Here is a 249915-nt window from a genome sequence, read left to right on the forward strand (position 1 = left end):
AGGATGGATGGCGGGGATAGGGGGGTAGAAGAAGAGATAATCTCTCTTCAGATGAGAATCCTTAGTGGCTTCTACAGTGCAAATAAACAACAACCAAAATAGACACAGACAACACTATGGTGACTGCCCGAGGGCAAGGGGGTAGGGGAGGTAGAAGAAGGTACAGGGAGGATAAATGGTGATGGAAGGGGACTTGCCTGGGTGGTGAATGCATGGTGTAATATATATACAGATGATGTGTTATAGAATTGTACACTTGAAACCTGTGTAATTTTATTAACCAATGTCACCCCAATAAGTTCAATAAAAATTAAAAATATAAAAAATAAAAAATAAGGTGCTTTCCTATCCCATGCTATGACTTTTGTAATTTAAGCTCTTTTTGGCCACACAGTCTCCTGTTCTGTAACTCTATGGGAACTCACTCTCTATTAACTGATTCTGAAATATACCAAATTATCTTATTTTCATAAAAATAAATGCCAGGAGGAAGTTTTTCTTTTCTTTCTAAAAAATACACAGTCACTTGTTTTAATGGGAATCTACCACCAGATATACTTCCTTTATCCAGTTATTCTTTTGTCTTCCAATATGGACCTCACGCCCAGTTCTGAAGTAATAGAGTTCTCCTAATAGGTTTCACATCTGAACCGCTCCAGATTTTTTAGGGCAGTATTGAAAACTGCACCTCCAAATTGTTTATGATGCCTTGAATTTAGAAGCAAAATAGCAATAATTCCAAAATTTCTATTAAAATTTTCATTGATTATTTTCAGAAACACTTATCTTAATCTAGCGAGTAAATGCCCTTAACAGAATTTCGCCATTGAAGAGATTCACCAAAAGCACATTTTATTTTGGAATTTCATTTGAAGTCTAAACATGACTATTATACCATATTTTAAATACACCATATTTTGACTCTGAGTGTCTCCTATGATATTTGTATTTACCCTATAAGGCTGCTGAGCTATTTTAGAGCTCCATCATTTTCTTTGTTTGCATCTGCTGAATAAAATTTATATACAAGTGGGATAATGTTAAAAGCGATGGTTCTAGAGTTTCTTGCAGATATAATGTCAGAATATATAACAAGACATCATATATTTACAAAGGCATGATGGAATGTTATAGATTACATATTTATTATTTATATATCAATCATTAATCTAATGATTGAAATATTATAAACGTTAAACCCCTTTCCAATTTTATTTCTGATTAAAACACAAATTCCTTACTGTATTCTCTTTGGGTTAGCTTGCCGTTAGTTTAATAAGTCAATGGGCAATTTTTTAAGAAAAATTAATTGGATTTCTCATTTGAGAAGAAAAGGAAAAAAAATTCTTAAGACTTTCTAACTGTGAAGCAAAGCTCCCGATTTTTATACTAAATCAGTAAGCAAACAATGTTTGATTTTAAAATCATGTTGTAAACATAACTAAGTCATAATGTGCTAATAATTATTTTAATTTTATACATCTTACTTTTAGTGCAATAATATTTTATTGATTATAATAGTAAGACATTCTGTATTTCTCCAACCGTATATTTTATTTTTAACTTAAAAACCATCCTATATAAAATAATATTAATTTTTCAATTTTACATTATATTTACATAATTTTAATATCTAGTCAATATATTAAAGAATCTAATTTTCATCTTAGGAAATTTTTCTTCATAGTAATACTTCTGATTCATTATATTAAAGAAATTGAAAATCAAATGATAAACTTGAAATGCTTTTGTGTAGAAACACTATTTTTATTGTCTGTCCCTTTCCTTAGCTAGATTCTTTGCATCATTCTTTTCAAGATAAAATGAATCTTGAACTTCCATATCTTTCTTAATGTAATAGTTAACTATTATATAGTGTACTTTATTACATATGGTTAGTACCTATATGTTGGATAATTGAATTACATGTTTTTTCTTTAAACATTCTTTGTAAAACTTAAGTTTTTTATCGTCAAAATCTTGTTCATGATTTATATAAAAGAAATCAGTTCAAAAAATAAAGAAGGCCACCCCCCCCCAAAAAAAACAACAACAAGATTTATCTAGCTGAAGTAACATTTTTAAAAAATGAGAGTTCACTTATATTACTTTATCAGCAATAATAGAAATAAAAATGCTAAAGACCACCCAGAAAAATCTGTAATAATAAAAGCGTAATATACTAATTAGACCGAATGACATTCTGGATGAAGTCAGGGCTGCAAGGGAAGCCTAGGTCCCCGGTCCAGAGGGAAGCTGGTGCCGGCAGCCAGGGGAAGGAACGCCTACTCTTGCACGAATTTCGTGCATCGGGCCTCTAGTAAATAAATAAATAAGTCTTCCAATACAGTTATGTGGTTATAATCAAATAATATGTCTGAGTTAAATTGCCCGAGTTGTTTATATTTATTAAGATGCAGCAATACTATGTAAATTTACCAAATTCTATGTAAATGTCAACTATATTTTCAATTGAAAGTATGATATTTCAAACCTACATTGATATTAAATGTTCTCTATTTTTTCTTGTCATTTTTATTTTATCAAATACATAGTTATAGCTATTTTATGGTTATATCTGAATTCCAAACTTAGGAAGTTTCTAACTATATTTAATTGACTTTACATATTGACCATTTCTGTATGCATTTAAACTCTTTTGATAAATATGAAACTGAAACTTATTGGCTATAAATTTTAGGGCCAATAAATGTTGGTATTAGTAATAATATCAATTAAGATAAAGGATTAAGATTTAAAGCACATAGGCCAATAATAAAAATTAAAAACAAACACATGTTAATCTCATTTTTCTTGCCAAGTGATGGTAAAAAGAATACCTCCAAATTAATTTTTTTATAAGTAGTTAGAAACACAGCTTAATTCTCTGAGGAATTTATGCTCTGTCAATATTACTGCTGCAAACAACTCTTCATACTGGATACAATTTTCCTTTACATTTGAACTGGGAGTCCCCTATTAAGCACCTATTATATGTTAGACAATGTGCAAGTACTTCATTCACACCATCTCAATCGATTCTCATACAAATCCTCTATACATACTTATCCCACTTTATGAGTTAAAAAACTGAGGCCAGAGTAATTGCCCAAGTTCATGTACGCAGTAAGTGATGGAGCTGGAGCTCCATGGCATCCTGACTCCAAAGCCCAGGCTTTTCCACAACACCCTTCCACCATCAGACAAGGAAATGTGTCCACTCACAAAACTGACCTATGATAATAAACTTTATCCTGGGGCCAAGCACTTCCATGATAATTGCATACATTATGCACGAGTCTTTTGTGCAAGTCCACATGTACACCAAAGCCAAGTCTTATTACGATATTTGCATAATGTTGTCTATGCATGCCTTTGAGGATTTGTTTTACAATCTCTCCTAAGATTTCTGCATCTAATCCCCATCACATTCCTGTTCTTTCTAAATAGTCTTAGTGTCATTCCAATTTCATTGTTTTTTGCCTCCCTCTATTACCTTGAAAAATTGCATTGATACCTACCTGTGACGATAAGTCTTGTCCCATCACCGAAGAGTTTTCTATCATAATTCCACAGTGATTCAACCACTATCAAAAACTTTAGACTAATTTAGCTTCTCTGAGTTTTTCAAACACTAGTGGAACTAGGACAGCCTGCAACTCAAGAGATCAGTGTTCTGGACCTGGTTCATTTTGCTCATACAAGGTCTGTGGCTGAGCAAACAAAGTCAATTCAAGTTTTTGATGCTTTATTGATCTGAAAACAATGATGCTAGTGCCAATCAGTTTGATATCACTGCTAGTGTCAAAGTGAGACCAAAATGAAACAAGATTTGAAAAGCAATTGATTTAAAATGCTATGGAAATAAGCAATTTTAATAGTTATTAGCCATTTGATTGGGATGACTTTGTGCTCTAACCTTTTTTTAATCTCATGGGACCAAACCTTGCCCCTATTAGTAGGAATTCAGCACTTTGAGGTGGAAGCTAAATCCCTGGCAATGCATCCCACTTTGCTCTACTATGTCTGGAATTCTCAAAGCCATCATCATCAGAAGTGTGCCTTTCACATGCTTAATTAGCGAACTAATTTGTCTAGTCTTATCTGCATTTTCAGGGTTAAGAAAATCAAAGGGAACATTAGCTAAAGCTTAATAATATGAGGTCAGTATGGGAGCTGCTTCACTTGTGTTGTTCAAAACAAATGGCTCTTTCCCCAGTCAACAAACAGCACAACCAGCATTCCACGCTTTCACCAGGCATTTCAGCCTCGAATTGCCATCTTTCCAGCTCCTGCTGCAAGTTCAGCTTGAAGCTCCTGGCAGTGGTTCTTCAAGCCAGAACCACAGGAGAAATGGCAGTTTGTCTGTCCTCAAAGCCTCCTATGGTCACGTTAGATCACTGGAAGGCCACCTGCCGGACCGTATCTGCTGAGGGTCACATCTGTGAATAACAGCAACTGCTCTAATGCCCATGGCATTGAGGCGGTGGTAGTGTCAAAGGGGTGTGTTTAAAGACCATTTCTTCCATTTTATAAAATTAATGTCCGAGACAATATTCACTTTTACTTCACTTTCCTCCTAAGGGACTCATGCATTGAAATCATTTCCTAATGTTATAGTTGGAAACACATATCATGTTTGCAAATTTGAAGTGCTTCATTTTATTAATTAGCAAAGTATGTACTCTATTACAGTTTTTTCTTTTTTTTTTTTTTTTAAAAAATCACTTTTTAAAAATTGAGATATAACTGACATACCTCTCCTACCTTTGAGTATAAAATTTTACCCAGTGCTCTTGCTGGATAATTACAGGCCATTTTCTTCAGCTTTCTTTAATGATTTTGATCTTCTATTTTTATTTCCTGGTCTGACTGTAACTTTGGTTTCAGCTTTTTCAAATAAATTTTGGAAATAGGCAGTTTAAGTAACTGACAAGTAGTTTGTGCATAATAGCTGGTTTCTTTTCCTGCCCATGAGGTTGATAGTTTAATCTCTAACTCAGAGATGACATGAGAGATGAAAGAATATGTTTGTAAATTGTAGCTCTGTGATATAGTTGCAAAACATGTGGAATTCAAACAGACCAGAAGTGTCAGAACATAAGGTGAAGTTTTCTTTCCCAAAACTCCCTCAAAAAGAGGGTTCGCTTTGTATTCCAGTCCTTGTGAAACCTCTCAGATTAAAACATGATCTTCCAATACTCTGCTTTGATCAAAAATACTATTTAGATAAGATATCAAACTGAAATAAGTTAATTTTTAAAAATTTAAAATACTAGTTTTAGAGCTATCTCTGGTTATAGACAACAAAGAAATTTAACAGGGATTTGGTAAATATTACTAGAGACTAAAGACTCTGTAGTTTATGCTTACATTGTACTTGTATAGATTAACAGAATAAATGAAAAAGTGCTTTTCTTTCATTTCATAAATGGTAATTGTCTTTTCAGATTAAATTTCCAGTGACATCATACATCATACATCATATAGACATCCCAAAAGAGACACTCAGTAACTTAGAAAGTTGCTCTAAAATAAAGTAGATGGTTTAGAATCTAAACTTTAGATGCATAAGAAGCTTCTGAATAAAATTTTTAATGAAATGTAAGGGAAAAAATCACCTGATATTTATATTGATATAAATATGTATTGATATTTCACACCTGATATTTAGTTGTGTTGATATAATTTTTAACTTTGTAGCTATAGTCTAATTAAGACACTAAGTATTATAAGTGGATATTTGACTTTTCTCTATATGACTATAAATTTATACATGCAAGTAGCAAGCCCCTCCCCCTCTCTTACCTCTAGACATTTCTACTGGAAAATGAGAAATCACCTTATATTTAGGTTAATAGTATTTGAGATAATGGTTATTATATTCTAATCATTTTTTCAAGCAGGTAACAATTAGAAATTCACAGTATTTTCAAATACTGACCATTTAAAAAAAATGATCTGTAGACTAGATAATACATTTATCTGTACTCCTGATTTTATGATGAGCTCTAACGGGTGGAAATCTAAATTCTGGAGAATTCACATTTTTATCACTGACCACGTGGTAGGTTATTTCCATATTTAATTTCATTTAATTCTCACAACGGCCATTTGAAATGCATATATAGAATGAATAGATGGAAATATATAAAAATAGTAAGTGATGTTTCAACATTAAATTTTATTTTAAAATTTTTTTATAATTTTGAAAATTTTAAATTACAGTTGACATACAATATTATATTAGCTTCAACTATAAACATAGGGATTAGACATGTATATAACTTCATAAAGTAATCTCCCTGGTAAATGTAATAATCACCTGATAACATGCATTGTTATTACAGTATTAGTAGCTATATTCCTTATGCTTACTGTACATCCCCCTGAAAACCTATAGATAACTTTTACTAAAAATTTATGTGAGCCAAACAGAGGATACACCTGGGAGCAAGATCTCAGCAGACTGAGAAAAATGCTTTCTTTTTATTCCTTATTTTATTGTATTTTCCATAGTAGTATATACTATGATTATAAATTTAATAAAGTAATAACCACTGAATCAAAATTTATTTGTTAAAGGATATTTATATAGAAAGTGACAGACCCAGAATCAAAGTCTATAATTTCCCCTCCCCCACACTCTCCTAAAAGGCACTTCTCAGAACTCTCATGAATTATATCTGTGTCGCCATTATTTAATTTATTGCTATAATTTACATTGAGTATGGAGTCATTCGGAAAAAAAGAGGACCAGAAAGTTGATTTTTCAATTTATGAATTCATTTGTTCATCTGATCACAACCACTAAGAAAACCAAAATATATAATTTATTTTTTTTCAATGCTTTATCAACTTTGCAAAAATTCTTTCAAAACCTTCCTTTGAATGGATCTGGCAGGCTAGAACATCCTTGGGAAATGCATTCAGGCAGGGTTTCATTTGTGAGGCTACTGATGAATGAACAAATTTATTGGACTGAATTTAGAAAAAGCAAATCCAGTTTATGGCCTTCTTGCATATGATCACACAGTCAAATATTTTGATATTAATCATCCTTTGGCCAAATGACAAACGTAGCATTTTTTCCTTTAGTTATTTTTGGTTTCAAATAAATAGATGATATAAACTTCTTTAAAAATCTTTCAACATAAAAATACCAAGTGGACCTAACATCTCCACCCCTTAGGGACCCTCACTAGTTAACCCCTTATTACTGTCCTCTATGCTAGGTCAGGATACAATTGCCTCCAAACACCTGGATGAAGTCATTGAGCTCTCTGGAGATCGCCATGATATGCGACCAAACGGGGACTGCATCCAACAGTTCTGAGGCCGCACCAGCTCCTGCACTACCTGCTATTTGTTGCTGAAAGACTGCGCCTTTGGACTTATTACACTTACAGTTGCCAGGGCACTGGCCATACTTTCTGTGCTGCTTATCAGAGGATCCTGTTCGGCTTGGCATTGCTGTAGCTGTCCCATCATGAGTGGAAAGGCGGCTCTGAATTATGCAATTTAGTGCAACTGCTTTAGTTCTTTTACTGGCTACACTATTTCTAAGAAACTTGATGCCAATACAGAAAGAAAATTGAGTGGAATGGTGTCAAAATGACTTGTCATTTTATAGAAAGAATCATATTTTAAGTATTTAATTAATGCCTATTCAACATGACTTACTTGATGTTTCTGGAGGGAGACCGGGTGCCGTAATTAGAAGCAGAAGCATTGTTTTCACGCAAGAATAGTAGTACAAATTATGAGCTATTGCTAATAAGTAGTCAATTAAAGAGTCCATTTAAAAGGTCAGACTATAGAAGAGTAAATATTCAGACTACACAACATCACTTAATGGTTCCAATATCACATAATGGTCCAGACCATGCACTTTGGAATAGACAAATCTCTGTTGGACTCTAAACTTTGCCATAGTAACTAGCCAGATGACTTGAGGCAAATAACTGAACTACCCTAAGCCTCAGTTTCCTTATCTATGAAATGGGAATAAGAAGATCTCCTGTCCAGAACTACTGGGGAATGAGATAAGGCACTGAAACTATTAGCATGGTGTCTGGCCCTCAATAAAAATATTAGCTGATATCATTCTCTTTAATGGGACGGCCTGATCCATGTTATCAAATTCTTCCACTGAACAAAATGCATGTATTTTATAAGTGATAACTCTTACATAAATGATGGAAGCAACTCATGAACCCAAGACCATCTTCCTCTATGATAGCCACCAGCCAAAGAACAGGCAGCCCAATCAAGCCGGAATCTAGAACACTTAGCTACTAGACTGGGAGCTTTGTGAGTGTTGGACAGATGTCTTTTTCATTGTTTTATCTCCAGCATTCAGCACAGAAACTCTCTTCTATAAATGTTCGTTGAGACAATGAACAAACAAATGAGGGTGTAAAACCGTGCAAACTTTTTTCATAGACTTTGGAGCTGCAATGACATACTGAGCTTATAATTCATTAAACTGGTCCATCTCTAGGCAATATAACAAGACTCGTGGTAGCATAAATTGTAATGTTCTCACTCATTCACTGTAAGAATTATGTTTTTGCACTGTGGTAGGCACAAAAACCCATTGGTTTATCAGATTATTTAGATAATGGCATAATATGTTTCATCTCAACATAGAGAAGAAGAGATAATAAAAGTGTCTCTCAATAAAAAAACAAAACAACCTTCTACAAGAAAAGTATCTTAAACCAATAATTTATACCAATAATTTACAGACATGGCACTCAAAATATTTTAATTTCTAGCCTCAGTCTACCTTTTTTTTGTGTATGTGTTTTCTAAGCATAGAATTTCAATCTGCTTACAGGCAGGGAAGTAATAAACTATTTACGAAGTAGTTCTGTTCTCATAGACAGTGACCAGTAGCGGCAAAATTGCTGTTCATGTGCTGAGGCTAAGAATGAGGCAGTCAGATTGAGATGATCCTAAATTGTTTTATCTAAGCAGCATCTACCAGTTTTTCAAAAATAGAGAAAAGTTACTTACCACTGGGAATGACTATGAGTTGAGTCCCTTCTGCAAATATCTTGATCCACCCTGAGCTAACACACTGGTTATAGCTCCTACAAAAATCTCGCCATACTCTTAAGCTTCATGATGTGACCAGCATTGAAAAAAAAAAAAAGGCGATTTGATCTTTAAGGGTTCCTTTGGAAGTCCTTAAATACTAGTTTAGGTTTTGTGGCATCTGTAAGTTTCCTCAGTTGAATTGAACCAGATGTCTATTTTCCATCAAGGCACTAATCACTGAAAAGGACTGACAGTAAATGAAAGAATAAGAGCAGAAGAAGGAGAGATCAAGTTCACCTGGTCGGCCAACTACTTTTCTAAATTACCAGGAAAGCTGTTCAGAGAATTAAAGGGTTCTTATTTCCAGGTGTTCAATCGTGTGGAGCTGCTCAGAGGTTACATCAAAGGAAGGCCGTTCCTTCTGCTCTCACAGGCGCCAGGGCTGCCCCTACAGCAGTTGCGAATGTGTCTCTGGAAGGAGGAAAGGCTTCAGTCCCTGAAAAGGCAAATCCACCAACACCAATACACTTGAGAAATGTGAACAAAATTCTCCATTTTTAATAAAGCCACTTTTATTGTTTGACAGTGTGATTCTTCACCAGGAAATGGAGAGTAAGAAATTAATTTCTGTGATGACGTTACTTTTCCTGGAGTAAAAGAATAAATGTATAGAATTCTAGCTCCTATGAAATAGGTTTCTTATTTAAACTAACATGTAAGAACAAAATCTAGCCCTGGCTGGTTTGGCTCAGTGGATAGAGCGTCAGCCCGAAGACTGAAGGGTCCTGGGTTCGATCCTGGTCAAGGACACGTACTTAGATTGTAGGCTCAATCCCAGGCAACCAATTGATGTGTCTCTCCCAACGACGTTTCTCTTTCTGTGTCTCTCCCTCTCCCCTTCCGCTCTCTAAAAAATCAATGGAAAAATATCCCCCTCAGATGAGGATTAACAAACAAAAAACAAACAAATCTAGTTCAATAACATGTTGAAAGAAGAACCCTCTTAGGAGTTGTTCTGTACTCTTATGCCACTTGCCTGGGATCAGGGAAAAGAAATTGTCAGAAGCAGCTTGAGTGCTTCTCTGAGTACAGCTGAGTTGTCCATCTGCCTGGACCCACAGAGGACATGTCCTGTGCATGTCGGGTCCAGGTCGGGGCCTAAGTCCCATGAGCAAACACTGTCTCTGCCCCTGAGAATGAAACTATCAGGTGGGCAACTGTCCATTCACAGTACCCAACAAAATGGGAGAGAGTCAACAATAAAACAACAAAAAAAGAAAATTATGTTGTAAAGTGTGTGTGTTTTTTTAACTGAGTGTTCCAAGTTATTATAACCGAGAGTGGTCAAATACCTTTTGCACTAGTTGTAGATGTAAATAATACCCACTCAGTTCCTTTCTAATAGCTTGTTCTCTTTTTTCCTTTATTCCAACACCATGAGCAAAATTATGTGGAGCTTTAACAGTTGTCTATATTTCATGATCCTTGAAGAATTTATGATTAAATACAAAAGAGTAAGTAAAGAGTTACAAAATCGTTTATTAAATTTACAAGAAAGCCGAAACCGGTTTGGCTCAGTGGATAGAGCGTCGGCCTGCGGACTGAAAGGTCCCAGGTTCGATTCCGGTCAAGGGCATGTGCCTGGGTTGCGGGCACATCCCCAGTAGGGGATGTGCAGGATGCAGCTGGTCGATGTTTCTCTCTCATCAATGTTTCTAGCTCTCTATCTCTCTCTCCCTTCCTCTCTATAAAAAATCAATAAAATATATTAAAAAAAATTTACAAGAAAATATGAGAACAATATGAAGAAAACAGTAAAAGATTTTACTAAAGGGCATAAAATAAAACCTGAATAAATGATAGATACACCATATTCATGAAGATACAACCCAATGTCATAAATATGCTAATCCTTCTTAAATTCATACATATAAATTGATTGCATTTTCTATCAGAATTATGACATTTTATTTTTTTAATATATTTTATTGATTTTTTTACAGAGAGGAAGAGAGAGGAATAGAGAGTTAGAAACAAAGATGAGAGAGAAACATCGATCAGCTGCCTACTGGGGATGTGCCCACAACCAAAGTACATGCCCTTGACCGGAATCAAACCTGGGACCCTTCAGTCCACAGGCCAACGCTCCATCCACTGAGCCAAACCAGTTAGGGCACAACATTTTATTTTTTGTTCCATGGTGTAAGGTTGGGTGTGGGCAAGATAACTTAGTTTAAATGTTAATATTAAGAATAAATAAGAGATAGTTGAAAAATAATATCTTGAAAAATATTAGTGAATCAACATTTGGCATAATAGATCTTAACACTTATTACAAAGCTACTGGTATAATAATGGTGTAAGAATAATGAAACAAAATAAAACAGAAATGCTTCAGGAAATCCTCCAAATATATGTCAATATGAATATACAATATGGAATTTTAAAATTGAACGGATATGATAGATTATTTAAAAATTGACTTCACTACTAATGATCTGCTGTGAAAGCAAAAAAGCTCTCTACCTCATAAAATAGGTTCCAATTATATTATGTAATATTTATTTATTGATTTACTTTGTTGTTGACACCATTACAGATGTTCCCATCCCCCTCCCTTACCCACCTCTATCCAAACCCCTCTCCACTTCCCTTTAGCTCTCACCACACTACTGTCTGTGTCTATGGGATATGCATATCTGTTCTTTGGCTAATTCATTCACTTTCTTTCATGCAGCCCCTCTCCTCCCCCACCCCTACTGAGAGCTATCAGTCTGTTCCATGTATCCTCTGTTTCTATTTTGTTCATCGGTTTATTTTGTTCATTAGATACCATATATAAGTGAGATCATGTGTCTTTCTCTGACTGGCTCATTTCACTTAGTATAATACTCTCTCCAGGTCCATCTATGATGTCGCAAGAGGGAAGATTTCCTTCATTTTTACGGGTTGTCTAGTATTCCACTGTGTAAATGTACCATGGCTTTTTTTTTTTTTTTATCACTCATGGATGACAGATACTTGGGCTGCTTCCAGATCTTGGCTATTGTAAATAACGTTGCAATTAACATAGGGCTGTATAAATACTTTCAAACTGGCATGTTGGTATTCTTAGGATACATTGCCAGAAGTGGGATCACTGTGTCAAAAAGGAGTTCCGTGTTTAAAATTTTGAGAAAACTCCGTATGGTTTTCCACAGTGGCTGTACCAATCTGCATTCTCCCCAACACTACATGAGGGTTCCCTTTTCTCCACACCCTCGCCAGCATTTGTTGTTTGTTGGGTTATTAATGGCAGCCATTCTGGCAGGTGTGAGGTGATATCTCATTGTGGTATTAATTTGCATCTCTCTGATGATTAGTGACATTGAGCATTTTTGCATATGTCTATTGGCCGTATGTTCTCTTTGGAGAAGTGTGTATTCTGATCCTTTGCCCATTTTTAAAAAAATATATTTTATTGATTTTTTACAGAGAGGAAGGGGGAGGGATAGAGAGCCAGAAACATCAATGAGAGAGAAACATTGATCAGCTGCCTCCTGCACACCCCCTACTGGGGATGTGCCTGCAACCAAGGTACATGCCCTTGACTGGATTTGAACCTGGAACCCTTCAGTCTGCAGGCCGACACTCCATCCACTGAGCCAAACCAGTCAGGGCCTTTATCCATTTTTTAAAATGTATTCTTTGTCTTCCTTGTGTTGAGTTGCATACATTCTTTATTTTGTAAATTAACACCTTATCAGATGTCTCATTAGCAAATATGTTCTCTCATACAGTGGTTTCCATTTTCATTTTGTTGATGGTTTCTTTTGCTGTTCAGAGATTCTTAGTTTGATGTACTTCTATTTGTTTATTTTTCCTATGTTTCCCTTGTCATAGAAAATATATTGGCAAAAATATTGCTACAAGAGATGTCTGAGATTTTACTGCCTATGTTTTCTTCTAGGAGTTTTTTTTGTTTGTTTCATTTCTTACATTTAAGTGTTTTATTCATTTTGTTTTTATTTTTGTGTGTGGTGTAAATTGGTGGTCTAGTTTCACTTTTTGCATGTACCTATTTAACTTTCCCAACACCATTTATTGAAGAGATTGTGCTCCATTGTTTGCTCTTGCCTTCTTTGTCAAATATTAATTGACGATAAAGCATGGGATTATGTCTGAGCTCTCTGTTCTGTTCCATTGGTGCATATGCTTGTTCTTATGCCAGTACCAGGCTGTTTTGATTACAAAGACCTTATAGTATAGTTGGATGCCAGGTATTGTGATCCCTTAAACTTTGCTTTTCTTTCACAAGATTGCTGCCTGGCTAGTGTGCTCAGGATTGAGTATCGATCCTATGACCAGAAGTTCACTGTTCGGTTCCCAGTCAGGACATATGCCTCGGTTGCAGGCTCAACCCTCAGTGGGGGATGTGCAGGAAGCAGCCAATCAATGGTTCCCTCTCATCATTGATATTTCTGTCTCTCTCTTCCCCTCCCTTCCTTTCTGAAGTCAATAAAAATATGTTTCAAAAGATTACTGAGGCTATTCAGAGTCTTTTTTTGTTTCATGTAAATTTTTGGAATATTTATACTATATCTGTGAAATATGCCATTGGTATTTTCTTTTCTTTTTTTTTTCTTTTTTTCTCTTTTTTTTTTGCCATTGGTATTTTAATAGGAATTGCATTGAATCTATATATTGCTTTGAGTAGTATGGACATTTTAATGTTAATTCTTCCAATCCATGAACATGGTATATGCTTCCACTTATTTGTATATTTCTCAATTTCTTTCTTCAATGTTCTATAGTTTTCCAAGTACAGTTCTTTTAGCTCCTTGGTTAAATTTATTCCAAGTACCTTATTTTTTGCTGTTGCAATAGTAAATGGAATTGTTATCTTAATTTCTCTTTCTGATCATTCACTGATGGTGTATAAACATGCCATCGATTTCTGGATTTGATTTTGTATCCTGCTACTTTGCCAAATTCATTTATTACATATAATAGCTTTTAGGGTTTTCTATGTACAGTATCATATCAGCTGTGAATAATGACAGTTTTGCTTCTTCCTTTCAAATGTTAATGCCTTTTATTTTCTCTTCTTATCTGATTGTTGTGGTTAGTATTTCCAGTACAACTATATGCTGGTTACTCTACATGTGTAAGCTAAGAAAAAAAGGAGTTTCTAAACTTGCATTAAGTTAGAGAGGAAAGAGTGGGAGTTCTCTGAATTGAATCTAAGAGTTTTGGCTGGGCACCCTGTCTGGGCAGCCCAATCTAGTCTCAGGGGGTGTCCCATGGGGTTGGTTGGGTTTGTGATTTACTTTCTGGCCAATGAAACCACAGTTCCCAGGGTCACCTGTGTCTTTTCCCCCCCCCCTCAGATCTCATATTATGGAAACGCCTAAAGAATACACAGGTTTCCTCACTTATTTTTCTCTCATTACCAGAGGAAGCAAAATATGTGGAAAAATCAAGAAAACACCAGCTACTTGACAAAATATCCTTGTCATTGTGTTCATTGACACAATATACCTTTGTCCTTTACTGAGACAGTAAAGTTTGGGGAGAAAAAAATAATACAAAATGTAGGGATTGGGGTAAGGAAGTGAAATTGGAATCAATAATTTAGTTCTGGATACGTAGACATTCAAGGAGAAAGGTTTTCAGCTGTAATGTAATAGCATAGATTGTTGTTACTACTGTTGCTCTTATTATTTTCAAGGTGTGGCTGGTAAGACCTTGGACACGAAAATGTCCTGCGTCACTCTAACAATGAGGAAAGCAGGTCAGGGCTATCAAATTAGGAACCAAGTGCATGACCATGAACTTAGGATAGGTATCAGGCATCAGAGTGAAAAGCAGGGAATTTGAACCTTGGTTCAACAGGTTGCTCTGTAACTGGTGAAGATTTACAAATACATTAATGAAAAACCAAGCTCCGCTTCCCACATACCCATATATTTGATGTGTCTGCCAGGGAAACTTTCTAATTATTGGGAATTTCAGAGCTAACAGGAAACTACAGAAAGAAAGGAGAGTAAATAGCCATGGAAAAAAAGCATGGAGATAGAGGGAGCTTGGAGTCTATCCCCTAATGACATTATTATCCCTTCCAAACAGTGTGAAGTCACACACTTTGCCTACATATCAGACCTTCCCATGTTCTGGGGATGTCACTTATGAAGACATGGTATAGTTGTTAAAGCTTCATTTGGAATGAAATACAATTTTGCTAAAAGAAGTTCAACACTGACCATAAGAGAGGCAGGAAAGGCCCTAGACCCGTGGTCGGCAAACTGCGGCTCACGAGCCACATGCGGCTCTTCAGTCCCTTGAGTGTGGCTCTTCCTAAGCCTTAGGAGTACCCTAATTAAGTAAATAACAGTGTACCTACCTATATAGTTTAAGTTTAAAAAATTTGGCTCTCCAAAGAAATTTCAGTCGTTGTACTGTTGATATTTGGCTCTGTTGACTCATGAGTTTGGCGACCACTGATCTAGACCGAACATATGAAATGCAAGTGGAGCCCTGGCCCTGTGGTTGACTAGTGTTGGACAAGTTGCTTGCCCTCTCTGAGCCAGCCCCAGCTTCCTCAGCTCAAGTGGGCTTTGTGCTGACTGTGTCCTGAGAGCCCTCCCGTCTCAGTAGTTTGTGAACTTACGAGTAAGAGCATTCAGCAGTGTGTTGTGGTTGCTCCAGTGTGACAGGAGCTGAGGGTGAGTAATAGATAAGGTTTTCTTACAGGTCCCTTGTGACTCTGTGGCATTGTGAGATCCCAGCAGGCACAGTAGTAGATGGCTTCATCAGACTTGACGACATTATTGATTATCAGGTTAAAGGTTCCATCTTTCCTATATGCCTCCAAGCGGGGATTGAGCTTGTCCTTGCTATTCTTGGTTGAGCCATAAAGGATTCGCCTCAAGGGCTCCCCTTTTTTTTGTTGATACCAGTGCACAATGGCATTCTCAAGGGGAACCCCAGACAGCTTGCAGCTTATGTGCACAGTTCTATTTGGTCTTCGGATAAAGGAGAGTTGATCTTGAGATATTCTCATTTTGGTGTTTCCATCTGAAAAGCAAGGGAGAGAATTCAAAGCGCTTGAAAAAGTGGACTCTGGAGATAAAAACAACGAAAAGATAGGAAAGATGGAAAGTTAACCTACAAACCCAAGCCACAGACACAAGGAAAATCCACAGGATTGGCATTGCCAGTAACCCGTCAGAATGGACACTCCGAGGGGTGTGAGTCAGGACTGTGGATGCAGTGACAACCCTTGCTCTGCTGAGGCAGGCACTGGGGAGGAACGTTTGCTTTAAAACCCATGAAAGTCCTTCTCGGTAAGATCTGTCACAGTGTCATTTTATCATGTTCCTGGTATAAGGGCACTAACAGATCCCGGAAGACCACATCACAACACCTGTTTTGTAATAAGCCAGTGATAACTTCCTCTTGAGAGCAATTGCCTGCCATGTTTTCCTTAAAGTCTTGCTTCAAATACATCTATTCTTGAGCTTATTATAGATTTTCACCATATTTTGTGAGTGTGGATAGCTATGTGTGGCTAGCATGGGAATGGGAAGGAAATGATCATTACATTATAATAACTAGAGACAATATTCCTACAACTTCATGCATTAATATGTACATTTTATAGATTCATAGTTTGCAGAAAGTTCACAAAGTTTGATAAATATTAACAACTACTGTAGGTATTACTTTAGATACTATGATATTACTATACTCTGCTGTGAATGAAGAAAGTTGTTGGAGGGAAAAATATCCCCTTGTTAGTTTCTTTTCACTCTTCTCCTATTCACAATTCTTAGCTTTTCAGAATTAAAGCTACACTTTGTTGTTTGGGGGACAATGTAAGATGTCATTTCTAATGAGTTTCTGAGATGGCTCAGTGAAGTGGTTTCGTGATAATGGGAAAGACCATTGTGATTTGATGAACACAAAGTAAAACCTTCATGTATGAAAACTCAGTCAGTCCTCAGCAACCTTCTGAGGTGTTCACACTATGCCTACTTAAAACTGGGAAAACAGAATGAACCTGATTCAGTAACTTTCCTGGATCATGCTGCCTGTAAGAACCTGAGCAGAAATGTGAAGCCAAGGTGTATATGTCACTCAAAAGACCTTGTATCTTCCAGCACTCATTCATTCATTCATTCATTCATTCATTGTCAACAAACCATGTTGAGCACTGGATTGTGGCTTCCTTTTTAGGAGGTTTCCATAGGTGTTGAAGCAGAGACAATTCATGTCACTTTAGAAAAGCAGGCATAGGCCCCAGAGAGGTGAGGATAGATTATAGTGACATTACTGAGAGAAGCATCACAAAAAGCGTCCTTGGGCTCTAGCTCAGAACTTGCTCAGGACACAAGTGCAGGAGAAAGTCCTCAGTGGACAGCTGTCAGGTGCCTCTGGGAGGTGGGAGGAGGAGGTGTGTGTTTGTGTAGATGCGGCGGCATGGGGGTTTTTGTTCAGCGACAGTGGGCGTTTCTATGCAGTGTGCAATCCAGCAGGCACAGTAATACAGCCCAGCATCTGCCTCCTCAACTTGGTGTATCCTGAGGCTCACCAGCAAATTACCGTGATGTTTTCGTGCTTCATATCTTTCTCCACTAACACCTTGTTCGTGGATAACATTGTCATCTGAGGAAATAGACAGGATTCGTTTGAGTGCCTGGTCTGGCTTCTGTCGGTACCAATGTATATATGAATCCTTCTTTAAGATGTCTCTTATTTGGCATTCAAGAAATGCTGTACTTCCTTTTCTCTTGGTAATGGATGTGAGGGCTTGTGTTATTTGAATGTCCCCACTTGTGTCTGAAAGAAAAACAAAAGCAAACATTAGTAAGATGTTTTTGGCATTTATTAAAATAGTATACATTTGTGCCCTGTTAATGAAAATCTTGGGACCTGCAGTTTCTAGTTTTTTCCTGAAGAATTCAAGGTATGGTGGAACCTGTCAGCTTAGTTTGAATGACAGTGTGGCTTTCTTCCACCTGAGTGGGCTAGTTAGACTGTCCAAGCTTTTTTTTTTTGCCTCCCTTCGAATGAATAAGATACCCGCTGGGTAAAGTCACTCACAAGTCCAAAGGCAGGCCGCCAGGATGACCTGGGGCAGGAGCAGCATCCTGCCAGCACTTGTTACCTGAGGTGCTTGAATGAGGGAATTATCACAGAGCCAACCCAAGGGCTGACTTAGTAAGAGGAAGTGGTGCTCTGAACACACAGCTAAGACCCATAAACCGCAGGAAAAGGGGCTCATGTTATTTCCCCAAAAACATCCTGTGGAAATTGGCCTGTTAATTGATTTAGCAGCAGATTGCTGCCATTACTGTGTGATTGTTACCATCTGATGACATCAGCATAAAGAAGTCACTTTCCTGCTATAGGACTAAAGTCCTTTATGGGCCCAAAATGGAGAAGGGGGAGACGGAGTGAGGAGGGAAGGGGGGAGAGAGGTAGAAAAGGATATTTTTGTGGGGTGTCAGTTTTTCCTTTTAATACTTTAGAGTATTCACTCCAGTGTCTTCTTGCTTTCTTGTTTCTGATGGAAATCTGCTATCATTTTTCCTCCTCTGGCTGCCTTCCAGAGTTGTCTCTGTCTTTGTCTTAGGTCTCTATCACTAATTCTGGAAGGTTTCCCCCCATTATTTCTTCAAATATTTCTTTTTCTTTATTTCCTCTTTCTTCTGCTTGTGGGATTCTAGTTACAAATGTGTTTGACAACTGGGTATTGTCCACAGTTCTGTAGTTTCATGATTTATGGCCATCTGCTCTATCTCTATTTCTACCTCATCTCCTTGCATTGCATTTGGGGGGATTTCTAGTGGCCTATCCTCCTGTCACCAAATTCTTTCCTAATCTCTGCTGAGTCTCCTGATGAGGACCGCCAAGGCATTCTTCCATTCTGGTACTGTGCTTTTCATTTCTTGCATTTCCTTTGATCATTTGTTGTTTTTTTAAATACTTTGTATCTCTCTGCTGAAATTGCCTATCTGATATGGCATGTTGTTTTACCCTTTCTATTGGAGCCATTGACATATTAATCATACTGACTTCAAATTCCCTGTGTTGGTTAGTTAGCTGGTTAGTTCCAACATCTTTGTCACGTCTCAGCCTGGTTCTAATGATTGCTTTGCATCTTTGGACTGTGTTTCTTCTTGCCTTTTGTATGGCTCTTTAATCTTTGGTTGAAAGATGGACATGTCTGGTACAATAGATACTGAGGTAAATATATGTTATGCTTGGAAATGAGCACACCTTTCCTTCTGCTAGGCCTTTAGTGTGGGGATTTGTGTTATTCTAGTCAGGAGTTAAACCGGGTTTGAAGTTTGTTAGGTTATCAGGACTGGAGTTTGCTGTTTTCAGGGTTCAGAGGTCTACAGTGTGTCTGGTCATACTTTGTTTTTGTCTTCTCCCTTGGCTTTGAGTCTTCCCTTTGTTCTGCTCCCCAGAGGAAGTATGTCTCGAAGCCCCCTTAGCTGCATCCCAGTTACTTTTATTCAAGGTCGCTAGCCTGCTGGCGAGAGGGGAGGGAAGCGGATATCCTCTGACTCCCCTGACTCGGTGGAAGCAGGTACAGTAAAACTGGGTCTGGACAATGTGGCTCTCACAAGTGTTCCTGCCCCTCTTCCAGAGGCAGCACAGTTTTTACCCCTGTTCCCTTCCTGCAGCCGCAGTGGGTCTCCACCCTCTTCTGGCCAAAGTGTTGAAGCTCATTCTTCTGCAGATGAAAACTTGTTACTTTGTGGAGTTAGGGCAGATGGTTCTGGGCAAAGTTTTGGTTGTACCGCCTCTAAAGCGATGGGATTCCACCAGTGCCTTCCCCTGCAGATGGCCTTTGTTGTTGTTGCTTTTGTGTGTGTTTTCCTACAGTGGAGATGGAGTGGATTAGGTCTGGGTGGATTTCAGCAGTAGCTGTCCCCCTCCTGCAGCCAGCACCACGGGGGAGCTTTCTTCAGATTCTCCTTGATCTTCTTGGCAAGAATCTTGTAGGCTTCCTGGGGTAAAAGCTTAAAAGATAGTGGATTATACCCTATACCCTATATTTGTGGTTCCCAAGTGTTCTCTCTCTCTCCCACTTGTCTATGCTCAGCTCTTGTTATTTGATTAACAATTTCAAGTTTAATCTTCTGACCAGCTTAACTGGTGTTTCACAGCATCTGTTTGAGATGAGCAAATACTCAGCTCCTGTTCCTTCAAATTTTGAGCAAGTCACTTGCCCTGCAACTGAGTTCTTTGAAGGTTTAAGCAAAGTCGTTAACTTTCAGTAAGTCCCTTTTTTATGTTGTTGTAGGAGGGGAGCAATGTCACTTCCCCCCCTCTCCATCTCTGAGCACATGCTGGTCCTCTCTCCCATTTTTTAAATGGCATTGCTTTTTAAGTTGATTTGTGAAAGTTCTTTGCACAGTTTGGACACCATTCATTTTTCTAAAATATGTGTTTTGAGACTATTTTCCCCCCCGATTCTGTGGCTTCCCTTTCCATTTTCTTAGCAGTCTTTAAAAAGAGCAGCACTCTTCATTTTGATGAAAGTGCAATTTGTCATATGTTTCTTGTTTTTTTTTCTGTCTTAAGAAATCTTTGCCTAACCCGTGTCACAATGCGTTTCTCCTGTATTTCCACCTAGAAGTTTCATTGGTTTCAGTTTTACATTTAGTCCTGTAATCCATTTTGAGATAATTTTTATTTATGGTGTTTGCTATGGATTAAGTTTGTTGGTGTTTTTTACATAGATGAACAATTGGTTTAACTTCTGTTGCTTTCTACCATGCAAAATTTGCTTTCATTTTCCTGTAGTAAAAGTTATCAATAGTTTTTCTTATTGCACCTTGAATTTGAGTTACAAATTGATTCCTTAAACCCATTTTGCACAATAGAGGCTGGAGAATTTTTTCTGTAGGTGATCAGATAAATATTTTTGGCTTTGTGAACTGTTACGTCTACTCACCTCTGCCACTGTAGCTCAAAAGCAGTCTGTAAATAAGCAGTCTGTAAATTTACCAGGAATGCCAAGACAGATATTCTACTAGAAACTGTCCTTGCCGAAACCAGTTTGGCTCAGTGGATAGAGCATCAGCCTTCGTACTGGAAGGTCCCGGGTTCGATTCTGGTCAAGGGCATGTACCTGGGTTGCGGGCACATCCCCAGTGGGGAGTGTGCAGGAGGCAGCTGATTGATGTTTCTCTCTCATCGATGTTTCTAACTCTCTATCTCTCTCTCACTTCCTCTCTGTAAAAAATTAATAAAATATATTTTTTAAAAAAACTGTTCTTGAAGAGTTTATTTTTTTCCATTTATTTCTAATATTTCCAAAAAATAAGAAAATGTTATTTGTTTTATATTTTGCTACTGTGTTATATTTTGAAAGTCAAATCACCCTACATATTTATACTTATTGTAGGAAGAAAACACTTAAATTCAGACTCAGCTTCGAATAGTAGTTATTTGTTTCACTGATTATTTTGTGAAGGAGTTTGTTTGCTCCTTAACGCTAGAAACTAGGTTAGATGCCTACTGCCTGTGTGTCAGAGGCAGGAGAGCACAGTGGCTGCAAGGACAGTCACTGAATCCAGAGAAGCCCAGCCCTCCGTCCCCACCCAGTAACTTGTGACCACAGACAAAGTAAATAGCATCTCTCTGCCTCCGTTTCCTCGTCTATAAAAAGTGAATCATGAGAGCATGTCAACAGGTTGTCACAAACATGAGATGAATTAGGACAGTGCCCGGGAAAGAGCAGCAGCTCTGAAGGAATGACCCCTGTGGTCCTCACAGGATCCCAGCAGAATTCCCTGATGAGAATCCGCCTTGCTGTGCGAGCATCTGATGCTCCCCGGGGGGATCTGAGGCCTGTGCGGAGGGAGGTGTGCTGGTCGGGCTGTGACAGGGTCCTTCAGTGTAAATGAGTAATCTACCTCCCCCTGGAGGAGCCGGGAAGCGCTCCACCCCACATGCACCCCCAAAATGTAGGGAGTAAATATACACTGAACATCTTCAGGATGGCCTGACAGAGGTGAGGCAGTGTGTGGCTCAGGGTTTTAAAAGTACTTCTATCTCTTAACCTTAAATTATTAAAAGCAGGGGAAATGATCATGACACTGCAAACGTGTTGTGATGATGACCTGAGATGTAATATCACCAGCAGGCTTTCTGGCACTCACTGATTTGCTCTTGGAGTCTGAGCCACATTACGGGTAATCTCTGTGGTAAAAACAAAAACACACACAGTACAAGACTCAGGAGCTGTGAGGAGGGAGGCTCAGATTGGGCCCAGCTGTGCAGCCTCTCTGGTTGCCCATATTGAGAAGGATGTAGGTGGGCACAGACTGAAGATGGTTCTTGTGCAGGTGATCCTGGCATCTCTAACGCTGTGTATGCCAGTCCAGCAGGCACAGAAGTACACGGCCTCATCTTCTTTTTCTAAGAAATGTATTCTCAGGGTGGAAGTGGAAGTGTAAAACTCTTTACTTGCCTCAAGTTTGTTGTTCTTCCCACCAGCAAGGGTTGTGGGGCCAACATATGTTAAATGTTCCATACCCTGATCTGGTTTCTGCCGGTACCAGTGAATGGAATCACTGCTAAAGGTGCCAGAGGACACCTTACAAGGTATCTGGGCACTCTCACCCCTTGCCCTTGAAATGGATATTACAGGCTGCTCCAACTTGAACTGCCCAAGGCCAACTGCAAACAAAAACAAATTTCCATGAATAAATGACATGTGAAGAGGTAACACTGAAGAATTTCTTGGGTCTGTCTGGTAGACTGAAATGATGGGGACAACTCACAGGCCCAGAGGGAGAGGAAGATGACTGCTTCCAGTGGTGGCATCCTGTGCACCAAGCAGCTCCCAGGGAGAAGATAAGACACTGAGGTCCCTGTTAGCAGACCAGTGGCAGGGGGCGGGGCTGGTTCTGGTTTCTCAGAAGAAGTGGTGGCTCAGATGCTGCCTGGGGTTCTTCATGAACTGCTACAGATATGACCAGTTCTGGGGCTCTCTGTGCCCCATAAGCGCAGGGAGGACTGGGTAATGGGGTTCATGATCTGGAAAGAAAATTTTGGGATAAATGTGTCCATCTTGGGGTTGGGCAGGGATGGTTCTCATACCCACTCAGCCATTCCCCATAACAAAGCATATAGCCCAGCCCCAGATGCATACAAAATGCTCAGGTTGCAGTAGATGACGTTTGGGGTTCACATGAAGTAGAAATTACAGAGATTGACACAGTTTTGCAACCACACAGAAACATGATTTCCTTAATATGACTTTTTCTCCTTTCTCTCCTTTTGATGAAAACTGGCCTCATCCTGCACCCTGACTCCCCTGCACAACTACTCCCTTAACCATGAAGCCCTCAGAACCATGAGGCTGTGGTTGGCATCAAATCATCTTAGGAAACAGATCAGGTGTGTTGACTCCAGAGACAGAGTTTCAGTCAACTAACATTTGGACCAGATACACTGATCAACTGTCCCCTAAGCCAGTGGTTCTCAACCTGTGGGTCGCGACCTCTTTGGGGGTTGAATGACCCTTTCACAGGGGTCGCCTAAGACCATCGGAAAACACATATATAATTACATATTGTTTTTGTGATTAATCACTATGCTTTAATTATGTTCAATTTGTAATAATGAAAATACATCCTACATATCAGATATTTGCATTATGATTCACAACAGTAGCAAAATTACAGTTATGAAGTAGCAACGAAAATCATTTTATGGTTGGGGTCACCATAACATGAGGAACTGTATTAAAGGGTCACAGAATTAGGAAGGTTGAGAACCACTGCCCTAAGCTACCCTGGACCAATAAGTAGAGACCATGCCCTTGACCATGACCCTAACTCCTTTGATTAGTGATTTCCCCCCCATATAACCCATCCCTGGAAACCATCAGGGACCCAGGCCTTTGAGCATTACCTCACCTGTGTCTCTGGGCATGGGCCACTTCTTAAAAATAAACCCTTACTTTCTTTGCTGCAAACTCTTGTTCATGTCTTCCTGGGCCCTGATGTCCAATAACATGCTGGGTTGTTACTCTCAGGGAGGGGCAGCCTTGGGGGGCTAGGAGCCCTTGTTCAGCGGGACCACCCTCTCTGCCAGTGCCCAGCACAGCTTTCAGCCTGCTCTGGGGAGTCTCAGCCTGGAGGAAGGGCCCTCCCTCCCCATCTGCTTCTTTCTGTAAAATTATGCTCTCTCTGCACAGATTTGCTCTTTGTCTTAGGCATGAGAAGGTGCCCAGAGAGGTCATTTTAAAATATACAGTTTCTCAGCACCTTCTGGTTTGAATGGATTTGAATTCAAATGAATTGGAAGGTTTCTCCCCTTGCAGCCAAGATTATATGAAGTTGGAGAGAGGAGGGGCTGCTCCAGTGTGAGCTCTGGGTGCTGTGAGCAGGCTGGCTCTGCCTGCAAGTCAGGTGCAGAAGGTCTGCAACCCAAAATATAGGCCAGGAACCCACTCACCTGGGGGCCTCACACCTCTGGTCACAGTGGGGTGGAGGGCAAAGCACCTGGGCCTCAGCAACTCTGTCCTGTTTGGGTCTGGATGACAAGAAGGACAGGCCCCCACCCCATGCACCTATTTTGTGCTGAGGTGTTTTCCCCTGTGGTTGAGGCAGAGAGTGGAGTTCCTGAGTATAAGGTGGGGGCTGGGGGAGAGTGGGAGATCCTCCATGCAGTCCCCCTTCCCCCAAGCAGTCCCCCTCAACTCAACTTATTCACAGTGACCAAGCCAATTAAGAATATTGGCTCTTTGCCTCACCAGCATAGCTCAGTGGTTGAGCGTCGACCTATAAACTAGGAGGTCACGGTCTGATTCCTGATCAGGGCACATGCCCAGTGTAGGGCTTGCAGGAGGCTTCTCATTGTGGACCTTGGAGCTGTCTCATGAACATAATTATCCCACATGCAGGATAATGATTCTCTCTCATGATTGATATTTCTATCTCTCTCCCCTTTTTCTATGTAATCAATAATGAAAAAAAAGAACCTTGTCTCCTTCAAAAAAAATTATTAAACACCTAAAGCCACAAACCCTACCTTCATGGCACATACAGTCTAGAGGAGGAGACATCGGATAGTAAACTAACGAAAAGATGAAGTGTCTGGCATATTTCCTGTTGGATGTTGGTTTGCACTCTGGAGAAAAATGATGTAGGGGAGAGGGGTGGGGAGCAGCAGCGTGGTGAGGGACGGCCTCTCTGTGAGTGTCAGTGAGGCCTCAAGGAGATGTCCCCATCATAGGACACTTGTTCTGTCAGTAGATACCAGAAGTCTCTATCCTTTGAGATTTCTGAGGTCAGCATGAGCTTTACACACTCTCCAGCTCGGTTCCTGGTTCCCAGCAGCTGGTTACAAACAAAAAAGTACATGACAGGTTCTGTGGGGAGGGAGGCTCAGGCTGGGCCCAGCTGTGCAGCCTCTGTGGTTGCCCATATTGAGAAGGATGTGGTGGGCACAGACTGAAGATGGTTCTTGTGCAGGTGATCCTGGCAACTCTAACGCTGTGTATGCCAGTCCAGCAGGCACAGAAGTACACGGCCTCATCTTCTTTTTCTAAGAAATTTATTCTCAAGGTGGAAGTGGAAGTGTGAAAATCTTTACTTGCCTCAAGTTTGTTGTTCTTCCCACCAGTAAGGGTTGTGGAGACAACATATATTAAATGTTCCATACTCTGATCTGGTTTCTGCCGGTACCAGTGAATGTAATCACTGCTACAGGTGCCAGAGGACACCTTACAAGGTATCTGGGCACTCTTATAGATTGCCCTGGAAATGGATATTTCAGGCTGCTCCAACTTTAACTGCCCAAGGCCAACTGCAAGCAAAAATAAAAACAAATTCCATGAACAAATGTCAGGTAAAGATGTAACAATAAAGAATTTCTTGGGTCTTTCTGGTAGACTGAAATGATGGGGACAACTCACAGGCCCAGAGGGAGAGGAAGATGACTGCTTCCAGTGGTGGCATCCTGTGCACGGAGCAGCTCCCAGGGAGAAGGTAAGACACTGAGGTCCCTGTTAGCAGACCAGTGGCAGGGGGCGGGGCTGGTTCTGGTTTCTCAGAAGAAGTGGTGGCTCAGATGCTCCCTGGGGTTCTTCATGAGCTGCTACAGATATGACCAGTTCTCGGCCTCCCTGTGTCCCATAAGGGCTGGGTAAGAGGGTTCATGATCTGGAAAGAAAATATTCTGGGATAAATGTGTCTGTCTTGTTGTTGGGCGGGGATGTTTCTCACAGCCACTCAGCTGTTCCCCATGAAATACCATGACATAGAAGCATTGCCTCAGAAATATGAAGACTTGCCTGCTATGTTCAGCCCCTAAGCCCATCTTTCTGTGAAGTGCTGTTGATTCAGGACTTGGGTATGAAACCTGACCTTTATTTTTCTGTTACACAACAACACAGAAATCAGACACTGAAACACCTCATCGACATTTTTTAAGACACCATATTCAGAAGCATGGAAGTACTTTTGTGCTTTTTAAAATTAATTAGATGTCACCATACAGATTATGACTCAGGGCACCCAAATTTCATTTCTAATCTTGCTGCCTCCATAAAGGGACTGGGCTGCAGTTGCTGGCAGATATGGGAGACGGAGCAATCTGGGAACTCAGCCTCTCATTTTGGACCTTGGAGCTGTCTCATGAACATAATGATCCCACATGCAGGAGTATTTTCACAACTATATTATGTTTAATATGAAATAATAAGCTTTAAAATTAATGTGGAACTTAATATCCATTGAGGAATTGTTATTTGTAAGGTATTACTTTAAATGTTTTCTTATTTATTTAATCATCTCAACAACAGTGATGTGAGGTGGCTGTAATGATGATCTCCATTTGGCATTGAGGACAGTGGCAAAAAGAAGTGACTCATTCAAAGACCCAGATCTGGGAGACAGGAGAAGCCAGATAAGTAACAGTTGCTCACTAAGGAAAGTCTAATAAAATGATATAAAAAAAGGGCAGTAAAAGACACTCATTCTATACTTTTACTTTGTTTCTCTCCCTACTTCTTTATGAATAGACATAGGATTACTTAGTATCATCTATAATAATAAAAGCATAATATGCTAATTAGACCGGATATCCTTACGAATGAATCAGGCTGTGAGGAAAGCCCAGGTCCTGGGTGCCAGCAGGAGGGAGAAAGGCCTCCTCTTGCACGAATTTTGTGCATCGGGCCTCTAGTATATAAATAAACATTTTAAAGTAGGATTTGAATATTTGTCTTTATATTCTTTTCTTTTGGCTAACTTTTATTTTCATCAATATGGAGGTCTTTCAATAATCAATGTGAGTATTCTAAAATGATCAAAGATCATTTAACACCTTCCTATGCCACTTCACCCTAGCAGACATTTGTTAGCTTACCTGAACTACATATCTCTCTTTGCACATATGTTCCTTGCCTGTATTTGTATCTTTTTCTTTTTTCAGAGAGGAAAGGAGAGGTAGGGGAGATAGAAAAATCAATGATAAGAGAGAATTGATCGGCTGCCTCCTGCACGACCTCTAAGCGGATCAAGCCCACAACCAGAATGTGTGCCCTGACTGGGAATCAAAACCTGACTTCCTGGTCAATACTCAATGACTGAGCCATGTCACAGGACTACATGTGTGTTTTAGAGCTATTCAGAGGCCTCCATTATAACATTACATTACAACCAAACACTCAAATATTAGTACCTGATGCATCAAGTCTTCAATGATGTCATGAAGTCTTATTAGTATTATTATCAAACAAGAGAAAATTACTTTGTTAAGTATTTTTATGATAAAACCATATGAGCTCATTTAACAAAATATGTAAAGTTAATTAAACTGCATAGAAGAAACAAAGCCATCTAGTCCCTCAGTAATAACAATTCTAACAGTTTTGGAGAATTCCCTTCCCCCTTTTATTCTTTTTCTATCAATACAGTTTTATTGTTGAGAGGTTACTATACACTCATTAATTTTTCCTTATATTATATAGTGAATATTTTTAAATTTTACTAATCAATCCATAATCATGGTTTTCAATGTCTGCATAATAGTCTATCCATGGAGTGCAATGTATTTCTGGTGTCTCTATCCCTGCTATTCACCATTTAGTCTGACATATAAAAAGCTGCTGGAGAGTTTTCTTCTCAGCTTTGAGCACAGGAGTGCCTCTCACTGTCAGCACCTCACCACTGCTCTCGGAGGCCCTTTGGGGACTACATGAGACAGCCATGTGAAGGAGGTAGCAGCGGTATGTTGACAAGCTTGTCTGTACTTTCCTGCTGAAAGGGCTCATGTTCTCAGATTCTTCGTGTTTCTCTCAGGTCTTTCCCTTTCCCTTTTCTCCTATTAAAAGCTTCAATAAATTATTATCTGTTCTTTCCCTTGGCCCATTAGTAAGGCCTTATGTACGTTCAAGAATCTATTGTGGTGCACACTGGGAGAACATGGTGGTCAGGAATCCCAGGGACAGGATGGGCTCACAAGAGGCTGCGTGCATCAGAGGTGGAGGAACAAGGCTGAGAGGCTGATTCCATGTCAGCCTTTCCTGTGGATCTTTGTCTTTCATCCAATGGCCTCCTTGCATTAAGAACTAGGACCAGGATCCTTAGAAGAGGAGGTAGTGTGGACGCATGTGTTGCCACCACCTTAGAAATGATAAAATAAATAAGGGATTATGTATGTCATAGAGCCAAGGTGACATCCATATTCTTTCTGTGGGGGCACAGGATGTACTGGATAAGAAGAATGCATGGATTGCATGGATTAAAGAGTAGGCATTTGTTTCACAATTATTTCAGAGGTGAATTATGAAATGATAAAATTTTTATTTTATATTTTAATAAACAAATTGATAACTTTTTGGCATTTTTTGTATTCTGTGAAGACTCCAGATCACTCCAATCCTGGTCACATGATTCAGTATAAAATAGTACATTTTGTCAGCAAATATTTCACCAAGGTTAGTTTTGTCTTCTCCATGGGTGTTGGAACAATGCACAGCACTTCTTTTATCCTCTTATGATCAAGAGGTCAGTCTCTGGAGCTAGATTAGATGGGTCCAACCCTACTTTGCTTCATATCAGCTGTGTGTCTTGATAGGTTGCTGGGATACAGAATAAATATTTCACATACCCCATGAGTAAAATGGGGCTCATAGTAATAATGGAAGAGACCTCATCGTAAGAAAGGAAGGTTGAAGAAGTTCATATGTACAAAGAACTGAGAACACTAACAGAGATCTCTCTGACAACAGCAGATTATTAGCTGTTCTTTCCCTTGACCCATTCTCAGTCTGATTGCATAAGCAGAATCAAGGGTTACTCACAGAAGGGTAGGCTCTCCTAATGGCCCCAATGGCTCTGACCTCCTTTCTGCTGGCATCATGTTCTTACAGCCATGAATGTGAAGTGAGGAACTATCTTCCTCCTCCCCCAGGAATAGGATACTTGCTCCATCCCAGATTTACCTCGAGTATTTTGCTTCTTATAGAATTGTGATGTTTATGTTTCCAAGGAAGTCTCATGGTCCAGTTAAAAACACATAGACTTCTGTCTTTGATCAAACACTTTAATTCTCAGAGCTTTACTGTCTTTATCTGCAAAATGGGCAAATAATGGTTATATTTCTGGGGTGTGATGATAATTATATGTGGTAATACGTATGTGCCATATCTAGGCATGCTGGTTCACAGTGATTACTCCCTCAGCCTGGGTCATTCTGTTAGTGGAGGTCTTTGGATAGTGATATGATAAATAAGGCCTGTGTCTACTCATTCCATGATGAGACTTTAATTCACAAGGAAGTAGTTTAAATGAAGATTTGGGAATATCATGGTCGGAGATGCCTCCTGCTCAAGGTGGGGCCTAATGTGTGAGGAACACAGTTGGCTTCCTGGGAACTCAGAGGTGCAGCAGAGAAGGCGAGGTGGAGGCTGGAAGCCCAGGCAGGGGTTAGTTGTGTTTGCACCTTGAAGGAAGGCGGGGTGGGGCACACACCCGGAAGAGGCTGTTGTTGGGTGACTTGGCACCTCTAGTGCTGTGGGTCCCACCAGCACAGTAGTCAATGCCCACATGTTTGACTATGAAGTTTATGGTCAGGGCTAAAGTAGATTTTTGAAAACTTTTTATTGCCTCAAATCTGTTGCTTTTCTTAGCTAAGTGAACTGCAGCAGGGGGGTTTGTTGAGATGATTAACTTCAAATGTGTCATAATTTGGTTTGGTTTCTATTGATACCAGTCTATAACTGTATTGTCAAAGGCTTCAGTGGACATCATACAAGAAATGAGCCCTTTTTCAACTGTTCTGAAAATTGACATCTTAGGTAGATCCAGCTGTAACTGCCCATGTCCAGTTGCAAACAAAAAGTGGAAATTCTCATGAACATCTGACATAGAGACAGGAAACAATGAAAAATCTCTTTCAATTCTCATCCATGTTGATATAATTGAGAATCAGCTCACAAGCTTAGAGTGAGAGAAATATGAATGTTTCCATCTTGACATCCTGCTGTCTACCAGACTGTGTCACCAAGGACGAGGCAGGAAAGTGAGGACTCAGGCTGTCCGGGTCAGTGTGGGGAGGGGAAGCAATGGGTCAGGTGTTCCTTTGAGATTTCTGAAGTCAGCATTTGCTTTCCACTTTCTTCTTTTTAAATATATATTTTTGTTGATTTCAGAGAGGAATGGAGAGGGAGAGAGATAGAAACATCAATGATGAGAGAGAATAATTTATAGGCTGCCTCCTGCACTCCCTACACTGGGGACTGAGCCTGCAACCAGTGCATGTGCCCTGACCAGGAATCAAACCACGTCCTCCTAGGTCATAGGTCAACACTAAACCTCTGAGCCATGCTGGGTGGGCTTTCTTTACACATTCTAGCTAAGTTCCTGAGTCCCAGCAGTTGGTTACAAACAACATAGTACATGACTCAAGTTCCATGGGGAGGGAGGCTCAGGCTGGTGCCCAGCTGTGCAGCCTCTGTAGTTGCTCATTGAGAGAAGGATGTGGGTGGGCACAGACTGATGATGGTTCTTGTACAGGTGATCCTGGCATTTCTAATGCTGTGTATGCCAGTCCAGCAGGCACAGAAGTACACGGCCTCATCTTCTTTTTCTAAGAAATTTATTGTCAAGGTAGAAGTTGAAGTTTGTGGATATTTACTTGCCTTAAATTTGCTGTTCTTCCCAAAAACAGTGGCTGTGGAGGCAACATATATTAAATGTTCTATACTCTGATCTGGTTTCTGCCGGTACCAGTGAATGTAATCTCTGCTAAAGGTGCCAGAGGACACCTTACAAGGTATCTGGGCACTCTCATCCCTTGGACTGGAAATGGATATTTCAGGTTGCTCCAACTTTAACTGCCCAAGGCCAACTGCAAGCAAAAATAAAATAAAAGTAAACTTCCATGAACAAATGACATGTAAAGAAGTAACACTAAAGAATTTCTTGGGTCTGTCTGGTAGACTGAAATGATGGGGACAACTCACAGGCCCAGAGGGAGAGGAAGATGACTGCTTCCAGTGGTGGCATCCTGTGCACCAAGCAGCTCCCAGGGAGAAGGTAAGACACTGAGGTCCCTGTTAGCAGGCTTGAGGCAGGGGGCGGAGCTGGTTCTGGTTTCTCAGAAGAAGTGGTGGCTCAGATGCTCCCTGGGGTTCTTCATGAGCTACTACAGATATGACCAGTTCTGGGGCTCCCTGTGCCCCATAAGAGCTGGGAAGACGGGGTAAGAGGGTTCATGATCTGGAAAGGAAATATTTTGTGAAAAACGTGTCAGTTTTGGGGTTGGTCTGGGATGGTTCTCATAGCCACTCAGCTGTTCCCCATAAACTACCATGTCATGGAAACATTGCTTCAGAAATATGAAGACTTATCTACTGTGTTCATTCTCTAAGCCCATCTTTCTGTGAAGTGCTGTTGATTCAGGACTTGGGTATGAAGCTTGACTTTTATTTTTCTGTTACACAACAACATAGAAATCAGACACTGAAATGCCTCATTGACATTATTTAAGACACCATATTCAGAAGCATGGAAGTACTTTTGTGCTTTTAAAAATCAATTGAGGTGTCAGCACACAGATTATGACTCAGGTCTTCCAAATTTTATTTATTATCTGGGTGCCTCCATGAAGAGACTGGACTGCAGTGGCTGGCTGATATGGGAGACGGAGCAATTTGTAGAACTCAGCCTCTCATTTCTGGAACTTGGAGCTGCTTCATGAACATAGTTATCCCATATGCAAGAGTATTTTCAAAGCTATATTATGTTTAATGTGTAACAATAAGTTTTAAAATTAATGTGGCATTTAATAACCATTGAGGAATTGTTATTTGTAAGGCATTTTTCTAAATGTTTACTTATTTATTCAATCCTCTCAGCAACAGTGCTGTGAGGTAGCTCTTATGATGATCTCCATTTGGCATCGAGGACAGTGGCAAAGAGAAGTGACTCATTCAATGACCCAGATCTGGGAGACAGGAGAAGTCAGATAAGTAAGTTTCTCATTAAAGAAAGTCTGAGTAAAATTATATTAAAAAATGACATAAAAGGCACCCATTTTGTACTTTGTACAAATCTACTTATTTATGAACTAGAGGCCCAATGCATGAAATTTGTGCACGGGGTGGGCGGGGGCGGTGGCCCTCAGCCTAGCCTGCACCCTCTTGCAATCCGGGACCTCTCAGGGGATGCCCGACTGCTGGGATCAGGCCTAAACTGGCAGTCGGACATCCCTCTCGCAATTCGGGACTGCTGGCTCCTAACCACTTGCCTGATTTTCTGCCTGATCACCCCTAACCACTCTGCATGCCTGCTTCACCGCCCCTAATCACTCGCCTGCCTGCCTGATCACCCCTAACCACCTCTGCCTGCCTGCCTGATGCCCCTAACTACTCGCCTGCCTGCCCGATCGCCTCTAACTGCTTCCATTATAACATTACATGAAGGTAATGCACCAAACACTCAAATATTAGGACCTGGCCAATCATAAGCCTTCAACGATATCATGAAGTCTTGTTAGTATTGTTATCATACAAGTGATAATTACTTTGTTAAATATTTTTACTGTAAAACCATATTAGCTCATTTAAAAAAAGATGTAAAGTTAATCAAAGTACACAGAAAAAATAAAGCCATCTAGTCCTTTAGAAATAATCATTCTCACAATATTGGAGGATCCACTTCCCCTTTTATTATAATTCTGTCAATACAAATAATTTTATTGTTAAGAGGTTACTGTACACTCATTAATTTTTCTTTATGTTATATTGTAAATATTTTTGAATTTTAGTAATCAATCCATAAAACATTGTTTTCAAAGGCTGTATAATATTCTGTCCTCGAGTGCAATGCAAATATGGTGTCGCTATCCCTGTTACTCACCATTTAGTCTGACATGTAAAAAGCTGCTGGAGAGTTTTCTTCTCAGCTCTGAGCACAGGAGTGTCTCACTGTCAGCACCTCACCACTGCTCTAGGAGGCCCTTGGGGGACTACATGAGAGAACCATGTGAAGAAGGTAGCAGCGGTATGTTGACAAGCTTGTCTGTACTTTCCTGATGCAAAGGGCTCATGTTCTCAGATTCTTTGTGTTTCTCTCAGGTCTTTCCCTTTCCCTTTTCTCCTATTAAAAGTTTAGATAATCAGTAAGGCCTTATGTCGGTTTAAGAAATCTATTGTGGTGCACACTGGGAGAACATAGTGGTCAGGAATCCCAGGGACAGGATGGACTCACAAAAGGCTGCGTGCATCAGAGGTGGAGGAGCAAGGCCGAGAGGCTGATTCCGTGTCAGGCTTTCCTGTCAATCTCCGTCTTTTGTCCAATGGCCTCCCTGCATTGATAACTGGAACCAGGGTCCTTAGAAGAGGAGGTGGTGTGGCTGCATATGTTGCCATGATCTCAGAAATTATCAAATGGATAAGGGAGTGTGTATGCCACAGAGGCAAGGTAATGTCCATATTTTTTCTGTGGGTGCCCAGGATGTACTGTATATGAAGAATGCATGGATTAAAGGGCAGGCATCTGTTTCACAATTATTTCAGAGGTGCATTATGAAAGGATAAAATTTTTATTTTATATTTTAAAAAACAAACTGATAACTTATTGCCATTTTATGTGTTCTGTGAAGACGCCAGATCACTCCAATCCTGGTCACATGATTAAGTGCAAAGTATTAGATTGTGTCCGCAAATGTTTCACTAAAGTCAGTTTTGTCTTCTCCATGGGTGTAGGAACAATGCACAGCACTTCTTTCATTCTGTTATCATCTAGAGGTCAGACTCTGGAGCTAGATTACGTGAGTTCAATCCTACTTTGAGAATGTGTTGACACAGTTTTAAAGCTTTCCGTGTATTATAAAATGTTGAAAATAAAGGACTTCATCATTTACTTTTAACTATTCCCCCCCCCCCCCCGGCACATTTATACCTAGTAATATGTTTGCTTGGATCATTATACATTTTTTAAAAATATTTTAAAATTTAAAATAAAATGTGGTAACTATTTTTATATTAAATTTTATTAATACAGTTTTGTATTCTTTTGTAGTTAACTTTATATTTTAAAAATATATCAGGTCCTTAAAAATTGTATGTGAATATTATTATAAAGGACCTATGGCCAGTGGTTGAGCGTTGACCTATGAACCAGGAGGTCATGTTTGATTCCTGGTCAGGACACATGCCTGAGTTTCGGGCTCAATCCCCAGTAGGGGCCGTGTAGGTGGCAGTAAATTGGTGATTCTCATCATTGATGTTTCTAGCTCTCCCTCTCCCTTCCTCTCTCTGAAATCAATAAACACATACTTTTAAAAAAATGACCTATTAAAATATGCACCCTCCTGACTACTTACTTACCTTTTCTGGCCCTGGCTGAATTATTTAATCGCTCTGTGTCTCATCTACAATTGCCTAAATGAATATCGTTCATAGACTAAGAACTTTTCATTAACAAACTGAAAGTGAGAATGAACACAAAATATAGACAATGCTGGTTGGCACATAATAAGGCCTATTTGATGTTTCTAAGTTGTATTTTTCTTTTATTGAGAAAATTAACTTCTTAAATAATATTTTAATTATAAAAATTCTCCTAGTCTCTTTTTTGAAAGAATATAAAATTAAGAAAAGTATAAAGAATTAAACAAACCATCCACTCTAACAGCAAAAAAGCACACTCTCTCTTAATATACAAATATTTCCTTTTATTTTTTCTTCCAACAATTAAACATTTATGTATTTGAGATTTAATGTATTCTCATTAGTACTTTATGTGTTTTTAGATATTTAAATGTATTTAATAAATATTCAAGAATGCTATTTTAATGGCTTCATAATATTCTATCATTTGAATGCAACATAAATTACTTGCTTCATTCTCTTTGTTCACCATTGAAATTGTCACTAATTTTTTTTAAGGATAATATTGAAAAGCTGATATAACTTTTATCTCCTGATATATGTCCCTCTGAAGATTCTGGATTGTGAAGGTACACTGCTCTTCTGTACATAAATTATGAAAATACATGCAAAAGATGAGCAAGGATATTTTGAGAGGATCTACACTGTCATGTATTCCTTTTGGAAAGGGCTCATGTTCTCACATTTGGTGTGCTCCATTTAAGTTCTGGTCTCTATTTTGCTCGAATAAAAATGTGGAGGATTAGGAAGCTTGTTTAGGCTCAAGAAGACAATGTTTTTGAGAGTCATGATCATAAGTACTGTTGTCTCCATGTGAATCAAAGAAATAACTGCCCACCAGAAGTGAGAGAAGGGCTGAGGGATCATATGTCTAATCCCATCTCTGTGTCCGCCTGGCCTGAAAGGGTTACTCTTTTTGCTCTTTCAGTCCATCTCCAAATTAAAAAAATAGACTGCGAATCATTGAAATAGGGACTAGAGAGAATAAATATGTTCGTTTTATTTGGGTAAATTTTAATTAAAGTGAACAGTGTATATATAGGGAACTTGCAAGGAGATACCTATTTTCTTATAAGAAGCCCACTACAGACATCACTTTTAGAAAAATAAAGTAAGGCCCAGCCCGGCCTGTGTGGTTCAGTGGTTGAGCATCCACCCCTGAAGCAGGAGGTCCCAGTTAGATGGTCAGGGCATTTGCCAGGGCTGTGAGTTCAATCCCCAGTTTGCGGTGTGCAGGAGGCAGGTGGTCATTGATTCTCTCACATCACTGATGTTTCTATCTCTCTCTCCTTCTCTTTCCTCTCTGAAGCCAATAAAAATATGTTTTGAAAAAAAAAGGAATAAAGAAAGGCCCAGCCTGGATGGTGTGGCTCAGTGGTTGAGCATTGACCCATGAGCCAAGGCTCCATCCCCAATAGGAGGCATGTAGGAGGCAGCTGATCCATGTTTCTATCTCCTATCCTTCTCCCTTCCTCTCTCTCTTAAAAAAACATTTTTTATATTGCAAAGTCAATTGATAATCTATTGGCATTTAATTTATTCTGTAAAGACACCTAATCACTCAAATCCTGGGCACATACTTCAGTGCACAATAATAAATTGTATAAGTTAAGGTTCCATTATGATTAGTCTGTCTTCCCTAAGGGGATGGGAGTAATATGTTCTTTCTTTTACTGTCCTGTAATTAAGAACAGTTCTAGTGCAATAGTAAAGAGGTGCCAGATTATCTGGGTTCCTACTCTATTCTGCCAACAAGCTACATACCACTGCCTGTGCCTTGGACAAGTGACTGAATCACTTAGTACTTCACCTACCTCATGAGTCAAATATGCTTGATAACGGAACAGATTTACAGATCCTGAGAGTTAAAGGAGCGAATATGTTAAAAGAATTGAGCCCTGACTGGTTTGGCTCAGTGGATAGAGCGTCGGCCTACAGACTGAAGGGTCCTGGGTTCGATACGGGTCAAGGGCATGTACCTTGGTTGCGGGCACATCTCCAGTAGGAGGTGTGCAGGAGGCAGCTGATCGATGTTTCTCTCTCATCCATGTTTCTAATTCTCTATCCCTCTCCCTTCCACTCTATAAATAAATCAATAAAATATAAAAAAAAAAGAATTGAGAAAATTAATTGGCAATTCACACACATTCTCTCCCTTCCCTCCAACACACACTGTTAGTTCTTCTGATTCTGGCAGGTTCTCTCCCTTCTTTCACAGGCAAAATCAAGGGTTACCCGATTGAGTGGGCTCATTTAAGGGCCCCAGTGAATTGGGAACTCTGCTCTGATGACATCATGCTGACAGAAACCTTTTCCCCACACCTCCCAGAAAAATGGCATTGCTCCATCCCTAATTTACTGGAGATACCCTAGTGTTGACTTAAATAATTGCAATCGTTAAACTGCACAGTGTAGTCTCACAGTCCAGTTCAAAAAGCATGGATTTGTTGTCTTGGGCTGATCATTAAGCCTAAATTATCCAAGCTTAAGTTCTTTAGTTGTAAAACGAACCAATAATAGTGATATTGCCAAGGGGTTGTCTTCAGTATAAGCAATAATAATGGCTCCAGCCATCCCTTCCCCACTTTCAGCCTGAAACTGGGTGGTGAGATGAGGGACAGTGGCACAGACTGTGTGCTCTCTGTCCCCAGACAAGACTTTAATTAGTTGGGACATAGTGTCAAATGAAGCTTTGGAAGCACAATTCCTGGAATCAGCTGGAAGCTGATGTGCAAGCATAAGCCAACGTGGCTTCCTGGAAGCTGAGGAAGAGCTGCAGACAAGGTGAGGCCGAGGCCAGGAGCCCAGCTGGGGAGGCGGGTGCTGGTTGCAGTTGCCACTGTTGGGAAGGATGTGGGTGGGCATAAATCCAAGGCGGGGATCCTGTGTGAGTTGTCTCCATGGTTCTAGTACTGTGAGTCCTACCCACAGAGGACTGTGTGTACCACCCAGCACAGTAGTAAGTACCCGTATCTTCTTTTCCTATGAAATATATGCTGAGGGTTGAAGTGAGAAGCTGAGAATTCTTTCTTGCCTCAACTTTGTTTCTCTTTCCATCTACATGGCTTCGAGCAGGGCCTATTGTGGAGCTCACATAAATCAGATGCTCCAAAGCCTGATTCGGTTTCTGCCGGTACCAGTGAATGATGTCCATTTCAAAATTGGTGCTTGTTATCTTGCAATCTATGTCAATACTTTCCCCCACTTTTGTGGTAATGGATAGCTGGGACTGCTCCAATGTAGATAACCCAAGTCCAACTGTATGCAAAAGAAGAGAATTTCCAATGAACTTCTGATAACATAAGAAACATTAAAGAATTTCTTTGCTCACTCATCTAGACTGAAATGGTCAAGGAGTGTGACTCACGAGCCCAGAAGGACAAGAAGGTGGAAGCTTCCAGCAGTGGCATCCTGTGGACAGGCGGTGTCCTCCAAGAGAAGGCAGAGAGTGGAGACCTGGGGGCAGGGCACCTCAAGTCAGTGGCAAGTGGGTGTGGCCTAACTGGGGAGAGAAAAGGAAGTGGTGGGTCAGGCAGGACCTTGGGCCTTTGTTGCTGGCTGCTGGTCTGAGGTTCCTCTTTTCTGTGGGCCTCCTGGTCTCCAGAAAAGGCTCCTGGTCTCCACAGAGCTCTTTGGCATGAATGTGAAGGGGCCATGGAGGCACCTTGGGACATGCTGGTAAAGTCTGAAGAAACTTAGAGAAACAAGGTAAAGATAAATATAAAAACACCCATAATTATATCACAAGACCAGATTTATTATCTGTATGGTGTTAACATCTAGATTTCTTCTTTGCATATATGTGGATCGCAGTATGATTTTGTGGACTACAAGTACAATGAACATGTGCAGGGTTGTGTGTTCTTCTTCTTTCAGTTCACCTGATATTCTGAGCTCCTTCCCATGTCATGGGAATGAGAAGGAGGAGGAGAGGGACATCAATGCTGCAGCCTGGCCCAGTGCTGCTGCCAGTGCTCGGCTCTGGGGTATGGGTGCTGCCTCTGCTTGGGCAGCCATAGTCACCCCAGACCTAGGTCCCTGCACCTCCATCACTGCCAGACATTTCCTTCCAGATCCTAAACTCCAGCACCAGTGTGTGTGTGTGCTCTATGTAGAGCTGGGAATGCTTCACTACTTTACACTTAGTAATGGACTCTCCATGGCTCTTTACCTTCTCTTGTGCCTTATGAATGGGATCCCATGGACTGAGTTCATGGTTTTCTTTACCTTCCTGTTGCTGTTTGGAAGCAGTTAATAGGAGCATCAACAGGAGACTGGGAGGTGGAAAGACGGTGGTTAGGGTTTCCCCCCTGACAGATGGTCTTGGGTTGGCTGTATCCTCCCCCTAGTGGCCAATATAGAGTGCCATCCACCCCATAGCCAGAAAGCTTATGTCCAGGAACCAAGAAGTGGATGTGGAAGTGGCCATTCTCTTTTTTACCAACTCACCCACTGGAGGATTTTGTTTCCTTTTTTTCCCCAGGGCCCTGGATCCACAGGCTTGGAAATTCCATGGAAGGGATACTTTTGTCAGGTGACACAGTCATGATTTCATTGAAATTCAACTTCCATTGATCAAAATTATATGAAATCAGAGAGCAAAAATGCCCATTAGTGTAGCCTGTAAGGGGTGGCCTCCCTGGGCACATAGCAGGTGAAGAAACATGGAAAGTGGATCTTGAGGGGGACACAGAAGACCCTCGGCGGAGTCCACACTTTCTGCCCCTCACCATCCACTCTTGTCCTCTGACTGGGTGAGGAATCCATGACACTAAAGTAGGGGACGCATGGAGTCCTAGTTGAAAGTCTCCCTTCTCCTCCTTCTCCAGGTGAACATCACATGAGGCTGATTTTCTGCCAACCTTCCAAGAGAGGTAGAGGATCATGTTCTCAGGCAATAAAAGTGCCAAAAAACCTTGCTGAGGGAAAGCTTGATCGTGTGCAAGAATGTGTGCAATTCTCCTTATGACAATCTCATTACTGCACCTGCATCTGGACACAAGTAAAGAAAGCAAGAAAGACATAGAGAGTGTTAATAACAAGACTGAGTATTTTTGCCACTTTCTGATATTTCATGTTCATACTGAGGAGGGAATAAGATCTACACAAGCCCATGAAACTACCATGAGCACCCCAAGCATTGAAATGATCTTTAACTTGCCAGATGGGCACAGTGGGAATCAGAAAAAAAAACACAAGATTTTGTTTTTGTAAGAGAAACAAAAGTTGTTAGAAAAGAGGGGAGAAAAAGTGGTCAAGAAAAGTCCATTACAGGCCTTTCTAAACATCAAATTTCACGTGTTGTCTCTAATTGCTCAATAATATGCAGAGCAATTTCATAATATTTTTGATATTATGAAAGAGGTGAATTCTTTTTAAAAATAAATTTTAAAATAAAATTCAAAAGTAATGAAAGTTTGCTATTACAAAACTTAGGGAGTACAAAAATGACATAGACAAATAATCCATGATTCCAACTTTTAGAGGTGACCACTCCAAAGTTATTCCCCTTCCTTTACCCCAGGCTACCTCTCTGAACCCATTCTCTGGGCGGAAAGTAAAGAGCCCACTGGGAAAACAGGCAGCTTGGATTTCCACGTGGGCCTAATAATTTTTTTAAATATATTTTATTGATTTTTTACAGAGAGGAAGGGAGAGGGATAGAGAGTTAGAAACATCGATGAGAGAAAAACATTGATCAGCTGCCTCCTTCACACTCCCTACTGGGGATGTGCCCACAACCAAGGTATATGCCCTTGACCGGAATCAAACCTTGGACCCTTGAGTCCACAGGCTGACGCTCTATCCACTGAGACAAACCAGTCAGGGCCTAATAATTTTTGAATTATGATTTTTACATGACTTCTAGATAACAGACATCACATTTCCCACAGTACTAGTATTTTTACTGTGAAAATGGTGATTTTGAAGATTTTATTCAGCATTAATTAGATAATATAATGTTGCTTCTATTATGGCAGAGGAATGTGTCTCTCCCACTTCATGAATTGAAGAAAATAAGTTGAGCCAAAATGATCACGATATTTTGGGGCATCCGTCTATACAAAATCACCCACTCACTAGGTAATGTGAACCCATCAATAATAATAAAAATATTAATCTCACTTCAACAGACATTAACTGAGCCCCTGCTACATTTAGTACTGTACATTCTAACCAAATGTAGTGTTTCTATAAATCGGCAAAATGAACAACCATTTAACTGGCAAATGTAGCCTTAGGGCAGAGCTGGTTTGCCTCTGATGTGTGTGTGGCCAAAGTGTCCTTGGTGAGGTTCACATTAGCCAAAAGAAGAAGATCAGGAGAACTGGGGAAAGCAGAGCTGGTATTTTAGATCACTTTTCAGGCTGCACATCTCAGGGGCATTAGATGGGGGAGGAAGCCATATCTGGCTACACACAAATCTCATGGAACCACAGCCCTGCCCAAAACAGTGCCCACCCTCTGAAGTATCAGTGGAGCAATTCACCCAGAGCTTCCAAAAGACAGACTTGAAATGCCCTAAAATAACACGGTAGCTGTGTAGTCCTGGATAAATTATTTCACCTCTTTTTCCTTATCTGTAAAAAGGAATTTTATGGGGTTGCATAGAGACTAACAGGATGAGGTGATCAAATCATATATATCCCAGTCCCAGATGCATAGAAAATGCTCAGGAGATTGTAGGGGAAACTGAAGAGCTTGCAGTGGATGACTTCTGGGTTCACACAAAGCAGAAATTATAGAGACTGATACAGTTTTTGCATCGTGCAGAAACTTTATTTTTTGTAAATATATTTTTATGGAGTTCAGAGAGGAATAGAGAAAGAGAGAGAGATAGAAACATCAATGATGAGAGAGAATCATTGATTGGCTGCCAATTGCACGCCCCACATTGGGAACTGAACCCACAATCTGGGCATGTGCCATGATCAGGAATCCAACCGTGACCTCCTGGTTCATAGGCTGAGGCTCAACCACTGAGCCACATCGGCTATGCGAAACTTTATTTCTTTAATATGACTTTTTCTTCTTTCTCTCCTTTTGAGGAAAACTGGCCTCATCCTGCACCCTGACTCACCTGCCTCCTCCCCTGCACAACTACTCCCTTAATCGTGAAGCCCTCAGGACCATGAGGTTGTAGTTGGCGTCAAATCATCTTAGGAAACAGATCAGGTGTGTTGACTCCAGAGACAGAGTTTTGGTCAACTGACATCTGGACCAGATATACTGATTAACTAACCCCCAGTGGTTCTCAACCTTGGCTGCACATTAGAATCACCTGGGAATCTTTTTAAAATCCTGATTTCTGGGCCTCATCCTCCGGAAATTCTGTTTCTTTGTTACTAATGTTGTGGCCTCACCCCATAACAAAGAAACAGAATTTCCGGAGGATGAGGCCCAGAAATCAGGATTTTAAAAAGATTCCCAGGTGATTCTAATGTGCAGCCAAGGTTGAGAACCACTGCCTTAAACTATCCTGGACCAATAAGTAGAGACCATGCCCCTTGACCAGGGGTGGGCAAACTTTTTGACTCGAGGGCCACAATGGGTTCTTAAACTGGACCGGAGGGCCGGAACAAAAGCGTGGATGGAGTGTTTGTGTGAACTAATATAAATTCAAAGTAAACATCATTACATAAAAGGGTACGGTCTTTTTTTTTTTTTTTTTTTTTTTTTAGTTTTATTCATTTCAAACGGGCCGGATCCGGCCCGCGGGCCGTATTTTGCCCACGGCTGCCCCTGACCATGACCCTAACTCCTTTAATCACCATGATTAGTGATTTTTCCCCCATATAACCCATCCCCTGGAAACCATCAGGGACCCAGGCCTTTGAGCATTACCTCACCTGTGTCTCTGGGCATGGGCCACTTCTAAAAAACAAACCCTTACTTTCTTTGCTGCAAACTCCTGTTCATGTCTTCCTGGGCCCTGATGTCCAATAACATGTTGGGTTGTTACTCTCAGGGAGGGGCAGCCTTGGGAGGCTAGGCGCCCTTGTTCAGCGGGACCACCCTCTCTGCCAGTGCCCAGCACAGCTTTCAGCCTGCTCTGGGGAGTCTCAGCCTGGAGGAAGGGCCCTCCCTCCCCATCTGCTTCTTTTTGTAAAATTATACTCCCTCTGCACAGATTTGCTCTTTGTCTTAGGCGTGAGAAGGTGCCCAGAGAGGTTATTTTAAAATATTCAGTTTCTCAGCACCTTCTGGTTTGAATTAATTTGAATTCAAATGAATTGGAAGGTTTCTTCCCTTGCAGCCAAGATTATATGAAGTTGGGTGGGGGGCGGGGGGACTGCTCCACTGTGAGCTCTGGGTGCTGTGAGCAGGCTGGCTCTGCCTGCAAGTCAGGTGCAGAAGGTCTACAACCCAAAATATAGGCCAGGAACCCACTCACCTCGGGGGCCTCACACCTATGGTCACAGTGGGGTGGAGGGCAAAGCACCTCGGTCTTAGGGACTCTCTGCTGTTTGGGCCAGGATGGCAGGAAGGACTGGGCTCCCACCCCGTGCACCTCTTACTTTGTGCTGAGGTGTTTTTCCCTGCAGTTGAGGCAGAGATTGGGGCTCCTGCATACCAGGTGGAGAGTGGAATGTCCCCCACCCAGTACCAGGTCCCTCCCACAGTCTATCTCCACTCAATTTATTCACAGCGAATGAGTAACATTGGCTCTTTCAAAAATAAATAAATAAAATGATTAAGTACAGTGGGGCCTTGACTTACGAGTTTAATTCGTTCCGAGACGGAGCTCGTTAAGGAGCTCGTTACCTCAAATTACTCTATCAACTCAGTGCAAAAAATCGGCTGAGAGACAGCTGGTATCTCAAAAAACTCGTTAGTCGGGACACTCATAAGTCAAGGCCCCACTGTACTTACAGCCACAAACCCTACTTCATGGTGCATAGTCTAGAGGAGAAGACATAGGATAGTAAACTAAAGAAAATATGAAGTGTCTGGTATATTTCATGTTGGTTGGAACTCTGGAAAAAAAGAAAGCAGAGGAGAGGGAGGGGGAGAAGCAGGGTGGTGAGGGAAGGCCTCTCTGTGAGTGTCAGTGAGGCCTCAAGGAGATGTCCCCATCATAGGACACTTGTTCTGTCAGTAGATACAAGAAGCCTCTATCCTCTGAGATTTCTGAAGTCAGCATGAGCTTTACACTCTCCAGCTCGGTTCCTGGTTCCCAGCAGCTGGTTACAAACAAAAAAGTACATGACAGGTTCTGTGGGGAGGGAGGCTCAGGCTGGTGCCCAGCTGTGCAGCCTCTGTGGTTGCCCATATTGAGAAGGATGTGGGTGGGCACAGACTGATGATGGTTCTTGTGCAGGTGATCCTGGCATCTCTAACGCTGTGTATGCCAGTCCACCAGGCACAGAAGTACATGGCCTCATCTTCTTTTTCTAAGAAATTTATTCTCAAGGTGGAAGTGGAAGTGTGAAAATGTTTCCTTGCCTCAAATTTGTTGTTCTTCCCACCAACAACAGTTGTGGAGCCAACATACATTAAATATTCCATACCCTGATCTGGTTTCTGCTGGTACCAGTGAATGTAATCACTTCTAAAGGTGCCAGAGGACACCTTACAAAGTATCTGCGCACTCTCACCCCTTGCACTGGAAATAGATATTTCAGGTTGCTCCAACTTTGACTGCCCAAGGCCAACTGCAAAAAATAAAAACAAATTCCATGAACAAATGGCAGGTAAAGAGGTAACAGTAAAGAATTTCTTGGGTCTGTCTGGTAGACTGAAATGATGGGGACAACTCACAGGCCCAGAGGGAGAGGAAGATGACTGTTTCCAGTGGTGGCATCCTGTGCACCAAGCAGCTCCCAGGGAGAAGGTAAGACACTGAGGTCCCTGTTAGCAGACCAGTGGCAGAGGGTGGGGCTGGTTCTGGTTTCTCAGAGGAAGTGGTGGCTCAGATGCTCCCTGGGGTTCTTCATGAGCTGCTACAGATATGACCAGTTCTCGGCCTCCCTGTGCCCCATAAGAGCTGGGTAAGGGGGTTCATGATCTGGAAAGAAAATATTCTGGGATAAATGTGTCTGTATAGGGGTTGGGCAGGGATGTATCTCACAGGTACTCAGCTGTTCCCCATGAAATACCATGACATAGAAGAATTGCTTCAGAAATATGAAGACTTACCTACTGTGTCCAGTCCCTACACCTATCTTTCTGTGATGTGCTGTTGATTCAGGACTTGGGTATGAAACCTGACCTTTATTTTTCTGTTACACAACAACACAGAAATCAGACATTGAAACACCTCATTGACATATTCAGAAGCACGGAAGTACTTTTGTGCTTTTTGAAATTAATTAGATGTTACTACACAGATTATGACTCAGGTCTTCCAAATTTCATTTCTAATCTTGCTGCCTCCATGAAGGGGCTGGACTGCAGTTTCTGGCAGATGTGGGAGATGGAGCAATCCAGAAACTCAGCCTCTCATTGTGGACCTTGGAGTTGTCTCATGAATATAATTATCCCACATGCAGGAGGATTTTCACAGCTATATTATGTTTAATATCTACACTAATAAAAGAGAAACATGCTAATTAGCATACGACTGCTGCCCTTCCCATTGGCTAATCAGCATATCCTTATGCAAATTAACTGCCAGCCAAGATGGCGGCTGGCAGTCATGCACTGAAGCGAACAGGGAGGTTTGCTTGCTCCAGTGATGGCAGACTCCAACGTTCCCCGCCTGACTTGCCGGCCTCTCAGCTGCAACTCTAAGCAACTATGTTGCAAATATAGAAGCTAAACAAAACCCCAGAAACCCGCTTTCAGTCAGCTGGGCTTCAGCCAGCCTGACCGCAACATTGTATCAATGTTTTCTGCAGCGAGGCCTCAGAGCTAAAGCTGGTCCAGAATATAAAAAAAGAAAAGAAAAAAAGGAGCGGTTGGGAGCTTCAGTCACCCGCCAGCCGGAAAACGGCCCTCAGCCCCTCAGCCAGCCTGGCCAGGCACCCCAGTAGGGACCCCCACCCTGATTCAGGACACCCTTCAGGGCAAACCAGCCGGCCCCCACCCGTGCACCAGGCCTCTATTCTATATAGTAAAAGGGTAATATGCCTCCCAGCACCGGGATCAGCATGATAGGGGGCAGTGCCCAAACCCTTGATCGCCCTGCGGCTCTGTGTGTGACAGGGGGTGGGGCCATAACCTCCCTATCCTCCCTGCTCTGTTTGTGACAGGGGAAGGCGCCCCAACCCCCTGATTGCCCTGCAGCTCTGTGTGTGACAGGGTGCGGCGCCCCAAGCCCCCCCCCCACCCCCCCATGGGCCCTGCTCTGTGTGTGACAGGGTAGAGCCATAACCTCTCCATCGGCCCTGTCCTGAGTGTGACAGTGGCGGTGCCCCAACCCCCTGATCGGCTCTGCTCTGTGGGTGATAGAGGGTGGCTCTCCAACCCCCTCTACGGGCCTTGCTCTGTGTGTGATGGGGGAGAGCCATAACCTCCCCATTGGCCCTGCCCTGAGTGTGACAGGGTACAGCTCCCCAACCTCCTGATCCGCCCTGCTCTGTGTGTGACAGGGGGCGGTGCCCCAACTCCCCTATCGGCCCTACTCTGTGAGTGACAGGGGGGAGCTCCTCAACCCCCTGATGGGCCCTGCTCTGTGAGTGACAGGGGGCAGCACCCTAACCTCCTGATTGGCCCTGCTCTGTGTGTGACAGGGGGTGGCGCTGCAACTTCCCCATCAACCCTGCCTTGAGTGTGACAGTGGGCGGTGCCCCAACCCCCCAATGGGCCCTACCCCGAGCGTGACTGAGGGTGGCATCGCAACCTCCCGATCTGCCCTGCTCTGTGCATGACAGGGGGCGGCGCCCCAACTCCCCAATCGGCCCTGCTCTGAGCCTGACCAGGGGCTGCACCTAGGGATTGGGCGTGCCCTCTGCCACCCGGGAGCAGGCCTAAGCCAGCAGGTCGTTATCTGCCGAGAGGTCCCAGACTGCGAGAGGGCACAGGCCGGGCTAGGGGATCCCCCTCCCCCCCCCCCCCCCGAGTGCACAAATTTTTGTGCACCGAGCCTCGTGTAATGATAAGCTTTTAAATTATTGTGGCATTTAATATCCATTGAAGAATTGTTATTTGTAAGATATTACTCTAAATGTTTTCTTATTTATTTAATCCTCTCAACCAGTGGCAAAGAGAAGTGACTCATTCAAAGACCCAGGTGTTGGAGCCAGAAGAAATCACATAGGTAACAGTTGCTCATGAAAGAAAGTCTGAGTAAAATTATATAAAAAATGACAGTAAAAGGTACCTCTTCTATACTTTTACTTTTTTATTTCTCTCTACTTATTTATGAATTGAAATAGAATTACTTGGTATTATATATAAATAAACATTTTTAAGTAGGATTTGAATATTTGTCTTTATATTCTCTTCTTTTGGCTAACTTTTATTTTCATCAATATGGAGGTGTTTCAATAATCAATGTGAGTGTTATAAAATAACCAAAGATTGTTTAACACCTTCCAATGCCACTTCACCCTATCAGACATTTGTTGGCTTACTTGAACTTCATATCTCTCTTTGCACATATGTTCCTTGGCTGTATATGTATCTTTTTTTTTCTTTTTTTCAGAGAGGAAGGAAGGGGGAGATGGAAACATCAATGAGAAGAGAGAATCATTGATCGGCTGCCTCAACAAGCTCCCTACTGCAGATCCAGCCCACAACCAAAATGTGTGCCCTGACTGGGAATCAAACCCTGACCTCATAGTTCATAAGTCAATGCTCAACTATTGAGCCATGCCACTGGGCTATATGTATCTTTTAGAGCTATTCAGAGACTTCTATTATACATTACATTACAACCAAACGCTCAAATATTAGTACCTGACGTATCCAGAGTGATCAATATCGTGAAGTCTTATTAGCATTATTATCAAACAAGAGAAAATTACTTTGTTAAGTATCCTATCTAATAATAGACAAACATGGTAATTGACCGTACCTTTGCTACACCTCCCATTGGCTAATCATAGAGATATGCAAATTAACAGCCAACAAAGATGGCGGTTAATTTGCATACTATAGGCAGGGTGGGACAGCGCGAGCCGCCAGCAGGAGCTGCCATCCAGGCGCCACTGTGCGACCCCAGAAGCTGCCTGCCTGCCCTCTGTGTGCGCGCGCGGCCCTAAGGCCGGCGGGGCAGGGCGCAGCAGATCACAATCCGCCTGCCCCACACCCTGCCCCACCCCGCGGTGCCACCCGCCAGGCCTGCAGTCCCTGTGTGCGACCTGGAGGCTGATGGGGCCTGCAGCCTGTGTGCGCAGCCTGTGTGCGCAGCCTCCCCTGCCGCCCGCCGGGCCTGCAGTCGGTGTGCAATCCGCCTGCCCCACACCCCGCCCCACTGCCCGCCAGGCTGATCGCGATCCGCCCGCCCTGCCCCGCCCCACTGCCCGCTGGGCCTGCCAGCATGTGTGCAGCTGGCAGCGGGGTGGGGCGGCGCGGCAGAGGGCCTGCCATCTGTGACCAGGGGAGCCAGCCTAAGCCAGCAGGTGGTTATCTCCCGAGGGGTCCCAGACTGTGAGAGGGCACAGGTCCGGCTGAGGGACACCCCCCCCCCCCCACAATTTTTGTGCACCGGGCCTCTAGTTTTTATGATAAAACCATATGAACTCATTTAATGAAATATGTAAAGTTAATCAAAGTGCATAGAAGAAATAAAGCCATCTGGTCCCTCAGTAATACAATTCTCACTGTTTTGGAGAATTCCCTTCCCCTTTTATTTTTCTTGTATCAGTTCAGTTTTATTGTTGAGAGGTTACTATATACTCATTAATTTTTCTTTATATTATATTGTGAATATTTTTAACATTACTAATCAATCCATAAATCATGGTTTTCAATGGCTGCATAATAGTCTATCCATTGAGTGTAATGTAAATCTGGTATCTCTATCCCTGATACTCATCATTTTGTCTGACATATAAAAAGCTGCTGGAGAGTTTTCTTCTCAGCTCTGAGCACAGGAGTGTCTCACTGTCAGCACCTCACCACTGCTCTAGGAGACCCTTTGGGGACAACATGAGACAGCAATGTGAAGAAGGTAGCAGCGGTATATTGATAAGCTTGTCTGTACTTTCCTGCTGAAAGGGCTCATGTTCTCAGATTCTTTGTGTTTCTCTCGGGTCTTTCCCTTTCCCTTTCTCCTATTAAAAGCTTTGATAAATTATTAGCTGTTCTTCCCCTTGGTCCATTAGTAAGGCCTTATGTAGGTTCAAGAATCTATTGTGGTGCACACTGGGAGAACATGGTGGTCAGGAATCCCAGGGACAGGATGGACTCACAAAAGGCTGCGTGCATCAGAAGTGGAGGAGCAAGGCTGAGAGGCTGATTCCATGTCAGCCTTCCCTGTCGATCTCCCTCTTTCGTCTAATGGCCTCCCTGCGTTGAGTACATTACTTCTCAACAAGCCCTGTTGCGCAGGTAGTATTATCACGCCCATTTTACAGATGAGGTATCCGGGGCAGCGACAGCCTGAGGCTTCTGTCTGGGCAATGCAGAGGGAATCTGCCTTACAGGAATTAGCAACATGCCCTTTTCATACATTTACCGTCAGAGTTTCCCACGGCCACACCACTGACATTTGGGGCCTGATCATTCTTTGCTCACCATTTAGTCTGACATATAAAAAGCTGCTGGAGAGTTTTCTTCTCAGCTCTGAGCACAGAAGTGTCTCACTGTCAGCACCTCACCACAGCTCTCGGAGGCCCTAGAGCCAGGGTCCTTAGAAGAGGAGGTGGTGTGGATGCATGTATTGCCACCACCTTAGAAATGATCAAATGGATAAGGGAATGTGTATGCCACAGAAGCAAGGTGACGTCCATGTTCTTTCTGTGGGGCCCAGGATGTACTGGATAAGAAGAATGCATGGATTAAAGTGCAGTCATTTGTTTCACAATTATTTCAGAGGTGCATTATGAAAGGTTTAAATTTTTATTTTATATTTTTAAAAACAAACTGATAACTTACTGACATTTTTTGTATTCTGTGAAGACTCCCATCACTCAAATCCTGATCATATAATTCAGTATAAAATAGTACATTTTGTCAGCAACTGTTTCACCAACGTTAGTTTTGTCTTCTCCATGGGTGTTGGAACAATGCACAGCACTTCTTTTATCCTCTTATGATCTAGAGGTCAGACTCTGGAGCTAGATTAGATGGGTCCAACCCTACTTTGCATCATATCAGCTGTGTGTCTTGATAGGTTGCTAGAATACAGAATAAATATTTCACATACCCCCTAAGTAAAATGGGGCTCATAGTAATAATGGAAGAGAGCTCATAGTAAGAAAGGAAGGTTGAAGAAGTTCATATGTACAAAGAACTGAGGACACTAACAGAGATCTCTCTGACAACAGCAGATTATTAGCTGGTCTTTCCCTTGACCCATTCTCAGTCTGATTGCATAAGCAGAATCAAGGGTTACTCACAGAAGGGTAGGCTCTCCTAATGGCCCCAATGGCTCTGACCTCCTTTCTGCTGACATCATGTTCCTACAGCCTTGAATGTGAAGTAAGGAACTATTTTCCTTCTCCCCCAGCAATAGGATACTTGCTCCATCCCAGATTTACCTCAAGTATTTTGCTTCTTATAGAACTGTGTTGTTTATGTTTTCAAGGCAGTCTCATGGTACAGTTAAAAAACACATAGACTTCTTGTCTTTGATCACACATTTAAATTCTTAGAGCTTTGATGTCTTTATCTGCAAAATGGGCAAATAATGGTTTTCTTTCTGGGGTGTGATGATAATTATATGTGGTAATGTGTATGTACCATATCTAGGCATGCTGGTGCACAATGATTCCTCCCTCAGCCTGGGTCACTCTGTTAGTGGAGGTCTTTGAATGGTGATATGACCAATGGGGCCTGTGTCTACTCATTCCATGATGAGACTTTAATTCACAAGGAATTAGTTTAAATGAAGATTTGGGAACATCATGGTCAGGAATGCCTCCTGCTCGAGGTGGGCCTAATGTGTGAGGAACACAGTTGGCTTCCTGGGAACTCAGAGGTGCAGCAGAGAAGGCGAGGTGGAGGCTGGAAGCCCAGGCAGGGGTTAGTTGTGTTTGCACCTTGAAGGAAGGCGGGGTGGGGCACACATCCGGAAGAGGCTGTTGTTGGGTGACTTGGCACCTCTCGTACTGTGGGTCCCACCAGCACAGTAGTCAATGCCCACATGTTTGACTATGAAGTTTATGGTCAGGGCTGAAGTAGGTTTTTGAAAACCTTTTCTTGCCTCAAGTCTGTTGCTTTTCTTAGCTAAGTGAACTGGAGTGGTGGGTTTTGTTGAGATGATTAACTTCAAATGTGTTATAATTTGGTTTGGTTTCTATTGATACCAGTCTATAACTGTATTGTCAAAGGCTTCAGTGGACATCATACAAGAAATGAGCCCTTTTTCAACTGTTCTGAAAATTGACATCTTAGGTAGATCCAGCTGTAACTGCCCATGTCCAGTTGCAAACAAAAAGTGGAAATTCCCATGAACATCTGACATAGAGACAGGAAACAATGAAAAATCTCAACTCTCATCCATGTTGATATAATTGAGAAGCAACTCACAAGCTTACAGTGAGAGAAATATGAATGTTTCCACAGTAACATCCTGCTGTCTACCAGACTGTGTCACCAAGGACGAGGCAGGAAAGCGAGGACTCAGGCTGTCCAGGTCAGTGTGGGGAGGGGAAGCAATGGGTCAGGTGTTCCTTTGAGATTTCTGAAGTCAGCATTTGCTTTATACTTTCTTCTTTTTAAATGTATATTTTTATTAATTTCAGAGAGGAAGGGGAAGGGAGGGAGATAGAAACATCAATGATAGGAGAGAATCATTTATCAACTGCCTCCTGCACTCCCTATGCTGGGGATTGAGCCACAACCAGTGCATGTGCCCTGACCAGGAATCAAACCACGTCCTCCTAGTCAGTGGTCAGTAAACTGCAGCTCGCGAGCCACATGTGGCTCTTTGGTCCCTTGAGTGTGGCTCTCCCTAAACCTGAGGAGTACCCTAATTAAGTTAATAATAATGTACCTACCTATATAGTTTAAGTTTAAAAAATTTGACTCTCAAAAGAAATTTCAATCATTGTATTGTTGATATTTGGCTCTGTTGACTAATGAGTTTGCCGACCACTGTTAGGTCATAGTTCGACACTCAACCACTGAGCCATGCTGGGTGGGCTTTCTTTACACATTTTAGCTAAGTTCCTGGTCCCAGCAGCTGGTTACAAACAACATAGTACATGACTCAAGTCCGTGGGGAGGGAGGCTCAGGCTGGTGCCCAGCTGTGCAGTGTCTGTGGCTGCCCATATTGAGAAGGATGTGGGTGGGCACAGACCTGAAGATGGTTCTTGTGCAGGTGATTCTGGCATCTCTAACACTGTGTATGCCAGTCCAGCAGGCACAAAAGTACACCGCCTCATCTTCTTTCTCTAAGAAATTTATTGTCAAGGTGGAAGTGGAAGTTTGAGAATATTTACTTGCCATAAATTTGTTGTTCTTTCCAAAAACAGTGGCTGTGGAGGCCACTGTTTTTAAATATTCTATATTCTGATCTTGTTTCTGCCGATACCAGTGAATGTAATCTCTGCTAAAGGTGCTAGAAGACACCTTGCAAGGTATCTGGGCACTCTCACCCTTTGCCCAAGAAATGGATATTTTAGGTTGCTCCAACTTTAACTGCCCAAGGCCAACTGCAAGCAAAAATAAAATAAAAATAAACTTCCATGAACAAATGACATGTAAAGAAAGCCCATCTTGTAGACTGAAATGCTGGGGACAACTCACAGGCCCAGAGGGAGAGGAAGATGACTGCTTCCAGTGGTGGCATCCTGTGCACCAAGCAGCTCCCAGGGAGAAGGTAAGACACTGAGGTCCCTGTTAGCAGGCTTGAGGCAGGAGGTGGGGCTCAATCTGGTTTCTCAGAACAAGTGTTGGCTCGGATGTTCCTTGGGGTTCTTCATGACCTGTTACAGATAAGATCATTTCTGGGGCTCCCTGTGCCCCATAAGTGCTGGGAAGACTGGGCAAGAGAGTTTATGATCTGGAAGGAAAATATTTTGTGAAAAACGTGTCTGTCTTGCGGTTGGGCAGGGATGGTTCTCATAACCATTCAGCTATTCCCCATGACATACTATGTCATAGAAGCATTATTTGAGAAATATGAAGACTCACCTGCTATGTTCAGCCCCTAAAACAGTGATGGTGAACCTATGACACACGTGTCAGAGGTGACACGCGAACTCATTTTTTGGGTTGATTTTTCTTTGTTAAATGGCATTTAAATATATAAAATAAATATCAAAAATATAAGTCTTTGTTTTACTATGGTTGCAAATATCAAAAAACTTCTACATGTGACACGGCACCAGAGTTAAGTTAGGGTTTTTCAAAATGCTGACATGCCGAGCTCAAAAGGTTCACCATCACTGCCCTAAGCCCATCTTTCTGTGATATGCCGTTGATTCAGGACTTTGGGTATGAAACCTGACCTTTATTTTTCTGTTACACAACAACATAGAAATCAGACACTGAAATACCTCATCAACATTATTTAAGACTAGATGCCCAATGCATGAAATTCGTGCACAGGTGGGGCCCCTAGGCCTGGCCAGTGATCGAAGCACAAACATCTGGCGTGAAATGGCAGGTCCCAGATGACTTCTGAGTCCTGGGCAGCACCTGGCCCCCTGGGCCTCCACTGGCTTCCGCCTGAGTCACGGTGCCCGACTCCCCATGTGGAGAAGTGGTGAGTGTGGATGGACACTGCGGGCCGGGGAGCAGTGTGGGCCTCTGGGCCGCCCAGTGGCGCAGCATGGAAGCCAGGCAGTCATTGTACTCTCTCCCGGTCCGCCTCGCAGACCAGCTCCTGCAGGAAGCCACGGGGAGCCTGACCAGCCCCTGCAGTCCCAGTGGCTGTGGCCTGGCTAACTCGGAAGATGCTGTGTGGGTGCGGGGCGGGCTCCTCAAGGGCTCCCGGCATCTGAGTGAGGGGGATTCCCCTGCACAGGAGCCCTGATGTCCCCGGGGAGGGTAACAAGGGGAGTGAGAGCGTGATGGGTGGACACCCTGCGTTCTCACTGCACCTCAGTCCCCGACACCCCCACCCCCGGGTAGCCTGCAAGAGGTCACAGCACATTACCAATGCCCACCATGTTCTGTATTGCCCCCTGGTGGTCAGCGCACGTCATAGTGAGCAGTCAAACTCTGGGTGGAGGGGAACAATTTGCATATAAGGCTTTTATTATATAGGATACCAAATTCAGAAGCATGGAAATACTTTAGTGCTTTTAAAAATTAATTGAGATGTCACCACACAGATTATGACTCAGGTCATCCAAATTTCATTTATAATCTAGCTGCCTCCATGAAGGGACTGGACTGCAGTTGCTGGCAGAGTTGGGAGACAGAGCAGTTTGTAGAACTCAGCTTCTCATTGTGGACCTTGGAGCTGCCTCATGAACTTAATTATCCCACATGCAAGAGTACTTTCACAGCTATATTATGTTTAATATGTAATAATAAGCTTTAAAATTAATGTGGCATTTAATAACCATTGAGGAATTGTTATTTGTAAGGCATTTTTCTAAATGTTTACTTACTTATTCAGTCCTCTCAGCAACAGTGCTGTGAGGTAGCTCTTATGATGATCTCCATTTGGCATTGAGGACAGTGGCAAAGAGAAGTGACTCATTCAAAGGCCCAGATCTGGGAAACAGGAGAAATCAGATAAGTAACAGATGCTCATTAAAAAAAGTCTGAGTAAAATCCTATAAAAATGACAGTAAAAGACACCCATTCGATACTTTCACTTTGTATTTCTCTTTACTTATTTATGAATAGAATAAGATTGCTTGGGATTACATATAAATAAACATTTTAAAGTAGGCTTTGAATATTTATCTTTATATTCTCTTCTTTTGGTTAATTTATCATTATGAGCAATATTGAGGTCTTTTAATAATCTATATAAATATTATTTAATGACCAAACATAAACACCTTCCTAGTCCCCTTACCCCTACCTAACATTTGTTGACTCACTTGAGCTTTGTACCTCACTTTGTACATATGTACCATGCCTGCATAAGTATCTTTTAGAGTTATTCAGAAGCTTCCATTATAACATTACATGAGGGTAATGCCCCAAACACTCAAATATTAGGACCTGGTCCATCATGAGTTTTCAATGATATCATAAAGTCTTGTTAGTATTATTATCATACAAGTGATAATTACTTTGTTAAATATTTTTACTGTAAAACTGTATTAGCTCATTAAGAAAAATGTGTAAAGTTAATGAAAGTACATAGAAAAAATAAAGCCATCTAGTCCTTCAGATAATAATCATTCTCACAAATTGGAGGATTGACTTCCCCCTTTTATTATAATTCTGTCAATACAAACAATTTTATTGTTAAGAGGTTATTGTACACTCATTAATTTTTCTTTATGTTATATTGTAAATATTTTTTGATTTTACTAATCAATCCATAAAACATTGTTTTCAAAGGCTGTATAATATTCGGTCCTCGAGTGCAATGTATTTCTGGTGTCTCTATCCCTGTTATTCACCACTTAGTCTGACATGTAAAAAGCTGCTGGAGAGTTTTTTTCTCAGCTCTGAGCACAGGAGTGTCTCACTGTCAGCACCTCACCACTGCTCTCAGAGGCCCTTTGGGGACTACATGAGACAGCCATGTGAAGGAGATAGCAGCAGCATGTTGACAAGCTTGTCTGTACTTACCTGCTGAAAAGGGCTCATGTTCTCAGATTCTTTGTGTTTCTCTCAGGTCTTTCCCTTTCCCTTTTCTCCTATTAAAAGTTTAGATAATCAGTAAGGCCTTATGTCGGTTTAAGAAATCTATTGTGGTGCACACTGGGAGAACATGGTGGTCAGAAATCCCAGGGACAGGATGGACTCACAACAGGCTGCGTGCATCAGAGGTGGAGGAGCAAGGCCGAGAGGCTGATTCCGTGTCAGCCTTTCCTGATCTCCGTCTTTCATGCAATGGCCTCCCTTAATCAAGAACTAGAACCAGGGTCCTTAGAAGAGGAGGTGGTGTGGCTGCATATGTTGCCATGATCTTAGAAATTATCAAATGGATAAGGGAGTGTGTATGCCACAGAGGCAAGGTAATGTCCATATTTTTTCTGTGGGTGCCCAGGATGTGCTGTATATGAAGAATGCATGGATTAAAGGGCAGGCATCTGTTTCACAATTATTTCAGAGGTGCATTATGAAAGGATAAAATTTTTATTTTATATTTTAAAAAACAAACTGATAACTTATTGCCATTTTATGTGTTCTGTGAAGACGCCAGATCACTCCAATCCTGGTCACATGATTAAGTGCAAAGTAGTAGATTGTGTCAGCAAATGTTTTACTAAAGTCAGTTTTGTTTTCTCCATGGGTGTAGGAACAATGCACAGCACTTCTTTCACCCTCTTATCATCTAGAGGTCAGACTCTGGAGCTAGATTACATGAGTCCAATCCTACTTTGAGAATTTGTTGATACGTCTATAAAAGTTTTCTTGTATTATTTTATTTATACAACATACTAGAGGCCCGATGAATGAAGATTTGTGCAAGAATGGGCCTTCCTTCCCCTGGCTGCTGGCACCACCTTTGCTCCAGCCGGAGCTGCCTTTCCACCTTCCCATGCTGCCTAGAGGCCTGGAGTGGCGCATGCGTCCTGCCCCGCCCCCAACAGCTTGGCGCCTGCATATGCAAATTAACCTGCCATCTTTGTTGGGTTAATTTGCATACTCACGCCTGATTGGCTGGTGGGTGTCACGAAGGTACAGTCAATTTGCATCTTTCTCTTTTATTAGTGTAGATATCAGTCTTGAGAGGTAGTGGTATTATTATCTCCCTCTGACTATGGCAGGAAGGGGGACAGGTGAGTGGCGGTGCCAGACCAAGGTGGGGCACTGGTCGCTGGCATTTGGGCTAGCCTCTGTTCGTTACTGAAAATTTTTTGCTCCCATGCTCCACTGTCCCGCCTAGCTTTTGCACCTGCTGCCAGCAATGGCCCACTCGCACTTGCTTCCAGTGCCTGGCACTGGCCCTGATCGCTCGGTGCTGTCAGCGGGTGCGTGTGGTGGCTGCTGGCCCCAATCACCCCTCAGGGCTTCCCCACCTCCCCCTGCTCCTGAGAGGCAATCCAGGCTGGCAGCCACCGTTTGCACCCGCTGCCAGTGATGGCCCTGCTCACACCCACTGCCAGCACTGGAGCCGCTGCTTGCACCCGCTGCCAGCGCCTGGTGCCTGACTCAATTGCTCGGTACCATCAGTGGGTGTGAGTGGTGGCTGTCAGCCCTGATTGCCCCTGAGGGTTTGTCCACCTCCCCCAGCTCCTGAGGGGTGATTGGGTCAGCAGCTGCTGCTCACAATCACTGATAGCACTGTCCCCACTCACACCCACTGCTGGTGCTGGCCCCAATCACTCCGCCCCGTCAGGGGGTGCGAGCATGGCTGGTACCGTCAGTGCAGGAGCGGGGCTGCTGGCAGACAGGGGACAGGGGGCTGCAGTGGGAGAGGCCAAGCGGGGGTGCGGAGGATTGGCCAAGACCCACCCCTGTGCCCACCACATCCTCTGGGCCCACAGTTCCTTTCAAGGTGCACAAATTTGTGCACTGGGCCCTAGTGTGATAATAATGGCTCCAGCCATCCCTTCCCCTCTCAACCTGAAACTGGGTTGTGAGACGATGGACAGTGGCACAGACTGTGTGCTCTCTGTCCCCAGACAAGACTTTAATTAGTTGGGACATAGTGTCAAATGAAGCTTTGGAAGCACAATTCCTGGAATCAGCTGGAAGCTGATGTGCAAGCATAAGCCAACGTGGCTTCCTGGAAGCTGAGGAAGAGCTGCAGACAAGGTGAGGCCGAAGCCAGGAGCCCAGCTGGGGAGGCGGGTGCTGGTTGCAGTTGCCACTGTTGGGAAGGATGTGGGTGGGCACAAATCCAAGGCGGGGATCCTGTGTGAGTTGTCTCCACGGTTCTAGTACTGTGAGTCCTACCCACAGAGGACTGTGTGTACCACCCAGCACAGTAGTAAGTACCCGTATCTTCTTTTCCTATGAAATATATGCGGAGGGTTGAAGTGAGAAGCTGAGAATTCTTTCCTGCCTCAACTTTGTTTCTCTTTCCATCTACATGGCTTCGAGCAGGGCCTATTGTGGAGCTCACATAAATCAGATGCTCCAAAGCCTGATTCGGTTTCTGCCGGTACCAGTGAATGATGTCCATTTCAAAATTGGTGCTTGTAATCTTGCAATCTATGTCAACAATTTTCCCCACTTCTGTGGTAATGGATAGCTGGGACTGCTCCAATGTAGATAACCCAAGTCCAACTGTATGCAAAAGAAGAGAATTTCTAATGAACTTCTGATAACATAAGAAACATTAAAGAATTTCTTTGCTCACTCATCTAGACTGAAATGGTCAAGGAGTGTGACTCACGAGCCCAGAAGGACAAGAAGGTGAAAGCTTCCAGCAGTGGCATCCTGTGGACAGGCGTTGTCCTCCAAGAGAAGGCAGAAAGTGGAGACCTGGGGGCAGGGCACCTCAAGTCAGTGGCAAGTGGGTGTGGCCTAACTGGGGAGAGAAAAGGAAGTGGTGGGTCAGGCAGGACCTTGGGCCTTTGTTGCTGGCTGCTGGTCTGAGGTTACTCTTTTCTGTGGGCCTCCTGGTCTCCAGAAAAGGCTCCTGGTCTCCACAGAGCTCTTTGGCATGAATGCGAAGGGGCCATGGAGGCACCTTGGGACATGCTGGTACAGATGCTTATTGAAGAAACTTAGAGAAACAAGATAAAATTAAAAACACCCATAATTATATCACAAGATCAAATCTGTTATCTGTATGGTGTTAACATCTAGATTTCTTCTTTGCATGTATGTGGATAGCAGTATGATTTTGTGGACTACAGTATATTGAACATGTGCAGGGTTGTGTGTTCTTCTCCTTTCAGTTCACCTGATATTCTGAGCTCCTTTCCATGTCATTAAAGCATCTCGTAAAAATATGTTTTAATTGATTTTAGATAGAGAGGAAGGGAAAGGGAGATAGAGAGGAAGAAACATCTATGTGAGACAGAAACTCCATCAGTTGTCTCCCATACACATTCCAGCCTGCAACCTGGACATATGCCCTGAGCAGCAATTGAACTGGTGACCTTTGGGTGCCTGGGACAATGCTCAACCAACTGAGTCACACCAGCAGGGCTTAAAGCATTTTTTTTATGTGTGCAGCTAATCATTTTTCATCTCTGTCACTTAGAAGCTGTCTGACCCTGTGCAAATTTCTTAATCTCTTTGTGGCTCAGATTCCTTACCTGGAAATGGATGTAATAATAATGCCTATTTCAAAAAGTTATGCAGATTATATAACTAAAGGCACTTAGTACAGTTTCTGGCATATAGTACATTTGCAGTAATTATTAGATATTATTGTTATTTACTACTATCATCTAAAAACTGTCAACTGATTCCCTTATGGTTGCCTCTGAAATCTTTGTATGTATTAGGCCTCCTTTAACCCTGGACTGCAGCTGTCCCTGAAACTTATGTCCAGCCCTGTAATATACTGTGTGGGGCAGATGTGAACCTAGACTAGCTTGGGTCATTTTTGGGCTTGATTTTTCTCCTGAGACTGCTGTCCTACTTTCCCTCTTGTCCAATACATAGCATTTCTGAGATATAATACTGGGAAATTGATTGTTGAGAACGTAGAGGGTGTAGTCCAGAAGGCCTATGGTGATTATAAAGTTGTTTACATTTAAGCTTTTATAAATTTATGTTGATACTCTTAGGATTCAAGATTTCACTGTAAGGGACAAATGCAAATATAAATTTTACAGGTTTAGGAAAAACCCAATGATCTATAATTTGAATTCATTATTTTTTCTAAAAAATAATAATTTTCTTAGTAATCCACTGAAAAATATAGAAAGCAATTACAATCCAGACATAGCGAGCACTCCTAGCATCTGTATTGTGGTATAAAATACCATTTCATACAAAAACTATAGGGCTCAACTGAGAAATGGTTGAATCCAAGATGGGGAAAGAGATGTACAAGATAAACCTGTGACATTTGTCACGTGTGAAAGCAAAGCAGTTGTCAGAGAATACTGAGGTCATGTCAAAGGACACAGAAACCAACCTGCAGTGGCTCCCACTTAGCCTTAGAGAGGACAATGTGAGCACCAAATAATAACACCTAAATAAAAATTTTAAAAACATAATATATAAAAACACGAATTCATTGATGATACAAAAAAAAATCTAGAGGTTGCAAGTCACCATCTCATTATTCTGAGAACAGAAATAATAAAAGAATCAAATATTTACCTTGCCATTTCTGTACCACAGAGCTTATGACTGAAAGAGCTTCATTACAGAATTATTATAACCAACACATACAGGAGAATATCAACTTAGAAAGTTACCGTTATGCAACTTCTAATGATATACTGGATTTGTACAATTATTATACCTTGAATTATTTCTCTATCACTTGCTCTGGCTCTTTTTCTGGCTCTACCATTCTATTTCTCTGTCTCCCTGATTGCTTTCTCCATCACTCTTTGTAGCCCTCTATGTCCACAACAGTTTCTTTTTCTCTTTTCCTATTGCTCTCCATCACTCAGTTTTTTCTCTCTCTATCTCCCTGGCCAGTTCTGTCTCCTTCTCTATTTCTCTTTATTTCTCCTTTGACTTCCTGATTCTCTCCATGTCTCTATTTCTATATCTCTCTCTTATTTGTCCCTCTGTGTGTGCCTCTAACAGGGTGGGACAAAATTAGGTTTACAGCTGTGATTACAAGAAAACACAGTTTACTCTTGTATTATTATTTATTAATTATTGTTTATTATTGTCCATATGAACAATTGTAAACCTACTTTTTCCATACCCTGTGTTTGTCTTCCTACATTTCTTTTTCTAATTCTCTAGAACTAGATTACACTTTGTCTCCATGTACAAAAATTAATTCAAATGGATCAAATACCTAAATATGACATCTGAAACAATAAATTGCATAGGTACTAAACTTATGGACCTTGGTCATAGAGAGCATTATATGAATTTTACCCCAAAGTCAAGGGAAGTAAAGGCAAAAATAAATGAATGGAACTTAACAAACTAAAAAGCTTCTGCACAGTCAAAGAAACCAACAAAGCAAATAGGCAACCAACCAAATAAAAGATGAAACAGCTCCAACAAGAGGTTAATACCCAAAATATATAAAGAGCTCATACAACTGAACACCAAACAAACAAAAAATCCAATTGAAAAATGGGCAGAGCTCCTGAACAGACACCTCTTTCAAGAGGACATACAGACAGGCAATCATATAGCGATGGAAAGATGTTCAGCTTCACCAGCAGTTAGGGAAATGCAAATCCAAACTACAATGAGATTCCACTTCACACCTTTAGAATGGCTGTTATAAACAAGGTAAATCATAACAAATGGGGAGGTTGTGGAGAAAAAGGAACCCTCACTCACTGCTGGTGAGAATGTAAACTGGAATAAAGCACTAAGGAAAACAGTATGGCAATTTCTCAAAAAATTAAGAATATAGCTACCATATGACCCAGCAACCCCTCTTCTGGGTGTCTACCTGAAAAACTCAGAAACATTTATTTGGAAAGATATATGCACCTATGTTCATGCAGCATGATTCACAGTGACCAAGACATGGAGACAACCACAGTGTCCTTCGATAGAGGATTGGGTAAAGAAGATGTGGAACGTATACTCAATGGAATACTACTCGGCCATAAGAAAAGATGAAATGCTTCCATTTGTGACAACATGGATGGACCTTGAGAATATTATGCTACGCGAAATAAGTCAGCGAGAAAAAGCTAAGAACCATGGGAGTTCACTCATATGTGAGATATAAAACTGAAACTCATAGACACAGACAACCATATGGTGGTTTCCAGATGGAGGGGCTGTAAAGGGTAAAGGGAGGCAAAATAGAGTGAAGGGAGATTATTTGACTTTGGGTAATGGCCACACCATGCAATATACAGTTCATGTATCATAGGAATCTACACTTGAAAGTTATTTAATATTACTAACCATTATCGCCCCAATAAATTTAATTTAATAAGATAAAATACAGAGCCTAGCAGCCATCTCTATAGAAGGGCCTCTCACACAAACTGCAATTCAGGGAGAAGCTTGCACTAAGCTACCTGCCTCCTCTACTGAGCTGCCTTCCTGCACTGTGTTCCTGCCATCTGAGCCAAGCCCACTTATATAATTACAGGTGAATTCCTGGAATTCTATTTTAACCAATAAGACTGAGACTTTTCCTGTCCAGTTGGAGCTGTGTAGCTATATCTCCATTAACATCTTCACTGACCAATCATTGCAACTCCAGTCTGACCAATCAGAATAGTGTCTTTTAGACCCATGTAACTGAGGATTTGGAGTCCTCATTCGCATGAAGATGATGAAGCAGGGACCAGGGCAGGAACTTCTGTCTGTGTAAGTCAGCTCCCCTCTGGTTCCGGAAGTGCACTTCCCCTTTCCACCAAGGACTGCACCCGGTGTTTCCCTGGGTGGAGCTGAAACAATGAAGATGTTTCACGGGAGTAGAGTGAAGCCGATTGGATCAGGCAAGAGGAACAGACCTGAGCAAAGCAGAACTGTCTGGAGAGGAGCCTCATCTCTTGTCCCACCTTGTCCCAGGGCCTCCCCACAGCCATGCTGCTTCATGAATGAGTTGTAATACTACTGAGCTGTTCCACAGCTGTGCTGTGTTCTCACAGCGACGCTGGATCACAATCGAACTGTTTGTACTGAATCTTTTGAGCTCGGCGTGCCAGCATTTTGAAAAACTCTAACTTAAATCTAGTGCCGTGTCACATATAGAAATTTTTTGATCTTTGCAACCATAGTAAAACAAAGACTTATATTTTTGATATTTATTTTATATATTTAAATGCCATTTAACAAAGAAAAATCAACCCAAAAAATGAGTTCGCCATCACTGGATAGGGTTTCCTTCTTCACCGAACCCAAAATTAGGAATTCCTGTTGGCATTGAATTGGCACCAATGATCATTGGTTGACATATGCATATAATATATCACATATAGTACATAATAATGTATAAAATATGTACATATGTATTTTTAATCTTCCTTGGACCTGTGAAATGCAGGCCTATTGGTCTGATAGCTCGTTATGATGGAAGAATGAGTCCAAGCTGACAAATGTAATTTTACTTTATCAGCTTCTTTTAATTTTACCTGTCACATATCAAGAGATCAGAATTATTATGGTGATGATGAAAAAACTGTCCAAAACAGTGCTGCCTTGGGGAGCAGATTAGAGCATTCCATAACTAACTATTGCTTACATTTCTATTTCAGCTGGCCGTAAGGTGTTACCTAGCAACAATATGGGAAATAATCTATCATGCATTATTAGAATTTGCTATGATTTCATTACTTCTAAGTCAATGTCTACCTTCTTTAGTGTTTTGAGATCACAATGGGGCAGATTAATAGTGTTTGCAATGAGTTTCAGGAGGGCACAAACCTCTATATCAACAGCACACGGAGGAAGACCTGGAATAAGGTAGGCATTTAATAGACATTTATGGAACAATTTATCATGAGTGTGTTTTGGAAGATTCTCATAGGAGTGTCCATAAAATTGAATTATATAGTGTGTGCTCGTTCCATAGAAGAGTAAAAGAAGCTGTTGGTGAACACAATTCTCATACAGTGGATGTGGGCAGAGACACAGTTGGGAACCAGTGACTTTCTGCAAATCATTACTCATCACACTGGACTAAAGTAGGAGTTGACAGTGGGGCTGAGAGGAAGGCCGACTAGGGGGACACGGGGGCCTGGGTCATGTTCCTGGGCCCTGTGCTGCTCTGTACCTTCCTGTGGCTTCCCAGGAAGCCGCAGCGTCTCCTGCTAGTGCTGCAGCAGGACTGGGCCAGGCACAGGTTCCAGGGAAGTTGAGTGTAGCCCAGAAACCTCAACCAAAGCTTCGCATCTTGCTGGCTTTTCCCAAAGGCTCTGTGGCTGCCAGGGGCATGTGTTCTCTGGGAACTTCTGGTTCAAACCAACTCCACGCGGCTGCCAGCCTTTGAGACCTCCTTTCCTCATGAATGGTCCGGTCATGGGGCTCAGCTTGGAGCCCAGCTCGCTGGGCAGCCAACAATGTTATCTGATAAAGAGTGTGCTAAGGGGAGATGGTCTTTCTCAAGAAGCAGCTGCCAAAAGGGAGCACTTTGGAGAGTTTGACGTGAGGCCACGTAATTCTGTGAGGGCATGTTGCTTTGGTGAAGGCAGAATGAAAGCTCGAGCCCAGGCACTGCCACTTGGAGGGTGTGTGTCCTTAGGAAAATCCCCGTGAAATGCGAATAAAAATTTATACTCTGGATGTGTCCTCCACCATGTGCCAGGGATTGGATCAGGTTGTGTTTTTTTAATCAATACTGTTTGAGTCAGTCTTAAATACCATAATTCTTATAACAACTTAATCCTTATGTAATACTTCAAAGTAGGTATAATCAACCACATTTGACAATGAGATCGTTGAAATCTTAAAAAGCTTCACCTGCTCTGAGTCACTTAAGACGTAGGTAATGGATTCAAACCCAGATCTAACAAATTCCAAGCCCATTCAATATATATATATTTTCTTTTTAAACTATAGAGCATAATGGACCACGAAGAATATTCCAGAAAGACTGAGGAAATTCAAGAATAACTCTCACATGCCAGTAAGCAAAGAGCACAAGGTATTCTTGAAGAGTGTTAATTAACTTAATATGGTGGACCTCAAAAAGTAGAAAATTCCTCTAGCACAGTGGTTCGCAACCTTGGCTGCACATTAGAATCACCTGGGAATCTTTTTAAAATCCTGGTTTCTGGGCCTCATCCTCCAGAAATTCTGTTTCTTTGTTACTAATGTTGTGGCCTCACCCCATAATAAAGAAACAGAATTTCCGGAGGATGAGGCCCAGAAATCAGGATTTTAAAAAGATCCCCAGGTGATTCTAATGTGCAGCCAAGGCTGAGAACCACTGACCTAGCACATTTGAGTTAGTAGTTGACTGTCTTCTGTAAAATACTAACTTCTAGAGGTTACAGCAGAATCGTTGATCCATTAGAAGGTAGCAAATCCCTTTATTGAGTGTGGAACATTGTACATAATTCTTTCTTTCTTGCAAACATACAGTGGTAGTTACTGGTCCCCATTTTGCAGATGAAATAGAGGCGTAGGTAGGTTAAGTGACTTACTGAGGTTGCCTAGCTTAAAAAGAGATAAAAAATTTAACCAAGTCAGCCAGTCTCCAGAGCCTGTGCCCTAAGTAACTTATTTGGCTGTTTGTGATTCAGGGATTGGTTTCATTGGGTTGTTGCATTTATTTATTTATTTATTTATTTATTTATTTATTTATTTATTTATTTTGGGTTGTTGCATTTAAATGCAAAATGTGATGTTGCTATACTTCCTATTTGTTTTCTTTTTTTTATTCAATTTTTATTGTTGACACTATTAGAGATGCCCCCATTTCCCCCACCCTTTGCCCACCTTCACCCAGCCCGACCCTTTCCCTCTGGCCATCACCACTCTGTTATCTGAGTCTAGCAGCCATGGGCAAACTACGGCCCGTTTGAAATGAATAAAACTAAAAAAAAAAAAAAAGACCATATCCTTTTATGTAATGATGTTTAGTTTGAATTTATATTAATTCACACAAACACTCCATCCATGCTTTTGTTCCGGCCCTCCGGTCCAGTTTAAGAACCCATTGTGGCTTTCGAGTCAAAAAGTTTGCCCACCCCTGGTTATGGGCTATGTTCTTTGGCTAATCCCTTCACCTTCTTTCATCCAGTCCCTCTCTCCCCTCCCCTCTGACAACTGTTAGTCTGTTCCATGTATCCATCCCTCTTGTTTTCAATTCCATGCTTCATGCTTAAAAAGTATGTACAGTATTTTGATCTCATGTAGTTACACAAACTTCTAGCATCCCCTCCTGGCCATTGGAGGTATGTTATACATGTAGTATTCCTCTGTATTGGAGCCCCTGTTAGTGATGTCTATTAGCAACAAAGACTCGGCATAATGAATAAAAGTGCCCTCAAACACAAGCAGGAAACAGGTTTTGCCAATTGTATTCTTAATGTGCTGGGTAGTTGTAGGTAAGTGACTCCTTTTTACCAGGCCCCAATTTTGCCAGCCTCAAGTGAGAGGATTGGGTGATGTTTCAAGTGTTTCCCAGTTGTAATAATTTGTACTTCTGAATTGAACTGATACTGGAGATTTTGAAATAACAGGTGCAGCAGAATGAAAAATGATTTTTATTTTGATCAACCATAATGCAGGTTGCTTGCTTCCTCTGGACTTGATACTGCTCCAGGAGAATTCTATTCCGGGTGGATCTCTTGAAAAAAAAGACATATTAATTCCTATGAGTCCTGTGGCTCCTGGGAATTAACGTGTTTACCTGGCCTGCTAATCTGTTACCCAGCCTAACCACCACTTGAGGCTCTGACTCCCAAAGAAGGGTGTGAACACAGCTTTGGAGAGAGCGCATGTGCACACACTCAGGTGCACTTGTAAACAACTACAGTAGACTCTAAAGGCTGAACTGTGTTAATTCTTACAGGTAGTTGGTTCTTGGCCTATCTAGAAATTAAAGAGAATACCCTTAGTACATTTAAATATGTATACAAAGTAAAGTCTCTTGGGATTTTTGGAATTCTCATCTGTCTGCATCACTCCATTATGCTTCAGATTTATTTTTTACTAGAGGCTCAGTACACAACATTCCTGCACTGGTAGGGTCTCTAGTGGCTGCCGGCTGCCAGCCGGGTACTCCCTCCCTTCCCCGAGTCAGTCCCGCCCCCTCATCCAACTCCTGGATGACCTCCCGGTCACGGAGAAATTTGCATACTAAGCTTTTATTATATAAGGTAATTTTTAAATATTTTAATGTGTCATGGTTTCTAAAAATCAAAAGGATACATTCAATAAAAAGGAAAAAAATCAAAATGATTATCAGCAACTTAATCTGCCTATCTCTGAAGGATGTGGTAGTTGTTTGAGGTTTGGAATATGTCTTGGCTAAAAATAAATTCTCCTGCCTCCTTCCATTTTCATATCACTAAGCTCTAGAGGGCTTATATCAATCAAAGCCTGACTCCAGTGCTCTTAAATGTAGGAGCATCCTCATTCCAGGTTTGCTGGGAGAAGAACACTGTCTCAAGGGTGAGGGCAACCCCAAGACCAGTGCACAATGGCCGGAACCAGTTAGATGTCAGTTGGCAGCCAGTGTGCACGGATTTTCCCTGAAGAAGAAAAATGTCGCATTTTCAACAACCACTGGGGGGAAAAATCCCCTTGGGTTATGTTTATCTTAATTGACTAGTTGAATCCACCCTCTGAGATTGAAGAGTTATGGGAAATTAAGTCTCAAAGCTTAGAGCCCTCAGTGGGCTATCCTGAAATTAGCACTCTCTGAGTGTCTGCATGGTGTATATTTTCTGGTTTCCTTTTGTGTGTTATTTTTAACTTCAGCTTTGGTATTTTTCCTGTCAGATTTCTCAGTGCATGGCACATTATCATCATTACCCTGTGCCTGTCATGTTATATAGTATATATATATTTGTTATTTATGTCATTCTTTTCCCCCCTCATTCCCCATTCCAATTCCCCCAGGGATGCTCACTCTAACGTTTGATGTATGTCCTTTGAGCCTATGTAACAGTATCTGTGGAAACTATAGGGTGCTGTTTGTCACGGGTGTCTTTTTACATTTATATGAACAGCTCATCATCCTTGTCTGTCTTGTCTGTGCACCTAGTTTACGTCTCCTGTCTCCTGCTCATTGTTCCACCGCTTGCATGGGCCGTGTTTTTCCATCCATTTCCCAGTGACGGGCACGTCAGCTGCGGCCTGGTCCCGGTTGTCGCCAGCAGTGCTGTGACGGACACCTGAGAGGGTCTCTTCATGCCCAATAAGCATGGAATCCCCAGGCTGGCTGGTCACAGGGAATAACATACACGTTTTCATGAAACACCGCCATGGCAATGCTACCCAACATCTTCATTTTAGCAGCCTGGTGGCCACCAAGCAGTATCTCATTGTTCTCTGAAATTCCTGGCACTGGTCTGATTACTAGGAAGCTGAGGGTCTCTTTTTACAGCTGGGATCCATGGAAGCATCTCTTTCAGAGACTTGCTTATTCATGTCCTTTAGGTGAAGCAGAAAGGAGATTGAAAAGCAGAGGGTTAAAGCACACGTGCGAGCCAGGCTGCCTGGGCGAGTGCCTGGGAACATGCAATGGATGTTAGTTATTTTATTTACTGCTAACAGCAATTCATTAATATTGCAGATATAAAAAATAAAATTATAAATACCATTAAATTATTAAAAGAACATTAAGGTTATAGCAATTGTTATTAGTTCCTTGTTGACTTAAATGTGTTTCTCTTACACCTTCTAGATAATTATACTTTGTAAATTTGGGCCATTATACAAATTGCCTCAGCAAATCTGTCTGCTAACTTTGTCTAAAGTGAAAAATACTGTAGTTAAGCTTTTTTGGTAGTATATTTTGCATACTTCTGAGACTTTTCTCACTTTAATGTCACAAAAACATTCTGTGCTTTCTTCTCATATATAACTTCAGTCCATGTGGATTCTGCGATTAGAATTTCTGGACTTCCCTGATCGAGTTGCTCACACAGTCTCTTGTGCATTTGCTCAATGCACTTGTATATAAGGTCCCTGGAGCTGACCCAGAACACGGAGCAGGTTGATGGGGAGTTTGTCGGTTACTGGGGGAAATGAAGGGCTAAATGAAGAGAGCCGAATAGGTGCAGGCAGAGGAGAGAGTGGTGAGGAAGGCTTTGTTGAGGAGGTAGGGCTGGAGCTGTGCCTTGAGGGAAGGGAGAATTGCAGAAGCAAACATGAAGGGGAGTGCATTCCAGGAGAGGGCATTACACTGGAGCAGAGTGTAGAGGTGTGGTGGGAGGGCAGGATGGACCAGTGAAGAGACTGGTCTGAAGGAAGTAGAAGACAAGTATTAGTGGAGACAAGCAGAGGCACAGGATTTGATATGACATACAATAGATATTTATCATCAGTGTGGGGGCAACAAAGAGGGTTATATGACATATAATAGATACTCATCATCAGTGGCGGGGGGACAAAGTAGGGATGGTAGCGTTTTGACATCAGTGTATGTAAGATGACTTAAGGAGTGCAGGCAAGCTGGAAGAAAGGGCTTGGGAGATCAGGGAGACAAGAAGGATCATGGCAAGAAGAAGGAATAAAAGGCATCCAAATTGGAAAAGAGGAAGTAAAACTGTCCTTATTTGCAGATGACATGATATTATACATACAAAACCCTAGAGACTCCATCAAAAAGCTACTAGACTTAATACATGAATTTGGCAATGTAGCAGGATACAAAATTAACCCCAAGAAATCTGAGGCATTTCTATACACCAACAGTGAACTTTCAGAAAGGGAGATCAGAAAAACAATCCCATTTACCATCGCACCAAAAAAATTAAGATACCTAGGAATAAACTTAACTAAAGAGGTTAAAGACCTCTACTCAGAAAACTACAGGACGTTGAAAAAAGAGATAGAGGAAGACATAAACAGATGGAAGAACATACCATGTTCTTGGATTGGTAGAATCAACATCATTAAAATGTCCATACTACCCAAAGCAATCTATACATTCAACGCACTTCCCATTAAAATACCAATGGCCTTCTTCAAAGATCTAGAACGAACTCTCCAAAAATTCATCTGGAATAAAAAAAGACCCCGAATAGCTGCAACGATCCTGAGAAAGAACAAAGTAGGTGGGATCTCAATGCCAGATATCAAGCTGTATTACAAAGCCACTGTTCTCAAAACTGCCTGGTACTGGCACAAGAACAGACATATAGATCAGTGGAATAGAATAGAGAGTCCAGAAATTAGCCCGAACCAATATGCTCAATTAATTTTTGACAAAGGAGGCATGAACATACAATGGAGCCAAGATAGTCTCTTCAATAAATGGTGTTGGGAAAATTGGACAGACATATGCAAGAAAATGAAACTAGACCACCAACTTACACCATACACAAGAATAAACTCAAAATGGATAAAGGACTTAAATGTACGACAGGAAACCATAAAAATTCTAGAAGAATACAAAGGCAACAAAATCTCAGACATATGCCAAAACAATTTCTTCACTGATACAGCTCCTAGGGCAGTTGAAACTAAAGAGAAACTGAACAAATGGGACTACATCAAAATAAAAAGCTTCTGCACAGCAAAAGAAACCATCAACAAAACAACAAGAAAACCCACCTCGTGGGAAAACATATTTGCCAACGTCATATCTGATAAGGGCTTAATCTCCAAAATTTATAGGGAACTCATACAACTTAACAAAAAGAAGATAAACAATCCAATCAAAAAATGGGCAAAGGATCTAAATAGACACCTTTCAAAAGAGGACATTCAGAAAGCCAAGAGACATATGAAAACATGCTCAAAGTCACTAATCATCCGAGAGATGCAAATCAAAACAACAATGAGGTACCATCTCACACCTGTCAGAATGGCCATCATCAACAAATCAACAAACGACAAGTGCTGGAGAGGATGTGGAGAAAAAGGAACACTTGTGCACTGCTGGTGGGAATGCAGACTGGTGCAGCCACTATGGAAGGCAGTATGGAGGTTCCTCAAAAAATTGGAAATGGAACTCCCATTTGACCCTGTGATCCCACTACTAGGAATATATCCCAAGAAACCAGAAACACCTATCAGAAAGGATATATGCACCCAGATGTTCATAGCAGCACAATTCACCATAGCTAAGATCTGGAAACAGCCTAAGTGCCCATCAGTAGATGAATGGATTAGAAAACTGTGGTACATCTACACGATGGAATACTATGCTGCTGTTAAAAAGAAGGAACTCCTACCATTTGCAACATCATGGATGGAACTGGAGAGCATTATGCTAAGTGAAACAAGCCAGTCAATGAAGGAAAAATACCACATGATCTCACTCATTCATGGATAATAAAGACCATTACAAACTTTTGAACAATAATAGATACAGAGGCAGAGCTGCCTCAAACTGATTGTCAAACTGCAGTGGGAAGGCCAGAGAGAGTTGGGGGGCAGGAGGGAGGGGAGTAAGAGATCAACCGAAGGACTTGTATGCATGCATATAAGCATAACTAATGGACATAAGACACTGGGGGGTAAGGGAGGGTAGTGGTTTGTCAAGGGCGGGGGGGGGGGGGAAAGGATACTTATGTAATACCCTTTGTAATACTTTAAGAGGAAAATAAAAAAAATAAATAAATAAAAAAATAAAGAACATAGTCTAAAAAAAAAAAAAAAAAAAAAAAACAATAAAGAAACTCGGGATTTAATCTGTAAAAAAAAAAAAAAAAAAAAAAAAAAGAAGGATCATGGGTCTTGCTAGGTAGCAACGGTTAAAGGGCAACGTCTCCTGACATTGTGAGAGAAGAAATTGAGGCAAGTATGTGTAATTTGGAAAACGAAGTAGAGAGCGGCTTCCACGTTGCAGGCCTAGGGTTCTGAAGCAGGGAAACCTCCATGGTGTGCTGCCGGGGGCGGGGGGGCGGTGCCATGAGCGCAGTCTTAGTAAATGTGGCCCCAGTGCACAGGAACTGACACTTAGCAAGAGCTCGGCAAATGTTTAATGAAGAAACGAACATGCAGACTTGGAGCAGTCATGGGACGCTGAGTCCACAGGAAACATTCTCTGGAGGCTGGAATACAAACTGGGGGGTGGAGATTGATATTGCCCCACCCCGCGCCCCACTCCAGCACGCACTGGGCACAGCAAGAAAAAATGAGGTCATTGAAGGAGCGATCAGAGAGGTAGGAAAACAAAGACAACTAGTATTTCAAAATCTTGGAGTTTGGAAAAGTTTGATGGCATCATCAAATGCCCCAGAAATCACTTTGTGGCCACTGGGAGGTGTTGACACCGAGTTTACTGATCTGTTGGCAGGGGATTGTTAGCAGCATGTGGCATTACAAAGCATCAGGAAGTGTTTGTCCAGGGCCAACAGTGGGACCCACCCTGCAAGCTCAGGCTCTGGCCCAGCCTAGGAGAATGAGCCAGCTGAGCGGTGGACCTGAGATCAGAGGAGACTGGGAGTTAACTGGGGTTTTGGAAACCAAGAGAAAGTTTAAATATCCTTTGAAAGCACTTCCTCTCAATTTGCATAGACTTAAGGGCTGTGTTTGAATTACTTTTAAAGTGAAAAAATTCAACATGTGCTGCCATTAAACCAGAGGTTCTCAACCTGTGGGTCGCGACCCCTTTGGGGGTCGAATGACCCTTTCACAGGGGTCGCCTAAGACCATCGGAAAACACATATATAATTACATATTGTTTTTGTGATTAATTACTATGCTTTAATTATGTTCAATTTGTAACAATGAAATTGAGGGTCACCACAACATGAGGAACTGTATTAAAGGGACTCGGCATTAGGAAGGTTGAGAACCACTGCATTAAACAATTAAGAAAAGGATAGCCAATGAGTTGCAAGCTATTGGGATGGACTGTTAAGCTTATTTGGGCATTATTTTATTTTATTTGGCTTTCATGAACAATCTATCGCACTCCCGCTGTGAGCGCTGGGGTGGAGGCCAGGGTGGGGGTGGGGGTGCTGCCGTGCACAGCCAGGGTTCAGAGCCTGGCGCTGTGCGGTGGGATAATCGAGCAGGCCTGAGGCAGGTGGGGTCCAGGACGATGAGAACCACGGGGCTCGCGATCCTCTGAGTTTGCTAGGAGAACTGGGTCGCCATCTTCTCCAGGCAGCTACCGAATGTCGGATGGGAGTGATCCGGGTCCTGAGAAGAGGCTGCAACATGCTGGGAAGAGTGGGCTTCGCCACATCAGGTAACGGTGTGACCAGCTCCTCTGCAAGGCCTGGCACAGAATGTGTGTAAGGTTCTCCGCTGGGTTTCAAAACCAGAAGGCAGCTTGGGCTCCTGTGCAGAGCAGCGGAGTCCCAGCAAGGCAATCAGCCCATGTCTAAGGCTTCGAGGTGCTGGGCCGTGCAAGTTGTGTGGCATAAAGCACAGAGCTTCAGTCCTCTTTAAACTCATTAACTTACTGTAACGTTTGCAGTTTCCTAAGGGCTTTTTCTTTAGTGGACCATGAGAATGAGCCATGGGTCCTGCTGGAATTTGTCTAGTAGCCTGGTCACAGCTCCTTCATGTGATAAAGGAGGGCTCCGAATTCTGGACCTGCACCCCCTGGGAGCCCCACACAGCGCGGATGTGGTGTTCTGCTCACTCAAAAGCTGCCCCAACTTTGTCAGAAGGAGCCGGCCGTGTGGAAGCAGTGACAGCATGGTGCATAGAGCTCCTCCCATCCCAGGGCCCTGGCTATGCTGAGATACTGTTAAAATTCAAATTGCCAGAGAGCTTAGCAAGTAGATACATTGCTCAGGTCTAAATGCATGTCTGTAGGTGGTACTGGTAGGGATGCAAGCAAGGTGTGTGTTCAATAAAATCCACAGGCTTCCTTTTTCTGATTTTTTGAAGGTCCTTTAAACTATCTGAAGGTCCGAGTGCCACTGGGTTTGTCAGAAAATCTTAAAGTACAAAGACGAGGCTTTGGGTAGGGTTCTGAGGTCAAGGCCCTATGTGATACAGCCTAGCAACAAACTCACCAATACATGATCAGGTGACGTGCCACAAGGTGGATTGGTGGCCTGAGAACTTGAATTAGACTAACTGAGAAAGGGAGGTGGAAGGACCTTTCAAACTAGTAACCATAGGAAGTCCTTGAAACTAACTCCTCACAGGTCCCTTAGAAAAGTCACTGAAATGGAAAAGAATGTTCATTCCATATCTATAGACATTTCTGGAGAATACCCCCACCCACGGCTTCCACTTTATCCTCTTAATTTTCACTGCTTTGGAAAACTTAGGACCTTGAAAATTCCTGGAACAAATAATCTGATTACATCTTCGGTGTTAAAAAGTTTTTCACAGACTATACACTAGGGCAAAGCAGCTAATTTAAAGCGTGTCATTTTGGAAGAACTTGTTAAATTCCTCCAGGAATGTTACAGGTGTGAGCTAAACTTATTGAAGGAGCTACGTCCTGCTAAGCTGTTTACTTGGCTACGGGGGGAGCATGAGAAAAATTCCGGGGGAACCGCTCCAGGAGGTGGGACAATTGCCTTTGTAGAACATCAGGTGCATTTATTTTAAGAACTGCTTTTTCAGTCTTAGCCTTCAAGCTCTTTGGTGAACCCTCAATGTCAGGGATGGCTTTCTCCTGCACATCTCACAATGCTGCACGTTATTTACTGAATCATCAGTTATGCTGCTGGGCTGTGCACGTTCTTTTCTTGCATTAGACTAGCATTCATGATGACCCAGCTTCCCCGGAAATTAGCCCCCACCCCCCAAAATCTTGGGTGGATCATTGCTATTGCCCTATTAACACAAACATCAAAGTCAGTAATCCACCCGGAGAAATCAAACCGTGAATCATAGATACATACCAAAATTCAAAGTCTAGCAATATGCATCCTTGATCAGCTTCCACTGTGTCTAGAATTATACTGGCAGAAAAAGAGTCTACATGAAAGGAAAGGTTTTTGCTGTAAGAATTCTCTTCCTTAAACAACGATCCGCCTGATCTATTTTTCTTTGCATGTACCTAACAAACATGAATATGTCAAAAAGAAAAGTGACCAAAAAATGAGGCTGGTGTGAGAAGAAATCGCTGATTATGAAGGTCGTCAGATTCTCTGTGATACACGGGCCGGGGGCCTCGACCGCCACCTCGGCGGGGCCTTCGTCCGCAGCTGTTATTTGTGCTGGAGTGATTGTCAGGCCGCGGGGACCGCCCAGTGACCAGCAATCACTGGAATGAAGGGGTGGGGGGAAGGGAGGGGGCTGTGGAGCACAACCAAGGGTTACAAGCAGATTTCGGCACAAATAACAACTCCAAAATAACTGTTTCAAGTAGAGCATCCGACTAAGACCAGTCCAAACAAATGACTCGTCAGAAGGCACTGGGGTGCTTGCTGGAGCGGACCAAAGGTTTATTCGGAATGACACAGCACTGAGAACATTATCGTTACAGATGATCTGTGAATACAGCATACATCACCTAGCTTACTTTAGGACAATCTGTGAAGATGAGCTGCATAAATATAAGGAGGTGGAAATATAGAGGAGCTTCTTTGTAAGGGTTCTTTTGGGGTGGGTTTCTAGGCCCCGTCATCTAGCCAATCTCTTAAAGGCAGAAGTTAGGAAGTTCGCTGCTCATCCCGACCAGCCTGCCTCCAGCCACAGCAGCCGGACACGTAGAGAATCAGGCTCTGCTTTCTCCAAAGGGACAGCACCCCGAAAAATGCACGTTACGAACACAGATACTGTCGACTGTTTTGGCAATGGGGTGGCTGGTTTTGTTCTGAGGCAAAATTGCAACTGCAACGCCAGACAGAATAAGAGCAATGCATGTGTCAGTGACACCGGAGAGGCAAAGGGCTACAATGGAAAGAAAGCAACTATGCGTATGTCCTCGGGTGCATACACATAGATCCAGGAGTGATGGGAACTAGCTCGTGCACTGTGTCCATATATATGTATATATATATGTAGAGAGAGAGAGAGAGAGAGAGAGAGAGAGAGAGAGACAGAGGTGTGTTGGAAAAGAACACTGAAAACGTTTGCAGCACTTTCGTTTTAAACACAGTAAACTTGTAAGAGAGAGAGAGGAGCGTGCGCACGTGGGCACACCTGCCCTGGGGAATGACACAACCTGTGCTACAGGATAATTCAGCACGTCTTCTGCAGGGCAGCCACTCCGTACCACACACTTGGTACCACAAGTTAAGGTTCTGGTCTGGAGAAAGCTACTTTAGAATCGGTGGGAGGGGGTCAAGTACAAGAGTCTCCACAGCTCGGACACGGCACAAACAAACTTGTTCTGAATAACATGGGAACCAGTGAGGACTTTCTCCTTCATTTGCTTTTTTTTTTCTTACACTTTTTTCTTTTTTGCACACATGCTCCATTGATATATTCTTCCAACCTGTATCTGGCATCAGTCTGCAAGTCACAAGAGTGTAACAGCAAAAGTGAATTCTTCAGGTTTTCATGAAGGTTTAGAAACCTCAAAACCAGGCTCTTCCTACAACCCTCTGGGCCCTACTCCAGGCGCTGGGTGAAGTTCTCTGGGAAGAGGCCTTTGTAGGTGGTGAGGTCTCTGTACTGGAGCCAGTCTGATTCCTTCACTCCCACCAGCCAGCCCGCATCCTGCAAGACAAAGACAGGGCTTTCAAGGTCCGAGCGCTGGGAAAGCCTGCACTGCCAGCCATTAAACAAAGTACTTTGTGTAGTTCGTGTCGTGGCTCTGCACCAACATGTTAGGTTAAATGTAAACTGCTGTGCTGAGGTCCGTGGGAAGGCTGACTGAAGGTTGATATTAATATTATAATTATGTATAAACTATAGTTAATTGATGGCAACTGGATTATGACTTGAGTTAAGGAAAAGAAAAGGGTTAGAATTACAGCCAGCAAAGTTCAGCCAGTGTGGCTCAGTGGTTGAGCGTCGACCTATGAACCAAGAGGTCACTGTTCATTGACCTATGAACCAGGAGATTCCCAGTCAGGGCACATGCCTAGGTTGTGGGCTCGATCCCCAGTAGGGGACGTGCAGAGGCAGCCGATCAATGATCTCTGTCATCATTGATGTTTCTGTCCTTATTTCTCTCTCCTTCCCTCTCTAAAATCAGTTAAATATATACATATTTTTTTTAAAGAATGACAGCCAGCACAAAGAGAGGGACACATGTGAAGGATGTCATGCACAGGAACATTTCTTGCCCTGTGGGTCACAGTGAAAAAAAAGGCTGGAGGACCCCTGGGTTAGAATATAGTGCTGACAAGGTCATCAAAGTTTTTGTATTTCATCCTGAACCACTTGCTAATAACAAACTCTGTCATTCCCTCAGCTCACATCATGTAACCTAAATAAACCACATATACCGGGCTTATCAAATAATAACGGCTAGGTATGTTGCCTGATGTTACTGTTGTGTTATTGTTGCTGTTATAATAGCTATATTTTCAAGTTTATATAAAGTACAAAGCAGTTTGTTGTCATGATATTCTTGTTGGGAACATTCGTATATTCTTTATAAATTATTGCTTATAAACATGTATCTATTTTATGGAACTGCAGACATTTAGTCAAAGAAAGGTTAAATAACCTATCCGTGTGGTCATGCGGCATGGGAGATGACGTGTAAAACTGAGGAATGGAGGCGGCCGTCTGCCCTTGGCCTATGAAGATAAGCAGATCCTACTTGGGCAAAGCTGAGCTGAAGGAACAACATGAACATACAGATCATATGAAACAAAGCTAGTGGGGAATGACTATCTTTATTATGTTAACCAATACATGAAAGAGATCCCTCTTAAGATGAAGGATGGCCAGGTTTAATCTGAACCAATTCCCAATGAAGTTCAAGTACATCAGATAAATGAGAACTCAAAAATTAAAGAAGCTGAATACATTCTCTTGTGATATAATCTGAGACTATAAATTGATGCTGCTATAGAGAAGAAATATAAGCATTTAGACAGGCCAATTTCTGAAGGCAGAAATAATAACAGTGGGAAAATTTGACAATAAAATAACTGATAATATCCTAGGTGATGACAAAAATTATTCTCTTTAAAATTATGATGTTATATGTGTGAAGGACAAAGTTATACATAAAGTAAAAGATGATAACTAAATATTTTCTTTCTATTTTATTTTTAATGAAATTTATTGGGTAAGCATACAAAAGGCCATGTTTTCCCTGCATGTGTCTATATTTTATATTTGACTTTATTTACAATGAGTGAAAAATCTAATGGTGCCAAGCAGAGTCAAGCACTTTAAAATTGTTTCAACAAAGAACAAAAGTAAAGGACTGGCACAAACCTATAATCAAGATATCTGTAATACTCTCAATAAAAATAAATGCAAAAAAGATATATTGCAAGACATATACCTGATATAAAATTTATATAGTAAATTGAACTATTATTAGCCAGTATCAATCTTAGAAATAGAAAAGTTAAATTTTAACTATTTAAAATATGTGGTAGACTAAGAATTTCCAGTTTTGCTAATGATAAAATAGCTTGTTGCAGACAAATGCTTCTGCACAGAGCAATTATAAGCACTAGAAAAACTATATATTTTTATAGACCTAATAATATACATATGTATAGATATATGCACCTATTTTAATATAGAAATGACTTTGTTACAAAATATATAGTATAAAATATAAGTTTATATAATGGGCTTGTTATAAATAAAGGGGTTGTACTTATATAACAACCATTTGAAGGCACTGAGAGTCACCAAAAGCAGGCAGAAATCAGAGACGGTTTAATTCTTGAAAGTAGGGTGCTGCGCGGGTGGGATCTGTGCTGGTACAGCCTTCCCCTGAGGGTTCTCCTCAGTATGTGTGTTTCAGGGCATTCAGAGGATAGAGTTAAGGGCTGCCTGAGCAGCTGTACTTTTATGGGGGATATCTTGAAAAAAAAAAAAGAGAGAGAGAGAGAGAGAGATACATGGAAAGTCCCGGAATACACGGAGAAGCTTCTATGAAATCCTAAGCTGCCCCCAAACTATGAATGCATAGAGGGATGCCCAAGGAGCCTGGGGAAAGCAGGAAGGCTGGAAAAGATGAGTAGAGGTTCTAACGAGTGGCGGGGAGGCAGAGTTTAGAGTTCAAACGCCATCAAGTTAGGGGGCTTGATAAACCTGTCAGGATTTCTATTGAAATTCCAGATGGGGCATGTCTTAGAGGTAGAGACAATGGCCCAGGACTAAGAATTTATCCTAAGAGTATGGCAAACCTGAAACAGACCCACTCCAACAAAGTGAGTAAAAGAAACTTCCATGGATTCAAGGTAATTATCCAGTGACTTGAATGCCTGCTGGAAGAAGTAATCTTCAGAGATAGAAAACAGAATCCAGACTCAATAATGAATTACCCACCATAAGAAAATTTCCACAGGCGAGAAAAACAGGAAAATGTGACTTACTGACAAAAGTCAATCAATAGAAATGTGTCCTGGGATGGCCTAGCTTTTGGAATAGGCAGTGAGGAATTTAAAGCAGTCATTACAAATATAGTCATGTACTTAAATTAAAAGATGGTAATAATGAGAATAGATAGGAAATCTCAGTAAAGAAATGAAAACTATATAACAGAACAACATAGACATTATAGAACTATGTAGATAATATCCTAAATAAAAAAGTCACAGGACAACCTTAACAACAAATTCAAAGTAGTGCAAAAAAGGGTCACTGTACTATCAAACAGAGTACCAGAGAGAAGAAAATACTGAACAAAAAAAGAATAGCCTTAGACATAAAAAGTCCAACATATGTATAATTGTTTCTTAGAGAAAAAGAGAAGAAAGGAAAAAAGTAAGAAATAACAGCTGAAAATCTTTCAAATGTAGTGGAAAATAATCAGGATACAAGTCCAAGGAGCTCAGTGAACCTCAAGCAGGAAAAGTATGAAAAAACAAGACCTAAGCACTTTATAGTTGAAATGATGAAAACATGATGCTGGGAAGTTCTTAAAATCAGTCAGGGAAATGTAATGACTGCTTTAAATTTCTCACTGCTAATTCCAAAAGCTAGACCATCCCAGGACACATTTCTATTGGTTAACTTTAATCAGTTAGTCACATTGTCCTTTTTTTCACAGCATTAGCTGTGTAGAGACTGGAAAATAATGGAACACTATTTTAAGAGTGTCTGCATTTCCTGAAGACTGAATTTCAGAGAGATATCCCTAAAAAATGGATATACAATAAGAAATGGTCATCTATTTGTATAAAAAATAAACAATGTACTAGGTAATAGCATCCCAAACCTAAATTTTGTGATGTACTGTGGTCATAAGCCCTTAAATCCTTTTCAGGGCTGCCTTGCAGCATCTCAGAAAATGCAAACAACTTTAGGAAGTCACTATGCCCAACTGAACCTTAGGAAAAAACCAGTAGAGCTTCCAGCACTTTCCAATCTCATCTTTACCTGGTCAGCTTCCGAATCGGAGGGCACCACCAACACCACGTCACCCCTTTGTAAGGTAAGTTCATCAGAATTTGCTGCCTCGAAATCGTGCAGTGCTTCCACCTGCAAGGTTGGAAAAGAACTGACTAATGTTAGGAAGAAAAACAGAGGTCAGGTCAAGCTCTCCTAGTCAGATGGTCCCCAGGCATCTCAATAGCGTCTCCAAGCTGATAACAATGAAGACCTGTATCTCCCCAAGGGAGGAGAGGGCTCCTGAAGGCAGAAAGGAAATCCTCTTCTTTACTCAATACATCCTATTCTTACAGACTGAAACCAAGGCCCTTGATCGCATATTTAGTAATGCAATACCTTCTGCTAGCGCTGAAATGCCGTGCATTAATTAAAGTTTAATGCTTCACAATTTTGCTAGAGATTTGCATGTAATTATCACAGATGCTTTATTATTGTTTTTGAACTAAAAATGCCTAGCTGAATGTTCCTCTAACCACAGCTTCTGTTGCATTGGGAAAACCATCGCTTGCATGTTATAATGAAATCAGGATTTAATCAAATCCTGTGTCCAATCTCCTGTAAATAAACTTCCTTCTTTCCCTGTCCTACCTTTCAAACATGATAATCTATTTCTAGTTCCCTTTTTTGAAAGATTTCTTTAAACTTTAAGTATAGGAAATTTTTAAAAAAGTAGAATAGTAAAATGAACCCCATTATGCAGCTTAAATAACGATCTATAATCACACCCAGGTTTATTTTCCCGTGTCCCTCCTCTCAACCCTACCCATGATATTAAATAATCAGCTCTTAAAATGTGTTGTTTGCATGTAGAATCATAAAATGTCAGAGCTGGAAATTACTATCTTATCCCCAAATTCATTTTTCTGATAAGAATACTGACACCCAGAGAGAGGGGTTACGTGGTCAGTGAGGAGAGGAGGTTGGAGGGCCCAGCCGGGCCCGGCCTCCAGTGGCAGCCTGCACCCTGATTCCTTGTTCTCTGACACAAAACATAGTGGGACACATGCCTTCACCTGCCACAGGCTTACTGTTGTCTTCGCATAATTCATTCCTAAATGCATTATACCCACCCCGTCCCCCTGGGAGGTAGCAACGTAGCAGCAGTTACTGCCTAAGAAGCAGAGAGAAGAAAAAGACCACGACTCGTCAATCCCACCCCCACAAACAAAAATTTAATACTTCTTAAAAGACAAAGAGCTGAAATTTGACATGTAAAATCAAACGATGGGACTTATAATTCCCAACAATGTTCTATTACGGAGGATTCGCTGCCTTTCACACGTGGTTGAAGCCTGTGTTTCTCGGTGTCTGCTGGGTTGGTTCTTGTAAGGACCCTTCAGTGTATGAAGGCTCTATGTGACCACTCGAGGCCTCTCTGAGCAAGACCTTCTGCCCACAAATTCTGGCCTCTTTTCTCTCTTCCTTTTCATAGAAGCCCATTAACATATTGATCCACTTTCTTTTATAATATTCATTGGCTCCCCGCTCTGTGTCCTGCACTGTAACCAGGTGCCAGAGTTGAATGGGTGACTCCTGCTTCCTGCTCTCAGAGGTGTGTATAATCCAGCCGGGAGCAGGTGAGCCCAGCGCGGGAGGCCCCCACGGAGCCCTGTGGGGAGCAGAGGGCACTCAGGTGGGAGGCATGAACCCATCACTACCAAGGGGCACAGCGTTTAACTCTCCTTTGCTAAAAATGGAAAGGCATCACTGTAGGTCCCTTGCCCGCAGCACAGAAATCCTGCCCCGTTGCAATGTGATGTCGGGAGGGAGGGGAAAGCAGAAAAAGAGTCTGTGTGGCAAAAAAAGTAAAAGTAAAAATCGGGAAACCAAAGGTGTGAGCAGAAGGGCCTCAAAGCAAAGGAAGGACAATTGGCCGCCTGACTTAAAAAATGAAGAATGGAAAGACCTTGTAGAGGAAGCCGGGAGGCAGTTCCTGAGAGGCCTGGCTCGCAGGCGGAGCGGAGGGCTCGGGCTGGGAGTCCTCAGGGGCCTTCTGCTCAGCGGCCGGCTCGGGCATCTCGCTGGGGGGGCCTGGAAGGGCCGAGTCTGGAGTCGCCTCCTGGGACTCTGCACCTGTCATGATTTCGTGTGCTCCCTCCTCTTCGTTGTTGGAAGCGGGCTCTATGATGACCGCAGGGATGACCTTCTCCTGGGGAAAGAAAGACGTGGTGGTCCTTTGGAAACATCCTCCCTGCCACACCCTCCGTCGCTCCCAGGTTCCCCACCTCCCTCATCCCCCAAACCCGATGTAGGCTTTCTGGCCCTTGGGCCTTCCGCCTTGCAGGACCTTCCTCCTTTCTCTCTCTCCTGAGAGAGATACCCTTCGTGGGATGAATTTCTGGATCCTTGAACAATCACCCAGTTTGGAAAGAGTGAGGTTTCTGTGTAAACTGGGAGGAGGGATAGGAGACTGCAGGGAGGGGGCGGAGTCATGGCGGGTGGAGGAGACAGTCCTGAAAGGAAATGCTGTGTCATTCCAAGGAGGGGCTCATTCTTGCCATGGTCCATTTGCTCTTCTCTCAGAGTCTCATGGGACTCCCAGAGAGCCCGAAACCACATTGCCGGTAAAGATGTGGCCCCTGCTTGCTGGTTATGATCAGAGCCACACCCCAGTCACAGTTTCCGGAATCATGACTCCCGCCAACCACTCCAACACTCTACTGTCTGCGAAAGTAGACCAAAGGATCAAGACCTCCCCCTTATGTTTTGACAAAGGTGAGAGCAAGGAGGGAGAGGGAGATTTAACTCACATAAGGAAAGTCTAGAGATATTGCTGGCTTTTCAGATTAATAATAATAATGTAAGTTCTATATTCCCTCAGGTGTCAGTGGGCAAAAGCACTTCCATTCTTCAATTTGGAGAAAATAATACACTCCTTCAACAAGTATAACAATATGTACAAAAGTATTCCTGGCACAGTGACAAGGAAATATTACAATGAATAGAATTGGGTTCTTTCTCCAAACACCAATGCTACCTGCTGGGTTTCTAGTGGGAGGAAAGGGGCAATTCAGTTTCAAACTTCGAGTAACCCTGAAGAGACTTCTGGAAACTTACTCTGAGTAAAATAATCAGAGAAATGGAAAGCATGCATGAAGCCCACTCTTCATGGTTAACCTTCTAGAAAGTAGAGGATCCCAGCACGGGGTTGGGAGAGCTGTGCTTGCTCTGGCCCCTGGGCTTGAGGCTCCACAGTCTGGGCTTAGGTGGCTGTGCTGCCTTTGAGCACTGGTGTGAGAAAGCCAGGCCTGTACGAAGCCCAGCTTCTCGTATGTGTCCGAAGGCTCACATGACCCATTTTCCTTTTGAAAGTGCAATATAAGGAAAGGATGAGCTTTTGGTAAAAGAAGCCTAATTTGGGGTGAATTTGGAGGTACTCTAATAATAACCACCACAAAGTAATAACCATAGCAACATGATTTAAGTATTAATATTGGGTTCTCAGCATGTGGTTGGCACCAGGCTAAGCACTTTATGGCCATTTTCTCCCATAATCCACACGGCCACCCCATTATTCTATTATATTCCCTTCCTCCTGCCTCCATTCTCATCCTTTCCTCCATCACTTTACTGCATAGTCTCCTTTACCTCTATCTATGCTTAATTTCAGCCCAGTCACTGTAGCCCTGGGGGCTTGCGTGGAACCCCAGAATACTGACACTGAGAAAATGGTGTGACCACCCTTTCTGAGAATTTCCATCCTCCCCCCGCCCCCCCCACCCACCGCAGAGCAGCATGTCACAAAATGGCTACAAACCTATTCCGCATCCAAGAGTTATGGCCATTAACCAATAGACAGAGCATGCCAACGGGCACATCCCCCAGCACCTCCATGTCACCAGGCACTTACCTGAGGCGCTGCCGCTTCTGTTTCCTCTGGTTGACCTCTGTCACTGTCTGCAACCTCTGCAGTTTCGGTATCAGCCTTGGGCTCCTCTAAACTTGCTCCTTCCCCAGCAGGGAGCACGGCCTCCGGCTCCTTCTCTGCTTCCTCTGCCGGGGCGCCCTCTGCTGCCGGCACGGAGGTTGCATCAGTCAGGTCAGCAGCAGCGCCAGGTAGGATCTGCAAACCAGAACCAACAGGGAGGGGTCTGTCTCCAGGGCCGCAGTAAGAGTCAGACTCGGCTCTGTCTCTTCTCTTCCCTCGGCTGAGGCTCATCAGATTTTGAAGCTTTCTTTATAGTCTACGGAGGCCTAGGATTTAGGGACATCAAGCAGAATGCCATCTGTTTGGCAAAACTCCAGCTCCTCTTTTTTTTTTTTTTTTTTTTAAATACTTTTATTGATTTCAGAGAGGAAGGGAGAGGGAGAGAAAGATAGAAACATCAATGATGAGAGAATCATTGCTTGGCTGCCTCCTGCACGCCCCTTACTGGGGATCAAGCCCCGCAACTCGGGCATGTGCCCTTGACTGGAATGGAACCTGGGACCCTTCAGTCCGCAGGCTGACGCTCTATCCACTGAGCTAAACCAGCTAGGGCAATACTCATGTTCTTAGAAATTTACTTCCTTCTTTTATGAGAATTTCTTATTATGAGAATTTGGCTCTCCAAAGTGTACAATGACTCAAAGTAGAGTCACTAGCCACTGTGTAGCATTTATTTCCCTTTTTCTACCCTGTCATTAAAGTACATAGGTTTCAGAAAAGTAATCCTTTGACCTGAATTGAGGCATACTTATTTGAAGTGAATTATAAATGTTGATAATTTCTTAAGTGGGATAACAGATTTATATTTGGTGGATGACTGAACATTTCCATAATAGATATTTATGTAAGAGAATTGCACCTCTTGTTTTAAAGAAACATTGACCTTTTAATGGAGATTATTGGTGCCGTCGAACATAAATTAGGAGGGTATCTTGATTCCAAGAATACTGAACAATTTCTTGTAGTTCTATTGTTGGAGAAATCAACAAGCTTCTTCAGGGTCCTGAGGACCTTGCCAAGTTTCTTCACATCAGAATCTATACCTAAAGACTGCACACACAATGGCTTACCTGTGGGCTTAAATGCAAAAAGTAAGCTGTGTTGCCACAATTCTAAGTTATTTGTGATTTCTATCTGTCTGGAAAATCACACTATGGAGTGACCATCCCACCGGTTTCCATAGACGGACTCTAAGTACATGCTGACAGTGTGAACTGACAGTGAGTACCACCATGTGCACACATGCACACATACATGTTGCCACAGATCTGAAAGCAGCCACCATCATATCTGATAGGCTATTCCTCCAAGTGATTATACATAAATCCTTCCATACATATATGTTCCGAGAACATACAACTAGTAATTGGATTTTATTCTCAACTGAACTGATATAGCTTCAGAGAAAACATATTTCTGTGAAGCATTGGTGGTATTCTCAAAGGTAATTTTCTAACCCTCTCCATACAAATAGAATGTTAACCACGAATTCCTTATTTACCCCTAGTGCTCTATATACCTATCAACTCAACCCTATCAAATTTCACTATCATAAGATACACATGTTATCTTTCCTTTGGTAAATGGTTTAAACAGGCTTCCTTGGCTGGATTTGATATAGACTTGACAGCGTGGCTGCTGTGATGCCAGCCACCAGCAGGTGGAGGCCAAGTGCACGGTTTCTCTGTGCTCTGACTTCTTGACCTCATAGGAGCCAATTGCAGGTCAGCAATTGACCTGATCTCTCTCTCTCTCTCTCTCTCTCTCTCTCTCTCTCTCTCTCTCTTTCTCTCACACACACACTCACTCACAGGCATAGAGCATGTGGAAAACAGTTGATAAGAATGATGGCAAATCAAAATCACCAAAATATTGGCATTTACAATGCTGGTAGAGTCAGGGTGCCAAGGAAACTGCCACTTGACTAGGGAGAGGAAAAGGCAAACAATTTGAATGACCTACGTAGGGAAGGGAAGAAATGAACAGTCCTCCGTCCTTCTCTGAGTCCATGAGTGATGACTTCTGACTTCTCTAGCCAGATTTTACAGAGCCTATAGAGCCCTGCAGAAAGAGAGGCGTGCCCACTGCCTAGATCCCCTCCCTCTTTCTGCCGCTGGCTTTGCTCTGATAATCAGTGGTGCCCAATTCTCCCTTTATGTCTGGGATCTGTGCCACAGTTTCTGCTCGTACCAACGTATTTCCACAGCATGTTTACTGACTGCAACAATAGAACAACATTAAAATACAACGGTACACAAGAATCCTTTTGCTCAGATTAAGAGTTAACACTAGATAAAATCAAGGCAAGATTGAAAAAGTTTTCAGTAATAGGGTTATTCCGCTTTTATTATATTTATGCATTCCAACTTGTTAGCTACTTGTAGATTTAGAAAAGAAAAACATTTTCTAGACTTTCCTTGCTACCGTAGGTGTTACACCTGCTAGGAAAAAAACATAATCATTAATGACTATTTTTTTAATGTATTATCCAGGGAGACCAGGGGACTGAAACCACTCAAAGTATTTCAAGCCTTTGTTATTCAACGTTACTATATTTTCCTCTTCACTCCAAATGTTAAGGGATACACCATTATCTTATCTTCTGCCAAAACTATACTATCTGTTGGCCAAATATATTTATAGTGGAAAACATTGAATGCAAAGATGAATTTAAAAAATTTCTAGCTGCCCTTAGGCACATGTTGTTTACCTGTGTGCCCAAGTCCCGGACTATTGCCAATGTGCACCTTAATCACACAGAAACCACAAGGGTCAGCAGGGGACCCATCTTTGAGATGGTGAGCAGTTCTCACTTTCTCACTCAGATCTGACAGCTTCACCACTCGGCTTCAACAGTCTCCTCGGTGGGAAGTGATAGGGTTATGGCAATCCTGTCAGAGTCCGTTTAAACACCTTGCTGCATTAGAAGTTTTTCTGGAAGTGGGATGAAATTGATGCAATGCAACAATGGCCTCCGTAGCCTGCAAAGCAGGGAACACAGCTTGCTGACAGAAACACAAGCAGTCAGTCCCTCCGGAGATGGTGTCATGAAAGCAAGTCAACGAGGATGAGACCCCAAACAAGTAGGAGTGGGGCTGGCTGCAGGAGAGGCTGCACTCTCTGGGATCTGTTTAATTGATTGCTTTATTTTACTTCTTCATTGTGTTACTTCCTTGGCAATATGATCTCTGAACAAGGCCTGGAAAGCAGCTTGCCACTCATGTCACTGGTCTCGGTGACAACTGCAGAGAGTCCCAGGTATGAAATTCCATACTTTTCTATAGGGCAGGTTATTTTAACTGAAAATAGGTCTTTTCTCTGATTAAAAAATAATGATGTCATCGGTTTAAAAATAAAAGAAATAATTTAATGGTAAGATTTTGAGGTATTTTATTTATTTATTTATTTATTTAAATTTTATATATTTTTATTTTTTATTTTTTTTTATTGCTAAAAGTATTACAAAGCGTATTACATATGTGTCCTTCTCCCCCCGCCACCTCGCCCTTGACAATCCCCTGGCCTCCCTTACCCCCCAGTGTCTTATGTCCATTGGTTATGCTTATATGCATGCATACAAGTCCTTCCGTTGTTGGGGGGCAGGAGGGAGGGGGGTAAGAGATCAACTGAGGTATTTATTTTTATTCATTTCTATGCATACAGGGGCTCTATTTGTCCATTTAATTTACAACATGTAGATGATGTTTCATAGAAAAATTATATCAATAGCTATATAACACTTTATTTCCTTTTCTATTTAACAAGTTATTTAACAGTTCTCCTGTAATTGAACTAGTTGGTTTCCAGTTCTTAAAACTGTTAGAAACTCTGTGAGAAAAATCTTGGTTTGTAACCATATTTACAACAATTTTATGAGCTATATATACACTTAAATAATTTAACTAGCCCTGGCCGGTGTGGCTCAGTTGATTGAGCATCATCCCATGCACGTGAAGGTCACCAGTTTGATTCCTGGTCAGGGCCATGCCCAGGTTATGAGTTCGATCCCCAGTAGGGGGTGTGCAGAGGCAGCTAATGATGTTTCTCTCTCCCTCCCTCCTTTTCTTTCTCTCACTCAAAATAAATCATTTAAATACTAAACATGCTCCCGCCTTTTTTTGTGATGTCCTACATAAGGACTTTTGGGGAAGCGTTGCCCAAATTTTTATTATGGAAAAAAGTCAACAGTGAGAAAAATTTAAAGGATCATACAGTACACATCCAAGTACCCAGCACCTAGGATCCCCAACTGACATGTTGCTACATTTGTTTCATCACATCTTCCCATCTGTCCACACTGACTTTTTTTTAAAATCCTCACCCGAGGATACTTTTCCATTAATTTTTAGAGAGAGTGGAAGAGAGAGAAAGACAGAGAAATATCAATGTGAGACACATCGATGGGTGGGTGAAAAGCTCACATATTTCTCCACACCAGGCTTAGTTATTACACTTTAAGAACCATTTCCTGCCTTGGTTTGTGAAAAATTCTCCCGGGCTAGCCTAATATTTCTAGAATATAGTACTCTTGAAGTTTTGACTTTCTTTGTATATAAGTGTGAAGAGCATTAAAATGAACAAAAAAACAACCCTGGTAAGAGTGAATCTGATATCATTTTTGTGATTTATTCTTTAATACTTTCAGTTTTCTCATACACTGTTCATTTATGTGCGCCTGGGATGCACGTCATTTCATTAAAATTCTCCTGAGGTAAATGCCACAAGGGATAAGTAGAGAATACAAGATACATAGATTTTTAAATTTTAGCTAAGACATGGTTCTTCTGTGGCTAAAGGGCATAGAGTCAGAGAGCATCCGTCGTCTGACCTTTGCTCTTGGCAGAGGCGCTCGGCTGAAAGATCACTGAATTCTGGGCTCACCTGTGTCCCCCGAACATGGAGTGTGATCTTTCTGAGCCACAGCCAGGCTTTCAATATACTGTAGCCCGTGAGGGAAACTGACATTTACTAGGAATCTACAGCTTTCCCGGCATCTCCCAGGTGTTTGACATTTACAGCACTTTACTCACCCAGCAACCCTACCAGACAGCATTCCCATTTCCTAGACCAGTGGTTCTCAACCTTGGCTGCACATTAGAACCACCTGGGAATCTTTTTAAAATCCTGATTTCTGGGCCTCATCCCCCGGAAATGCTGTTTCTTTGTTATGGGGTGGGGCCACAACATTAGTAACAAAGAAACAGAATTTCCGGAGGATGAGGCCCAGAAATCAGGATTTTAAAAAGATCCCCAGGTGATTCTAACGTGCAGCCAAGGTTGAGAACTACTGTCCTAGACAAGTCAAATAATACTTACAGTTGAAGTAACTCACGCAGCCAGTTAATCAGAATCAGAACCGTTTAACTTTAAATTCTGTGATTTTTCACACCAACCCACATCCAAGTCGACAATGAGAGTTCCACAGGGGTCCTGAGACCTGGAGCACCTCCAAGGACCCACTGCTTCCTACTGGCAACGTCCAACACCAACCAGGGGCGTTCGATAAAGAACTCGAGTGTGTTCTTACAAACAGCCAGCACATCCACTTACATGCTGGGAATGCTGCTCCTTAAAATGAGATTCAGAGATTACAAGTAAAATCTTTCTTCACTCAAACACATGTAGCATCTGAGCATCTAAGCAAACATGTCATAAAATCCCTCTTAGTTAATAGCAAATTATGATTTAAAAAACATCGAGAAGAGATTGGCTGGATAGACTTTCACTACATTATTTTTGCAACTAGGCCTGTAGACTTCATTGGTTAGAAAGATATGTACAGAATGGGGACATGGAAGAGAAGGTGACCCAATCTTCTCCTGGCTCTATCCACTGTACTACACAGTTACAACCGAGGATGCTCAGACATGCGGCACTTGGACACACACAGCTGTGTTTACAAGTTAGAGGTGAATATGTTCCCAAAGCTGAAGGGCCCTGGGGCTCATCTAGCCCAGTGCTTTTTATTATTATTATTATTATTACTACTACTTTTGTTAATCCTCACCCAAGGATATTTTTCCATTGATTTTTAGAGAGAATGGAAGGGAGGGGGAGAGATAGAGAGAGAAACATCAATGTGAGAGAGGCACATCGGGATCGAACCTGCAACCAAGGTATGTGCCGTTGGCCGGAATGAAATCTGGGGCCCTTCAGTCTGCAGGCTGATGCACTATCCACTGAGCCAAACCAGGGAGGGCCCAGTGCTTGCATTTTACAAGTGGGGAAATGTGATAGAGTGGCAGTAGCCCTGGAGGTGGAGCTGGAGACCTGAGTTTTAGTTCTGATTCTTCCACCGATTAGCATTGGAGCTGGAGTGACCCCCAGAGTCCCACTGGGATGTAACAAAGAAAGATCATGTCCCAGTGGGAACTGTGGCTACAGGCCACCCTGGCTTTTTCTGCTCATCTCTATTCTGGATCCAGCTCGAGCTCTTGACTTGACTGAACATCCTAGCAATTGTATAAAATTACAATTTTTTCTTCAGGATCCATTTTAAAGAAAAGCCCAAGAAACAACGAGGGTCATTACGGCCCCAAGAGAAGACTCCTGTATTAAAACCAGGCTGGCGGCGAGCACTCGTCTTCACATGAACTATATTTAAAGCACCGAAGGCCATCATTTTCCCTCAGCATGACCGCAGGGTGAGTTCTCCCAGGGAGCACCGGCCTCCGCTGGTGTTCCTTTCAAAGATGGCACCTCATATTACACACTTCATTTGATACATCTATGCGCTTCCTTTCTAATAAGAAACTTTGTGGATATTTTTTCCCCCTGACCTTCATCTCAATCATCTTTTTCAATCTACTTTCCTGGTATGGCCTGCAGTCCCATCATAAACCCTCAGCAGCCAGATCCCAGCACAACTCGGCTGCTGGCGGTAGTGTTGTCATGGCAACATCTGTCAGCATTAGCTCCAGACTTTCTTTAAAAATTAAAGTCTGCCGCAGAAATGCCACGGTTAATGAATTTTTGGTTATTCTGGCCTTTAAGGTCATGGAAGAACATCTAATAGCAATGCATATTAAAACATTAACCTTTTAGTTGGAGATTTATTTGCAAAGTGTGTGGGAGAAGTGTGTGGGACGAGCGGACTTGCCTTTTGAAGCAAAGGTAAGTGTTGTGTACTGCAAACTCAGGGGACCGAGCAAGTACTGGTTGTTGAAGCAGCCATTAAGAACAACCTCACCGGGGAAGGGGTCATTCCTTATAGAATGTGGAACCATCTGGAGGAGCAGCAAGTGTTGGCTTTTAAAATGCATCTTGCAGATACACTGGTAACATGTTTGTGTAGGACCAACTAAAGGCAATGTCAGCCGTTGGGGGAATAAAACAACAAACACAAATGTAATAACTAAACTTTTCTTGAAAGCCCCTGGTTTCTTTGTGCACCACTGCTAACACTTCCTGTGTTTGAAATTACATTGGCCTCTTTCAAAAAACACACACACACACCACAAACTTCACCTTCCATAAAATGAATTCTGTCAAGACTCAAAGTAATAACTGTGTGGTGACATTTCAGCGGCAGAAAGGATGGCCTCGAAAGGCCATGCCAATCCAATCCTGACTAATGACAGCTACAGCCAGCCTCTTAATTGATGCTTGGGACACAGTGGAGATTTTTTATGGTTTTACAACCAAACATCACACATCTAGCAAGGCAAGAGACCTTCCTTAGAAAACATAGCTTTTAATGTACCTTCGGTTACTGTGACCAGAAGAAGCTGTAAGTCTACATTAGAGAACAAAAATACATTCTATATGATCTTACTTTCTTAAGTAGAAGAAAGAGCATGAGGAAGGATTGACTTCATCCAAAGGTGCCAATTTTAAAAACAGGGAAGAGAGCCACTTTTAATGAGCTTAGGAAAATAGAACTGCTGTAAGCTGCCCCCTTTTATTATTATTTTTCAGTCGATATGAGGATGAAAAAATAAACATTTTCTCGCTGGAGAGGGTGGCTCACATAGTGAGCTCTGTATGTGTTGTCTTACATCATCTCTGGGTCTCAGCAGGTGCCTGACTCCTTCATACGACTTCCCAATTTGCATGGTACTTCACAAGGAATCTAAAATTTTTATTTTTTTCTGAAGTTCACCTATCTTTAGGGGATAAGATTTTTGAGAATAAAGAATTCTTCCAAATATCTATATACCCAACATTAAGGAAGCTGGTTTTAGTGATGGTTGGTGCTTGTACCATAAAGTTTATTAAATATTTTAAATATCACCTGTGGTTAAAAAGTTTATAATCTTTATATAATAGTCGATATGATATAGTAGGTACTTGGTAATTGGTAGCTAATAATATTATATTTTGGAAAAACAATGAACTTGGATTATGAAAAAAACAAAAACTTAGAATGGGTGTGAGAGGGGATCATGGAGAATCAACTGTCAAGCTTGTATTTAACACATGAACTTGTCTATTTCACATCTCCAATCTATAGCACAACATCAAATACCCTTGTTCAAAATCATGGGCATTATGAACAGTAAGCCTTACATCGAATAGTCTGGGTCATGGAATCAATGTGGTTTAAAGGCACAGGTGAAGATGAAGTCTGGGCTGCTATTCAAAATAAAAATTTGATGAGAACTTTTCAGAATTGAAGTAATTTATAAATCAATATCTGAACCTAACCAACATCTCCTTAACTCCCTGGTATCATCCATATGCATATATATATATATATATATATATATACACACACACACACACACACACACACACACACACACACACACATTAATATATATTTTTATTGATTTCAGAGAGGACGGGAGAGGGAGAGAGAGATATAGAAACATCAATGATGAGAGAGAACCATTGATCAGCTGCCTCCTTCACACCCCTTACTGGGGATTGAGCCCGCAATCTGAGCATGTGCCCTGACTGGGAATTGAACCTTGACCTCCTGGATGCTCAACCACTGAACCACACCAACCAGGCTCCATACAATTTTAAAATCAATTTTCTTCTTAATTAAACTGTAGTCAAAAATCCAACTGTGTCTTTCCCTTCCTCTGTTAAGGCCAAGGTGGGTGGATAGATCCTATTCTGACACCAGGTGAAAATGCCCCATTGGCATTGGGTTACTGCGATCTCGCGTGATTCTGACAGTGACAGTTCAGAAGCAGGGAGTCAGCACTCCCCAGTCTAAGTCCGGCCAGAGGCACTTCCAGGAGGAACTCAGTCTGCAGGACGCATTTCTTGTTTCTCCTCCAGGACTTGGTCCAGTCTATGACTTTCAATGGAAAATAAAATTATGTTTCTTGAGTCATTCTTCATTTGTATTTTTCATCACTATCTTGCCCTATTATTTATTTTTCTACTAATTAATAAACTGTAGATTTGACAGATGACCTACTCTTTTTCCCAGCAAAATGACCTAAAATACCAACAGCAAGAAACACCACTTTCATTTCTCTAGTTATTTCATCCAGGCTATGTAATGTTGGGAAACAGGGAGATTGGCTGCCTTCTTTGAACAGATTCTATAAAGGCTGTAGTATACAGCACCCCGATTAAAAGTCTTGGGAGACATTTTAACTGTATTTCATAAGTAAGTGTTTCACTCCCCATCGGCATTTTGAATTACATTTTCCTTGGTATTAGTTTATGCTTTCACAGGTGTTACACAATCCAATTCCACATGGTGCATATAGAGCTCATCCCAGTTTGCATGAGGTGTGGTTTCATTGGCCTTAACCAACCTACACAGCTAATATTGTAAGAAATCAATATGTAGACGCAACCAACGAAATTATTTTCGTTCTTTTTATCACCTGCAGGTTGGTCTCTAATTGAAGGCACATCTCTAGCAGTCGCAGGTAGAGCACCACATTAATACTAGTAGTTTTGATTATTTGCAATTTCTACAACCTACCTACCACGAATGGGAGAGTATCAGAAAGAATCAAGGCACCCTTTCTTTTTAAAGAAGGTAGATAAGATCAGCTCTCTGGATATCTTTCTTTTCAAAAATAAAAGAGAATAGAGTTTCACTGTCAAAGGAACAAAGGTTATTTGAACCTGTCAGGTATGGCGGTGATTTAGCACAAGTGAAGCATGGATGAGAAGGGAGAAATGGGATCATGAGATGAGCATGGCGGTGGCAGGGGTGGCTGGCGGTGGGTGGAGGGAGGTGGTGCTCACCACTGCCCCCTCTGGCTCCTCAGCCTGGGTGTCCTCAGCAGGTGCAGCAGCAAGGGGCTCCTCTGCTCTCGGCTCTGTTGGTGGAGCCTGTTCAGACTCAGCCTTTCATTGTTTGTTTTGAGAGTTAGAGGAAAAAGACGCAACATATGAATAGATAGCAGTACAGAATATCGGACAAATAAGACTTCATCATCCCACAGGCAACTAGCTTCACCAAATCTGTGCTGGGAAAAAGCCCTACACTTGGCATCATGGGCCTTTACCGAATTGGAAAGTCTAGGAATGAACGCTACCAACTTCTCTCTCTCTCTCTCTCTCTTTTTTTTTTTGCCATCATTGAGGACTGTCATTTCCCTTGAAGTTAGGACAAGACTTACCATTTTGGCTATTCATTTTACTTACAATATTTAGGCTACTCACTTCCTATGGCATCTCTAAGAGATGCTAAAATGGCACCTTGAGTCACCATTGCCAGCTGGAAGACGTGAGAAAGAGCTCACAGGGGACACACAGTTCTGGGAACTCCCAGCTCTACCGCTTTGCATTAGACCAGAAAATGGAGGGGTCATCCCAACATGTAGATCAAAATGCATTAACTTGCACAGGATAGTAATCTCCGTGGTATCCATTAGACCTTTCTAATTGTGTGGAAAACAGGGAGGTTTTCATCCCTGTTGCATAGACATCATCCTGATTCCAGCTCCTACAGTCTCTCAGCTCTAGACTGTTTTGGTTTTAAAATTAGCAATATTAAATAATGATGGGCCGTTAAAAACACCACAGCCAGTGCATGTTACTATGGCTACTGAAATTGTTCTCATTTTCAATTCTGATTAATATAAATAAGCATATTTATTTAGCAGGACTTTTTTTTGATTGCATGGGTGGCCATTTGAGGGCACATTAAGATTTTTTCCATCAGAACATTTAAACTGTAAGAGTTTTCCAGTGTTTTTTAGAGGACCAAGAAGTCACCAGTAAATACTCTGAGTGGAGAAATCAGTAACTCTGTCAGATATTCACCATAAGCAATCAAAAGTCACCTTTAGCTCTATGCCCCCACCTAAGCTCATCATGACAAGTTCCATGGGGAAGTGATGGGGAAGTTATGCTGTGATTAGAGGAAATGAATAATGAATAGCTTAGTGTTAGATAAACAAAGTATTTGTCTTGTGGCCGCCGCAAAATCCTCCACTGCAATGCACGCCATGATCACAATGCCTTTCTCTTTAAAGGGCGGAATAAAAGGAAGGACACATTGGTAGATAAGTGTGCAGAAATTTGATATTTTATGTGCTTTTATAACCTTTAAGAGGTATTCTAATACAATTTTTAAGAGAGAATAAAATAAAATTCAACTAATATATTCTCAGAAGTTCCTTATGGGAAAAGATTTCTCTCAAAAGAATGACCTTCATAATGGAACAAGTTTTCATAGCAGCAGATACTGTAAGTCAAGATGATTTTCTTTGAGAGCATGCTATCAAATGACCTACACACGAAGGACAGGCAGGGCGACCTGACAAACCAGGAAGCGTTCTACCTGCAGGAGGGCTGTCCCTCTGGGAGCTGACTCTATGAGATGAAGAAGTCTGAAGCCCGACGCGGAGCCAAGAGAAGTTTCAAAGGATGAGATAAATACATACCATGTGCCTTAAAAATAAAAGTTAAGATAGCTTAAAATGAATAAACGATTTGCATCAGAGCCTGGGTTTCTTGGAAGTCTGAAGTAGCTTTATGTGAGGCAAGATAAGTAGGGTGAGTTTATAAATGAGTCCAATTGCATTTGCTTGCTGAAATCAAACAACGCAACGGAGGCATAGCATGAAGAGGACGTCAAACCAAATATGTCCCCACAAGTCACAACATTTCCCCTCTAATATCTCACCAGTATTACAACATAGCATTGCAACCTAACACCTAAAATTCGGAGGGGGGGGGGGGGGTAAGTGAATATAACTCACTGAATGATGAGTAAGGATGGAACAGGATACAACATGACTGTACATAAAATCAGCTACTCAACTTTGGAAACACAAGTCGCCCTTCCATTCCTTCTAAGGTAATGTAAAATTGTAAATATTCTATAAAGATAGAAAGGAAAACCCAGGCAAAGTGGGAATGACATCTCAGAAAAAGATCTAAAACAGGCATCAGAATTGTGCCTGCGTTCAACCCCTTTCTCCTATAGGCTGCATCCCTTGACAGACATTGCAAATGGGCGGAATCCTTGCCCTCCCCAGTTAGGAGCACTGGTAATGATTTCCTATCATTTGCTCAATTAGCCATCATCATACATTAGAGGAGAAGATACTCTTCGCATTTATTAAGGCAGCAGGATGCCGCAATGGTTAGTTCAGAACCTCAGAAATGGAAATATTCCTTTAGAACAAAACTAGTAGTGTAAACTTGGCCCAGACTTTCTGATCTCCTCTGTGAGAAGACGGAAGGTGAGTCAATGCAGAGGAAGAGGGATGGATCCAAGAGTGGGGCTAAGAGTCTAATCACATTCCAATATGTCATTTGCCTTCTAGTCTTACTTCTCCAATCTTGGGAGAACTAACGTTGTGAAAACTGCAAAGGACCAAGAAGGTAATTCTGAGCCCCGGGCAAGGTGTGCAGATTCCAAGGGTTTAAACCAGCACTCAAACAAGGTGCTGTGGGGCTGTGCAATGCAGTCTGGGAAGGTGTGCCACTGACTACCAACTTCAACCTCCACCTCGCTCAGAACAGCCAATGATCAAATGCTGGGAAACTGCCCTGCTCCTGGGAACATCCTGTATGATCATATCTCACCAGGAGATGCAGGCTCACTGTGCTTTCCTAGTTCCCCACAGGGAGAGCCAATGCCTGCAGCACATGCAACGCTCGACATGACAAGCTGGGCTCCCCAATGGAAAGAAGGTGCAAGATACTTCCTTCAGAGACTACATCTCAAGAGAAGGGAAGGCCAGGCAAGAAGTTCCTTGAAGCAGCTGTCGGCAGTAGGAAGATGCTCAGAGAAACTTTAAAAACACTGGGTTCTATGACTGGACTTTTTTTCAATTAAAAAAATATTTTTATTGATTTCAGAGAGGAAGGGAGAGGGAGAGATAGAAACATCAATGATGAGAGAGAATCATTGATTGGCTGCCTCCTTCATGCCCCCTACTGGGGATCAAGCCCACAGGCATATTCCCTGACTGGGAATCAAACTGTGACCTCCTGGTTCATAGATTGAAGCTCAACCACTGAGCTACACCAGCTGGGCATCAAAGTAATAGGTGTAAGTTTATGATGCACTGTCTTTCCTTTATACCAGTATTTCCCCATTTTTCTTAACCCATTCACAACTGACAGTGAAAAGTCTCACCCTCCAGTATCAGTATCATCACCCAGGCTGAGAACCACCAATAAACATAAAACATGGGTCTTTCTGGTGCCATTATTAACACCAATGTAATTTGTATTTTAAACATTTCAATCTTTATTTGAAAGTCTCATAGACTCTACCTTTCATTTGGTTACCCAAAAGGCAGAAGTATGACAATCCATGACAAGCTATTAGAGACACACTTGCCTTTGAAAACATATCAAATGAACTGTTAAGACAAACTTCTCAGAATAAAATTCCTTACTTAGAAGTATAATCATCTAAAACCAAAAATTCTACTTAAATCCAATTCCAAGCTCCCAGTGTAAAAGCCAGGAGCTGGGATAATTATATACTTTTTCCATGGAAAGCCAGTGAGCTACAAATAGCCCTTGTGTACTAATCCTCAAAGATTCAAAATCCTCTGTAGTGTATCAATGACAAACTGACAAGTGATATAACTCAAATTTCATCATTTAACTTAATTACTGAGCTAGAAATGCTAACTGCAACAACCATCATGTAGGATTTCCTCAAAGATCAGGAGTAACTCTGCTTCCTACTCACCCTCTAGCTAATCTTTTCTTTCATCTCATCTCTCGTCAAAGTAGGAATCACGTCTCTACTATGCATTACTTCTACAATTCGCAAAAAGACCGGACATAAGAAATGAGGTAGCTTCAGGTTCAAGAAAAAGCAACGATCTATTGTGAAACATGAATTCCTGAGGTGATTTCATTTTCAATCCTGTAGCTTAAGTTATATTCCCGCGGAAACATCCATGTCCTTGATGGATTGATGGCGTCCCACTGAAGCCCATAATCAGGAGACCGGATTTGTGCAATCTCTGTGCCTTTATAAATAGAAGCAGCCACATTCAAAGTCACACTGAGATTTTTCAGAAGCTTTCCTTCCTATTTTCTAGAAAAGAGGGGCTGTAGAAACTACATTCTGAATATTCAAGCTCCAGATAACTTAGATTTATCAACCTTAGAACATCCGGTAGTAACTATCAACTTCCCCAAAACACAAACCAAAATCAACTTACCAAGTTGCAGATCATATTCTGGTCTGTCTGCATTGTAAATAAGGAAGTGTCCTGGGGCTGAAAATCAAGGAGAAAATAAAAGATTAAAAGTATTAAGGTTCTAGCTAATTTGCTATAAAACAACGAAGATATCATTTAAATTAGTTCTCATCAACTTTGTCAATAAGCACACTATAAAGTTTTAAAGTCTCTTTGTATTATAGTCAGAAAAGCAAAAAATGAAAAGAGTAGTTTTAACAGTAGTTATTCTAAATATAAATCTGAGCTAGCAGAATATGAGGCTATGACGAGAGACATTAAATAAAGGTCAATGTCCTCAGGGGTGTCTTTGGTCTCCAGCTTGTCCTCTGGACATCTATACCGACTTAGAATTTAGTGGCTGTAAACCACAAATTTAAACTTTTCAAATGTTGTAAGCTCAATCTTATTATCATACCTAAGTGTGACTTCTACAGGTTAATGATGAGCCATAACTTAAAAAACTTCAAGACTTGGGCACTAATAGCATTTATATCTTAACTATAATATTGCCACAGATTGTCCGGATGGCTATGGTGGAACAATATCAGAGGAAGGGCATGAAGCAGAGGGGAGGGGAGGACTGTGGAGGTAGGAGGCCGGAAGTGTTTTTATGTCCTTACCTTCCAGAGAAATGAGTCAATAGATAATGCTTTAGAAATCAAAGAGTAACATTATAAGAAAGTCATGCATCCATATGGGGGGGAGGAAGGGATGGGGATTGTGAAACCAGAGAATCTGTTAAAAAAATGTAGTGAAATATTTACCTCTAAGAAGCAGGAAATGGAGAGGGAATATGATGATCAGAAGTTTTTAAAGAAAAAACTCTTATAGCCCCACCTGTGTGGCTCAGTGGTTGAGGGTTGACCTATATGACCTGGGAGATCAAAGTTTGATTCCTGGTCAGGGCACATGCCCAGGCTGTGGGCTTGATCCCCAGTAGGGGGCGTGCAGGAGGCAGTCGATCAATGATTCTCTCTCATCATTGATGTTTCTATCTCTCTATACCTCTCCCTTCCTCTCTGAAATCAATAAAAATATTTTAAAAAGAAAAAATAACCCTTATAAAATTTTGTACTCTTTAAGTTACAACTGATAAAAATAAAAAATTTTAAATGAGAAATGAATAATTCTTATGACTCAAACTTTCAAGAGTTTTATGCAGCTGGAAGCGATGCACAATCCTTTCTCTATGTCTGTCTGTATCTGTATTTGGGTGTGGGTGTGTGTGAGTGGGTTTTTATCTTTTTATAGGTAACATGGGGGAAAGTAATCAAACTTTTGAATGAAGAAATTCTAAATGTTAAAATTTGAAATTTTTCATGTCTAATATTCTGAGACAAAGCATTAATCACAGACAAGCTTCTGTTTGAAGTCTCCCTTCAAGGTTTCCAGACCTTAATCCACGAGCGCCATAGCCACGTGGTCTGCCTGTTATGTGGGTTACAGCTGTGCATCTGGCAGGACATATACAGTGAATGGGACCGTCCGTCTTGTGGCTCCTCTCCCATGGATTTGCAAGGAAAATACTGCCTTAGAGAGCCAACCTATGATATCTGATCTTCCACTTGCTCCTTTCTGGAGAACCATTGAAGAGGGATGGTTCTGTGTAGTATGTCTCATATGAATCTTTATAAAAAGGCTCCTAAAATGTATCATATTTTCTAAAAACCAATTTCATCAGTTCAAAAGGATCCCATCTCCTCTTTTCAAACAGTTGAATCTAATGGATCTCTCAGATCAGGCCAACTTCGATTTTCTAGTAGGGGAATCAGTAGAAGGCAGGAGCCCACAGTATAGCTAATCATATTAATAATAGCTAAGTACAGTCATGGAAGACTCAATATGTGCTAGGCTGCTGGACATATCCCATTTAATAGTCAAAATACCTGTACAATGTTGAAAATACTACTGTTTCCATTACTGAATTTGTAAGTAATGGAATTTTGTGCTGACACAATCATTACGCCATACCAGTGACACTAAGGTCCTTGTTTTAAAAATTTGCATTATTCTCAACAGATGGATTTTGCCAGCAAGTTGATTACTTACCTGGGTGAATCCATTAAATGAACCATCAGAAGCCTAAACAGAAATAGAAATCAGAGTACATTATTTTTTTCATCAATTTTGTAGGATCAGTGAATGCCCATTAGATAAGTTGGAAAATAATGACCACCATAATTTTTAAAATAATATAAGAGGTGTAAGTGCTTAGGGAATGTAAAAGGCTGAACTGTATTATTTTAAATAGGCTGACCAAAAAAAAAAAAAGAAAGCTATTTTTACAATTAATGCTGGTGTATGGCTCAGTGCTAACAAAAACCCACTTGCTTAATAATGAGAAGATTATTCTGGAGAAGAGCCATAAGGCATTAAATAGCTCTTTTTTTCCAGGATATTGATAGAACCTAGAAGAAGCATTTTTAGTATTTTTCTAACACATCATTTTGTTAGATTTTTTTATGACAACTGTCACTAGATTCTACAGTTTTCGGCTTGGATAGAAACATTTCATGTGTACTTATTGGGGTAACCACTTAGAAACAGTAAATTAGTATGTTCTACATATTTTTCATAATTAAACAGTAAAAATAAAAAGTAAACGGATAAATAGACTTTCATTAATTCCAACATAATCATTGTTTTTCTTGTTCTTTCTTTTTTAAAAACACATTTTTATTGATTTCAGAGAGGAAGGGAGAAGGAGAGAGAGATAGAAATATCAATGATGAGAGGAATCATTTATTTGGCTGCCTCCTGCATGCCCCCTACTGGGGATCGAGTCCCCAACCCGGGTAATTGCCCTTGACAGGAATCAAACCTGGGACCATTCAGTCTACAGGCCAATGCTCTATTCATTGAGCCAAACCAGCTAGGGCGCTTTCTTTCTTTCTTTGGTCAACCTATTTGTGTTTGGTTTGCACAGATTTCAGGAGGTAAGAGGTACATGAATGACAGTCTGTCAGGGAGATAGGCAGGCCTCAGAGAAGACAGTGATGGACAGTGAAGTGGGCGGAAACATTAGGAAAAATAGAACCTACAGAAGTCTTTGTCTAGTCTATACTACATACTGGGTAAGTACCTCTTCTTTATCAGCCCCCATTTCTTGGTACAACAATCCATATCTCTGATTAGCAATTTCATCTTCAGATAAATCTGAGTTGTTGTTGCCATCATCTTGGGGACTAGGAGAACTCTCGGTGCTAACATTCTGGGAGGTTCCCAGAAACAAAAGTCTAACTGTCTCTTGGCTTTGTTCCCAGCAGCTATCAATGGCTTGTTCCTCACATACATCTGCCAGGAAGTCCACTTGCAGCCCTTTCTTGCTCTCAACTACATCTAAATGTTCCCAGAATTTATCTAAGCCTCCCATATCATGGATAAGCCAGTGGTTAATAGGATCAAGACAACTGGCAAATCCACTTGCTTGTCCATCTGGTCTACCAGAGAATTCCAATATATCCGTATTATTCATTGCTGAATCCAAAGTTGGCTGCAAGATTTGACCTGGATCTGTTCCCCAAGAGTCTGTTTTCGCGATTCGTGGCAAGTTAATGGTATGACTACAGTTCCCAGCCACTGTACTTGCAGACCCCTCTATTAATGAATCTTCTGCCTTACACAAACACCAGTCTCTTCTGTTTGCATTCATCTCCAGAGCATAATTAAGATCTGTCCTAGACCGAGCTGCCAATTCATGTTTCATTGATAAATAAGCAGCCTGATTTCCATCCCTATCATCTTCAGGTGCATGTAACACAGGCTCACATTGAATCTCTTCAGCATCTGTACCCCCCTGTGCTGAATGATATATCGTAGCATGGTTAGGAGGGTCTACTAAATTTTTCTTTATAGCTTTTCTAGATAAATCCCATCCCTCAGGGCTGGCATCTTCAATATTATGCTCAGAGTCTGTCTGGAGAGGCAGATTCAAACAATCTGTGTGATTGCCAGGCTTGCCTCCTGAGCCTTCTATAATTTCACAATTACTTGTTATTACTTGAATCCTCTCATCTAGCACTTTGTCTCTGTCGGTAAATTCATCTGCCATGTCTTTTTCTGATATGTCAATTTTCTCAAAATACCTTTCATTGGTCTTTACAATTTCCTTACACCTAACTCTTAGATCTTTCCTAGTTTCCTCTTCACTGATTTTTAAGGTCTCTTGGTCTCGCTTTCCTATTGTCTTAAGAAGATCAACCATCCCGCTTCCTGTACTTTCACACGCTTTCTCTTCACATCCCTCTGTACCTTCTAGTGTCTTGATAGCAATAGCTCCAATGTCTACCTTTCCACATGTCTCCACACCTGCCCACACAGAATCTTCTGTCTTCTGTTTCTCTTCCTCTTCTTCTGACTTTTTAAGATCTTCTTGACTTTCGTTGATGAGGCCACCAGTTTCCATGGCTGGCATCTCTGAGTCAGGTAAGTCATAAGGCTGCTCCGTCTCCATACAAGCAACAATGGCACATTCAGCCTCAGGCATGGGCTTTGGGGACAGTTGTCCATCTCCACATGGAGGGGCTGGCCCTGGGACATGCTCCCCCTGTTGGGCTACAGTGTGCCCGTCAGCAGAAGGAAACATCCCGGTGGGTAATCCCATGTCTTGCTCTGCTTCAGAGAGACATGCAGAGTCCTCCTGGGACCCACCGGAGGTAGTTTTCTGGCTGACTCTCTCTGTACTAGCATCAGGGCCCCAAATAAATGCGCCTAGGTCAATCTGAGATCTTTGAATTTCTTCGGCCAACCCACTCTCTGGAGTTTCCTCCATGACCAGGTTACACAAGGAAAGACTTTTTGAAGAGTCAGTCTTTAGAGTATGCAGAACAGCAAAGGAAAAAAAAAAAACACAAGATGAAATAGATCATGGTAAGAGTTGATGAGAAACACAAAGTTCTTTAGTAGGGTAGCACCAGTTAAACAAAACTAGAGAGTATTAAATTAAATAAGTGACTTAAGGTTACATCTGTGACTAGCAATGCCACAAGAAAAAAAAAAAAGCTTATTGTAGGTAATATACCATGTATATAATGCAGATTAAATTTTTTAAAATCCAGAATTTTCTGGATATTTACCTACCGGCTGGACCAAATCAGCGCTTGTCTGTATAAGTAAAAAAAAAAAAAAAGTAATAATAGAAATCATAAGACAAGAGAAAAACAAAATGCTCATACATTAAAATCCCATGCTCTCCAGAGTCAATGTTCTGCTAACGGCTGTGGCTTTCACTGGTTTGAGATGAAATTTTATAGGAATGAGTTCGGTCCCAATACGGTCGAGATTACCAGTAAACCACTGAAACATACAGAAAGCCTCTGCCATTTTCTAGTATCAGCAACGTTTTATGGCTATTCCATGACTGTTGCTCTAGCAGACTCTGAAATACAAAGTTTAACATAAATCAGCATGAGAACAGCAGCAAGCTCTAGCAACCACGAAATTACCCAGCACCACCTGCTCTGACACAATATCAGGGTAAAGTCTTCCCCAACCAGCCTGCACTTGGTTCTGCCTTTGAGGTGGTTTTTGGATGGAGGATGATCTGATACTAGCTACTCTGACTGCCTGGAGGGTTCTCCTCAGGTTCTCCCCCCATCCTACGAGCTTTGTCTGGATACAAAGAAACAACACTGGGGAGTGGAGAGGATCAAGAAATGGAGTAATTATGTCCAGGGAGCTATTATTTCGCAATCTTGTCACTTCTACCATATCTACCAGGTTTGCCCTCCAAAATAGTCAATGTTCATTATAGATGATACTTTCCCCCTCACCATATCCTTTCCAGGCAGGGAAAGAAAAATATGATATAGCTCCAACTAAAGATACGAAATACTGGAATAACAAAAAAGTAGCATTTTCCTCTTACTCTCCATGAATATTAACACAAAGTTGAGACTAGAATTCCAATGTCCTGAATACCAATCCATGCATCCCTTTTTGCAAATATACAAGTCAAACATTGTATAGCTCTTGTCTTAAGAGCTTCCCCTGATGCTTTAAGGATCCTACGTAAACTATAACCCTGCTCCTGCGGCAGGGACTGGAATAGCCAGGGTTTTGTTTTTAGGGAAGAAAGTAGCAATGCCACTTTGGAAGCCCACAGGCTCATGAAGAGCTAGATCTTCCAAACTTTCCTGTTGCTGAATCACTAAAAAAAAAAAAGAAAGAAAGAAAGAAAAGAAAACATGAAACTCAAGTTGAGTTCTAAAGATGAAATGACCAGAGCTGTTCTAAGACAGCGTAGTAGACCAAGGCTCTAGCCCGAGGGATGTGAGGCTCTGTATGGATGTAGCCAATCTTCTAATTTCATACCACAGAGGCTGCCATCACAAAGCTCTGTTTGCGTCTTTTTCTCAGCTCTGAATTCTGGAAGCACGCATCCTTGCACTTCTACCTTTTATTGATACATCCAGACACTGGGCTAAATATTCTACAAACAGTATCTCTCTCAATCCTCACATAACACTCTGCAGTAGGTATCATAAGGTAGGTATCTCTTACGCTACAGATGAGAGAAGCTGAGGCTGAAAGACTTTTAGAAATTGCTCAAAGTCTTATTGCTATAAGTAATAGAGTCTGGACTCAAATCCAGGGTTGTCTGGCTCTGAAGCTCAAATTCTTATTGATTATGCTTCATTAAAAAGAAAAATGAGGCCCTAGCCGGTTTGGCTCAGTGGATAGAGCGTCAACCTGCAGACCAAAGGGTCCAGGGTTCGATTCCGGTCAAGGGCACATACCTCGGTTGCAGGCTCCTCCCCAGCCCAGGCCTGGTCGGGGCTCATGCAGGAGGCAACCAATCTATGTGTCTTTCTCACATTGATATTTCTCTCTATCTTTTCCTCTCTCTTCCACACTCTCTAAAAGTCAATGGAAAAATATCCTTGGGTGAGGATAAAAAAGAAAAGAAAAGAAGAGAAAATGGTTCCCTATGCAGAGTAGCCAATGCTTTACAGTTTCCCATTTATACTTTTCTTGTGCTCTATAAGCAATAACCAATGTGCACATCCTTCACTACAGTACTTCTTCCAGCCACCAATAATCCCAGGAAGAAGCATCAAGGGGCATCTCAAACTCTTGCTCTTCCAGGAGCCTGGCACATGGGCACCCTTCTCCTCACCATTATTTCTAGTGCTGGTAATACCTGGGACCATCAGGGGACTCCATCATTGTTTAAAATGTTTGGGCCTTCTTTCCTTTACAGATGAAATAAAATATAACAAGGTTTCTAAATGTCCAGGGAGCCAGATACATCAACATGCAGAATTCTTAGCACTCTTACCGTCCATAAGTCCCAGGGCAATGTCTGAAAGCAAAGAGACAAAAATACTGTTAGTATACAAATCCCACGCATGTAACAATTACTGAGATGATAAATGTTCTTGAAATAAAATAATAAGCATTTTGAAGCATTTAGGACAGCACTGTTCAACAGAACACTCTTTGGTGATAACAACGTTCCCTATCTGTGCTGTCCAATATGGTAGCCACTAGTCACACGTGGCTACTGTGAACTTGAAAGGTGCTAGTGTAACAGAACCAAATTTTTCATTTTACACAATTTTATTTTATTTAAATTTAAACAGCTAAATGTGCCTCGTGCTACTATATTGGATAGCGCAGTTCTACCAATATGCCTTTTGCTATACAAGTAGGAAACTGTATCTGAAACATGGTGAACAGTATTACTTTAATACACACACATATTAAATGATGTAAACAAGGTATCTAGATACCAGTTTATCACATCTTCAAGGAAATGTGCAGATCCTAATTATTGCTAATGCTATTTCCTCTTTCCCCTACACCCGTGGTCGGCAAACTGCGGCTCTCGAGCCACATGCGGCTCTTTGGCCCCTTGAGTGTGGCTCTTCCTAAGCCTTAGGAGTACCCTAAATAAGTTAATAACAATGTACCTACCTATATAGTTTAAGTTTAAAAAATTTGGCTCTCAAAAGAAATTTCAATCGTTGTACTGTTGATATTTGGCTCTGTTGACTAATGAGTTTGCCGACCACTGATCTAGACGAGCCTCAACTGCTGACTGGGCACTTCAAGTCTCTGCCACGTATCTGTTCCATGCCAGTAGCTACCTCAGGAATGTCCTCATGGAGATGACAGAAGCACAAGAAAAAGAAAGGCCTCTCGAGGTGTAGACTTAGAAGCACCATACTTGCACCCAAAGCCAGGCACATGGTCAAGTCCAGAGACAGAGGCAGAGGACACTTCAAAGTTAAATGCCCCAGGGGGTGGATGCATAGAGGGTAAAGGATCATTCAACCCATCAGCAAGACCTATCAATTCTACCTTAGAAATACTTTCCACACCTGTCCAATACTCCTTCTATCTTATTGCTACCACCACTTCAGTTCATCATGATCTCTCTTACCTATCACCACCTGACTGCTCTGTCCAAATCTTTCTTGTCCATTCCTTCTCAGACCATTCTCAATGCAGCAACGAGAATAAACTTAAAAGAAAACCTGCTCTGACCACTCATTTAATTAAGTCTGCCAAATGGTTTCCTATTGTTCTCAGGATTAAGGTGAAAATCCTGAGTAAGGCCTGAATTGTTTTCAATTTTCAATTGAGGGGTTATTTTAAAGCAAATAGGTGAACCCGGTGAAAGGGAGAAAGAGAGTGAAGAGGGAGTGTGGGAAAGAGAAGCTTTGTAATGACTTCCATGGGAGGACAGCCTGGGACCCTGTCTCCAACCTCATCTCCTTCCATCCTTTCTTTCACTTTATGGTTGGAACATATCATAATTCCCCAACTTGTACACTATTTCAAGCCTCTGGGGTCTTACTTGGACTGCTCTGTGTCCAAGCAGAGAAGTAGAGGTCTCTATACCTCCTTTTGGTACGGCTTGAAAACCCTCTGCCTTATGCCCTAAAAAAAAAGAGAGGAGAAGAGTGTAGATTGGTTTGGCTCAGTGGATAGAGCGTTGGCCTGTGGATTAGAGGGCCGGCAGTTTGATTCCAGCCAAGGACGAGGGGGAGGGGCTTTTTGGAGAGGAGAGAGGGAGGGGCTTTTTGGAGAGGAGAGAGGGAGGAGCTTTTTGGAGAGGAGCAGGTTTTTGGAGAGGAGAAGGCTCTGACTGAACCCACGTGCTTGGTGTGAGCCTGTTCTCACTGCACCACCCCACCTGCCCTGCATCTCTGCACAGCCTGGTTGGTGTCTGGGTTAGCATCTACCTGTACAGCATTTACCTGTACAAGCCTGTAAACCATAGCCTTTTCTGCCCATGTCTTTGTGACTAGAACTAATCCATGTTTATGGGTTGTTTTGAATCACTAAATGCGAACAGCAAGTTAGAGAATCTGGCACTCCCATCTTAAGAACAGGACAGTTTCCAGATGGGACTACAGATGTCTTCGTTAGAGTTTGCACTACAGAACGGAGGCCCTGTGGTTCTGACTGAACCCACGCGCTTGGTGTGAGCCTGCTCTCACTGCACCGCCCCGCCCGCCCTGCATCTCTGCACAGCCTGGTTGGTGTTTGGGTTAGCATCTACCTCTACAGTATCTACCTGTACAATGACTAAGAGGGAGAGTAAAAAACAGCTCCACTGAAAACCACAGGTATTCATACAGGGAATCCTTTGCATTGAATATGCATTTTCTGATTATCCAGGTGGTTTATGTTTTCTTGCTTTATAGCCCCTTAAAGCTCCTAACAGTATAATGCAGATAGCAGCTGTATTTTCTCCAAAGAAAGGCAGCAATATAAAACATCATGTTTATCAAGCCTTGGGATGATGAAAGGGTGTGTTAGCTTGTGTGCACACAACAGAGATCACAAGGCGAGGTGTTCTGCTAGCAGCAAGAACATCGAGTTAAAACATGGGATCAGGTGATGGGAATGGAGGTCACTTTGAGTGAAGGGGAAAGAAGGCCAGCAGAATTGCGCAGCTGTGTTCCTTATGTTACCTCTGCCTAAGACTTCTTAGCAAAGGAGGAGAGATGTGATTAGAGCTGGATCACAGGACAGCTCCACAGTGTGGTGACTCAATTAAGGCCCCTGGGAAGCCAGGACAGTTGCACAGTGGCACATGCAACTTTCCTAGCTGCATAATGCTTTTTCTCCAGAATCTAGGCTTTAAAGATTTAGCCAAGGTCACCTTTTTAAAAAATTCTGAAAGAATCTTCATCCTAGATCCACAAAAAGTTCCACAACTTACGGCTTCATTTAATCATGAGTAGATATAAAAGAGGCGTCTCTTGATTCAAACTTGCAGACAGAAATGCTGTGGGATCTCACCCACTAACCATTACAGCATCCACTGCAGAGCTGTCCCTTCTGCACTAAAGTAATGAACACTGGAGAGTAAGGCAGAGGAAGCCCATGATTTCTGCTGGCTGTCTGCACAAGAGCTCCGAGAAGGAAGTATTCTGAATGATTTTCTGCTTTTTTTGGCCACCAAGACAGAACCGTCAAACGTACTCTGAATAATCACTCTGAGATAGATGACTCCTGGGCAAACTGGAATGCATGGTTATTCCAGCTCTAGACAGAGAAAGCTAATGGTAGAGGGAGCTTTAGAATAATTGATATTGATAAAGTTTCCATTTTACCCTTCCTTCCCAGCTTATTAAAATTTATGGAATATCGTCTCCAAACACCGTACAAACCACTTCATACCTGAGACATGGGTGAGTGGGTCGCTCCAGCAGAACCTGCAGGGGCTACATCAGGCTTGAAAGGGTCAAAGTCCAGATCCAACAGAGTCTCCTCTTTCTTCACCTCGGGGACTTCATTCTGTTCAAACAAAACAAAACATGCACAGCCTGAATCTGATAAGACTTCATCATATAACCCACGTAATCCTCTAGTATCAGTCAATATTCCAATGGCAGTTTACTGTTTAGGTGGCTCATCCACTTGCTCCCAGAGTCACCAGCTAAATGTGATGAAAGGGGAAATAACCAACTCTGGCCAAGGAAAACCTGAGATGCCCAGGAACATGGCCCAAGGTTCAGTTGCTGTCCTTTGCCAGCTCCAAGTTCAGCCAACATAGAGAATGTCTGAGAGATGTATCCTACTGCCACCAAGACCTAAGGAATCTTCTTGTCTGCTAGTTCCTATATCTCAGGTCAAGAATTACAGATGATCAGATGGATAAAATGGGCCAAGGCATCAACTCATTATAGGAACTCATTGCTATGATGTTCCCTGTGAGGCTAAATTTTATAAGAAGGGATCATTGTCTACTGTGACCACATCCCACCCGGCTCACCCCCAGTGGTACCCTATCCCTAGAGTTAGTTATCATGTATCCATTCCTCATCCATAATATTGTTTTTCTGGACCGTTGAGTATGAGGGAGGGAGAGTGGAAGGAAGAAAGGGAGGAAGAGAAGAGAACTATGTCCCCCCAATGTTCATCACAAAATGAGCTCTTCGCCCAATTACATTCTTGAATTAGAGAGAAGGTAAGTCAAATAGGACATAGAACAAAAGTGCTACTATGATAATAGCAAAAATTTATAAAAATAAATATTATCACTTGGTCATTTATTATGGTATCATGATATAGGAAAAATAATGCAGGCTTGAAGTTGGCCTAACCCAGGTTCAAGTTACACAGTATGAGGCAGAGCTGAAATAAAGTCCCCATAAACTAGACCATGGTAAAGAGAATTAGGATTGGTTTTCACACAATTCAAGTTACATGTGTTTGATACTTAATATAAGCTTCAATTCTGACCATCTGTTGTATAAATTGAAATTTCACAACAATGGATAAAGTATTATGTGGGAACACAGCTATTTAGAGAAAAACTTTAAAGAACAGGAGTTATTTTCATTAATATCGGTCATAAACATAAAATAATTCAACTCAGGAATGTATGGAAAGCTTGGGCCCATAATAGATAATATATATTTTTAGTTTATCTACACTCATTGTAGAAGGAAATCTACTTAAATATCATGATGTTGAGCTCTTTCTTGAGTTATCTGTTTTGCAGCACGATTACTCCTCACATATATATTTTTTAAATTTCACAAGGATAATGCTTTACCGAGATCCCCCTTTCTTTACTAGTTACAGTCACAAAACTGTCAACTGATTCCCTTGGCCCCTCTTCAAAGTCTGCATGAGTTTTGTCACTGACTTTTATATTGGTTGGTACAAATTACATTTTTAACATCTTGAAAACACATATTACACTTAGAATGTGCTAGGCAGGCACTGTGGTAATAATTTTATACATATGAACATTAACTCGTGTTCATGCACTTTGCTGCAGTCTAATGACAACAACACCATTGCCCTAAAAGAATTACTTTACTCTATTCCCCAATCCGCAATTTACCTGGCTGGTCTGGTCATTACAGAAAATTGAAGGGCAGACGGCACCCTTTTCCCATTTGGAGATGAGGAGACTGAGCTGAAGGACGTTATCTATGGCCCTGGGTCCCCGCCTGCAACGCCGCTGATCCGGACAGCAGTCCGATACCTGTGACTCCCATGCTCTTCCAAGCTGCCACTGAGATCTGCCCCACCTCTCTCAAGCGGGGGTCCTCAAGATCTGCAGAGGAATTCTCAATGTTCTGTGAGTCCTCCATAACACTTCAGGCTGCACAAATATATCCAAGTCCCTTATGAGCCTAATGGATCCCCTTAAGGAGGCTCAAATAGGAATGTAGAGATCATGGGTGAAAAGAGGCATTAGACTACAATTGCTATGCTGAGCCTTTGATTGAGATAAATAAATCTGGGTGTGTAGCCCAATTTTGCCACTTACTAGTTGCTTCTCTCTGAGCAATTAATTCAGCTTCATTGAGCTTCATACATACAATGAAAATAATTTTATCTACTAAGATTACCATGAGTGAGTGATAAAGACAAAAAATACATTGTACATAAAATATAGGACATACTCAACATGGAAATGGAAGCTAATGTAGTTAATTACTATTAGTAATCATGTAAAATTATTATCAAATAGCCATAATACTAGTTGGGTTGCCTTTAAAATGTGTACCTGATTTTTTCAGGCTCAATGTATATTTGTTTTTTTCCCCTTAATCTTGAGAGTTATACCTTAAGACACTCACATCAAAGAGTAATTTGATAGAATTACACAAAGAGCAAAAAGGGGTTGCCTGTTTATGTCTGCCCTAGAGCCACACAGTGTCGCAGAAAGAGGACAGATTTGCTCATCTCTGAAATAGGGATAATGACCTGAAGATCACAGGAATGTCACGTATGCACCTGGGAAAACCTTCTCGGTGCATCTCAGCTTCCTAGCTTTCAATGCTCTGCTTCTTTGCAGCTGGCATCTCATTTTCTCCTGAAATTTCTGTTTATTTTTTAATCTTTTCTCTGTGCATGTCTGAAAACATCACCATTCTGATGAGATAATCCATTCACTGAGAATATTTAACTTGACATATAATCAGATCAATATACCTAATATCATAAGCACACATGTCCACGTGTTTAAGTCCAGCCACCCTAAGGATAGAACATGTACAGTAAAGTCACATTATATTTAAATGGACAATTGTAAATGGTCCATCATGACATACCCATGACCCAGTTGACTTTTGCCCTGGAAGAAATCTGTTAATTCGCTGTGGTACTTTGTTCATGGCCACAAAACTGTATGATGTGGAAGGAACCCTGATGCTGTAAAACAGTGGTTCTCACGTGTGATCTCAAGACCAGCAGTGTCAGCATCACCTGGGAGCGTGTTAGACAAGCAGATGCTTGGCCCCCAGCCCAGATCTGCTGATCAGACACTGCTGGATGGGACCCAAACGGCCAAAGCAACACAAAATGGCTACATCCTATCTACCGAGGAAGAAGCAAGGAAGGGAATTGTTAGGATGCGTCACGGAAAGGCAGCACCTGTAAATTTTAAAATAAAACCAGATTATGTCACTCAAGAAGCTAAAAAGTAATTGAAATATGAAACTTTGCTTCACTCCCTCTCTTGACATCATGACATGAGACTAACAGCCTTTGAGTCCATGGAAATGCTTCCATGTGTCCACCTGCTAGAGCAGTGATGGCGAACCTATGACACGCGTGTCAGAGGTGACACGCGAACTCATTTTTTTGGTTGATTTTTCTTTGTTAAATGGCATTTAAATGTATAAAATAAATATCAAAAATATAAGTCTTTGTTTTACTATGGTTGCCAATATCAAAAAATTTCTATATGTGACACGGCACCAGAGTTAAGTTAGGGTTTTTCAAAATGCCGGCACGCCGAGCTCAAAAGGTTCGCCTCACTGTGCTAGAGCCATGCTGCTTCTCAGATTCAGAAAAAATGACAGAAACGCCTTTCTGCCTCCTCCCCATGTTAAAAGAAAATCATATAAAGGAAACTGAACCCCCAAACTGCACCCCCAAAATGGCTCCAGTAGGTAGTTTTTGCAAAATCGCCTGGCAGATTGATAAGATGGATGGACATGACGTACAGCCAGTAAGTTATAAAGGATACTGGGCTGGAGAGGCTCCCCCTCCCTTCCCAACAGCTTTGCAGTCTGCACAAGGACTGGCCACGCCAACCAGTGCTCTACCAGCTTTCTGTCTCCCTGCAGCAGCGGCTGGAGAAGGTTCTGTTTTGAAAGGTGTTTACTGTCCCTCTCCCCCAACTCTTGACTTTTCCTATCACACTCACTCAACAATACCAGCGAAAGTTAATACTCTCAGAAGTACTTAGAGGCCTCTTCGGGCATTTGTAATTTTGAAGACTGCTTTGACCCTTTTCCCCCCTCACCACGAAGGACCCTTAACTATGAGCCAGCAAACTGCACATAAACACATTTCAACCTGCTGGAGCCCCATCTTTATTTCAGCGCTAGTCCACGTGTCCTGTTTCCTCTACTTCAGTTGCCTCGACTGCTAATGGAGGTGTCCTTAGCTGAGCACACAGGGTACCTAGGTGGCCACGCTCTCTCTTTGTGATACAATTGGAAGGATGTTCTCCAAGGGTCCAGGTGAAAGCAACATGAGAGTAAGGATGCTATCACCCTAAACACTCTGACTGGAAACTGTAGCAAAGAAGAGAACGAAGCTGGGCTGTTAGCAAGCAGCTCAAGTTTGGTGCCAGCAGGGTGCTGGGTAAGATCGCTTGGTTCCAGACAGCTATTCCTGGCAGCATCTGTGTCTCCACAGGCATGATTTGTCCTTGCGCTGATAAACATGCAACTCCCCCTCCTCACAGGACCTGCTGAATCTTGTTTCAAACCCTAGGTAGCTTACCAAATTCAGCAGTTCACACAAATACAGCATTTCATACAGAAGAAGGAAAAAAATTAGCCAAAAGCATTGTGTCTCTTGAGAAATGGTCCCCCAAAAGGATGACAAATTATGATTTGCCACCGCACTGCTTTTTATTTTCTGAACCCCCTGATATCAGTGCATTACTTCTATTATTATATGTGATTATAATGAGGCTGTTGTATGCAGTGTTGCTATGGATGTGTTCAGTCATTAAAGTATTGCATTCACACATCATGCAAAATGTAAATATTATTTCTAATCCTGAGAACACTGGGAGGAATGATTTTGGCATGACTGGGAACTTTCACTCTTAAAACGAAGAGTTGGCTTCGATGATATGAGGAGCAGCTCTGGAAGTCAAGACCATTCTCAAGGCAATGGGCCAGCCAAGCCAATGGCAGGGACAGGTCTACAGTCCCCTGAGGGTAACGGGGGTGAAGCACCTGCACCAGGTGTCTTTGAAATCCAGGGCAGCACTGATGGTTCCATTTGCCAAGTCATGTGCACAGATACATTAAAGCCTGCTGAAGGGCAAAAGACTTTAAGTATTCCCCTCTTTAATTTCATTTTCCCATTCTTTACTGGGCAATCATAGAAAAGAAGTCATAAAGGTGCAAACATGAATTCATTTATATTGATGTTCACCAAAGTGCCGGTGAAATCATGGAAAAATCAAAAGCAAACTGTGGTCACAATCAGAGGCTGCTAAATCCACCCGATAGAATACACTGGTTAAACATTTAAAAAAAAGAAGAAGATAATCCTATGACATGAAAAAATGCTCAGTGAGATTACGTAGAAAAGTCAGGAGTACATAACAATACAATTTGAGTACTGTGGGCAAAATCAGTATATAACTGGGGGTGGCAGGGGGTGGGGGTAGGAAGAAGACCAAAAGAAATAAGTCAAAGCATATCTGTGACTAAATCAGAGCGGTATGTTTTCAGTGATTATTAGAATTCTTCATTTTACACTTTTCAGTATTTTCCCATTTTCTACAATAAGTATGTGCTACTTAATCTTAATAATCAAAAATAATGTGAGCATTTTCAAATACTTGAAAATGCTTTAGACAAGCAAACCTGAATAGCAACTGAAATTATATTGCTGGCTCTAATATCTGCCACTTTCTTTCTTTTTGTTAATCCTCACCCGAGGATATCTTTTCCATTGATTTTTAGAGAGAGTGGAAGGGAGGGGGAGAGACAGAGAGAGAGAAACATCTACGTGAGAGAGAGAGAGACACCCATTGGTTGGCTCCTGCATGCCCCAACAGGACAGGAGATCATGCCTTCAACCCAGGTATGTGCCCTTGAATGGAATCGAACTCAAGACCCTTCAGTCCTGACACTATAACCACTGAGTCAAACTGACTGGGGCTCTGCCACTTTCTTTAGAACTGGCCCCTGAGAGTCCCTCCGCCATGCTACTTTATGGACATCCCACCTCTGTACTAGGCCCTCACCTGGGAAGGGGTCGTCACGCTGATTTCTGGAACAAAGTTGTCCTCAAAGAAACTGATGATGTTCTCCTGCTGCAGTTCCTTTGTCGGGGTGACTTTAGGCAGAGGTGGGACAGGTGGTCCTTTCCTCGTCTATAAGGCAAAAAACACAAACAACACTTAATTCAGCCGAAGATGACATGTGAGACATGCAGAAATCTCATGTGAACAGAGCTGGGAGGACAGATAGATCTCTAACCGAAATGCAGATCTGCACATAGAAACAAACCTACCTGATTCAGGTAAACAACGCCATATGCGTGGGTGTCTCTCTGAGCACTGACAAGCCCTGGTCCAATAAAAAAATTCGGGCTCTGAGGCTCCATTCACCACAACACAAGAGCTACACACAGGGCCCGCCCGACGCAGGTGCCTGTGACTCCAAGGTTAAATGAAGGCAATACCTTCTCTGAAGCAACTGAAAATGACTTCTCAATTCAGCAATAAATTAAAATTTTTAAATTAAAGTCAAGCAAGTTTTTCACTGGAATTGGTGAGACTACATACAGGGAGCAAGTATTTCATTTTCCACTCCAATATTTTCCAAAGGATTTTAAGGGTCTATCTGTTCCATACATCTTCCTGGGACTCTCCTGACTTACTGTCAGCCGTGTACATGAAAGCTTGAACTGCACTGGAGACTTCAAGATTTCTCAATGGAATTTCATTTTCACCCAAAGTAGGAAAGAAATGGGTGGCAAATTTTCTCTATATTTGCCTTTCCCTGGCCCTTACAGTTTCTTTCAATCATTTGCTTCCTACACTTTCGTCGAGTGTCTATTCATGTACAATATAGGGCGGGTGATACAAAAAGTGTGAAGCCTGGCCAGCGTGGCTCAGTGGTTGAGCGTAACCTGTGAACTAGGAGGTCATAGTTCAATTCCCAGTCAGGGCACATGCCAGGGTTGTGGACTCAATACCCAGTGTGGGGAGTGCAGGAGGCAGCCGATCAATGATTCTCTCTCATCATTGATGTTTCTATCTCGCTCTCCCTCTCCCTTCCTCTCTGAAATCAATACATATATATATATATATATATATATATATATATATATATATATATTTTTTTTTTTAAAGCATGAAATCGCATATACACAAAAGAGCTTTTCATGTCTATAAATTGCCCCCAATGTTACCTAAAGCACTACAGGAGGGAGGTTTCACAGAGAAGGTAGGATTACACGAAGCTCTAGGAAACGAAGCAAGAGATAGGAGCAGAGGAGAGTAGGGGAGCCTGAGATAAATGTCAGGTATAGGGTGTGCCAGGAAATAAAAATCCAAATAAGAAAAATGAGTTGACTCCTTAGTGACAATCACAATGCCTAAAGCTTCACCCCTCAAAATCTCCCAACCGGAAACTCCTCTCCATGTCCCAGCACCGCAGGGCTTTCCCAGATGGGTCACCCCACCACACGCTCTTCTAGTCACCGCAATGTATTTGATCTCTTCCTACCTGAGAAGGTGACCGAGGCCGTGCTGGTGCAGGAGATGCAGGCGCCAGCGTATGATTGGGACTGGCCGTCGGGCTCGGGAGGGGTGAAGGCTCCTCGGGCGGTGATGGTGTCTTTGCGATGCGGAGAGGACCCGAGTCACTAGATGAACACAGGAGATGTGAGCAAGGGGCCTTCTAAGGAGCAGTATTTATTTATCAGGGGTCCTCCACTCCAGGGAAATCCTGAGCCCTAATAGCTATTATTTATCTACTCCCTCTTCCACGTTAATTCTGATGCTTATGAACGTTGATGTAATAACTAGTACCATTTATTGACCACTGTGTGCCAGACCCGGTCCATAGATTATCTCTAATCACCACAATACACATGCAGAGGGGTTAAAAATCCCTAAAGTCACTTGACAATTTACTGGATCTGAATTCAGGCCTTACTAATGCAACCCTTGATCTTTCCACTGACCCAAACAGGCCCTGTAAGACTCTTTCAAACATAAGCTGAATTGAATGAACTAATCTCACTTTTGATTTACAGGAGAATCTTGCTATGTCGTAATCTATAGAAAACCCTTCCTTGAAAAATATAACTTTTATGTTAAAAGGCATCCTTAGGGTAATGTTAATTAAAATTTCGTAGGAATGGTTCCTGATCCCATTTGGAAATTCATTTCATTAACTGTTTCTGCTTCCACACCTTAAAGAGCAATGACTCGGCTCAGGCACCTTGAAATGTGCAAACAAATTATGTGATGGACCAGAGTCAGAAATAGTTACTGACAACCCACCACATCCATGGCACCAGGCCAGGTGCTAGTGAACGGCCCAAATTTAATGACTAAGAGGGCATTTGGGATGCATTCTGCTCTCTAAGAATTTCAAAAGTCTGTAGCTGAGGGAACAGGACCTGCATCCCAAACCAAATGAGCATGTACACAGCAGCATGGTCTACAGGGAAACGGGTCCTACAGTGAGAACAAGGCCACACCCCAGGACCGGGCCATGGGCCAGCCATCACGGCCTCTGTGGGGAAGCCCCGCCCCAGTCTATGCTTAACTGAGATAGATCCCACTGAGCTCACTCACCACCTCGTTCTGCAGAGGAACATTGAACAAAAAGTGAAAGGAACATTTGTTAAATGACCATGGCCCCACTCTCTCCATTTTATCTGATTTATCAACTTTGAAGTTTTCAGATGCATTTATCCCTTTCATCTCTCCATAAGGGAGCAATCCTTAATTTTGTTGATGTATTGTATTTCTAAAACACCCAAATGTCATTTTGATATTACTTCTTACTTTGTTCCTAGCTGTATTGGAACATTTCATGCTCTACTCATTTCATGCATTCTTTTAGGGAATATTCTTTCCCTTAGAAGGAGAAGATACACTCCATGCCCACTTAGTACATACAGAAGCCATAGCAGAGACTATGAATACAGCTAATGCAAAGAGCAATGATAAGAATATCAGCTTCCTCCAGAGAGACCTCACACTGACAGATGGAGATGGTGGGGCATATATTTCTATGTATTTATAGAAATATATGTATTCACATGCTCTATATATTTATAGAAATATATGTATTTCTATAAATGTATGTGTATGAATGTATACATTGATGTTAAAATTGCAAATGTAGAATGTCACACTGCCTATTAACACTGTTTATTCCAATAGCATCTTTCCCCCCTACTGACTGAAAAAATGAGATCTCTCACTAGAGAGGCTCTTGGACTTAAGAAAAGCAATGCATGTTAACTACATGTAGAGTCATAAAACTGAAAGCTGGGTCTTTGGACTTCCAGCCGAAGGCCTGCATTCATTTAGTATATAATGCCTGCGACGGATAGAATAAAAGGGATTCCCAAATCACAGGAGAAAGCTGATATAAAGCCAAACGACCCTGGCAACACAGATACTCGCCTGTGGATCACTGGGCCTTCGGTGTACTTACTTGATTGGCACACTCAAAATAACCATACGCAATACAAGCAAAGCAATGCTGTGTTTGTGAGGTGGAGTTAGGAGGTAAGGTGATGGTGAGGTCTCACCTACTTTCTCTTTCCTTTCTGAAAATGGATTCTTTAAGTATGTCACCACCAACGATAAATATCAGGGTTAACTGTTATGAGTTTGGGGAATTCCTTTCTTCTCCAAAGAAAGAACAAGTGCACAACTAGAAATTATATGTTAAAAATGTATACCATTGCTCTCAGTTCCCATGGAATGCCAAGAGGCAGATAGTCATTTCTATGGTGAAGATGAGAAAAGGCTATGGTGGGTAAATCTGGAGGCTGAAGGTAAATGTGAAAAAGCAGCCCAGCCAGCGTGGCTCGGTGGTTGAGTATCAACCTATGAACCAGGAGGTCAGGGTTCGATTCCCAGTCAGGGCACATGCCCAGGTTTCAGGCTTGGTCCCTAGTGTGGGGCATGCAGGAGGCAGCCAATCAATGATTCTCCCTCATCATTGATATTTCTATCTCTCTCTCTCCCTTCCTTTCTGAAATCAATAAAAATATATCTTTTAAAAAATATGAAAAAGCATAAAACTAAGTAAGGCTGGTGTCTGCCTCTATATGGAAAGGCTCCTTCATTTTAGATTTTTATAGGATGAGTAAAATAGCCCAGGCTGATACAGACTGCAGAAATTGCAACAAGCATTGCATTAAAAGTGAACAGTCATGAACGTGACTCTGATGAACAAGGCCTACCTGGGAGCACCTTGAATGGTGAAGGCCTTGTCAGCATGCTGGTCGCCCAGTTTCGTCATCACTTCATACAGTTTGTGGCAAAGCTAAGGGGACAGAGGCCACCTGTCTATTAGCTGCAAATCATTTTGATGCCTACTCGGGCTATTGCCCCCCAAAAAGGTTTATTGAAAAGTTAGAGTTTGTGTCACAAAGGTCACAAACACAAATATACTTTTAAAACTTTAAACATATTTCTTAACCAGAGTACAGAACAGAAAACAACAAAAAAATAACTGTTTACATGGACTCTACTAGAGATAAAGTCGTACAAACAACCAGCTGCTAAACCAAGAGAACACCAATGGACAGCACATCTGCCGATTATCTGAATATTTAGAGACATACTTTCCTCAGCTTAAAGTATCACTTGAAACTCCAACATGAAAAACTGACTGAAAAACAAACAAACCCAAAACTCTGAAACTGTGACAATGACAAAAGTAATTTCAGAAGAGAAATCAAAGCAGCGAGTGATTCGTGAGAGCATGTTTGTATGCCCACGCACTAAAATCTTTGTCAGATATAGAGAACTATATGCTCATAACAAAAAATTTGTAGGAATATTACTAAGAGTAATAATACACTATTTAAAACAACATGCAAGCGAACGCATTCTTTGCATAATGCTATGCCACTTCATTTGCTTCCAGAATAAATGTTCATTACTTTATATTCCATATGTAAAAGTAATCATCATTACTCACCACGGCAATTTCCTTATGAAACTTGGCCTCAAGGCTAGAGACATTTTTGAAGGTATTGACATAGAATCCAACTCGTCTACCATGTGGAGATACCAAGAGGAAAGAATAGAAGGGAAAGACCAGTGAGCAAAACTGTATTTTAAATAAATATTTATTGTTGAAAGTATTACATATGTCCCCCCATTTCCCCCATTGACCCCTTCTAGCCTGACCCTGCTCCAAGCTCAGGCCTTCACATTATATAAACATACGTAAACATATATTAATAAAGAAAATCCTGGTACAGGGTGCTTGGGAAATAGTGAGTACTAAAGAGAGTCAGACCAGAAGCCAAGGAGACAGAGCCTGGTGGTGTAGACCTGTGCTCTGAGACAGAGGACAGTCCTGACTGCAAAGCACAGCGTTTATCTGCAGGCAATGGTTATTGGTGGCCTCTGGCCATGTTTGCGAGAGGGGAAAGGAGAGGGCCTGGACGTGCATTTGAGACAGTAACTAAGGCAAAAGCTGCATGGGAGAGGAGAGACTGCAGATGCCGACAACCGTGCAGGGGACCCGACTCATTGTACTGTTGGCAGAGAAGTCTTCTTGGGCACTTTATGTGACAACTCAGCACTCCTTTTCCAGGACCCCAGTTAACCAGTCAGTGATTCCTCATACCTCCCTCCATTACTCAAAAAGGGCTTATCCAACACTGGGTGCCTGCCTGGTGGTGGGCTAAGGTGGCTCCAGGAACTAACAATCTCATTAGAGGAGACTGATTAATGAACACAGGCTCCATTAATACTGGTAAGGGAAAGAAGCAGGGTGTAAATGTTAAAGTTATCACAAAGGCCATACATGACTAAATACCAATAATAACTAGATCGGACAGAAACAGCTAACGGAACTGGAGAGGTGAGGGGAATAAGGAGCCCTGTGCCAGCTGTGAACATCTGTTTGAGAAAACAAACGTAGGCTATCCTGAAGAGCAGGTCAGATTTAAACAGAAGGTGGGTGCAGATGGGGGGAGGTAGCTGAAGTTGATTGATGAGTACTGTTTTATTTTCATTAATATGTCACTATGATGAACCAAACCCTAATGAAGATCTATGAATTAAAATGTGCATAGCTTTACCATTTATTTCCTTAGAATAAGTTTCTTGAGTGTAAATGCTATGTGAGAGGGTATCCTTGTAAACTTCAGGGTTAAGGGAAATTCTCCTAATGCCTTTAATTGAGATTTGGGTCTCCACTTGATAACTATATCAAGGTTTAACTGTGACATACAATATGGCAACTGCTAGCTACGTGAGGTTATTTAAATCTAAGTGAATCAAACCTAAATAAGCTTAATTTAAAATTCAGTTACATTCCAAGTACTCAACAGCCAGCCACATGTGGCAAGTATCTCCCATATGGGAAAGCTAGACTATAGAACACTTCCACTGACAGCGCTGAACTGTCACAGACAACAAGGACAAGATACGGCATATTCACTGTATATTCGTTGTTCTTAAACTTCTAAAAGGGACAGGTACAACCTGTACAAAAACATCTTTACCTTGACCATAACGATGGCAACTCCTCTTGCAAGTCAACGTTAAACTCTTCAAACACTTTCTGTGCTTTCTGAAATTCCTCTTCTGCCTAGAAATGACACATAACATGTGTTTACACTAAAAAAAAATTACATAACACAAGCCATTTCAACTTAATCATCTATACCAATAAAAGGGTAATATGCAAATGGTCAGGATGCCCTCATGTGTAATGACCAATCAGCTGGAGGCTGTGTGCACAGCAGGCACGGGTGGGCGGGGACTTGCAGCGTCGGGGAGGGGAGGTGAGGCACGGCAGAGGCCTCTCCACATGCCTGTGTCAGGGGTCCGCAGGCCTCCACCATGGCCAGGCCCCGGGGGTCCACAGGCCTCCCCTGGCTCTGGCCTACCTCTTTGGGGCAATCCATCAAGGAGCCCCGGATGGGTGGGCGGGGCCTACCTCTTTGGGGCAATGGATCACAGGGCTCCTACACTATAACACGGCACAGGCCAGGCTGGGAACCCCTCCTCCCCTGAGTGCACAAATTTCATGCACCGGGCCACTACTAGTTTAACATAAAATAGGAATAGCTTTATGGAATCCTGAAAACATTTGGGGTAGAAGAAAAATCACTCTGCTTTTTACCTACATATTTTTTTTTTCAATAAATGTGAAATATTAAGTTTTAGGAAAACTGAATTGAATACAATGGGTGCTCTTACATTCTCTGGCAGATTCATTTGTTCTATAAAAATCTGTTAACGGCCTGTTACACACTGCTCTGGATGCGAATATGGATGCTTCCCTAAGAAATCCCCAGTCTAATGGGAAGTCTAAATTACATTGAAAGACAGGACTTGTAAAATGTTATGAAGTATGTTGTTGTGGAAGATGGTGGAAAGAAAGGTTCCATAGAGAAGGTAATATTTTTTTTAACTGAATCTTGAAGCCGGGAGAGGCTAAAGCATTGCAATACATAAAGATCAAGTTCCTTAGGTTGGAATTTCAGTGCACTAACCTTGTGAATTTGTCTTATCACTTTTTACCTCAGCTACCTCATTCATAAAATGGAGGTAGTAATGCCCACTGACAGGTGGTGGGAGTATTAAGGAAAGGTGACGTAGATGAAGTGTTGAACATGTGGCTGGTATCTCTGAGGCCTCACATGAAGAACAGCTGCTATTGTGGCTGCTCAGGAACTGATATGTAGGTCATGGAGCCTCTAGCTCAGGATGTGTGCACAGAAGGAGAGGAGAGGAAAAAAATTCATGGAAGTTGATAAGGATAAAGGGATGAGTCACAACCAAATAGAGAAGGTTGCACATGCTGTGCTAAGCAATTTAAAATTTTTCTACAGGCAATGAAAGCCATTAAAAGATGTAAGCAATGAGAAACATATCTAAATATGTGCTGTAGGAAGACCAGGCAGCTGTGTGTAGGCAGATAGGAGGAAGCAAGACTGGAAGAGAAGGGAGTAGTTATCAGGTGTCATAAATTAAGTGGCATCTGTAAATGTATGACATACTGTAAAAGTTACTAAAATGGGTTTCCTAAAAGAAAATGAATGCTCCCTACCTTAGAGATTCGACTCTCGTCCTTCCTCTTGGAGCTCTGCAAAGCCTCCAGGTGGTGGCGGGCACTGTCATAGTCAACCAGCTTCCTGCTGCGCTTGGCGATGCGATTCTGCCGATGGAAAATATGTGCGTGAAGAAAGAGACCTGGTGAGATATTTTTTTTTAATTTTATTTTTTTTTACTGCTAAAATGCTTTCTTTGTCCAGAGTAGCTGAGATCTTAGCTGGAGATCAAGGTGAATTGGAATTTTAGTAGATAAGTGACCCCTGGAAATCAGACTACTGCCTTCAATCATTTGTGTGAAAACCATTAGGTAAATAGCTTCCCTTCTGATAAAAATCAAACCAGTCATGAGGAGTGGAAAGCAGAATTTATAGTCAAAGACCAGAAAAATTCTAGTAGTGGTTGAGAGAAGCAGGTAAACCTATTCACTTGATTAGCCTGTATTTTAAATCTTTAAATGTTCTATTTTCAAAATAGTAGAAGACTATAGTAGAATTAGCTTTATAATTCTAATTACACTCGCACCAACAGCAGTTCTACAAAGCAGATTTATAAAGCGGTTCTATATTTATAAAGCGGTTCTCTAAAGTAGATTCTTAGGAATAAAAATCCTTTTTCTTAGACATGTTCCTCAATCTGTTCATTGGAGTCATCTCAGGAGCTTAAAAAATACATGGATTCCTAGAGACTTCTGCCCTCAGGACACAGAGAGCTGCAAAGAATATCCCTCCCACATAAACACGAACAAATCTGAATAATCCATAACAACATAATTTTCTTGATTGTATCAGAGACCTGAGGTCACAAGGCAATAAAATAATCTGAATTCTAAAGAGGGGCAAGTCCCTCCAATGAAAGAAGAGACATGCGAGCCATTTCACCTTGGCAGGGCACAGGTAAAAGTTGTCTCCTAGATGCAAATGGGTAAGAAGAGGTCAACTAAAATTTTAACAAATCATCAAAGCCTTAGTGGGGGCTAACGTGTAGTTTAGAATAGTTGGGTGTCAAGGCACAAGGGGACATTGCATTTATGGGGAGCCCTTTCCTTGGGCCTCTACTCGATGTATCAGAAGGTTGAGGACAAGAAACTCCTTTGCAGTGCGGGGAGGATGAGGGGATCTCTGACTGCTGGGGGTGGACACAAAGCCCTAACCGATTCCACGGACCTGTTCCTCTTACAGAGCAAACGCTTTAAGCTGTTGGAGGAGATAGCAACAAGTCCTCTCGCCTGCAGAGGCCAGGTGAAGATCCGCTGCTTCTGAGAAGTAGAAGCAAAACCAATCTGCTCTGGTGACAGGATAGAACCCCTCTGGCCCCTAGAATGCCTGCAGAGATAACTGCCACCCAGAGGGTAAGTGGCCACCCACGTGGGAAAGACATAAAATCTTCTTGTGTCCAAGATATGACAGAGGGGGTTCTCACGAGGGCAGAGGCAGAAAACTCCTGCTCAAGACCAACCACAGGTACATGGTAAAGTCTACCTAACACAAGGACAAGAGAGTATAACAGAAAACAGCCCCACTCCCACGACCAGTCTAGTACTGAAAACAAGCGATAGTTGCCTACCACTGGAGGATAGACAAGTTCATAGCGAAAGACCACATGCCCTCTGCAATGCAGGCATAAAAGGACAACTTAAATCTGATGGGGAGGAGGAACACTGAGGAAAACTCTCTGGCATCCATGGGCCCACAATATGTGAGTCAAAAAAGAAGCAAAAACTAGACTTCAACTTAAGAGTCTGAAAACATTATAGGTGTTTGCACAAGCACAAAGCAGTATAGCCCATAAAGCAGTGGTTCTCAACCTCTGGCCCTTTAAATACAGTTCCTCATGTTGTGACCCAACCATAGAATTATTTTCGTTGCTACTTCATAACTGTAATGTTGCTACTGTTATGAATCGTAATGTAAATATCTGATATGCAGGATGGTCTTAGGCGACCCCTATGAAAGGGTCGTTCGACCGCCAAAGGGGTCCCGACCCACAGGTTGAGAACCGCTGCCATAAAGGATTCTGAAAGCCAGAGTGCACTGAAAGTAACAAGGACAACAAAACCCAAACCCAGCTCAAGTTACAGTTACATTGATTTGAACTCCCACACCAATAGTCTGACAAAAAGACATAAATATTACTTCAATCTTTACTTTTCTATATATGCTGTGAAGCATTCAATAAAAAATTATGAAATAGGACCCATAAGAAATGAATAACAACCCATAAGAGAAGATATTAGAGGTTACTCTAATTTGTCCAGAATTGCTTAGGAAGTCTAATTTATCATTTCCCAAATGATAAATTAGATAACAGCTCCCCTACCCACCAGTGCCTAGAGGAGGGTGAGGCAAGTGAGACACCTAGGGCACAAATCTTAAGAGGCTCTCACCCTCAGGATCATGTAAGTGCAGGATCACCAACCAGGAAGAGGTGCTTCCTAATAATTTTGAATCCTAATGGCCTCACTTGCCTCACTTAGTCCCAGACCTACTCCCAACTCTTGGTAGAACTTCTACCAGCTCCCATATTTCTCTGGCAGACTATCATTCAATTATTACCATCTGTCACTCTATGATATTCCTCTACACACCCTTCAGGGCTGGTGATAGGTGTGCTGGGGAAGTTTCTCTCATTCCAATCTCTTTCATTTTACCCTCTGTACCTACCATTTCCAGCTGTTGTTAGTAGTGGAAAGTATGGTTGACACACCACATTCACTTAAAATTATGTGATGAATCAGCCCAGACCGGGTAAAAAGAGTCCTTCAATAAAATATGGTGGATACAATGGCCTATGGGATGACAGAGCTAATCATTTTTAGCAAATATCTGTTATATCCAAAGGAAAACTGTCCTTTGAAACAGTGGCCTTGTGTAACTATAGGCAAACTTATATAAAGCTCTGCTTTGTGGACTTTGCTCCAAGAAGCAAAACCTTGATTCTCTGAAGATGAATTAGATTTTCGAAAGCAGCCAAAATTCAATTACTTCCAAGCCTGGGAATAAGATGAAATAGTGCACTGGGTCATCTTAGATTTTGTTCAAAACAAGAAGTGAAGTAAATAATGTGGCTTATTTTTGTGTGAGACAAGTCAATTACAGAGTACAACTCACCATGTAGAAGTGACTATGTTGAAGGCCATTCCTCATTTTGATGCAGTCAGTTTTGCATTAGAAAAACAAATCAATCTTATTTCCTTATCTATCTGATATTTGGGAAACTTGAAAAACGAGAACCGAATCTCCTAAGTAAGGGTAGAGTTAATGCACTTTAGCTTTTATATAGAAAATGATACAATTCTTATTTCATCCATCCAACCCAATCTAAATTTCTTTAGATTTCCCACTGTGTACTGACCTTATGCAGTAAAAAAAAAAAAAAAAAAAAAGTATTTTACTGCATTTTTAAAATTTCTATAATTACCCCAGTTTGAGATTCATTTGGCACCATGCTGTAAATATATAATTAGTTGCTCATGCTTGGTCGCTAGATAGACTCTAAACTACATTTTACAGTAACTGCTCACAGCTGTAAGCCTGCCTGGGTTAGTGACAAGCTGGCTCTTATTACAACATTGGTTTCAGGCATTAATGCTGCATAATAAGAACCATAACACTGGGTGCCCTGCCAATCACAGTTGGAGAAGTCAAGCATATCCCCTCATGAATGGTACTCCACAGACCTCACTGATGAGCTGCAGTAAATATTTGGAAATTTGCCTGAAGTTTTAAGACACATGGCCTGTTGATTTTAATGGGAGGGAAGGAAGTCAACTGTGTTCCATGCTGTGAAAATTCTCCACTCAGTATTTTTAATCATAATCCTCCTTTCCATTAATAACCCATTCACTCCATAACCGCTTGGCACTAACTTTTTAAAGAAATCAAGTCTATATCCACTTCTAACTTCCTTTTCACAGAAGAAAAGTCTTTCAAGTATCAGAAACAGCTATCCCACCCCCCCCCCCCCCCCCCGCCAATTCCAAATTGTTTCCTTTCCAAGTTAAACATTGCTATTTCCTCAACTCTTCATCCTAGGACACGGTTGCACAATTTTCTATCTGGGTTGAAACTCTATGTGTATGCTACAGCAAGAGAGAGAGGTTGTTTCAGTCTCGTTCCATGATACAGGTAAAACCATGATATATATTTCATTTATCTTCAGTGTATCAACACAGATATTATTCCCAAATCTCTAGTGTAAAGACTTTTCAGTAACTGGAGGATCATCTTTGTGCATGACCTCAAGAAAAGAACTGCTTAAGTCAGTGATGGCGAACCTTTTGAGCTTGGCGTGTCAGCATTTTGAAAAACCCGAACTTAACTCTGGTGCCGTGTCACATATAGAAATTTTTTGATATTTGCAACCATAGTAAAACAAAGACTTATATTTTTGATATTTATTTTATATATTTAAATGCTATTTAACAAAGAAAAATCAACCAAAAAAATGAGTTCTCGTGTCAGAGGTGAACCGTGTCATAGGTTCGCCATCACTGGCTTAAGTAAAAGTGCTACTGAGTTCTTCACCTTTCTGACATGAACACACTAAAAAGATATAGTCCATCATGATTTTATTTTAATCTCCATATTGCAATGCAGGTACTTCTGTGTGCATTTGTCTTCTGAAATATGGCCAATTTCCAAGTAACTATTGCTGGGCAGTACCATAACAACTAAGATTAAGATTCTTTTTTGTTGTTGTTAATCCTCACTCAAGGATATTTTTCCATTGATTCCCCCCCACTTAGGGAGAGTGGAAGAGAGAGGGAAAGACAGAGAGGAACAGCGATGTGAGAGAAACACATCGATTGGTTGTCTCCTGCATGAGCCCTGGCCAGGGTCCGGCTGGGGAGAAGCCTGCAACCAAGGTATGTGCCCTTGACCAAAACCGAACCCGGGACCCTTCAGTCTGCAGGCTGACGCTTTATCCACTGAGCAAAACTAGCGAGGGCAAAACTGAGATTCTTCACATTTTTTTGATGACACTAAATTTTTGCTGTGAAACTCTACAACTTTTCTTATGTGTCTTCTATAGTCAGTCACTACCTTCATTGGTTTTGCGAAGTCAAACTATGCGTATATATATGAACAATTTAGACACATCGTCACAAGCTGCTTGGGAAATTTCAAGTAGGAGAACAAAATTTTCCTTTATCCTCTTCTAATTAGTTGGGAAGTTATTTTTATGGAGGTTAAATAGCCATGCAGTAAATGATATTTTAAAGTGTGATAATGATTCTGAGACTATTTTCTTCACAAATGCTCTAAATTCCAAGATAAAATCTGAATATTATCAAAAAATTTGAAGATAGCCAAAAACAAGGCTCCTGTAGGCTACTGCATGCGGTCTTCCAGAATTAAAAAAATGTTTTTAATTTAATTTTTTAATGTTTTATCAAATTAAGAAGACTGACATTTACCTTTTAATTGGATATATTCAGGCAATGGCTCAATAAAGCCTTCTGCTGCTGTTATGATAACTTCCTGAGAATCTATCATTTGGAATTGTTCTCTGTGACATTTTGCCAACAAGGCTAATGTATCTAGTCTGATCCACTTAGGTTCTTGATGGGTGCCCCTGGTATCTCAAAACACACTTTTGAGATGTTGGCCAATAGTGTTAGGAATCCTGGGTGGGCCCAAGAAAACTAATTTATTGATATGAAGGCTCTTTTGGCCAAGACACTTCACTATGTTTCATGGCCAAGGCCAGTGCACATTTCTGCAGATAGTTCCATGGTGTTTGGCAATGGCTCCAAAGAAGGCCAGGTAAGAATGGAACTGCCCTAGCCGGTTTGGCTCAGTGGGTAGAGCATTGGCCTGTGGACTGAAGGGTCCCAGGTTCGATTCTGGTCCAGGGCACATGCCCAGTTGCAGGCTCAATCCCCAGTAGGGGGTGTGCAGGAGGCAGCCAATCAATGATTCTCTCTCATCACTGATGTTTCTATCTCTCTCTTCCTCTCTTTTCCTCTCTGAAATCAATAAAAATATGTATTTCTTAAAAAAAGAATGGAACTTCCCATCAGAAGTCACCTAATAAGAAATTGCAGATGCCCACAGACGCTGGCTCATGGCCTTCTCACCCTAGAGAAAGGAAAATATGTGGCTGTCTTACCTGGCACTCTTCTTTGATCAGGGAAAGCAATTTTAGGCAACGGGACAGCTTATTAAGGGTACCATTTGCTGTATACAACCCAGATGGTTTACAAACCATCTTTACCTCCAGGATCAATTCCATATCTGCAATATTCAAACCTTCACCTGTGTATTTCCCTTTCAGTGGCTCCAAGTGTCACATAAGCCAAACGTTTTAGACAAGATATTTTTAGATCCAAATGCAAATGAATTTGAAATGCTTATATCCTATTACAATTGGCCCTTTAACAACAGATTGGAACTGCACAGGTCCACTTACTTATACGTAGATTTTGTCAATAAATATACGTTGGCTATTCTTACCCTCCAGTTTCACATTTTCAGATTCAACCAAACACAGATCAAAGCAGTATTTTCAATCCACAGTTTTGAATTCGCAGTAGAGAGCTGACTGTATGCACTGCTCGACACCGTTTTATATACAGTAAGGCACTTGAGCATCCTTGAATTTTGTATCCACAGCGGTCCTGGAACCAATCCCCTATGAATACCCAAGGTCAACTGTAGTTGAGTTTTGGGGGCACCAAAAGTTATATGTGGATTTTTTACTGCATGGAGGTCAGTACCTCTACATCCCATGTTGTTCAAGGGTCAAATGTAGTTCAATTTGAAACTGAAATTTCAAGAGAGAAAAAATATGCAGGTGTGCTATGGACACATGCAAAATAAACAGTTCACAAAGAAAGAACAGACTTCGCCCTCATATTTGCAATGAAGTTTCTCCTTTCCTTGTAACTGCTGTTTATTCTAATGGACATTCTTGTCAAATGGTATATAATAAAACATTTTCAAAATAAAAAGGTTAAAACTTGGTGGGAATCTCTGATTTCTGACTTGATAGCTATAGGATTAAAAAGACTTACGTAGAGAAAAGCTGAAGCAGTTAACGAAAGGGGAAAATGGAATTTTTTAACTATATTTTATTTCTAATGGATAGGACAGAATAAAAAATCTCATTAAATAAATGAAAAGTTACCAACTGTCTTTGACTCCTCCTGCCCATGTTTCAATAAGCACCTGGGACCATTTGCTTCTTTGCTTTATAGACACAGAGTAAAATACCTTTATGTCAGGAAATTGGCCCAGATAGGTATCCAGTGTCAGCAGGGACCCATCCACTAGTTTTTGATGGAAGTCTTCCCATAGCACATCACATTTCTGAAAAAAAAAAAAAAAAAAAAAAAAAAAAGAGGAATAAAGAGATAACTGAATACCTTTCACTAAACTTCCAAAAAATTCTGAAACTAAAAAATTAGATAACTAGCCCTGACCAGTGTGGCTCAGTGGATAGAGCGTCGGCCTGTGAACTCAGGGGTCCCAGGTTTGATTCTGGTCAAGGGCATGTACCTTGGTTGCAGGCACATCCCCGGTGGGGAGTGTGCAGGAGGCAGCTGGTCGATGTTTCTCTCTCATCGATGTTTCTAGCTCTCTATCCCTCTCCCTTCCTCTCTGTAAAAAATCAATAAAATATATTTTTTTAAAAAATTAGATAACTAATACGTCCCCAGATAGTAGATGCTAGAAAGAATGTGGATTGTTTAATAATACAATAAAATTTCTAGGCTGTTTGGCTACCAGTTCTAAATGACAATATAGATTATTTAAAGGTTTAGCTCATTAACAAATTTCTGATGCTGAATTATAAAGAATGTTGACCCCGACCAGCTCAGTGGTTGAGCATTGACCTATGAACCAGGAGGTCACGGTTCAATTCCCAGTCAGGGCACATGCCCACGGTGCAGGAGGCAGCCGATCAATGATTCTCTCTCAGCATTGATGCTTCTATCTCTCCCTCTCTCTTTCTCTCTAAAATCAATAAAAATATATTTAAAAAAAAGAATGTAGATCCCCACATTCTTCACAGGCGACCTTTGGGACTGTGAAGAATTTCACGTAGACTGCTTCCAAAGCCTTCCAGGAAATCAGAAACCACTTCAAACAAACAATAAACCATTGTCGAAGCTTCCACAGAGAGAAAAGAAAATTTACAGTCATAATGGAAAAGCACCTTCCAATTATGATAAAGACACAATGAATAGTCGGTATTATTATTATTCCTACTACGATTCCTATGTATAGGCATTGGGTTAAATCAGTGATTTTCAACCTGTTTCATCTTTGGCACACATAAATTACTAAAATTCTGTGGCACACCAAAAATATATATTTTTGCTGATCTGACAAAAATAGGTATAATTTTGATTCATTCACACAGGGTGGCTATTATTGTGTAGGCTGTTGTTAATTTTTTTGACAGTCTAAGGAATAAAAAGGTGAGTGCCTCTGACTAAATAGTCAGGTACTGCATGTTTTACAAATTCTTGCAGCACACCAGTTGAGGTACACCAACTGAAAATCACCGGGTTAAATACGTATGCATGTACACACATGTCATCTGATTCTCACAATAGCTTTATGAGGAAAGTCTTATTGTTGCCATTGCACAAAAGAGAATACTGAAGCCCAGAGATGTTACATACCTGTGTACGTACATGGTGCCTGTGAATGTACACGGTGTCTGTCCCCTCATGATTAAGGCTGAGAAGTGGTAAGAGGGGATCGGGGAACAGGCTGCGTGAGCAGCATTCTGCGGGAGACTCACAGAAGCCCCCCGAGGCCTCCTGTGTGGGGCCATCCTGGCTCTTACCTCACCAACCGTCTTCACATCTTCCCGCCCATACCAATCAGGCTCATAGACTTCGTGCAGCGACTCGGTGAGCTTCATCGAGGCTTCTTGCATGCCTGGTGTTGGAGAAAAACAACTCCCGTTAGATAGAAACAGGCGAGGAGTTTCTTCCTCCTTCCAAGTGAGAGAAAAATCTTTGTTGATCATTTAAGCAAAAATTGTGGAGTCACATCTGCTAATTGCATCTGTAATTATATCTTTGCTTGACGGTCTATAAGACTTATCTGATTACAGTGTGCATTTTCTGTTATTTACGTGATAATGACAGATATCGGGTCTTGACAATATGAACCGGGTGTCCTATTCTGAAAACAACAATAATAAAAACATGTCCTATTATGTGTGCTGTCACTTGCTAAACAGCATGGAACCATAAATGAATAGGACACCTAGAATACTTGTCCATAAAACTACAGACTCCTAAAAATGAAATTAATTTAAATGACTTTAAATACAAGAAATAAAGCATTTTTTTTAGAAGCAGATAGAAGCAAAACCAACACAATTTTAGGACATAACTGTTGAAACTGGTTTAAGTGGCCTAACAATTTTTAAAGGGGAAAAGAAAAGATTTTCTTTTTCCAATATTATTAAAATCTATATATACTGTTTTAAATCAGAACATTTTTAACTCTATGGGTCAGAATCCTCAGTAGAAAGACATGTGACTATTAATAATAAGAAAGACATAAAGTTTCCAGGTGCAACACGGTGATATAAATGATCACCAAACCTTTTCTACCCCTCCTTCAAAACAAGGTGAAGTGTAGGTTGCCATGGAGACAGCTCCAGCTGAGAACAAACAAGGGGCAATCTTTGGCTGCAGACTTGGTTGGAGAAGTGCCTCTCCGGCACCAGTTGGAAGGGGTCACCTGGCTGAGCTGGTTTCTTGGCCTTTGTCACTAGGGGATAGGAAAGGGGGCTGGACAGAGGGAGAGCAGAGGACGATCGAGTGCTGTCATTGGAAGCAAAAACACATCTCATAACTTAATGCCAGTGAATCAAAGATAGAAAAGTTTTTGTTAAACGGAAAGCTGCAGCTGTCTAGACTCAGCCCCATGCTGGTTGAATTTTAGGGAGTCCATCCTGGGTTCAATTGTGAGAGAAAAAACAGAAGAAGATGTCTGAAATGACAGAAGTGTGTCCTTGCACAGGATGTATAAAAGTCAACCTGTGATTTGGTAGTTCCTAGTGCTTTTTCACTCTCCGGGCACAGAACGCCCCCACTTTCCTTACCCTGAAAAGGTGACTCCTATTTGGTCTGTGCACATGACTGGCTGGAATGTGACCCAGGGCCACGCCTCGCTCCATGAAGCACATCACTGAGCATGGTGAAGGAGCCCTTTACCACTGGTGGAAACACCTTAACACGAGAGGAAGCCCAGGCAGGCAAGATGGGAAAAACAGTGCCGACTCCAGTTCCTGGGGACTCTGATGAATCGAGAGTCTTCAAGGTGTTGAGGAAAGCCAAAAATCATGCCAACAGCTGCATCGGTCCCCCAGCGCGTGAGGACGCTCTCTCTTGTACCTGTGGTCGTTGTGAGGTGGCAGCAAGAGGACCTCAAGTTTCCACACTCGCCCCTCCCTAAGTATAGGGTGTCCCAAAATTCACGCAAGATTTGAAATTCAATTCAATTGCAAGTCTTGCGTGAATTTTGGGACACCATATTACAAGCGTCTGTACTAACAACGTACCCCTGCAGTTCAGACCACAAGAGCCACTGGATGACCCCCTTCCATGTTTAGGTCTGCAAGTCTTCTGAAGTTTTTTCCTTATAAATAGCTGTTTAGATAGGTTATTCATGCCTTAGCAGGAAGAAAAGGAAATAATGGTATCAGAGGACAAATAACCTTTGTGGTAAAAATAAAACTGTGGATGTAAGCTTAAAATAAAATTCATATGACCTCACTCATTGAGGTTAAAAGCAAAATGTTGCAGTAAATATGTCTAGCAGCCAAAAATAACTACTAATTGCTGTGTGGCTCAGCATGATGGACAATTTGGAAAGAATCTGTTTTGACATAGAAATTGTTTCTAGAACACTCTATACAAAGTACTGGATGGATGTGCAAGTGAACAAGACACACGCCTTGCTCTTAAGGAGCATAGAGACTGACAGGGAGATTTCAGGGACTCAGAATTTACTCTGCTGACAGATATAAGAGGAAAAAAGCTAAAACCTGTTTCCTTTAATCCAATTTGGTGGCATTAAAGCAGAATAGACGCTATGTGACATTTAATAATATCTAATAGCTAACATTTTCTTAAAAGATTTGTGATTTTCGTAGAAGAATTCTGTTTTACTATGAGATAGGGACCACTTCCCTCGCTTCAGAATTTTGGACTTTCTCCAAGGCATTTATTGTAACAATCTCTATTTACATTTGCAACCAAATCTGTGAGTCTCTCTTTATCATCAAAGATATGTTGCATAGATTACACTGCTACCTGAATCCTCTTTGCTTAAGCTGCCTAAGGGTATATGTTTTAGTTAAAAACAATTATCAGGTAAAATGATAACCAAAAACAGCTATAAACCACCAATAGAAGTTTTACCCATTGTTTAGAAAAGAGTTGTTTAAGACAACAGGGGTTGCCTCAGGTAAAAGGAAATGTTTAGAGCAGCGGTTCTCAACCTTCCTAATGCCGCGACCCTTTAATACAGCTTCTCATGTTGTGGTGACCCCCAACCATAAAATTATTTTCATTGCTACTTCATAATTGTAATGTTGCTACTGTTATGAATCGTAATGTAAATATCTGATATGCAGGATGTATTTTCATTGTTACAAATTGAACATAATTAAAGCATAGTGATTAATCACAAAAACAATATGTAATTATATATGTGTTTTCTGATAGTCTTAGGCGACCCCTGTGAAAGGGTCATTCGACCCTCCCAAAGGGGTCTCGACCCACAGGTTGAGAACCACTGACTTAGAGAAAGATGTTATGTGTTCATTATCCCTGTGTCTGGCCTCCTCCCCTCCCCATATGCCAGTGACTCCTCACTTCAGATCCCCACTTGGATGTCTTACCAGTACCTCTAACTTTCCTGTCAAAACCTGCTTCTCCTCCTCTTCCCCATCCTCATGAATATTGCCCAGTGGTCCCAGTTAGAAAACTGGAAGACCTCTTCCATGCATCCTCCCACACTGAACTTGGTGAGACAAGCCAATTCTGCCTGATTCTCAGATGAAGTCCCTTCCTTCCAGGCCCACTGCCACAGCCCTCAAAAGGCACCCATCATCTATTACTTAGATGAGATAAAATAATTCACGCAAACGGTTGAGCAAGTACCTAACACACTGCAAACAGTCAAATGCCAGCCTTCATAAAAACTACTTTTGGAGGCAGTATGGCATAGTAATTAAGATTATTATTTGCAATCAATTGGCCTTTATTAAAATCTTGGTTCCATCATACACCATCTGTGCAATCTTAGGCAAATTACCTAGCTAGCCTAAATCTCGTTTCTCCAAAGCATACATTACTGAGCAATAATAGGACTTGCCACAGGTTGCAGTGAGAATCACAAAAATTAAACAGTTAAAGCTTATGTCAGTGCGTCACACATAAGAGCTCAATAAATATTGGCTCTTATTCTTATTGTGCTAGACTTCTACGTTTCCTTGGAGTTTCATTTCCTCTAGCCTGAATTCCAAACAACCACAACAATTATTTTTCTAAAATGCTAATCTGATCACATCACTCATTCCCTTTCCTGTAATAATGTAATGACACTCTTTCCTCCTACTGGCAGAATAAACTCCCGATATAATGTAATGCATTAGCACCTCTTTGTATATATGCTGCCTACCTTTCCACGTCTCATGCAGCTGTTTCCTGCTTGCCCCTCACTGATCTACTTGTTCCCTAAAGAGCCCATGCTCCCTTCTGCTTCCAGAGCTTTTGTACATGATGCTCCTTCTAATACCAACCTCTTTCTTTGGTATATCTTACAACCCGATGACCAGGTATGTTCTCTTTCTTGGTCCATTCAAGTGGAAGTTCCTAGGAAAGACAATTCCTGACCTGGCATCCTGTCCCTTACGTAGTAGAGTGGGGCTCTGCCCTCTGTTGTGATGGCACATATGTGGACAGAGCTGACTCCATTTTGAAAAACTGAGTCCATCTTGAATCTAATACACCAGCTTAATTTTTGAGGGATGAGCCCTAACCTTTGACCCCTGAGTAGACTCTGGAATATGTACAGTGGTTTCGGGCTAGTCACAGAATTTCCATTACTCCTTCCTCTGGGGCAAGGAGCCTCATTGTTATTTACCTCATTAGTTCACCCTAACCACACACACTCCTTTCCTAGTACCTAGCCCCATCTCAAGGCAGAATAAGAGGGTGGGCTAGAGAAGATGAAAGTTGCAGAACTAGGAATGTCCTGCCACCACCCAGGACTTATTTCAGTAAGTAAGTTCCCTATCAAATTCTCTAAATCGACAAGCTGGACTTGTCTGCCTGGTTCTTGGGTCTCTTGGCTCCTTCAGCATCTGGGTGCCACTTGGCACACGCAGCCTTTTCACAGAACAGCACACAATGCTTACTTCTGTTAAAATGCGTATTATGATGCACATCTGCCTTTTTGTTTATTCAACTTTCTCCCCATCTCTCCTGCAGGCTCCCCAACAGCAGGCTGTGTCTTGTTCATCTCTCATCTCCATCCCCTAGAACAGTGTCAGGCCCATAAGTGAGGCTCAATGTGATGGTTGCTGCTAAAATGAATGAGAGCATAAGATCTACCTTAAAAGGCCCAAGAATGCCACGTAAGATTAGTGATGATGAGTAGAGCTTGACCGAATTTCACAGAATCCCAGGGGTAGAGATTTGGGGGCTTCTAAGAGCAAGTGGAGGACTTTACAAATGAGAGACTCAGTGATTTTCCCAAGATGGTTCCATTGGTATGTCTTATAACCTGATGGTATACCTTATAACCTCTCCAGGGCCCGATCCCGTTCCTCTCTAATCCTGCCTGCAGTATTAGGTGGCTAGATTTCTTTCTGTGAAAACAGAAAAATTGGCCATGAAAGCACTTTGAAAATGCAAATTGTGATCTACTTATCACAGAACCCTCATCTTTTAGTGTGTTCCCCAAACCCCACAATGTGCTCCAAGAAATTCTAACTCTGTAAGATTTTGAAAAGAAAAAAGTATCCCACAGTCAAACAACTGGGAAATGCCTCCTACTCCATTAGGCCCTCTGGCAATTGCGTTGATATATTAAGGGTTCTGATAAACTCTGTGGTAACCTGTTTAAAAATTCATTTTAGCCAATCTTGGTCAAAGTCATGTACACCCGAGTCTCTTTTGTGGAGTACCATTTGTTAACATCATCCAGACAGTGAAAGGCGATGGGGGGGGGGGGGGGGGGGGAGGCGGGGGCGGGGGGACAGAGAAGTCTTTTCTCCCTCTTCTGGAGCCGTGGCCATTAGCAGTGGAGTGAAAGGTTGCTTTGATGATCCGCCCAGTGTCTCTCTGAGCTCACCCTTGACTAAGGGACTTTCCTTCTAGACAACATTAAGGAAAAGAATTCTGCCAGTCTTCTTAAACAGCATTCTCCACAAAGTGGTAAACTAGACCAAAATATATACATTTTGAGGAAGAGATCCAATTCACTCAATCAACAAATGTTTCCACCTTTTATAAAACCAGCTAACAGAAAAAAAATTCTGTGTTTGAAATATTATCTAACTAATCCTAAACCAATAATTAAAGAAATTCATAGAGTTCCTCCTATTTTCTGACTGGACTATTCTAATAATAACAGTTGAGGTTAATTATTAAGTGCCGTTAATCATGAAGCTTGTAAGTGTGTGGGAGTAAAATTCTCTGAGCTTTACTTCTTTGCAAATGTAAACCAAGGCTAATGTCAGCCTTGGCTGGGTGGCTCAGTTAGTTGAAGCATCATGTCATGCGCTAAAGGGTTGCAGGTTCAATTCCCAGTCAAGGGCATTACCTGGCTTGCAGGTTTGATACCCAGTGTGTGCGAGGCAACCAGTCAGTGTGTCTCTCCCAAGTTGATGTTGATGTCTCTCTCTATCTTTCTCTCTCTATCTCTCCCTCCCCTTCTCTGCCCCCTCTTCCTCCCTCCCTTCCACTTTCTCTAAAAATCAATGGAAAAAATATCCTTGGGTGAGGATTAATTAAAAAAAAAAAAAGACTTTTGCCAAACTGCTCTCCTGAAAGGGGTCTGCTCCCTACAACTTTGCTGATGCTAGGTATTATGTTTTCATTTTTATTCAATGTCTTTAAACATTAGGAAGAAAAATAAAATCACCTTCCTTTCGGTTTTATTTATACATCTATAATTCTTTCAACTCATCTTCATTTAGTTTACTTACTGAGCTCTTTATATTTTGGCTCATTTTCATTAAGTGTGTTGCCTAAATAATTTTTTAAACATACATATATCAGTTTTATATACTTATAAGGTTAAATTTCTCAGTCTTTCCCTTTATGTTTTTTGTCTTTGGGTTACCATGGTAAAAACCTTGTCACCCAAGACTAGAGACTAAGTCTATTTTATTTTATTTATTTTATCTTATTTTATTATTTTAGAATACCTCTTTGTACATGTATTTAAATTTCAACTATATTTGGAGTTAAAAAGGAGGGATAGAGTATGAGGATGGGAACCTCACTTTTTTCTGAGTGTTTACCCAGTTTATTTAAGACCCCTTGTGAGACAATCCATTCTCTCCCCACTAATCTCAAAATCTGCCTTGTGATCTAGCACACCCGTGGGTACACTAGGATCTGACCCCGTGCTGGGAGCTGGATGACACATGGCAGAAAGCAATGGAACCCTCATCCCTAATGCTCTCTCCTCCCTCCACCACTGGCCTCATTTCTTTGCTTCTTATGGCTGAAGCAGAAACCAATGCCAGCGCCTCTCTGTCTCCATACCAGGGGTGGGCAAACTTTTTGACTCGAGGGCCACAATGGGTTCTTATTTTTTTTTTAAATATATTTTATTGATTTTTTACAGAGAGGACGGGAGAGAGATAGATAGTTAGAAACATCGATGGGAGAGAAACATCGATCAGCTGCCTCCTGCACATCTCCCACTGGGGATGTGCCCGCAACCCAGGTACATGCCCTTGACCGGAATCGAACCTGGGACCTTTCAGTCCGCAGGCCGATGCTCTATCCACTGAGCCAAACCGGTTTCGGCCACAATGGGTTCTTAAACTGGACTGGAGGGCCGGAACAAAAGCATGGATGGAGTGTTTGTGTGAACTAATATAAATTCAAAGTAAACATCATTACATAAAAGGGTACAGTCTTTTTTTTTTTAGTTTTATTCATTTCAAACGGGCCGGATCCGGCCCGCAGGCCGTAGTTTGCCCACGGCTGCTCCATACAGTGGCAGGGGTACAGGTGTGGCTGGTCTCCCTAATCACAGACAGTCCAGGGCTGTGACTCCTGATAATTCTCCACTCCTGTCTCTGCCACGATTCTTGCCCCTTTCAACTAGGGTAGCGGTCGCCAACCGGTGGTCCGTAGACCACTGGTGGTCTGTGAGGTCTGAAAGGTTGGTGACAGCTGAACTAGAGGGCTAAAGTGTGACTCTGTGAGTGTACTCCTGGGACAGTGGTTGGCCAACTGTGGCTTGCGAGCCACATGCGGCTCGTTGGCCCCTTGAGTGTGGCTCTTCCACAAAATACCGACTTCTGAGCATGGGGCCACGAAGTTTCAATCGCACTGCATGTGCGCGCCCGCACGTGGTATTTTGTGGAAGGGCCACACTCAAGGGGCCAAAGAGCCACATGTGGCTTGCGAGCCGCAGTTTGCCAACCACTGTCCTGGGACATGCTCTCGCTCAGGATATAAACCAGCTGCAGCTTTTCTTAAACAAGCTCTCGAGCTCACTCTCACAACTCTTCCTAGAAATCTCTGGCATGTGGGAGGCACTTATTTCTAGTTTCCAGCATCAGGGCAGGCATATAGAGTGTCCCCAAATATGTATACACACACTTTGAATAATTATAAAGGCAGTGTTTCTTAAAATACATTTCAGTTTCAGAACTGAGCTATCAGCTGTGAAAGTGTGTATACATTTTGGGGGACACCCTGTGTTTTTTTTCTTTGTATATTCTGATGATCACTCCAGTGGGGATTTGGGAGTGGGTGGATTGGAACACCTGTGATCAAGTGCCATCTTGCCAGAAAGCCAAATGGTGGTGTAATTAACACTCAATCTTGCCACTCGTGAATTCCAAGAACAACCTGTGCTTGTAACATTCCGTAAACAACGCACACACGTTACCTTTGATAGCTGCTAAGTATCCTCGGAGTTCCCGCTGAAGTCTGGTACCCTCGGCCTGAAAAACACACAAAGAGATGCTGAGCAGTTTGTCTGTATTCTGCACTGGAACATGTACAAAGCAGTAAGTGTCAGAATTATTATTGCCAGAGGCTCATTCTTGAAGGAACATAAATATGTAGAGCCCAGCTGCTGTGGCCCAGGGGTTGAGCGTCGACCCAGGAACCAAGAGGTCTCTGGTTCCATTGCCGGTCAGGGAACATGCCAGAGTTGCAGGCTCGATCCCCAGTAGGGGGCATGCAGAAGGCAGCCAATGGATGATGTTTCTCTCTTATGGATGTTTCCATCTCTCTATTCTTATTCCTTCCTTTCTCTCTCTTAAACTCAATAAAACCATATTAAAAATATGTGGACACAGATTAAACAGGATGCCTATAAGTCTAGATATTTACAAATATTTCATTCAGTTTAAAAGAAAAGGACAAAGCAAGCACAATTTTTCTAAGAATGGAAACTGTGGCCCACCATAAGGTTCTTACATATTCAAGAGCTAGCAAGTCTCTAAGTTTTGACACATGGTTATAACAGTTGGAAACTGATCGCCACTATCCAATATGGTAGCCACTAGCTACATGTGGCTGTTCAGTGCTTGCAACATGACTAGTCTGAATGGAGATGCATTATAAGTGTAAAATCCACACCTGATTTTAGGGACTTTATACAAAAAAGTCATTAATATGTTTTATATTAATTGTTTGTTAAAACAATATTTTGGATACACTGAGTTAAACAATTGGGTTATTAAAATTAATTTCACCTGTTTCTTTTAACTTTTTAAAATGTGGACACTAGAACAATTTAAATTACCTATGTGGTTTGCATTATATTTCTTTTGGACATAATCAGAATAGAGAAATTGGTAAAATGTAAATTTTGACATATGAATCTTAGTTTTGTTTTGGATTACCCTTAGAAACTCTGAGACTCTGAGATTAGGATTAGATTGCAAGTAGTTGAATATGGAGTTAACCCAGGAAATGCCAACAGGGGCATGGAGAAGTGAAGAGGGGAGGGAAGAGAGCCATCACAGGTGCATAACAAGCAAGTTACCCCGGTGGCCTTAGTCCCACTGGGGAACTCTGGAGACAGTGTCAAACCCTGTAGATATCCTCAGTGAGGGGCAAAGAAGCTTGGGCATTTATCCATCAGCTCCTGACAGTCATTGGTTGAGAATTGCTCCTGGGACATGATTCCCCCAACATGTCCACACAAGGGCAGAGAGGTCTCCAGTTACCAGAAAAAATCCTCAGGCAAAAAGTTTCCCTTGCTGGCAGTTGCAACTAGATCTAGTGGGCTCAGAAAAGGTAGGTGCTGGGGCATATGTCTGGCATCCACAGTGTGTGCTTTCACTACACCTGAAAATTTAAAAGTATATGTACTTTAATTGCATAATTATTTAACAAAATTGCAGAGAGCTAGCATACTGAATGACTCCACCTTGATAATTAATAATACAGCATCTATATTATAACTCTAACTTGATTGTTAATAATATAGTTAATAACATAGCAACTCTATTAGTCATAAATAAATAAAGAATTATTTGTTAGTATTTACCAAAAAGCAGGGAGGGATGAAGGGAAAATACCTACTTCCTTCAGTGAATTATAATCTAGTAGGGGAAGTAAAATATCTAAATAGAAAACTACAAGTAGATTACATTTAGCTCTGCAACAGCCATGCAAAATGTTTAGAGGACAAAGCAAAGAAAAATATTCATCAAATTTAAAGATAGTGATTAATACAAAGAAACTCTGAAAAGAAGTGTTTAAGACAGGGGTGGGGAACGTCCACAGGCCGCATAAGGCCCACAAAATCACTTGGTCTGGCCCTGCCAAGGCATTAGAGATGAGTTAATTAAATGCTTGACCAAATATAGCAGGCTAATTTTTAAATTGGTAATTTTGTATGACCTGCAAATGATGTTATAAATATCCAAATGGCCCTTGGCAGAATAAAGGTTCCACATGCCTCGTTTAATACATGCTGGTCCCCCAAAGGGATTCTATATAAGTATATTTTCCTAGTACAGTACAGATATAGTGACATTATTTTTATGAAATATATGTAAAGCTCGGGTGAGGTTTGCTTTTTCTGCATTAAGCTCAAGCTATTTCTGTCATCTCTGTAAATCCAGGTACTACCAGATAAAAGCTCAGGGTTAATTCATTTGCTAGCACATAATGAACTTCAACCAGAATGGTTCTATTCAGGATGCCAAAGCAGTAATCATCAAAGTTCTAAACGACTGACTCCCTTTCTCATCTCTCAACATGGTTTAAAATAAAAACTCTAGATTCCCCTTGTCTTGCTGAGCCATTTAGAAATGTAGTGTGAAGGCAAATTGCCATGAGCTAGACCAGTGATGGCGAACCTATGACACGCCTGTCAGAGGTGACACGCGAACTCATTTTTTTGGTTGATTTTTCTTTGTCAAATGGCATTTAAATATATAAAATAAATATCAAAAATATGTCTTTGTTTTACTATGGTTGCAAATATCAAAAAATTTCCATATGTGATACGGCACCAGAGTTAAGTTAGGGTTTTTCAAAATGCTGACATGCCGAGCTCAAAAGGTTCGCCATCCCTGAGCTAGACAATAATAATAATAATAATAATAATAAACAACCCAAGTTGGATTTCCAAAACATCAAAGTGTAGTGGGAAACTGTAGAGAAAGGATGAGGAGAATAAAGAGAAAATGCTGATGATAAGAACTTGTAAAGATAATGAAAGAGTCAGGCCAACATCACTACAAAAAGTCTGCAACATCACTACAAAAAGTCAGAATTTGGGGAAGAAAGAAACAGGTCTTCCTGCTACTATCTATGACGTGACGGGCACTGTGCTAGATTCTGAATACATAAAATTTTGAAAAGCAATGGCTCTGGGATATTTTATTCTTGTCACATCTACACTGCATCTTTCTTCCAGATCTGTTTTGGGGGAGGACTCCACATTCTTCCCCATTAATATCAAACTTGGCTGTGGGACTTGCCATGTGAGGAGAAGTGGCGTGCGGCTTCTGAGCATCAGAGTCTTACCACCTCTTTCCCTACCGAGAGCCCTGGGCTATTCCAGAGAGGGGTTACTTCTCCATCATGGGTCATAGAGCAAAGGCAACATGAGGCGCATCTACCCTTCACATTTTCTTAAGTGAGAAATAAACATCTGTTGTTCAAAGCCACAGAGGTATTGCTACTACAGCATAACCTACCCAAACAACCTGATACAATGGTTCACCATCAACAGTGGAAACGCTGAAAGATGGAGGTTGAAATCTAACAGAAAAAAAAAAGCCAATGGAATGAGTGAGGAGAAGAGCACTAACGGCATTTACAAAAACATTTCAGAAAGGAAATCAAATTGGAAAGATCAAAGATAAAGTGGATGGTTTAGCACATTGAAGCTCTAGTGCTGGTCAAGTGATGGAAAGAGGAAGAATGGTTTGGAGAGAGGACAGCAAGACCCAGAACCGTTTGTCACAACAGATGGCAAATAATTTAGAGATATTAGTATCTGTAGTTAGATATGTGATTTACCTGGACAGATCCAGACCAATTGGAAGCCTAAAGCCCTAAAAGGTACAATTGGGATTTAAATAGGGTTGGGATCCCCTAAGGCAGTGGTTCTCAACCTTCCTAATGCCGCGACCCTTTAATACAGTTCCTCATGTTGTGGTGACCCCCAACCATAAAATTATTTTCGTTGCTACTTCATAACTGTAATTTTGCTACTGTTATGAATCGTAATGTAAATATCTGATATGCTATATGTGTTTTCCAATGGTCGCGACCCACAGGTTGAGAACCGCTGCTAAGGCCACATTTCTCTGAGTGATTAAGTATAGGCCTTGAGGGTACTAAATGGCTTGCCTAGGGCACATGCAGGCACAAAATAAACCTACAGCATCTCTCTGGAACAACAATTTATTGAGGCTGAAGGGGAGCAAATGGGGAGAAACCGTTATTTTATAACCACTGTGCCACCTGTTGTGATGTAGAAAGAAAAACTGCATAGAGATGAAAAACAGAACTTCCCAGACATCTCCTGCTTTCCGCTGTCTGCTGTAGGGCCTCTGCTCTACCACTGCCCATGGGCCTCCCCTGAAAAATTTGAGAGGCCCTGAGCTAAGATAGGGCTCACTTCTCACCCAAAAGGATGTTTTCTCCTCAGAAAGTAATACAAAGCCAACTGTGGTATGGCCATAAGTCACCACAATTGTCCAGAATATCTGGAAATAGCAAAGGAGTGATGGGGAAGGGTATTCTTCTCCTAACTATTGAGGGAATAAAGTCTGTCAAATGATGCCCACGATGAAGCCATTGGTTTTTCTTTCAGAACAAGAAAGAGAATGATTCATCCAGCCCAAGGAAACAATAATCATTTTTTAAATGAAATAAGAATCCCAAGAAGAGATTTTTTTAGCTATAAGAGTGGAAGAAAGTTCAAATTATACAATAATGGCTTAAACAGATGAGTGCAATTTAAGTAGATAAACTTAAGTTCATTTAAATAACCTTCCTGCCCTGGCCTGGTGGTTCTGTTGGTTAGAGCATCCCCGTACACCAAAAAAAAGGTTGTTGATTGGATTCCAGATCAGGGCACATACCTAGGTTGGGGGTTTGATCCCCAGTTGGGGTATGTACGGGGCGGGGGGGGTGGACCAATCGATGTCTCTATCATCTCTCTCTCTCTCTCTCTCTCTATCTATCTATCTCTATCTCTATCTCTATCTCTATCTCTATCTCTATCTCTCCTTCCCTTTAGCCACAATCAATAAAAACATATCCTCAGGTGAGGAGTAAAATAACTTTCTTTTTTTTCTAGTTATTAAAATTAATAATTTCCCCCTGAGTATGAAGGTTCATAAATCATTTGGTAATAACCATATTAAATTGCACTTATATTTACCTGAGTCAAAAAAAGTAAAAGACTCTCAAGAGAAATTTTCACCTCCTAGAATATGCCACAGAGTAGTCCTGCACAAAACCTATTGCACAATAAAGTTTTCTTAACACCATTATTCTATGTGAGTTATAAGACGTTTTATGTTTGAAATAAATTCTTATAGCACTGCTATTTCACTGAAGTTTGTTCCAAATTCCTCTGAAAATTACCACTTTGGTAATGCAGCCTTGAATATTGCACGCGTGCGCACGAGAAAGAGATGCAAAATTTCACATCCTTGAGACTATATGCATGTTTTATCCTTTCCTACCTCCACAAGGTGAGATAAAATTATTATTTTGACTCATGGTCATACTATTCTCAGGGCTTAGAGCCACATAACAGCAAATGAGTGTATTATAATTCAGTTGTCTGATTCCCAACTCATACTCCTCTTTGTCAAGATCCAAGAAGGATTCACCACCTACAGAATCCCTTGCCCTGGCATAGAGTATAATAATGTTATTCTGGTGTTAGAGGTTCTTTGTTTATTTCTTTTCAACTGAATCATTTATCAATGTCAGGAGCTACTACTTCTCCAGCCCAGATGGTCTCCCAAGCCCCTTTCTTCCCACACAGCCCGAGGGAGTAGGCCTGCTTTCCTCTCCTTATTAAAACTACTCCCACCTGCTCCCTCCCTTGGGTGTCACATTCTTGCAGAGCTAGTGAGAAGGAAGCAGTCTCCCTACTTCCCTGCTTCCCAGCTATCCTGGAGAACAAGCCAGAGTCGTGTTGGGTTTCATCACAGAGATACCAAAAATTAACAGGCATGCAAAAAAGTACACATGGTTTTAAACCTTATGAAGGTCCGAGAAGCACTGCCTCCAGTCCAAAATTCCCTTTATTCCTTTGCTGAGTGATATCTCAAAGCTGTTGTTTTCTTCTTATCCTCCTGAGGACTGCTCATGATATCCCCACCAAGGATTAGGGTGAAATTTAAAATCTAACTAAATAGTCAGAGAAAGAATGCAGAAGGTACATCATCATGGGAGGATTTAGATATCTTTGTTACTGAACACAAACAAATCACATTACATACCTAATTAAATGTATCCAGATTCTTTTATAGCAGGTTGGTTCTCAGTAGCACCAATTCCTTAATTATTGATGATGAAAAAGATGATGAAGATGATGATGATGAGTGTATGTATCTTGGGGCAAAGGTGGGGGTGGGGGTGGGGCAAAGGGGTGCAGTTCCCAGACTAGCTGGGCTCAGGACATCTCTCATTTGTTGGTTCCCAGACTCGCTGGCCTCAGGACATCTCTCATTTGTTGGTTCCCAAACTTACTGGGCTCAGGACAGCTCCCTTGAGGACCCTGGACAGCGCCCAGACATGTCTGTGATTCAACCTTTCAAGATTTAGTCTATGTAGTGTCAAAGGACTGGCTATAAATGCAACCTCATCAAGGTTTCCTATTGCATTCTGGTAAGAGCAGAGAAGACTAGAAGACTTTTCTCCAAGGTGAGCCAGTTGGCTGGTAAGAAGAGCTACCATAGATTGTGACTCACAGAAAAACTCTGGTAAATAAACCTCTAGCATTGGGCATACACACAGGGCTGCATTAACCTGCAATAAACTATGTGTGAAAATTAATGAATCCAGTTGTTTATTATTTAGATACACTAAATTCTGATGCATTAAAATATGCTAGTGCTAATAAATACTTCATGCCTACGACTTTAGGGCCTAATAAAGAAGGTATACTCTTGTTAGATCAGTCACTTCTGCCCAGAAGAAAGAAGCCATAGTTGAGGCATTAATTTGACTGAATTGTAGACACCATCCATAAAATGAATGAATACTTTCTAAAACACTAAGCTCAGGGCATCAACCACTACAAATTCAGGGGCACCATGCTCATACACTACCACGCTCATGACACTGCAGCCCTGTCTTGCAAAATCAAATCCAATGGATTTTATTCATAAGGTTATATAGAACTAGCAAATCACTTTAAGGCAATAAGTAATTAATGCTTATTAAACAAGCAATAGGTTGTTGAATTGACATGTTAAAATATAGTAAATGTAGTAACAATTTATATTTATAGATCATTCTTGTTATAAAAAGAAAAATATAGACAGGAGAAAAAACAACATATACAATACAGATGATTTTTTTCATTAACTTGCCCCTGGAACTCAGAAACTAACTGTGAGCTGACGTTTGGAAAGGGGCTCAAGGAGAAAGCCAACAGTACTAATAGATATATGAGACTTGATCTGAGGAGATATAACTTCACAAAGTGGTGATTTCACAAAGAAAAGTACAGTCATCTCATCTGTGATCCTGAGCTGACAGCAGGTCCTGTAGTTCCATTATTATTTTTGCTCGATACTGACATTTTTCTCTTGAAAAGGCCAAGTAACATATTAAATTAAAATTGGCTCAACTTCTCAGAGTTCAGACAGGTCAACTCAATCTTGAAAGCCATGCTACTGCTTTCTTATATTTGAAGCTCAGAAGAAAATTAAATTGTCAAGGAGATGAGACTTAATGAAGCAATAATCAGCACCTTGATTAGCAGATGACTAATGATATGTAATATCAGAATCCACTTATGATCAAAGCCAACAGTAGTCTGCGGAACACTACAGGCATTCTTGGTTCACCAGGAAATGGAGCTCTCCCTATCACAAGTTCAGGTGCATGAAATGGAAGACAAGACTTTTCCAAAGGTAACAGCAGCAGGGTCTCTAAAATTTCCATTTTTTGTTTTCTAGATTTGAGATCTTTATAGTAAACAGGAGCTGCCTTAAGAACCCAGCACTGGCCGAAACTGGTTTGGCTCAGTGGATAGAGCGTCGGCCTGCGAACTGAATGGTCCCAGGTTCGATTCCGGTCAAGGGCATGTACCTGGGTTGCAGGCACATCCCCAGTAGGAGATGTGCACGAGGCAGCTGATCAATGTTTCTCTCTCACCAATGTTTCTAACTCTCTATCTCACTCCCTTCCTCTCTGTAAAAAACCAATAAAATATATTTAAAAAATAAAAAGAACCCAGCACTGATTTCAAAGAACAATTTCTCCATTTTTAATATTTTTTGGTACACATTAAGGCAAAAGATATAAGATAGGAAATCAGGGAAGATTTTAAAATCTTATTCCTGGACAGATGGCATTAGGGGCTGGTACATGGAAGGGAAGTGGATATCAAAGAGAACATCTCAGTTTTCACAATTTTGTCCAAGCTTCATGACCCAATTTCCAATTATCCCTGAGTCATCAACTCCAGGGATAGCTATGACATGAAGACCAAATAAAATATACTTTCTACCTTTCACCAAAACAAAATTAGAAAGCTCGTTAGTAATTATATGTACTATTTTTCCATGTATTTCCCTTAAGCCTTGAGATTATACAGACCTCTATTCTTGTCTTTTGGAAAAGCTAACCCAGCGTGTGTACAAGGGGATGGAACTGCCCAGTTAGAACCATTAAACTCATCTCACCATGCAGGCTGCAATTTGAAGATATGCTTTATTGCCGTTAGGCAATTGAGTTTGTGACTCTTGAAGAGCCATTCCAATTTTCCCCCCTTTCATTGTGTATGAAGAGACTTGACTTATGCGGTACATTAGGGGAATTATACAAAACCTTTTCAACTTTTGCCTTAATACCTAGAGTACAGAATTGAATATAGTCGGGGAGAGACTGACCTACAAATGAAGGCAAACTGCACATGCGTACCACCCCAACAATAACTCTTCCTGAGGCTTACTGTTCCATGTCCCTTTCTGGGGATATGGATGCCAGCTCACTATTGACAATGTTCTATCATGTCCAAATGAGACAGGATGTGGAAGTTCTAGAAAAACAACAGCTACATCAAGCTTCAGAGATGCATCACTGGGAGGGAAGAAGTGCCTTGCCTGTCATTACTCCAGTCATAATATAACAGCCAAAATGTTTCTGAAACTGCCGTTTATGATGCTGTATTAGTGTATGAGGGCTGCTATAATAATATACCAGAGACTTGGTGGCTGAAAAAAACACAGAAATTTATTTCCTCACAGTTCTGGAGGCTAGAAGTCCAAGACCAAAGTATTGGTAGGTTTGGTTTTGCCTGAGGTCTCTCCTTGGCTTGCAGACAGCCTCCTCCTCCCTGTGTCCTCACATGGTCTTTTTCTGCATGTGTTCATCCCTGTGTCTCTCCTGCTTCTTATGAAAACATCAGTCTCATTGGGTTAGAATCCTTTCATATGACCTCATTTGATCTTAATTTCCCCTTTACTGGACCTGTTTCCAAATACAGTCACATTCTGGGGTGTACTGGAGGTTAGTTAGAACTTCAACAGGTAAATTTAGGAGAGACACAATTCAGTCATAACACTGTCCTCAAAGCAAACCTTTAATATAGCAATAAAGTTTAACACTAAGTGGTCCCTTTGTTCCAGAGACTGTCCTAAGCCTCAAAGGTCTATTAACCCATCATTCTCCCAATAACTCTCTCATGTTGGCACATTCTTACACATGAGAAAACCGAGGCACCGAGGCTAAAATATATGCCCAGAGGTCACACATCTAGCAGATGGCAAGCCTGGGCAGTCTGGGATATTTAAATCCCATAATCTGCCTCAAGAGCCGTATGCTTGACCACTGTCCTCTGTGCCCCAGGCTTTAAAGGCATGGATGACAACTTCGGATGCATGAGACCGTCCCAGTGGAATCAACTGCCGATCAATGAGGATAATTTAACTAAAGGCATTCTCTGTGCTCTCATGATGCAGTTCTACTCCATAAACAAAACTACCAATTGTTCACTCTTTCTCATGATTCCAGAGTATGTTGCATGTGACTCGCATAGCGCACAGTGGTGAAGTCAGTGGGCTGTGGGGCTGCACTGCCTGGCTTTAAAATGAGCTCTTCTGGGCAACACTTAACTGCTCTGGACCTCTGGTTCCTCATCTGTAAAATGAAGATGGTAACATCACTCACTTCCTGGGGCTCTCATGAAGGTCAGGGGGGATAGTCCATGGCAGGGGTCCTCACACTTTTTAAACAGGGGGCCAGTTCACTGTCCCTCAGACCGTTGGAGAGCCGGACTATAGTTTTAAAAAAAAAACTATGAACAAATTCCTATGCACACTGCACATATCTTATTTTGAAGTAAAAAAAAAAAAATGCTTTCGGTGGGCCGCATGTGGCCCTCGGGTCGTAGTTTGAGGACCCCTGATGTAAAGTATCAGCAGAGTACCAGACACAGTACACATTCAATAAATGTTGGATGACTCTGTCTATCTGATATGTTTTAAATGATAAACTGTGCAAAGAGTGGGTGTTTCATAAAAGCTTGACTAAGTTCTGCTACATGTCATGTTACAAAGGAATATTTTCATGAGAAATGTACAAAACCTCCCCCAAACAAGTTAATTGGAATCTTAGAATGTCCCCTTGTGTTTCATTTATACTTCTGAGTCTCAAATACACAGTTACATTTCCAGGAAGTTTGTGTTTATATCTTTAAATATTGCAGTAACAGAAGATCTTAGAGTACAAAGAAATAATTTATGCAGACATATAAGAACCACTTAACAATGGTTATGAGAAAAATCAAGCCAATGTCATAACATCACTGTGAGGAAATAAGAAAGCAATGAATACCATGGCCAAAAGAATAGTCAAGATCATTCTCAAAATAAAAGCTTTTGTAACAATACTTGGTTTTCTTATGCATAAAGCAGAATTAAAATTATGGATTGCTAGGAGAATCGAGTAGAAAAGTGTATAAAACACATTATAAATGCCAATGCCTACTTATGGAAAGTCTTCAGAATAAAAATACTTCATTGCTGCTTTTATATAAGTCATTCAGGTGTGGCTTTGAAATTTGTAAATTTTTAAAGCTCCTTAGAAGTTTCTTATAATTGTCCAGGTCTAGAAACATATTAGATGTGCAATTAAGGACGCCATTATCTTCACTATATCAGTATAATTTCAGGTTTACATTCAAATTGTTACTCTTATACGATAGCTCTTTAGAGACACAAGTCAAATTTGTGAGCTGATTCAGAAGTCTGGAGTGGGGCAGGAATCAGTATATTTAAAAGTCCTCCAGGCAATTCCGATAGTTATGTGGAAACCTCTCCTATAATTTTGCACTGTGTCTATCACTTAATTGAGACTAACTGTGTTGACAGACACTCTAGTCTGTAGCTCTAGTATGAGGTGACCAAAAAATCCCTTAAAATATGTCTGGCTCCAGATCTCAGTCAGTCACCATAAGACATTCCTTATAACACATTTTCATCACTTAGATGGCAGCTCTAATGCAAAATCAGCCATGGGGCTTACAGGGGGACATATGAGAATCACACGCAATGGGAACCAACAATATTGATGCGAATCTGAGCTTCAATTTCAACTCGTCTATGCAGATGCTCACAACATTTCAGATGGTCTCCTAGGCTTGGATGAGTGATATGCCTAATTCTCTGCATCCCATTGCCAGAACAGTGCAGTCAATCTGGGGGCCATTTAGAGAGGAACATCCAAACTTAGATAATAAGCTCACTTCACAGGGAGAAGTGGGAGATACATGGAATTGGTCTCTAAATGAATGCGGAGGGATTAACCCCCGTTGGCATGTTGGTTAATGTAGCTAAGTAAAATAAAATACAATTACAAATAGGGAACAGGATAGAATAGATGAAAGGAAACCTTCAGAGCAATAACAAAAAGAGCTTGTCCTTACATTGTCCCATGTCCAAACATTTTCCAGAGGGCCTGGAAAGCCTCTTATGGCCCAGCTTTCTTCTCACCTCTAGAATGACCTCTAGATTAGAAGCTTCAAACCTCAGAGACCCCACCTGTATCTTCCCTCTCCCTGACCCTCATGAGTGATCTCTAAAGAGTGATATGCTAATCAGTTACCCAAGCCTTAGAGAGATAAACAAATAATTTTAAAAATTGTGTCTTTATTCATGTGTCTGTTAAACACATAGCAGCCCATTAAAGGAACAAGTATCACAAATCGTGTTTCTCAACCTTTTTCCATCATGGCCTCCTCTGATGAGCTTTTTCCGACATTTTTTTAATGTCAATCCCCCCCCCCCCATGAAATTTTAATACCACAGATACACTATAAATCTGGTTATGTAATATATACACATAAAACCAGTACAATTTTTTCATTCACCAAGAACCAATTTTCACCCTCGTGGGGGAGATATACTCCCCACTGAGAATGCATGATCTTGAAGCAGGCAGCAATTAAAGTAATTTTGCCAAAAGTATCTAACTACTGCTAATACTTAGTGGAATATAAATCACCAAAAACATTATCTTTCCTATAAATCAATAAACTATATTAAAAAGCTCCAGAGAAGCGAAGTCTTAATCTCCTGAGATTCTCCTGAGAAGAAACACAAATCTCTCTCAGTGCCTACTGCCTCTTCCTTCATCCTCCACAGGAAAGTCTTACAGAACTGACAAGCTTTACCCTCAGGTTAACACCAAACCCAGTGAAGTTCTTTCTTCAAACTTAAAGCATTTTAGCTACATGCTAAACCACAAACACTGTCCACCCATTTCCACCCCACAAACTAGATAAATACACTTACCTCTTGCCGTTTGAAGTTCTGTACATATTCTTCAAACTGTTCGTCTTTTGTCTCATCAGCTTTTCCAAGCTTCTGAAGGACCTAATTTGCAAATACAACAAAATGGTTTGATTTAATAATGGTTTCAAATAATAGAGCAAAGCTGTTGTTTTGCTCCTCTTGAACTCACTCGCAGCCTAGCTAGTTTTTCGGTTCTGGAAGCATCTTGGCTTGGTGGCTTTGGAGCTGAACACACTTGGATTTCAGTTACAGTTCCACCACTCACAGGCTGTGTGACCTTGAGCAAGTGTCATGCTAGGTTGAATCTGTTTATTTACATACTGTATCTGTTTCCCCCAATAGGACACAAGACTTAAAGACAAAAGCTATTCCTTGTCCTTTTGTCCAAAGCATCTGGCACAATACCTGATACATAATATAGGTGCTCAAATTTTTGTTAAGCGGTGAACCAAAGTTATTTGACTACAGTATTCACCTACTCCATAGGGACGGTATTAGAATTACTGGAGTTAGGCATATGGTAAGCTTGCCTCCACCATCTTCCAATGATATTTCTTTCAACTGAATAAATACTCAAAGGGGCACTGGGCTACACAAGGCCCCATGCTAAGTACAGTGGGGCCTTGACTTACGAGTTTAATTCATTCCATGACGGAGCTCGTAACTCAAATTACTCGTATGTCAAATCAAAAGTGAACGAGTGAGACATGTGATGCTGGGCTGATGTTGTGGCGTTCACTGTGACATTCACTGTGCCAACTAGCAGTGGGGTATCTGAAGCTGGCTCGTAACCCTAATTGTAGCTCGCAACTCAAAGCAAAAAATCAGCCGAGAGACGGCTTGTATATCGAAAAACTCGTTAGTCGGGACACTCGGAAGTCAAGGCCCCACTGTACTGGGTATCCAGAAATACAAAGACAAATAAAACAAGGCCCAGCACATAATCATGGGACTTTTGCTGCTGACCTGCCCCCTGGCTCAGTGCTGGTAAAAGTGGGTCTTGGTGCACAGCGTGGTCCTTCCCACATGCACCCAGGCCCACAGAGGCAGCCACAAATGGTGGATCACTTGTAGATCCAAACAGGTTGCCAAGGGCCAGCCACAGGCAGCGTCTTCCATTGCCTGAACCAGAGTTCCTCCCAAGAGACCCAGAACCAATGCACTCCGTGGCCAGGATCAGATTGCATCAGATCAGGGCCCAATAAGCTTTGCAAATGGCATATCCAGAGGGAGATATGGCACCAAAACCTGCTGAGGTAAACTCCACTTCAAGTTGTCGGCACCCGCATAGCAGATTACAAGCTATGGCTGGGGTTGATCCTCACAGTCAGCCAGCCTGAGGGGCAATCCCACACACTAATGGACCAATAGCAATCAAGACTCAATTACAGCATGAGGGTCACACAAGGAACATTCCTGGAGCACCCAGCTCAGGTGATCAAGGAGACTGCACCACTGAACCCCACAAGAAACTACTACATAAGGCAACCCCACAAAGACTGGGAGTCATAGCAGATCTATTCACTACACAGAAACAAACACAAAGAGGCAACCAAAATGGGGAGAAAGTTACTTCAGAAAAAAAGAAGAGGATCCTGAGAGCCACGACTGGGTACATTATTCAATATTTCCATATCTAATTTCTAAAACACAACTTATTCAAGAATATAGAAGCTCTACAAACATTGCCTTCTCAACATACCCACACCCAATGGCATTACCAAATACGTTTCTAAGAAACGTAAACATTTGGGCATTAAAACATATACTCACACACAGCACTTTCTATGGCTAGGTTTTATATCACATTATGCTAATTTGCTTCCTAAAATCAAAGATCTAACCTTGTACAAATGAATAAGTCTTAATGATTCCTTTCAATGCAAAGACAGAGTGAGAAAAGTCACCAAAACTTAGGAAGAGACAAAAGAGATTCCCTTTTAGTGCAGTGCTGGACTTGCACTTCTGATTGGCTTCCTATCGACTGGCTACTTATAGCTCCACAGAGACGGGGCTTAACCTGAAGATTTTTGTCTGTAAGAGATGAAAATAGTTTCTGCTCAATGGAAACTTGAACCTCAAAAGTTTATAGCTTATGATCCTGTGGGACATTAACCAGTTTTGGATCTAAATCAGCAATCTTACTCTATTTTTATTATTATTATTATTATTATTATTTATTAGTTAAGGTATTACAAATGTGTCCTCAGCAATCTTACTCTAAAATCCCTTTATTAAGTAGTCACAAACACCCAGATCCTCAACTACACTTTTAATAAGTTTTAAGACCTTATGAATTAATTAGAGGCCCGGTGCACAAATTCGTGCATGGGCGGGGTCCGGCCGGCCCACCCCGATTGGGGCCTATTGGGACAGGCTGGCCCAGGGGAGGGGCTGCAGGAGATTGGCCAGCTGGCCCCACCTCCGATCTGGGTGGTTGGCTGGCCACAGTGCACATCATAGCGATCGGTCATTCCAGTTGTTCAGGTTGTTTCGGTTGCTTGGCTTTTACAGACAGTCCTCGAGTTACATCGAACTCCACGTACATCGTTTCGTGGTTATGCTGCCATTTCCCATTTATTTATAAAAAAAAAAAAAGTTCCGTCATTTCGATGTATGTACATATGTGCTTTATGTTTTTCTATTATTTATTTACCACAAGTAAAGGTCAGGATTGTTATCTGCCGGGAGCCGGTCCATCCTTGCTGCTTGACACAATCGCTGCAGGAAAGAAACATCTGCACAGCATATGTTTCAAGGGACCTGGCATAAATAGCATACTGTTCTTAATATGTTTGCTCCCTTTAGCGCCATGTGTTTTAACCAAGGTCACCTCTCCGAGAAAGGTTGTTTCCCCAGGTGGGGATCTTTCCCTGAGGTTAGGGAGGGGATACAACCCCTTAATTAAGTGCCAGGCGGGTAGTTAAGCTACATAATCTTTACTCCCTGGAATGGAGATAAGAAACGCCCTAACCTTTGTAATAGAAATTGACAGGATTAAAATCGGCTGGTATAAATACGGATGTAACTAGACAATAAACATCAGAACCTCATCAGTTCCTAACCAGAGCTCCGACCAGAACTTTGGCTGGAAATCCTGGCTATAGGTCCTGACTAGGCTGCTGATCAACTGAAGGCTGTCTTCGTGTCATTCCTTCTTCGCCGACTCCGTCCACACCTTTGGGGACCCCTGGACCTGCTGGGATTGGACCCCAGCAGTTATCTTTCTTTAAAGTTTTTTTTACTGTTTCACTTCATTATTGCTGTGTATGTGCTTCATGTGAGTGACATAGGTGCTTATGTAGGTATGTTCCAACTTACGGCGAAAATCGTGTTATTCATGCTGTAGGACTGGATCTCCAACATAACCAGAGGACCTACTGTATATATAGATGAGTTGAATTAAAATATATGACACATGTTTATTTCATGTTTTTCATGAAAATCTTGTCTTTACTTTTGAAACATCATACTTCAATAACAGGGTCAACTTAGGAATGCTGGGAAAATGTAAAATACTGTTGTTATTATTTTTATTACTATTGTTCTAAGAAAGATAGGGCAAAGCAAAATTACACAGGCCATTTGCAAGAGGAGTAAAATTCAATGACACAGGAATTGTTGGCCTTGTTACCAGATCTCCTCTCACCTACTCCCATATTTTCATTCTAAGTATAATAACTTTAAGAAAGAAGAATTTTGCTTGATTGCTTCTATTTTCCTTTAAATATTTTTAAAAGAAAAGCTATGACCTCCCACACACAAAACACTAAAGTATCAGGGGAAAGACATCTAGTATTACCACATGAAGTTTTTCCTAATTCTTAAAATCTACTTATTCATAAATTTTTAGTCTACCTAGATCAGGTTAGTCATTGAGAGGCAGCAATACCTCACCTGCTGTTAGCAGTTCACAAAGGTCAGGAAAGGCTATCAAACTCTAATGAGCAAGCAGCACACCGCTCAGTTCCACAAGTTTATATATTAGTGAAAAGGAACTCTTGTCTCAGAGAGTGGGAGAAAAGAAAGAGACAAGCATTTATTGAGGATCTAGTGTGTGCCTGAAACTGCAGAAAGTGATTTACACATTACCTCTTCAGTTCTCTCAGCACCCCATCTGGTACTTACTTTGGATCACACAGTGAGTAAGTGGCGTATTAGATGTCCTCAAGAAAATCCCCATTCTGAGGTCTGATACCTCTGTCGCGACCACAGATAGCCTTTTCCTTCTCATGGAAAGCAAACAGGGATATGTCAAACTATTATTCTCATATTTTCATTCAGGATTCTTACAGGCTACTCTAAGAAAGTGCATCTCCTAGACTGCACATCTACAACAGTGGAGATCTTTTGCAGAACCCTTGCTGAAAGTCATTATTTGAATTTCAAATCATGATTCCTTGCTTTTCATTTCTAGCAACTGTACAGTATAAATAAAACAGCAACCACAACAAAAACGAATTCTAAGTGTAAAAAGGGATAAATAAATTATAATTAGATGACACCATGAGCCCACACTTTCTCTTCTAAGGAAATAATAAAGGATCTGGAACTCCCTGAGTTACAGCACACCCACACCTTGATGTCAGCTTCTTGACAGCAGCAGCCACAGAGGAGAGATGACAAAGGAGAGATGGGACAGAGATTCCAGCTTTTGCTGAGAACCTTCTCCATGTCAATTACTAGGTTAGGGAGTTTGTGTCTATTATTTCAGCTGATCCTCACTGCCACTCGCTCATCCCCATTTTACAGATGAAAGAACTGAGACTCAGAGAGGTCAGGCCACCTGCCTCTGTAAGTAACAGAACCCAGATTCAAACCAGACACTCCCGCCCGAGTCCTCACAGTGCCTTCCTCACAGAGACAGCACCAGTGGGCTGATCCAGCCAATCAAATAGGTGCCTATAATACGGCCCTAAAATATAAATGCCAAACTTCTTTAAGATCAAAATTTTAATGTAGTCATAGAGTGATATCCAACACAGGTGCTGAATTATTTGTCTTTATTTGCATATATCCAATGCATCCATCAAAAACCAATAACAAAACTTACGTTTCTCTTCTTTTTCCATGCACTATTAACCTCTTACTTGAGATTAAAGGCCTACCTTGCTGAACCATCAGATTCTACCATCATTAGCTCTCTTCTCATTTTCCCAGTGCTGCCAAACTCTCTTCTAACATGCCCCTTTGGACCTGTTATTTCTCTCCTTTAAGTCCTATTATGGTTTCTTGAATCAAATTCTAATTTCTCAAGAAGGACCCTAAAGTCCCAATTCTTATAGATCAAGAGAGACAGTGTATAATGGAAAGAGCAGTGGTTAGAAGGATGGTGAGACCCTGAGGTCCTAGTCCTTAGAACAGCCATGGGCAAACTACGGCCCGCGGGCCGGATCCGGCCTGTTTGAAATGAATAAAACTAAAAAAAAAAAAAGACCGTACCCTTTTATGTAATGATGTTTACTTTGAATTTATATTAGTTCACACAAACACTCCATCCATGCTTTTGTTCAGGCCCTCCGGTCCAGTTTAAGAACCCATTGTGGCCCTCGAGTCAAAAAGTTTGCCCACCCCTGCCTTAGAACGTCATTTAGGGATGGTAGGGCAAATGGTTGTTAATAAACAAAGATATATATTGTAAAAATAAAATTGTATACAGATTCACACACATTATCAATTATTCTATATCGCTCAATTTCACAAGCCATCATTACATATGAATAATATAAAAGATATATTATTCCTCATTGAAAATTTACTATTTTAAAAAAAAGCTGGAAGGATCCAGTAACATAAATATTAAAAGGACCAATAATCACTCTTATTAACTAATAATATTCTCACTTATATAAGGGTCTTTTTGAAAGGCAGCCCAAAATGCTGCCTTCTGAAAGAATTGTGCACTTGTAACTAGAGAAGAATTGGTAAGAAGACCCATGAGATTATGTATAAATGTAAAAAAAAAAAATGACTAATAAATATTTTAAAGTTAACAGTGGTTATTTCTAGATGGTAAGATTCAAGGGTATTATTTTTTTCTTTATAATTTTCTATGTTTTCCATAATTTCTCAATGGTTATGTGTCATTAAAGTAATCTGGAAAATCATAAAGACAAATAAAAAGGAGTTTATGAGACTGTTATCTTATATAACAGATTTATGAGTTAGATTTTAGTACAAGTAAGTTTATTTGCTAGTAACTAGTTGAAAGACTAGTGAGTGAATTAATATCAGCTGGAAGAAATCTTTCCAGGGGCAACCCTCAGGAACCTATACCCGATTCAGTGGCAAGGGTATTGACTAATGTGTTGTGTGGACTATCTAGAACGGAAATGGAAATGTTAAGCTATGATGCCTGGCATATGTTTAATTTTCAATAAATATATATTATTACAGATATTTTTATCTAACCCTATTGCATAATTTCATCCATGGCATACACTTGCATTGACAAAAAGTGGGGAAGGATATTGGATATGTAATGTTATGATCATTAGAATTCACAAAAAGATCCTCTCTAACAAGATGAAATTCAAGAGATAAAATTAAGGTAAAAAATGTAATTGTTCAAGTATCAGATTTATGTATTCAACTTTCAACCCAAATGCAACGGAATGGACGGTAGGAATACACGGTTTCTGTCCTTAATAGGGAGATGACTTCAGTTAAAATGAGTCAGCAAAGTGATGCTGCTGTCAGAGCATGCAATCTCAGCTGCACTAATAAGCATGACAACTACCAGGACAGAAGTCGGGGATGCTTCCCTGTGGTGGACAAGTTGGTAAACACGTAACTACAGGCAACTTGGAGCCAGCTAACAGCAAAGAGAGTTGACACCATAAGGTAAGGGGCATAGATTATGTGCTTGGGCATATTACCAGGGAGAAGAAGAGACCATGGGGGAAAGAGCACAGCTGTCTTCAAAAACTGAAGTATTGTCATAATGAAGAAGGATTCGATTTGTCCCATCAGAAACCAAGACTGAGAACTAGTACTGGCAGATAAAAGCTATATAAAGAAAAATTTTCCATTAAAAATTGTTATCATGGTTTTCTGGAAATTAAATAGGTTGTTGGTAGAGGTAATTAGCTCATTGACCTAAGCGCTATTTGAGCTTAACCAATAGTTAGAGGCGTCAGAGAAGAGATTTATTCATCAAACAGGTGAATGGAATGAGTCATAGTTCAAATATCCATAATAAATTTCTCACATTAGACATTATCCCCAGAGAAGAATGCAAATCACAGTGAGTAATAGGCAGAGAAGGAAGTCTGTTCATTTCTATCTCCAACTTATATTGACCTGCTGACACCTGAACGCCATGCACTGGGCCAGGAGCTGTAGGAACGCAAGCTGCGGTCTGGGGACTGGGATGGTGTGACCGTGGACGTGCGAGATGTGGATCTGGAGAAGATGAGGCTGGCACGGCAAACAGAGGGCAGATTATGGAAAGGCTCCGCCCGCAAGACTGAAGACTGTGGTTTCCTTGTATAGACCAAGTATTGCCCTGGAGTCAGCTACATGGACAGATGTGTGCTCCTTAATGACATTAGGACAGATGAGGAGAGCAAGGAGGACCTCAGATTTCTGCTGTGGAGGCTGAGTAGCTCATCTGCCCAGAGTTCCAATTGGGAGGGGGAGGAGGTGGGGAAGAAGGGAGCCTTTGGTTGTGGTAAAGACTCCAGCGGAGGGAAATGGTTCAGATGTGGGACTGGAAAAGGTAAGACCAGAAACACACCACAGGATTTAGATGGAACTCAAGGCCCAGCTGAGGCAGAAACCAGGGATGTGCAGTTGCCTACATTTAAGCAGTTTTGTGATTTTTCTCCAGAAGCTTCAATGAAGGTGACAGGATTGATCTGCTACATAAGCAAATATCTTTTTTAAAAAATATATTTTTATTGATTTCAGAGAGGAAGGGAGAGGGAGAGATAGAAACATCAATGACGAGAGAGAACCATTGATTGGCTGCCTCCTACACGGCCCACACTGGGGTTCAAACCCACAACCCAGGCATGTGTCCTGATGGGGAATTGAACTGTGACTTCCTGGTTCATAGGTCGACGCTCAACCACTGAACCACTCCGGCTGGGCTTCATAGCAAATATCTTAAGGCACCAAAGACACTGGAGCCTAGAACTGAGATGACAAAATCCTGCCATTTATCTTGTTTTTTATGTCACAATATTTGACAGTGAGTTTATAATTTAGGTGGCCTCTCATTCACCTCTCCACTGGTGTTGATGAAAATGCCAAATTAAGCCTAAACAGTTTGGCACATTGATATTACAGGAGGATCACTGGATGTTCTTGCTTCTGATACTCAGATTTTGACAACGTGACACATCTTCCACCTACAGGCAAAATGAGGAAAATGCTATGCTTCCTGAATTTTTGTTTAGGACTTAGGTCTTTGCTTTCAATGCTAATTGTATCTACATGGATATGTTGCTATTTTTGAAACAATAGGCTTTCTTTTGTTATTTTTGTTGCTGCTGTTTTTCAAATGCAAAATAATACTCTAAGTTGAATCAGCTTTTCAAACTGCTTTTCTTTTCAAGGCGACTCTGAATATTCCTCTCCGAATATTCTTCTCAGGTTGGCTCTGTGCTTATGCCCTCAGCCTGCGGTTCAGAAGCTCTGAACTGATCCTAAAACACATCATGACATAGGCAGATTAAAAAATTCAGTAGGAAGAAAAGGTAGGAATATGGAACTTGAATATTTCAACTAATAAATCTTCCAGCATCTCCTAAAGCAGTTAGTTCCTCAGCTGGGGTTGCAAGGGCTGCTCCAATGATGTGCATCTCACATTTTTCTCTAGAGCAATTGCTCATATGTAATGTGTCCAACGAGGTCCCTAAAAATTTAGAACTCTTTGATTTGGGCAGTTTCCCCATCCCGTAAAGCCAAAATTCCGATAGTCTCAAATCCTCATAGTCCAGTGCAAATTAAATACTATCACAGCAGTAAGAGAATAATTGCTCTCTCTTAATATATTAAAATAAGAAATAAAATACGATGTTGGCAGCTTTTTAAAAAGTTGTTGGCATTTTAAGTCAAAGAAAAAAATTCACAATCTTCCATTCCACGTGGAAATGACTTCTGTACTTAGGGGCAAAGATCAAAGCAAGGTCAACTATGGTGAGGTGTGACCCCAAGCAAGAAAAATAAATCCTACAATCAAAAATGGGAAAGCATGGAGGAAAGGATACTGACCACAAAGAAAGTCAAGATGCAGGCCATGGGGGTGTCAGAGGCATGTATTTATATATACCTGGATACTGGGACAAGAGTAATGGTTAAAAGAATTTGGCAGGATTGGCCACTGGGGTGCCTTAAATTCATGCATTGGATGAAGGCTCAGACTAGACAAACTTTCACTCTGGGTGATGCATGCTACCTTGAACCAGACTGTGAAAGCCAATAAGAGAATCACACAATGCAATTAGTGCTCTCTGAACAAGGAGGCACCTTTCTCATTACACTTTGTCTTGAGAGAGAGAGAGAGAGAGAGAGAGAGAGAGAGAGAATAAAATTATGTACATATTATCCATTTAATCCAGGAGTCAACTGCCTGGGAGGACTGTGGTCTCTCTGCACAGGACATGGAGAATTGGTGGCATACCTGCCCATGCCAAGATGACTCACTCACTCATCTGTTCATATACCCACCTATCTCACTGCAAATTCAGAGAGAATTATCAAGTGCTCTCTGACACTGTGCCAAGTGCCATAGCCTAGGACTGGAGGGAGGCCATGAGGACATGCAGGTACAGTGTAGCTGCTTGTCCTGAAGTGGCCTATGGGCATTTACTGCACTTCAGGATACTAGTTCACTGACTGCTTTTTGAGTAAGTTTCGGGATTTTAAAAAGTGGTTTTAATTTTTCCTAATTTGAGAGGAAAAGGATAAATCATCCCTTGGTGTGGTTCGTGTGCCCCTCAAGGTCCTGCACTGTCACCGCCATCAGGCCGTCTGTGGGATGCATTTCTGCACCATAGATTTCAATAGTATATCAGCCAAAGGCTCTCAGAGGCTGTCATGAGCCTTCCTCCTGATTCTGGGAAACACTTTTGGAGAAGCAAGAACAGATGAGAGAGGGAATGTTCACAGCCTTCGGTCCCATTTGAGTGGCCTTAGGACTTTTACATACAGCACAGAGAAGTACAAGCCTCAGATGGGAGCAGGTTTATCCTAAGTGGGACAGGGGCAATTGGGAATTAGAGAGCAATGGAGGAAAGAAAGTCCAGAAGCTTAGAAGGGAAACTGTGTGAGAACAGCTCCCAAAATGCAGATACGGTAACACCGGTCACAACTGTTCGCAATCATGCACCTGCCTGCTGAGGGAGGTATCATGCTCCAGAATTCTGTTCTCTTCTATCCTCCCCAAAGTATAAAGGTGAGAACATCTTAGTCCTCTTACACCCCACAAAAATCATGTGGAAAAAGAGCTTGAGGAATACTGATCTAGCGAAGATGAACGGGTTGTGAGCCTGGCATCCAATGCCCCCTCTTCTCCTGGGAGCCAGGTGCGTGCTCTCTCCCTCTGCATTGGGTCACCTTGTCTCAGAACTGCTTTTCTATGAAACCTGATACCTCCAGTATCCAACCCAGAATACAACACTTACACCAAAATTCCGTGAAGAGGAAGCCTGCTAAAGCCTCTGAGTCATCGCCTGAGGCTCTGAGAGGGACCAGATGTTCCTTCTCCAGTGGCCTCCTTCAAGGATAGAGCGCTGTCTCATGCCAATATTGCACGAGCTAATACAGTGATCTTCAGCCTCATCAGATCATTTTAAATTAATCCTCATGCTTCTTAGTGAGAGGAAAATATTCCTCCGCTTACCACCGGCCATGGATTTGAGAGAAAACATGCCTGCTGAACTAGTGGCAATCTACCCGTAGAGGAACTGCTGCAAGATGTGCAGCCAGGGAGCCAGGGAGGGCCTGTACCCAGGGAATTCACTGGGGGCAGCTCTATTCCGAATTCCTTTATACGGACTCCGCAGGCAGTCTTCCTGACCTCAGGTACCCCCTGTACCAGCAGAAGATGAATCAGCAATTTGAAAACACTGAACTGCACTACAAATATGAAGGACATTGCTCTAGATAGAACAAAAAGTCCAGGAAACCCTACCCAGGATATCAATTGGGACTCTAAATGGCCTAAGGCAAGAGGGAGCTGTTAGTGCTAATGGGTCTGGAACAGGAAAAAAAAATGCACCTGCTTTGCTTCCCCTTGTAAAAATATCCCACCTTCATAACTCCATAATTCCCTAATTTGTTAGCTATCATCTATGGAAATTTAAACTATGCCAAGCACTGTTCTAAATGCATTATATCTAAACATGAATGAATCCTCCCAACAATCTTTTAGTGAGGTGACAATGATTGTCCTCATTTTACCAATGAGAAGACTGAAGGTTGGAGAGGTCAACTAACTGACCACAGTCATTGAGCTGGTGTGTAACTGAGCTGAGACTCAAAGCAGTTTGATTACAGAGTCAGCTTCTAACCACTAGGCTATCATGCCCTAAAGCTAGAAACACAAAAAGAAATATAGCCTGGTGGCCAATATCTTCCCTTGAGAATGGAGTTATGTTCCTCCATTCTATATTATATTCCCACTAAGTGTGTCACATGGTAAGGAATGTTAACGTGCTTGATCCACACTTTTGTTAAGCCATTTGACACCATCTCCATCCAAAATAGGTTACCATATTAATTCAAATGCCATGGTGAGGAATGCAAGTTATAAAAATAAGTCTCCTCACCACTCTACCTTCGCATGGAAAGAAACTTTCCCATTGGCCTCTGAGTAGCAGAAGCCCTACGAGGACATCACTCCTTATAAGATCACTATAGATCAGGCCACAACGAGTGACTCACAGGAGTCGCAGGGAGTGATGCTGGAAAAGAAAAACAAAACACCCTCACTTGACTCCATGTGCCGGGAGCCAGTCCATCCTTGCTGTTTCAAGGGACCTGGCATATATAGCATACTGTTCTTAATATGTTTGCTCACCTTCTTGGCGCTATGTGTTTTAACCAAGGTCACCTCTCCGAGAAAGGTTGTTTCCCCAGGTGGGGATTTTTCCCTGAGGTTAGGGAGGGGATACAACCCCTTAATTAAGTGCCAGGTGGGTAGTTAAGCTACATAATCTTTACTCCCTGGAATGGAGATAAGAAACTCCCTAACCTTTGTAATAGAAATTGACAGGATTAAAATCGGCTGGTATAAATACGGATGTAACAAGACAATAATCATCAGATCCACATCAGATCCACATCAGCTCCACATCAGCTCCTCATCAGCTCCTCATCAGATCCTCATCAGATCCTCATCAGATTCTCATCAGAACCTCATCAGATCCTAACCAGAACCTAGCCAGAGAACATGGCAAAAGATCCTGGACAGAACCTGGCTACAGAACTTGGCTGGAGAACCTAGACAGAACATGGCAATAGAACCTGGCTAAAGAACCTGGTGACTGAACCTGGCTGGAGAACCTGGAGAACCTGGCTGGAGAACCTAGCGAGAGAACATGGCACCAGAACTTGGTTGGAGATCCTGACCAGAACTTTGCTGGAGATCCTGGAGGGAGAACCTAGCTATGCTGATGAAATGAAACCATTTTCCATGTCATTCATTCTTCGCCGACTCCGTCCACACCTTTGGGGATCCCTGGACCCGTTGGGGTTGGACCCCAACAACTGGCGCCCGAACAGGGACCCTTAGGTAAGCCCCCCATTCCCCTAGGTAAGCCCCACTCTCGGGACGGATAGGACTCCACCGTAGAAAGAGGGTGGATAGTCTTCGCCGACTCCGTCCACACCTTTGGGAACCCCTGGAAAAGGATTCCCCTAGGTAAGCCCCCCCATTGAGAACCCCCACACTCAGGACGGATAGGACTCCACCAGGGTGCTACAGACCCCCCTATAGAGGATAAGTAGGGTAAGAAGGTGGATAGCACAGAACTTAGATTGAGAAGATGTGCCATACTGAGTCCAAAGAAAGAAGACTCTGTATTGATCTTTAGATTAAGAAGATGTGCCATACTGAGTCTAAAGAAAAAAAGACTCTGTATTGATCTTTTAACACATATGCTTGCTAGCAGAGGAGTTAAGGTTACTCCCAGTCAGACGGAATGTTTTATACAAGAAGTATGTCCATGCTTTTCTGAGGAAGGAAAGGTGCCGGAAAGGTAAATATAGAGGCATGGGAGAAGGTAGGCTCAAGAGCCTTATCCTTAACCCCACTGCAGCCTTTCCACCCCAGAAAAGTGCAGGATTGGAAATCTCTCCCTGGGGTGATAGATCAGGACTCAGGTAATAGCGGAAAGCGCCAATCCTACTCTTAAAATGGATACAAGAGAGCATTTGGGGTTTTTCTTTTTAATGCCTGCCTTGGATTGAGTAAATGCATTACGTGCATCACCACAATGGACCCAGAGAAGCTCCTTGTCTCATCGTTCCAAAAACTTAGAGTTGCCCCGATGACAGAAAAACAGAAAAAAGAAGAAAAGGAAGGCTATGCAAGGGACTGAGGTGCTAACATGGAGTCAGCTGAAGAAGTTAACAACTGAGGCCCAACAGATGGTAGAAAAGCAAGAAGTGGAAGCTACTCTCTCAGCCAAGTCCGAGGACTCTGAGTAAATCAGCAAAAGAAACTTTCATTTAGCAGAAACTCACTTATTTCGTCAAATGGAAAGACTTACTTACAGGAGCCTGGAAGGGACCTGATGTACTTTTAACCTGGGGGAGAGGAGATGCTTGTATATTTCCACAGGATACAGACTCACCTGTGTGGATTCCAGACCGTCTAATCCGACCTTATGTCACACCGCCCTCCGTCTCCTCCTCATCCTCCTCCTCTCCGGTATCATCCATCTCATCCGACCCAGAGGGCACAGCTGACTCCTCCCCGGACACAGACACCACCATCAAGCACGGCCCTGATGGACCCTTTGATGCAGCCCTTCAACTCGCTGACGCTTCGGGAAGCCTGTCGCCAATAACGCTGCCCGCTAGCCAGATCAACAAGGACAACCAAACCCCCAACTTGAGGACAGCTGAAATCCCTTGACTAAAGAGGCCAGCAACCTTCTACAGGAACAAGGCTCCATGTGCGCTCCATCCACTATGTTTATAGCTATGCTTATTGTCATTGCTTGTCAGTCTTGTTCCGAGTCTTAAACAACCCAATCCGAGAGGTGGCCAGTGATTTACATGCGCTATCATTTAAAAAATAAAAAAGGGGGAATTTGCCGGGAGCCAGTCCATCCTTGCTGTTTCAAGGGACCTGGCATATATAGCATACTGTTCTTAATATGTTTGCTCACCTTCTTGGCGCTATGTGTTTTAACCAAGGTCACCTCTCCGAGAAAGGTTGTTTCCCCAGGTGGGGATTTTTCCCTGAGGTTAGGGAGGGGATACAACCCCTTAATTAAGTGCCAGGTGGGTAGTTAAGCTACATAATCTTTACTCCCTGGAATGGAGATAAGAAACTCCCTAACCTTTGTAATAGAAATTGACAGGATTAAAATCGGCTGGTATAAATACGGATGTAACAAGACAATAATCATCAGATCCACATCAGATCCACATCAGCTCCACATCAGCTCCTCATCAGCTCCTCATCAGATCCTCATCAGATCCTCATCAGATCCTCATCAGAACCTCATCAGATCCTAACCAGAACCTAGCCAGAGAACATGGCAAAAGTTCCTGGACAGAACCTGGCTACAGAACTTCACTGGAGAACCTAGACAGAACTTGGCAAAAGAACCTGGATAGAACCTGGCAAAAGAACCTGGCGACCGAACCTGGCTGGAGAATTTGGAAACCCTGGCTGGAGAACCTAGCAAGAGAACATGGCTACAGAACTTGGCTGGAGATCCTGGCTAGAGAACCCAACTCTGCTGATGAACTGAACACTGCCTTCATGTCATTCCTTCTTCGCCGACTCCGTCCACACCTTTGGGGACCCCTGGACCCGCTGGGATTGGACCCCAGCAGAGTCGCAGGGAGTGATGCTGGAAAAGAAAAACAAAACACCCTCACTTGACTCCATGTATGTCAAGGCAAGATCATTCCATTAGGACAAGCAACAAACCCCCAGAGAGCATAATGCAGAGTTGAACTCATCACAGCTCTCCCCTCCTGCCTGCCCCTGAGCACCCAGGCCCAGGTCTCATCTCATTACACCTGCTCTGGCCCAACAGCTCTCAAGATCTCGCTCTTGCCACCACTCACCTTCATGGGTTCCTTACAGCCCTTAAGCTTTTTTTCTAACTTCTTCAACAATCTTTCTCTTTATTCAAGAAATAAACTAAAACGTTGAGATGGGCAAATTCAAGTATGGCTGAAAAAGACAGTAAGGCAGTGTTTCGAGCCTCGACTAAAATCTTTAGTGATAGGAAGGATGGAGCACTGTCTCTTTGTAGGAATTTGGGCTTCTCTGCTTTGTACCCCATGTGAATCAGGAGCACAGTCAGAATAAAAATGCCTGCCCCCTCTCTTCTCTGCAGGGATGTTGTAAGTTTAATGTAAGGCTGGGATTTCATTTTCAGCTACCTTTCTGATTTACCATGTTCTTTCTGAAGCACTGTTTCCCAAAGTGTGTTCTGTGGGACAATCTCAGAAATCTCTATGCAAAAAAAAAAAAAAAAAAATCCCATGGTCAAATCTGTTAGAAAAATACTATATATTCCTTAGTAGATTATTAAGGAATATTGTTAAAGAATAAAAAGGGTAGATAAAAATATAAAACGAGCATATGTCAAAGATTATTTTAACCCATCAATTAATGAGGAAACTGGTAAATTGTTATAACCAGTTCCAAGAATTTAAGGAACCAACATATATGGGCAATAAGAAATGCTAAAATGAATTTAAATGGAGATGGAAAACTGAAAATAGCCAATTACATGCCCCCAACAAAATTCATAAGCTTTCATAATTTTCCCTACCACCATGAATATATTAAAGGTTCCAAGAAGTCCTGATATAAAGAAACTTCTGCACATTATTTAACCCTGTTTTTCCCATATGTATTTGCTCTAATGATGTCCACTTATATCTTATAAGGTTACTATTCAGTGGAGCACAATTTGGGGAAGTTTCTTTTCTCTATACATTTTATGGACTTCTCTAATCTTCCCTACAAAAAAACAGGTGCAGAATTACATAGAAATCCAAATCCTCAGTTCGTTTGTAAGGAGATTTTCTCCTTGGTGATACCAGATGTCTCCAGAGAAAATAACCAAATTAAAGAGCAAAAAAGGATTCAGATTGTGGGAGGAAAGTAACCCTTGATTGATTAACTTAGGTATAAGCTCCACTGAGCATGTGAATTTTCTGATTTTGAACTAGTTAGGAAAAAAACGAAACAAAAAAATGAGCTAAAATAATGAATGTTCCTGTGGGTAGACACATAGTGACATGAAGCAACATATCAAACTGACAAAGAGGACCCTGGGTTTGAAAAATTCAGGTTAGCATCCCAGCCCTGCCCCTCACAGTCTGCCCTGGGCAAGGCTCTTCATCTTTCTATGGCAGTTTCTCATCTGTAATTAAGGATAATAGTCATAGTGTGGATTTGAAAATGAAATGATAAAATGCATGTAAAACTTTTATTTCAGTTTCTAGCAAAAAGTGCTCAAGACTGTTGGCTATTAAAATTTTTGATGTCTTAACACACAATACTAAATAGTCTTTAACTACTTGATAGGAGCTAAAGGAGTTCATCACCATCAAACCAGTACTACATGAAATGTTGAAGGGTATTCTTGAAGAAGAGGAAGAAGAAGGAGAAGAAGAAAGATAAAAAAATATGAACAATAAAATGGCAATAAATACATATCTATCAACAACTGATTCTACAAATCAAAATAAATGAACAAGAAAGCTAATGAACAAAACAGAAGAAGCATGGAAACATGGAACAGACTGACTAATCTCAGAGGGAAGAGGGTTAAGGGGGTGGGAAGAGATTAACTAAAGATCTTTATATGCATACTAGAGGCCTGGTGCACAAAATTCGTGCACAGGAGGAGGGTCCCCACAGCCAAGCCTGCACCCTCTCCAAACCGGGCCTAAACCAGCAGTTTGACATCCCTCTCACAATCCGGGACCACTGGCTCCTAATTGCTCACCTGCCTGCCTGCCTGATCACCCTAACTGGCCCCCCTGCCAGCCTGATCATTCCTAACTGCCTCTGCCTGCTGACCTGATTGGCCCTAACTGCCCTCCCTGCCGGCCTGGTCGCACCCAGCTTCTCTCCCCCGCCCCCCCCCCCCACCGGCCTGGTCGCCCCTAACTGCACCCCCTGCCAGCCTGGTCACCCTCAACTGTCCCCCCCTGCCGACCTGGTCGCCCCACACAGCCTGCTGTTCAGTTGTCTGTCTGGTCATTTAGGTCAGGATGACCCTGGCTTTTTATATATAAGGATATGCATTACCTATGGACACTGCAATAGCTTGGTGATGGCCTGGGGCAGGGGAGAAACAGGTGGATGGGGGCAATGAGGGAGAAAAGTGGGACATCTGTATAATTTATGATATATTATACATGGCTAGTCGCAAAATTGAAATACTCTCAACAGTAAATATTTAAAACAAATTTTACAAAGAAATATAAAGACACAGAATAGCTAAAATAATTTTTAAAAAAAGAATGAAAAATGATGCTAAATCCCATTCCAAAGCTCTTTAGAGCATTGCCAAACTTTTAGAATGGAAAACTCAAAATGGGATGACTGTCTTCTGTCCCACTAAGATGGTAGTCTCATTCAAAACCTTTGATCTTGGTGTCTAGTACATCCTGAGCACAGTGAAATAAAATAAATCCACAAAAATAGCTTCTTATAAGTCTTATTCCATGTTCCTGGGGAAATCAAATCCAACACAGAGCCTTGGTGTAAGATAGAAATCAACAAGAAAAAAGCTGGGACTGTGCTTTTGGAAAAATTACTGGCATGTTTCTAGTTAATGTCTCCACAGACTGCATTCTCATGAGATAATTACTTTAGATTCACTGGGTACACTGGTTCTGCATCTTATTATACACAATCTTGTAGAATCCTTTGCCCTCTTTTTAAAAACATCTAGATGTGAGTTTTTTTCTAAAATGTTGGTTCTTCCCCTTCTGCTTCCATGTGCCTGTTAAAGGTATAATTTACAATAGATAATACTTGGCTAGTCCCAAAATTGAAAGAATACTATTGTCTGATCAATATAATGGCCAGGTTAACTGAAAGAAGTAATGTATAAACACTTTCAAATTTTTTTATTGCATGCCTTCCAAGAATTAGCCATCCTGATAAATGTATTAAGCAATAAGTAAAACTGATTATTTAATGGAGTCCTTTCATCTTGTTTAGGTTGCCTTCTCTGAGTCCTTGCCACTCAAAGTGAGCCCCCATACCAGCAGCCACAGCCTCACCTGGCAGTTTGCTAGAAATGCAGAATTTCCATCCTATCCCAGACCCACTAAATTGGACTCTGTGGTTTAACAATATCCCCAGGCAGTTCATCTGCACATGCAAGTTTGGGAAGCCTGCTCTAGAAATTACAAAGCCAATGTCAAATCCTACAGGTAAATGAAAGAACCAAAGTCATTATTCTTGGCATTTGTTATAAATGCAAAAAAATATAATCAAGATTACCAGATTGAAGCTGTGATGATCACAGTATACACGTTGAATGCTGGTTAATAAAATGAACGCATGATCTCCGACTAGTGTTCGCCCCCATTCTCTTAAAGCAGGCTACTGAAAAATGTCCACATAGTTTAATGTCCTGAATGGCTGACTGGGTTCTACCTGTTTGCAGTTTAATTTGCCTTTTAGTAAAATCATCACAATTAGATTTTTATGAAAAGATGATCCTCAAGCCATTCCATAGGAAGTAGAATCATTCTGGTTAATCGCATTTTTGTCCACCATATGTGAATTAGACTCAATTTTCTGGCTCAGTGACATTCAGCAACTTTATATAAAGGACACGGGAACATCCATGAAGTATTTCCTGGCCATCCCCCAACATGATCAGTAATCGCTGGCTTGCTCACATCCCCTGATGGATGCTCCTGCCTTTTCATGTGGAAGCAACAACTGAAACCAGAAGAGCAGTATTTGGTTTTGGATTTCAGAACCAATGTTTCAAACAACTCGGATTGCAAGCAAGGGATTTTAATATCAGACAATCAGAGTTGTAAATAAGAGCAAATCTATGTGAAATGCCCTGTGATTTTTTTTTAACATAAAATAGGAACTAGGCTTTAACCCAGGAATTTGCGTGCTATAACATCGTTAGCACTGAACCAAGTCTTGCTTCCTCCTCCCAAACATAACTAGCAATCGTAACTAAATGCCCACTCAGCACCGGCTGTGAGCAGGACACCATGTTCTTTATCTTCAAATACTAAGAGTCACTGCCTCCTCTGAACATAATAGGGTTTTTCTCTCCCCTTCATGTCTTTTTTTCTTTTCCCTCATCACCTCTTACTTGGAGTCTCATGACAGAGTTTGTCAGCATAAAATATACTTAAACTGTGCTGTGAAAAGCGGCCAGTTTTAGCAAGAGGCAGTTCCACTTTGATGAAGTGTCTCTAAAGAGTGTGAAGGACCTAATTCTCTTACAGGGATCTGCAGGGCCTCAGAGACTCTCCCCTTCTCCCCCGTGAATGTGAGACCCTGGGGAAGAGCCAAAGAAACCTGAGGGAAGAGGAGGGAGGGATGGATAGTATGCATAGCTGGACATCCCAGAGAGGCTGCTTACAAAATATTAAGCTACAAACTTAGGAAATGGGAAAAGTAATGTCTTCACTTTACTCAGATATTGAAGTACACACATAAATGACTAAAATGTGCTTTCTTTCTGGATATGGACTGTACAGATGCACTCTCCTGGGGGGTTGAGGGTCACACTAAAGGGTTACATAAGTAGTTGGAAAGATAAAGGATAAGCAAATAAATGTAGATTTAAATAATACTTACTCTTAGAGAAAATTATCCAGGAAACTATATGACTTCATATGGCCTTAGTATGCCAACTGCATGTGGATGCTCCAAGAGGAAGATGCAGAATGTAGTAGTTGTCCAAAATATTTATGACCAGACAACACGTTTGTCAATGGAGTAGCTCACAAGACCGATGCTCTACCAAACACACAAACTGTGGCTCTCGAGCCACATGCGGCTCTTTGGCCTGTTGAGTGTGGCTCTTCCACAAAATACCACGTGTGGGCACGCACGTACAGTGCGACTGAAACTTCGTGGCCCATGCGCAGAAGTCGGTATTTTGTGGAAGAGCCACACTCAAGGGGCCAAAGAGCTGCATGTGGCTCGGGAGCCGCAGTTTGCCGACCACTGCACTAGGGGAAACCCTGAGCCGCACCACAGAGATCTGACTTGGGAGCCCTGGCACCTCTAAAGCAGGGCTACTCAACCTGGCCGGCACCAGGACCACCTGGCAGGTTCTGCTGTAGCAGGTCCATAGGGTGTTCTGATGACCACAGAACTCTGATTTGTCAGATGTGGGCAAAGCCTTAAGCTTATTCCCAAGGAGTAATTATTTTAATTTAATGCCAAATCTACATAACACCAGGAAGTGAGCCATCTCTCAGGAACATAAGCAAATAATTAATGTCCTGGTTCCGCCTGCACAAGCTCCAGCACCTGAATGAGTCACCGAGAGTCCACGACTCCCCCTTGTTTGTCTCCTGGCCAGAGGCCCACGCAGGTGCCTGAGACCACTTGTTCTCAAACAGAATCCCTACAGTGTAACCCCTGCTCCCTGCAGATTATTGCGACACATACATCACTACCATCAGTGGACCTGTATGAATGATTCCATGTAAACCAGGCTCAGATAATGGGTGAGGAGGGTTCATAACCAAGCTAAAGTTTTCTTGTCTTTTCCCACCATTTAGGTGACAGCTAATGAAATAAAATCATGTGGTAAGCCACTCACATCAAGACCTTCCAGAGATATAACCGTATGTCAGCCCCACACCCATTCTCTGCAGATCCCTGCACCTTGCGGGGCTGATCCAATGGGCTGGGTCACACGAGCTCTCTGGCCTCTAACCTCTGGGGCCAAAGGGAAGCAGCAGCAGGGGATGAAAGGGGCAAGGAAAGAAAGGTCCTGGTTTTGAGTGTGTTTCTGGCAGTGCTTATGTCCCTCACCCCTGTAGCTCCTGTCCAGAGACCCCTCCTTGATGACCGCAGCTCTCACTGGGTCTGCCTGCACCACGTTCTCCTTTCCCCCCCTCAGGCCTACAGCTTGGGTACAGCTTCTTGCTGTTGTGACTGGTCTCTGGTTGATTCCCTTAACACTTCCCACACTTGTGCAAACAGTCCCTTCACTAAAACCTCTTGAACCATCTAAGCTGAACTCCGCTTCCTGCCCGGCCCTGGCTGATGGCAGACCATCTCTGGCCGTGGTGATCACTGTTCCCATGTGCCCATCCTAAACCCATGGGGAGGGGCGGTATGTTTACAGTTTACAGTTCACGTGCACGTACACCTAGACATATAACAAAACTGGTCTCAGAATAGTTTGCTGAGGGTCTAAATACACCATTTGAAAGCATGCCAACTAGTGTTCATTTAAATCTATCTTACACTGAGTCAAAGTTCTAAAGCCCCAGTTGTAAAATAAGCCTAAGCCCAAGTAAGGGTAACAGATATTTACTCAAAATGATAGCCCTTAAAAATTGTTGTCATGCCAGGCTGGTGGGGCTCAGTTGGTTGAGTGTCAACCATGGACCAAGAGGTCACTGGTTCCATTCCCAGTCAGAGCACATGCCTGGGTTGTGGGCTTGATCCCCAGTGGGAGGCATGCAGGAAATAGCTAATCAATAATTCTCATCATTGATGTTTCTATCTCTCTCTCCTTCTCCCTTCCTCTCTGAAATCAATAAAAAATATATATTTTTAAAAAATGATCAGTAAGTACCTTCTTTTAAAAACTGAGGAGAAACGTTTCTGCTCTTCTTACTATCAAAACTATCCCTACATCCCTTAAGTAATTAGGTAGATTCAGGCTATGAACAATGGCAGACAAACCTGCTTCAACTTCCTACGCTGCCTTGTCAATCACAGCTCTACTGTGGGTCGGGCTCCATCCTTCCTACACTGTTTCTACTTTTTCTTCTCTCCCCTATCTTTACTAGTAACACTTGGCATTTTTCATTTTGATGTTACTGTAAGATGACATACCATTTATGAAACAAGCAGGAAAGAAATACATACATGTATATACACACATACATACACTCAGATAAATGTTCATGAATAGTTTTGAACACAGGCTAATAGCAACCATATACAGTGGGGCCTTGACTTACGAGTTTAATTCGTTCCGTGACGGAGCTCGTAACTCAAATTACTCGTATGTCAAATCAAAAAGTGAACGAGTGAGACACATGATGCTGGGCTGATGTTGTGGCGTTCACTGTGACGTTTGCTGTGCCAACTAGCGGTGGGGTATCTGAAGCTGGCTCGTAACCCGAATTTTAGCTGGCAACTCAAAGCAAAAAATCGGCTGAGAGATGGCTCGTATCTCAAAAAACTCGTTAGTCAGGACACTCGTAAGTCAAGGCCCCACTGTATAATGTAACATAAATCCACAGCATGAGCTTTGGCATCGTGCCAAATTGGGTTTGAAGCCTAACTATTATCTCTTTATTTGTTAAACTTGTTGCAACTATTTACTTTGGTTTTTTAATGTAGTTCTTAATATGGAAAATATTTTTTCTGTTTCTTATCCTATACAATATAAACTTTAACACTTACGTAGTTAAATCTATCGGTCCTTTGTGATTTCTTACATTCATTACACATTTAAGGAGCCTTTCCCACTCTTAAAGTCAAATAAATATTAATTTATATTTCCTCCTGATTGATTTAGTTTCTTTAGATAAAAATATTTAATTCTTTTTTAAAATATATTTTATTGATTTTTTACAGAGAGGAAGGGAGAGGGATAGAGAGTTAGAAACATCAATGAGAGAGAAACATCGATCAGCTGCCTCCTGCACATCCCCTACTGGGGATGTGCCCACAACCAAGGTACATGCCCTTGACTGGAATCGAACCTGGGACCCTTCAGTCCACAGGCCGACGCTAGTCTATCCACTGAGCCAAACCGGTTAGGGCAAAAAATATTTAATTCTTTAAATCATAATAACAGTTGCAATAACTTGTATGAAACCTATTTTGTGGCAGATACTGTTCTAAATTATAGTTCTAAGTAGTAACTAATTTAGTGACTCATTTAATTCTCACAACTACCCTAAGATAGCTACCATTATCATCCCCACTTTGCAGATGAGAAAATGGAGGCATACGGAGGGGAAGTAACTTGATCCAAGTCACACAGCTAATAAGTGGCAAAACCAGGATTTGGAGCCATGCAGGTTGGTTCTAGACCAGCGGTTCTCAACCTGTGGGTCGCGACCCCTTTGGGGGTCGGACGACCCTTTCACAGGGGTCGCCTAAGACCATCGGAAAACACATATATAATTACATATTGTTTTTGTGATTAATCACTATGATTTAATTATGTTCAATTTGCAACAATGAAATTGGGGTCACCACAACACGAGGAACTGTATTAAAGGGTCACGGCATTAGGAAGGTTGAGAACCACTGCTCTAGACTCTCAGTGCCTAACACAGTAGGAGCCATGCTGTCTCTGGAGTGGTTTTGATGTAAAGTGTAAAGCAAAGATCTCAAATTATTTTTTTGTTTTGTTTTGGTTTTTTTGTTCCTAAGGAGTCACCTTGCAATCCTAGCAACATCACTGAATCATCTTTATTTTCACAATTAGGGACACCACTTTATCACAGACAGTCTCATTTTCCTTGACATCACAAATGTGCATGACCTCAGAGATGAGCAGTGCTTTGTTATTCCTATGGCGCACTTACGACCCCAGCCGATTTATCAAAATCCCGCAGCTGGAGACTTCTGCTCCTACACACAGCATCTGTGCACCAGTCAGTGAGGCCCTGCTCAAGCAGCAGGGTCCTCAAAGCACATGTGAGCACTCACAGCGACACGGAAGATGAGAATTCCAGCCAGCCCTCACTCTCTCATTAGGACTACCTGTAATTACAAGATTTAGAAAACTAAAACGAGATTCACAATCAGCAGCTGACATTCACATAGCCTTTGCCACTTATAAGGAAGAAACAGTGGCCTGGAAAATGTGACAAACAAAAAAAGCCCATTATAAAAATAAATATTTATGGGAGGAACAAAAGAATGTTAGTGGTTACCAACAGTATCTTCACATGGCAGGACTATGAGTAAGTTTTTAATTCTATTTTTCCTAGGTTTTCCAAAATCTATAAATAGCAATTATTACCATTACCTACATGGAATCATTATTAGAACATTTCACAATGGCTGAATAGGATAAGTACGAATTCTGGTGTCCTTCATCTGTGAACAAATATGCACTCAGCCCTACTCTGTGCAGACTCACCATCGGGTACTAGACATAGAGAACAAAAAAATGTTTAGTCTTATCTGCAATAATTTGATTTTTAACCTGGGAAATAGTCATGAATATTTGTATAATTAAATGTTAATTTTTTAAATGTTCAATGTACAAACTAGAGAGTGGGCATTTTGTGTCAGAGCCAGGATTCTAAGGAAATGCATACAAAGGGCAGCTTGATGCTCTTTCCACCTTGCATGCCCTCCATATCCCAGCCTCTGCGCCACCTTCCCTCTGTTCTTATGAGGCATTCACCTGGGATCAGAGCCAAGCAGAGGAGTGGCTGCATACCTGTCCTCTCTAAACCTGATCGGAATGCAGTAGCAAAGACACCTCTGCACCCTCCCCTACCCCCTGTAGCTTTTATCCACTTTCCTAAATAACTCTGAAAGGGAACCTTCTAAATTGACAAATCTATAATTAAAAAAGCATAAAAAAGCAGTCCTTCTGGACAAAGCTGGGGCTGGGAGGGAAGCCCGGGTCCCAGGTGCCAGAGGGAAGCCCGGGTCCCAGATGCAAGATGGAAGCTGGTGCTGGCAGTCAGGGAAAGGAAGGCCTACTCTTGCATGAATTTCGTGCATCAGGCCTCTAGTATGTTATAAGTTTCTCGGCTAAACTGCCACTAGAACTTCTTAAGCTTGAGATGGGGGTACTGTGCAAAATCACAGTTTTAAAAGATACAACTGATAACTAGAGCATCTAAACATATGCATCTAAACATATCCAAACATAGGAAAAGAACAGTGAAAATATAGCAGAAATGATAAGGAATGGTATGCTGGTATAGGGCACCTACAATGAATGGAGCTTGCAGAGCTAGAGGTTGTTCTGGGTGAGTCAGTGAGTGAGAGGTGAGTGAATGTGAAGGTCTAGGACATTACTGTCCACTACTGTCGACTTTATAAACCCTGCACACTAAATTTATTTTTCATCAATAATAAATTAATCTTGGCTTACTGTAATATTTTTAGTTTACTGGAAAAACTGTATTTTTTTTAACTTTTTGACTCTTTTATAATCACACTTAGCTTAAAACAGAAATGCATGCCCTGGCCAGTGTGTCTCAGTAGGTAGGAGTGTCATCCCATAAACCAAAAGGTGGCAGGTTCGATTCCTGGTAAGAGCGTATGCCCGAGTTGCAGGTTCTGCCTCTGGTTGGGGAGCATGCAGGAGGTAGGTAATTAATGTTCTTTTCTCACACTGACCTCTCTCTCTCTCTCTCTCTCTTTCTCTCTCTCTCTCTCTCTAAAAAAAAATCAATTAAAAAGACACAAACACATGATTCTAGAAAAGATGGCAAAATAGATGGATGGTGTACTCACCACTTCCCATACCACATCAAAATTACAACTAAATTATAGAACAATCAACCTGAATAACTGCCTGAAGACTAGCTGAACAGAAGTCCTATAACGAAGGATATACAGAAGAAGCCACGGGGAGACTGGTAGGAGGGGCAGAGACACTAAGTGAGCTGGCCCCCACTCACGTGTGGCAATTGAGAATCCAGAATTATATTTCAGCTGCAGAGGCCCCCCCTGAGGAGAAAAGGATTTCAACCCTATGCTGGGCTCCCAGCCTGGAACACTAGTGCTGACAAGAAAAGTCTATATGACATCTGGCTGTGAAAATCAGCAGGGATTCTGTCCAACCTGGTGAGACAGAAGGCTGCTGAAAACCCAGGTATACCCCAAAAGGTCCAGCTCACAAACACCTTGGGCTCCAGGAGATGGGATGCTGGCTGGGGGTGAGGGCAGAAAGGAGGAGGGGAATCCAGGAAGATACTGAGTTTTGTGGCTTCCAGACATGCGCTGGAGGAACGGCTGCCATTGCCCCTGCATTGAGCCCTCCGCCCACACAGTCAAATATGAATCTGCATTAGTCTGGTGAACGGCACTAGGTCCACCCTGACAAATCCCTGGAACCATCCCCCACTGAAAAGGTCCACAGGCCAAAATGGCAGCTGGGATTGGTGTACCCTGAGACTTCTGCTGAGCAGCCTCAGGCCTAGCACTGGTGCCAAATCTGAAAATGTATTAACCTGGTGAAAACACTCACCCAACTATAGTGACTCCCTGAGACCCTGCCTTATCCAATGTGCAAATCGCCAAGGCTCTTGCAGCAAGTGAGCCTTATGGGCAGGCGACAGGGGAGGCAGGTCTCATGGGGACTTGGACCGTTGGTTGACCCGCCCAGGCTGGGCCTTGGCGTACAGCATGGCCCACCCCTCCCATGCGCATCCAGGCCCAGCGAAGGCAGCTAACAACCATGAATAACTTTGTAGCTCCTGTTAGGTAGCCCCAGGCCAATCACAGGCAGCATCTGACATAGACCGGTACCAGGGTCCTACCAAGTGGCCCCAGAAAAAACACACCCAGTGGCTGGCTTCTGAGCACAACAGACCACCCCCTCAGGGATATGCTGCTTCTCTCTGGTGAGTAATTCTTGGCATTTAATCATGAATCTCGTCATGTAGTAGAGAAGGGGAAGGACCACCTAGGGATTTAGAAGGCCAGGTTTCTAGTGGAAAACCTGAGAAATTGATGTTCATGGGCAGCAGGCATTCCCTCTGTACTCTCTTGGGCACACAGCCTGATTGCATTGCTGAGTCATCAGGGACCTGAGCAGATGGAGCTGTGTCCTCACAACTTCTTCCTAAATAGAATGCTGTTATGTAAAGATCTGGGCTTGAATCCAGTGTGCAAGGGCACATGTGTAAGTTAGTCAAATAGCCGCTAGGATCTACTTTTCCCCCGTGTGCTTCTGGTTTCAGACTGAAAGTTCTCCTCCCTTCCCTTCCAAGTAAGAATTACAAAGAATTCATCTTTGAATTCTCCATGACAACCAAAAAAGATGGCAATTTCCAACTTTGGGCAGCAGCAAGCAACATGTTCAAACACTCGGACTTCTAAGTCAATGATTCAGAATCATACTAATAACAATGGTTATTCACACAATTATTTACTGGGTGCCAGTTAAGTGAGGAACAGTATCTATTTCCTTTCACAATAGAGCTATGGGATAGATACTGCTATTATTTCCAATTTATGAAAAAGAATCTAAGAATTTGTGAGACCCAAGTATCATAGCTATTAAAAAGCAGTATCAGGGCCTAAAACCGAGTTCTGTCTGACTCCAAGATCCAAGCTCTACACCAGGGGTGGGGAACATTGGCCTATGGGCAGTGAAAGGCCCACAAAGTCCTTTGGTATGATCCTGCCAAGGCAAACCCAGGCAGGACTCAAAATTCAACAAATCTAGGAGCTTTTTTCATAGCAACATAAATTTATATTGTGCATTATATTAAATGAATGATGTTATCAATATCCAAATGGCCCTTGGCATAAAAAAGGTTCCCCACCCCTGCTCTACACCATAACTCATTTGGAAAGAAAAAAACAAACACCATTTTTCTGGTTGGCATGACCTAGGGCAGGAGATATAAGTTGACCACTAGCGTTTAGCTGGAGGGGAGGAGAGATGCGTAAACCATGTTAACTATGGCAGGGCACTTAGGGGGCTCTTGCAAAGTAAGAGTATGGAGCTTGATGGTCATTTGTGGCACCAACTCCCATGGACACATTTCGGGCTTAGGAGAAGTACATTCTATTTATAGATAAACATCCTTGAGGAAACAATGTGACAAAAGCACTTTATATTAGGGTTTGATGTTATTTCACACACCACAGACCCAAATTTAGCCTAAGCCTTTAATACATGGATCTGTTAAACAGACAGTCCACTGTGCCAATGGAATTTTCCTGTATCTACTCTAACAGGCTCTTTACTAGTAAATGCAGTGAGAGCTAGTTTTGAGCATCCTTTATCATTTAAGTGCCATAGATGGTAGAATTTCTAAATTTCAATAATGCCTCAGCATTGATTACTTCTCCTGATGGAAAAGTTAAATATAAATGTATGCTAAACTAAGGATTTGGAATACATAGAGGATTTTACTTACAAAATACTTAAATCAGAGGACAGTCACATTGCATATACTGAGAGATTTTTTTCTAAGCTTCATCTCTTTGCACTGAGATAATGTTCTCACATGTCTTTTGAAATTAGCATTCACCTTTTTTTACCCTTTTAAAACATCTCATCCTATAAATAATGACACAATACAAGAAGCAATATCTATAAGATGGTTGCATGAAGTCCAGACAAGGACTAAAGCATGCCTATTGCTTTTGAATATTTCACCAAGAAGGCAACCACCCCAGAATTTTTTAAATGTAGAAATTTTTTAATATGGAAATTCTCCAACCTACACATAAGTACAGGTCACTATATAATGAAATTCATATACCCATCACCCAGCTTCTGCCGAATATTGTCACCTCTCCATCCAGAATTCTCACCAGAATTTTTTAAAAAGTCACTCTTTGCCAAAACCGGTTTGGCTCAGTGGATAGAGCGTCGGCCTGCGGACTGAAGGGTCCCAGGTTCAATACCGGTCAAGGGCATATACCTTGGTTGCAGGCATATCCCCAGTAGGAGGTATGCAGAAGGCAGCTGGTCGATGTTTCTCTCTCATCGATGTTTCTAACTCTCTATCCCTCTCCATTCCTCTCTGTATAATATCAATAAAAATATATATATAAAAAATAGTCATTCTTTGAGCAAAATAAACCTTACATTAGAATACCAGTGGTGTCTGAAATTTTGTGTGATAGTAATTCCTTCAGACTTCTATCCTGTGGTAGGAGTCACGAAGCATCCCAAGAGCAGCTGCTCAATTTCAAAACTACTCTAGATAGTAACTCACATTTGCAACAAATCAAGCTATGAAAGTGCTAATTGCTAGTGAGTCAGCTCTAGACAAGACGGTTTGATCTTTCTCCTACATTTACCACATTGATGTGAAAATACAAGGTCCAAGATGGAAGGAGTGGTCTAAAGCTAGTGCAGTATGCAAGGTGAAAGCATGTGTCTCAAATCAGGAAAACCAATAGTTTAGGTTATACCACACATGTTGTGACCACAGATCCGAATTTTACTTACCCTCATCATCACCCCCATCGTAACCATTTACTGCTGACCCACTCAATCCTGCATGCTAAGCACTTTACACATCTCTTGAATCGCCAAGAAAATGGGCACTTTTATCAATTTGCTGGTGGAGAAATAGAAGCTTGGCGAGATTACATCACTGTTCAGTAGAATCTACGTTATAAAGCAAGTCCTTCTGACTTCAAAGTCTGCATTCTTTTCCCTGTAACACGCTTGGATCCAAAGTAATATTGACCCGAATATTAATTATATAAATGCACACACAAATATAGAATCCACACTATTCTGAAACTCTTGGGTATTAATGTATGGAATGTTAACTTTATAATTTTTTATGACTCCTGAAGAGGGCGAGTAAATCAAGGTGCTGAAGCCAAATCATTCTGTGCGCTGGACTCCATGCCCTTCATTGCACTTCAGACCACCTGAGATGTTAAGAAACACCTCTGGATGCCAGTGTTCCCCACGGCGGGTGGGGCACAAGGTTTAGCAGTTATGACTATTTAGTGCCATCGAAAACAACAGTGACACCGCCCGGAAGTGCTTCAGAGGAGGTGCTTCCAGGGGAAAATAGGGGCTTGATCTTCTTGAGTTACTAGTGGTGTGTAAATTCACATAATTCAAGACCCTCTGGTATGCAGAAAACATTTGATACTGAAATTAACTGACAAGGTATTTGGAGAGACTCTAACAGTTAACTAATGAAAGCTTGCAAAAGAGAAAGCACTATGTTATAACCTCAAATATTAATTCACTGGGGGCTTGGAAATGCAAAACAGAGTAATCTAAGGTTAATTCTTTAAACAAAATATTTAATTAACATATTTCTCAAACAATGAAAAAAGAAAAGTGGTGCAGTAATGACCCTGCTGTGACATACTAAAACCTCCCAATCCAAAAGGAAATCTTCATAATTACTGTGACTGCCAACTATTCTCACTCTCTAAGTCCTAAATGATAATATTTACTCTAATATAAAGCTCCTAAATAGTCTTGAGTAATCAGCTAGGTTTCTCAGCTGCAAAATTCTGAACTGTACTGGTCTGAACTGTAAAACAGCTCAGTGATTACCATTAGCTCTCATGCTCTATAGCAGTGGTTCCCAAACTTATTTGGCCTACCGCTCCCTTTCCAGAAAAAATATTACTCAGCCCCTGGAAATTAATTTTTTTTTAATTTTAATAGCAGTTACTCATCGCCCCCAAATGCACCTGTGGCCATCACCGCCCCCCTGGATCGCTGCAGCGCCCACCGGGGGGCGGTAGCGCCCACTTTGGGAATCACTGCTCTATAGTGTCTTTCATGTTATCTCAAATAGTCTTTTCCTCCCCCAACATTAGTTCTGTACCATTCTCTCCATCACCTACACATAATTATCCTTATTATCTTCCATCTTTTCCATTGAGGTTGGGTTCTGTAGATATTAAAAGCAAAAGCAAAGGGAACTCTATGCATATGTGTAATCATTATTCTGCTCTTCCTCTTTTGGTGAACTGATCTGGATATGCAAAGAGCACTACAATTTATGATTTTCTAAATGTTTTCTGCAGGTGCCAGACATGTTAATATCATGACATCAAAATGGACATGTCAAAATGTAAAACTCATTTTTTTTCAATTAATATGCCATACACACATTCATGTCTTTATTCAGTGCCTAATCAACTATCTAATTATGGGAGGCTATATTGGATTATTTGGATTTTTATAATCAGAAAAAAGAAAACAGATATTTTCAGAAAACCTGTTAGAACTAGCTGTGATTCTAAACACTGTTATTTCTTGATCATCAAACTATCAGGTTAAAGAACTATTGTGATACCAAGTTGAATACATGTATTACTGAGGTTGTCTCTGTAATTGTTAAAATGAAATTGAAAATTTCACGAACATCTGAAGTTCAAATACAATTCTCCACATCCTCTTTTGGCCCCTTAAAAACCACTGCCTAGTAGCTATGCAATCAAATAAGATTAGAAGAATAAGGAAGCTTACAACAAGTAGGTGTGTCCAACCTCTACATTTTAGAATGGAAAGCATCAAAATTTATTATTAATCAAATTCTACTTTCAATCATTAAGTTTATTAGTTGATACCAAAGTATTACTATTAAACATGAAGATAGAAATCAAATGATCTAAGGTTCACACCAGATAAGATGCAGCATGAGCAGATGCTTCATAAAGAATGACTGATGTCCCTTTCTGGAATAAATACTAGTAAGTATGATAAACACATTACTCTTGGTTAGTTGTGGTTTAGCTGCCAGATTATGTCTAACTCTTATACCAACACTTAACCCATCTCTGAATCTCACCAATTCCTCACTTCATCTCTCATCCCCCTCTCCGCTTGTGCCTTTATCTTCATCTCAGGGTTGATGTGACTACAAAGTCTATGCATGGGGTGAAAATGACTGTTTTATATACTACTTGGTAACTTTTTAAAGCAACAGAGTGTTTAATGGCTTGATTTCTAGACTATGTCAACCCACACCTGGCATCAAGACCACTGTATCTATACCAAAGTGGTCATGTCAAAACGTCATGTATTCACCATGGTCTGAGTTCTTTCATCACAACAATCTTGTAGAATACTGTTTCTGCCTGACTTGAAAATGAGATTTTACTAAAATTGCTCTTATAAAAATAAGAGCCTTGTATTGGCTGGTTAAACAATAGTTCATATTGTATAGCTCTCAGTTATTAAATGAGAACAAGAAAGTACAGTTTAGGGTAGACACTCTAATTTGATGTAACATTACTCAATGCCATTTTTGTATGTACAGAAAAGGCACCTGTGAACACATGATTGCAAATGTTGGACTTGTCATAGGCAAGATTTTAGAGTTCACTTACAACAATTCAGTGGGTGGAAATCACAGTCAAAAGCAGGATGAGTAAAACATAAAAAGCTATCCTAATGGGTTCTCATAACGAGATAAATTTCCAAGGACAGCACCATACAGGGTTCCAAAGGGTACTTTATCTCAAACAACTTGAATACAGTGTTGAAATGCTCTGGGAAATAAAGTTACAGAATTCAAAAAGTGACTCCATTGGGAGCAAAGACATTGAGGCCAAAGATATGTGGTACAGGTCGTACAGGCTTTAAAAAAAAAAAAAAGGTATCATAAAATGTAAGAGTAAAAAAAGCTATATCACTAAGGTAAAGTATAATTTTATATAAAATATTTTTAAGCTCAGCCAGATGGTTCAGTTGGTTGAACACTGTCCCATGCACCAAAAGGTTGCAGGTTCGATGCCCAGTCAGAGTGTATTCCTAAGTTGTAAGTTTGATCCCCAGTTGGAACATGTATGGGAAGCAACCAATCAAGGTCACATATCGATGTTTCTCTCTCTCTCTCCCTTCCTCTCTCTTTCAAATCAATGAAAGTATCCCTGGGTGGAGATTTAAACAGAAGAAAGAAAGATTTTAAAAATATGTTACTAAATTAACACATTAAAATCATAAGTTAACATTAAACTATTTTAATGACAGCCTTATAAGTACATATATACATAGTGGGAAATGAGAGTGAATCTTCTCACTGGCTGCCTTATATTCAGAAGAACATGATAAATGTCATTATCATCACTGTGGACAGGGCAAAACATACCACAAGCTATCTACTGATAGCGTGGGAATCAATCCCAGGTTAACCTGTGTCCAAAACCCAGAGTGGTCTTTCCTCTAACCACAAGAGCTCTCCCAAAACAAAGTCCCATTATTTGTTGCCATTATCAAATCTCCTCTGATGCCCACCTCAAGCTCTCTAGTACCCTAAAGCCAAGGCAATTTCCACATAAAACTTACCTCATCTGAGAGAGAATAATGTACAAATCTTGGAAGCCTAATACTTCCGTTCTGTCAACTCTGCTCTTATATGTGTGGAAGGGTCCCAAAACTGTGGAAATACTTTAAAGTTCCCCAAATCCTTATCATCCTTCTCCTGCCCTGCCAACAAGGAGCCCCCAACCAATCTGCAGACAGTCCCATGGTTGTAGTCAGCGTGCCCTTGAACCACCTCCTTTCTTCAGTTCATTGCCCTGACATTCAACTTTCTCTGTGGTTTTTCCCTGCACATATTTCCTTCCTCACAAACCATGGCACCTTCTCAAACATGTTTGAATGGAAAGAGAAATGCCTTTGGGGGTCAAATGACCTTGGAGTCTAATGACCTTGATTCAAATGTGGGTTCTCCCACCGCAGGATCCTATCTGCGTGATCTTGACCCAGTTACTTTAAGCTCTCTGTATCTCACTTCAGTAATCGATGAAGTGGGAATACTTGCCTCACTGCTGATTAAATAACAGCATGTGCTTTGACCCACACTGAGAATGGTACCTGGCATATCCCAAGTCCCCAATGACTATTAAAGCTGGATCTCTTTTATTGTACTTACCTCCTCTTGCAATTGCTTATGGACCTACATTCTCTCTTAATGAATTACTCGTTATTGAAGTGTGGACATCATTTTAATCCTTCTCTTTATATCTTACAAAACACGTGGCACATAGTAGGGACATAATAAATACGTTGGCTAAATGATATAAATGAAAGGCTTTCTAGAGGAAAGAAACCATGAAGCATCTCAAACATTTCATTATTTTTGTATGCCCAAAAGGATCCATTTCACTCTGGTGAAACAGAATCTACTATTTCAGTGTAGAACCTATCCACTAAATTGCTTTGACATTCTTTCAGGAAGAAAAGCTCCAGGAGCTCCCAGTGAATGTGTGTGCGAAGGGAGCGAGCTCTCAGCACCGAGGGCTAACAAGCAGTGTTCCTGGGTGGCTCTTACATTTAATCAAGGAAAAATATTAAAGGACCTATAGTTTTCCCTTTATTACTCTCTGTTCTGTCACAGGGGTCTCTATAAAAAATAGCAAGTGCTAATTTGCTGCATTACTTTACAGCTTCCCTTTGGAAAAAGGAATGCCGCATTAGGTCCTACTTAGTTACATGTTTTCATTAACTTTCATTTCTTCATCAACGAACATTTGTGAGGTACCCACTAAAGGCCAGGTACTGTTAACACTGGGGGTACAGTAGAGAACACATAGTCAAAAGTTCCTTCCCAAAGCTTATATGGAACTGGCGAGAGAAATAATAAGACAGGTAAGTAAAATGTGTAGTGTGAGATGGCAGAAATACTCAAGATGCAATAAGAGACCCAGAGAAGAGAAAAACGAAGTGGAGAGAGCAGGTGGGGGGTGGGGGGGGAAGGTAATGAGGGGGGAGTAGGAAATGAGGTCAGAGAGATAAGGAAGAGCCAGATCATGAGGGCTGATGGGACATGGCGAGAACAATAGCTCTTACCCCAATGACATGGGGAGCCTTTGGAGTGTGTTGACCAGAGGCCTGACACTCTGGTGGTCTTGTGGAGAACAGATTGTAAGGGTCAAGGGCAGAAGCAGGAAGCCACGCTGGGAGCCTCGTCCCATAAGTCGGTGAGAGATGAAGGTGGCCTAGATCAGAGAGAGTGGTGAGGAGCGGTCAAATTCCAGGTATGTTCTGAAAGTAGAGCTGACATGATTTATTTATGGACTGGATGTCAGGCAAGAGAGAGAGGAGTCTAAGATGACAAAGTTTCTGCCAGGTCTGTACACAAGACACATGTATGATCCCAGTGAATTCCAAGATCTTTCCAAGTATCCCTTCTGATAGCCCCAAAACACATTCCCGAAGCATACTAACTGAACCCTACAAACTAGCTCTTTGGGGGACAATCCGCCACATTGACTGCTCATCTACTTCAGATCAGACATTGTCCTAGAGATTCTGTGTGCACGTAATCCACACTGACAATGTGTGAGGTAGTGACTGCTACCCATTTTATGGTAAAGACACTGGAGGCTCAGCAGAGGTAGGTGATCGGCCTGAAGCTGGACAGGAGAAGAGAGCACATCTAAAGGGGGTACCTGTTCCGCTCTAGCAGTTTGCTGCCAGGAGAGAGCTCCAGGCCAGTATTGCACCTTCTTTATATTTCTCTAGAGAAATCTGAGCTCCGGGTTATTATGTGGGATCTCCTGACATTTAAATATGTTGTTTTGAAAAACTAACACTAAATGGGCTAAACAAAAACATCTGCACGCCGGATGTCACGTAAGGGCCGTCCACTCAGGGTCTTGGAAAGTACGCCCAGATGAGGAGGGAACTACTGCAATGTATTCCTGAAAGGGGAATTACTGAATCACAGGTTGAAAACACTTTTAGGGACTGCACAGCAAACCAGCAATTTGGGAGAGTGACCTTTTGACCTGGCCCTCACCAGCAAGTAACAAGTTGTTTACATTTTCTTTTTTATTTGAGAAGGAAAATCCAAATTTAAATGCATTTCTTTTATTACCAATTAATCTGACCTTTTTCATATCTTTCTAAATCACATTTATTGCTGCTTTTAAGAACCATCTAAGCTAGTCATTGGTCCAGCTCCCTGCTGGAGTATTTTAAATATTTCACATTAATTTTAAATAATTCACTTTAATTTTAAAGAAGTCACTTTAGCTTATAAGACCTTTTGAAGTACAGTTGACCCTTGAACAGTTTGAGATTAGGGGCACCAAACTCCCTTGCAGTGAAAAATCCGGGTGTAACTACAGTCAGCCCTCAGCATACTCAGATTCCCAGCCACGGAATTAACTCTTGAACAACACAGGTTTGAACTGCAAAGGTCAATGGGGAAAAAAAATCCACATACAAATGGACCTGCATAGTTCACACCCATGTTGTTCAAAGGTGAATTGTAGTAGTATCATATGTTGAAAATGATATTTTTAGTTATTTTTTAATATTGCTTCATACATTTTAAACACTTATATTTAAATTTTGATGCGATCAAAACTATGTGCTTGTTTTATTACTTTTATGTTTAGAAAATTCATGCTCTTCACAGATTCAGTTATATATTCATCTTTAATTTTTATATTCTTATCTGATTTCATTTTTATATTTCATCCATCTGAAAAGTTTTTTATTTATAATATAACTATATGTATAATGATGACTTACATAATTCACGACCTCACCCATTAGCTACTTTTTCTACGACTATTGATGACTCTGCCTTTCATATGTTTTCAGAGTATTTCCCTTTATCACATGATGACTCCATAAAGAAGATCTGTTTTCTAATCTAATCTGTGTATAGATTTTTTTAACAAATGCCCCATTGTTTTAGTTATTTTACCTTTATATTAAATATGAAGATGAGTCCTCTGATACTAATCCAAAATTTCATATGTACTCCTGTCTGACAATATTCTTCTAGGATTTTTTTAAATTGCGATTAAATTGGGAAGTGTTGCCATCCTTAAAACATTGTCCTTCTAAAAGAACACAGTACATAGCCCTATGCATTAAGATCCTTTTATCCATCACTTAGCTAATAGCTATGACTCTCAGTATATAATTTTCTTTACATAATTCCCACACATTGCTTAGTAGGATTGCCCAGAGTTATATTTCTTGTTATGTTAGAATATTTTTCTTACTGTATCTTCTAAATATTAATGACAAAACAGTAATTTTGTTTCTTTGTCTCATATGTACTAATGTACTAAATTTATCACTGAATAATTTAAATAGTTGCATAAATTTTAGTTAAATATTTAAAATTTTCTTTGTAGCTGTTAATCATGTCACATTCATGTTACAATATTACTTCTATTTCATATCTCTTTGAATTAGCCAGAAATACTAGATCAACATTAAATAATATTATTAATTAGGGGATCCTTTTCATATTCCTGATTTTAAATAGAATGGCTATGATATTCACTATCAGATTAATATTAGCATTTTTTTTATCATGGAAGGAAGAATATTTTGATCATGAGTGCTGAATTTTATCATATACTTTTATATATCTATTGAAATTGTTACCTATTGATTGGCTACATTTTTACATTGAACCATAGGAAAATGCCAATCTTTAACCATTTTTTACCTAGTAAACATGGTAATTCCCTATTGTTCAATATAACATATTAAAAGCTATGTTAAATATTAAACCATCCCTGCACTTAAGAGACAAATCCTACTGGTAGAGGATAATCCATTCCTTTACTGCTCTTCTAAATTCTGTTTGTCAACATTTTTATATGGGGCTTTTGTATCTATTTTCATCAGTGAGCTTGGGCTACGCCTTCTTTGTTCAATCTTGGTAAAAGGCAATCTGAATAAAACATGAAGACGCTTATAAAGGGACAGGTACCACCCTAGACAAATGCTCCCCATGCTGACACTGAGCCAAAGGTACAGCACGTTCTTCTACCAAATGGCCGTTATTCAAAGGCCATTAGAAACGATTGCTCATTATGGCGATTTTCATCTTTTCCTTGAAGCTCATTAGCACGAGACTGACCTCTCTCGAGGCTCCTGTCATCCAGTGGCTCTCCTCCCAGCACCAGGGCAGCTTTTCCCACTGTCAGCGTGGGGGCACCTTGCTGGCCATGCCCAGCCAAAACCCGTCCTGCTGTGATGGAAGTGAAGAGAGAATGTCCAGGCATCCAAACGCCAAGGCACAGTTCACAGCCGCCAGTGCAGGCCCCCCTCCCGTAGCGAGAGCTGTCCCCACAGCTCCTCCCGACACTAACTGGAAGCATTGGTCCTGCAGAAGCAGGGGTCTGCCTTCCTTTGTCCGGATTTGCTAAACTTATACCCCATTAAAAGCAGCCTCAGCCTCCCTTGGCTGATGAGGCCAGAGACCTCTGCCATACTTCCGACTTAAATTCATTTTTTTGTCTTTGCTCAATCCAACTTAAACTCCATTTTGTTAAGGGCCCTTTAATAATCAAAGTTATTCTTTTCATGGCCGGGGCACTCAAAGGTACCCTCTAAAAGTCAAATTTATAAGACAGTTGAAATCCAAGCTGTCTCTTAATCATATTTTTATTCTCTCAAACCCTGGCCGTGTCGAGCACAGCACTGCTCATGTTTGCTGGATTAAAAACATTAGCATAATCCCCTTTCTCTGAGGTCAGGTGGTACAGTGGAGAGACCAGGACCTCAGAGGCCCACGGCCCTGCCTTGAGATCCCAGCTCCACTGTGTGACTTTGTGCAAGTGACTCCAGCCCTGTGGGTCTCTGCTTCCACGTTTGGAATATGGGCTAATGCTAGCGCCTCTTCACACTGCTGACAACTCTCAAGAAGAAAAAGTATAGTTCCTCACAGAGAGCAAGCATGCTCCTCGCCTTCTCGAATCCCCATCTCATCCTAACATCCTACCAAAAAAACCCAGAAAGCTACAGAGGACCCTGTGTATTGCTTAGATCCCAAAAGCAAAAGTGATAACCTGCAAGTATCAATGCAAAACTACCGGCAAATTTTCTACATAGATAGCAAAGAAAACCCAGATGAAGGCAGCAACAAGTCTCTGGAATCCATTGTTCATCTTAGCCCTGCTCACGTTCTCCATAGTGGAAGATGTTAAGTGAATTTCCAGAAAGCTTCAAAATTAGGTAAATAAATGCCATGGCACATATCCAGAAGGGGCCAATGTGGTCATTTATGAAGACCACGGCTGGTAGATGAACCTTCAAGTGTTGGTCCTCATTCATTTGTGCACTAAAATCTTTCTAAATACAAAAGGAGATATTTGCACTGTCCTTAACAAAGCACACAGAAAAAAATAGATAGTAAACAGATCTAGAAAACTAAGAATAATGACACATCAAGGAGGCAGCTGAATTTTAAATACCAAGTCCTGAGAGACGGGGGTATGGAGGAAGTGCAAGACTGCACACAGAAGCACAAGGGTGAACCCCAAGAAGTCCTTGGAAAAATGGGTCATAAAATCACTACTGGACATCCTCCCAGGTGCTCTGTAGCAAATACCCCATCTGGGTGGGAGGTGGGGTAATAAACTCTCCAAATCCCCCTCACCCAAAGCCCCCTGCTCCTGCACGTCTGTCCACTAGGTCCGTATGCTGGGAAGTGCTCGGCCTGAGGGAAAAGAAAGGAAGGAGATACATAGGAACAAGGATGAACATACTTTGCCTGAGGCCTGCACACAGCAGGGAAGCATGGGATCTGAGTCCTGTGGCCTGGACTGGAATCCTGCCTCAGCCATATTTTGTTCATGAGCTGAGAAGGTCACGTCACCTCCCAGAACCTCCGTTTGCTCAGTACCTGCCCCTAAGGTTCCTGAGTTCTGAATGAGATCATCACCCACAGGCTAGCTCTTAGTGTTATTATTACCAGGAACTCCAGAATAAAATCTCCACCTCACAGGAACTACATTCACCCTTCACCTTTCTATGGACCCATGAGGACTGACTGTTGCCTAAAGCAAATGAGAGCCGTTCAAATCTTTCCTCCTTCCTCTTTTCATCTCCTTCTGTCTATAGGAATAGCATTTTCTTTCATTTTTATCTAATGGTTTTCTCCACTTAGAGGTACAAGTCAAATTAGATTAGCATTTTCATTTAGTAAGACTTCTCCATCCTTCATAAAAGTGGCAAAGGATTCACAGAGGATTCATTTTACTAGTAGGAATAGTGGGGATTAATGAAGGACATTTACCACATGAATAGAAATGTCCTGTGACGGGGATAAAATGATACTTTTCCTCTTTGAAATCTGAGGGCTTTGGGGCTACTGCTCAGGGTAGGTATTGCTACAAAACTGAAGCAGCCTAGTCAGAGGCCAAGGTGGTACCCAGTGAGAAAGCTATGCAGTGAAGCCAGGGTGAGAGAGGGAAGCCAGACAGGAAAGATGAGGAGACAACAGAGGAGCAGGCACTGAAGTTTGGGTGTGGAGCAATAAGGCAAGAGGAAGATTAAATAGGGTTTTTAGGGGGCCAGACCACCAAGGTAAATGGGATAATGGGAAATATTAGGTGAAGTGAAAAACACCTCCAGAACATTCTGCGGTGTATTATTCAATGTACTCACCCCCCCACCTCATCACCCTTTGACACCCTTCTGGGAGACTTTAGCAAAGATTTCTAGTGCTTTCTAAGGGTCTTTGGAGGTCACACTAGCTCTCCATGGAAACCTAAAAGAAGAATGTATTTAATATCTCTTTTTATTTTAGAATTTTGATCCAACATCAATATTCCTTTGGGATTTACATTGCTTGTTGTTGTTGTTATTATTAATCTTTACCCGAGGATATTTTTCCATTGATTTTTAGAGAGAATGGGAGGGAGGGGGAGAGACAGAGAGAGAAACATCTATATGAGAGGTCACATCGATTGGTTGCCTCCCGCTTGGGGATCAAACCTTCAATGGAGGCGCGTGCCTTTGACCAGAATCGAACCCGTGACTCTTCAGTCCATGGGCCGACGTTCTATCCACTGAGCCAAACTGGCCAGGGCTACATTGCTATTTTGAGTACTTGCAACCTAACCTCACTAAAAACAGCTTCATCACCACAGCCTATCACTCTCCCTTATTTGTACTATCTATCTCACGTAATCCTCACAACTGGGTGGTGTAGAAAATGCTACCTTTTAGAGCAGAAGTGAAGAACAGAAATTCAGAGAGATTGCATAACACATGCAAGCTCACACAGTAAGTAATAAATGGTAGAACCAAGACTCAAACCCAGGTCGGTCCAACTTCAACCCCCATACTTTTGGTTTTTGTTTTGTTGCTTTTTAAAAAAATTGTGTTAAATTCACAGAACATGAAATTCACCATGTTAACTAGTTGAAATGGACAATTTGGTGACATTAAATACATTCATACAGTGTGCCAACATCTCCACTAACTAGTTCCAGAACATTTTCAACCCCCCAAAGGAAAATGGACCCATTAAGCAATGAGACCCCATTCCTTCCTCCCCAGCCCTTGGCAACCACTAATGTGCTTTCTAACTGCATGGATTTGCCTATACTGAATATTTCATATAGAGAGAGACTCATCCAATAAATGGCTTTTTTTATCTGGCTTCTTTCATTTAGCATAATCTTTTCTAGGTTCATTCATGTTGTAGCATGTCTCAGAGCACATTCCTTTTTTTTTTTCCCTTGACCAGAATCGAACCTGGGACCCTTCAGTCCGCAGGCCGATGTTCTATCCACTGAGCCAAACCAGTCAGGGCAGAACACATTCCTTTTTAAGATGAGTAATATTTCATTGTATGTATATACCACTTTTGCTTATTCCTCATTGGATGGACATTTGAATTGCTTCTACCTTTGGTTATTATGACTAATGCTGCTATGAATATTCAGGGATAACTTTTTGTTGGAACACCTGCTTTCAATTCCTTTGGGAAACCCCATACTTTTAATCACTGCACTGCCCTGACTCTTCCAAATGGCACTGATTCCCATGACAACGACTATGCAGTGAGGTGTCCAAAAAGGCTCAGTAAGTATTTATTGATGGAATAGTGACTTAAAAGTGACACATTCAAAAAAAGTCCTGAATCCTACCAACTGAAACTTCTTCAATTTCACTACTAATTTCTGAAGTTCCCAAATAATTATAGAAGCTGCCCCCAATACCAAAGAATCTAGCCAGCATTTAAAGTCACTTCATTTCCTTTTTTAAAAAAGGATTTTTACTTTAAATTTTATCTTTCAATTACAGTTTACATTCAATATTACTTTGTATTGGTTTCAGGTATACAACATAGTGGTCAGACAATCCTATGCTTTACAAAGTGGTCTCCCTGATATTTCTCGTACCCATGTGGCATCCTACAGTTATTGACTATATTCCCTATGCTGTACTTTACAACCCATGATTATTTTGTAACTACCAGCTTGTAATTCTTAATCCTTTCACCTTTTTCACCCAGCCCCTTAATCCCCCTCCTACCTGGCAACCATCAGTCTGTTCTCTGCATCTATGAGTTTGTTTGCTTGTTTATTTTGTTCTTTAGATTACACATTAGGGAAATTATATATATTTGTCTTTCTCTGTCTGACATATTTAGCATAATTACCTTCTAGGTCCATCCATATTGTTACAAGTGGTACGATTTCATTATTTTTTTATGGCCAAGTAACATTCCACTGTATATAAGTACCATCAATTTTTTTAACCATTCATCTACTGATAGGACCTCAGGTTGCTTCTATACCTTACCTATTGTAAATAATATTGCAATGAACACAGGAGCAAATAGATTCTTTAGAATTAGTGTCTTGGATTTCTTCCGATATATACCCAGAAGTGGAATCACTGGGTCATAAAGCAATTCCATTTTTAACTTTTTGAGGAACCTCCACATAGTGGCTGTACCAATCCGCATTCCCACCAACAGTGCTTGAGTGTTCCCTTTTCTCCACATCCTCACTAATACCTGTTTATTAATTTATTGATGATAGCCATTCTGACAGGTGTGATTTCATTTTCTTACTAGTAATTATAAACTCCACTGTAATGAAATTCCCAAAGCAGAACACCCAAAATGCTACAATAGTTACATACACATTGGGTTAATATATTAATGATGCATTTCAATTTTTGAAAGCAGAGTATGTTTATGCAGTGTTTCAAGCCAGCATGCAAGAGGCTATAGTAGTCAAACGCAGCAGTATGAGACGGCCCTTCCTGAAGAAATTAGGTCCTCCAGTGAAGCAAGAACTAGCTGCATTGAGAGAGAAACCAAGAGGTTTTGTTTCTATCTTTGGAGAATGCTCTAGTGTCTACTAAGTCATCTATTTCCATGGCTTCACAATAAAATGAAAGTGCAGGGTGTCTAGATGCTACAAGGAGGAACTTGCACCATTTTCCTGGTAATGGATTTTATTTTAATTGCATATACCACTAAAGGATCTAAGACTTGCAATATCTAGGCTTTTGTGAGACTAATTTCTAATGTTACAAACATTAAATCTATTAAAAACTCTATTTATAAAGCATTATGAAAATTACTTGAAAAATTATCTTCTGCTTTGGTGAAAAAACTGATATAGAAAAGCAATTTTTTGTTGCCACTCATAAAATCAGTGGTCACGGCTCCTGTGTTGGCTTCCTTAAGACATGAGCTGTGAAGGTGGCAGGACTGTGGGAGTCTGAGCATGTATCCATGGGCCAGCCTTCCTAGATGCCACCTCAAGGTCACACCAGCTGTTCTTACTACAGTGGGGCCTTGACTTACGAGTGTCCCGACTAACGAGTTTTTCGAGATACGAGCCGTCTCTCGGCCGATTTTTTGCTTTGAGTTGTGAGGTAAAATTCGGGTTACGAGCCAGCTTCAGATACCCCACCGCTAGTTGGCGCAGCGAACGTCACAGTGAACGCCACAACATCAGCCCAGTATCACGTGTCTCACTAGTTCACTTTTTGATTTGACATACGAGTAATTTGAGTTACGAGCTCCGTCACGGAATGAATTAAACTCGTAAGTCAAGGCCCCACTGTATTTGCCACTTTGTCTCTCTGCACCTTGATGGTCTCATCTATAAAAATAAGTGTAAAGCTCTCTATCTTCCAATACTGTCGTGAAAATTAAATTATAAATTTCCTCTCTTGCCTCCTTCTTCCACCTTTTCTTCACTGAGTAGCTCCCTGTCTTCTTAATTCTTCACTCTGAGCTCTGTCCAGGCTTTTTCCATTCTGTAGAAATTGCTATAACTATTATCCTGATCAGCACCCCCAACATCCCCAAATTTTTTAAAAAAAGGCTGATAGTCTTATCTCTGTCATGTATCTCCTCCATCCCCCAATAAACTGATGCCACTAATTGTCACTACCAACACCAATTATCAATACTGACATCAAACCAGAGACCCAGAGATGAGGACCACATTCAAATAAATCAAGGGGAAGGCCTGGTCACTAGATGCCGTGACCAGCAGATTAAAGTGTTCTGTTTGCCTCTCTCTTCTGCAAAATAAAAATGCTTCAGCAGCAAATCCTTTTAATCCACACGCCCGCCTGCATCGGCAATCAAAATCATGCCAGGACCATTTTCTCTCAATCTTTCCAGCTCCCCTTGGCAAGCCTACATGAGGAACGTTCCTGCAGAAAAGCAGGTGGTGAGAAAGGTTAAGTGTGTTTTCTCAGCAACATAACGGGCAGCTTAAATGAGCATTTTCTTTTTGTTACTGTATTAACTGTGCTGTATGTAGTCAATAATAAATAACCATGAAGCCAAGAGCATTATTTCAAGCAAAAGCCAAGCTTTGGTAAAAGACCCATCTGCTCTTGGCACCAACCTCATTCACTCGAAAGGTAAGATGACTGGTAAGAAGAGGCTAATCATCAAATTACAAGGCTGAGGGAGAGGCAGGCTGCTGAAATCAGCCCTCTGCTTTCAGGCTTGATTCTTTTTTTTTTTTTAATTAAATTTTTATTGTTCAGATTACATTTGTTCCTCTTCCCCCCCGCCCCATAACTCCCCTCCTTCCAGTTCCCGCCCCACCCTCCGCCCTCACTCCCCACCCACTGTCCTCATCCATAGGTGCACGATTTTTGTCCAGTCTCTTCCCGAATCTCCCATTCCCCTTACCCCCCCCAAAAATAGTCAGTCCATTCCCTTTCTATGTCCCTGATTCATTATAATCACCAGTTCATTCTGTACATCAGACTATTTATTCACTTGATTCTTAGATTCACTTGTTGATAGATGCATGTTTGTTGTTCACAATTTGTATCTTTACCTTTTTCTTCTTCCTCTTCTTAAAGGATACCTTTCAGTATTTCGTATAATACTGGTTTAGTGGTGATGAACTCCTTTAGCTTTTCCTTGTCTGTGAAGCTCTTTATCTGACCTTCAGTTCTGAATGATAGCTTTGCTGGATAAAGTAATCTTGGTTGTAGGTTCTTGGTATTCAGCACTTTGAATATTTCTTGCCATTCCCTTCTGGCCTGCAAAGTTTCTGTTGAGAAATCAGCTGACAGTCGTATGGGTATTCCCTTGTAGGTAATTGAGTCTCTTTCTCTTGCTGCTTTTAAGATTCTCTCTTTGTCTTTTGCTCTTGGCATTTTAATGATGATGTGTCTTGGTGTGGTCCTCTTTGGATTCCTTTTGTTTGGGGTTCTCTGCGCTTCTTGGACCTGTAAGTCCATTTCTTTCACCAGGTGGGGGAAGTTTTCTGCCATTATTTCTTGAAATAGGTTTTCAGTATCTTGCTGTCTTTCATCTTCTGGCACCCCTATTATTCTGATGTTGGTACGCTTGAAACTGTCCCAGAGGCTCCTTACACTATCTTCACACTTTCGGATTCTTTTTTCATTTTGCTTTTCCAGTTGGGTGTTTTTTGTCAAATCTTTGGTTTGATTCTTGTGCTCCTCTGGTCTGCTATTGGGTATAATATTCTTTATTTCAGTCCGTGTATGCTTACTTTCTAATTTCTTTATCGTAGCATCGAGGGTCTCATTAGTTTTCGTGAGGCTCTGCACAAATTTATGGCAAGCCCTCAAAATTGCGATTCTTAGCTCCATATCCTCCATTTCTGTCATGTTTTTTTGTCTCCGCATCTTTTATGCTTTCTTGGTGCACCCCCTTGTGGTCTCTGTGCGCAGTCTTGTTCTAGCCAAGCCTTAATTGTTGTAGTTAACAGAGGGATTTGACCACCAGGCCGACTGGCTGCAGGAAACAGCTGTGTGGAAAACGTCTGCCTTCTGGGGAGGCGCTAATCCAGCCTTTGCCTGAGGCGATCGGCAAATGGCTGTGCGCAGGGTTTGGGCGGGGCGGGATCCACAGGGCGGGCGGAGGGAGCAGTTATGGCCGCTCTCAGTCCCGTTCCCAGAGGCTCTGCTTCTCAGAACCCCGGCAGCCGCTACAAACCTCGGAGAGAAAGCTGCCCTCAGGTTCCAACTGATGCCGGATAATCCCGCTTCTCCCGTTTGAGTCTGAGTCCCTAGAGACTCGCCCAGATCTGGAGCCCAGAGTCTGAGACTCCCTCCCGACTGAAAACGACAACCGCGCCCTCAGCCACCAGCCCGCTTTGCACGCACACCTCGGTACCTTTGTATTTTCCACACTGCGCCGCCTCTGAGCCTCGGTTTGCTGTTCTCTTTCCTTCTAGTTGTAGAGTCTCTCTTCAGCCAGCTTTCCTGTGGTTCTGGGTGATGTCCGTTCCGTCTTTTAGTTGTATTTTTGAAATGGTTGTTTGCGGCAGCGGTCTCCGGTGTTTACCTACGCCGCCATCTTGGTCTCTCTCCAGGCTTGATTCTTAAACAGGAACTAGTCCAGGGCCAGTTAACAGGATCAAAGTCAGCACAGGCAGGTATACGTGGGCAGCACACATGAGGGCTAGGGCACAGCCGCCTTTGGATGAACAAGGGCTCTCTTCTTCCATAGAGATTGTCTTGTATTTCTGTTCACTTAGTGCCAATAAGGTCCCTTGAAGCCAACTTGAGAAACATCTGCTAGACTCCCTCCTCCCTCCTGATGCTTGATGAGATCCAGAAATCCTCCTGCCCAGACTCAGCAGCAGCAGCCATTGACTCAGAAAAATTCTAGGCGTTTTGTTAGAAATATCTGGCACATAGAGGCTGCCTGAGGCCATCCCTAGAATTCCAGGAGCCCAGTCAGAGGAATGTGCTTCAGGCAATGGTCCATCCCTACTGCAGCCATGAAAACCACATTCTACAAGCGCCTAAAACAAAAAAACAAAAAAAACAAAAAAAACCCCAACAACTATGGTCTCTATAATCTCAATGTTTTTCGTTTTGTTCCTTCTCAAGAAAACCAGAGTCATATGGTATAGGGTATGTACATATTTAAAGAGTGGTTATCCCTAGTTAATGGAATATAGGTGCATTTCAGCAATGAACATGTATTACATTCATAATTGTAAACTAACTATTCTTAAAGAGGAAACTTAACTATAGATCAGACTGAAGACATCCATTCCATAACCATTTTCTAAAAACTTACTCTGTTTGGAAACCAATAAAGCAGGGGAGAGGGGCAAATGGCATAATATAAAAGAAATCCAGTGGCTTGCAGAAAATAAAAATCCAATAGAAGGGCACATACAAGTAAAAAAGCCAATTAAGTTTGTTTATTCTAATAAAAATGCAACGAGCTCAACTTACAGGATTTAAAAAAATAGTACCTGCAATGTATGGAGAAGTTATGCTGTATCTCAGGCTCTGTGCTTAGACATTGTGCTTGCATCATCTACTAATTTTTCTTTTCTTTTTTTAATCCTCACAAGAGGATATTTTTTTCATAGATTCTTTTTAGAGAGTAGAGAGAAAGAAGAGAGAGAGAGAGAGAGAGAGAGAGAAAGGGGGAGGGAGAGAGAAACATAGATGTAAGAGAGACACATCGATTGGTTGCCTCCCACACTCGTCCCAACTGGGCCTGGGATCGAGCCTACAGCTGAGGTATGTGCCCTTGACCAGGAATCAAACCCACAGCCCTTCGGTCTGCGGGCCAACACTCTAACCACTGACACAAACCAGTCAGGGCTCTACTAATCTTTTCAATAATCCTTTAAGTGTTTTACAAATGAAGAAAGTGAAATTTACAAAAAATAAATGACTTCTCCCTAACTACACAACAATAATTTGGAAGAGCCATGTTTTAAACATGGTTCTGTCCATTTTTACTGGCTTTATAAATTTAAAGGATACATAAACTATTCAGTAATATAGTAAAAAAAAAAAGTATAATTTAATTTTATCTTATGAGCACATATAGAAAAGAGTCAAGGAACATAACGACAGAGTAAGAGAAAGGAGAGCAGAAAGGGGAAAAAAAGCAGAAGCAAGGCGAGCAATAGCCAATGTAGGTTCACTAATCCAGCAATCCCACCTCTGGGTATTAATCCAAAAGAACCGAAATCAGGATCTCAAAGAGATGTCTACACGCCCATGTTCATTGCAACGCTATTCACAATAGTCAAGATGTGGAAACAACATAAATGTCCATCAACGGATGAATGAATAAGGATGTGGGTATGCACATACAATGGAATATTAGTCAGCCTTAAAATACAAAGAAGTAAGAAAATTCTGCAAATGTGACAACATGGATGGACCTTGAAGACATTACACTAACTGAAATAAGCCAGTCAGAGAAGAGCAAAATACTTCGTAATTTTGTCTCCACCTGTGGTCTGAGGCACCTCTTTAGCAAACTTGCATATGACCAATGGAAATATATGTTATGTACCAGGTTTTCACTTCCCCATTTGGCTCAAATAGATGTGTGGAGTATATACTTGGATCCTCTTTTTGCTATCTATTCTAAAGGAAGACTGAAAACATAAAGCACTAAGTTGCCTCATTGAAAAATACAAGAAAATAGCCAAAACCAGGTTGGCTCAGTGGATAGAGCGTCGGCCTGTGGACTGGAAGGTCCCGGGTTCGGTTCCGGTCAGGGGCATGTACCTGGGTTGCAGGCACATCCCCAGTAGGAGACGTGCAGGAGGCCGCTGATGGATGTTTCTCTCTCATCGATGTTTCTGACTCTCTATCTCTCTCCCTTCCTCTCTGTAAAAAATCAATAAAATACATTAAAAAAAAAAGAAAAATACAAGAAAATAAAAGTAGCCCTTTTTAAAGTACCATGACCAGCTCTAAACAGTCCCCTGACAGCATCATCAGTGCCTACCACTGGCACAGGACACAATGCAGGTAGGTGGGCCATTCACATCAAATGCAAGTGAAAATACCACCCAAGGTTAAACCTCAAGGCCATCCATTGATATATTTGGCTGCTAAGGTGGCTGCCTTCCAACTAATTAGAATGAAAAGATCTTACATGCTAACCCAGGAGGACTTAACTAAAGGGATCAATCTTTTCAACAGACAGAATCTGAATAATTTCAAGCACCTGCTCATTATCCTGTGTTCTGTACTGCGAGTATTTTTCCACCGTGTCTGAGTCATTTTTGCATCTTCCATAAAACACTCTCTACTTTTACAGTATTCATCTGCGGACAGTGGGTGCAAAATAATGATCAAATGATTGTGTGTTTTTACGTTGAACTATATCAAGTTGATGATATTTGACAATTTTTGATTCACAAAAAAATGGCACTTTCAAACGGTTCAAACTAAACCTTAGTACAGAAGTTTAGCTATAGGAAAAAGCAAAAAAAAAAAAAAAAAATCACAGAAGCTTCTATAGAGACAGAATTCTCTTTGCTGTCATGCAACTGTTCTAATGTAGGTAGCCCAGGAGGTTATAGTGGTTCCGTAGTGTGAAGGATCCAGGCTCCTTATATCTCATTTCCCTGCCACATCAGTTGGAATGTTCCTATGATTATGTGCAAAAAGTATAAAGATAAAAATCATTCATTTATCAAAGGATATGAGTCCTATGGGGATACAGCAGTGAACAAACACAACTTAGTTTTCAACACCAAACTTACCATTTGAAGATACAGGGCCTTCTAACACAGCTTTAGAAAACTTTTTGGCACTATCTTTTTTTAAAAAATTCTTTATTAGTTAAGGTATTACAAATGTGTCCTCATCCCCCCCCATTACCCCCCCCCCACCCCCCCCCGCCGCCCCACCACCACTCATGCTCTCATCCCCCTGTTGTCCATGTCCATTGGTTTGGCTTACATGCAGGCATACAAATCCTTTGGTTTCTCTTCCCCTTGCCCCCTCCCACCCCTACTTTCCCTCTGGGGATTAATATTCTGAATGCTGTTTCTCTGTCTTTGGATCTGTCCCTGTTCATCAGTCTATGTTGTTCTCTATATTCCACAAATGAGTGAAATCATGAGGTATTTATCTTTCCCTGACTGGCTTATTTCACTTAGCATAATGCTCTCCAGTTCTATCTCTTGATGCTAAATAATTACCCCAATGAATCAGTAATTCCACTCCTAGATATTAGCCTCAGTTTGCAGCTCAGCCTCTCCCTGGCACCTCCAGCCCAGCATGAGCGGTAACCATCTGCCCATCTCTTTGTAGCTCATGATGGGTGGCCCCAAGCAGGGCACTGGCAGCAGCTGTCCTTGGCCTGCACCTCCCAGGAGGCTCCAGACCCACTGCACCCAGTGCATAGCTTCAGACGACACCCACGCACCACCCAACCACCTTTATGAGCAACATGCAAGTAAGAGACTCATTGGGCACCAGAGTCCTGTGGAAGTGAGCTTGCTCTGTGAGGTGGGCCCCTGCACAGCATCTCCTCTGGCATAGTCTCCAATGGTCCTCACACCTGACGGCCTGGGGTCCATCCCTCCCGTTGACGTGCCAACAGCAGTCAAGGCTCAACTACAACAGGAGGGTACACACAGCCCACACGGGAGGATGGGAATGGGGAAGGGGTACCTGAAGCTTCCTGCTGGGATGACGGAGGAGGCTGTGTCCCTGGGCCCCACAGGACACCTGCTGCCTAAGGCCACCCTACCAAAACCAGGAGACATGGCAGCTCTACCTGATACATAGAAACAAACACAGGGAGAAAGCCAAAAGGAGGAGATAAGAAACATATCCCAAATGAAAGACAAAGAGAAAAGTCCAGAAAGAGAACTAAACAAAATGGAGACAAGCAACCTACCAGATGCAGAATTCAAAACACTGGTTATAAGAATGCTCAGTCTCCCTAACCGCTTTGGCTCAGTGGATAGAGCATCAGCCTGCGGACTCAAGGGTCTCAGGTTCGATTCCAGTCAAGGGCATGTACCTTGGTTGAGGGCACATCCCCAGTAGGGGGTGTGCAGGAAGCAGCTGATCGATGTTTCTAACTCTCCCTTCCTCTCTGTAAAAAATCAATAAAATATATTTTTTAAAAAAGAACGCTCAGTGAATTTAGGGAAAGAATAGATTAACTCGGTGAGAACATCATCAAAAAGATAGGAAACATAAACATGGAGATAGAAAATTTAAAAAGGACCAGTCAGCCCGGCTGGTGTTGCTCAGTGATTGAGCATCAACCTATGAACCAGGAGGTCACGGTTCCATTCCAGGTCAGAGCACAGGACATGCCCCAAGTTGGGTCTTGGTCCCCAGTGGGGGGCATGCAATGATTCTCTCTCATCATTAATGTTTCTATCTCTCTCCCCCTCTCTCTTCCTCTCTGAAATCATGTTGCTAATATATGCAACACCTTAGTCCCAACACCCTTTACCTTTCAAAAGGCAGTAAAGAGTTTATGCCGTAAAGCCTGACAGCGTCCCTCCCTCCTCAAACTACAAGGTGCAGAGGTTGATGTAACATTAAAAATAGGAAGGTGCTTCTTTTTCTTTTTCTTTTTCCCCCCAGGAATGTCAGGCTACAAACCATCCTTAGTGCCCACTGTTCTGAGCACGGAGGGTAGAACTGGCCACTTCCTCTGGGCCCCGTCACAGGTGCAGCCCGGCAGCCGCGTCTGTGGTGCCCCAGGTCCAGCACCTGCAGGGCAGCAGGACGGTGCTCTTCACATTGATAATCACAAAGCCTCAAGGAGGGCAGCGAAGGTCGCCTTTTCAGAGCTAGAGATAAGAAGTACACCTGGAGGGGGGAGAGGTCTTACAGTAAGAGTGGGGGGGTAGGTCTTTGTGTGGTTTTAGAATAGCAACTCCACAACTTCTTTGTGAATTTCATCAAATTCTATTTCAAAATAAGGGCTTACACTTAATCAATATGCTCATAAGACAGCTGACATAAAAATCTTATTTATATTTAAATAAAATTAGTCTTTGGAAGGAGAAGCTGTTTACAAATTTAAATGAAAATAAGAAAGAGTTTTAATCCCAACTCGGACTCACTAGGTGTGTGACTTTGGATATATTGTCTAGGGCATATGTGCTTATCTGTAAATGGGTTTATAATGTTAGTAATGCCTTGCAGGGTTAGGGTGAGGCTTAGAAATCATGACACACATGGATTTTAAAATGTAATTGTTAGGAACCCAGCAGGAAAGAGAATTCCGTCTAAATGGATCATATGGAGAGACTGCTGAGAAACATGTGGTTATGCGAACAAATGAGATGACAAAGCACACAGAAACAGCATAGCAAGAAGTTCATAGGAGACAAATTTGTGTTTCTAAAGTCCATGCAGGACAGGCCCCTTGGAGGAGGGGCCCAGTGAGAATCTAGGAACACAGCTACTGCCAGAGAGGCAGTGGTATAGCAAGGAAGGAGCAGTGGAGAAACACTTCTCACACCCTCCAATTTCATGTTAGTATCTTACTGGTTGCGGGAAACGAGTTAAGTCGGCTCGCGTGAATTGCGCGTACTCGGCGGGAGCCGTCTTAACTCCGTTCATATAGATTTGCGGTGGAGTGCGGGAAACGTGTAAATTCGGGCCGATTGTAACTGCGTATTACCAAATATTTGTTTCAAAGATACCTACCTGCGTATGCGAACCGTTTCATACCCATTTCAATCGAACCCATACTTCAAAAGACATAGGAATTTTAAACTAACTCTGATTTTGCGCGGGAAACCTAAATAATTGCCCGCGCCAGCTTATATTGTGGCGGGAAATTCACCCGACACCAGAGTGTTACCTTGGCTAATCCCACCTGGAAAGTACTCAGCAAGGTGCTGGAGCACGGTGATGAATCTGCGTGGGGACCACTTAGTAAGTTATATAAATGTCTAATCACTGGGTTATACACCTGAAACTAATATAATATTGTATGTCAACTATAATTGAAAAATAAAAAAAAAATTATTTTAAAAAAGACAAAGACATCACACAAAAAACTACAAAATAATATATGTTAAGAATAGAGACACATAAATCTTCAACAAAATGCTTCTTTAAAAAAATTAAACTTAGAATCCAATGGTCTAGTTTCTAGAATATGGGTCTGCCTCCACAGGAGACCAAAATCATCCTCTTGAGTTTTCACCTCATTTTCTACTAGGCATGTTTTGCAGTCTCACTACTATTCACCCCATAACAGTATGGATGAAATAGATGTACCAAACTCACCCACCCTCCTGTCACCTACCAAAAATATGCAGCCGTTTTTTTGAGGCAAGTCTTCTACCTTTGTGATTGATGCATTAACCAGCATTACTCTAAAGACATATATTTTTTACAGAATTAGATTACGCAGAATCCAACCTTCCATGCTATACAATATTCCTAATAAGGAAGCTATTTGGCCTGGATGACAAATCTTCAAATTGGCTGATTTATTTGAAATTTAAGTAGGCTATTTTAAGCATGGGTATTTTTTTCTGGTTTGATTATTATCTCATTTTTTGTAATTTTTTTATTGTTTAAAGTTTTACATATGTCTCCTTTTTCCCCGATTGCACCCCCCTGCCACTCCCACCCCCAAGGGCAAGTCCCCACTGCCCCAGTGTCTGTGTCCATTGGTTATGCTAATATAATGCATACAACTCCTTTCGTTGATCTCTAACTCCACCCCACCTCCCCCGCCATTTGTCTCTGGATCTATTTTTGTTCATCAGTTTATGTTGGTCATTATATCCCACATATAGTGAGATCATGTGATATTTATCTTTCTCCAACTGGCTTATTTCGCTTAGCATAATGCTCTCCAGTTCCATCCATGCTGTTGCAAATGGTAAAAGTTCCTTCTTTTTTATAGCAGCGTAGTATTCCATTGTGTAGATGTACTACAGTTTTTTAGTCCATTCATCTGCCGATGGGCACTTACGCTGTTTCCAAATCTTAGCTATTATAAATTGTGCTGCTATGAACATAGAGGTGCATATATCCTTTCTGATTGGTGTTTCTGGTTTCTTGGGAGATAGTCCTAGAATTGGAATTACTGGGTCAATGGGAGTTCCATTTCTAATTTTTTGAGGAAACACCATATTGTCTTCCATAGTGGCTGCACCAGTGTGCATTCCCACCAACAGTGCACGAGGGTTCCTTTTTCTCCACATCCTCGCCAGCACTTGTCATTTGTTGATTTGTTGATGACAGCCATTCTGACAGGTGTGAGATGGTATCTCGTTGTTTTGATTTGCATCTCTGGGATGATTAGTGACTTTGAGGATGTTTTCATATGTTTCTGGGCCTTCTGTATGTCCTCTTTGAAAAAGTGTTTATTTAGGTCCTTTGCCCATTTTTTGATTGGATTATCTTCCTTTTGTTAAGTTGTATGAGTTCCCTGTAAATTTTGGAGATTAAACCCTCATCTGAAATAGCATTGGCAAATATGTTCTCCCATGCAGTGGGCTTTCTTGTTGTTTTGTTGATGGTTTCTATTGCTGTGCAGAAGCTTTTTATTTTGATGTAGTCCCATTTGTTTCTTTTCTCTTTAGTCTCCATTGCCCTAGGAGCTGTATCAGTAAAGATATTGCTATGACATATGTCTGATATTTTGCTGCCTATGGAGTCTTCTAAGATTTTTATGGTTTCCCATCCTTCATTTAAGTCCGTTAGCCATTTTGAGTTTGTTTTGTGTATGGTGTAAGTTGGTGATCTAGTTTCATTTTTTTTGCATGTATCTGACCAAATTTCCCAGCACCATTTATTAAAGAGACTGTCTTGACTCCATTGTATGCTCTTGCCTCCTTTGTCAAATATTAATTGAGCATAATGGCTTGGGTCACTTTCTGGGTTCTCTGTTCTGTTCCATTGGTCTATATGCCTGTTCTTGTGCCAGTACCACGCAGTTTTGAGAACTGTGGCTTGGTAACATAGCTTGATATCTGGTATTGCGATCCCTCCAACTTTGTTCTTCTTTCTCAGGATTGCTGTGGTTATTCGGGGACTTTTTTTATTCCGTATGAATTTTTGGAGAGTTTGTTCTAGGTCTTTGAAATATGCTGTTGGTATTTTAATGGGGATTGCATTGAATCTGTAAATTGCTTTGGGTAGTGTGGACATTTTAATGATGTTGACTCTACCAATCCATGAACATGGTATGTTCTACCATTTGTTTATGTCTTCCTCTATCTCTTTTTTCAATGTCCTGTAGTTTTCCGAGTACAGGTCTTTTACCTCCTTAGTTAAGTTTATTCCTAAGTATCTTAATTTTTTTGGTGCAATGGTCAATGGGATTGTTTTTTTAGTTTCTCTTTCTGTAAGTTCATTGTTGGTGTACAAAAAGGCCATAGATTTCTGAGTGTTATTTTGTATCCTGTTACATCGCCGAATTCATTTATTAAGTCTAGTAGGTTTTTTGATGGATTCTTTGGGGTTTTCTATGTACAGTATCATGTCATCTGCGAATAAGGACAGTTTTACTTCTTTAACAATTTGGATGCCTTTTATTTCTTCTTCTTGTTTTATCATTGGTATTTTTAAATATTCCGTAAGAACACTGCTTTTCACCTTCTTCCATTTGCTACATTGCAGATAAATTTATAGCCACTGGGTGGAAGAAAGCCTTATTTTTCATATTACCACCCTGATGTGGACCTAGCAACGTATGGACCTAGGAACTCATAGCCACCACAAATCTCAACAAAACCCCCTTCCTGAAAGCAGTGTGCTTTACAAACTTCATTAAGTTTTTGAATTACCAGAGGAGCTTACTAAAAATGCATATTTCCAAGTGCTTACTTAAGAAATTCTGGTAAATGTGTAACTAGGCCCAGGAATCTGACTCACTCCGTCCCCAAATAGTCCTAATTACAGTTTAAGGAAATATTGCCCTGGAGTTATCTGATTTCTAGATTCATTCTCTATGCTTAACAGGAGCAACTATGGGTCCACATATGTCCCAGGAGAGCTGGCGGGCCCCCTGCTCACAGCATTTCCTAGAGAGGTGGGAAGAAAAGTCTGGACACATCTTCTTAGAGACTCAGAGAAGACCCCACTAGACAGAGAGCAGGCAGGAAGTTGATAGTGTACTACAGAAGTATGTGGGTTAAAGAGGCAGGATTTCTTATACAAATGTCTCAAATATTGAGGAATTATAGGGTGTGTAAAAGGTGTCACTTTGTTCTGGGCTGTGCTACCACAAAATGGGAGATTCTTCTCAGGACTGTCTATGTTATTCAACTGTTAGCAACTATTAGTAAGTAGAAGAGACTGTGCTACAGAAGAGTCCCTGTCAAATTTAAGATTCTTTCTAAGCTACAAATCACTTTAAACAAATTATTCCTACATTCAAGACCACTGCCTGCAAAATAATCAAGTCCATGCCCACAACATAATTAAGTCAAGTTGGTGCCAGCTGTAACCATGTGTGTGTGTTCTCTCTCTCTCTCTCATTAAAGGTTGGGAATCCAAGCCCAATTAAATCTTTTACAGACAAACTAATCTTTCTAGATGTGTGACATTTAAGAATTTCATAAGGCTTTCATTTTTATTTTGAATTTCTGATGGTTTAAGATAAGAGACCTTACAAATCCATGAAAGCAGACTAGGTTGGAGTTTTCTGCTGTTGTGCAAAAGGATCTTTGTATGACTAACAATTCAGAGAGCAAGTCAGCTGTAAACTAATGTCCTGCCACTGTGTCAGGGGGAACTTTACCATTAATAGCTATTTAGTTATTATGTTCAAAGGTTTGTAACACTTGCTGGTCTATATGCTCAATATCTATGTTGACTGCTTATTATAAATATCTAGCAAGTGCCTTTCACACATTAAATTCTTGATAAATGACTCAAATGAATTGATTCTACCAGATTGACTTCACACAAGAATACACAACTATTAGAGTATGCAAATTTAGCATCCTTTATTCAAGAAGCATTAGGTGCCATAACAAAACTGCATCTAGGCATGGGCCCATGTGTATTTTACTAAATCATTATAAGCACTTTAAGGTTCTTTCCACTTCTGAACTAAACTTTCAACTAAATACCTATATGAGAATAAGATGGAAATGACCAAAATGGTGGTTTGGAATTTTTGTACATCTGTTCTAAGTAGCTTCGGGGTAATCAAATGTGATATATGATTATATCATAGCAACTATTTCAAAACTAAGATCTCACCCATAGCTTTATCCAACATCATTCCTAATAAGAAATTTGCACAAATGTATTCAGGAAGTACATCCACTTAAATACCACACTTAAATTTAGATTTTGAATCAATAAGAATGAAGTTTAAGCACTTCTACATTAAAAGTTGGCCCATGATGTATTCTCAGGAAATAGTGATTACTACCACTTTAATTTTGCATAATACTGTGTATATAGTCTTATAACAGTCTTTCATTGGTAAATTCTTTGAACTCTATGATGATGGCACTTTCATTATGTAAATGTCAGCTCTTATTGAGAATATCTGGAAAATTATATCAGCAACACAGAAATCTTTACATCTGTTATCCCCTTCACAGAACTCCACAGCCCACTTATTTCCTCTGGAGTTCTACTCAGATGCCCCCTACTGTAAATGGCTAGAAAAATTTTTTAAAAAAACAAACAAGCTGTGTTTAAACAGTAAAATAAAAATTCCCAACTTTAAAAGTCAGAACAAAATATTTTTTAAAAAATCCTTTCCCTCCTATACTCATCCCCACCCAAGTGCCTCACATTATTTTTGTTTGAAACTTAATCACACACACACACACACACACACACACACACACACACACATCCTTGGATGGACTAACTGGTAAAAAAGAAAGCCAACTTATAGAAAAGGATGCCAGAGTTCCTTTAGGACAGTGTTTTTCAAATTGCAGGCTTTAAATCAATGTATACCCACATGAGCATTTTCTTAAAAACGGAATAGAGTGGAGTGGAGTGGAATGAATAGCTCTAGATACAGTGTTCGATAAAATCCTAACTTTAGGATCCTGGCAGCATAAGAAATCTTGGGCAGGGGAAGCTGTGGGCATATGTGCAAGTGTGGAGACTATAAGACCATTAATAAAGAGCTGAGGCAATTGGCGCTCCGGCACGCTGGGGCATGTAGTGCCGGCAGTTGAGAATAACCCTGATCAGAGAGGCTTCCTGCCTCTGCCTTAACCATGAGAACCATCAGTGAGGGCACTGTGTACAGTGTTCCCACAGTGCTCAGCCGGAGACAGGAGTGACATCTGGATGCTTTGGGGACCTTTTGGGACCCACTTCCATAAGGCACAGTGAAAACCACTGACTCCTGTAGAGCTGAAACGCCCCATGGGGTTTCTGAACACATCACCAGAGAAGGACTCCGGGGAGGAGTAAGAGGTTCTCCTGATATATTGGATGGGATGTCAAAACCATTTAATTGAATATTCAAATAGATGGGATCAACATTTTGTACTCCAAAGTGGGTACGAGAATGGGCCATATTGCTTGTACAAGTATTTCAGGCATTTTAAATTGTATTGGTCTACAGATAAGCTGACTTTTAAAGTATGACTTACAAATCTCACACACACACACACACACACACACACACACACACACACTATGCTATGCTGTAAAGAAGAATAGTAACTTTTACTAATGTTAAAATATGAGTCCCTACAGTTCTGAACCCCTATTATATTCATTCCTGGAGAAAAAAGGATGCATGGGTACATGTGAGTTTGAGTGTAAAAAAAAATATTCTGTCAAGAATGTCCTCATAAGTATTATTTTTAATTTTGGCAATTTCTAATGTAGCCATACAAAATGATCTTGGAAGAAAAAGTATAAGCTTGTACAATTTAGAAGTAGGCAACAAGGAAGTCTTCAGATGATCTTAGGGAAAACCATGGCTATACCTCAGAGATTGTGTCTACAAACTGCCCTTCAATGTAAACAAAGTCATATGAGCTACTCTTGTCCGGACAAGGCCCTGGGCCCCATGGAAAGCCTCTCCTCCACAGAGCAGGGTCTTCCTCCTCCCCTTCTTTTTGTACACATGCACACACGTGCACATAAGTACATGCACACATAAACACCACCCACCTGTTTCTCTTTGAGAACGAACCTACAGGTTCAACCCCTGGTCCTACTCAGGGCGTGTGTGAGAGGCAACCGATCAATGTGTCTCTTTCACATCGATGTGTCTCTCTTTCTCTCTCTCTTCCCTACCTTTATGAAATGAGAATGCAAATTACAGTGATAAACAGTGAAACCCTTATGATAATTGCACAAAAGTTAGAGAAAAAGTAATGTGGAAGGATGCTTTAAGACAATGTGTTTGCAGGTGTGGGATATAAACAAGTAAAAACATAGAAAGTCAATACAATACATTATCACTGAATACCCACAAGTCACAAGGCATTTTATCCTTGTTCTCAAGCACCTACAATCTAGTTGGGATGATATAATGCATGAAAAAGTTACACCTAAGACTATTATTTAATAACTAGTGTCCTGGTGCACGGATTTGAGCACATTGAAAGGAAATTAATTAGAAGGTGGCTGGCGGGGCGGGACTGGGCAAGATGGGCTGGACACGCCTTGGAGCCAACCTCCCAGGGCCCCTCGCCAGCATCTGAGCGTGGTCCCTCTGGCAGGTGGGGTCCCTCATCCTGGCTTGTGGGGATCGGGCCAAAACCGGCTCCCCCACATCCCCCAGGGGGTCCCAGAGTGTGAGGGCACTCTGCAAAGTTGCTGTCGTACAGGGTGTGGGATGCAAACGCACGTGTGCAGTATACCAGATTTGGGGCTGACAGTGCCCCAGCAACAACATAACCCACGGCCAAAGGTGGAATCACGTGGCCCCGCGAGGAATAGGGCTCCTCTTCTCGGGTTTCAGGGTGCATCACTCAAGAAGCCCGAGAACCGCCGCTGCCAAGTCAGCTCCTTGTTGAGCATCTTCCCCCTGGTGGTCAGTGCGCACCATAGCGACTGGTTGGATGGGCGGAGGGACACTTAGCATATTAGCCTTTTATATATGTAGATCATTTGGGGCAGATAAAATGTTTAAGTAAAAAGGTTGGGTAAACAGACTGACTGCATGTGTTTATTTCTATCTTTTCCTAAAATCCAACTAAAATTAGAGTGAAGAGATTAAAAAATGGTATAAACATGTAAGGATAAAAACAGCAGATGCATCATTAGTGGATGAGAGAATTTAATACATTTTTGTGGAAAAGAGGACAGAAGAATGGAACCAACTCAGCAGAACAGAGAAACTATAAAAAAAAAAAAAAGTGTGACTCAAGCCCAATCCAAATTATGGTCCTGGCCCTTGTCCAGAGAGATTTTTTTTTTCTTCCAGAGATAGTCATAAGGTCCACCTGGGCCAATGAGGACTAGACTGAGGAGCTCCCTGCATAGACATTCTATTACTTAGAACTGCTGGGAGCCATCTTGCCATCAAAAGAGAATTACTTGCCAAAGAATGGGGCTGACAAGATGCACAGCAGAGATAAGAGATGAGCCCTTCAGCCCTGATATTGGTGGTTGAGCCCCTAGGTCCACACAGACCTGAAACTTGCATATATATACATAAAACATAAACATTCTGTATATCAGAAAAAAATTGTCAAAAAATTAAAAGGTAAATAGAAAAGGAAGAAAAAAATGTTTGCAATCTTCAGGATTAATAGGATTTGCCCTAACAAATAACAAGGAAATATTACCCAAAATGGGAAAAAATATAAACACAAAGTTGGCAAATAAAAAATGTAGAAATATAAAAAAAAATAACGTTCAGTTTCTAAAATTTAAACAAATGAAATAAATAGAAACTAATTTTTTCCAATGACATAGCTAAAGATTGCTTTAAATTTTATTATCCAGAGTTGGCAAGTGTGTCATTGACTGCTGGTGAGAAAATAAATTGATATAATCTTTCTTAAAGGCAATCTAGCTATAATAACAATGAGTGTACCCTTGAAACAATAATTTTTCTTCTAAAAATTTATTTAAGGAGTTGCTTAAGGGTGTGTGCATACATTTCCCCTACTCATGTTCTCACTGATTTTTATTTATAAACAGGAACATTGAAAACAGAATGTCCAAAATATAAGGGATTCAATAAAATCTATGCATTCCAATACTATTCAGCCAGCCAGTGTCGCTCATTGGTTGAGCATCGACCTATGAACCAGAACAGTGATGGTGAACCTATGACACGCGTGTCAGAGGTGACACGCGAACTCATTTTTTTTGGTTGATTTTTCTTTGTTAAATGGCATTTAAATATATAAAATAAACATCAAAAATATAAGTCTTTGTTTTACTATGGTTGCAAATATCAAAAAATTTCTATATGTGACACGGCACCAGAGTTAAGTTAGGGTTTTTCAAAATGCTGACACGCCAGTGCTCAAAAGGTTCGCCATCACTGAACCAGAAGGTCACAGTTCAATTGCTAAGTGGAGCCCATGCCTGGGTTACAGGCTCAATCCCCAGCAGGGGATTCTCATCACTGAAGTTTCTATCTTTTTCTCCTCCCTTCTTCTCTGAAATAAATAAAAGTGTATTTAAAAAAAATAAAATGTTGATTAAAAATATACATGTATTGAGGGAGTTCATGACTATTAAATGAAATAAACAGCTTACAAAACCATATATAATATTCCCCCATAATCCATGGGGGATACATTCCAAGACACCCAGTGAAGGCCTGAAGTCGAGGACAATACTGAACCCTATGCAATCTTATATGCTATGTTTTTTTCTATACATACCTATCAATGATAAATTTTAATTTACAAGTTAGGCACAGTAAGAGATTAACAACAAAAACTAATACTAAAACAACAATTATAACAATATACTGTAATGAAAGTCATGTGAATGTGATCTCTTTCAAAATATTTTATGGTACTACTAGAGGCCTGGTGCACAGATTCGTGCACAGGTGGGGTCCCTCAGCCTGGGCTGCGCTCTTTCTCAATCAGGGACCCCGTGGGTGATGTTGGACTGCCGGGTTTCAGCCTATCCCCGCCTGCAGCCCAAGGGATGTAACAGTGCTGAAGTGGCAGGTGGCTGGGGAGGAGCTTCAATGGGGGCCATTAGATCCTAACGGTAGCTTAGGCTTTTATATATATAGATACTCACCCTTTCTCTTCTTGTGATGATGTAAGATGATGCAGTGCCCACAAGAAGAGATGAAGTGAGGTGAATGATGTTGGCATTGTGACATAGTATTAGGGCTACTACTGACTTTCAGACAACAGAGGTTACTTGAACACAAGCACTGCGATACCATGTTCACAGGTAGAGGCAATAGACAAAGAGATGATTCACATCACAAGCAAGACAGAGCAGGAAGATAAGATTTCATCACAATACCCACAATTAATGTCTGACATAAAACTTATGGATTATTCCTGGAATTTTTCATTTTTAATATTTTCAGACTGTGGTTGACCATGGGCAACTGAAAACACACAAAGCAAAACTGAGAGTAAGGGGGAACTACTGTAGCATAAGTCTACATTTTAGTTGTATAAATGTACACATGGGAAAGGATCTACTAGGATACACATCAAAGGATAGTAAAATCCCTGGGTGGTAGAATTATGAGTGGCCTAATTTGTTGCAGGGTTGTTGTTTTTTAGCCTATATGCATATTTCATTCTGTCTCCAGTGAACTTTTATGGATTTTCAATAGAAAAAAAAAATATATATATATATTTCAAATTCATAAAAAACCTCTCAGAATAGTTGCACTTGTGCATTTGAAGCTAAAATCATGCAAGCTGTTAGGGAGAGCAAGGTAACGAGAAAGCCAAAGGAGTGGACTCTCTTTTTAGAAACTTTGGTTGTAAAAACAAGGAGAAAGGGTTTTAAGAACATATGTGGCATACAGTTATTACACTGGAGTGTCTGTGCATTGGAGAAGAGGAAGAGACAAAAAAATGCAAAAAAGAAGGAACCACTGGGGGTGATGTCTAGTGAAGCCTGCACCATAGTGTGCTTTCCGTTCTCCAGTAGCTTCCTTTGGGCTTGGCTGGGCTCCCTTCCCTGGCTTCACACATGCCCCTTACGTTGAACAGGCGAAGGGCACAGAATTTACCCAAAGGCAGAACCTATCTTCCCAGCCTCTTGGTGTCTTAACCCCCTAACTAGGTGCAACAGGCACTTTTCGACAGCAACTTCTGCCAGTGAAGAAAACCACACACTGGAAGCCCTGGGCAAGACCCCCTCACCCCCGCTCCCACAGAAGAGTAAGCACCCACAACTGCAATCCTGATGCACACCTAACCTTCCTAATGAAAAAGGGAGTTTTCAACAATTCATACGGGCTCTGTAAGACACATTACGTTCTCTTTTCATTTATTTTTGGCATATCAACAGCTGGTGACCTAGATTAAGAAATAATATGTGAAAAGCAGACTGTATCGCTAAATTCCTTCACAGATGGGAAGTGGATTCAATGAAAAGCTTCAGACCAAAGATTCAAGTTAATCACTTGAAGGGATGGGGAGAAAACCCACAAGTGGGTAAAAGGAAGTATGAAAAAATGATGACAAAACCTGGCTCCCATCCCAGTAGATCCTGGCTACTTTTTGGACAAGTAGCCAGGGGCTGGACAGGGGCAGGAGCCTTGCTAATTCAACTGCTGAAGGAGCAGCGGGAGAGGACCCCGGTTAGCTCAGGACGAGCTTGGCTAGATATTAAAAGAAATACAATCCTCTTAGTGCACTGAGAGTGTACATGTGCGGAGGGGGGGACCAGAGGCAGCCACCCAGGCTCAGCCTAGGGACAGGCAAGGGGACCAGGGCCCCGTTTGGCTCAGCTTCTAGGTCAGCAGGAATTGGGGGCAGCCGAGCCTGTCAGAGCAACGCAGTCATTCTGACTTTCAGTAACACAGGCAAGTGCTAGTAACCGGCATCCCAGGGATGGAAAACCCTGCCACGTGAAAGAGAACACAGCTGGGCTGATAGAAGCCATGGAGTTCACTCGCCCCTGTTCATTTTCAAGTCCAGCGCTCAAGCGACCCCATGAAGGTCCTTTGCTCAGGACACACATGGGGACCTCAGGGCCCGCAAGGTCTTCATGATAAGACGTCTCCGGGCAGCCAGGCCAGCCCTGTGCCTGGTGCCATCCATACGGCTCCCACTGCTCGGGGCTGTGCGGAACGAGCCGGGATCCATTCGTGCACATGCATCCCTGGGTGAGAAAAATACATCACCGGGGCCAAGAGACTGAGGGTCTTGTGAAGCGACAGGGAACCAACCCGTGCGATACGGATTTTTTAATGCAATAAAACGTCCTTCTTTGCACAAAAATGTGCAGAGCAGAACTGTTAGGCTCGGGCCAGATTTACTTCTGACCTTCCAGAGGTCATGGGCGTCAAAGGGGGCACATACAGAGAGATCACAAAAGACGGGGAGGAGGGGAGAGTGTGTATGCGGGCATGTATTGAACTCCAGGGTTCACTCCCCGGCAATGAATTAAAGCGATCAGTCCTATTGATCCAAACAGATTGGGGGTATCGTCTGTGCTAAATAAACTGTTCGTTTCGGCCGCGCTCCGTAGCCAGTAAATCCCCGCAGAGAAAGGACAGCTGCCGCAATCTCCCGCCCGAACCCGCGGGCGCATCCCTACCGGCGGCTGCGGGCGAGCGGGGAGCGGGGAGCGGGGAGCGGGCTCCGGGGCAGATGCGCTCAGCCCGGGGCCGCGGGCGCCGCCTGCAGAGCGGGCAGAGCTGCCAGCCGCACGGGGGGCGTGGGAGCTGGGGGCTCGGCAGACCCCGCGCCCCGAGGACCGGGTCGTGCTCCCCTGGAGTCCCGCCTCCCGCCCGGAGCCGTCGGCGGCGCCCGCTGCAGTCCCCGCGGCGCAGGGCAGGGCGTCCCCGCGCCCCCGGCCGGCCCTGCCCCGCCGCCTGCCCCCGCCGCTCCCCGGGCCCCCGGGGCCCTCGCCGCCCGTCCCGCCACCTGCACCGCCGCCTGTCCTGACCTTTTCCTGCGCGCGGTTGATTCGTTTCTGGACGTTCTTGGCGAAAATGCCCGTCTTCATGTCGGCCATGGCTGCGGTGCACCGAGGCTGCGAGGAGCCGAGCGGGCGCGGGGCGGCTGCGGCGGCGGGAGGAGGCGGAGGAGGCAGAGGAGGAGGGGTGAGGAGGAGGAGGGCGAGGAGCAGCGCGAGAGGAGGAGGAGCGGGAGAGGCGGCGGGAGCTCCTGAAGCGGCAAGGGAGCGGCGCGGCGGCGGGGAACCGGCTTAAAGCGACAGCGCCCAGGCGGGATGCGCTGGGACCGGAGGCAGCACCAGGCCGGGTGGGGAGAAACAGGGGAAGGGCTCAGAAGTCAAAGCGACCGACCAGATAGTGCCTCGGTGATGGAGGAGGGGGCCCGGAAGAGAAAGAGGGTGAAGCCAGGAAAGGACCCAGAGCCTGGCGGCAGCTCAGGGATGCCTTGAAGGCGGAGTTTGTGTAGGGGGGCGGTGGGAAGGGGTCCAATTCTCTCCAAGCCAAAAAAAAGGAAAGGGAAAGGCAGGGGGATGTGGAAGCCTGGGAGCCAGCAGGATTGGAGCTGCTCTGAAGTGCAGGGGGCTGGGCGGGTCTCCCAGGAGTGCCAGCTGGGCCACCCTGGCCTGGCCGGAGAGCGCACCCTCACCTCCCGTGCGTTCAAGAAGAAGGGCTGGACCTCGCCTGCCAGGGAGGCGCACTGCTCGGGGAGCTGCTGGGAAACAGGTCAGTGCAGGGGCCAGAGCTGCAGTGGAGAGGCGGGTAGAGGGGACGGAGGGAGGACCACAGCGGGCACCCATTTAAACCTTAAGACAAGACGTGGGGCCTGCGTGGGCAGGTGACTCTGTAATCCCTGCCCCGAGCAGAGAGCCTGGCACCCACTCCCACCACGTGCTGCAGGGAAGGGCAGAGTCAGGTCCTTTAGTGCCTCGCAGCAGCGTTGTAAACTTAGGCCTCCCAACCTGTTGCTTCTTGCAAACCTTCTAGAAACCTAAAAAAGATGTACCATCCTCTCTGTGCTTAGCAGACGTAGGGAATGGTGGGGATAAACTTGTCCTCCACCTACCTAGAGCTATTGACGGCTCTGATCGACGTCTACCTATGAACCCAGGGGTCACGGTTCCATTTGCATTCGCAGTCAGGGCACATGCCCAGAATGTGTTTCATTCCCCAGTGGGGGGTGTGCAGGAGGTAGCCGATCAATGATTCTCTCTCATCACTGATGTTTCCCTCTCTCCCTCTCACTTCCTCTCTGAAATCAATAAAAATATATATATATTAAAAAAATAGTCAAGCTATTCATATTCTGTCCTCTCTGAGAATATAAAGAGAGCAAGGAAGATTTCCTAGCAAACAGGTTAGGGTGAATCAGGCCCCTGGGAGTCCATGTGAGCACCTGCACCTCTGGAACAGACCGTTACATTGGTAGCCCCCTATGAACTGCCCCTTGGCATTCACACCTTGTGTAGTCCCCCGCTTTGATTCTAGCATGGCACCGTGACCGGCTTGACCAATAAGATACGGTGGACTTACGCTGTGCCAGTACCAGGCCTAAGCCTAAGAAGGCAAGCAGGTTTTGCACTCCGACGAGCCCTGGGCCTCCATGTAGAAATTCAGCTTCCCTGCTGTAACAGCCCCTTGGAGAGGCACTTGGCAAGGAAGAGGCCCTGAGGTTACCTGGACAGGGGACACGGCCCACATGTCTCTGCATCCCAGCTGAGCCCAGCCTCCAGCCGACCCACTCGCTGAATGCAGCCATACAAATAATCTCGAAGAAGACGAGCAGAAAACCTGCCCTGCTGATCCCAGCCGGGAGTGCAAAATGGTGAGCAAATAAAATGGTAGTTGTTTTAAGCCGCTAACTTTTCTGGTGGTTTGTTACTGAAACACCCAGTCTATTCACTTGGCTCTTATTTCCTTAGGATGACTGTTCATTCCAGTCTGCCTGGGAGCGAAGGGGTTTCCAGGACACAGGACTTCCAGTGCTAAAGCCAGGAAAGTCCTCGGCAAACCTGGATGAGTTGGTCACCTGAGTCCCAACATTCCAAGAAAACTCAAGCCCTCTCTCTTGGTCAACATTCGGTAGAAAAGACTGCTCAGAAGCCAGGAATTTCAGCCAGCTCTCCAAGGCACAGGGCTTCAGAACCTCACCTCTGCCTTGGGAGCTTGGCCATGAGGCTACAAGCCTCAGAATGCTGGAATATACCGGAATGTTCTGCAACATATCGGTTCATGGTCGCTCATACTATGAGCGCTGGAACCCGCTCTGCTCCTGTGCTGGGCCTGGGTAACCCCCCCCCCCCCCCCCCCCCCCGCCTCCCCGCACACATCACTGTCCTCTCTCTAACAGTCGAAGGGCAGAGTTCTAAGCAGTGGGTGTACTTTCCCTCTGCTTCCTTCAAGCCCAAGATATCAGTTCCCACTGTTCCAGACTCTGTGTCTCCTTGCAGTTATTCCTCCAAAGATTTCTGAAACACAGTACATACCTTTGGAAACAAAATCACAACTGGTTAACTTACCACTCAGCTGCCCATATCTAGTTCTGTCATGTGGGTGGAAAAGGGAAGCTTGTCATTTCTTGATAATTCTATTTGGAACACATGCTGAGCACATTAAAAACTTATTATGTGCAAACTGTTATCCTGTTATCGACTCATTTCACTCCAACTGACAAGAAAGCCGGCATCCGTTTTCAGGTTGCCGTGTGGCTCATTCTCGCCACTCTGGAATACCGACAAAGCACTTTCAGTGGTCCGTAATAGGAGCACCACAACTATTCATTGGAAAAAATGCATGCATGCATGAGACTAGCTCAGGAGCATCCATCCTTAGCTATTTCTTCCCATAATTCTGCAGTACTGCTGGGATCAGGGTTGGGGGAAGGGGACCCTAACTACAATGATTTTTTAAACGTTGTTATGCCATCCAGTAAAGTCTTTTTCATCCGAAGTCTTATGCAAGATCCACATATGTTCATCAGATGGGCCCTCCCTGGTTGCGGAGAGTGCTGGGCGCCGAGTCCCGCCCTCTACTCCCTGCAGCTGTCTCTAAGGACGAGCCTCAGAGCTGCAGAAATCCCTGCACATGGCGCGAGTCCACAGGCCAGGTGAGCTCGCAACACCTTCCATCTCCAAAGGTGTAGGACCCTGTGCTTTCGCGGGCCTTTCCTTCATTCCAACACCACTGGGCTCGCCCAGTGACAGCCTTGATTGTTGACTTCTCTTCCTCAGAGTGGCCATCCGTTATTCTCCACAGTCAAGGAAAAATGTGGCACATGCAGTTCCATGTAGATTTCACTATGTATGAAATGTCACCCCAATTCTCTCCAACATCAAAACAAGCTTGGCTGTCAAATGATATTTAACATTTATTCAGGTGAGGTTCACAGAAGGCATCCCAACTGCAACCCCAGATCCTCATCCAAGCAGGACAGAATTCCTGAAATAATTTTAACTCCAAAATCACCCTCCTTCCTTCTACAGTGAACTTCAGATTGGTTGATTAGTGGAAAATGTGAATTGTGACAGGTGTGGACAATTTGGAATAAGCCCAGAATTACTATATCTTCATGAGACTCATTTCCCATATCTTAATGGCACAGAAGTTGATCACCTATCTTTGAATCTTGTAAGTCCAATTTAGGCCCTTAGGAAAGAAGATTTCTACATCTCCTTATTAATGTCTCTAGCTCTTTGCTAGCACTCAAGGCTGTTATCTATACACTATGTATTCTAGTCAGCCACAACTTCTTTGTTAAGGTCCTATGACAGGGGTGGGCAACCTTTTTGTGAGTGTGTGCCAAAGCCAGCAAAATCTCTGACTCAAAATTCTTCTCCGTGCCAACCCTAATTTTTTGAGAACATGTTAGGCCTACTTGATATCTCTTAAGGTGTACGTATGTGAAGAATCTTGAAGAAATAATAAAATTCATTCGAGCGACAAAAACACAGTATATGATGATGAAAAATACGTTTATTTTTTAATGTATACATGTACACTATACATAGTCCGACAGAAAACTTTATGACTCCATTTGATATTATCAGTGGGACTTTTGCTGCTGCATCAATGATGACAGAGATTTTACATCAGGTTTATATTTCGTGACCTTCAGAGATATGCACGAGCTACTACTTTCATCCGTCAGGCTACTCCTATTACGAGACTTAACAAAATTCATCACTGAGAACAAAGATTCACAAGCGTATGTGGATGAAAACATGGAGAGTAATGCTGTTGCAAAGTTTTTTAAACAGAAAAAAATTTTCTGGAATGGCATTCCAAGTCCTCAATAGTTCGTTTTTGACACTATTGAAATTGCTCTTCCCCTCTCTCGTCAATCCATGTCTATGGTCTTTAAGATAACTTGTTATGTAAAATTATTTATTTATCTAAGATGCACCTACACTGAATTTATCTGAAAAATAAAAAAGTCAATATTAAGAAAAAAATTGTAAATGGAAGATTATAAGAGAGGGTTTCGAGTGCCAGCAAGTTACTGGCGTGCCGTGTTTGACACGCGTGCCAGGGGTTGTCCACCATGTCCTATGGCATATTTCTGGTCACAAAAATATCACCAATCCTTGAAACAGAGGCCTAAAACATTTCTGATATTAAATATTGAGGTAAATGTGAGCTATACATACGTTTAGGAAAGTTACTAAAAACAAGCAAGATAATGACTCTCCAAGCCATGTATTCCAGTTCTGAGTGGCCAGAACCTACCCCGGCAGCTCAGGGCCCAAGGAGGAGCCCACTCTGAACAGGATGCCCTTCTCATCACCCACACCCACACCCACTCACTCAGACGGGGACCACTTAGGCCTCCAGCTCACCTCACAGGCACATCTCTTGGGTGAGGGAGAAGCCAGAGTCTCCGGAGAAAACCAACGAAGACCTGGGAGAATGTGTAAACTCTACAGACAGTGACCAAGGCTGGGCATTAATTTTTTTTTTTCTCGTCAACATTATAATGAAGCGACATTGAATAAAACAACACTATTCCAGGACCTGGTATATAGATAATTAAGGAGCCATTTCATTTAAACATTTAGATGAACTTAATCAGAATTTTTGGCCCAAACAAATATGACTGGTCCTTATACTTTCTTAACTTCTTTATTTAAATATCCAGATGAGATTTTATTTTCTCTCACAAATGTTAAAATTGCAGTGAAAGGAGGATGCTCTGTAATATATATATATATATATATATATATATATACTGATTTCCTTATACATTTCAAGTGAAAACATTCAAGTGTAGATTCACAAACAACTCTTCAAATTATGCCAGCTATCTGCATTTTAATTCCACATATATTTTTACTAAATTTAGCCTGCATGACTACTCTCTTCCTTTCTTAATTTAACTGAGTCTAAAAATAACAACATCCTGACTATATTAATAATGCATCATGGATGTATCCCAAAATACTAAATAGGAGGCAAAAGGTTTGTTTTAAATAAACAGAGCCATTGGCCACTAAGGAAAACAAGGACACTATTAAATTGCCTCATAATTTTAATGTATTTGGACGCCATGTTTGATGCTTTTATACAAAACAGATGCAAAACTCCTATACTCCAAACACATTGCTTGAACATTGCTTAGTAGCTTACAAGCCAACTGAGAAGTCAGGGAGCAAAGCATAATGGAAATTCCAATTAACCACAACTCTTTCTGAAGAAAGGGACACGTTTCTACAAATAGTTTAAGCTGTTTTCTACTCACAAATAAGCGATAGAAGTTGCACAAGCAATGTGGGAATCAGCACATTTGTCTGAGCTACCTACCTACCGACCGACCGAGAGCACCCTCTTACTTGCTTACGCTGCTGGGCAGTTTTATCAGGAAGTGTTCCAGCTTGGACAGACCCCAACTTGGTAACAGTGATCTATTTCAAAACCTCTTAATAAATGTTTAATTTTACCAGATGTTGGCAGAGGCCCAAGTTTGTCCATATTTATGTTTTATTTTTTTAAAATATATTTTATTGATTTTTTACAGAGAGGAAAGGAGACAGATAGAGAGTTAGAAACATCGATAAGAGAGAAACATTGATCAGTTGCCTCCTGCACACCTCCTACTGGGATGTGCCCGCAACCAAGCTACATGCCCTTGACTGGAATCGAACCCGGGACCCTTCAGTCCGCAGGCCGACGCTCTATCCGCTGAGCCAAACCGGTTACCATATTTATGTTTTATATGAATATAGCTATCTAGATGTGCCTGCCTCTGCTGCTCCCCGCGCCCCACCCCCCCCCCCCCCAACCACCACCACCACCGCTCCTCTCTCCAAACTCTGCAAAGCTGCTCCCAGAGCTGCGGCCACCAGCATGGATGTATTACCGTGGACAACAAGGTCCCTCCACTCAGAGCCTGCACTTCAGCCGACAAGGCCAGCCCAGGGGCCTGGTAGGATTCCAGGTGTGGGAAGCCTGGACTAAGCATTGTGTTCTCCCAAACATCTGCCTATTCCCTTCCATAGAGCCCACTTCCCCTCCAAAGGCCACATGACCTCCTAGCTGCGATTACATCTAAAATCCCTCACCCCCTCACTTCTCTAAAGCCCCCGGACACTCCCAGAAATCGGACACTCCCAGAAATCGAGCCAGTTGTGTGCTTGATGGTGGGAATAGTGCCTATGAATATTCCTTTCCATGTTACTGCTGTGGTTCAGCGTCATTGGACTGAAATTGGCTTTGTAAACTAGTTTAGGACACTCTATCATGGACTGAATTGGGTCCCTGAGATATTGTGATTTATAATGAGAAATATTATATTTGGTCTTTGTCCTTGTCCCAGACACAGAGCTTCTAAATCCCTTGTGATTTCCCAAGTGATTAGAACAATAAAAGTGTCCTGTCGTTTGCTATTCCCAAGAAAGCTCCTCTCAGCCACACCTGAGTTTATGTTAATGAGGTGACTTTTGGAAAGCCCCTAAGGATGGGGTTGGTTGGTTGTCAGGGGAACCAACCACATGATTAGAGGGTTAGAACTTTCAGCTCCCCACCCCAACCCCAGACCTCTGGGGAGAGGGGAAAAGCTGGAGATTGAGTTCAATCACCGGTGGCCAATGAGTTGATCAATTATGCTAGGCAATGAAGCCTCCATAAAACGGGGAAGTAGGAAAGTCAGAGAGCTTTCCGGTTGGTGAACATGTGGCTGTGTGGTGAGAGGGCAGGCCTGGAGGGGCATGGAATCTGCACCCCTGATCACATCCTGTGCCCCGTGCATCTCTCCTATCTGGCTGTTCCTGAGTTACATCATTTTATAATAAACCAGTTATTTCGTAAGTAAAATGCTTTTCTGTGTTCTGTGAGCCATTGGAACAGGTTAACTGAATCCAGGAGGGGGTCATAGGAACCTTTGATTTACAGCCAGGTGGTCAGACGCGCAGGTGACAACCTGGATTTAGGATCTGAAGCGGAGCTTGGAGTGAGCCGTCTTGCAGCGCTGAGCCCTTAATCTGCTAAATCCAGGTAGTGTCAGGACTGAACTGAGTTGTAGAGCACCAGCTGGTGCCACAGAATCCTGGTGTTGCTTGGTGTGAGGAAGCCCTTCCCCTACCTCCCATCTGGTGGCTGGAAGTATTGAAAGTAGAGAAGAAACACCCTGGAGATTTTTGGGTTTTTCTCCCGTTACAATCCCCACAATGTATTGTTCAAGTCCTAACCCCCTGGTACCTATAGATATAACCTTATTCACAAGTACGGTCTTTACAAATATAATTAAGATGTAAGTTAAAACAAGGTCGTAATGAGTAAGGTTGGCCCTTAATCCAATATGACTGGTGTCTTTATTAAAAAAAAAAACAAAAAAAAAAACAAACAAAAAAAAAAAAAACAAGGGGGAGAGAGAGAGAGAGAGAGAATGTGCATCTGAGAAAAATTTATCTCCTGATTTAGTAACTGACCAACAGATTTCCCACAGCAAGATTTTCATTAGTTGGAACAGCCTGTGTTCATCTGTTGCTTTCTTTTGAAACAATGTATTTTTGTAAGGGTATGATTTGTCTTTATTTTCCTTCTTAATTTGGTGGGGGGAAAAACAGGAGCTTTGGAGAAAACCTGTTGCTGGTTGGGTTCTCTGGAAGCAGAGGCTGAGTTTGGGGTACAAGCTGATTGGAGATCGATGAACCTGTGAGAGGCAGTGTTGGGGGCGGGGGGGGGGGGGGGGGATGGGGGAGCAGGATTGTCAGAGGAAGAAGCCCAACTCTCAAGTAGGCCTGACAAAGCTTTGGCCAACCTGGTGGGGGCTCTATTGTGAGCACTGCCCTTAGACTGTCTCCATCTGGTTGACAGGCTAAGGCTTAAGCCGTTACACATCTGCCCACCCGTCACAGGGAGTGGGTGTCCTAGGACAGGGAGCGGGTGTCCTAGGAGGGATAGGAACTGGGGCCAGGCAGCTCCCTGCTGCTGAGCCCACCCTGCAGGTGGGCAGGAGGCTGCCGGGGCTGCACTCTCTCAGAGGTGAGCAGTAAGTCCTTCTTGAAAGGGGATCTGGCAGCAGCTCATCCCCTACTCTCTGTGGTTCAGATGTAGATCTCCTGGCACATGATAGGCACGTGTTCTCCAGTCCTCTCCAGATATCTTCTGTTTCTTCACCCGCCATGTCCTCATGCCTCCCACCTGCACACACTGAGATGTTTCTGAACGTACCTTAATGGTGATTTGTTCATACTCCTCAAAGCCCAGACTGTTACATTTAAACATGTTCCATTTGCCCCCAGGTAATGACATTATAGTCATTGAGGTTTCCAGGTTTCTTCACTGTATAGGTATTGTTTTTCCATTTATAAAAGCAAAAATCTTGTAAGTAGATACTATAAGCCTATGTAAATACTGTTTCTTATCAAACTTTCCTTCACCCAATTTGGTAAGCATGATTCTTGCCTGAATCTATTTTTACTAAGGTTGTTTTTAAATAATGATTTCCTAATTCCATCAGTGCTATTGTATTTACTAATCAGTATTATACGGTAGGAAAGAACTTTCACTTTCTTCCCTTATAGTTAATGTATTATCTCTTGTCAATGTGGACTCATGGATTTTTGTTTTATTTACTCTATTATTTTTTCTATTTACCTTGATGATGCCCAGATTATCCCAGATCTGGTCAAGAAATGCCCCTTCAAATTTTTTATATTTCCTTTTTTTTTTGAGGGAGAGAGAGAAAGGTGGGGGGAAACATTAATGTGCTGGAGAAACATCAATTGGTTGTATCGTAGGCACCTCAACTGGGGATCAACCCAAAACCTAGGCATGCACCTGACTGGGAATCAAACCTGCAACCTTTTTGGTGTATGGAACAACACTGAAACAGCTGAGGCCCTGAACCCATTTTGAAATCACGTTGTTAGTTTTTTAGCTATGGAGTTATAGGGGTTCCGTGTGTATTTTGGAAGGTAACCCCTTATCCGATGTATAGTTTTTAAATATTTTCTCCCATTCCCTGGGTTGCATTTTCAACCCATTGTGCGGTCACAACTGTACATCCACATGCACCAGCATGAATCTGGACGCAAACCTGGTACCCTTCCCAAAAATTAACTCAAAATGGATCAGAGACCTAAGTATAAAATACAATCTGTAAACGTCCTAAAAGATAAACCCCAGCCTGAGAAGTCACCCTGAGCTCCTGCTGCTGGAGAGGCTGTGCTGTTTGCGTCCAGCGGAGGGTCTGCGGGCTGCACCCGGTAGTGACTTTGAGGGACCCTTTACTTTCTTGAAAGGTGTTGCAGAGCCCCAGTCCGTGACTAAACTCTTTGGCTTGGGGAAAAGGGAAAGGTCTCTCCTGCCTCAAGCCCATAGTCGGAACCCTTCCCCACTTGTACAGCTGCCCTTCCAGCCTGTCCTGCTGGTGACAGCCGGGAGTAGTGCAGGTCTGGGAATGTAGGCTTGCACTGTAGAGTTTGGAGCCCTAGTGGAGCCCAGAATTTCGGCCCCCACTTTTCTGAGACCAGCGGCATGGAGAGGTAAGGGTCCTGCTCAGGACTGATTTTCTACCCCCTCCAGCTTTGTTTGGTGGTGGGAGGTGTCAGTGCTGTGCAGAGCTGGAAGTTTTGGACTGTATGCCCAGGGGGCTTCTGTAGGGGAGACAGACTGGTGAGTGCTGAGCTCTGTGATGGCATTGTGGGAAGACTGATCTGAGCTTTCTGTGAATTGCACCAGGTAACCCCAGGAAGGAGAGGTAGAGCCTGTCCCCCTCCCCCACCTCGTCCTCCTGCAGGCTGCAGGCACCACCCTCAACAAGAGACTGTTTGGTTCAGCCCTGTGAAGTCTCTGATACCCCTGCTGGGCACACTTCTGTGGGGGAACAGGAGAGCAGCCCAGAGCGGGACATTCCAAGCATGAGACCTTCAGAGGCTATTGTCTGGGACTCAGAGGAAGTGTTTAGCCACCTCCTGTGGGCTGGGCCAGCAACATTATCAACCAGATACTCTTTTGATCCTGAGCCCAGGGCAGTTGAACTTGATCTGCAGAGGAAACTGCAGACTATACCCAACCTGAACCTGCAGCAAGCCCACTTAGGGGAAACAAGTGTGGGCATCTCTGGTAGAGACTGAGGAGTTTGGCTTTGAAGTAGAGACTAATTTCCCTTCATGGAGTGCCTGACTGCATAATTCCCAAGCAGGGAGCCCACTAGCCTGAGCTAGGCTAGCCTGGGTACATCCTACTGACTCTCTTCAGACAGCTGTGGAGGAAGGCCAGGCAACCTCAGGGGAGATGTGGAGTAGCTGACAGGTGGAGTCAGACCTCAGGGAACCTCAGTCTGACCACAATTCTGCTCCCATCTCTAAGTTGAAAGAATCTGACCCATTTACACAGATTGGTCATTCCTATGCACACACAGGTCTTTTAGACACAGACACTAACAGTGAACAGAGTGGTAGCTACACACAGGTAGCCCAAGGCCAGTTACACACAACTACAGACAGTGACTTGTATCTGAAATGCACCCAAAAGGACCCAAAACCAACACAACCAGTAGGGTGCTTCAGACTACACTAGAGCTCAACCCAACTAGAAACACAAGTAGCACACCCTAAGGTGGATCCTGGAAGGCTCCAGACACTTCTAGGAACAACCCAGCCTCAGAGTGTAGCCCCTGCCCATTGTCTCAGACATGGTGATAAAGGTGTATCCAGCCTTAGGGTTAATGATTGTGCCACTGAGCCCATCAAGAAACCTTGAGACTGCACTTACACAGCAATTCGCACTGGATGGTTGGGGTTGAGCCTCATAGCCAGCCAGGTGAGGGTCGATCCCAACCACAAAAGAGTCAAAAGCAATCAAGACCCAACTACAACAGGAGGGCCCAAACACCCCCCACAGGACACATTCCTGGAGCATTCAGCTCTGGAGATCAAGGAGACTGCACTACTCAGTCCCACAGGACATCTATTATAGAAGGCCACCCCACCAAGATTGGGAATCATAGCAGTTCTAATACATAGAAACAAACACAAAGTGACAGCAAAAATAGGGAGACAAAGCAACAGACCTCGAATGAAAAAACAGGAGGAATCTCCAGAAAAAGAGCTAAAGGAAATGGACACAAACAATTTATCAGATAGAAAGTTCAAAGTAATGGTTATACGGATGCTCAAGGAACTCAATGAGAACAACATCATGAAAAAGGAAATAGAACCCATGAAAAATAGTCAGTTGGAATTGAAGAATGCCATATCTGAAATACAGAATACACTAGAAGGTATAGCCAGTAGGCTGGATTAAGCAGAGGATAGAATCTGTGAATTAGAGGACAAGATAGAAAAAAAAAATTACTCAATCAAAGCAGCAAAAAGAAAAAAATAATTTAAAATTAGGAGGATAGTTTAAGGGAACTTTGGGACAAAATGAAACGTAACAACATTTACATCATAGGTGTGCCAGAAGAAGACGAAAGAAAGAAAGGGATAGAGAAGCTTTTGAAGAAATCATAAAAGAAAACTACCCTAGCCTAGTGAAGGAAAATGTCACACAAGTTCAGGAAATAGAGAGTTCCAATCAAGATGAACCAAAAGAGACTCACACCAAGACACATCATAATCGAAATGGCCAAGATTAAAGACAAACAGATAATCATAAAGGCAGCAAGAGAGAAACAGTTACCTGCAAGTGAGTTCCCATAACACCATCAGATGATTTTCAACAGAAACACTTCAAGCCAGAAGGGATAGTCATGAAATATCCAAAGTAATGAAAAACTGCAATCTGAAACCAAGACTGCTCTATCCAGAAATTTTTTTAAATGACAGTAAAACAAAGAGTTTCCCAGTTGTACCCTAAGAATCCCACTCCCACTAGTAATGGAGAAATTCTACCTACCCAATCCTCTGGCAACACTATTTTCTTTTTGCTATTCCTATTCCAATATCATACTGCTTTTATTGTAGACTAGAGGCCTGTTGCATGAAGAGATTCGTGCAATAGGCCTTCCTTTCCCTTAGCTGCTGGCACCGGTTTGCCTCTGGCACCCGGGACCCAGGCCTTCGCTCCGGCCAGACTCCAGCTGCAGCTGGCCCCATAGCCGTCCGGCTTCGCTGCTCCAGACCTGGGGCTGTCCAGCTTCGCTCTGCTGCTTGGAGCCTACGTATGCAAATTAACCGCCATCTTTGTTGGGTTAATTTGCATACTCTCCTGATTGGCTGGTTAGTGTAGCAAAGGTACGGTCAATTTGCATGTTTGTCTATTATCAGGTTAGATACTTCACCTGTTTTAATACGAGATCCTTTTTTTAAAAAAATGCCTTCACTATTTTCGAACATATATTCTTCTAGATCAGTGGTCCTCAACCTTCTGGCCCTTTAAATACAATTCCTCATGTTGTGACCCAACCATAAAATTATTTTCGTTGCTACTTCATAACTGTAATGTTGCTACTGTTATGAATCGTAATGTAAATATCTGATATGCAGGATGGTCTTAGGCGACCCCTGTGAAAAGGTCGTTCGACTGCCAAAGGGGTCGCGACCCACAGGTTGAGAACCGCTGTTTTAGATGAACTTTATTTAATTTTAAAACCACACACACCAGAGAGCTAGTTTGGATTGCACCAAATTTCTATACTAATGGGAGAATTCACATTTTCATGATAAATTTTCTCAGACAAGAATGTGATACAACTTTCAGTTTAATCATGTTTTATTTTAAGTGCTCATATGGAACTAACCTCCATATGCCCTCGATGAAGCCATGAAGGGTATGCTTGTCTAAACTCTTTCACCTGAGCTAACCCTAAGTAGGAGGAATTCTCCACGAACCTTTCCATCTGCCATTTGATCTCCCTAAGGGTGACTTTAGCTGATCTCATCCCATACTCTTGGCATTTCTAAGACAATTTTATCTACTCTTGTCTTTTGTTGTTTCTTTGGGTATGTCTCCGTTTCTGGCACTTTCTCCTAATCCTTAGAATGCATTCAGATCTCTCCTGGTCCTTGTCAGTCACCACCCTCCATTCTTTCACAGTTCCCTCTATTGTGTGCCTCAAGACCTGTAGTTCCTCAGACACCCAACTCTCCCTAGGGAGTGAATCAGCAGCCCGGCATCGTCCTGTGAGCTGCTTGCAGTGGTCTCTGACCCAGATCCACACGCATCTGAGGAGTGGAATGACTCTGACACTGACGACCTCCAGAGAGACCCCCTTCAGCTCCTCAGCTGCCTGCTGTTCCTGCTATTGTCCCGCAGGGTTCTCATCGGAAGTTCTTATCTGTATCTCTGGGATCCTATTTACTGAGCTGCCACAGGACACTTACAGCTGCCATTTACTGATTTCGGCGCCGTAAACATTTGTCCCCTAACTTTTCTGACACCAATGTATTTTCTGAGTATATTTCTGTTTTCACTAACATAATAGGACTTTGGCCTCTTGGCAAGTCGCTTTAATTTTGGATCTTTATGTCACTTGAGCAGCGAGTCAAACTAAACTAAGAATGTTCTTATTTATCTCTATGCACTTTCTCTTTACAAAGAGGAGAGTGGTCGTCTGTGGTGTCATGTTTTCTGAGGCACATAGCTGCTAAGCCAGATGGCCCTTGACTCTAAGTGAAATGGTAAAGATCCATGTGCAAATGGATCAAAGACTTGGGGTCACAATTCATGCTCCCAGATTGCAACCCACTCCAATTTTTTAAAATAAAAAAGCCAGTCCCACAAGTGTCCATCAGTCTCATTCTGTAGGCCCCCAGGGATTTGGTTTATACGTTCAATGTGTTCAGAAGACTAGGCAGAATGGTAAGACATAGATAAATGAATATACTAGTACTCACCCAAGAAGTAAGCAACCTTCAGAGGAGGCAGGTTTGCAAACAACTGTGTGTCCCCAGCTCTAAGTCAGCAACCATTCCGTGAAGAGTCTATCTTAATTTTGGAACTCCTGGCAGGTTTCTCCCACTAGCTATCATTTATTCATTTTATGGAGTATAGTATGCTTTTCTTTTAATGTTTAAATTCGTTTTCTGTTGAGAAAGTTTATACCATGGCACAAACCTTAATAATCTTGGGCAAGTTATTAGTTCCTTTCTGCCCCACTTTCCTAATCCCTAAAATTAAGGTAAAAATTGTGCTTCTTTTATAAAATTGTGTTGAAGATTAAACTAGTTAATATACATTAAACCCTTGGACTAGTACCAGGATTATGGTCAGTGCTATAAAAATGCTTGCTATCCTCATCCTGTTTGTCACTGAGTTTCATCCCCCTACTCTGTCTTCTCAATGTAGAATTCTTTACTTTGTCAGTCTCTTAATCCTGGTTTTAAGTCCCCTCTGTTACACTGCCAGGATGCCTCTTCTGTGGTCCTTCTGGGATCCTATGGGAATGGATAGAAAAGAAAGACCAGTCTGCTTATAGAACCTTAGAATATTCTCATGCTCCTCACGAAATCTTTCATATTCAGAAGCGTAAGCATTACAACATTTAATACCTTCCTCAAAAGAAGGAACTTTCACCCCAAACATTTATAGACTAAATTCCCTGTCCACATTATAATGTCCTCTTCTCAAATACCTGCCTGCCTCCATGTTACCACAATACCTATATCCCATAATATAATTTTAGCTTTTAGCAAGAGAGGGAGGCAACGGGAAACTTTTAATGTTCCTCTTCAATAACAGTTGTGTGTGTGTTTTAAATATTCTTCCTGTGGGCTCCTGATATCCTACAGTGCCTATACTGCTATAACAATTTCAGCTGCACCCGCACGTCCAGTATGCCACTGAAATCCACAACTCTCTGGACATTAACCACACGACAAAATAAAAGAAGTACAGAATAAAATAATCCAGACATCAAAATACAACCAGCACCCAAGGTACTTAACTTTTACATAGGAAGTAAATTAAATCACACTACATGCTAATCATGTATGATTACACACACATACTTTAAACAAATATTGAGCCTGATCCATGGGTGTCAGACATTACACTGGGCACTAAGGTCATACTGGAGCAATAACAAGGGTGATTCTGCGGGGGAGGCAGTGAAGAGTCCAGTGGGAGCCCAGAGACTTATCAAATACACATGCCAATTAATAAGTGCAAACATCAAATCTAGATAAGTGTTTCAAGGAAATGGAATGTAATATAGAAAGTTGACCTAGGCTTGTGGGACATGGAAGATTCTCTGAGAGAGAGACCGTTGACATGTAAAGAATGTCTGGAGTTACCCAAGGATAGAGAAAAGGGGGAGGAACACTCCATGCAGGTAGACTGAGATATGCAAAGATCCCATGGTGGCTCAGAAGATGGCCAGTGAAAGGTACATGAGGGATCCATGAGACAGGTCACTGGCAGAAGACCAGATTTATGGGGAAAGAGCCTGGGTTTGGTCTTGGACATGAGGTGTCTGAAGTGTGTTTGCAATATACCAAGGGATGATATTAAAGGGGTGGCTGGATACATGCATCTGGAGCTCAAAGGAACCAACAGAGCCTAATATAGAACTGGATAATAAATAGATTAGAGATGGCAGTTATAAATCTTATGGTCATGGGTGGGGTTTCATAGAAAGAAAGTATTCATTGAAAAAAGACGTAGGCCTGACATGCTTCAAATCCAATGGCTGAGTAGAAAATGAGTCCAGCCTAACCAATCTGGCTCAGTGGATGGAGCGTCGGTCTGTGGACTGAGGGGCCCTGGGTTTGGTTCCAGTCAAGGGCATGTACCTTGGTTGTGGGCACATCCCCAGTGAGGGGTGTGCAGGAGGCAGCTGATCAATGTTTCCCTCTCATCGATGTTTCTAACTCTCTATCCTTCTCCCTTCCTCTCTGTAAAAAAATCAATAAAATATATATATTTTTTAAAAGAAAATGAGTGCATAAAGTAGGCTAAGCATGGGCAGGCAGAGAAGTAGAGAGGAAACCAGCATTCATCCAATATGGCAGCATTGAGAGCAAGGGGAGGAAGAGTTGCATGAAATTAGAAGTAGCGACAGTGTTCAAGAACATGCTGAATTGCGCAGTAAGATAGAGTTTGAACAATGTCCACTGTACGAGGACAGGGTGGTCATTGTTGAGCATATCAGAGCTGGCTCAGAGGAGTGACTGGGAGAGAGGGGAGTGTGGAAACTAGAATAGGTTGAAGAGAGATTGGAAAGTAAGAAAGTGGAGACAAAATACAGACTTCTCTTTCAATAAGTCTGGTTGTGAAAGAAAGGAGTGCTATGGTGGTGGGATAAACAAAGATGTGAGAATGAGAGAAGGTTTGGTTTGTTTTTGCCTAAAAAATGGTGAAAATTTTATACATACAAACGAACATAACATACATACATAGTTTAAAGAATAAAGTAAACAAACACAGGGATTCAAGGCGGGATTTAGACTAAGCAGTTTCTCTGAGTAGTCATGAGTTTAGCTCCCTCAGTCTAGAATGAGAAGATGAAATAACTTATTCCCAACAACTTCACTCCCTGCTCATGTGGACTGGGATGGTGACCAAACCCAACGGTTTACCGTGAGCATTCATTCAGAGGTGGCCCTAGTGGTTTTAGGCCCAATATCTGTGACCTGGGGAAGTGTCTCCCAGCCTAGGAGGGTGAACCCTGTGACTGAAATCCCACAAAGCAGGCTGTACCCACCCCACCAAGGGCTTCCCACACTGAACCCCTGCCCCACTGCAGCCCATTCTGATTTATGGACCCACACACACTAACTAAATGGGAATATCTTCAGATGACTCTATCTTTAAGAAATTGAAATGCATCTAAGAAGACTATTATCCATTACAACAGTTGCTTTGTGATGGGCCTTAAATAAGGCTTTGCTATCCAACAGGACAGGTTTTCTATTGTAAGGGCTTCTACCCAAAGTTATAAAGGGAACTGAGGAAGGCAGGCCATTTGGAAGTTTAGTATCTTATCTTCTACCCTTTAAGCAGAAGGTGGGAATGGTGCTAGGTGCGTGACCAAGCAGATGTATGAAAAGAAAAGAAAATCATTTTTCTAATGGATCTCATTTCCCATTATGAGCTCCCATTCCTTCTCAGGAGCACCTAACTGGGTACTGGTCTTGTCTCTTCCAGCTATTCTAGTCATTCCTGCTTTACAATTTCATCTCACTCAGGTAAATATTCAGTTGAAGTAAAATATTACTTTAATCATAGCTCCCTCTTCCCAAATCTTTCTCAACCTAAGGCCTTTCTCTCTCCTGCGACTGATCCTATTTCTACTTCCACAGGCTCTGGTGCTCCCATCTCTGGGCAGCATCAGAGAGAAGTGTCTGTGTCCATGGGGTGCACTTGGGTGGAATGTGAGGAAGCCACATACATCTTCATTTTCATCAGATTTGCTGGCTTTGGGGCACAACTGCAGCTGATGGTCGCTCTTGGTCCATCATCCTGGATGTCCTCAATGTTGGCTTTTTCTTGTGGCAGTTAGATGAGTTTCAGGTACCTAGATGGTCCCTCCTGCAGCCTTGTCACTGGCTGATCCTATGGAGACATGACCATTTCTCCCAGACCCTGGTGCCTGGTGACCTTCCAGTTTTGAGACCACGGTCCCAGCAGCATGGGCTGCCTGCCGATTCTGCTTCTCAGCAAATTCCAGCAAGAAGCTAACATCAGTCCTCTGTTGTCTTGAGTCAAATTTCTCAGAAAAAGACTGAGATAAGGATTTGAGTGCAAGCGATTTGTTAAAGGAATGCATTCAGGAAAAAAAAAAAGCACTAAGGGAATAGGGGGCAAAGGGGAAGAAGGCAAGAAAGGGTGAGCTTTCAGGTGATTCTCAGGGCAGGATGGCTGCAGCCTGATCCCTCAAAAGAAGTCTGGAGGGTAAATTTGACTTCTTTAGGTACATCATATAAGTGGGAACATACAGTATTTGTCCTTTTCTGAATAGCTTTTTAATTTAGCATCATGTCCTCAAGGTTCATCCGTGTTGTAGCATGGATCAGTATTTCCTACCTTTTAAAGATCGAATAATATTTTATTGCTGTACATATCCATCCATCCATCCATCCATCCATCCATCAGGGGATAGTTGGGTTGCGTCCACCTTTTGACTATTGTGAATAATGCCGCTATGAACACGGGAGTGCAAACATCTATTGGAGTCCCTACTTTAAATTATGAGTATATACCCAGAAGTGGAATTACTGGATCGTATGGTAATTCTTTGTTTAATTTTTTGAGGAACTGTTACATTATTTTTCACATGGTTATACCATTTTATATTCTCACCATAGTGCACAAGGGTTCCAATCCCACCACATCCTTACCAACACCTGTTATTTTCTGGTTTTGGTCACTGTCCTAATGGGATGCAGTTGTTTCTCATTGTGGTTTGGGTTTGCTCCACTCCTCCCCAGTGCACATGGCATCTGCTCTGCTCTTGGCCACTCTGGTCCTATGCAGCAAGAGGTCATCTACATTTCCGTTCCAGCCAGTGAAGCAGAATGGGTTTGCAACTCCCTGTTGATTATATCCTTTGATGCATTAAAGTTTTTCATTTTGATGTGATTTGGTTTACTTAATTTTTCTTTTGTTACCTGTTAAAATTAATTTTTACCAGAAAAACTAATTAAATAATTTATATCTATGATTCTTTTAAATATTAGTCAAATTTATATGCTGCAAAATAGTAGATTCTACCTATCCTATATAATAAAAGGCTAATACGCAAATCAACAAAACAGCAGAATGACCAGTCACTATGACACGCATTGACCACCGGGGGTAGACACTCAATGCAAGAGCTGCACCCTGGTGGTCAGTGCGCTCCCACAGGGGAGTGCTGCTCAACCAGAAGCCAGGTTCACAGCTGGCGAGCACAGCAGCGGTGGCAGAAGCCTCTCCCACCTCTGAGGTAGTGCTAAGGACCCCTCAGGGACTGCGAGAGGGCGCAGGCCGGGCTGAGGGACCACCCCCCAGTGCACAAATGTTGTGCACCGGGCCTTTAGTAAATCAATATATTTCAAAGTACATAGAACTTCAAAATCAAATCTTATTCCTTCTTTGTGCTCTCATTAATCTGTCCAGTTCCTCTATTTCTTTTGTAGAGTTACATGTCAACAGCTTCCTGTCTGCAAGTGTTGCTTTCAATCTGCAATTTTTAAAAAAAACTTCAAATGGTGAGATTTCGATGGCTTTAACAAACTTTATATTACTCAATTACGCAAAGTTTTAATACCACTTGCAAGTCACTGAATTTGATTTACAAAGTACTTCCTGAGAGACTCAACTGTCTCTATGCTTCAGTTGATGACAGGCAGCAAAGACACCCAAACTTGTTTTGCCCTTCATTGGTGTCTTTAGTTTCCACTCTCAGCTTCCACACACACACACACACACACACACACACACACACACACACACAGCATTTTGGTTGTACTGGTATATATAAACGTGTTTGAAAAATTTGACAAGTACAACTACTATTTTGATTAGAGGGTGTTTGAATGCATTCGTGAATTACATGCTGCAGAGTTATCTTAATTTAGTAGAACATTTTTTTTGTTTGTTTTTTAATCTTCATTGTTCAAAGCATTACATAGGTCCTCCTTTTTCTCCCATTAACCTCTTCCAGCCCGCTCCTGTCCCCTCCAACCCTTCTAGGCCCTTCTGTCTGTGTCCACGGGTTATGCATATATGCATACAAGTTCAGCAAAATAATAACAATTTTCTCTTTCCTAGTTGAATTTCCCCCAGAAGGAGATGCTGAAGTGCACAGTTTATTTGGAGGTTCAGAAAACCATCCGTAGAGTAGGAGAGTGAGGCATGGCCCTATGTCCCATGGTTGATTTTTTTTAAATTTGTGAATACGTAAACACACTTGGGCACTTTCACCACATTAACATTGCTGTGCTATTTACCTTTTTTGCTTGAACACAAGCTGTGAGTTTCAGTGCTCATCTGGTCTACTTGGCTAAGAGGATGACTTTTATGCCTCTTAGGGTTGGTTGACATTTCATGTTAGCAGTAACTGTTGGAACACTTCCAGGTTAACTTTGGAAAATTGATTTAAATCCATTTTTCCCCCTGAAAGGAATCATAAGAAACTATTAACAGTGTTTCCTCTTGGGTGACAGACACATGGGGGCAGAGGAGCTGTGGCAGGCAGCTCTAAGGTGACCCCACCTCCCAGTATTCACACCCTTGCATAAGCCCCTCTCCCCCATCGTAGGCTGCACTTACTGACTTGCCTCTAACGAACAGAATTCAGCAGCAGTGATGATGACACTTCCAAACTGGGGTTATAGAAAGAGTGTGGCTTCCACCTTGGGAGCTTTCTTTTGCCTTCTCTCCTCTGTTCACTTGAATTAAGCTGGTTGCTGCCCTTCACATAGGCTCGTGTGGCAAGGAACTGGGGGCGCTGCATCCAATCACCTGTGAGGACCGGAGGCCTATGAAGGACCAAATCCTGCCGGCAGCCAAGCAAGGGAGCTTGGAAGGAGGTCCTCCTCTAGCGGCGCATTGAGAGGAGACTGGAGTCCCAGGCAATAACTCAAGTGCTTCTCCAGAGAGACTTTGAGCCAGAGACATCCAGCTGCTAAGTGCTTAGATTTCTGGCCCAAGTCAACTGAGATGGTAAATGTTTTGGTTTGAAAGCTGCTATGTTTGAGGTAATCTGTTATGCAGCAGCTAATACAGGAAAAGAGAATGGAAAAGAGTGTAAGAAGGAGCTTTCTAAAAAATTTTATGCCTTTGTTAGGCAAAATGATTCCTGGTACTTTAACATGAACTAGGTCCCCACCTTAGGAAGCAAGGCTGACTGCCAGCTCACCTGGGTGTGTGTGTAGGGGGGGGAGGAGGGGGTCCCTGTCACCTGAAGGGAATGTTCTTGCATAGAGAAGTGGGTCCCTTACCTAGCTTACTGGTTTGGATTACAGAGCTCTCAACAAACACAGGGCTCCCAGCTATAAGCGCCCTGGGTTAGCAGAGCCACTCATAAGCCCCAAGCCTTGTTGGATACGAAAATTTCCTTCCTTGCTGCTGACCAGGATGCTGCTTCGATCCATAAATTCCCTGAAGTCTCTTGATGTAATTCTGGTGTTGTCAGTTTCTTTGGTCTCTTGGCCTCAGGAATCCCAACAGCTTTCTATGCTGTATGAATTTTTTTTTAATCTCTATATATGCATTATTTGTATTCTTTAAAATGTTGTAACAGGTGTTATTTAGGCAGATAGAGTATGGCAGTTCTGCAAATTGGTTCACTCAGCACAAATGCCAATACCCTCTATTGCCTTCCTGTACTGTAGAATCTGGAAATCTTAAAAAAAAAAAAAAAAAAAAAGCGCAAACCTACTTTTCCCAGACTCTCTTGAAGCTGGGGCTCCATCTGTGACCCAGCTATCGCCCAGAGACACGCTGCTGTGTACAACTTAGAAGGAAATTTGCAGTTTGAGGCGATGGGGTCTTCTGGCAAATCGGTGGGTGGAGATACCCATTAGTCTACACTAACTGTGGCAGAGGTTCTGTGGTCTAGGTGGAGCTTACACTCTAACTTAACATCAGCAGTGCCAAGTGATAGGCTGTGGTGACAACGGGGTTTCCAGTTCTGTACAGCAGCTGGGCATTATATTTTGGTGCCATTGTTCCAGGTGGGAGTTAAATCTAAGACAAGGATTTAACTCACTTTAACACTTCTATCCCCTCTCCCTCTGCTCCTTCTAAATTTTTATTATTAAATGATATTTAACTTTTCTTTTGGTATCTTCAAACCTTATCTAATATACATAAACCTTTACTTTTTTTTTTTTTTTGGTTCAGTCAACTTTATCTTGACTTCCTTTAACCACCCTGTAAAACTCTTCTTTTCTCCCAACTTTCTTCCCTTTTGCGTCAGTAAAACACTCAGACTTGAGTAAATCACACTTCTTATTCCATTGATCTGCACAAGATTTCCTGTTCATTTTTATTTTCGTTGGTTTCATGAGTTCTTAGGGGCTGTATCACTGGGTGCGCAGTGCTCTCGGGAATGGCTGCCTCGGTCTCGGTCTTCCCCGCGTCTCACGCTCACTGTGCACGTTTCCTTAGGAATCATCGAATGGCGAACTCCCTGCAGGATGTGAACTCCTTTCCCTGCAGTTCCTCTTTCTCCAGGATCTTGGCCCCTCACTTCCTAGACGCCTTGGTAGCTCTGAACTCCAGTTAGGGCTCCCCAGTCAGGTGGGACTGTCCACCTCTAGTCCATGTTGGACTCGGTTGGGCCTCTTTGCTCTGCATGTGAATTAGCAAACGCTCTGCAGATAAAAAGCTCTGTCTGCACCAGATTCCTTTCTCCCTAAGTCCTGATGACCTTGGTTGCCCTCTGATACCTCCAAACAGCTTTGTTTTGTTTTGATGCGAGTTCAGGGGGATGTTGTTTTCCTGCTTTTATTGTTGGTTAAGTCAGATAGATATCAGCCACTTTGCCATAGCCAAGCGCAGCTCCCCCAATTAGCTTATCATAAATTATTCTGTATCTTTTCACTTGGGGTCACAATTGCAATCACATGTTCATCAAGTGAGAAATTGAATAAATAGGTTGTCCTAGAACATGACCAGATTGCATGACCAAGCAGACATCTTTTTTAAAGAATTTGGGATTTTGGAGAATTTTTTTAAAAATATAATTTTATCGATTTTGGAAAGGAAAGGAAAGGAAAGGAAAGGGAAAGAGATAGAAACATCAATGACGAAAGAGAATCATTGATCGGCTGCCTCCTCCATGCCCCCCAATGGGGATCAAGCCTGCAACCCAGGCATGTGCCCTGACCTGGAATTGAACTGTGACCTCCTGGTTCATAGGTGGAGGCTCAACCACTGAACTACCCCAGCCGGGCTGGAGAATATTTCTTAATTGAAAATTTAGCATTGGAGGATAGGTCTCTACCCTCTTCTCCCCCCACCACGTCCACTTTTTCCCCATGGTCCCTGCAAGTGCTAAATCTCCGATACCTGAAAAGGCCTCTGATCTGAAACCCAAGATGAAGAAAGGGACAAACACTCTCTCTCACATAATAACACACAGAAGAGATGCCTGGGGCGGGTGGCCACGGCAGTGTGAAAGAGTTCATTATCTTTTAATTCAGTAGCAGCTCCCTCCATTCTCTGGTCTGAAAGGATCCCTCTCCTTTCCCACTGAACCAAATAGAGCTAAGGGCAGGCAGCTCCTGTCAGAGGCCGTGCTCAAGCCCCGGGTGTGGGTGATAGGAAACGGGTTCAAATGGGAAGAGAGACTGGAGAGGCTTCCCTGCTGAGTGTGAGAGGTAGACCTGTGTGACTCTGAAGGGATTAGCTCTAGCAAGTTTTCGGAAAATCCAACTATTATAAGCTAATTGTAGGACCTGGTAGACAAATTGGAGTACAAAACGTCTCCACGTCTCCTTAGCACTGCAAGCTCTGCATGGAATCCGCCAACGGCTTTCTAAGTAAAGGACTGCGCCCACCTTCCCGACGCCATATCTGCCTGCCTGTCTATACTGACCACCAGGCTTTGGACAGGACCATCCTGGGTTCTGAGTCGAGCTATCTCATGGGTGTGTCTGGTTGACAGGCTATCAGATTTTTTGCAAAGTCTATCCTGGGAAGATAGGTGCTTCCTTTCCACACTAGGAGTTATCCAAACGTGGAGAGGGTGCTCAGGCGACTTCAGCACCTCTGAATGACGGACTTCCATACAGATGGAGACCTCTGGGACAGAAGTAGCAAAAAGTGACTGTTCATCTTCAAGGAAAAGGAAGGCAAAGAAAATCAATTTTGAAAACATCCAGAAACACACAGGCAATGGCATTTACTACTCACCGAATGGTTCTGTGCCAGGCCCTTTAAGTCCTTACCTCCACCCTTGACAGAGGAACAAGCTGAGACATCAAGATATGAAGTCAAGTGTCCGAGGTCCCCTAGGCTGTGTGTGGCAGAACCAAGAGGACACACACAGGTCCCCCTCCTGAGCCCGAGCTCCTCACGGCACAGGCTATCGCTTCTCTGCGGTGCAGACCTCAGCGGCCCTCCAGAGAGTGTCACAATGCCGGGATTTGTACCTATGACAAAGCTGTGATGTTTAGAGTACTCAGACAATAAAAGGGTAGCAGATTTCCACTGAACATTAACCTTCCCTCGGATGCACAAAACATTTTTTAAATTACTTTTGAAAATCATGTATGTGGATGGCTTCATTTTTGTGACAAATTAAGAATGCTCACATCTATATATATAAAAGCTTAATATGCAAAGTGTTCCTTCAGGAGTTCGACCGACTGGGAATTTGATTGCTTTTTATGACATGCATTGACCACCAGGGGGCGGCACGGAACGAAGGAAGGTCCAACCAGGGTGAGGGGCCATGGGCGATTGGCCGGCTGGCCCCGCCCCTGATCAGGGTGAGTGGGGCCAACTGGGGCCACAGTGCACATCAAAGTAACTGGTCGTTCCAGTCATTCCAGCATTCTGATCGCTTGGCTTTTACATATATAGATACCACAGCCACGACACTCACAATTATTGGAAGAGAAATAACCATTTACTAGTGCTCATGGAAAGTAGAAGACTAGAAGACATTTGTTGTTAACCTCAAGCACTGGGCTCTGCACAAAATTTCATTCTGCATGGATCATATTTAAGTAGCAACCAGCATAGGATCCAGCTGGCAACAAGCCTGAATCTTCAGATGGCACATGAACTGCATGAACTTTCTCACGCTCTGTGGGAAATCTGCCCATTGGGATCCATAATGTCCCATTGCTCCAATTTTAGAACTTCCCTCTGAGTCTTCATGAAGTGACAAGCCTGGGAGGAAGGGGGGCTGCGGGGAGGGATGGAAAAGGACCCTTGAGTGAAGAGGCACTCAGTCAGGCCCCAGTCTGGTGCTCATTAGCTGCATGGCTTGAGCAAGTCACATCACCTTTCTGGCCTCAGTTTTCATCTTGTGAAATAAAAGTTGATGTGACACGGAGATGCCTTTGTTGCTGGACCATCAGGACTTTGAATATATTAATGTGCTTTTTTTGTATCTCCAGTATTTTGTATCTGTGCAGTGAGAAGAGAATTCGTACTATTTGCTAAACTTATTTCATGACAAAGGTCCTTGTTTGTTTGCTTGTGTTTTTTTAACTGGATGAGAAATTGATGTTTCATGGAAACACTGGGCTGGAGAGAGAGAGCTCTAAAGACTTAATTCTAAAGTTTTAGGTTTGCCATGAAGGTGATGATGTCTCTCATTTTTGTGTTCGGAGGCATTTATCCTGTACTCTGTAACATGCTGTGTCACTGTAGGTAGGATGAGCAGAACAGGAAGCAAAGGAGAACTTTCATTCATTCAGCAAACATAGAGTCCCTGCCAAGGGCCAGGATTGTGCCTGCTCTTGGTGTTGAATTATAGAGAAATGAGACCACCATTGGAGATCTGCTGGACCTCCTCTGCCTACCCACGGACCACACTACTCACTGGAGGACTCATTTGCCATCTGGGATTTCCAAGGAGTCCTGAGTGCCCAGTTCTGAGATTATGGGTCCATTGCCTTGTTTGAAGGATGTATACTGGGTTGAGTAGGAGAAAGTGGTAATAAGACAGAACAGCCTGAACCACTGCATATAGACCAGGGAAAACTGGAAAAATGTATTCAAGGTGTTAACAGTGGTAACTAAGTGATGTGATAATGGGCAACTTCTGTGATTTTATTATTATTATTAGTAGTAGTAGTAGTATTTTTAGTGAACAGGTATACTTTTTTTTAATAAGAAATATAAGCCCAGCCAGTGTGACTCAGTGGTTGAGCATTAACCTATGAACCAGGAGGTTGCGGTTGGATTCCCAGTCAGGGCACATGGCTGGGTTGCAGGCTCAGTCCCCACTGGGGGACGTGCAGGAGGCAGCCAATCAATGATTCTCTCTCATCATTGATGTTTTTCTCACTCCTTCTCCCTACCTCTCTGAAATCAATAAAAAGTGAAGAAGGAATTGAGAGCTATGGCTTCTGTTTTCCGTGCAACTTTCTCCTAGAGCGCAGGAGGGGAACCTCTGTCCTGGGCTGGCTGTATAAACCAGGCAGGCCAGCTCCCCACGCTGGAACAGGAGAGTGCACTGGATGGCTTCCCAGGCCTCTCCAGGGTTCACCTGTGCCCTTCAAGGGTACTGTGAGTCGGGAAGGAGGTTGGGCGCTAGACTCACCAGATTTGAACCTCAAACTGCCAGTTCCCACTCTGCCTCGCTTGTCTTGTCTTAAATAATAGATGGTTGTCAAGTTAAGTGACAATTCTTAACAGTATCTATAATAATAAAAGGGTAATATGCTAATTAGACCAGACATCATTCCAGATGTCATTCTGGACGTCCTTCCATATGAAGTCGGGGCTAGACCAAAGCCTGGCTCCCAGGTTCCTGCCAGTGGCTGGAGGGAAGCCTGGGTTCCAGGTGCCAGAGGGAAGCCAGTGCCAGCATCCGTAGGAAGGAAGGCCTACTCTTGCACGAATTTCGTGCATTGGGCCTCTAGTATATAATAATTGCTTTAAAGGTAAAATTATTACATCTAAAAAATACCCTATTGGCTCAAAACAAAAGCAATCCTTGTATTACCTTTAATAGTACTGCTGTGGGTTGACTGAGTTCAGTGAGGCAGTTCTTATTGGGGGCTGTGCTTCAATGGTGGCTGGGACTGGAGGCACCTTGAAGAGTTCCTCACTCACACATGTAGTGGTTGATGCTCGCCGCCTGCTGGTATCTTAGCTGGGCTGCCAGCTGGGCTGCCACCTATGCAGAGCTCTGTGTGTGTGGCCTGGGCTTTCTCAGAGCATGGCAGGTGGGTTCTAGGAGAACAATAGAGCACTTTTGTGACCTGGTCTTGGTCACCTCTGCCACATTCGAGTGGTTGAAACAGTAGTAAGAAAAGTACGGGAGACATACTGTGGAGGCCACCTAATGACATTCACTAGCAATTCTTCTCTCGTCCTCTCTTTCTTTGATTTAATCCCCTTATCCATGAAGTGTGTGAAGAAGGTAGATAATCAGGGTTTTCCAGATCACAAACTGTCCCAAGTATGAAGCTGGACATATTCCTATTTTGTATGTAATGCAGTGTGCCTGTGTGTTATTTCAATAGTTGGCAATGGTGGTGAAACACAACAAAGGGACAAAGTAACTTGGAATTTCTGTAGTTGGACTCAACAAAAGCCCTTAGACACATCCTCGTCTTTCCATATGCCGAGCCCACAGAGCTGCCAGGGGCGTTTTCCTCCAAACCACTGCACAATGCTCTCCTCTAACACCCCTGTCTATTGAAATGGGTGGTTGCTCCTTCCCCTTTATCTTCTTAGGTTGTCTGTAGACCTCATTCAGGAAAATATCACTGTTCACACCGTAATTTTTCTGGCTGATGAGAGTTTCCAAATTATCTTCTTTAAAAGACTTCAGAAACATTTTATTTTCTCTTCTAATGTAACTTAAAATGATCATAATTTTTTATCATTGATTCTAGCAATTTTCTCAACACTGGTCACAAAATGCACAGACTGAAAAAATAGAATTATGCCTTTCAAAAGAAGGCCAGCCAAGTTTTGCCGCCTTCTTAAAAATGTACATCCCACAAGCCTGATGACATGGCAAATCCACAGCTTGAGTTGGCGCTGAGAAAATGCCTTGAAGACCCATTCTAAAAGGGTGTCTTGTCCTTATTAGTCAAGACTACAAAGTTACACTGGTATCAAAACACATCAAAATAGTAGCTGATAGGAACACTTTCTTCGGTGTCATTAAGAAATACAGAAACCAGCAGCACTCAATACAGTTTTCCCCAGATCAGGGTGCACCTGGAATTGAGTTGTCAGTTGGAAGAATTGACGAGACAGTTCCATTTCTTAGTCAAGTAAAACACCGAGGGACCTACTATAAATCAGAAGATGTAAAACCACAAGGCATGTTTACGTTTAAGAAGGAGAGGAAACTATAAGAGTCATATCCAGCTGTTGCTCAACCTTTAAACATTTTTTTAATAAATTTTATTTCAGGCAACCAAGTAATGTATAAGTACATTCTTATAAAAACAGCACAGAGAAAGCCAAAATCTCTCTTTTCCAGTTCTTTCCCCAATGTGTCTCCCGCCCCAGAGGTAATTTACTGCTGCTATTTCTATGCATTTACTTGCTTATCTACATACCTGAAGGATGTGACTGCTTTTTGTGTTTGTTTTGTTAATTCTCACCCAAGGATATTTTTTCCATTGATTTTTAGAGTGGAAGGAAGAGAGGGAGGGAGGGAAAGAGAGAAAGAGAGAGAAAGATAGACATGAGGGAGACACATCTACTGGTTGCCTCCTACACATGGCCCAACCAGGCCGGGGATTGAATCTGCAACCCAGGTACATGACCTTGACAGGAATCAAACCCTTTGGTCTGAAAGCAGACACTCTAACCCACGGGTGGGCAAACTTTTTGACTCGAGGGCCACAATGGGTTCTTAAACTGGACCGGAGGGCCGGAACAAAAGCATGGATGGAGTGTTTGTGTGAACTCATATAAATTCAAAGTAAACATCATTACATAAAAGGGTACGGTCTTTTTTTTTTTTTTTTTTTTAGTTTTATTCATTTCAAACGGGCTGTAGTTTGCCCACGGCTGCTCTAACCACACTGCGCACACCAGGGATGACTGCTTTGTTTTATTGTACATAAGTGGAATCATTTAATATCTATATTTTGTGATTTATTTATACTTCATAGTGTGTCTAAGGGATTGGAGCTTATTTGCACTCGAGGATCGCATAGCGTGGACCCGTGCTGTGCAGGCCTTCACTTATTGATTGACATTTACAATGACCACCATTGGTCATACTTTTTGTGCACGAGTGTGAGAATTTCTGGAGGATTGAATTGCTGTGATGAGGCTATGTATATTTTTAATTTTAATTAATGTTGCCAAATTACCTTCCAAAAAAACTGTGACCAATTTACGCCTCCAACCTACAGTATATAAATGTATTTTTCCCTGTACGCTTGCCAGCAGTCTTGGCCAAGTTTATTGCATTTCCCTAAGTATTAGTGAGGTTGGGCTTCTTCTATCTGTCACCTGCCATTTGTTTTATCATTTCAGTGACTTGCTTCTTCCTATCTTTTGTCATTTTCTTACTTGAGTTGTTTGGCTCTTTTCTTTTTTCTTCTTAAAATTGATCTTAGTTGATTATATGCTCTAGATTAGTGATGGTGAACCTATGACACGCGTGTCAGAAGTGACATGCGAACTCATATTTTTGGTTGATTTTTCTGTTAAATGGCATTTAAATATATAAAATAAACATCAAAAATATAAGTCTTTGTTTTACTATGGTTGCAAATATCAAAAAATTTCTATATGTGACACGGCACCAGAGTTAAGTTAGGGTTTTTCAAAATGCTGACACGCCAAGCTCAAAAGGTTCACCATCACTGCTCTAGATATTTAGAGGAATTTCTAAAGTTCTGGAAGGTATGAATCGTGTCTTAATCCTTTCTGTCTCCCTTGGACCTACTGCTGTGCTAAATGATTTTTGTGGTGTTTACAAAATTAAACACCATTTTTGGTTATGCGTCAGCCACTGTGAGATTGCAAAGCCACATAAGTAGACAGAGCATAGTAACTAGACCGAAAGTTAAATATTCTGACAAGGACCAGGCCTGTGCAGAAATATCTTGTCAGGAAATAAAAAAGGATTTGAACACATTTTTATGAGGAAATTGGCACATTCTTTGTATTAGAAATTCAAACAGGAGCAAGGGAAGAAAACCCCAAAGAAAGCTGCGTTCAAGGGCAGACTTGCAGTTTGATGTGTGCCATCAGGAAGGCTCTGGATGAGCAGACTGGAGCTGGCTGCGAGGCTTTCATCCTTGGTTGTCAAGACAACTCAGTTCCAGCAGACTGTGTCCGCAGAATCCTTCAGCAACCCTCAGCCTTCCTGCTGCTTACAAAGGTCCTTTGACTCTTAATGCCGCCTTCCTCAGTAGACCGAGTGTCCACATGGGTGTCTGATACAGAGCTGGCCACTTGACTCCATTCCCATGACGGGACAGCCCGCCGCTCTCCCTGACTCACCTTCCTTCCCATCTCCCCCAAGCCCTCTTCCCGCCTCTCTGACATGTCTGGATTCCAAAGAGCTTCCCTGACCTTTCCAAACCAATTGGTTTTCTATTCCAGCCCACTCACCACTGAGGATTATGCTCATGCTCTCAGACACTGCTGGTGACGGTAGATGAATAGTCTTTCTGGGAGGCAATTTGATAATATGTTTCAAAAATCCTAAAAATGAGCATATTTTGTGCTGGGGATTTATTGTAAGGACATCATGCAACAAATATATATATATTCTCTGTGTCCATGAGCTATCAACTTTTATCTTAACCCTGCTCCTAGGACACTACATTGAGCACAGTAGTCTTATGTGTGAGGATGTAGATTGTGGAAATTTGGGGCAGGTTTATTTTTAATAGGTTTATATGAGTTATTTAATGTACTGGTATTAAAAAAGTGTATTCACTTGAACGCGTCCTTCTAACTTCAGCCTCCTTCCCCACTCTCAATGCCAATCTGTGTGGTTAGGATGGAACTGCCTTTTATCCAGAGGCTCCAAGGGTATGCGTATGAACCAGTTTGGGCCAATCACCCTTAATATAGAGAATTTCCTGGAACTATTGGAAGAGGGCTCTCTTTCCTCTGAGCTGTACCTCCGATGGACTCTGAATGCATTTCTAGGAAATACTTTAGCTAAGTCTCTTGAGGTTAGTATGTCTTTTCCACTCAGGAACATCACCATTTGTTACCGAGAAAATAAAGTTTCCATTATTTTCTTGGCCTCAAGGAAAAATTATATTCATAAACTCTTACCTGTGGCTACTGCCAGTACCATGCTGCTGAGGTTATTAAAGCTCATTTTTCTATATCAATTGAATATAAGAAATTATAGGCACTTTGGGGGGAAAAGTACAATCCATGATGTTCCAGTGATCTTGAAGTGCCCTACCTATCTACTAAGGGTGCAGCCTTTAATACAAGGTCATTTAAAGGTTATTTGGCAAAGAATCAAAGATGTTTCAGACAGGACTGAGGCTGCTGTTGAGGTGTAAAGAAGAAAGCAAGCTAAAAACCAAGCAGTTGAGTTCCTTGGTGGGTCTGCCATATTGTACATCAAATAAAATGGTGTCCTGTGGGAAACTGCTAATTTCATGAGCACTTTTTGGATAACCATGAAGTAGAATAATTCTTCCATGGCCTGGCTCTGGATTTGGTTAGCAAAATAAGAGGACTAGAGAGTGACAATCCTTAGCAAAGTTGTTCCAGCACCCTTCGGGAGCATTTAAGTCAAATATAAATTCAGAACCGACTGTATTTAAAATACTTTGTTAGGCCTTAGCAAGGTGGCTCAGTTGG

At 41.9% G+C, this 249915-nt stretch overlaps 1 protein-coding gene and 1 non-coding gene across 3 annotated transcripts; both read right to left on the reverse strand.

Moving 5' to 3' along the window:
* Nucleotides 1–75082: 75082 nt before the first annotated feature.
* Nucleotides 75083–218503, reverse strand: AMPH (amphiphysin). 2 transcript variants are annotated; one of them, XM_070424725.1, is made up of 21 exons: nucleotides 218100–218503; nucleotides 153085–153165; nucleotides 140511–140565; nucleotides 132190–132284; nucleotides 130605–130700; nucleotides 123386–123493; nucleotides 121833–121918; nucleotides 120293–120368; nucleotides 119550–119632; nucleotides 116843–116981; nucleotides 115354–115482; nucleotides 109290–109406; nucleotides 105931–105954; nucleotides 103731–103754; nucleotides 100701–100733; nucleotides 98631–98687; nucleotides 94231–94332; nucleotides 83992–84204; nucleotides 82048–82290; nucleotides 80130–80231; nucleotides 75083–76325 (listed from the first exon to the last, which is right to left on the reverse strand). In XM_070424725.1, exons 1-21 carry the CDS (start codon nucleotides 218166–218168, stop codon nucleotides 76218–76220), a joined length of 2040 nt encoding a protein of 679 aa, XP_070280826.1. In that variant the 5' UTR covers nucleotides 218169–218503; the 3' UTR covers nucleotides 75083–76217. The 2 variants fall into 2 exon arrangements, with proteins under 2 accessions (XP_070280826.1, XP_070280827.1); XM_070424726.1 differs by lacking the exon at nucleotides 94231–94332.
* LOC139017109 (small nucleolar RNA SNORA43) lies at nucleotides 204705–204836 on the reverse strand. The gene has a single exon (XR_011472787.1). It is a non-coding gene; the product is annotated as a small nucleolar RNA SNORA43 (small nucleolar RNA).
* Nucleotides 218504–249915: the final 31412 nt, after the last annotated feature.

Source organism: Myotis yumanensis, unplaced genomic scaffold, assembly GCF_028538775.1.
Source record: "Myotis yumanensis isolate MYYU_CA2020_CCGP unplaced genomic scaffold, mMyoYum1.0.hap1 SCAF_9, whole genome shotgun sequence".
NCBI classification, from domain to species: domain Eukaryota; kingdom Metazoa; phylum Chordata; class Mammalia; order Chiroptera; family Vespertilionidae; genus Myotis; species Myotis yumanensis.

Bases quoted from the DNA above. Each gene is read 5' to 3' on its own strand.
- AMPH (XM_070424725.1), bottom strand. From the start codon at position 218,168: ATGGCCGACATGAAGACGGGCATTTTCGCCAAGAACGTCCAGAAACGA. The intron at 132,285-140,510 runs GTAACGTGTGTG...CTCCAACACCAG, and splicing joins ATACTTAGCAGCTATCAAAG to GCATGCAAGAAGCCTCGATG. The intron at 116,982-119,549 runs GTAGGCCTTGTT...GTGTTCATCTAG, and splicing joins ACCATTCAAGGTGCTCCCAG to TGACTCGGGTCCTCTCCGCA.